We start from the raw sequence: 282,626 nt of genomic DNA, 5'->3' as shown, positions 1-282,626 counted from the left end.
GCATGTTGTCTGATATTTCTTTACTGCTTGCATAGATGCCTGATTTTCCTCAACTAAATCATGAGCTTTATAAATCAGGAAGATTTGCTGATAACTTTTTTGTATTCCCTTCAGTGTCCTGTGCAATATTTTGTATCCAGTAAATGCTCAACAAATACTTATTAATTGTTGATTTATTGATTATGACACATGATGGCCTAATAACTTTGTATGTAGAATCATTTGAAGCGTTAGTGGTAAATCCTTCAGTTCCTACCACAGCATAAACATTTCATTTTGGAGTTCCCTGCTTTTGCAGAGGTAACCGTAGAGTGGATTGCATAATGAGAGAACATTGCCCTCTCCTGGGCAGATGGTACTGGTGTCTTTTGACTCTCAATAACTGCTCACTCTGATACTTAGACACTGTTAACAACACCATGACTCATTATTATCTATTCAATCAACCACAATTGCTTAGATTAGAATTTTGATACAATTTTGTTGTTTAAGCACCATCGAAGAAAGTGAAATTTCTTAAGAAAAAGATGATTAAGAAGTGAATTACGGTTATTCCCGAAACAAAACTGAAAAAACACCCAGAGCAGCGAGTTGTATGGCAAGAACTCTGAAATCCATTTGGGCTGATTTTTTCCATAATGGAGGAGGGAATTCAACGCCAGTAAACCAGAGTTAAATAATCAGGACATGGGAATGGCAGGGATGAAGTTTTCCACAATAAGAATATGACGTAGTAAAAATGAAGAGTCAAGGGTCACTATTCTTTGCCAATTAGTACTGTGTCTGATGATGTATATAACTGAGGAAAGATCAGGGGCAGATGAAGTGGAGTTTTGGCTTCATGACCTTAGATATGCTGTTTAAATTCTCTGAGCTTCTGTTTCCTTGTCTATAAAATACGGCTAATCATACCTGTCTTGCAGTGTTACGAGGCTTCGAATAATACTTCACTTAAAGTGTCTGGTATGTGGTAACTTTTCAATAAATGGTAGTGTACCAGTCAGAATTCTGGGTTGCAAATAGCCTGAGAAAAATCTTTTATTCACTTACACAGAAAGAGAACTTATTGGTAGGCTATCGAATCAACCTGAAGTTTTGAGAAATGAGCTTAGCAAATTGGCAGAAAGCTAGATGGTCCCCACTGAGATTTTCCACAGGAAGGATCTGAGTAGGACTCTGCCTTGCCACCACTGGCCACTGACGCTAGAGTCACTGTTGCATTCTAAGTAGGGGGCATTCTAAGTTGTCACGAATTCTTTGTGCTGCCCATTTTGATTCAGGTCCTGGTGAATGCAGCTGATTGGCAGAGCTCAGGTTCTGTGCCTGCTCTAGCTGCTAGAGGCCAGGAGAGCCAGGGGTGGCCAGTTGGGCTTGCTAATGGAGTCTGGTCACAAATTGTAACAGATTTCTCAAACATGAAAAGGAAGTTCTCATAGAGCAGCAGTCCCCAAACTTTTCAGCACCAGGGACTGGTTTCATGGAAAAGGGGGATGGTTTCAGGATGAAACTGTTCCACCTGAGATCATTAGCTAGATTCTCATAAGGAGCAGGCAACCTAGATCTCTTGCATGTGCAGTTCACAGTAGGGTTTGTGCTCCTATGAGACCTAATGCCTTGGCTGAAGTGACAGGAAGTAGAGCTCAGGCAGTAAGGCTCATTTGCCCTCCACTCACCTCCTGCTGTGCCACCCATTTCCTTACAGGCCACGGACCAGTACTGATGTGTGTGTGTGTGTGTGTCTGTGTGTGTGTGTGTGTGTGTCTGTGTGTGTGTGTGTATGTGTGTTAAGAACACTTAAGATTTACTCTCTTAGCAAATTTCAAGTGTACAATTGTGGAAAGTAAAAAGTTCCTCTTCAAAGTTTCCTTTCTTGTGAAAGAATAAATAATAAATGTTAGAAATAATAGTTTCTTTTAAAGACTAACTTCTTTTAAAGCCTTCTTGCTTTTTGCTAATAACTCTTTGTTAAGCCCTATCCTATGTAGTTGTTAGATATAAAGGAGGAATGAGTACATTCTACGTCCCTGTACTTTAATCAATATATTTGTTCTGGACATGCTCAGACATGTCCTAGCTGTCAACCTATGCCATTTCCTTATTTAGAAATGTTTTCTTTTCTAAGTCATTTTGTAAGCAACTTCCTCTTTTTCTTTGTTCTCTATTGCTTTTACCTATTTAGGAAAGTTTTAAGCTGTTAGCCAATCAGGTTTAACTTAGACAGCGAGGTCCAGCTCCAACCAATGGAGACAGGACACAGCAGTAAGGACCCAATGGGTGAGGAATAAATATTCCTGCTTTTCCTTTGTTCAGTGTGCTCTCATGGCAGCATTGCTGATGGGTAGCACCCTTTCTGCAGAAAGTAAAATTGCCTTGCTGAGAAAATTTATATTCTAGTGCTACCTTTTTTGTAGTACCAAAAATTTACATATAACATAATACAGTATTATTAACTATAGCCACCTGCTGAACATAATATGCCCAGAACTCATTCATCCTCTAACTAAAAGTTTTTTCCTTCTGACCAACATCTCACTATTCCTCACACCCCCCCACCCTCCAGCCCCTAGCAACCACCATTTTCCTCTCTGCTTCTATGAGTTCGACTTATTTAGATTCTACATATAAGTAAAATTGTGTACTTTTTAGCTTTCTGTATCTGTCTTATTTCACTTAGCATAATGTCATCCAAGTTCATCCACGTTGTTGCAAATGACAGGATTTCCTTCTTTTTAAGTTGTTACTATTACCTATTAATATTATTAATGACAATATAATATATAATTTAATACATGTGTACGTATATAATATAGAATATTATCATCCCTTCATCTGTTAATTATTGCTTGAGCCCTATCTTATTTAGCTGTTTATATCTTGACTACTTTAGTTGTGTATGTCTTGGCTACTGTGAATAATGCTGTGATGTGGGAGTGTAGCTCTCTCTTAAGATACTTATTTCACTTCCTTTGGGTGTATATCCAGAAGAAGGTTTGCTGGGTCATATGGTAGTTCTATTTTTAATGTTTTGAGAAAGGTCTAGACTTTTTTCCACAATGGCTATACCGATTTACATTCCCACCAACAGTGTGCAGGAGTTCCTTCTTCTCCACAACCTTGCGAACACTTGCTATCTCTTGTCTTTTTGATAATGGCCATCCTAACAGGTGTAAGGCTACTATGACTATTATATAGTTCTTCACAAGCCAGATTTTTGCAGCTCAGTTAAATAGGATTGCAGGCTTTATAGCTAGCAGGGACCTTGAAGCCCTTCAGTTTAGTTTGGGAAACAGGCCAGGCATGGTGGCTCACGCCTGTAATCCCAGCACTTTGGGAGGCCGAGGCGGGTGGATCACCTGAGGTCGGGAGTTTGAGATTAGCCAGAATAATATGCAGAAACCCTGTCTCTACTGAAAATACAAAATGAGCCAGGTGTGGTGGTGCATGCCTGTAATCCCAGCTACTTGAGAGGCTGAGGCAGAATTATCGCTTGAACCCAGGAGGTGGAGGTTGCGGTGACCTGAGATCATGCCACTGCACTGTAGCCTGGGTGACAGAGTGAAACTCCATCTCAAAAAAAAAGTTTGGGAAGCCAAGAGATGACTTATGCTACATCCATGTAGTGCAGGTAATAAATAAAATAAAATAGGCCAGGCACGGTGGCTCACGCTTGTAATCCCAGCACTTTGGGAGGCTGAGGTGCGTGGATCACGAGGTTAGGATTTTGAGACCAGCCTGGCCAACACAGTGAAACCCTGTCTCTACTAAAAATACAAAAATTAGTTGGGCATGGTGGTGCACACCCGTAATCCCAGCTACTCAGGAGCTTGAGGCAGGAGAATCACTTGAGCCTGGGAGGCAGAGGCTGCGGTGAGCCGAGATCATGCCATTGCACACCAACCTGGGCAACAGAGCTAGACTCCATCTCAAAAATAAAAATAAAATAAAATAAAATAAAATAGATTAAGAGATGACTTATGCTATATCACACACACTGAAAGTAAAGGCACAGTTAGGTCTAGAACTTGAGTCTTCTGATTGTCAGTCCAGTTCTCCCTACAACGTTCTTTCCCATTTGGAAAATGAGTATGCTGATCTCTCCCTTGCTTTACCAGCTTTTAGCACAATGTCAAGCACATAGTGGGCCCTCAGTGATTATTGGACCTATGAGGGAGTCAATAGATACGTTGCAAGCTATAAATAAAATTCAGATTATTAAAATTCTTACGACTATTATTGCAGTAGTTAGTACTCAGACAAGACAGCACTTTTACTAAGCCTGGTGTCTGACTTCTCATCAATGTTTGCTCCTCTTTTCTTTCAGCCTCTGCCCTTCACCTGCTATCTACCTGTCACTCCCCTCCCCCTGCACTAAGTCTGTCCAATTGGGAAAGGATCTTATGCTCCATGATAATCACTTCATCCACTTGACAGTCTTAGTTCCTTGGCTAACCATCCAGAAGAAAATTGACCGGCGAACGACTTCACAGGGCCGGGGTGATGATTAAATGGAGAAAGGATGTAAAGCTTCACACAGGGTTTAAAATAATCCTCTTACCCTCTTTTCCCTAATGGAACAATGAAACTGTTAGCTTGTTGGAATAGAGAATGGCAATGGAGCAATAAGAATAAATCTCTTAATAGGAAACTTTTAGGCTAGGAGTTAGGAAAGTGATTAGGGGGAATAGAACAATTTGAGAGACAGCGGGCAACTAATTACCCCTCCGGTCCCACTGCGTGGGTTTTACCAATTCTGCTCTTGCCTGAGGCAGTTTGGAGGAGCATGGCACTATATGAGGGATTCTTCTATGCAACAGCCTCTTCTAGAAGAGCACAGAGCCCAGTTAAAAATAATTTAACAAACAATGATTTCGTGTGGGTGTGTGTTGCTTCCCCACCCCCTTTTTTTATTAAAAGAGTGAGGGTGTGGAATATATACAGCACACCAATGAAACAAAATGTCAAAAATACAAAAAAACAGAAAATGGAAAAATGTATTTACAAATGGTACATTACTATGCTGAGAAAGCACAAAGATCCCTGCTGCTATAATACATGCATTGGATCAAGAAGAAAGTACTAAACACCCTGAGAGTAAGAAGCCTATACTCAGGCCACTGCACTCTAGCCTGCACTTGCCCCACACCCAACACTCCATCATACGTACCATTTTCTGCTCTTGTTCACACTCCCTTTTAAATTTTCTTTAATGCTATCCTTAGTGAATTCATCTATTCCCACATGTGTTGACATGCCAGCAAATTTCCAAGTCCATGTCTGAAGCTTGTAAGCTCTAGAATTGTGCTCCAGTAAACTTTTCTTCAGTCGGTTGTCCAGCTGGCATCTCAAATTCAAAAAAACATAACTCATTATCTTTCTCCAAGGCTGCTCTTTCTCCTGTGTTGCCTATTTCTGCATTGGTTTCACTCTCTACCAGCTGTCTAAGCTAGCAACTCTGGAGCCATCTCAATGTTTCCTTCACTCTCATTCTCACATTCAGAATTGATAGGACTTGGTGATTATCACAGATCTTGTGGGTGTTTCCCCTATATCCTCTTAGCATTCACTTCTCTTCTGCATGTTCACTCCAAGCATTTCTACTGCAAGCATCAGAAACTCTTTGCCTGGGGGATTTCTCTGGCTGCTGGTACTCACTCTGTGCACCTTTGGGGCAGGTGAGAAGTGTAGAGAGTTAAGTCCCTGGGATCAGTTCTCATTCAGTGACTGATGGAAGTTCATGGATATAGATTGGGTAGGACAACTCTGAAGCGCATGCTCTGTGCTGTCACCCAGAGGCCTCCAGTGAGTCTGAGCCCCAATTGCCCACAGTGATAAACTACTAAGTAATGTATCTGAAATAGTTTCCCTCCCTTTTCCATCTCCTGCTGGTGCTTCCTGGCATCATTTATCAAATAAACTCCTGACATTCAAATCCTTATTTCTAGGTTTGCTTCTAGAAGAATCTAACTAAAGCTGTGGGTTTTAGACGCTGGAATAAAGAGAGGAGTTGAGAATGGCTACAAAATCTTTCATATAGATGATAGGTTTTTTAGAGGTATCATTAATCATAAGAGAAAATGTATACATTTAATATTAAGATAATTGAAACTGAGATAACTTGGATATATTTAGTAGACAGTTGAAAATACACACTTTTGGGAGGCCGAGGTGGGCGGATCATGAGGTCAAGAGATCGAGATCATCCAGGACAACATGGTGAAACCCCGTCTCTACTAAAAAATACAAAAATTAGCTGGGCGTGGTGGCATGTGCCTGTAGTTCCAGCTACTCAGGAGGCTGAGGCAGGAGAATTGCTTGAACCCAGGAGGCGGAGGTTGCAGTGAGCTGAGATTGCACCACCGCACTCCAGCCTGGCGCCTGGTGGCAGAGTGAGACTCTGTCTCAAAAAGAAAAAAAAGAAAAGAAAGAAAGAAAATATACAATTGAGACTCGGTGTGGTGGTTCACATCTGTAATTCTAGCACTTCGGGAGGCCAAGGAGAAAGGATTGCTTGAGCTCAGGAGTTCAAGATCAACCTGGGCAACACAGAGAGACCTTGTCTCTACCAAAATAAATTTTAAAATTAGCTGGGTATGGGGTATGCACTTGTAGTCCCAGCTACATGGGAAGCTGAGTCTGGAGGACTACTTGAGCCCAGGAGGTTGATGCTGCAGCGAGCTGAAATCACTCCACTGCACTCCAGCATGGGGAACAGAGTGAGACCCTGTCACAGAAAAAAAAAAAAAAGTAGAAAAAAAAAGAGAGAAAATATGCAATTGGAGATCGGGAGAGAAGACCGAAGATAAGGGATAGGCACAGTGCCTCATGCCTATAATCCTAGCACTTTGGGAAACTGAGGCAGGAAGATCACTTGAGGCCAGGAGTTTGAGACCAGCCTGGGGCAACAAAGTGAGACCCTGTTTCTACTGCATATATATATATATATATATATATATATATATATATATATATACATACACACACACACACACATACACACACACAGACACACACACACACACACACACACACACACACACATATATATATATATATATATATATATATATGTACACATACATATTTAAGACTGGTGATAAGGATTTAGAAGTTTTTCACGTAGGCAGGTGCTAAAGCCATGGAAATGGATAAGATGGCCAAAATGCAAATATAGGGTAAAAAGACCAGAAAGTTAAGGATAGGTTCTTTTGAAACATTAACATTTAAGAAGTTAGATGAAGAACCAACAAAGGAGACTGAAAGGGATAGAATCCCCATTTGGCTCTGTCCTTGGATGGAACACTTAACTGTGGCCACTTTGTCGATCACTTAAATTTCTAGTCTATTTGCATTATGAAGGTTTCTTCTAAGACTTACTGACTCTGTTACACTGGCTCAAGAAGGAATTAAGATATAGTTTGATGCAAGGAGGAAAGGGCTTGAAAAGGGAATTGATGTTCGTTAAATGCTTACCATTTAACCATTGACCTAGCAACTCGGCTCCTGGGAATTTACTGCAAGAAATGACAAAGAATGTGTGCAAAGACTTAGTCATAAGCTATTTAAGATATTGAAAAATTTGTAATGGCTTACATATCTAATAATAAAATATACTTAAATAAATTAGGGTATGTCCCAAAATACTAAGTAGTCATTAGAACTAATGTCTCTAGGCTAATATGAATACGGAAAGTTGCTCATAAGACAGTGTTAAATGAAAAAAAATCAAGTTAGTAAAATAATTATGGTCCAGTTTCTGGTTACATTCCTTAGTGGGAATATAAACACTGCTAGTGCGGGCTGTCCACTGTTGACATCACTTTCTCCACCCCAGTATGTTTGCATTAATTTATATGCATTGTGGCTTTTGTCCTAGCTGAGAGGAGAAGAAGTATAGTCAGTAGAAAAGATGAGGAGGAATGTGGAGGAAAATGGTGAGTTCAGTAAGGAATCTATTTCCTTTTTTTGTTGTTGTTGTTTTAGATGGGGTTTCACCATGATGGCCAGGCTGGTCTTGAACTCCTGACCTCAGGTGATTCACCCACCTCAGCCTCCCAAAGTGCTAGGATTACAAGCGTGAGCCACCGCGCCCAGCAGGAATCTATTTCCTGTCTCGCTTCTCACACTAGGTTGAGCTCCTAGGCTTTGTGAATGACAGTTGGAAAGGATGGAAGTGGGTTTTTTCTTAAAAAAATAAGAATATGATATTGTAATTCTAGACAAGGGAGTAAAAGGACAAAGCCTCAGAACAGTTCAGGAAAGAACTGAGATTTGGTGCATATGGAGAGATAACTCCTAGACCAGATGTCAAAGACTGCCATGAAGTTGCCATTCTCCCCATCTGCATCGTGGAGGCTGCTCACTGTCCCCCAATATCTCTTCATCTCATCTTGCTTATTAATACAATTTTAGTTAGGCACTCAGCTGACAAGACAGTTTCACAGATCCCCTTGCAGCTAGGTGTGGCTTTGTAATTGTTAAACAAACGCATGTTCCGAATGAAGAGACCTCCCCAACAAACAGACTTTGTGTGAGCAACATGGCTGTTTATTCACCCGAGTGAGGGCAGGCTGAGTCTGAAAAGGGAGGGCAGTGGGATAGGAGCTGGTTTTATAGGTTTAGAGTAGGCAGTGGAAAGTTACAGAAGTTACAGTTCAGGGCGGTTTTTGCAAGCTGGGAGCGGGTGGTAGGGTCTGGAGTCACAAGGTTGAGGAAGGTCGATTACAAAGTCCAGTTGCCTTATCAGTTGATGCAGGAATAAGGAACAATAGAATAATGTCTCAAAGCTAATTAGGCATGCAGGATTGATCATTCTTCCCCAGGGGTTGATCATTCTTCCCCTTTTCATGATCTTCCAGTTACTTCAGATTTTCTAGTTCCAGGAACTCATCTGGAGCATCTGTGCAGGTCACAGAGTTTACCATGCCATCCATGTTGTGGGTCAGTCAGCCTTTATAAAAGACCTTACAGTAATCATATGGAATGAGGGGGCATGACTGTAGAAACTAGAGCAACCATCTTGAATGAAAGATGCAAGGCAGTCTCTGATGATGGTATTACGAGACAAAAGGAGCCTGGGACCCTGTCACAGGACAGAGCTGCCAGCAATACAGTCTCTACAATAACACTAAATATTATCCATATCTAAAGCTGAGCATAGATACATAGGCAGTAATTTCTAACCAGTGTTTAAATCTATAGAGCCTAGCACAAGGCCTAGGAGACAGACTTTCAGTAAATGTAGAATTAAGTTTATTCACACTATATAGAGCTATCACAAGGCAAGTATCAGACCTTAGACTTTTGTGCTCAATGAAGACAATGCTTTTCAAACTATTATCTCTCAAAACCTAAAAATCTCATCACCATCTCACCCTCTAATTTGTTCTGCCAGGGAGATGTATTTCTCAACCAAAGAAATAGAAGACAGTGTGTTTTCTACGTATTGTCAGTTAGCTAGTTAGAGCAGGATGCTGGTGATACCAAAATCTGTAGCCCCATCCCTTATATGGCATTTGAAGGGAGCGATTATAAAGCAGTAGTTAAAACCAAAGGCTTTGGCCTCGGGGCTGCAGTTACGTCTCCTCTGCGAGACTTTGGGGGCATTATTTAACCTCTCTGGGCCTCATCCAAGAAATGGAAATACTAGTAATACTTCATATGGTCGTTGCAAGGATGAAATGAGATGTCTGTAGAAAGTGCACAACTACAGACATCTGTGCACGATGACTAGCACAACCAAGAGCTTGTCGAACTTGTCAAGCTTTACCGTCTGTGGCATGCATTAAGCAAATGATAGTTTTATTTGTCTATTTCATCTTCGAAGTCTAATAACACATTGGAGCTTGACATTTTGACAGCAGCCCCTAAAGCTGACCCCACTACCACAAAGCACTACGCTCCTTACGACAGTGTACGACGCCTACCCTAATAGGAACGCCTCGTGCGGTAGAACGGCGCTGGCCAATCGCGCTGCTTCCGGGTGATGACGTCATTGCGCCTGTGCATGCGCAGGGCGGGGAGACCTTGGCGAAGCGGCGGAGTCGCTCAGCGGCCGTGAACGCGTTGGCGGAAAGGAAAATACGGCGGAAAAATGCAGAGTTGGAGTCGTGTGTACTGCTCTTTGGCCAAGGTGAGGGCCAAGTAGGTGGGGTCGTGCTGAGCCCGAGGCACGGAGGGTCCCGTTCCGTGTGTCCGGGACGCGGCGTAACCCTATTGGGCTGGCGGAGGCCGGGCGCCTGGGCCGCACCACCCCTAGCCCCGCCTTTGCACCGGTTCAGCCCAGCCCTAGACTCCAGGGTAGCCGGTCGGCCTGCGGCGGCGGCAGGCGGGGGACGGGCCTGTGCCCAGGCTGTGGCATGTCTTCTTGGGTTGTGTGACGGCCAGCAGTCACTCGTGGTACACCCCCAAGCCTGGACTGAGGGCCATCCCGTCACACGTAGGCCTCTACCTTGGAGGAAGTGTAAGCCACCCACGTCCCGTGAAGTCTGGCTCTGTACCATCTGCCTTTTTCTAATCCTAATTCTGACCCCTGAGGGTCCAAATTTTATGCAGTGGGCAGGTAACCCTGGAGCCATTTCTTGGATGACCACACCCAGTCGTTTCCAACAGCCCTCCGAATTCTGAGGTCTTCAGTGTTTGCAGCTGTAAACTGGTGTTCATTGCCCTCTCAGGTGTTTCTGGAGGCTTACATCTTTAATTGCAGCTGGTTATCAGAACAGCCTTCCGTTGTTATGTTGCCTACGTAATACAGCCAGATTGTATGTATGTGGCACCTTGGTTGGGTACCACTGTCTTGGTGGAGACCTTAAAAATAATATAGCCATCAAACTCCTTTGTTTCAGAGATGAGGAATCTGTGTTCCCAAAAGTTAATGTAACGTCATACAAGTCTTGCTTCTAGGGAGCGGCGGAGATGAGACTAAAACTCAAGATTGACAGTCTGCTGCTCTTTGGGTCTGCTGTCCTGAACTCAGGTGTTAAGAGTTGCTTTGGGCCGGGCGCGGTGGCTCAAGCCTGTAATCCCAGCAGTTTGGGAGGACGAGGCGGGTGGATCACGAGGTCAAGAGATCGAGACCATCCTGGTCAACATGGTGAAACCCCGTCTCTACTAAAACTACAAAAAATCAGCTGGGCATGGTGCTGCGTGCCTGTAATACCAGCTACTCAGGAGGCTGAGGCAGGAGAATTGCCTGAACCCAGGAGGCGGAGGTTGCGGTGAGCCGAGACCGCACCATTGCATTCCTGCCTGGATAACTAGCGAAACTCCATCTCAGAAAAACAAAAAAAACAAAAAAACAAAAAAAGAGTTGCTTTGGAATAGGGAACATCAGTGTAGGTTTTGTCACTGCCGCCCATTTGCCTGCTGTGATAGGAGCAGGAACTTTTTGCTTTGTTTCTTTCTGCCTCATTGTCTTTAGGAAATGGTAGCCATCTATATATAGAGATTAGGGAGATTCTGATGCAGTTTGTCAGACTATAGCCCTCCAGAACGTAAGCACATTGCTTAGTGCATTTTCCTAAATTACCTTGTCTAATTTTCTGTTCCTAGTTGATGGCTCAGGAACATCTTCATAGATTGTTCTAAGTAAATATGGACTATACATACATGCTAGCTTACAGTTAGGAAACAAATTACAGGTAAAAGAATTATGTGTAGATTATTGAAGTATTTAAGTTAGAATTTTCTTCTTCTTCTTTTTTTTTTAGGTGGAGTTTTGCTCTTGTTGCCCAGGCTTGGAGTGCAATGGTGCCATCTCGGCTAACTGCAGCCTCCACCTCCCATGTTCAAGCGGTTCTCCTGCCTCAGCCCCCGAGTACCTGGCACATGTCTGGCTAATTTTTTGTGTTTTTTAGTAGAGATGTGGTTTCTCCATGTTGGTCAGGCTGGTCTTGAATCCTGATCTTGTGGTCTGCCCTCCTCGGCCTCCCAAAATGCTGGGATTACAGGAGTGAGCCACCGCGCCCGGCCTAAGTTAGAACTTTCAGAGCTTTATTTAATTTTTTTTGAGATGGAGTCTTACTCTGTCACCCAGCCTAGAGTGCAGTGGCACGATCTCTCCTCACTGCAACCTCCACCTTCTGGGTTCAAGCGATTCTCCTGCCTCAACCTCCCAAGCAGCTGGAATTACAGGTACCCACCACTACACCCTGCTAATTTTTTTTGTATTTTTAGCAGAGAGGGATTTCACCATGTTGGCCAGGCTGATCTTGAACTCCTGACCTCAGGTGATCCGCCCACCTCGGCCTCCCAAAGTGTAGGGATTATAGGTGCAAGCCATCATGCCCGGCCCAGAGCTTTAATTATGACATTAAAATGACCCCTGGCACTAATAATTAGCCATGTTTTCTGAAAGCTGAGTAACAATACCATTAAATACATTTTTAAAATTAGGTTAAATATGAGATGATTTGTTGAGTATTCATAATAAAAAGATAGATGTGGCAAGCTGAGACTGAAAAGTTTAAATAAGTTACTGTCAAAGAGGGTAAACTGATATGTAACTTCTGTGTGGCAATGAGGAAGATACATTAATAATCCTTGCTTGATACATTTGCCCAAAATTGTTCTGTTTTCATCAACCTTAGGTAGTTCTATGTTTTTAATTCGTATTTTATGTAATAGGAACATTTTCTTTTTCTAGAGGGGCCATTTCAGTCGAGTATCTCATGGCCTACAGGGACTTTCTGCAGTGCCTCTGAGAACTTACTCAGATCAGCCTAGTAAGTACTTAAGTAAAACATATTTTCATCGTATTAGCTGACAGTTCCTTTCTGTTTCAGTGTAAAAGCAAGTGAATATTGGAATAACTTACATTAAGTGTCTTACAGTTTATTTGTTAATGTGTTTATTCATTTGAATGTATATTGAGCTAGTGTGTTCCAGGCGGTGAACAAGGTAAAATCCTGCTCTTCTGAAATTTGTGATTTGGTGATAAAAGACAATTAACAGATAAATATTTTGGGAAGTAACTGAAAATCAAAGCAGATAATAGGGAGGAATAGAGATAATTTTAAATACAGTGTCAGGAAAGGCCTTTCTGAGGAGATGATGTCTGGGCAGGGTCCTGAGTGAAGTGAGGGAGTGAGGTTATTTCAGGTAGGGGGAAACAACACTGAGAAAGGTCTGAGATGGGACTTAGCTTGTGAAGTTAAAGGAGTAGCAAGAAGGCTGATGTGGCTGGAGCAGAAACCCATAGAATGTAAAATCAGAGAGGTGGGCAGGGGACAGATCATGGAGTGCCTTGTAAGCCAGGCCTCGTAGTTTATGTTGTATTTCAAGTGTGATGGGAAACAAAGGTTTTGAGCAGGACATTTGCATATGTTTACATTTAAAAAGTTAATTTTTTCCACTAAGTAAGGTTGTATTAGTTATTTTAACACTGTTTGGAATGATGAGATGACTTTCTTGACATGCTGAATGAAAGTATTCATGGATTTATCAGAAACATGTTTTAAAGATTAGCAGGATATACCTTAAAGCTGTGGATCATGGAATTTTATCCTTTATTATTTTTTTTTTAATGTATTTTGGAAATTCCTGTAGAGGATAAGCATTTTATTTTTTTAAGTATTTAAAACAAAGTTGCCTGGGCACAGTGACTCACGCCTGTAATCTCAGCACTTTGGGAGGCTGAGGTGGGTGGATCACGAGGTCAGGAGATGGAGACTATCTTGGCCAACATGGTGAAACCGCATCTCTACTAGAATACAAAAACTTAGCCCAGCATGGTGGTGCGCGCCTGTAGTCCCAGCTACTGGGGAGTCCGAGGCAGGGGAATCGCTTAAACTGGGAGTCAGAGATTGCAGTGAGCCGAGATCCAGTGCACCCCAGCCTGGTGACAGAACGAGACTCTGTCTCAAGAAAAAAAAAAACCCAGAATGTTAATAGGCTTATATTGAAGTATTTTGACCTGTCAGTACCAAGGATTGTATTGAAATGAACGGTTTTGACATTTACTGGATTCACACTTATGGATTATAAGTAAAATTGAAAGTCTTAAAGCTTCAGTTGTAGAAATCATTATCTGGGGGAACTACTGTCAGTCTCCCTGCATTTTCTTAAGTAACTTAATCCTGTAATCTCAACTGTTATCCCACCATTATTATTTTGGGTATTTCTAGAGGAAGGGTAGGGGAAGGATTCTAGTCACCCAGGACCAGCAGTGAGTGAGTTATCATAGCTTTGAACAGGTCAGGAAATCCTTTTTAAAAAATGCTAATATGATGAGGGGAAAAGTTGGACCTGTTACATACATTGTGTCTTATTAAATGGGAATCTTATTCTCAACTCACATAGCAGGAGAAATGTTAGATTCTCATTTCTAAAGGACATTTTTCATGGCTAACTCTATACCTTTGGAATCACTCAACAAAAATTATTCAGTGCCTTCTATTTGCCAGCCCCTAAGCTAGACCTTAGATTTTAGCGGAACGAGGCTGAACGTTCGATAGTCAGTTTGGTGTTCTCTTGACATAGAGTAAATCATGAATTATTTAGTACCCATGTATGTAAGTGGGTAAAAGCTTTGCGTGGATGCAGTAACAAGCATTTTACACACATATTTGTGTTTATCTGAGGTACATGCTTACTGTCTTTTCCTCAAGAACGCAAACTTCAGGGCAGGGACTGTGACTTTTTTGTTTAGAACCTAAAGTGATAGAGTAAGTAATCAGTACATGTTTATGGAATGAATGAACCCTGGGGCCGGGTTTGTTGTAGTTACTGCTCTATGGCAAAGCCTCCAGTATGGTGTCTTGTACAAAATAAGTCTCCATCTACAACAACAGTCATATTAACTGATGCACTGAGGGCTTAACTCTGTCTCAGGTACAGATTTAATTCTCATGACCTTTCTACTACGTATGTGCTGCTGTTCTCCCTATTTTATAGATGGAAGAGTTGAGTCAGGTTTTTCAACTAGGAAATGACAGAGCTGGGAGAATCCTTTTGACTCCAGAGCCTACACTGTTAATGTTGTATTCAGTCTTCTTCCTTAGATGAATATTGATTGACTCTCCTGAGGAGTTCAAAGCTTATTATGATACACTCTTGATTACAATGTCTGAGAGGTGTCTGAATAGCGTTATCAACCAGGTTCATCAGAGTTTGCCAAATTTTGTGTGTTACTGTCGATGAGACCTATTTCATGACAGCACTTACCAAACTTGTAGCACGTAATCACTCACATTCATTACATTCATTTATTCTCTTATTTATTATTGAAACAAATACTAATATCTACTATGTGTTAGTTACTGGGCTAACTACTAGAATACAGCAGTGAGCAGGACAGATAAGACCCAGCTTTTATAGAGCTTTCAATTCACTTGGAGACAGACATCCAACACATAATTGTGATGGGGATCCACACACTAAGCATAGGGAGTGATGACGTCTGTAGATGTATTGGGAATGGTCACAGAATTCTTTCCTAGAGATTTTAGTTGATATCTGAAAAGGTTGAGGGTAACTCTGGTTACAGGTAGGACCTTTTACTGTAATTGTTTTTTTTTCCCCCCTAATTAGACTGTGATAACTAGGGCTGTGTCATTTATACATACGCACACACAGACACAGCATGTACAGGCACCCCCCTCCAAGAGCTTCAAGTAGTGTTTGTAATGTAAAGTGCATGCTATTAGTGTTTATTTCTAGGTATATGAAACAGATGGTACCAAGAAAGACCAGCACAGTTCTATGCATGTAAACTGAGAGTAGTTGACTATTACTGAAACTTAAACTGCATGGTATTGATGAGTATACAGAATGTGGTAGGAGATGAGGCTGGAGAAATACTTACTGAAGGAATTTGAATGCTGAGCTTAGGAACATGGGCTTTATCTATGCTCCCCAAGGGGTTGGGGACCAACAAAGAGCATAACAACAAAGAGAGTAACATCTGAGTTGGGTTTTAGCTTTGGAGTAGCACTGGGTAGGCTGGAATGGAGGATGTAAGTGAGACTAGAGGCCGCTGGCCTCAAGTTTGGAGGTGGATCTGAGAAGGGGAGTGACTAGTATGCACCTGGCACCTACTTAGGGTGTTAACTCTCTGATCCTTACAACCCTAGGCTGCAGGTGTCATCCTTACTATAATCCCTATGTTCTGTCATAGCCCAGAGAGATGAATAAGTTGCCCAAGAACTTGGTGGGAGTGGTTTGGAACCCAGGTTTGTTTTACTTCAGATTACTTCTTCTTTTACTATATTTCTGCTTTACAGACTGGGAGGTTATGACCAGAAAGTGGCTATTGATTTCAGAGGCTGAACAGTTTTGGGTGATAACAAGTATAGAGTGTTAACTATGGGAGGAGGTTACTGAAAAGAGACTGGAGATTAAGGCCATTGACAGTTTAAAAACAACTTCCCTTAAATCCCCCAACAAAATGTCAACGAATAAACCTTACCAAGTACCTCTTATATTCAGTAAATTTGGTAATTAAGGCTTATTGCCTTATGACATCTCTTTTCCTGTTCATTTTTTTCTTTTTAAAAATCTGGTTTTCACTTTGACGTGTCTCTTTTTCCTCACTGTGTTATAAGGTTATTGAAGGCACTGATGATTCATAAATATTTGATTTCATTCTGATATTAAAGCATATTCTTGTCATTTTAGTTGAAGTTCTTGTTTGTCCTGGAGATCATGGGATCTGAGCATTTCGAAAGGCAGTAGAACATAATGGTATATAGGAGCACATGCTAAAGAATCTAGAGGGCCTTGTTTGAATCCTGGCTAGATTACTTACTAGTTATGTAGTCTTGTTCTAGTTATTTAGCTGTTTTCAACCTTTTCTTCCTGTTAATGGTAGTAATAACTGTGTCATAGAAATGTGATGAGACTTATGTAAGACAGTACCATGTGACTGGCACATTGTAAACTACCTAAGTGGTAGGTATTATTATAGACTTGACCTTTTTTTTTTTTTTTTTTTTTTTTTCTGAAGCAGGGTCTTATCTTACTCTGTCCCAAGCTGGAGTGCAGTGGTACAGTCTTGCTTCACTGCAACCTCTGCCTCCCGGGTTCAGGAGATTCTCATGCCTCAGCCTCCTGAGTAGCTGGGATACAGGCCTGCATCACTATGCCCAGCTAATTTTTGTGTTTTTAGTAGAAACAGAGTTTCACTTTGTTGGCCAGGCTGATCTTGAACTTCTGACCTCAGGTGATCTGCCCGCATTGGCCTCCCAAAGTGCTGATTACACAGACTGACTTCTTGAGATACATCTTGTAATTATATTGATGATTACAATTGATTTGTAACCCAAAACCTTTATTTCAGTGGTAGCCTGGATGATGTGGTACTTTGTTTTCCTTATAATGAACTAATATGTAACAGTTGTAGGTTATTTTGTAGAGTACTTTTCCTGCCTTTTTTGAGTTATTTTAATAATATTAATTGCCTTGTTTGTTTAAGTCAGTATCTCTTACATACTCCAGTATTTTTAAAGTATCAGCCTGATACTTTAAACCTGATAGGAGCACACATTTCAGAATCTAAAGGGCCTTGTTTGAATCAGCTGATACTTCACTGACACTTGAAATACAGCTGTCATTTGCTATTTTTCTGTCAGATATGCCTTAAATAAATGTATTTCATCTAACTACTTTTTAAAATGAAATTTGAAAATTTATGCCATTTTTCAGTAGCATCTAAGAGCATCAAGTGCTAGGAACAAAATAGTGTAGAAACTACGTAGAAAATGCTGATTTGTACTTTAAGAGGTTTAAGTATTGGGTTATTTGTTGCTTTTCCAAAGAGCTCTTTCTGGTAAATATTAACCACTTTACTATTTTGTATCAATTTGCTTTCATCATAGTCGATGCTGATGTAACAGTTATAGGTTCTGGTCCTGGAGGATATGTTGCTGCTATTAAAGCCGCACAGTTAGGCTTCAAGGTAAGGTTTAACTCAAACCAAGTATTGATTTATTTTATTTGGGAAGAGTTGATCATACTCATGAAGTACTTTGCAGGCAAAAACATGGCAAATATTTTCATAACTCTAAATTATAAGCCTAAGACTAATAAAGATTAGGTTCATTTGGTTGTAGTATACGCTTGGAATGGAAAGTGAAATCTATTATTTTTCATCTCTTCCCAGTACTTTTCATTTTGGCTTCTAATCATACTTTGGAAGATACAGTGATAGAACTGAAAGCATGTATTTGGTAATGTTAAGCAAACAAAAATATATTTTAGAATAATTCACTTGTGGATTAGTCCAAAAGAGTTTCATTATTCAAATGACAAATTATAAAGGACTATATATTTTAGTCTCTGTAAAACACAACCTGAATAGCTTGTTTTGTAGAATTACAGCAGATATATTTGGAATTCTAGTGATCTGAAACATTGAGGTTATTTGCAGTTAAATAATGTCTTCTTTGGTTGTAGACAGTCTGTGTTGAGAAAAATGAAACACTTGGTGGAACGTGCTTGAATGTTGGTTGTATTCCTTCAAAGGTGAGCATATGTTTTGTACAGCGCAGAGGTTTTTGCCTAGCAACCAACTAGACGTATGGATTGAGACTAGATTAGACAAATACAGTTGTTAAAAAACAATCCAAGTTATGGCACATGTTTCACATAGAAAAAAAGGATGATAAGAAACACATTTTTCTTCTGTAAAACTTAAAGATTGCTTTCACTAGTCTGCCACACACTCCTGAAGTAGCCTCCTTGTCTCAGAATGCCTAGCTCTCCATTCAAACAGACTCTAATGTTCTAGTTTTTTTTCTCTTTATCTTTACTTCACCAGTGTAACAGATAATAGATGGTAAATTGTTCTTTTAGGTCCTTTATGTATGTAAATATGACTGCCTTTTTCACCTGCCACCCTGAAGTGTGTACTTATGCCTTTACTTTGAAAGAAATTAAAAATGTCTTTTTCATTCTTGTTGAATGTTTTTTACATCATTATTGTTTATCTTTGATTAGTAAGAGAAACTGAATTGCTGTAGTTCCATATACCATTCCACATAGCGAATGCCATGTCTTTTTAACTTCTTTTTAAATTTTTATGGTAAGTTGACAAATTACAGTTGTAATTTGGCATACAAAGTGGTGTTATGATTTATGAATATAATGGGGAATAATATAGTCAGGTGAATTAACAGATTCAGCACCACAGTACTTACCATTTTTGCGGTGACAACAGTTGAAAGAGAATATCATTTCATAAGTGCTTTTTGATTATTTGAAGTCTGCTTATGAATATTTGATAATCTTTTTAATTTCCTTTAGGCTTTATTGAACAACTCTCATTATTACCATATGGCCCATGGAAAAGATTTTGCATCTAGAGGAATTGAAAGTAAGTATACTTTTCATACTTAGGATATTACCAGACTGCTTGCCTTGGCTTTTCTGGCCAAAGACCTAAATGTGTCTAATGTATGTATCATAGATGTTGAGTGAAGAAAGAGTAAAATAAAGAATCTCAAAAATGTGGAGAGATTTACTTATAAAAGAAGGCCTAAATCCAGATTTCTCCCAGCCAGGTACTAATTAGGCCTAGCCTTGCAAATCCAGATTTCTACCATTATACGTTCTGTTCCTTTGCTAACTTTTTCCTGAGGTTTGCCTTTATGTGCTTTGGAAGAGTCAGTTTTCATTTCCCTGAAACGTGGAGATCACTGAGAAGGCTGGATTCCTGAGTACTGTAGATAGAAGAAGGAAGGGAGGCCCACTTAAGCTGTTGATAGTAGAAAAATTAGAGGAGAGAAAGAGTGAGGCATGGCGGAAAAGGAGGAGGACATTTCATAACATATCTTCTATCCTGACATACTTTTTGAGCTGTTTTGATCTTTTGTCTCCAATTATTGTTGTTGTTAAATACTTCCAGAAAGGTAGTGTCTTCTGGGCAGGACCTAGTCATACTTGGGTTGTTACTTTTCCTTCATTTGTTTCTTTACAGAGATATGTTTGAGGGGCTGTTTGTAGGCAATCCATTGGGAATAGAGATGATGTTTATACACTAAAGCAAATAGAATATCAAACTAGATGAAAATTGGAATGATGTAAAGAAAGAAGAGCTAGGGATAGTCAGGAGACCTGCACTGTAGGCAAGGCTTTTATATCCTAGCTCTGTGACCTCGGGTAAATCAGAAATCTCTCAGTCTCTTTTTCCTTATCTCTAACATATGTGTTGGTTGTTACATGAGGTGCTTTCTAAGACACTCTTCTTACCTCTCAAGTTCAATTGAGTTGAGCGTTGTTGCCAAATACTGTTGCTTCAGAGTTCTGAGTTGAATGAGTGATTAAAACCTGGGTGATTAAACTTTTTAATATTAAGCTTCTGTATTTGAAATTTTTAAATGTGTATTTTTTGTTTTGTTTCATGAAACTTCCTTTATTTAAAATTTCAGATGATGTTTGATTTTGTCATTTCTACTTATATATCATCCAGACTTATCATACTTATATATCATCCAGACTTATCATCTTAAGGTGTTCAGAGGATATGTTATCACAGTGGGATATAGTATTTTATTTTGAACTTCATTTTTACCCAAGGTAGACATTTTACAGTGTTTGATAGGTTCTGGTTTTGTGATACAATGATGCTGACCTTTTGTCAGCTATAATTATATGTTATTACATTTTGAAGCTTTAGTACTGCCTTTTATAAGAATTAGGTTGACATTTTTCAGTTTTTGGTGTGTGAAAAACACTATACATTGCTACAGTAATTTAGCGGACTAATTTAACAAATTGCAGTGTCTGAAGTTCGCTTAAATTTGGACAAGATGATGGAGCAGAAGAGTACTGCAGTAAAAGCTTTAACAGGTGGAATTGCCCACTTATTCAAACAGAATAAGGTCAGTGTTTCCTATTCAGATTTCTGCTTTACTTTGAATACACATTAAACTTTGCATTACAGAGTGATAATATTTGAACTTGGCTACAGGGGGATATTTATTTAATTTAAAGTAGTTTGCTAATCTGAAATAGATTTCCCGACACGTATCACAGATTTTTTGCTACAGCATATGTAGCATTACTAAGTAATGAAGCCTTTTGTTTTAGATAAATTATTTACAGAGTATTTTTCCGTCGAATGATTTATCAAATTACTTTAAATTTTGTGAATTATTAAATGTTATTTCATAAAGGTTGTTCATGTCAACGGATATGGAAAGATAACTGGCAAAAATCAAGTCACTGCTACGAAAGCTGACGGCAGCACTCAAGTTATTGATACAAAGAACATTCTTATAGCTACGGGTTCAGAAGTTACTCCCTTTCCTGGAATCACGGTATTTATGCTTTATCATTTACAACCATTACAACTTTTCTTAAGAAATAAGTTTTGTAAATTATATGTGCTATTTGTGAACTTTGAGAAATTTCTGACTGAAATATGGTATTTTAATGGTCATTCAGGTTTGGGAAGCTTCCTGTCTTTATTCTGCAATGATTTTGACTAGATATGAAATATTAAGATATGTTTGATTATAGTATGAAGTTAAAATTGACTGTTGTGTTTTCGAATATTGAATGATAAAATTTAAAGTTAGCATTTTCAATGGGATTTGATGAAATTGGGTAGATAGATACCTCAAAACAAATAAATCACTTAGCACTTAGTAGTTTTAGTGATTCTACTGAGATCACAGTTTATAAATACAGTTGTGTCTTCCTATTCGTGGAGGATTGGTTCCAGGACCCCCGCCTGGTTACCAAAACCTGCACATACTCAAGTGCCTTGGATAAAATGACATCGTATTTGCATATAATTTGCATCTGTCCTCCTGTATACTTTAAATCCTCTCTAGGTTACTTATCATACCTAATACATTGTAAATGCTATGCAGGTAGTTCTTACACTGTATTGTTTAGGGAATAATGACAAGAAAACCATCTGTACCTGTTCAGTATAGATACAACCATCAATTTTTTTCTGAATATTTTCAATTCATCTGATTGGTTAAATCTGCAAATTCAGAAACATGGATATGGAGGGTCGACTATACTAGGTTTTTTCAAGTTGTTTTGATTATATCTTTTGTTTTTCTTACAGATTGATGAAGATACAATAGTGTCATCTACAGGTGCTTTATCTTTAAAAAAAGTTCCAGAAAAGATGGTTGTTATTGGTGCAGGAGTAATAGGTGTAGAATTGGTAAGTGTTGTCTTTCTGCCTCTTATTACCTTCTCAGAGTTGGAAGGGACTTAACGGTCCTCTTTTTGATTCTTTGTAAAACATTATTTATAACATTAACATGATTTATAAGAGTTTACTTTTGTTTTTTCCAAGACAACCTATGTATTTATTCACTCATTAGAATATTCTATTTTAGTCTGTTTCCTTGTACCTTCCACCCTTCCTGTTTCCTAGAAGTGGTCTGATTCTTTTTTAATACAACAGCCCTTCAGATATTTGAGGATAGCTCTCATCCTGAGCAAATTGCATTCCAGATAAAGATGATTCTCTTTACCATGACATACATGATTTGGCTCTTCCCTTCTCTGTCCTCATCTTGATGCCTCTTCACTTAGGTTTTAGACATGTCAGACTAGTTGCATTTCTATGAACACTATGTTATTTTAGACCTTATGTCTGCCTTGTCCTCCCTTCTTGTCCATCTGGCAGCTCTCCACACATTTCCAATGACCTCCCTTCATTTTAGAGCCACTGTGCCTTGTAATCACCAGGAATTGCTCTACTTCGGAAATAATAAATTCAGATTTTTATTATCTAACTGTGACCTCCTGTCTACTTTTGCTTAGTTATTCCTAGTGTTTGTACCCTTTTTTAGGTTTTCTAGTCCATAGATCTACTTTTTTGCAATCTGCCCTTTCCAGTCTTGACTGCCCTCCGGATCAGCTTAGAGTCATAGTCCATCACATTAGCCACTCTCTTACAGGTGTCGTTGAGTTGCTTGCCTCACTGTTCTGTTATATCTGCTTGGCAAAACCCTAGTCCTGTTTGAATGCAGCAGTCTGCCTTTTTTATGCTATTTCCAGGCTGTTGACTGCACCTAGAGAAAAAAACACCCTACACATTGGTATTTGTGTAAATTCTTGGCGCAAACCTCAGCAGGAACCTCAGCCTTGCTGATAATTTATTATTTCCTAAGGTGGTACACTGTCCTGGTCTCTGCAATGGCCATTTTGTTTTCTGCTCTTGCTTCTCTGCTTGTATACTGTCTTCTCTGCCTGTGGATAACCTTGTCTCCTAAATATTACATAAAAGAGAAATCATCAGATGAGGATTTCCTCAAGTTGATGCCCTAAATTTGAAAACTCTTTTACCTGTTAAACCTATCCTTTTGATTATCTCTCCTATTACCATGGAAATGCCGTTTCTCCCTAAGACTAATCCCTTTACTTGTGCTTGGTAACACATAATCTGCCTTTTCAGTGACTTGGTTTTGTGATGTTTATTCTTGTATTTTTTAGTCTTCAAACTCTTTTCTACTTCTGCTTCCTTCTCATTTACAATTCTGCGTGCCTCTGTGTGTGCACCTGTGTACCATACACATGATCAGATGCATTTGCACTCATTAACACTGGCTTGTGTGCACATTAATACGCCTTCCTTTGGTCCTATATCCTCCTTCAGTGACCAGTTTCCTTCTCACTTTCCCTTTAAAACCCAGCTTCTCAAGAGTCCATGCTTTATTTCATCAGCTTCCACTCACTCCTCAGTGTATGGTTTGTGCCAATAAATGCTTTTTAAGGACATGAATGCATTTATTGCTTAATCTGATGGACTGATTTCTTCACTGCTTTATTTGACAGTAATTAGCGTTGTTGATTTTCTTGCCTTTGAAACTCTTTCCCTACTGTCTCTGAATCCATATTCTTCCAGTTTTCCATCTATTCTTTGGGCTGAATTCTCCATATTATGCAAGTTCCACTTTCTTAGGATCCCTTTAATTGTTAGTATTACTCTAGATTCTATCTTAGGGTTCTGTCCTAGACATTTTTTGCCTTTCTACAGAATATTCTCTTCACTCTCATCTCAGTTACCCAAGGACTACAGGTGTCTGCAGCCCGATCCTTTCTCTTTGCCTCCAGACTTTCATACCTGAATGTCTACTTGTGAGTCTTATATAAGTATTCTATTCACTAAATGTACAACTTAACCTTTCTATCCCCGTCCTACTCCCACCCCTCACCTCAAACAAACCCGAACCTATTTCTCTTTTAGCATTTCCCATCTCAGTGGGTGGGTACTGCTATCTACATAAAGGTCTAAGCAAGAAGTTTGGGATTTATACATGATTTCTCCCGTCCCCTCCCCCACCGTTTCACTCAGTCAGTGAGTCCTAACACGTACACGCACACACGCACAGAATATATTTACTTCTCTTTATTCATCTGCTTAGATACTAGTTTAGGCCAGCATCATGTCTTGCCCTAGGTCGTCTTGTTTCTTTCATCTTTTTCTAATCCTCCTCATCGTGGCTAGAGTGATTTTTCTAAAACACAGATTTAACCATGTTCCTTCTCTGCTTAACACCCTTCAATGGCTTACTATTACTATTAGGATAAATTCAGACTCTGCTGTTTAAAGACTAGCATGATGTGGCATCAGCTTGTTTCTCTAGCCTTTTTTCTAGGGCTTATTTCTCTAGCCACTTCAAACTACATACTAGTATATTGAAATAACAGTTTCTGAACAAGCCAAGTTCCTTGGTCTTATCTGTAGGCCTTCCTCTGTAATATTTCTCCCCTCTACCAGTCCTTGCACTCTTGAGAGCCCCTCCCTCACTACTCTAGATATCTTTAGGTATTCTTGTTGAGTGTTCCATTGCACCCTATACTTGTGTTTCTTACAGTATTTATCTTACTTTCTTGGTATTAAAAGTTGAACATCCCAAATCTGAAAATCAAAAATCTAAAATGCTCCAAAATCTGAAACTTTCTGTCATTATGATACTCTAATGAAATGCTCATTGGAGCGCTTCAGATTTCAAATTGGGAATGCTCAACTGAGCAAGTATATAATGCAAATATTCCAATATCTGGGAAAATATCCAGAATTTGAAACACTCTGGTCCCAGACATTTTGGTTAAGAGATACACAACCTGTACCTGTTTTCTTGTCTCTCTGTCATTAAATCATAAACTCTTAGAGGGCAGAGATCATGGCTGTTTGATTAACTGTCTTTAGCCTGTAGCACAGTAGCTGATACATACAGGTATTTACATATTAGCTTGTATTCTTATTGCTCATTTGTTGATAGAATAAATACCTTTCAAAAGTCAGCTTGGGCTGGGCATGATGGCTAATGCCTGTAATCCCAGCAGTTTGGGACGCTGAGGCAGGCAGATTGCATGATGCCCAGGAGTTTGAGACCAGCCTGGGCAACAGTGTGAGACCCTATCTCTACAAAAAAAATACAAAAAATTAGCTGGGCATGGTTGGGTGTACCTGTAGACCCAGCTACTCAGGAGCCTGAGATGGGAGAACACTTGAGCCTAGGAGTTTGAGGCTATAGTGAGCTGGGATCATGCCACTGCACTCCAGCCTGGGCAACAGAGTGAGACCGAAAAACCTGAAAAACAAAAATCAGCTTATAAGTTACCTTTTTAGTGAAGAATTCTTTCTTCTAAGAAAGCTCATGTCTTTAATTTTTTGCGTCCTTAGTGTAATGTATCTACATTTCCACAGCACCCACTAATAATTATACATTGTATTTGCTTGTTTATAGCTGACTTTCCTATAAGACCACAGCTCCTTGAAGGCAGGGCCGAGTTTTTAATTCATATTTAAATCTCCATTGCTTTTCGTAATGTTGGGTACTTAGGTGTCATAGATACTAGGTCTGTTATTTTCTCATCAACCTTTTGATCTTGCCAGTCCATCAAGAAGACTTGTAATCTAAACATAATGTTTTGGGTTGTAGAGAGTACTTCTTTTGAGATGCATGGTATGCTTCTTATAATGTAATCCTTTAAACTCAGTTGTTTTTTTTAAAGTAGACACTGAGCTCGTGGTCAGATAAAAACCACATTTTTTTGCATGTAATTCTGATTTTTTTAAACCTAAATAAGGGAGTGACTTTGAACCTTTATTCTTGCTTTAATTTAATCTTGTTCACTTGCACTCATATTCCAATCTATATCTTAGTCTTGATTCTGTCATTCTTATACATAACGGCTTTTACTTTTGATAGTTCATAAATTTTGGAAGTATGACAATTAAGGCATGCGGTCCATCATCTGATCTTATCTAATCTTGGTTAAGCAAACTTCCATTGTCATTCATGTCATCAGTACACATTTTTGGCTGGGGTGAGATACTGAAAGCCATCTGACTGTACAGTCTTTAACCAATTATAAACACCTTTGATGTTTATTCATCTTCATTTCTCCATTGCATCTGCAAGGATGTCATGAGATTTTCTTAATTTTTTTTTTTAACGTCTTGCTGATGACAAAATATACTACCTTCACCAGTCCAGAAACCCTTCAGAAAGTAAGAGTAGTTTACATGACCTCTTTGGAACACTTGTGGTAGTGTCCAATGATTGATAATGTCTATAATGTCTTCTACTATTTAGCAGAATTTCCTCTTCCATTTTTAAAAATTTAGGCATAATTTGCTGGTTTGCCACCTTTTAGCAGTTCCCTTGTGCTAAGTTCCCAGAGTTCACTGAGAATGCCTATATTTTCAAACTCTTAATTGGGTTGATGGGGGAGTTAACTCTTTAAAAATAACCAGTTGTTCTTATCTTGGGCCTTGCATCTTGGTTAACAATATTTCTTCTGTTCATCCTACTTTGAAAATCGTTCTTATAGGTGGATAAAACCAGAAAAAAGGAATAATATTTGCCTTCTTTTGTTGGCCATTATGATACTGTCTCCAAGCAATAATTCTATTTCTTCATCTCGGCACTTTCTTTTTTTTTTTATTTATTTTATTTTATTTTATTTTATTTTATTTTATTTTATTTTAGGTTTCGGGGTACATGTGATGAACATGCAAGATTGTTGCATAGGTACACACATGGCAGTGTGGTTTGCTGCCTTCCTTCCCCTCACCTGTATCTGTCATTTCTCCCCATGCTATCTCTTCCCACTTCCCCACCCCCCGCCCCTCCCCCATTTCCCCCCAACGGACCCCAGTGTGTAGTGCTCCCCTCCCTGTGTCCTTGTGTTCTCATTGTTCAGCACCCGCCTATGAGTGAGAATATACGGTGTTTGATTTTCTGCTCTTGTGTCAGTTTGCTGAGAATGATGGTTTCCAGGTTCATCCATGTCCCTACAAAGGACGTGAACTCATCCTTTTTGATGGCTGCGTAATATTCCATGGTGTATATGTACCACATTTTCCCTATCCAGTCTATCATCATTGGGCATTTGGGTTGGTTCCAGGTCTTTGCTATTGTAAACAGTGCTGCAATGAACATCCGTGTGCACGTGTCCTTGTAGTAGAATGATTTATAATCCTTTGGATATATAGCCAGTAATGGGATTGCTGGGTCAAATGGGATTTCTATTTTTAGGTCCTTGAGGAATCGCCACACTGTCTTCCACAGTGGTTGAATTAATTTACATTCCCACCAACAGTGTAGAAGTGTTCCTATTTCTCCACATCCTCTCCAGCATCTGTTGTTTCCCGATTTTTTAATGATCGCCATTCTAACTGGTGTGAGATGGTATCTCAATGTGGTTTTGATTTGTATTTCTCTGATGACCAGTGATGATGAGCATTTTTTCATATGTTTGTTGGCCTCCTGTATGTCTTCTTTTGTAAAGTATCTGTTCATGTCCTTTGCCCATTTTTGAATGGGCTTGTTTGTTTTTTTCTTGTAGATCTGCTTTAGTTCTTTGTAAATTCTGGATATCAGCCCCTTGTCAGATGGGTAGGCTGCAAAAATTTTTTCCCATTCTGTTGGTTGCCGATTCACTCTACTGACTGTTTCTTTTGCCGTGCAGAAGCTGTGGAGTTTGATTAGGTCCCATTTGTCTTATTTTGGCTTTTGTTGCCATTGCTTTTGACGTTTTGGTCATGAAGTCCTTGCCTACACCTATGTCCTGAATGGTTTTGCCTAGATTTTCCTCTAAGGTTTTTATGGTGTTAGGTCTGATGTTTAAGTCTTTAATCCATCTGGAGTTAATTTTGGTGTAAGGTGTCAGGAAGGGGTCCTGTTTCTGCTTTCTGCACATGGCTAGCCAGTTTTCCCAACACCATTTATTAAACAGGGAATCCTTTCCCCATTGCTTGTTTTTGTCAGGTTTGTCGAAGATCAGATGGTTGTGGGTATGTTGTATTTCCTCTGAGGCCTCTGTTCTGTTCCATTGGTCTATATCTCTGTTTTGGTACCAGTACCATGCTGTTTTGATTACTGTAGCCTTGTAGTATAGTTTGAAGTCCGGTAGTGTGATACCTCCTGCTTTGTTCTTTTTGCTTAGAGTTGACTTGGCTATGCGGGCTCTCTTTTGGTTCCATATGAAGTTTAAGGTGTTTTTTTCCAGTTCTGTGAAGAAGGTCATTGGTAGCTTGATGGGAATAGCATTGAATCTGTAAATTACTTTGGGCAGTATGGCCATTTTCACAATGTTGATTCTTCCTAACCATGAACATGGAATGTTTCTCCATCTGTTTGTATCCTCTCTTATTTCATTGAGCAATGGCTTGTAGTTCTTGAAGAGGTCCTTTACGTTCCTTGTTAGTTGTATTCCTAGGTACTTTATTCTCTTTGTAGCAATTGTGAGTGGCAGTTCGTTCTTGATTTGGCTCTCTTGAAGTCTATTACTGGTGTACAGGAATGCTTGTGATTTTTGCACGTTGATTTTGTATCCTGAGACTTTGCTGAAGTTGTTTATCAGTTTCAGGAGATTTTGGGCTGAGATGATGGGGTCTTCCAGATATACAATCATGTCATCTGCAAATAGAGACAATTTGATTTCCTCCTTTCCAATTTGAATACCCTTTATTTCTTTTTCTTGCCTGATTGCTCTGGCTAGAACTTCCAGTACTATATTGAATAGGAGTGGTGAGAGAGGGCATCCTTGTCTAGTGCCAGATTTCAAAGGGAATGCTTCCAGTTTTTGCCCATTCAGTATGATATTGGCTGTTGGTTTGTCGTAAATAGCTTTTATTGTTATGAGATACGTTCCATCAATACCTAGTTTATTGAGGGTTTTTAGCATAAAGGGTTGTTGAATTTTGTCAAAAGCCTTCTCTGCATCAATTGAGATAATCATGTGGTTTTTGTCTTTGGTTCTGTTTATGCGGTGAATTACGTTTATGGACTTGCGTATGTTGAACCAGCCTTGCATCCCCGGGATGAATCCTACTTGATCATGGTGGATGAGCTTTTTGATATGCTGTTGCAATCGGTTTGCCAGTATTTTATTGAAGATTTTTGCATCTATGTTCATCATGGATATTGGCCTGAAATTTTCTTTTCTTGTTGAGTCTCTGCCGGGTTTTGGTATCAGGATGATGTTTGTCTCGTAAAATGATTTGGGAAGGATTCCCTCTTTTTGGATTGTCTGGAATAGTTTCAGAAGGAATGGTATCAGCTCCTCTTTGTATGTCTGGTAGAATTCCGCTGTGAACCCATCTGGACCTGGGCTTTTTTTGGGTGGTAGGCTCTTTATTGCTGCCTCGACTTCAGACCATGTTATTGGTCTATTCAGGGTTTCGGCTTCTTCCAGGTTTAGGCTTGGGAGGGTGCAGGTGTCCAGGAATTTATCCATTTCTTCCAGGTTTACTAATTTATGTGCATAGAGTTGTTTGTAATAATCTCTGATGGTGGTTTGGATTTCTGTGGAATCTGTGGTGATATCCCCTTTATCGTTTTTTATTGCATCAATTTGGTTATTCTCTCTTTTCTTTTTTATTAATCTGGCTAGTGGTCTGTCTATTTTGTTGATCTTTTCAAAAAACCAGCTCCTGGATTTATTGATTTTTTGAAGAGTTTTTTGTGTCTCTATTTCCTTCAGTTCTGCTCTGATCTTAGTTATTTCCTGTCTTCTGCTAGGTTTTGAGTTTTTTTGATCTTGCTCCTCTAGCTCTTTCAATTTTGATGATAGGGTGTCAATTTTCGACCTCTCCTTTCTTTTCATGTGGGCACTCATTGCTATATATTTTCCTCTAGAGACTGCTTTAAATGTGTCCCAGAGATTCTGGTATGTTGTGTCTTCGTTCTCATTGGTTTCGAAGAACATCTTTATTTCTGCCTTCATTTCATTGTTTATCCAGTCAACATTCAAGAGCAAGTTGTTCAGTTTCCATGAAGCTGTGTGATTCTGAGTTAGTTTCTGCATTCTGAGTTCTAACTCGATTGCACTGTGGTCTGAGAGACTGTTTGTTATGATTTCTGTTCTTTTGCATTTGCTCAGGAGTGATTTACTGCCAATTATGTGGTCAATTTTAGAGTAGGTGTGATGTGGTGCTGAGAAGAATGTATATTCTGTGGATTTGGGGTGGAGAGTTCTGTAAATGTCTATTAGGTTTGCTTGTTCCAGGTCTGTATTCAGGTCCTGGATATCCTTGTTGATTTTCTGTCTGGATGATCTGTCTAATATTGACAGTGGGGTGTTAGAGTCTCCCACTATTATTGTGTGGGAGTCTAAGTCTCTTTGTAGGTCATTAAGAACTTGCCTTATGTATCTGGGTGCTCCTGTATTGGGTGCGTATATATTTAGGATCGTTAGCTCTTCTTGTTGCAGTGATCCTTTTACCATTATGTAATGTCCTTCTTTGTCTCTTTTGATCTTTGTTGCTTTAAAGTCTATTTTATCAGAGATGAGAATTGCAACTCCTGCCTTTTTTTGCTCTCCATTTGCTTGGTAGATCTTCCTCCATCCCTTTATTTTGAGCCTTTGTGTATCCTTGCATGTAAGATGGGTTTCCTGGATACAGCACACTGATGGGTTTTGGGTTTTTATCCAGTTTGCCAGTCTGTGTCTTTTGATTGGGGCATTTAGTCCGTTGACATTTAGGGATAGTATTGTTATGTGTGAATTTGATACTGTCATTTTGATGCTACCTGGCTGTTTTGTTGGTTAGTTGATGCAGATTCTTGATTGTGTTGATGCTCTTTTACCATTTGGTGTGTTTTTGGAGTGCCTGGTACTGGTTGTTCCTTTATAAGTGTAGAGCCTCTTTCAGGAGTTCTTGTAGAGCAGGTTTGGTGGTGATGAAATCTCTGAGCGCTTGCTTGTTCACAAAGGATTTTATTTTTCCTTCGCTTATGAAGCTTAGTTTGGCTGGATAGGAGATTCTGGGTTGAAAGTTCTTTTCTTTAAGGATGTTGAATATTGGCCCCCAGTCTCTTCTGGCTTGTAGGGTTTCTGCTGAGAGATCTGCTGTGAGTCTAATGGGCTTCCCTTTGTGGGTAACCCGACCTTTCTCTCTGGCTGCCCTTAGCATTTTCTCTTTCATTTCAACCTTGGTGAATCTGACGATTATGTGCCTTGGGGTTGCTCTTCTTGCGGAATATCTTTGTGGTGTTCTCTGTATTTCCTGGATTTGAATATTGGTCTGCCTTGCTAGGTTGGGGAAGTTTTCCCGGATAATATCCTGAAGAGTATTTTCCAGCTTGGATTCATTCTCTTCATCACATTCAGGTACACCTATCAGACGTAGATTAGGTCTTTTCACATAGTCCCACATTTCTTGAAGATTTTGTTCATTCCTTTTTGCGCTTTTTTCTCTGTTCTTGCCTTCTCTTTTTATTTCATTGAGTTGATCTTTGACCTCTGATATCCTTTCTTCTGCTTGGTCAGTTCGGCTGTTGAAGCTTGGGCATGCTTCACGAAGTTCTCGCGTTGCGTTTTTCAGCTCCATCAATTCACTTATACTCCTCTCTATGCCGTCCATTCTCGTCAGCAGTTCGTCCAATCTTTTTTCAAGGTTCCTATTTTCTTTGCGTGCGGTTAGAACATGTTCTTTTAGCTCGCTGTAGTTTCTTACTACCCACCTTCTGAAGTCTGATTCTGTCATTTCATCACTCTCCTTCTCCATCCAGTCTGGTTCCCTTGCTGGTGAGGAGTTGTGATCCCTTTTAGGAGAAGAGGTGTTCTGGTTTCGGAGTTTTCATCCTTTTTACGCTGGTTTCTTCCCATTTTTGTGGGTTTATCCCCCTGTTGTCTGTCTCTGTCCCAGGGAGTTGGAGCTTTATGAGTTTCCATTGCACTACTGCCTTTTTTGATTTTTCTTTCAGGTCTGACCCGCCCAGCTAGCAGCACGCCTAGCCACTGCCTGCCCGCAGGGGCTTTGCTGAGCTGCTGTGGGCTCCGCCCAGCTGCCCTGGGCTCTTCCCTGTAGTCCTTTTTATATGGGCGTAGTTAGAACTGTCTCGGCAACGGTGGCCCCGCCTCTGTTATGGCGGACTCTCTCTGTTGTGGGAGGTTGCCTCGGCAACGGCGGGTTGCCTCGGCAACGGGGGCATGCCTCCATAGCGGTGGAGAGTCTCAGTAATGGCGGAAGCCCCTCCCCCACCGAGCCAGGCTGTCCAGGTTCAGCTGTGCTTGGTTTGAAGGGCTCAACCCAGAGGGTTTCCAATTACTGTTTTTGTTTTCGTTGTTGTTGGGGGTGGAGGGGTGGGACCAACCGAGCCTGATCACCTGGCTCCCTGACTCCGAGTCTTTTCTTTTAAGTTGAACGACCCCGAGTTCCGGTCGCTTGTTGAAAAGGCGCCGGGATCTCCTGTACTGCGACTCACGGAGTCGGCTCGAACTGCGGCGCCGGCTCCTGGCGGATTTTTTGCCTATGAATCTCCTGGCCTGACTCGCTCTTTCAGATGAATGGCCCACTCTGCCGTCTCAGGGCTCTCTGCTGGTCAGCTAAGAGGGCTCCCAGACCAGTGGCTTTTGTATGGAGAACCGCAGCAACAGGGCGTGGTCACAGCAGCCGCGCGGGCGGAATCAGCCCCACAGGGGCCAAAACAGCCACACCGGCTGGGACTGCGACACTGGCGACCCCTCTGCCTGGGTATCTCCTGGTCTGTGGGCAATAAGAGTTCGTCTGTAAATGCGGCGTTCACTCACCCTCTGCACTTTCACTGGGAGCTGAAGTCCTGAGCTGTTCTTAGGCGGCCATCTTCCCAGCATTCCCCATCTCGGCACTTTCAGTTTAGGTTTTTCTTTTTTATAAGACTTGAGTCCTTTGACACAATGATTTAGCTGTTGCTGTTTTGAATGAGTTTTTAATGTCTTTTTAAAAATGTAAACTTATTGAGAATTAATTTGCTGGGTAGCCATATCTGTTTGTTTTCTCGTAAAGATTCTTTACGTACCTGTATTTTTATTTTTTATATTTTGCCTTCTTCCTTTCCAGTTTAGTATTAAAGAACTTATGTTTTGGAATTGAACAGATTTAAATTTGGATTTCAACTCTGCCTCTTACCGACTTATGTTCTTGTTAAGTTAATGAGCCACGCTGAACTAGTTTGTCATCAAAAGGGGGATAAAAATAACTAACTTATAGGACTGTTGCTGGGATTTAATACATTTAAAACACTTAATGCAGTGCCTGGCGTCTAGTAAGCTCCAAAAAAGTAGTAGATGCTGTTGAGTTTTCCTGTCTGTATTTTGAAACCAGTTTTCCTAAAGAGTAGGGTACTTGTCTATGCTCATCACTCCCTACTTTGAATTAGAGTCCAAGATGATGTTTCTTATCATTTCCACACTCGCATTATTTCTCCTCTGTTTACTTCTATCTCAGTTTCCAAGAGTGGGTCCTTTTTTTGGTTTCCTTTTTAAACAGCTTTATTGAGAGATAATTCACATAACGGTTCACCCATTTAAAATGTACAGTTCAATGGTTTTTAATATATTCACAGAGTTGTACAGAGTTGTCTAACTCTAGGACATTTTCATAACCCTAAAACAAACTTGGTACCCATTAGCAGTCATTGTCCATTTCTCCCTCTGCTCAGCCCTTGGAAACCACTGATTCTACTGTGTCTATGAATTTGCCTATTCTGGACATTTCATATAAATGGAATTATGCAATATGTATTATTTTGTGTCTGATCTCTTTAAATAGCGTAATGTTCTTATGGTTCATCCAAGTTGTAGCATGTGTCTATAATTTTTCTTTGTATGGCTAAATATCCCATTCTCTGGATATGGCACATTTTGTTTATCCGTTCATCAGGGATGGACATTTGGGTTGTTTCTACTTTTGGACTATTATGAATGGGTACCAATGACACTGCTATGTCTATTTGTACAAGTTTTTTTGTGGATATGTGTTTTTATTTCTCTTGAGTATATACCTAGTTGTATTGTAATTGTTGGATCATATGATAATTATTTTAACTTTTCATGGAGCACAGTTACACTGTTTTCCATACAATCCCACCAGCAGTGTAAATTTCTTTTGCTCTACTTTCTCACTGGTACTTGGTATTGTCATTTTTTTTTTTTTTTTTTTTTTTTTGCTGTCTATTAATTGATTATTATTTTTATTTTTTTTATTTTTATTTTTATTTTTTTAAATTTTTTTTTTTTTGCATTTTAGGTTTTGGGGTACATGTGATGAATATGCAAGATTGTTGCATAGGTACACACATGGCAGTGTGCTTTGCTGCCTTCCGTCCCCTCACCTGTATCTGTCATTTCTCCCCATGCTATCTCTTCCCACCTCCCCACCCCCCGCCCCTCCCCCATTTCCCCCCAACAGACCCCAGTGTGTAGTGCTCCCCTCCCTGTGTCCTTGTGTTCTCATTGTTCAACACCCGCCTATGAGCGAGAATATACGGTGTTTGATTTTCTGCTCTTGTGTCAGTTTGCTGAGAATGATGGTTTCCAGGTTCATCCATGTCCCTACAAAGGACGTGAACTCATCGTTTTTGATGGCCATTTTTTTTTTTTTTTTAATTGAGCTATTCTAGCGGTTGTGTAATAGTAGCTCATTGTGGGTTTTTCCCTCCTATTTTTATTTTTTAAATTACTACATAATATATGTCCTTTTCAAGGTACATGTGATATTCATATAAGTAAGTCAGGGTAATTGGGCTATCCATCACCTCATACATTTTTGTTTATGCTAGGAGTATTGATTTACTTTTTTCTAGCTATTTTGAAATGTATAATTGATTAATGTTAGCTATAGTCAACCCTACTGATTAACACCAGATCTTATTTCTTCTGTCTGATTGTATATTTGTACTCATTAATCAACCTTTCTTCATCCCTCTTCTCCCCCTAGCCTTCCCTGCCTCTGGGAACCATCATTTTGCTCTCTCCATGAGTTCAGGTTTCTTTTTTGTTTAAGTTCCCACATACTACAACATGCGATATTTCTTTTTCTGTGCCTAGCTTATTTTGTTTAACATACTGTCCTCCAGTTCCATCTATGTTGTTGCAAATGACAGAATTTCATTCTTTTTTTTTTTATGGCTGAATAATCCATTGTGTATATTTACCACATTTTGTCTTTGTTTGCTGGTGGACACTTGAGTTTATTCTGTATCTTAGCTATTGTGAATAGTGCTGCAGTAAACATAGAGTGCATATATCCCTTCAGTATATTGATTTCCTTTTTTTTGGTTATATATGCAGTAGTGGAATTGCTGGCTCATATTGTAGTTCTATTTTTAGTTTTTTGGGGAGCCTTCATACTGTTTTCCATAGTGGCTGTACTAACTTATATTCCCACTAATGGTGTATGAGGATTCTCCTTTCTCCACATATTTGTCAGTATTTGTTACTACCATCTTTTTGATAAAAGCCATTTTAACTGGGGTGAGATGATAGCTCAGTGTGATTTTGATTTGCATTTCTGGTGATTAATAATGTTGAACATTTTTTTCATCTGTTGGTCATTTGAAAGTCTCGTTTCGAGAAATGGCTATTCACTTCTGGTGTGCATTTTAAAATTGGATTGTTTTTGAGCTCCTTATGTATTCTGATTAATCCCTTGTCAGATGGATAGTTTGCAAATATTTTCTCCCATTCTGTGGGTTGTGTCTTTGTGGATTGTTTCTTTTGCTGTGCAAAGGCTTTTTAATTTAATGTAATCCCATTTGTCTGTTTTTGCTTTAGTTGCTTGTGCTTTTGAGGTCTTATACAATAAATCTTTGCCCAGACCAGTGTCCTAGAGCATTTCTCCAGTGTTTTCTTCCAGTAGTTTCATAGTTTCAGATTTTAGATTTAAGTCTTTAATCCATTTTGATTTGACTTTTGTATATGGTGAAAGATAGGGGTCTAGTTTCATTCTTCTGCATATCGTTATCCAGTTTTCCCAGCACCATTTATTGATGAGATTGCCTTTTCCCTGTTGTGTTGAAAATGAGGTAGCTGAAAATGTGTGGATTTATATTTTTTTAACTCAGTTCCATTGGTCTATATGTCTTTTTATGCCAGTACTATGCTGTTTTGGTTACTACCGCTTTTTAGTGAATTTTGAAGTCGGGTAATATGATGCGTCCGGCTTTGTTCTTTTTGTTCTGGATTACTTTGGCAGTGGAAGAATGTCGCTGGTATTTTGATAGGGATTGCATTGAATCTGTAAATTACTTTGGATAGTATTGTCATTTTAATGATTTTAATGTTCCTGATCCATGAACATGAACTATTTTTTGTGTCTTCTTCAATTTGTTTTGTGTTTTTAAAGTTTTTTTGTTGTATAGATCTTTGATATCTTTGGCTAAATTGATTCATAGGTATTTTATATTCTCTGTAGCTATTGTAAATGAGATTGCTTTTTTTTTTTTCATTTGTAGATTGTCCAGTGTTGGTGTATATAATTGCTACTGAGTTTTGTAGGTTGATTTTGTATCCTGCAACTTGACTGGATTAGTTTGTAAGTTTGATAGTTTTTTGGTGGAGTCTTTAGGTTTTTCTAAATACAGGATCACATAGTCTGCACAGAAGATTAATTTGACTTCTTCCTTTCCAATTTGCCCTTTGTTTCTTTCTCCTGTATAATTGCTGAGGCCAGGACTTCCAGTATTGTGTTGAATAAAAGTGATGAAAAATGAGCATTCTTGTATTGTTCCAGATCTTAGAGGAAAGGCTTTCAGTTCTTCCTTGTTCAGTATGATGTTGGCCATGAGTTTGTCTTATTATTTTGAGATGTGTCCCTACCATACCCAGCTGTTTTAGGGTTTTTATCATGAAGAGATGTTGAATTTTATCAAAGGTTTTTTCAGCATCTATTGAAATGACCATATGGTTTCTGTTCTTGGTTCTGTTTATGTGATGAATCATGTTTATTGATTTACATCTGTTGAATCATCCTTGTGTCTCTGAGATGAATCCCACTTGATCTTTTTAATGTGTTGTTGAATTTAGTTTGTTGTGATTTTAACTTAGATTTCTCTAATGACTTACAGTGTTGGGCATTTTTTTAATGTATTTAATTGCCATCTCTATATCTTCCTTCTTTAGACATTTGTCCATTTTTTATTGAATTTTTCTTTTCGTCGAGTATGGAGAAATCTTTATATATTCTGGTTATAAATCCCTTATCTGATAGAAGTTTTGTAAATTTTTTTCCCGGTTTCTGGCTTCTGTTTTTGTGGTTTCAGTATTATCTAAGAGCTTCTAATTTTGATGAAGTCCAGTTTATCATTTTTTTATGGATTGTGCTTTTGGTTTTATATCAAAGAAATCAATTCTAGGATTTCTTCTTTTAGGTGTTTTTCTAGAAGTTTCATAGTATTGGGTTTTACATTTAGGTCCATGGTCCATTTTCAGTTAACTTTTGTATATACTTATTGGTAAATTTTTAGTGTCACTGTATTGCCTCTAGTTAACTCAGTCTTCATACTGGAAATTCATGAGATATTTAAAACGAATGCACACACCTAATTTAGGGAAGGTAAACTTGTATAGTTCATTTGAATTACCAGATGATTTTAATACACATTCTTGCAAAGGATATGTTCATAGTTTTTCATATTTAATGCTGTGAAATTATGTTTATCTTGCCTGTTATGTATAGTTTAATATGTAATTGTTTAGAAGTTATTCTAATTGTCAAAATGTTCAGATAAACTAGCATTCAGTTTAAATTATAATTTGAATGCAAAAGTAAAAGATTTTTTCTTTATTGAGAAAAGAAAATATGAAGCCAGTTTACTATTCTGCAAACATCAGTCATCAGTGGCCTACTTCCTTTTCCTCGAGACCTTTGTTCTTGCTGTTTCCGTCTGCTTAGATGCCTAGAACGACACTCTTTCCCCAGTTAACTGGATAGTTCATTGCCTCACTCCTTGAAGTTTTGTGCACATGTAACTCCTAGTGAGGCTTTCCCCAGCCGTGCTATTTAAAATAGTAATCCCAGAAACCAGTAGTCCCAGTTCTACTTCCTGTTTTATCTTTCTTGTAGCACTTTATTTTCTGACATGAATTTTACATATTTGTTCATGTCCCCTACCAGAATATAAGGTCCCGGAGAACAGAGATTTTTGCTTTGTTCTCTAATAGATGCCTAGAAGCTAAAATTTTGCTAGTTTGTAGAAGATGTTCAACAAATACTGAATAAGTTAATAAATGTATGTAGTTATACATATTTAACACAGGGTTAATTTTAAACCTCAGAGCTTCTCATAGGAACATACTAGTTAAAGAAGAAAATACTTTGCAATAAAGTATTGATTTAGTAAACATTTGCTATAGAACCTTTTATGATTATGGGGTTTTTTAAATTATTTGCAGGGTTCAGTTTGGCAAAGACTTGGTGCAGATGTCACAGCAGTTGAATTTTTAGGACATGTAGGTGGAGTTGGAATTGATATGGAGATATCTAAAAACTTTCAACGCATCCTTCAGAAACAGGGGTTTAAATTTAAATTGAATACAAAGGTTACTGGTGCTACCAAGAAGTCAGATGGAAAAATTGATGTTTCGTAAGTATGCATCATTTGTTTTTGATGTGTCATCTGTGTTTCTTTAAGCAAAATACTCAAGTTTCAAAATCAGCTTAGCAAATACAGGGGTTTTTCTAGCATAAGGTCATTATATTGCTTAATATAACTCAGTCGCTTATCAGATTATTGCCTTAGCACGTTGAAATTTATGATTAGGTTAATGCTATAGAAAGATTAATCCAATATTCTCATTGTTGTAACGTACCTTTTTATAGTATTTTCAGCAAAATTTAATTTCCCAATATTCAGTAAATTAAATCACCATTTTTACACAGATATATGGGGAAATCAATAATAAAAGATTGCTTACTATATGTCTGGCACTCTACTGATTAAATACTTTAATGGTATTTAACTTAATTAGTTTTTAAATAAAAAATAGTTAATAGTATTTAAATAGTTTAATGATTAACTTGCTTAATATCACACAGCTAGTGGGTGGCAGTTAGTACTGAAATTTGGATTTTTGTGACTCAAAGACCTATATTCTTAACTGCTGTTTTGTTATTCTCTGGTTTTTGTGAGATTTTATGATCGATCTCTTTCATTGTCTGACTCTTCTGTTTACAGTCAAATAAACTTAATTGTTAAAAATGTCATCAATGCTTGAGAAATTTCTGATCTTAAATTTTTATCAGTTTATATAGGTGTGTATTTAACATTTATATACTGTTTGTTATCTAGTATTGAGGCTGCTTCTGGTGGTAAAGCTGAAGTTATCACTTGTGATGTACTCTTAGTTTGCATTGGCCGACGACCGTTTACTAAGAATTTGGGACTAGAAGAGCTGGGAATTGAACTAGATCCCAGAGGTAGAATTCCAGTCAATACCAGATTCCAATCTAAAATTCCAAAGTAAGTTGGACAATTGTCTGTGTTTTCCGTAATTTTAAAATTGATTTCAAATAGTATTTCAAAAAGTAAGACTTGTTATGCTTAAAATATGTATTGGCTTTGGGGAAGAATTGTAAACTTACAAAATGTAAAACCAAAAAATAATTGAAGTTTTACTAAAAGATGAGAAGGTGAATTCATAGATTTTTAAAGAGCTGCATTTGATTTATCTTTTGGTGACTTACTTACTGAAAACTTTTTTGTTACCATGACATAACTGAAGATAAGTAGCTGTGATTTCAGAAATTCATTTTGTTTCTTTTGATTTCTGTGGTAGTATCTATGCTATTGGTGATGTAGTTGCCGGTCCAATGCTGGCTCACAAAGCAGAGGATGAAGGCATTATCTGTGTTGAAGGAATGGCTGGTGGTGCTGTGCACATTGACTACAATTGTGTGCCGTCAGTGATTTATACACACCCTGAAGTTGCTTGGGTTGGCAAATCAGAAGAGCAGTTGAAAGAAGAGGTAAATCTGAACCTGAGTGGTTTTACGCTAGTATGTGAGTTGTGCCAGTGACACTGGGGGTTGAGAAACAGCATCTTATTACATTAATACATTTCACAACTGTGAAATATCATTGTTTAGCTTGTATATTTTTCCTTTGTTAGCATTATAAAGAGATTTTTCAGCAGTAATTGAAAGGAGAAGTTGCCTGTATTAAAAAACTGCTAATTCCAGACCTTTTATATTTGTTTTTAAAATATAACCAGATGGACAGACATTTGTATTGGCTTGCATTTGTGCCCAAGATATAGTTCATTAACCCAGCCTTTGGGTCTTATAGGTACTTTGTGTACCGTTGCCTTCTTGGGATTTATTTTCTGAACAAATGGTAGACGATTTTATCATTGGAATGAACTTTTCCAGCACTTACGTAGATTCTTTTTTTATGTCTCTCACAGGGTATTGAGTACAAAGTTGGGAAATTCCCATTTGCTGCTAACAGCAGAGCTAAGACGAATGCTGACACAGATGGCATGGTGAAGATCCTTGGGCAGAAATCGACCGACAGAGTACTGGGAGCACATATTCTTGGACCAGTGAGTATCGTAAAACCAGAGAAATCCGTTAAGATTTCTAGAAAGCATTGCTGTTTATTAATTGTAAACCACCTGGTGTTATTTGGAGGTTACTCATTTCCAGCAAAACTTTTGAATATGGCCTCTCTGTGTATCATTTCTAGAAGGATACCAGCAGCACTCTCACAGTCTTGTCCACTGTATCATCTGGTTTCTGTACTAGAGCCAAGATTCTCTCTTTAAAACATAGCCCAGATTATGCCCCTGAAATCCTCCAGCGGTGCTTCTCAACTTCAGATTGTTACATACAGGGCCTCACTGAATCTGTTTGTGCCTACGTTTCTGACCTCTTCTCTTTCTCCTCTCCTTTGCTGATTAATTCTGTATTACATGTACCTTTTGTCATTTTCACAACAGGCCAAATGTTTGAATTTTAGGGCCTTTGTGCTTGAGGTACCCTCTGCTTAGACTGTTGTGGCTCCACATCTTTGAATTGCTGGCTCCTTGTTGTTTAGGTCTTAGCTCAAATGTTACCTCCTAAGGGAAGCCTTTCCTACCACTGAGGCTAAAGTATGTATCTTTCTTGTAGGGATTTCCTGTATCTGATATAACAATAAGGAGAATAGAATATTTGAGTGCTCGCTGTGTCTCTTTAGTGTACATTTTGTTATTTTTACAACAGCTTTGTGAGGTAGATGCTGTTTTTTGAGGTGAAGAAAATGAAGGAAGCACACAGAACCAGTGAATGGGTAAAGTAGTAAATGGTAGCTATGAACCAAAAGCCATTGGGCTCCAAAGCCCAGGTTCTTCTGTGTCACCTTTTCTGTTGTTTTTCCTGACTTACAACTGATACAGAAACAGATTTAAGCTGATTTTAAGATCTAACAGCTTCCTCTCTCAACCATTGCTATCCTATTAGCATGCAGTTTTTGTCGTGGAAGCAAATTTACTTGCCTTGTTATTTTAAAGGGTGCTGGAGAAATGGTAAATGAAGCTGCTCTTGCTTTGGAATATGGAGCATCCTGTGAAGATATAGCTAGAGTCTGTCACGCACATCCGGTAATTATTAACAACATAAAGAATTGATGGTTGCCTAAATTTTCTTCTGACCCACAAATACTTGGTTTTTAATTCTGAATTTCTTCCCTTGCAGACCTTATCAGAAGCTTTTAGAGAAGCAAATCTTGCTGCATCATTTGGCAAATCAATCAACTTTTGAATTAGAAGATTATATATATTTTTTTCTGAAAATTTCTGGGAGCTTTTGTAGAAGTCACATTCCTGAACAGGATATGCACACAGCTCCAAGAATTTCTAGGACTGAATTATGAAACTTTTGGAAGGTATTTAATAGGTTTGGACAGATGGAATACTCTTATATCTATATTTTACATAAATTTAGTATTTTGTTTCAGTGCACTTATATGTAAGACAAAAAGATGCTACTTACTGTAGATGCTACTTACTGTAGCATCCTGGAATATCTCCGTCAACTCATATTTTCATGCTGTTCATGAAAGATTCAATGCCACTGAATTTAAGTAGCTTTTTTCTCTGATACAGAAAAGCTGAATTTTACACAGATGGAGCTAGAATTTGATCTGTGAACAGTTGTGTTTGAAGCAAAGTGATCAAGATATTTTTAATTTGGTTTTCATATTGGAAACAAGTAAGTCATTCAAATAAGATTCAGCTGTCTATAAACCAAACTAATGTAAGTCAAAAATGGTCTCTAGTTGTTTTACTTAACCCCTAAATTCTTGCAGTTTAGGGGTAGAATTTATGTGTTTAAGAGGTTTTTAAGATTCCATTGTTGTCTGTAACTCTGAAGGGTAATTATATAGTTATCCAAATTAAGAGAGTCTATTTACAGGACTCAAATATTACATGGGGATTCAAATGTATTACAATGGGGAATGAAGATACTGAAATAAACGTCTTAAATATTCATTTATTGGTTGTTATGAGTACGTGTTGAGATGGTTGTAGTTTCTTTTATGACTACCTGTAGTGTATATTCTTATTTCTTTTGTAGGCCTGAACGTATCTTTATTTTCATGTTATGTGACAATATTAAGGCATTTTAAAGGTCATTATCCTTTCATCTATTTTAGAGACACCTAGTAAATGTTTAACATATGCTTTTGGAGAAGTACAACATAAGGGAGTCTTTAATCTGTGTTTTCCTTGGCTGGGTAAATAACTTTATTTAAAGAGTGCTACAAAGTTGCATCTATGGTGTTTAAAATGGCCATGTCCTGAGAAACTTAAGTAACAAAGTACTAAATGCTAAGTAGCCTTTTGCATATTGTAACTAACTTTAAGAATAATAGATTCATTAAGTAGTTCTGAAATTTAGTATAGATAGCATAGATTGTCTCATGCTCATTATGAGTAACTTATAGTTAAGACCCTGGATCCTGTTACATACTTCTGAAGAAAGTTGATTGTTGTCTTAGTAGGCAGTTAACTTGGCTGAACACCAACTCCAAACCCTGTAGGTGGCAGCAGCTGAAATCTCTTCTCAGTTGTTTTAGCTTTACCTATGCTGCTCGAAGTCTTTCCCATGCAAATGTATAGTTCAGGAGTCAACCAGAGGTTGGGCAGAAGAAAGTCTGCCCCTTCTTTGCCCTCTTAATTTTCTGGGGTTTTCCCCTTTATGTTCCAGCTGTTGTGGTCGCCCCGTATTCTCTCCTCTGATCCTTATCCAATAAAACTTGGCTTTTGTCCCCACCTCCCAGTCAAAACCTATTAAAAATGAGACATTGAGCCAGTGCTGTTCACTTTTTAAGTGCCAGCTCCTCTCTGCTTTCCACCCGTGTATAGTTGTTTTCCAGTTTTTCCTAAAATGTATTTTGTTCAGAGTTTGCAGTTGCTATCAGCAGGAGGGTTGGTCTGATATGTGCTACTTCACCATTATTGGAAGTGAATGCTGCATCTTTTTAAAAATCTGAAATTCCAGCATCATGTCAAGTGCTAGTTTATTTAAATCTCAGCATATCCCTTACTCAGGGAAAAATGTTTCTAGTTAGGGAATAGTGAAATATAATTTAATATGGAATCCTAGCTCTAGAGACACAAAATAGTTAAATCCATCTTTAAGTGTTTACATTCAATATGAGAATGAAATATATTTGGGTGGGGAATGAAGTCCTAAGAATAAAACAAGTTTTAAATGTTTACTTACTGTTGTCTACTAAGCTCTCAATATTTTTGTGGCTTGTGAAGAGTCAGATTGTCCACTTCATTGAACTGATTAAAATTAGTAATTTCAACTGGCATGGAGCAGTGGCTCACTCTTGTAATCCCAGCAGTTTGGAAGGCTGAGGCAGGTGGATCACCTAAGGTCAGGAGTTTGAGACCAGTCTGGCCAATATGGTAAAACCCTGCTTCTACTAAAAATATAAAAATTAGCCTGGTGTGGTGGTAGGTGCCTGTAATCTCAACTACTCATGAGGCTGAGACAGGAGAATCACTTGAACCCTGGAGGCTTAGGTTACAGTAAGCCAAGATCACACCACTGCACTCCAGCCTGGGGAACAAGAGCGAAACTCTGCCTCAAAAAAAGTAATTTCAAAGTGAGATCTTTAGTTGTTTAGCTGAAAAGGAATGAGGAGTGTTTCTACTGTTTTAAGTAAAACACTTAATATACTGTAGTCAATGATGAGGTATGACCATTTCGCCAGTTACTAGGATTCTTTTGTATGTATATATATACTTTAAGTTCTGGGGTACATGTGTAGAACCTGCAGGTTTGTTACATAGGTATACATGTGCTCTGGTGGTTTGCGACACCCATCAACCCATCACCTGCATTAGGTATTTCTCCTAATGCTATTCCTCCCCTGGCCCTCCACCCGCAACAGGCCCCGGTGTGTGATGTTCCCCTCCCTGTGTCCATGTGTCCTCATTGTTCAGCTCTCACTTAGAGAACATGCAGTGTTTGGCTGGCTGTTCTTTTGTCAGTTTGCTGAGAATGATGGTTTCCAGCTTAATCCATGTCCCTGCAAAGGACATGAACTCATCCTTTTTTATGGCTGCATAGTATTGTGGTGAATATGTGCAACGTTTTCTTTATCCAGTCTATCATTGATGGGCATTTGGGTTGGTTCCAAGTCTTTGCTATTGTAAAGAGTGCTGCAGTAAACATATGTGTGCATTTGTATTTATAGAATGATTTATAATCCGTTGGATATATACCAGAAATAAAATTGCTGGGTCAAATGGCATTTCTATTACTAAGTCCTTGAGGAATCGCCACTGTCTTCCACAATGGTTAAACTAATTTACACTCGCACCAACAGTGTGAAAGTGTTCCTGTTTCTCTACATCCTCTCTAGCATCCCTTGTTTCGTGACTTTTTAATGATTGCTATTCTAACAGGTGTGAGATGGCATCTCAGTATGGTTTTGATTTGCATTTCTGTAATGACTAGTGATGATTAGCTTTTTTCCATGTTGGCTGCATGCATCTATGTTTTCTAGTTCATATCCTTCGCCTTTTTGATGGAGGTTTTTTTTTTTTCCTTGTACATTTCTTTATAGATTCTGTATGTTAGTCATTTGTCAGATGGATAGCTTGCAAAAAATTTTCTCCCATTCTGTAGGTTGCCTGTTTACTTTGATGATAGTTTCTTTTGCTGTGCAGAAGCTCTTTAGTTTAATTAGATCCCCTTAGTCTGTTTTGGCTTTTGTTGCCATTGATTTTGGTGTTTCAGTCATGAAGTCTTTGCCCCCATGTCCTGAATGGTATTGCTTAGGTTCTCTTCTAAGGTTTTTATGGTTTTAGGTCTTAAGTCTTTAATCCATCTGGAGTTAATTTTTGTATGAGGTGTAAGGAAGGGATCCAATTTCAGCTTTCTGCATGTGGCTAGCCAGTTTTCCCAACCCCATTTATTAAATTTAATCCTTTACCCATTGCTTGTTTTTGTCAGGTTTGTCAAGGATCAGATGGTTGTAGGTATGTGGTGGTATTTCTGAGGCCTCTGTTCTGTTCCATTAGTCTTATCCGTTTTGGTACCAATACCATGCTGTTTTGGTTACTGTAGCCTTGTAGTAGAGTTTGAAGTCAGGTAGCGTGATGCCTCCAACTTTGTTCTTTTTGCTTAGGATTGTCTTAGCTACGCAGGCCCATTTTTGGTTCCATATGAAATTTAAAGTAGTTTTTTCCAATTCTGTTCTTCATCTAAATACAGTGAGAAATAATTGTTTTGGGCCAGAGGAAAGTTGTTTTGTTAACTTACAGCTGTTTACATAACTTTTGTCCAGGCCCAGTTTCAGATGCAGCTGTGTTGGATGTGCGGGTGGTTAAGTGGTCCACAGAATAGTCTTGCTTTTAAGAATGTGTGGAAAAAACAAGGGGCTGCTGGGCTTTTACCCAGCTAGTTAGGCTATAAAGTTGACATGGGCCTGGCAATTACTGGCCATAGATTGTCTTTATCCTGTGGCCTCACCTACAGACTCGCGGAGAATCTTTAGTTAAAATATAATACAAAAGCTGAGAAATTAGAGCATCAGTCTTTGCTCTGTAGTAGCATAGCTCAACTCGCACTATCCGTAAACTCTGGCCTGATTTAACTGAAACTTTCCCCTTAGCAACCCTGGTTGTATTCTAGGTGGTAATAATTGTAAGCCCTAATTCATCCTGCTGATTTTCTAAAATGTTGCTTTTTCTTCTTTCTAAAGCAAGGAATACTTAACAGGAGTTTTAGTGGTTGGGGCAACGAAGCAACCATTGAAATAGTGAAGGTAGCATAGACTATATTCGTCCTCCTTAACCTCAACCTGAGAATCCCACTGGGAGGTGATTGTGGGGAGGAGGAGGTATGGAATTTTGGAGGATGTTTTTACCTGTCAAATATAATAGCTGTTTATAGACAATGTAAATTAGGGTCTTTATGGAGGCAGTAAACTTGTTTATAAATCCATGTTTCCAGTGAAAAAGGGATTCATCAACATTCAAAGTAACAAGTACACCAAAATATATATATATAAAAGCACTGTAGTTTATTTAACTCCATACAAAATGTGATTAAAAACATTAAATAGGTAATGAGTTTTATTTTCAAGATCATTAAGTCAGTTGTTACAGTGTAGCTGGTTTACCTTGGTCACCTTAGCCATTTTATAGCCCATTCTCCTTTGTTACAAGCATGTGCTATAAACAGCAACTTTCTGGCTTATATCCTGAAGGAGTGAACGGACTTCTCCTTCCAGTCTCGCTAATTCTTGAGCCTTATCTTCTAAGTATTTTTGATTGTCTTCATATTTTCTTTCTAAATCTGTGGATATATTTAAAAAGTCTGAGCAATTTATACTATAATAATCTAAAGACTCAAAGTGAACAGATTGTTTGCTTTTAAATAAACTATGAATGCCTTAAATTTAAAATCAATTTAAAAAAATAAGACAATGTGAAAAGACCCACCTTTGAGCAGTTGCAGCTTGCTATTTGCTTGAGCTAAAAGTGTTTTTGCTTCATTTTGTAGCATTTCAGCTTTCCTTCTGGCATCAGCTGACTCTTCAGTTTTTTTGGCAATTAAATTTTCTACTTTTCTATACTTTTCATCAAGTTCACCATCTAAAGTCTGCAGTTCCACATTTAGACAGAAGGAGATGGTAATGTTAGTGTCAGTAAGTACATTTAAGAGCAATAGTATAATCATGGCATGCATTCTGGATTAAGGGCCACCAAGGAGATTAAGCTTCATCAAGTTATTCACTGGTAAGTAATTTAAAACTCCATCTTGAAACAGTGGAGTGAAATGCAAAATTGACATGTTTTAAAGAACATTTCAAAAAAATGTGGAGTTGCAGCAAGTCCTTAGGGCTAAGTTCTGATTCTCTTGATTAGCACTTTTTATAGAAAAGTTGTAGCATAATTGTATTGTGAGTTACATAGAGAAGTGCAGATTTTTCAAAAGTAGATTAGAGAAGCCCATATTGAAAAAAGGGAGGACCTTTGGATCTTGAGTAGATTATAAAAGAGTAAACAAAAGATATGATACAGGAAGGAAAGGTAAGATTATAGCATATTCACAAAGTAAGGGAGGAGAAGAGAAATGGGGTGTGGGGTGGGAAAGACAGATGCAAATGATTCTTTTTAGAAACTGTTCAAATAATAGCCACTTATGGAAGTTTCATTTCAAGAGATTTTCTTTCTATTGTGATGTCATTGCGTAAAATGCTTGAGAAATTTGTGTGTTCAGAACTGCAGGAAACTACACAAACCACACAGTCAGATACTGTGGCAGTAAACTTCTCCTTTCCCAACCTAAAGAGGTAGGAAGTTAATGCATGAAAAGCTACAGTAACTTCCAGGAAAATTTTTGAATAGTAAGGAGTTATATACTGAAATTAGGTGGTTTAATGCAGGAGTCCCCACCCCCAGGCCTAGGGATCAGTTAGGAACTGGGTGGGCAGGTGAGTATTCTTGCTCTAGCTTCACCTTTTGGTGATACATGAACTCTATAGGGAACTGTGCATGCAAGGGATCTAGGGTTGCACAATTCTTATCAAATCTAAGGCCTTATTTGAGCTGGACCAGTTTCATCCTGAAACTATCCATACCCCCAAGTCCGTGGAAAAATTGTCTTTCGGGAAACTGTTCCTTGGTGCCAAAAAAGTTGGAGACCACTGATTTAATGGATTTAAGCTCCACCTGCTATCACCAAGCTTTTCATGTTCTCTTTAGAAATAAGCATTAGAAACAACATGAGTTTCAGTTACTACATGGCTTCTGATTAAAAATTTGGCTTGTGTGAGATTTTCTCTGCAAAATACAGTGCCTTCCAATGAGAAGTGAGGGATAGTTAATTCAAAATGAGTCTCAAAGAGGTAAGATTTGGTTTCCTACTACCTGTTCCAGCCTGCTTTTAAAATATTCTCAAATGGCCTGATAATTACTGTATGCCATGAAGAACTGAATTGACTGTAGCACAGAAATAAGTTCAATATGCATGTTTTTTGGCCAGTATGGTTGGTTTAAAAAAAAAAAAAAAAAAAAGCCTGTTTTAAGACTTCTTCCCTTAAGTTAATTCCTTTTTTTTTTTTTTTTTTTGAGACGGAGTTTTACTCTTGTTACCCAGGCTGGAGTGCAATGGCGCGATCTCGGCTCACCGCAACCTCCGCCTCCTGGATTCAGGCAATTCTCCTGCCTCAGCCTCCTGAGTAGCTGGGATTACAGGCACGCGCCACCATGCCCAGCTAATTTTTTGTATTTTTAGTAGAGACGGGGTTTCACCTTGTTGACCAGGATAGTTTCGATCTCTTGACCTCGTGATCCACCCGCCTCGGCCTCCCAAAGTGCTGGGATTACAGTTGTGAGCCACCGCGCCCGGCCCTTAATTCCATTTTTCTAAACTCTTGTCCAAGTTTGGATTTGAGGGCTTCAGTCCTATGTGTTACATACTTCCATATTCATTCCCAGCCACACTTCTAAGGACTGCTGTTTCACAATAGGTCTTTTATGTTTCTGTTAGGTCCATGTCCCTTACTCTGAGGCAGGCAAGGAGGAGATTGGTTGCTCCTTTATTACCATAGCTCTGAAATTACAAAGATTTACGTACCTTCTTAACATCTTCCGCACTTTGCTTCACAGAATATACTACTTTTTCAATATATTCTGCCTCCCCAGAGTTTTGGGCAGCTTTCCGCTTAAGTTCTTCCACATTCCTCTCCAACTCGCTGATGCGCTGGGACGCGTTGAATAAGGTTTCCTCAGAAGCTGCTGTTTCAGACTCAATCTAAAAGTATGTCAATTTTCCAGCAATCCATTAGTTTAAGAAACAGAATTACTATGAGTACAAGTTTGGAGGAAGATTTAAAAGTCTGCTGTGCTATTTTGCTTTAGACCAAAAGAAGTAATTACTAAAAAGAATATTTCAGGAAAAGTTTCATGAAGTATCCTACTTTAGCCTTTGCTACATCTCATATATTCACTTTATTGTTTTGGTACTTCTGATGATCGAAGCTGAGATTGATGTAAAAGTTTTTCTTACCAACAGTAAAAAAAAAAAAAAAAAAACTACCCCCCAGGAAGCTTGATATGTTGCAAAAGCATTTTTAAAACATCTGCAAACTTTGGCTAAAGAACACTGACAAGCAGCTGTGTGAAGAGGGATTTCCACATAAATTTTCAACTTAATGTGAGTAGGAAAATAAATGTTAAACTCTAGTAGTAGTGGAGATTTCAGCTAATTACTAAAGACATGGAGACTAGGACTGTTCTTTCAATTTCTATAGAATTGTCAGATAATGTATGTTCTGGGAACATTACAGCTGTAAACTCTAAATACTCACTTATTTAGAGGAAAAAATACCTGGGCAACTGGTGAGGATCCACAGCTGATCTCTTTTCAAAGTAGAGTCAATACACATTGAAGCTAGCCAGAGTAAGCAGTTGGGCCCATGACAAAAGAATCATTTTTCTTTAAAATGATCTTCAAGGATGGGTCTAATTACATGGAATTAACTCTGAATAACAATACTGTTATAATGAAGTTAATGGGTCAGTATAGACATAGGCTAAAATTTATAAATATTTCAAACCTAAGGATCCTTTAATTAGAATTTAATTCTTAGAAAAATAAAGTTTGAGTGAATTTTTTCTGATAAGCTTTCATGAGCAAAGTTAGAGGTTCTGTTTCTTATTGTTATTGACCTAAAACACTTCCTGCTCCCCCCTAGGGCTCCTGATAACCAGAACCCCTGTATTAACTTGCCTCATCAAGCCACATATTTCACCTTTAATTCAGTATTTTCTAATTTGCATTTCAGAACTTTTTTTTTTTTTTAAGAAACAGGGTCTTTCTATATTTGCCAGGCTGGAGTGCAGTGCCTGACTGTTGACAAGCCTAATCATGGTGCACTGTAGTCTCAAACTCCTGGCCTTAAGTGATCCTCTCACCTCAGCCTCTTCCTCCCAGTGGCTGGGACTACAGACACACACCACTGCACCTAGCTTTCAGAATGTTAGTTTGTACAGTCATTGACATATTCACTAAAATATTAACAGCACACTGAGTAAACAGAAAAACCTAGAGATCAAAACATCAAAATATTTATAGTCTAGTGGGAAACATAATCAGCCTAAAAAGAAAAAGCCTTATAGATGCTTGAAACTTAAGGAGGAAAACTGGCTGAAAAATTATTGGCCTTCCTGTAACTCACAGCAATAGAACAGGGAAAGACAGAAATTGGCCTGAGAAGGCTGACAAAAACTCATAAAATTGGAAAGAAAAAACCTCTTTGAGAAACTAAAGAATGAAACAGAATTACGTTTACATTACATTACTTCTTTTAAGACATAAAGAGGATTTTTAGAGCAAAGCATCAGATTCCTATGAAAAATTATTTTCTTAGTACTTTTAATATCTGGTAGTTGCGGTAAATTCATCATGAAAAACATTGTTTTCCATGCAGTCTAAACCGAACACATTGTTTAGCCATGAGCTGTCTGTTAGAGGCAGACTGACTGTCCTCCAGTAGTTTTCAAAACCACCAAAATCTTGAGACTTAACCATGTATATGTTGCTTTAGGGCTGCTTTATGACATCAAGACAGTTTTCTAAAACAGGAATTTGAAATTAAAATTATACTTCATACTGCTGAACAGAGTACATGCTGTTTCCTCAGTGAATAGGAATGTTTCTGGTTTTTTTGAGTCTGTTGCCCAGGCTGGAGTGCAGTGGTATGATCTCAGCTCACTACAACCTCTACCTCCTGGGTTCAAACAGTTCTTTTGCCTCAGCCTCCCAAGTAGCTGGGACTACAGGCATGCACCACCATGCTCAGCTAATTAGTAGAGAAGGGGTTTTGCTATGTGGCCAGGTTGGTCTTGAACTACTGACCTCACATGATGCACCCGCCTCAGCTACCCAAAATGCTGAGATTATAGGTGTGAGCCATTGTGCCTGCCCAAGAACAGGAGTTTTTATTCTTTCTCAGACCTTGTGGAGGAGAAAATGAGATGGGATGTAATGGCCCAGTGTCTTCAGGGTCTTTTTGTCTCTGCTCACTTTTAGCATCCATGCAAAGGGAGTTTAGATTTATTAAAATTAAAGGAATCCTCTAATGTTGAGTTCTAAGAATTTTTGTTCATAGATAACAAATGCACTTTTCTGATAAAAGTGTATATGTAGGTGTTTTCCCGTACGTATGATGATTGTACTATGTTTGTAATGACTGCGTATGCTTACCGAAGTTAGCAGGTTCTGGGTTCCTTGAATGTCTTCATCTGCTTGTTTAATTGCCTTCTCTGCTGCAACTTGGGCCTTTTCTGCTTCTTCCAGAGCTTCCTTTACCATATCTGCAGTGACTTTAACATCTGTTGCACTTTTGCTGAGTAAAATAATGAGATAATATATTGTTAGACCTGAAAAAAGTATTCTCAGAAAAGAACACTTTTCTTTAAAGAAGAGCCTTCGTGAAATGACCCAGAGAGACTCACATAGGTCTTCCTTAGAAGTTTCCTTGGTTAAATAATTACTTTTTACTCCATGCTAGATACACAAACTAAGCCCCTTCCATGCCATGGCTTTAGATACCTTGCTCTTTTAGCTTCTTCTAACAACATCTCAGCTCTGGCAATGTCAGCAGCACTCTGCTGCAGAATAACCTCTACTTGAGAAAGACTTTCAACTCGTTCACGTATATCTTCTGTCAAGTTCTGTAACTGCTGTGGGGTGCTAGGCATTTCCATTTTCAGTACTTCATTAGCAACTGCTTCAATGCTGTCCAAATCAGCACTGTCCTCTGTGAAAAGCAAAGATGTCCCCAAAAAGAGGTGAAAAGGATAGATGGTTAATTCATTCAACCATTTAATGGTCATCTAGTATGGACTAGCAGGGTGGGGTTACACACCAAGGGACACTGACTTCCTGCTTAAGAGTTTATAATCTCTTGGGGTTCAAGGGGAGCTGAGACCTACACACACGAAAAAGTCACTGCATACAACTGAGTACTAGAATTGGTTTTAGGCTAGTGAGGGAAAACTTCATGGAAGATGAGGAGCTGATCAGATTTTAAGGGATAACAGAATATGAAAGAAGAAAGGACAGTTCTGCAGGGGGAGAGGCAGGCGGAGACAGGAAGGGCAGACATGTTATAGGAAGGTCCAGCAGAGTGAATCTGTAGACTGTGGAAAACCACAGAGGGCCAGGGTTTAATGTTGGGACTTAGAGGCAATGAAATCTTTTAATTGAGGTTGGACTAATAGCTTGGAAACTTGTCAATACAAATATAGAGATCTGATTTTTTTTTTTAAACAGGAGATCTGATAATTTCTTACAAATTATCTAGATTCAGGAAATTATAGAAAGGGAGAAAATTACAGAAGCAAGAGAACCATGATAATGTGTTGTCAGTGAAGCAAAGGAGTTCCAATGTAAGGTGTAAAAGGTGGTGAAAAAAAGTTTATCAAGTTAAAATTCAAATATGTCACATAATTTACTTTCAAGCTTTGCTTGTGCATGTTTTAAACTGTTGAACGTAAAAATGGACCCCAGGGGATTTATTCAAATAAAATATATATTTGAATGATGGCTTCCATGGAATATTACCTAAGATATCCTTAGCAAATAGTGTTCACTCCTTATTAGCCATGACTTTTTTGTTAACAGAATACTTTTTTTTTTTTTTTTTTTTAGGTACCTGCCTCTTAAGTCAGGTAAAATTACCAACCCAGAATTAAATCTTTATTGACTTGCCAATTACTGTAATCACATCTCCATTTTTCACTGACATTTATGCATTGGCATGTGACTGTTTTCTGACCAGTGAGATTTGAGGATGACTGCTTAAAGGCTTCCAGGGAAGGAAGACTTCCTCCTTTTTAAAAAGCTGCAAGAATATGTGGTCTCCTCTTCATTATTATTATTTGTCTCTATGTGAAGTCTGGAACTTTGGCAGCTACCTTGTAACCATAAGGAGCTAGCTTGAGAACGAAGCTGATATACCCATGATGGTACAGTAGAAAGATAAAAAGTACATGGGTTGCAGACCCAAGAAGCTATCTCACTACTGGATGTCTCAGTAAGATGTGAGATAATAAACATCCTTCTTGATTAAATCCTTTTCACTAGAGAATTTTCTGTAATTTCCAGCCAAAACCATCTTTACTGGTAACACTTTAACTGTGACTACCAACACTGTTAACTTAACTAGAGGTATAATATCCTGTAAATAATAGCATTACAAAGCTTTTGGGGCAGTGCCAAAATAACAGACTCCACTTCTTTAAGGTTCTAATGACACTGTATGTAATCTCTAACAAATTCCAAATTCAGTTTTCACTGTAAGTATTTGACTTTTGATTGGCTGAGGTGTGTCTGTATCTGCATAACAGTGGAAAAGGTTATTTCCTACACATGTAAGTTTATGACATCAAAACATTTCTTAATACATGGTTTTTTTGGGGGGGTGTGGTTGTGACTGATTCTCGCCCTGTCGCCCAGGCTGGAGTGCAGTGGTGCAATCTCGGCTCACTGCAACCTCCTCCCAGGTTCAAGCAATTCTCCTGCCTCAGTCTCCCAAGTAACTGGGATTATAGGCATCTGCCACCACACCCTACTAATTTTTGTATTTTTAATTGAGACAGGGTTTCACCATCTTGATCAGGCTGGTCTTTTAAGTTCTAACCTTGTGATCCACCTGCCTCGGCCTCCCAAAGTGCTGGGATTACAGGCGTCAGCCACCACGCCTGGCCAGATGTTTCTCTTATTTGGAAATGTCACTTACTACCCTGACTGAAACTGTACATTTTATCTGAAATGTACACAGAGACTCACATAGAAGCAAATGTCTGAAAGTAAAATGAAAAAACTACTTACGGGTCAAAAAGTTTCTGATCTGCTTGATTAGATTTCTCAGATCCTCATTGCTCTTGTCCATTTTTTCTTTGGTTGCATTTGTCTTCAACAGAATGTCTTCAGCACTCTGTTTGGCCTCATCTGCCCTGAGTTTTGCTTCAGAGACCTGAATATGAAGAATAAATTACCCATGGAAGACTTTCACTCTTTCTAAAGGAGACCAGAATATTGGAAATGGCCCCAAAAATGATGTTGAAAAACTATGTACTTGAAATCATGTGTCTGGGAAATAACTTTCTCCCATTCAATAAAGTATTTTATTCTTACAGACTGAAAGTATTCAATATAGAGATTCCTGTACAGTATTCTTATGTAAATAGAACTATCATTACAATGTTTTTAACTCCTGGCCTATAAAATAGTCTATAGTCTTTTTCTCTGGTGTCCACATAAATACTTAAAAAGTGTGTGTCACTTTAGAAGAATAAATGCTCAGTTGCTTAATACAGAATTTTTTTAGTACAGCTAGATATATTTATAACCCCCGAGTCAGATAAGTAACATGGTTATCTCATATTATCCTCCAGTGTAAGATTTGAACTTCTTGCTCTAAAGCATGTGTTATTCTCCTCTGGTGAGGAGAAAGCAGATTCTTTATCTGTGAAGAAAATCTCTCCCTATCTTTCTAACCTCACCGAACCATGAACTTTCCTATTTGATTCTGATAGGCCCTTTTCATTTCAGTTAACATTTAGAATTGATTTCTCCCTTTCAGATCCTCACAGCTGAAAGCAAACAGACAAATGTAACACAAACTGAGGCCATCCACTGAATTACCATCTTGGAGAGCTGTTCCACTTCAGCCAGGGCACTCAAGACATCTTGGTCCAAGTCCATGGCTTTCTGCCAGGCGTTGTGTGCAACAGTGACCAGACCGCCACAGCCAGGCCCCCCACACTTCTTCTCTCCTTCGTCAGTTCTGCAGTTTGGCCCGCCACATTCACTCTCGGAACAGGAGGCCCCTGGGGGTGTTCCACAGGTCTGCAACAAGCCAAGGATCAGGCACAATGATTCAGATGGTGAAATCTGCTGCAGCAAAACAGCTGTGCAGGGCCTGGGTGGCCACAGAGAACATGTAGGTGGTCCTCAGCAAGGGTGCTTGAAAACAGTGTTTGGGAGAGAGGAGTGAAGAGTTCAGGAATAAGCTAACCTACTTATTTCCAAGGAAACCATGGAAGTTTACAACTACTCATCAATATCTTCTGCCCAAATAAGTTAAAATACTATATGAGCTCTGCACAGGATGCAAACATCTGCTATATCAAGTTGAATTCTGCCAGTGCAAGGGACAAGGAATGCTTTCCTTTTTTTCCTAACCAGTTGGATTTAAAAAAAAAAAAAAAGCTATTGTGAACCATCTTTGGGGCCAGCATCGTATTAACTCCTTTGGTAAATATGGTGACATAAAAGGCCTATTACCTAGCCTTTTAGTAACCTTTCATCTAGTTGGGACAGGATCACTCCACATACAATAGCCAAGAATAGGTCAGCTGTAGTCACTATGCAAGAAAGTAACAAAGGAGAGACTGCAGAGGAATGCTCTAGTTGTAGCTGAAGAAGGATTTGTTGGCTGGTGGGATTCGAACAGGGGAAGTGGGAAAACATTCCACATATTAAAGAAAACAGTACAAACAAAGGAACAAAGATAGATGAAGCTCTTCCAAATTACCACCCCCTACTGCCATCACACATGTATAGGGTCCTCCTTTCTTATTTACCAGAACCTCTCAAAGACCACCACTTGGTCACGGCATACAAATGCAGATTGAGACATCATACTACAAGTGTGCTATATGATAGAAAAGGCTGAGCAGGAAGAAAATTGCATTTAGAGCTGTTTTGTGGAAAATGTTCATACTGATAAGAGGCCAAAGATTTAATGCAGTGAAAAGCAGTTAACAGAATATTCCCAAACAAAAGTATAGTTTTAAAGTATAAAAAAGTTTTTAAGTAAATACAATCAACTCTTTAGCCTAATAATTTTAAGATAATTATAATCCTATCTCAAATTACAACTAAAATAATAGTCTTTCATTTATCTGGCTGACAAAAACCCAAAAAGCTTCAGAAAATAAAAGTTTATTCTGCATGCTGTAGAAGAACCTGAGTCTTAAAAACAGAAGTATAAAACCTCAGGGTTGCTTTCTGAAAACAAGCTGACAGCACACGTAGAAGATCTGTTTTGTTTCCACAGACATGGAAAACAAACAGCATGGCTCTAGCTAAATATCCACAAAGATGCAGAACTGGAAGTACTTGAAAAACACAAAAGGACAAAAATCCGAAAATTGCAGTAAATAACTTGAAGAATTCTCATAGGATCAATATCGAAAACACGTAAGAGCACTGAAGAAGCTGCTGATTCCTAGGTAGTTTACCAGGTGGAAAAACAAGCACAGGGAAGGGCACACATTTGAAATGCCAGAGGAGCCTGGAACCCCACCAACCGCTCACACCCACCACCCCCACTGCCCACAGAGATGCCTGCTGTTCAAGACAAAAATCCTTTAGCATGCCTAGCTGCTGCTTGTAGATCACAGAGAACTTGTTGGTGATGACCGATTTTTTTTTTTTTTAAACTACAATTTGTAAAGAAGGAATCGATACTGAAAGGAAAGATTGAGAGAACTGGCATTTCATGCTTAACAAACTTTGTCTGCTATTAGCTGCAATTTACACATTGCTCTAAGCTTTCATTTTTCTTGTCCATCTTTTATTTTTCCTTTTAATAAATGATGACAGGAGATTTTTTACTTGATGCTATAAGTTTCAGAAGATAATGAATATGAAACCAAGCAGGCATCAATAAAATTGGTCACAATAGAATACAGTATCTATTTCAGAGAAAGGATGAGGAGGGAGGAACCATCACTAAGACAGGTGTAATGAAGTTTGAACTCTGCTCCTATGTACCTTCCATCTTTAACTTTTTCTGTGTGTCTTGGCTAAGAGAGTAGAAACCTTAGTCTATAAAAAATGCCCTCCAAATTATCTCAGATAGGTATCCTTCCTTTAAAAACAGGAAGGAAGAGGAAGAAATAGGCTCACTTGGACTTTTTTCGGGCCTTCTGCCTGATTTTCGTTAAACTCAATTTCATTTTGCTCCAGAGTTTCTTTTTAAAAGCTTCTGGGAAATGAATCTACTTTCTAGGCTGGTTTCAGGGTTTATCTTCAGATAAAGTTAATGGAACAAAGGAACATCATAAGTAGTAACCATGAAAAAATTCTTTTGCTCACTTTAATTTTTAATGGAAACTCCTAGAATGATTCTGAATTCCTACACCAAGATGGGTTTTGTACGTCAAATCAGAACAAACTAAAATGTCCAAGCTGGGTGTGGTGGCCCATGCCTGTCCTCTCGGCTACTCAGGAGCGTGAGGTGGGAGGATTGCTTCAGCCTAGGAGTTTGAGCCCAGCCTGAGCAACATAGCAAGACTCCATCTCTTTAAAAAAGTGTGTGTGTGGTGGTGGGGCGGGGGCAGGGGTGGTAGCCTGTAATCCCAGCACTTTGGGAGGCTGATGTGGGAGGACTGCGGAGACCAGGAGTTTAAGACTAGCCTAAGCAATGTGATGAGACCCTGTCCCTACTGAGGAAAAAAAATACTCGATGTCCACAGTGTAAAAAGGATCAAGTTTCAGTGAGATGTCACTGAGTAGATAAAATAGGATGGCAGTCAGTCATGATTCATTCTTTAGTTGAGGATCACAGAGAAACAGCTAGAAGAGGGGAAGGCTGGAAACCGATCCTGTAGTTTTTTAAATCTGGCTTGGTTACAGATACCCCCTTCCTGGTCCAGAGACCTCAGCCTAGAAGTGTCACTCCTGCTGATTCATTTGCAAACTAAAATAAAGAGAAAGCTTGTTTTTTTTTCTTAGCACCAGAGTAGTAAGGCCAAACCCCCAAACCTTACCATTTCGGCAGCAGCTGAAAGGTCTAGGCTTTGCAGCTTGCCTGCCAGTTCATCAAGGAGGCGAGCCTGCTCCTCTTGTTTTTCCTTGAACTGGGACTCTCTCTCCATCATCACGTCTTCTACTCTGTCTCTCATGAGAGCTGACTGCTCCACAGTGCTGTTGGGTTCTATGGTGGAGGCATTCACCCTCTCCTCTGCCTCAAGAGACATCTGGAAATACTTGGTAATGCTATCCAAGGCACCTAGGGTAGGAAAAGAAATCGCCCACAGTTAACCTCATTGTACTAGGCTTCCTCCCCAAGCTGTGTCTATATTTGATGTCTTCAGGTCCTACATTTACTACAAAATTCAAGAAAAAATGTGAATTACAGTTTTTGTGAGCACTGAATATGTTTTGTCCCATTAGCACCTACTCCAGGCTCTGGAGTATGCAAACATCTGGGTGAAAAGTGAAAAATTAAGAAAAGCATGCAATCTTGTTTCTATACACAAGCAAATATCCAGTTCTTGATAAATAGTTGGTGTCAGGCAGCCTGAAGATAATATGACCAGATGACTTTTCTCAATCCTTTCTTTATTCAGGTCCACTCAAATGACTAATATAGTAGCCCTCCATATTTACAGATTCCATATATATGTATTCAACCAACTGTGAATGGAAAGCATTTGGAAAACGGATGGTTGTGTCTGTATTGAATGTGTACAGACTTTTTTGGGTCATTTCCTAAACAAAGTATAACAACTATTTGCATAGCATTTACATTATATATTTTAAGTAACCTAGAGATTTTAAAGTATACTGGAGGAAAAAAAAATTGTAAAGCTGGGTGTGATGGTTCAGCTCTATAATCTCAGCTGTTCAGGAGGTTGAGACAGGAGGATCACTTGAGACCAGAAGTTCAAGACCAGCCTGAGCAACATAGCAAGAGCCCGTCTCTTTAAAAAACAAAGAAAAGCATACAGGAGCGTGTGCATAGTTTATATGCAAATACTATGTCATTTTATATAACAGACTTCAGCATCTGTGGATTTTGGTTTCTGCAGTGGGTCCGGGAACCAATCCCGGACTGGTTGTCCTGTATTACCAATCCCTGGTAATACAGGGATGACTGTATTATTTATAACAGCATGACATGTTTTAGCTTTAGGAGTCTAGTCCAAAAGCAGTCATGCAGGAAACAATATGGATAGTGGGACAGAATGATGTAACATATTTCTACATTTTTTCACTTTTTGCTGAGGATCCTATAAAGTGTATATCAATAGTGATTTGCAAAAATTTTTTCTGACTAAGCAGCATTCTTGAATGTGAAAGAATTTGCAGAAGTATTAATGCCCTAACTATCCCAAAGAATTCCCTGCCAATAAGAGGCCAGGATTAAACTACTAAGTGGAGAAAAAAAAACAATCAGGAAGTGGATACCATTAGAATATAACTATTGCCACTCACCCTGTGGGACCTTTGCTATGTCTCTTAGGTTCTCTGTGCCCAAGTCCCACTCTGTCAAATGGGGACTTGGATCCAGAAACTGGATGAGCAAAAGTTTTATAATTTATTAGAAACTTTTTGCAAAAGTGTCACATTAAAAGGTTAGACAACGTTAAATCCATTGTCTGGGACTGAGTATTTGCACCAAAAAATGCTCACCCCGAATATCTGAGTTTTTGATAAATTCCAGTTGTTCAGCAAGTTCTTTCACAGTGTTTTCTAGGCTTTCAGCTTCTGTCTGTAGAGAATCCAGTTCTTTGGTCGTGCTGTTGTTCTGGGAGGTTGTGTCAGATAATTTCGCTTCTACTTGAGCCATCATTTCTGTAACATCTTTAGTCAGTTTCCTGTAAAGAGAAAGTTAAGCTTACCTACATAAAGTTAACCCAAGGAAGAACTCTTAGATTTCATATTTTCTACTAGTACACTGTATCCATTACAATTTTCAAACCAATTCAGTAATTTGTAACATTTCATCTCTAAGTGCTGGTTTTATTTTCCTTATCATAACAGATTGCATTAAATCGAACAATTTTTCTTTGTTCAGAGACTTTTAAGAGAAACACAGAAGTACCACTCAGCTGAGTTGCGGCAGACAAGCCATTTGAGGAATTCCAAATTACTGTTGTAACATGAGCACAGGTCAGTGTGTGGAGGTCCAGCTCCATCCACAAGCAGCTTCGAGCCCTTACAATAGTGAAAACTCAGGACATAAATGACTCCAGTGTACAATTAGGCCTCCCAGCCACCAACCCAAAACATTCTTCCCTAAGCCTCGGGGATCTCCTTCAAGATGGAACATGCAGAGAGGAAGCCCTATAGCCTGCCACAAAGACAACAGCCAACAATATCAGCACCAATTTCATACACCTCTCTTCCATCAGAGGAGCCTCCTGCATCTGTTAATAGCCTTTTTATTTTTTATAAGGAAGCAGCATCTACTGAGAATGAAATAATGACATTCAGTTTTCACAGTATTTCATTTGGAATCTAAACTGCATTTTGTTTTGTATCTTCAAATCTACCAAGCTGTACTTTCAACATCTATTTGTATGTTATTGTGTACACTCTGTGTCTGTGTGTGCACGTGCGTGTGCTCTAGGTGGCTGTGGGTGGGGTTGTATGTGTATCATAAAGTAGTATTTCAGCAGACTTTACCTCTGGGTATTATTGGTTCACCTAATTGAATATAATTGTCTTCTCAGGGATGTACTAGTATTAAAAAATCAGAAAAATGTAAAGATGCTGAAAGGTTGGGAGCCATTAGAAAAGTGCTGAGTAAGGCTGAGATAAAACCGTAGCCCAATGCAAACAGTACTTAAAGGGATTGTTTAAAATAGTAGATTAAGTTATATTTCAGTGCCTTTTTTCCTGAGGATAATATTCATAGCTTCTTTTTTCAATGCTTTGCTTTTATTAATCAGTTGACTCACAGAAGGTTTTAATTTCTTCTCAGGGTCTCATAAAATGTTACTTTTTTTTTTTTAAGCAAACCTAACATCATATTTTAAAATAGGGCCACTCTGGTTCCTACAACATGTACCCTTGGATAGTATGTTGAGAAAAAGAGTAATGGAACTAGTTTTCCTGTGATTATTATAATCTGTCTAGTTAAATGAATAGGGAGGGTAGAAACAGAGCTGTTTTGGGAATGTAATCTCTCTCCTGGCAGGCTCTCAAAGGACACCAGATTTTTTTTTCTCCCAGAGGTGCGTAAGACCCAGGCCAAGAATCATTTCCTAAATGGGCTTGCATTTGGACCATGGCCTGCCAAAACTGTGATTTCTGCACATTAGGAGGCTTAGTCTTTTCAGTGAGGTAAAATGCCTCATTAAATGCATTGTCCCCCTACAGCTGACATTTCCTAACACTCTGGCCAGCTACATGATCTTGAGCATAAAACTCGAGGTTTGACATCAAGAGCCAGTTACTTTAAATCTACATTCTAGGAAGGACCCCTTCAAGTCACTTGAGCTAATGTCTGCTGTTCTCTGCTACTCATGCATTGTATGAGATGAAAAGTCCCTCTGGCTTCTTAGAGATGCTGATTAAAGTCTCATTGAGTAAGGTGTTCTCTCTCTGGGCCCACAAGGGGGCGTAGCTTTAAGGGCAAGAACTTCCTAGCACCATGCCCCCCTCCCATCTCTCTCCATCTGGGAGACTTAATGGTTTATGTTTAAATTTCGTGGGCGCAGGAAGACACCGAGTCAGTCGCTCTAGCAGAAGTTCTAAGGAACTCCTTTCATTGGCCTGGGGTCTTGGAGAAGGTTTTAAGGAACCCTGGGGGTTCCTCCCAGGTTAAAAGTCCCCTTCTTCCACACCCCTTCGCACTCCATGTTTGGGTCCCCTTCCTCGAACACTCTTGTGGAAGCTGTTTTTCTCTCTCCTGGAGTTCCCCTCTGGAGTCCCCTTCCACACACTCTTGTGGAAGCCTGTCTCCCCCTCCTAAACTTCCTCCCTCTCTCTCTCTCTTCCCTTCCACTCAGTGTGGAAGCTGCTTTCCTCTCCGGGATTCCATCTTTCTGGATTCTCTCACTCAGTGTGAGAGTTAGCTGTTCCTCTCTCCTTCTCCTTTTTCTCTCTAAATAAATCACTTTCTACAAACACTTTAGAGTCTGGCACTTACTCCGCATTGCACTGTGGTCTCCTCTCTCATTCTTAAGAGGGCAAGAACCTGAAGAAACGTCCTCTCAGGGAAGCTAAGGGCACCCTGAACCCCTAAACCCAAATATGACATCATCACACACACAAAAAGTGACTGTCATTTTGTAATATAAATACCTCAGTGTACAGTACAGGATTTAACTGCGAAGCGGTTCCCTTAGGCCTAGTTGTGAGACTGCAATGAAAAATCCATAGCATCTAGGGAAGCACAGATGCTTCACAGCCTTTCCTGATTCTGTCCTTTAGCACTTAGGTCTTATTGTGCTGTTTTGGGGGGTTCTTTTTGGCTAAAGGAGTTTAGGGGCAAGAGAGGGAAGGCTAGGAGAAAGGGTAGAAAAATGATCCTTGAAAGTTCAGCATCACTCAGCTCCATTCTCTAGGCTTCCTCTAACAAAATAAACACTGTCCAATCAGAGGGATGATTGCCCAGAGCGGGTGCGATGGGGACTTTTAGTGTAGAGGCATTGTTGTAACTAGATAAATGAAGCACTGGTCTGGTGGACTAATGGCGGAGAAGCAGAAAAAACTTGAAGTAAGGAATCTTATTTGAGGTAATGGAATTTCCCCCATAGTAGCAATACTTAACAATTTACAATTCTTTTTGCAATCCTGTTGTCATTTTATATATCAATCCTTTCATTTCTCTGTAAGGTAATGACATATATTATCCTACCCCTTCTCCACAGGAGAGAAAATAGAGGCTCAGGAGTTGAGTCACCTACGTTCACAAGCCTGGCATCAAAGCCAACACTCAATTACGGATCTTTGTCTTCTAAATCCAGCATTCCTTCCATTTTACTGACTTAGAACATGATTTGCAAGGAGGAGCACGGAATATAATGCTTGCATGTTCTGCACTGCAGCCTCCAGAAGGCTGGTCCCCACGGATGTGCCAGCATTCACTCACCCAAATGCCCAGTCAAGACTGCTGGAAAATAAATGACCCAGAATCTGTTTTCACCCACAGGACTAACCAAACCTTCTGATGGAAGCACCATGCCAGGAAATCTTTGCTGTTTATTCAAAAAGCTGAAAAATACTGTGAGTTGTTACTCCTGCTCATTAACTACTTACTCTGCTTCCTCAAAGAGATTCCCAATGTTTTTCAGCGGCTCTGCTGCCGGGCTCTGCGCCAGGATGTCTTTTATCTCGCTGACTTTCTTCTCCACCGAGTCCACAGTCTCCCGGTAAGGCCCGATCACACCACTGATCTTCAAGGCCTTGGCTTTCTCCAGGAACCTGTGTGTCCTGTTGGTCAGCTCGGCAATGATCACGTCCCAGAGAGCAAAGCACTGGTGGCAGGGTGTGCAGTCAGGGAAGACCCCCGAGTACCCTCGAGTGCACTTGTCACAGCGTGGACCCTCGACACCCTCCACGCAGACACACTGGCCCGTGGACTGGTCACACTGTGGCGTCTCAATGCCTCTGGGGTCACAGTCACAGGCTAGAAGGGAAGGAGCAATGCTAGCTGATCTACTTGATCTTGAATCTCAGTGACAAGATGTGACATTCAGAATCCTCATTTCACTGTGAAAATGGGAAGGTGTCAACCATCAACTTACCACCGGCTCAGGTAGAGACTGTAGCAGCTTGCTCTAGCACAGGAGTGATTTCAGTGGTTGCTAACCCCTTCTTAGCATTAATATAATCTTTAAAAAATTAACAGCTAACAGAAATGTTTTACACGAATGACTCCATTTAACCCTCACAACAGCCCTATGGGATAGGTGTTATAATAATCACTGTTTCACAGATGTGGGAACTGAGAGATGAGAGAGATTACATAACATGCCCAAAGTCTCACTGCAAGGAAAAGGTCACGCCAAGATTCTGGTTCAGCTCTTCGCAACTCCGGAGTCTATACTCTTCACCTCCATCCTACCTGTGCCTTCCTCTTATTAGGATTTCCCCACAGACCATGTCTGTACAGACAGTCCAGATTATATCCTGGTAATGTGCCATCTGGCATGGATACATTGCAAATAAGCAGCTCCTAACATACCTGACTGTATCTCGCCACAAAACATACTTAATAAAATGCAATAAATATGATCAAAACAAAACTGAGCTGGGCGCAGTGGCTCACGCCTGTAATCCCGGCACTTTGGGAGGCGGATTACTAGGTCAGGAGATCGAGACCATCCTGGCTAACACAGTGAAACCCTGTCTCTACTAAAAATACAAAAAAAAAAATTAGCTGGGCATGCCTGTAGTCCCAGCTACTTGGGAGGCCGAGGCAGGAGAATCGCTTGAACCTGGAAGGTGGAAGTTGCAGTGAGCCGAAATCATGTCAGTGCACTCAGCCTAGGCGACGGGGCGAAAGTCTGTCTCAAAAAAACAAACCCCAAAGCGTTTTTAAAAATACTTAGTTTTAAACTAAGTATCCTGTTTAAAGGCCTTCAACTAAGTATAATCTAAGTATAATGGGTGCCTGCTATTGTGATGAAGACTGCCAGTACTACAAGTGGGGATCTTAGGAGCCATTCATTCAGTCTCATTCTCTCACAGGCCCAACAGGGCTGGCACCTTATGCAAAGCCAAGTGGCACAGGGCAAAATCACACGCGGTACAGGACAAAATCTGTTCTTGGCAGTAGCTGTGGCTGACATTACTTAGCACAATGGCTGTGCCCTTGAACCCTGGCTTAGATTTCCAAGTTTCAGGAGACCAAAACATTTTTATATCAACACCTGACATTTAAAATTATTTATATAGGGTCTGAATAACAAAAGGCCTTATGATAACATCTTATCGCTGGGCTTCCACCCACTCTGGGGAAAGGTAGGAATAAATAAAGTAACATACCATCTTATTTCCCTAACTGCACTGCAGACTCCAAGGGCAGAGGCACATCTTAAACCGTTTTTTCTTATTCAGCGTCAGACACAGCGTTCACTTGCAATCAGAATCCAAATGTCTTTTCCAAATGAAGCCCCAACCTCATTTTAGTCTAGGCATGCGAGGGACACTTACATACCTTTATAAAAGAACATAATGCTCCCGAAGCAAAGAGTCAATGGTGGCAAAGCACAACAGATTCGTGCTTTCTCAGGTCTCTTTATAAAATCTTGAGTCAGTAGCTGTGATTTGCCTCTGAAAAACTTCCTAATGGAACATCTCCCAGAACCAGTTACTAAGAGCCCGAGAGCTGCTCTAACACCACTATCCTTTGAACCCACATGCGTCTGCGGCCCATGCGTTTGGCCCTCACCACATCCTGCCTTACAGTGCTAGTTTATCTTTTTATTGCCTTTGTTCTCCCACTACATTCCAGGCTCTCCAGTGGCAGGTCTGAGGAGCACAGCATTGTGGTTAAGAGCATGAGCTGTGGATTGAGGTGGTAAGTCCTGCCTTCCTCACACCTGTGATGTGACCCTGGATAATTAGGAAACTGAGTCATATCTTCCCTATCTGTAAGAAGAGGTAATGATTATAACTATGGGATTGCTCTCAAGATAAAATAATTACACAGTGCTGAGAAGAGCATCTGTTCTATAGCAAGCATTCAATAAACAAATAGTTTTTATCATCACTTTTTGTGTCCCTACAAGTGCCTGGTAGTCTTCTACTAAGAGTAATGCTTGTTTGTATTTCCATCGGTTGAAGGGGAAAAACAGTGGTCCTAGTCATATGTTTATTTTTAGTATTTGCCAATAACATGATTGTTCAAAAATTTGAAGTTTAGAATATTAATTTTTTAACCTTTAGGATTTTCCTTAGTGCCTGGGGTTTTCAAAACCAAACCTTAGGATTTCAAAAGTAAAACTCTGTGTGTGTGTGTGTGTGTGTGTGTGTGTGTGTGTGTGTGTGTGTGTGTGTTTCTTTTTCTTGAGATGGAGTCTTGCTCTGTGCCCCAGGCTGGAGTGCAATGGCATGATCTTGGCTCACTGCAACCTCCACCTCCCGGGTTCAAACAATTCTCCTGTCTCAGCCTCCTGAGTAGCTGGAATTACAGGCATGTGCCACCATGCCTGGCTAATTTTTTATATTTTTAGTAGAGATGAGGTTTCACCATGTTGGTCAGGCTGGTCTCGAATTCCTGACGTTGTGATCCACCTGCCTCAGCCTCCCAAAGTGTTGGGATTACAGGCATGAGCCATCATGCCCAGCCTGGGTGTGTATTTTTCAAAAAACAGATTTTTTTTTTTCCAGGCACTTAAGGTATGTTTCATTTTTCTCTTTAGGAGAACATTCTTATAATGAATCAGGAAGCTGCTCAGGCAAATCATGGATAACTTTAATGGTGATCTGTAGACCATCTGTTCTGTGATATGTTCCTTGAAAAAAGTCTCCCATGATGAAAAATTCTGTATCCTTTCTTGAAGATTAAAAACAAGTGTCAGGATAATATAGACTCAGAAGAGTTCTGCAGGAAAATCTTTGTTTTACATTGTTTGTATCCAGTTGTAATGAAAGTCATTTGACCATGAGATCTTTTCTTAGTGGAAGTCAATGCCAGTGACACCCCAGAGAAATAACGAGAAAGCCTTGGGAAAACCACTACAACAATCGATTTCTGAGATTAGGAAGAATTTAGATAATTTATGAATAACTTAAAGAGCTTAGTACCTTAAAAGTTTATGTTGTTTAGATTTTAGGAACAGATTTTCATTATCATTTGGTAAAACTGAGTCATCTTCCAGAAAGTTAAAAGTTACCCGAGTCACCTGGGTCCTCACCTCTTAAACTTGGGTAGGGATCAGAATCCCCTGGAAAGTTCATAAAAACCAGATTGCTTTTCCACTCTCCTCCCATTCCCAGATTCTGATTCAGTAGGTCTGGGTTGGGCTCAGAATTATTTTTATTTATAAAACAAGTTCCCAGGAGATACTGATGTTGAGTCATGAGACTCCATTTTGGGGAGCACTGACTGTTACTTTCCCAGTTGTTTCTGCCCCCCTTCTGTATGTTAGAGAGAGGAAAAAAAGAGAGGAGAGCACATGCGTGCATGTGTATGTATGTGTGTCTGTCTCTGACCCTTCAAAGGGTGGAGCTGGAGCAGAACCATGACTTTGGAAGTTCACCAACGTAGGCTGATGCACAAATCTCAGGACTTATGTAACAGAGGAAGTGACACCATTTGTAACAAGACTACCTTGTATGCCTCTTCCCCGCAGGGCCCAGCCAGTGGTCAGGGTAGGGGCAGCTCTCTGGGGCCTACTCACACCGGTATCCCTTAGGCTTGACACACTGAGGCAGAGCTGCATATGCTTGTCATTTGCTTAGACAATTACTCCTTTCCCATAGATGATGCAAAGGTACACCTTTGTTCAGTCCTAACTATTAGGTTTTTGCTGCATTCATGCTTGGGGCAAGGAATGCATGCATATGTTGACTTCATTTCCCTGATCATTTTTCATTTATTTCATTGCTAAAGGCATGTCTTGCTCCCATTCTGTCACAGGCATCTTTAAGGGGAAAACAGCCCAACACTGAAAGACTTAAAAGGCAAATAAGGCTTCCCTCTATCTGGCCAAGGGAAATTAGCCTGCACAAGAGTTCCAAAGAGTCAGCAAAGCTTCAGCTCTCTCCAGAAGGCACGACCGGTTCAGGCAAACTGACTAACATTCCTTTCCCCAACTGATAAGTAAACCATCAAATCTCACAGATGACTGGATTACAGTCTCATTATTGAAAAGTTGGGCTTGGCTCTCCAGAAGGGCGCCAAATAACTAGTCCCAAATGCACCAGGGTTTGATTTCAAGCTGAAGTCCCTGGTCATGCGCTTCCTTCCCTGGCTATTGAATTTCCAGAATTGCTTCTCTTGGGGTCACCTGAGAGGCAGGCACCAGAAGGCTCACATTTTACAACCTTGTAAAAAGACACCTCCACTCCAAGAATATTTTCAGTGAAACTCCCATCACATGGCTGAAGCAGAAAGGTCAGTTTACCTGACAATTTAGTAAAACTTTATGGACACTAATGTACAAAGGAGATTCTCCCAACATCTCACACACCCACCTGGATCTGAAAAACTGTGAACTGACTATTCAGGCTGCAGCTGATGAGTTCCAGCTGGGTTTCTTTCTTACTAGAAAGGAATCATAATCCAAATGACCTAGATAAAGCAGTTTTGCTTTAAGAAATGGGATTATAAGCCGGGCACGGTGGCTCAAGCCTGTAATCCCAGCACTTTGGGAGGCCAAGGCGGGTGGATCACGAGGTCAAGAGATCGAGACCATCCTGGTCAACATGGTGAAACCCCGTCTCTACTAAAAATACAAAAAATTAGCTGGGCATCGTGGTGCATGCCTGTAATCCCAGCTACTCAGGAGGCTGAGGCAGGAGAATTGCCTGAACCCAGGAGGCAGAGGTTACAGTGTGCTGAGATTGTGCCACTGCACTCCAGCCCAGGTGAGAGAGAGACCCTGTCAAAAAAAAAGAAAGAAAGAAAAGAAAAAAGATACTGGATATTTGGGGCCTGGCGCGGTGGCTCACACCTGTAATCCCAGCACTTTGGAAGGCCCAGGCAGGCAGATCACCTGAGGTTGGGAGTTCAAGACCAGCCTGACCAACATGGTGAAACTCCATCGCTACTAAAAATACAAAAATTATCAGGGTGTAGTGGCACATGCCTGTAATCCAGCTACTTGGGAGGCTGAGGCAGGAGAATTGCTTGAACCCAGGAGGCGGAGGTAGCGGTGAGCTGAGATTGCACTATTGCACTCCACCATGGGCAACAAGAGCAAAACTCTGTCTTAAAAAAAAAAAAAGCAAATGGGGATTACATGGCAGAGAAACAGAAACTTTCTCTTGGAAAGGAGAGCATATATAGAAAAAGTTGTTGCCTAATCTTGAAGACGAACAAATCATGAAGATGAATTAACAGTATTTTTTAAATGAGATAGTCATTTTACAAGCTATAATTCTTTCACCAGTAAGTACATTCTCTGTTCTGTGGCCAGTAGGTTTCCTCTATTTTTACTACGTTTTCTTCTTTAAAACATAATGTTCACAAGGTAGGTAAACGAAAGCTATTCTACCGATTTTAAAGATACGAAGGCCTAGAGGAAAACACTAAGTCAAGAACGCCAGAATGGGAAATGTACCCACTTACCACATAGACCTAGCCTGCCTGCTTCCATTACATCCTTCCCTCTCCTCCTCTAGACTTCCTGTGCCCACAGAACAAAGTGTACCCTCAATGGGCTTTTCACAATCTGGTAAAACCAGATCTCTCCATGACTCTCCAGCTAAGACTGTTTCCCAAGGGCGGCTTCATGTTATCTTTATTGTCCTTTAGCTAGGATGATAATTTCCTCTCTAAATACCACCTGTCAACAAGGACCCCCAGGCCTGTGAAAAGAGCTGGGACAGGGGCCACACAAGCCTGGCTTCAGATCCCAGTTCCTTCCTCACTCGAGGTATGCCTTTGGGAAAGTCACTTAACCTCTCTGAGCCTGAGGTTGTCAACTGTGAAATGGAGATTATAATTACCCCCATAGGTTTTTTGTTGCAAGGATAAAATTAAGAATATTTACATAATATGCCTAAAAGTGCTCAGCACTCAGCACATTCTGTAGAGGACCACTAGAGCTAATCGTTTCTGCAAACCCTTCCCTAATGACTCCAGTTCCTACCGATCTTGCCCTCTTCTGACTACTGAAAAGGTTGTACCACTGATTTCTGCTATTTTGTTACTTCACTGTATGTACCACATGTCCCCAAATAGCCTGCAAGTGACAGAACAGTATCAGCTGTTCTGTGTCCACGCCCCACTCTGCACCACTGATCACTCTGTTCGGCTGGTTATCCTCCTTTCTGTTGAAAACTTAAATTTGCCTTGGAACAGAGAAAGTGCTACACCCTAAGATTCAGGTAATGGGGTTCCCTTGTGCCATGGACCTTGCCTCAAAGCTACATGGGACTCCAGGATCTGCTGCAATGCCAAGAAGTTTACTGACACTTTACCTAGGCATTGCTATTTACTAAAAGCAAGGGCAATTTAAATAATTTATATCTCTTACATGGGATTTTCTTTTTTTCTGACATTCTCTTCTATCCTTTCCCTTTTTTTTTTGGCTCAGTAATATAACTTCAGTTTTAGAATGCAAGTTGGGGGATGAATATAATTTCACTTGCAGAAATGAGCTGCCTGTCTAGCACAGGGGTCATAAAGTTTTAATGTAAAAGTTAAAATAGTACATCTTTCCAGCTTTCAGGCCATTGTGTCTCTGTCATGATGACCTGACTGGCATTGCTGCCCAAAAACAGCCATGGAAAATACATAAACAAGTGGGTGGAAAACTTCACTTCCCACTATGGGCAGGGGGCTGGATGCGGACATGTGCTGTGGTCTGCTCAGCTCTGGTCTAGCCTACCACTTCCGAGAACACATTCTGTAATGAGAATTATATCAGGCAAGACTTCGCTATCCTGACAACACTATTTATAGTTCTCGAAGGAATCAAATGAAGTCTGATTTTCTGAGTCACAATGGAAATATTAAGGTGGGTGGTGGTGAAAAAAAAAATCCCAACATAAGAAAATACAGGCATTCTAAAGATTAATGTCTGCGCAAAAGAACACACTGTTTTTCTACTCAAGAAACATGAAATGAGAACAGCAGCATGATGGGGAAGTGGCCGCTACCCGGGTCTTCTCCCTATGCGCCACATTTCCAGTTCACCTGGGTTTAGAGACACTGCCCTTTCCCAAGAGCCAGTGGCCCCACATGGAAACCTTACCCTCCCTTTTTGCTATCTATGAATCAACAGAAAGATTCCTCCTGTGACCCTCTGACTCCTGAGGAGGGCAACGCAGTGCCCCAGGCTGTTTTCTCCAGCACGTTCGTGGTGGGTGGATGAGATTCCCTCTCCGTCCCAGCACAGTGGTGGGCTTGTTCAGGCTTGGCACCGTCGGCCCACAGCCCCAACCCGTCTGGACAATAGGAACATTCAACAATCTGTAAGTTGGAGGCTCAACTCATTTGTCTTTTACATAACTACGTTTTTTTTTTCCATAAGGAGAGTACTTAGCTATGACTTAAATCTTTCTATAAGCATATTGTTAGCTAGTTGGCACCAGAAAGTCTAAATTTCTGCCCTCGAACAAACCAATTCAACTGAAAACACATTTGTCAAGGAATTACATAATTGGAGAAGAGCGTCGATGTTCTTTTCACATAGCTCCAACTAATTCTGGATGACACCTCTTCGTGTCCCTGCGGATCTCCGGGCCCATCCCTTCAGAAAGCCCCTGTCTTGCTGTTTCCATTCGTGAATACATTCTAGCACAAACAGAACCCTGAGCCTTGGCTGCCTCTGCCTCTTGGCCCCTGCCTTCACAGGCCACACTGGTCCTGCTCCTGGTGCCACCCTGTATATACCAGGCCCCCTAGCTGGCCATCAATCAATCCCCCATTGTCCACTCGACTCAATTCTCACTCTCTCGGGTGCTTTGCAGGTTAGGAGCTTTTTTCAAAGAGTGTCAAAAGCAATGAGGATCCAACACATTTGCTGTTTGAGAGACTGCCTTAAGCACTGTGGGACATGTATTATCCTTGGCTCCTGCATACCAAGTGGCTATAGCAAAGACCCTATCATGGTGATGACCTAAAATACCCGCTACTCCCAGATTTCCGAATGTCTCCACCCCAGCTCAGCCACTGTGGGCACAAAGGAGAGATAGTGTCTACCTTTAATACCCCAAAGAAAAACGCCCCAACATTTTATAACTTTTTGTTTTTTGAGACGGAGTCTTGCTCTGTCACCCAGACTGGAGTGTAGTGGTGTGATCTCAGCTCACTGCAACCTCCACCTCCTGGATTCAAGCGATTCTCATCACTCAGCCTCCCAGGTAGCTGGGATTACAGGTGCGCGCCACCTCATTTGATTAATTTTTATATTTTTTTAGTAGAGACAGGGTTTCACCATTTTGGCCAGGCTGGTCTCGAACTCCTGACCTCAAGTGATCTGCCTACCCTGGCCTCCCAAAGTGCTGGGATTACAGGTGTGAGCCGCTATGTCCGGCCAACATTTTATAACTTTAAATTGCCAAAGTCTGCAACGAGGCCAGCTGCCTTCACCCCAGATTTTAACACTTTAGGGAAAGGGGCTTTATGGTCTTCCATGAAAAAAAAAAAACCAAAAACCTAAAACTCTAAAGATAAGGCTGGCCAGATGACAATCTAGAGGGAAAACAAGGGGAAAATGGAACACCTACATCTACAACCTGAAAATATCTCTTAGGGTATTTTCACTTGTGCTCACATCCTTCCAGAAGCTTCTATAATACCTCCAGAGGGCTTGAAACTTTTTCTTGCTGGTGTGAGCTGACTGGTTATCAATGGGTATTAATATTAGGGTCATGAATATGGATGCTGTATACACATAAATGCAGAGAGGAAAGATTTCTATCAAGCTGAGTAAAGAGAGAAGTATACTGACTGGGTGGCGGAGACGGGTAGGGACTTTGTTTTCTTCTAATACAGAAGTACCAATTGCTTGAAGTGAATGCGGGCAGCCTGGCTCCAGGAACTATGCTCTTTGCTATGGGATCTCGTCATCTGTCTGCGTCCCTGTTGCCCTTATGCCACTGGGGTCAGCCAGCACAATGAGCAAGCCATAAAGTCAGGTGATCTTTGCAGTTCCGCCATTAACTAAATTTCTATGGTTGTCTTAAAGAAAAAAAGGAAATGCCAAAGGGAGGAGCAAAAAGGAACAGACATATCCAGTTTCAGTACATTCTCCTCATACAAACGAGGTTTCTTTGCAGAACGCTCAGTTTCTGCTTTTTATCGCTTGTTTGCTTTTCCTGATGAAAAGTTTCTTACGTAATGAGCTGACCTTTCTTCTGGATAAAATGAACAAAGAAGTTGGCGAACAATGATGCCATGAATCTCACTCTTTACAAAGTTTCTAAAACAGGATCTAACTTTGACCCAAACAAGTTGACAAGGTTCCTATAAGCCACAATTTCTCTGGCAGATTTAGAGGCGAAAGTTTAAAGAAAAGATAAAAGGGTAAGGAGTCAAGTTCTAAGGACCACATGAACAATTCTCTGATTGAGCCTGGGTAGCAGGCTTTTCCTGCTAACACAGCTAAGTTGGAGCCAAAGGTCAGAAAGCTTTGGCAGAGAAAGCTATTTTGCCAATGACACATGCTGACAGAATCAGGGTATGAGCCATGATAGAGCCTTTATCAGAAAAAAATCAGGCCTTGGGGCATTACAAGTTTGAGGAATTTAACAGAATAGTGATTACAGCCCTGGAAAAACCAGATTTTAAGAAAAGTTTTACTTTCAAGAGACATCTTGGAGCAACTGGTCCACTGGATTTCAATACCTTATAATGGAAGTGGGGATGTCAGATCTCATTAAGAACCAACGTTTGGAGAATGAAGAATGAAAGTATCTGTTTATTGACAGCAAACCTCATCCCCTTGGTGAAACAAACCTTAATCTAATGTCAGAGGTCCATACACACCCTGCTGGCCAAACCTCAACTTAAAAAACAAATCATATCTAATTTGTTCTGGTCTTGCCCATTGAGCTTTTTCTGCTGTTAAGGAACAGATGAGTTTACACTCTGAAGGAACATAGTTTCTAGGTTCCTAACCTTCTATAGGAGATACTGAATGAGTTGCTAACTTAAAGATCTGTGTTATTTCTTGCTATAGTTGGATCCAAAAAAAAGAAACAGGTCCCTTTAAAATGTAAGACTCCAACACAACCTATAATTTCAGATGTGCAACAAATATACCAAAGAACACATAGGAAACTATAGAAATATGTATCCATAATGATGAATTAAAAACATAGAGAATCAAGAGGGAAAGAAAGAAAATAAAAACAGAGTTGCAGCAACGTATTCAGTCTTTTCTATAAATGACTTTAAGATCTGAAAAATAATTTTCAGACTTTAAGATCTGAAAAATAATTTGCCAGGTGAAGAAAAATTACAATAGCATAAAAATTAAAATCCTTATGAGTCACATAATTTTAACAAGTTTTTGTTCGTCAATGTCATTTCCCTCCGTCTTTTTTTAAATCATAAGCCTAGGTGAAAATCTGGGTTTTATTCACATTTAACTGACTAGGAGCCCCTACTACACATACCTTTTGTTGTGCACCAAGGCTCCATGACATTGCCCTCCAGTTTTCACTGGTGGGGTTGTTATCTTACACACAGATGCCAAGATCTTAAACTGCCAGCAGAGTCCACTTGACCCACTGAATTCAGTGATATTACTAGGATAATCATTTACCTCTGCTTGTGCCATTAAGGAAGTTGGCTACAAAATACTGTTCAGAGGGGGTAAAAAGTCACTTTGCCAAACATATGTTTCATATGGTCCCACTTTGGTTAGAAGTATTTTTAAAAGCACCTTTGTGTTTGTGTGTGTGTGTGTGTGTGTGTGTGTGTGTGTGTGTGGCTGGGAGAGTATGCACATCCACTCTTGACTACCTATACTTATAGATAGGGCTAGATTTGTTAGATTGTTTTTTTAAAACAATCAGTGTTAATTTCTTTTGTAATGAAATACAGGTTTTTATAGACACACTAATTTGTACTGTGTTTTATAATTTACAGAAGGCTCCTGCAGAACCCCCGTTCCCTCCACTCTGATCGCGTCAACACGAGAATGCCCGCACCTCACCTCGGCACTCCACGTCGGGGTCTCCCCAGAAGAGCTCCTGGCACTCGCTGCAGGTGCGGCCTCCAAACCCAGGCATGCAGTGGCACTGCCCCGTGAACTGCGGCCAGAACACAGACTTGGTCAAGCGGGCTTCAGGCCAGAAGCCAATGGTCATCTTTTTTTCTAGCTGCCATTAGATGTGGGGATGAACTGTTTACCTGAGAAGGTCTCCACTCACTAGGAAAAGGGTCTCCCACTTTGACTGTAGGTGTCGAGCATTAAATGCCAGCATTTAACTGCTCTGTTGCAACAGGGCTTGGAAAGCTCTGCAGTATGTTGTGATTTATTTACATATTTCTTCACTTTTATCCTCACAGATCAGCCACAATCCTGGGCTACCTCTGACCCACCAGTTAAGGAGTATGTCCTCCTTAGCATGTGTCCAGAAACAACAGCACTTTTTACAATGCTGGATATGACTAATGGGTTCTTTTCAAGCTGAGAAGCTAAGGAAAAAGTCTGCTTCAGCGGCCAGGTACTGAAGAGAAATAGCACACCCTTGTCTATCCTTATGTGAGTCTGCCTCTGCAGCTGGGGCCCTCTATTGAAATGCTGTGGATGTGGACGATGGGGACTCTGTACACGGTTATGTAGACCCAGCCAAGGGGTACCAATGAGGGCTGAGATCCAGGCCACGCTGTGTTTGCCAAGCTGTGTGACCTGGTGCCTTGCTCTAATTGGGCCAAAGCCACCATAGGCCGACACCCAGGCTCGTAAAGAAATCATCCCGAGCAGCAGCCCCTCACCTCATTGCAGGATGGCCCAAAGGAACGGGCAGCGTTGCAGTTGCATGGGCCACATCCAGTGCCACTGGCCAGCTGCCAGGTATTCGGCGCACAGCGGTCACAGTTCTGCCCCGTCACATTAGGAAGACATAAGCACTGACCCGTGGCTTTGTCACACTGGCAGTCAGAGCCATTACAGTGCTCTTGCACAGTGCCCAGGTAATTACAGACACACTCTGAAAAAGAACATCGCATTTACTTATTGTCAAACTCCTAAATACATAGGCACGCAGACGTTAGCCACAGCTAAGCGCTTAGTAAGACATTCCCACTTCAGATCTTACCTTGAAATCCAAAGAAGGAAAGAAATGGAGGCGATTCAAAAAGAAAGCTAAAATCATTGTTGTTTAGAAGTTCTTACTTATGATGTCTTACACAGTTCTGACATTTCTCAGATATACACAATGACACATTTCACCTAAAAGTATGCTCAAGAGACACAGATTTGACAAGATGCTGGTGAGTCATTTTAAAATTTAAGATTTAACTGGAAATAATAATGAAAATATGCCAGTGGGAATTGAGATATCTAATAATTTCAAACTCTTGGCAGGGAACAGTAGTAATAAACATGTCAGACATAGCAGGTAAAAGCCCTTTAAGCTACTAAGGCTTTTAAGGAATCCAGTCCTGCTGGTCCCTAGCATTCCACACATTTGCATAAACAAAGCCAGAAGCCTGGGGGCTGTGCAGCTGCAGCAGGAGGAAATGCTAGCTGATCTCTTGATAAGAGAGAAATAAAGAGGTCCAAGAGAGATGTTAGAGATGCTACTTCATTCTCTTCCTTAGGCTGAAGCCTATATTCCATCAGTGCCACTAGAAAAGGTGTGGACCAGAGTGGGTATTTAGGACTTCGAACTCCGTCCAGCCAGCAAGTTCATGGGAAGAACACACTATCAATACACTTCACTGGATGCCATTTATCATGGGGACAGGTACATGGTTTTTCTTTCCTGTTATCTCTCCCAGGCACATCTCGAGACCTTAGTCCTGCCAGAAAGTGTGGATGTAAAGGAAAAAAAAAATGGCCCAGCACAATGGCTCATGCCTGTAATCCCAGCACTTTGGGAGGCCAAGGTGAGTGGATCACCTGAGGTCAGAAGTTCGAGACCAGCCTGACCAACATGGTGAAACCCTGTCTCTACTAAAAATACAAAAAATAGCTGGGTGTGGTGGCAGGTGCCTATAATCCCAGCTACTCGGGAGGCTGAGGCAGGAGAATCGCTCGAACCCAGGAGTCGGAGGTTGCAGTGAGCTGAGATCATGCCACTGTGCTCCAGCATGGACGACAGAGTCAAGACTCCATCTCAAAAAAAAAAAAAAAGAAAAAGAAAAAAAATTCATCTTTTTTTAGTTGAAAGTGAAACTTTACCTCTCTGAACAAATGTTTTCCAAGTGAAATAAATACAAGAACAACAAAATCTGGTGATAATGGGGAAAAAACGGACATGGAAGTCATTCTAAAGAGTGGGAGAATAAATGTGCGTCTTACTTCGACAGTCCTGCCGGAGGGCATCACCATAGTATCCAAACCTGCAGAACTGACAGTGTTCCCCTTCCGTGTGGTACAGGCACTTCAGGCACCTCCCCGTCTCCTTGTCACAGGCTTCTGGGTCCGTCGTGTCAATGTTGTTGTGACACTGGCAAGGCTGACACGACCCCCCCACTTCCGATGGATTGCCAAAGAATCCCGAGGCACAGTCGTCACATCTGGAACCTGTCACCCGATAAAACAAAGCATAAGGTGTTTAGCTTATTAACTAAACGCTCACTAGTGCACTAACACTGACGCCTAAGGACAGCTGATCCTCGCAGTGCTTCCTCACGTCTGCATATTTACAGAGCCCGGGCTGATCGCATCTGAAGGGGAAAGAATAGGCTTTGAGTTGTGAGGGGAACGAAGTATGACTTTCAAAGGCAAAAATGGCACTAACTTTTGCACCAGCCTAATATTTTGTAGTCTCTCACAGTGCTGCAGCTCCTTCGGAGGCCACAGCAGGCACGGACAGTAAGAAGGGTCCCAGCACGTGAGACTTCAGCTTCTGAGCACACGGGAGTGGAGCGGGTTGGGAGCAAACAATGTAAAATGTAGCTTCATGTTAAAATCCTAAACCAAAGATTACATTTTTTTTTTTTTTTTAAAGAAATGGTGCCTTGCTTTATCACCCAGGTTGCAATGCAGTGGTGTGATAATAGCTCACTGCAGCTTCCAATTTCCGGGCTCAAGGAATTCTCCCACATCAGCTTTCCCAGCAGCTGGGACTACAGGTTCGCACCACTGCATTTGGCTAATTTCGTAATTTTTTTTTTTTTTTTTTTTTTTTGTAGAGATGATGTCTCGCCATCTTGCCCAGGGTGGTCTCACACTCTTGGGCTCAAGCAATCCTCTCGCCTCAGCCTCCCAAAGTGCTGGGACTACAGGCATGAGTCACCGCACCGGGCCTAATTCAATAATTAAACTGAGAAGTGACCACTCTTCTGTGAGCAACCTGAAAAATGGCATCTTTAATGATGACCAATTTCCCTAAGAAATCCTGAAATTGGCCGGGCGCGGTGGCTCAAGCCTGTAATCCCAGCACTTTGGGAGGCCGAGGCGGGTGGATCACGAGGTCGAGAGATCGAGACCATCCTGGTCAACATGGTGAAACCCCGTCTCTACTAAAAATACAAAAAATTAGCTGGGCATGGTGGCACGTGCCTGTAATCCCAGCTACTCAGGAGGCTGAGGCAGGAGAATTGCTTGAACCCAGGAGGCGGAGGTTGCGGTGAGCCGAGATCGTGCCGTTGCACTTCAGCCTGGGTAACAAGAGTGAAACTCCGTCTCAAAGAAAAAAAAAAAAAAAAAAAAAGAAATCCTGAAATTATATGCCAAAAATATTTACGGAGCTATGTATAAGCATAGTATTTGTAACAGTGGCTTCAAGGATGAAGTAAGGGTAGTATTTGTAACAGTGGTTTCAAGGATGAAGGGGGATTTTTTTTACAACCCAGCTAGATTAATTGAATCTTGACAGATAACAGGAGTATCATAACAGTGAAGAATGTATTCAGCCACCTGGTGCTTCCCTGGATGATACTCCTTTCTTTCTTCTGCCCACCATTTGGTCACCTCACAGCTTTGAGATACTTTTGCTGGAGTTGGATAAAGAAAGGGAGAAGTAAAATGTAAGTTCATCTTTCTCATGTTTAATAACAGAAGAACGTTCCACAGGGTTTTGTTTATAGATTTCCACAAGCTTGCTCTCCTGCTTTGTGTTATAACATTTTTATCAGAGACTCATGAATTGACTCTACCCCATGTGCCAAATAGGAAAAGGGCATCTTTTCTAACATGGAGTTTTAATTGAAGATTGTAAAAGTGGACTTAATTGGTTCACGCTGCATCTTTTTTCATTAACAATGAACTCATAAAGTCATCTTTTCCTCCCTCTGTGCCTCCCCAAGTCTGCACACAACTTACCAATGTATCCAGGATCACAAACACAGGCAAGCTGTAAAGTAACAGGATCTTGGTAGCAGCTCCTGGCAAACTGGCGTCCACTGTCGGGACCATCTGGGCAAGGGCAAGGGCGGCAGTGATCTCCCGACCCAATGATGGGGTCCCCATAGTAACCAGCCAAGCACCTGCACCAGTCACAGAAGAGAACAGGCCATGACCACTCAACTCCAAGAAACCTATTCCAAGGGAAGTCTTGAAAACTGTCCTCTTTGGGCACATTCTTTCTCACTCCTCATGTTTGCTTTTTCTTTTCTTTTTTTGAGACAGAGTCTCACGCTGTCACCCAAGCTGCAGTACAGTGGCACAATCTCAGTTAACTGCAGCCTCTATGTTCTGGGTTTAAGTGATTCTCCTGCCTCAGCCTCCCAGGTAGCTGGGACTATAGGGATGCACCATCACACCTGGCTAATTTTTTTTTAAAATGAGTCTCACTCTGTTGCCCAGACTGGAATGCAGTGGCATGACCTTGGCTCACTGAAACCTCTGCCTCCTGGATTCAAGCAATTCTCCTGCCTCAGCCTCCCGAGTAGCTGGGATTACAGGCATATGCCACCATGCCTGGCTAAACTTTGTATTTTTAGTCGAGTTGGGGTTTCACCATGTTGGCCAGGCTGATCTGGAACTCCTGACCTCAGGTGATCCACCCACCTTGGCCTCCCAAAGTGCTGGGATTACAGGCGTGAGCCACCAAGGCTGGCCTAATTTTTGTATTTTTAGTAGAAATGGGGTTTCATCATGTTGGTTAAGCTGGTCTCAAACTCCTGACCTCAGGTGATCTGCCTGCCTCTCTTCATATTTTCATGCGGAAGATGTACTATGGTAGCAGTGATTCTCAAACTTTAGCTTCAATCAGAATCACCTGGAGGGCCTGTGGACACAGATGGCTGGGCTCCTCCCACCGAGTTTCTGATTGAGTAGGTCCCTGGTGATACTGATGCTGCTGATTTGGGGATCCTATTTGCAGGACCACTGCATTAGAGTGACACCCATGGCCTCAACTGGCCCCTCACTCACTGCTCTCCAGAGAAGGGCCACTTCTCCCATGTGCACCTGACAGTTCTATCAGCTGCCTGCCTACCCTGAGCACTTGGTTCTGCCCACTCCTTGTGTTCCGGGGTCTGTCCTCCTGGGGGTGGCTTATACCTGTTGGCCTCTGCCTATGTCTAGGAGAGGTGAGGTGCTGCCAAGCCCACGGTGGCCACAGGTCTAAAGCCACGTCCTATAACCCAGCTTTCGCCAGTACTGGAGCTAAGGGGGTGTCGGGGGTGTTCTCCAGCTGTGTAGCCCCTGTGTTTGCCTCTCAGGTGGCTCCAAACTCAGGCAGGGATGAAGCATGTTACTTATTAATTCCCACATCCAACATGTCAATCCCACCCTTTAAAGGTAACACACACATGAAGGTCAAAAGGGTCTACAAAGTTTATACAACTAGTTAAATAATGCGCCAGAGTTTGAACTCAGTGTCCTTTTAGCAATACATTCTTTTGCTATTTTAGCCTGCTTGTCAAGGTGAATGGTAGTAGGTTACTATTTTATTTCCTACAACATAACATCTTGAAGGAACTTTGGAGACAATCTAATTCAACCTAGTTATTCTACTTCTGAAAAGCTGGATATTCTGGCCGGCTGTGGGGGCTCACGCCTGTAATCCCAGCACTTTGGGAGGCTGAGGCGGGTGAATCATCAGAGGTCAGGAGTTTGAGACCAGCCTGGCCAACATGGTGAAACCCAATATCTATTAAAAACACAAAAAATTAGCCGGGCATGGTAGTGTTTGCCTGTAATCCCAGCTACTTGGGAGACTGAAGCAGGAGAATCACTTGAACCTGTGAGACAGAGGTCGTAGTGAGCCGAGGTAACACCATTGCACTCCAGCCTAAGTGACAGAATGAGACTCCATCTCAAAACAAAACAAAACAAAACAACAAACAAACAAAAAACCCTGTAATCCCAGCTACTCAGGAGGCGGAGGCAGGAGAATCACCTGAACCCAGAAGGCAGAGAGCTGCAGTGAGCTGAGATTGTGCCATTGCACTCCAGGCTGGGCAACAAGAGGCAAACTCCATCTCAAAAAAAGAAAAAAGAGCTGGATATTCTCACTAGCTGGTTAGAAAGCAAATTAGAAGCAGAATTGGGTCAGGAACTGAGGTCCAAGGATTTCCAATTCAATTTGTTTTTCAAGTCTTTTGGAGGCAATCCAAACATATCATCATAGAAATTAAGTGTTCATTTCATGCCTCCCTTGGGGACAGGACAATATAAGTGTAGAGTTTCTTTCTAAATTCACAGGATTGAAACTCTGGTTATCTTGGAATGAGAAAAAAGAATGACGGAAAACTGGCTCCAAGTAGGTAGCAGAATTCCAAATACTTAAGTGTGTTTGCCACCTGAACCTACAGTTAAAAATCCCTCCTTCTCCCACATCTTCCTTTCTCCTTCTCAAAACGTTTTTCTCAATATAATCCAAAGCTGGTCACAGATACCAGCCACGCCATTCGGACACGATGTTCGTTTACATGCATTCCACAGTGCGAATGCCGATTCAGAATCGGCACAGTGGCAGCCCCCTTTGCCGTTTACCTCTGGTCCCTCTTCCCTTTCTGCTCCCGGTTAATCTTGTTTTCCCATGTCTTTCTCTTGTACTCATTCTCCATCTCTTTTTGAAAAAACAATAATGGAAAACAGGGCAGAAAAGAAAAAGATAACCCCAATATATTAATTTCCTCCTCTCACTTTTGTGTAACTGTGTCCTTGTTATCTTTTTACAACGCAATTTTGAGGTTGGAAGGGATAATTTTAACTGAAAGGGGTACTCTCTAGGACCTCCAAATTCTTGAATACTGTTCTAGCATGGAGCCGAGAGCCACATATTTGCCTCCATAAATATCTTCATGCCAAAAGTTAATCACATACTCAGTTTTTCACTAACAGTTTCTCTTTCGTCTGATGAGTCACTTGCTGCAATGCTAAGTCACAAAACAAGCATCTTCTATAGGGTGAATGGATGTTGGAAGAGAGAAAATTTATCACAGTGAAAAGGTGGAGACTATTATCCCCCAAAAAGCTAATTTTAACAGTATGGTCTGCATTTCTTCAGTAGTAATGAACAGCGTAAGTCGGCAGGCACTGTTTTCGTTTGGACTATTTTTTATCTATTGAGCTATCCTATTAATGTTACGGAGACACATTCTATCTCCTCTTCTTACTATGTATTGAGCACATCCATAATGATTATTCAGCTGACACTTGGTGACTGGAGAGCAGATCTACTTAGGCATGTTTTATAGAGACTCTCAGAAACCGCAGTTGCATAAAATGTTCTTAAAAACAAAGCTATTTAAAATGACTAATCCCATTTGGATTAGTTTCTCCTTAGACCTAAATTAGGCAGGAGCATTTCACAACTCCTCTCTTTGGCTAGAATCTGCTGAGACAGACAGAATTTCTATACAGCCCTGCGGTAAGCTCTAGGATGACTCTCCAAGAGAACGGATTTGTGTCAGTTTTGTTCTCTGCAGTATCCCCAGCACTAGAACGACGCTTGGCATATAGAGGGTGTGAACGCAATATGTACTGGATAAATAAACAAGATCCTAGAAAATAGATGTTTAGAAATGAATGAGCGAGCTGAAGCCCGGTGGAGATGAATTCTGTGGTTAGTCTAAGATGCTGTCTGCTCAGCCAGAGATCATTGCATTCTCCTTACTTCCAGCGTCTGCTAACCTTTCACAGTTATGACCCACGGTGTAGTCCTGGCAGTTCAAGCACTCCCCAGTCACTGGGTCGCAGTCCTCAGCGTGGCCATTGCACTGGCAGGGCTGGCAACTTGGAAAGCCCCAGTGCCCAGGTAAGCACCGGTCACACTGCCGAGCATACACTCCCTGGAAACAGCGGCACTGGCCAGTCACAGGATCGCAGAAGGCATTGAGCGATCCTTGCAGATTGCACTCACAACCTAAAGAAACAGGCAAACAAGGAGCTGCCTTGAGAAACTCATTCAATGGAAACATGCCCCTTTTATAAGCACCCGGTCCCCAATTCAGAATGCTCATGGGTTGGTGTGATCAACTTCAGGAGGGAGGCATCACCTCTGCAGTGATGGAACCCTGCCAGGATGGCTGAGTTCATCTGAATGAATGCTTAACAATGCTTTTGAGGAACCTACGTTTGCATCCACTGGGGCCGAAGCCAAAGGTTCCAGGTGCACATCTGTTGCAGGTTCTTCCAACCACGTTGGGGCGGCACTGGCACTGGCCTCCGTTGGGGTCACACACGGAACTAAACGAACCCTGAGGGTCGCATTCGCAGGCTGCGGGTGAAGAGAGGCCAGAACGCATGACACACAGAAGCAATTCATCAGGCTCTCCCTGATCCTTTCTCCTTTACTACTTCGGTTTATTCAGAATTCTGGTTTAAAACATTCTCATCCCTATGATGAGTGGAAGGGAAGAAGGGGGAGGCAGAGGTGGCAGATCAAAGCAGTTTTTCTAGGCAGAAGGTCATTCACATTTTCTCCCCTTGCCTTCAAAGCTCAAATATCACAGGACATTAGACCAAAGCCCAGTGACCTTCAGAGGTTGGTCCGACCTTTCAAAGAGAAAAATGTACATTTCAGTTACCTGCTGCTTCTCTGATTCCATTCCCCACTCCCTACCCTGCTTATGGAAATGCTTTATCCTCATGGACTTTTCCCCTGGCCACCTGTTATTTGCCTATTTCTTGAATATCGATTCCACCTTTAGTGGTGCTCTGTCACTAAATTATTACTTAAAAAGGTAAAGACAAACTGTGACTGAGACTCTCTTTTCCTTGTGCTGCCGAGCACAGGGCTACGGGGCGTGTACTCCACCGCACTTTGTGTGCCAGGTTTACTCAGAGCTGGAAACGGCAGCTGCCTACCCAGGCCCGTCTGGTGTAGCAGGGCAGAAATGCTAAAGATGATGCTTCTGCAAACATCAGTCATCGGTGTTTTCACAACGCTTCTGCTGTTCTCCAGACATCGGTATCTCTGAAAGGTTTCCCAGGCACTGTTGGTGACCACCCCATCTCCTGAACCTCCCACGGTGAAGATGTCCAGTGATTTACAGTACGGCATGAGAACAAGCTGTGAAGAAATGAGAACAGCCAGACATCCTTAGAGTGGTGCCCCTGTAAGGTATAAACCTTCCTATTCCTAAATACTCTGGCAGGAAATTTTAGCTATTTTACACAGCCTGATGGCTTTTGAAATGCTATTTGTTTTTATTTCAGAGATGGGGGTCTGGCTTTGTTGCCCAGACTGGTCTTGAACTCCCGGCCTCAAGCAAACCTCCTGCCTTAGCATCCCAAAGTGTTGAGATTACAGATGTGAGTCACTATGCCCAGTGAAATGCTATTTTTAAAAGACATTTTATTCTTTTAGAAGGAGTAAATCCTTTCCACGGGGTGAAGTACAAGCAAAGTAACCTCGGAGGCAAGGAAGAATGAGCTGCTTGTGCGCTGGCCTCAGTGCTTCCCCTCAACACAACACCCTGGGAACAGCCAGACACTTTCCACCCAGCCTTTCCTGCCTATGCCGGAAGCGATCTCGCACTTACAGAATCGATCAGCGTGTAGGGGCTCTGCACATCGCTATCAGAGGAGGTGTACTGAGGCAGCTCCAACTTCACCGTGTAGTTCACTCCCTTCTCAAAGCACACCGGCCGAGGAAGGACGACATATCTGATCCCAAATAAAAAAGAAAGACAACAAAAGTCAACCTTCATGCATCCAAAAAACAAAAATTAAAAACAAAGCTTTGCATCGATAATTCCAAATGCAAGTCAGCAGTCAATGTCTCACTCTGAAATGGTGGCTTCAAAACTCACAAAATATTAGAAAAATATGGCTGGGCGCGGTGGTTCATGCCTGTAATCCCAACACTTTGGGAGGCCAAGGAGTGCAGATCACGAGGTCAAGAGTTCAAGACCAACTTGACCAACATGGTGAAAACCCATCTCTATTAAAAATACAAAAATTAGCCAGGTGTGGCAGCGTGCACCTGTAATCCCAGCTACTCAGGAGGCTGAGGTAGGAAAATCACTTGAATTGGGGAGGTGGAGGTTGCAGTGAGCTGAGATTGCATCATTGCACTCCAGCCTGGGTTAACAGAGTGAGACTCCATCTCAAAAAAAAAAAAAAAAAAAAAAAAATTAGAAAAATACTAATTTACATATGCGGTCTGTTGAGCTGCAAACCCACTGTCACACTGACCTTGAGCCTGGTGATAATGACACCATCTGGTTGTCATCATCGGGAATGGTATTACCACACCGGCTGCTGGCTGGAATCTTTCCAGGTCGCTGCACTGTGATAACAGCTTTTTCCCAGTGGTCGGGTAGCTAGAATAAGAAACAATGAAAAGATGGTTAGCCTACCACTGCCTGTTTATAAAAAGACCTCTCCGAATCAATTGCCAAGCTGAAATGGGAAACACAGAGTTGCTTTTCCGTCTCCTATTTACTACTACCTCTGCTATTCCCGATTCCAACCTCAGTCCCTTTCCCCTGGACACTAAAACACCTCTCAACTGTTCTTGCCTCTTCCCAGTATCCTTTTCAGTCCACTTTAAAGCAACTCCAATAGTGACGATCCTCTGCTTGAAACGCTTCAGTAACTTCCTGTGAATATTACAGTCCACAAACCTAGTATTTTTGTCAACACCATCACCAACTGTATCTCTCATCAAGCTATGTGGAATGATTCTCAAAAACAAAACAAACCCTCTCTCCTCTTTCCTGCTCACGCTATTTCTTACTTCCTTTTGTGCCAGCTTTCCACAATTCCATCCACGCTTTAAGGCCTAGCTCTCATTCTCTAGGAAAACGTTTTGGTAGCCCTGGCTCAGGCTGGCTGATGCCTATCCATCTTCTAGCAGCATGCATCTCTCTGCTGTTGCACCGTCACCTTAGACAGTTCGGGGCTTGAGTCTGTCACTGGACAGCCTAGCAGTGAGGGAAGGAAAGGATCTCATACATCCGCATCGCCACCTCAGCCCTCAGCAAGGCTGAGTGCCTCATAAAACATCACTACATTTGAGAAACGGGATTCAAGAAAATGGTACATTTTGGCCGGGTGTGGTGGCTCACACCTGTAATCTCAGCACTTTGGGAGGCTGAGGTAGGCGAATCACCTGAGGTCAGGAGGTAGAGACCAGCCTGGCCAACACGGTGAAACCCCATCTCTACTAAAAATATAAAAATTAGCTGGGCATGGAGGCAGGTGCCTATAATCCCAGCTACCAGGGAGGCTGAAACAGGAGAACTGCTTGAACCCAGAGGTGCAGGTTGCCGTGAGCCAAGACGGCACCCACTGCACTCCAGCCCCTGGGTGACACAGCAAGACTCCATCTCAGACCAAAAAAAAAAAAAAGGTACGTTTTGTCTGGGCGCAGTGGCTCATGCCTATAATCTCTGCACTTTGGGAGGCTGAAACGGGTGGATCACAAGGTCAGGAGATCATGACCATTTTGGCCAACATGGTGAAATCTGGTCTTTAAAAATAACACAAAAATTAGCTGGGCATGGTGATGTGCACCTGTAATCCCAGCTACTTGGGAGGTTGAGGCAGGAGAATCAACAGAACCAGGGAGTCAGAGGTTGCAGTGAGCCAAGATCACGCCACTGAACTCCAGCCTGGCAACAAGGTGAGACTCCATTCCCTCCAAAAAAAATATTGTACATTTTAACTTCCAAGGAGGAGGTCAGACTGTCAGAGTCTGATCTGTTCCCATGCAACCTCCGTATTTCACAATGATATCTACTACCATTAGACATACTATTTCTCTCCTGGTTCTCCCCATCCCTCCTCCACCAGTCCACTGAGTGCTTTCTTTACCTGGGGCTCATAGCGAATTAGGATGTCATACTCCATGGAATATGGTATGTTGTCAATGAAAAACTCCAAATAAGCCCCTTCAGGCACTCGGACGAAGCCGGCTCCAGTCCAGGAGGGAGTCCGGTCCTGGATATACTGCCGCTCCACTATGCTCACCCCCTGAGGACATGGGGAACAGTGGTTATGCTTTATTTGAAAAAAGAATTCAGCAACATTTAACAGTCAAAGAAATCTGAAGTCACCCAAAGATTCAAAACGGTGGCTACCTTCTATCTATTTTTTACAGTCACATCTCCCCTAATAGATTGCAAAAAGGTTTTGATGTCCAAACGGACAACTGGTTTTATTTTAGTTTTGCGGTTGGAGTAGTCTTGGGATCCTGGAGATAGCACTCAAAGGCTTGGGATACACCTTATATGATACAACCAGGAGAATAAGCATAAAAGAAAAAAGACAACATCCCACATACTGTTATAAGCAAGTCTAGGAATAATAAAATGTTTCCCAGATTCTCCGCAAGGCTACTCCAGTATCTACTGATTTCTGTCTCTCATGCTGGCATTAGTTTTAGGCTCCATTTTCAAGTGAAGAAACTTAATATGATAATGCATGTTCACAACTAATGAGTTAACTCTGATTAATTGTCTACGGGGTTATTTTTTAATATCTGTGGTTGGTCATCTCCAAAAACGGTTGCCATCAATTCCTTCATTCCCTGTATGCATCTGTGTATATCATGTGTGGCCCTACCACTTGTGACCAACAGAACGTGAGGAAATGACATTCTAGGACTTCTGAGTCCAGGCTTTAAGAGACCTGGGAGCTTGTTTCCTCTTTTTGGAAGCTGGAAGTCATGTAAGAAATCTCACTATCCTGCCTCCGCCATGCTGTGAAAAAGCATCAAGAGAGCTTCTTGGAGAGGCTGTGTGGAGAGAAATGCCCAGCCAGCCTCCAGCTGTTTCAGCTGTCCCAGCTAAAGAACCAGGCATGCATTTAACGTCACTAAATTTGGGGGCGACTTGATCAAACAGTATCCTTGCCTCAATATTTACCATGTTAGATTGATGATAACTCTGGAGCCTAAGTAGAGAGAAGAAAAGTTTCTTGTAAAGACAAATTTCTTAAACCAACCAAAAGCCTTATCAGTGAATGCTCTGAAGCCCACTTATGAGCTACAGATTCACTTAGCTTTAAATATGACTGTCCTCAGGAAGGCATGGCCTGATCCTTATTTTGTGCTGACAAAGCTATAAAAATGCTTCTGAAATGGTCTCTTTACAAAGCATGTACGTTCCACTACACCCCAAAACACTGCTTTAGCGACCTGCCACACACTCCCCTACTCACGGGCCCCAGATTGGCTTCCTCTGCTTCATAGAGGTAGTGATCTAGGGTGGCAAAGTAGTAACCAGGTTCCACTTCGCTGCACTGGCGTCCGATCATGTGAGGCCGACATGAGCACTGGCCTGACTCCGCAGAGCACCTGGAAGGGAGGAGGAGCCAGGTCAGCCGAGTTCACGCTCACCAGAGTCAACCCACCAGAAGCAGCACTAGAGCTGCCATTACTCAGTACACAGGGCCAAATACCTACATAGCATTTCATTGTTTTCTTCAGAAAATACATATGCGGAATAAAGCAGTGCCTGTGGATTAATCCCAAACTCCAAAGGCAGGGTGAGCAACCTGGTCTTCTCTGTTTTACCTCCCTTGCCCTTTCTGGACCGACGCTCCATACACATCACATGGAGGTTTTTTTGTTTGTTTGTTTGTTTGTTTTGTTTTGTTTTTTTCTCCACGTGGAGGTTTTCTGTAGACATCCCAAACTTTCTTGCTTTGGCATCTTGCATCTTTTGCTTACTTCCTGAGATTCAGGCTCAACTATCCAGCTCCCTGAAGGACATCTCCAGCTTCGCTGTCCCAGAGGCATCACGAACCAGTGGATCTAAAACAGAAGCCCTCGCTCCCTCCCATAGTCTCTATCAGGGTGAAGGCACCTGCTCAGTCAACCAAGTCAGAAATGTACAAGTTCTTCTCTAGATTATTTCTTGACACTCCATCAGGAACCAAATTCTGTGATTTTTACTTCTGCATCTTTTGTCTCTCTTCCCCCTTTCCATTGGCTATGCTATACTAAATATAAGAAATGCATGAAATAAAAGAAAAATAAGGAATTTAATATAAATAAACCTTAAAAATTTAATCGTTACCACTGTAGGTAATAAAGATGTCTGGATAAGCTATAATATATTTATTCTGTTCTCAGCTTATGTCCTTTTTTCTTATTATAATTTTGTATACAAAATAAAACTCAAATTACATGTATCCATTTTTACTTCATTTAAAGGTGAACTGTAGTTTGGAATTGTTACTTTAAACTCATTCTCAAGGTTCTTTTTTTCTCCTTTTTTTCTCATCCCAAAGTTTTAAACAAGGTACCTAAGGCAAGTTGAAACTCACAGGAAGACTTTGCACTCTCGGGCTTATTAAAAATGTCTCGAAGGGCCGGGCGCGGTGGCTCAAGCCTGTAATCCCAGCACTTTGGGAGGCCGAGGCGGGTGGATCACGAGGTCAAGAGATCAAGACCATCCTGGTCAATGTGGTGAAACCCCATCGCTACTAAAAATACAAAAAATTAGCTGGGCATGGTGGCGCGTGCCTGTAATCCCAGCTACTCAGGAGGCTGAGGCAGGAGAATTGCCTGAACCCGGGAGGCGGAGGTTGCGGTGAGCCGAGATCACGCCATTGCACTCCAGCCTGGGTAACAAGAGCGAAACTCTATCTCAAAAGAAAAAAAAAAAAAAATGTCTCGAGGCTGGGTGCGTGGTGGCTCACTCTGTAATCCCAGCACTCTGGGGTAGATCACTTGAGGTTAGGAGTTCAAGACCAACCTGGCCAACATGGTGAAACCCCATCTCTAATAAAAATACAAAAAATTAGCTAGGTTTAGGAGATGCACCTATAATCCCAGTTACTTGGGAGTCTGAGACAGGAGAATCGCTTGAACTCGGGGTGGGGGTGGGGGTGGAAGTGAGCCGAGATCATGCCATTGCACTCCAGCCTGGGCGACAGAGAGAGACTTTCTCTCAAAAAAAAAAAAAAAAAAAAAAGGAAGAAAGAAAAGAAAGAAAAAAAAAGTCCCAACCTGCCACGGTAAAGCTGAAATCCTATTTCTATATGTCATGTTGTTATCTGTTATCCTACATAGCCAATCCCCACGAGAGGAAAGCTTGTTCCAGTTAGGGCCTAGCCCTCTTTTGGCACAGTCCATGAACAAAAGCTATTTTCAGAAATTCAGGCATCAGACATTACATCATATGGACAAATGAAAATTCTTTCTTCCCCAGATGTTTACTAAGACAACAAATATCCAAAACATGAACCACCAAACAAGAAAACAACTAGCCCTTCACACACAACCATTAGAAAACGAGCAAATGAAGGCAAGGACAAAGACGCCAGCAGCCTCCCAGTGCTGCCTCTGTCTGCCAACAGTTCTAAATAAGGAACGGCTCCATGAGACCTCATCATGTGAAAGGAATTCCCTTAAAAGTGGCCCTGTCAATCACATGTCTCTGTCCACAGGCTTGAATTGTCATGACTGACAGGCATGGCTCCAATTTAACACTAGCTCCTTCAGTGAACTCATTCTCACTGCTTTCCTAGGCAGCCGGCCCTCACTCTAACAGCTCTCAGCACCCAGCAGCCGGCTGTGCCCTGCTTCTCTATTTCCAGCCATCAATGGGACATTTCCATGGACTGGCCACCTGTCATCTCTAATTCATCTTGTCCCAAACAGATCATCACCTCCCACACTGACTTCTTACCCTCAGCTCTGCTACTTCTGCCAGTAGACTTAAAATTCTTCTCATGGTGCAGGTGAGACATCACCTTCTATTTCCTTTATCCCAATATTCAAGTCTTATTTCAAAATGTTTCCCAACTTAGCTTTCTCTCATTGTCACTGCCACTGCCTCAGTCCAGGATGTCAGCATCCCATACCTGTTACTCTAACAATCTCCTAACTGACCCCTCAAACTCTTCTCCCTCCTCTGCCCAATCCATCCTGTCTACCACGGGCCAACGCATCTTCCCACAGCACGGCTTTCACTGTTTCACGAAAACCCACGATTGTTTCTTACGATATCAAGTCATGATTCCTCTGCCTGGCTTTCTGCAGCCTCCATAACCCAGCCCCTGAAAACAGCCTCTCTTTCTGGTGCCGACTCTTTGCTTTCCAATAAGCCACACTCTTCATACTTTTCAGCAAATATTTACTGAGCAAATATTGGCACTGGCAGCCTCGCTTCCCAGTGCAGGTAGCCTCACAGTTGAGTCCATTGTGAACTTTGTTCTGAATGATTCCTTACTTCCTCAGCAAGTCTATTATTTCTGGCTAAATGATATGCAGAAAGAGAAACAGAAAAAAAAAAAAAAAAAAAAAGCCTCCGTCCTCAAGAACTTACTGTCTAACTGTTGATAAGAAATAAAGCAATTAAGCCAGGCGCGGTGGCTCATGCCTATAATCCCAGCACTTTGGGAGGCAGAGGCGGGTGGATCACGAGGTCAAGAGATCAAGACATCCTGGTCAACATGGTGAAACTCCGTCTCTACTAAAAATACAAAAAATTAGCTGGGCATGGTCACCCTGTAATCCCAGTTACGCAGGAGGCTGAGGCAGGAGAACTGCCTGAACCCAGGAGGCGGAGGTTGTGGTGAGCCGAGATCGTGCCATTGGACTCCAGCCTGGGTAACAAGAGCGAAACTCCGTCTCAAAAAAAAAAAAAAGAAAGAAAGAAAGTAATTAACCAATGCAATCAATCAAAATGCCGCAAGAACTTGTGCATTAATAGAGCTACAAGCAAAGCACCATGGGAGAAGAAGATACAATTCCTCTAATTGAGGACTGAGGGAGGCACCATGAAAGAGGCATCCTTAAAGCCTGGAGAGAAACTGACAGACAGAGAGAGGACAGGAATGACAGGAACAAAGAGGGTGATGGGGGAATGTGAGCAGAGATGGTCAAGATCAGGCCAGATCTCCACCTTGCCACAGCCATTCCCATCTCTGTGCCTTTACCCATCTTTTCCTTCCCAGCTAGGAGGTCCTCCCCTGCTCACCAATCACACCTTTCAGTCACTGCAACCTCCACCTCCTGGGTTCAAGTGATTCTCTTGCCTCAACCTCCTGAGTAGCTGGGACTACAGCCTGAACAGACCTGATTACTGCTGTGGAAGGCGTGTATACAGCCACTGAAGCAGCAAGTTTTGCTTGTGAAACAACTTTTAAGTTTTCCAATGGGGTACTATCAGGCAGGTGAGGATACAAGGAGAAGTTGGCAATTCCAACCTGGAAGAGGTACTTCACATGAACCTCACCATGGTGGCACCCTGATCTCAGACTTCCAGCCCCTAGAACTTCCACTATTACCGAAGCAATCCACCTTTACTGAGGCAGTCCACCATTACTGAGGCAATCAGCCATTACTGAGGCAGACTGCCATTACTGAGGCAGTTCTAACTGTACCACTGTAAACAAAACTGCATGGAAGTTCACAAAGCAGCTGGGCAGAGTCCACAGCAGCTCAGCAATGCCTCTGCTGGCAGGCTGTGACTAGACTACCGCATCTTTGAAAAAAGGCAGCAGCATGTCAGGAACTTATAAATAAAGTCCCAGGACAGAGCACCTGGGGAAAAAGGTGGTTACAAGTTCCACAGCATCAGACTTAAATGTACCTACCTAGCAGCTCTGCATGGAAAAACGGAGCTCCCAGCTAAGCCCTTGAGCTCCTATAAGGGACAGACTATCTCCTCAAGCAGCTCTCCAACCCCCATATATCCAAAGAAACACCTCATAAAGGAGAGCTCAGGCTGACATCTGGCAGGTACCCTTCTGAGATGAAGATAACAGAAGAAACCAGCAGCAACCCTTACTGTTCTGCAGTTGCTGCAGATGAGCTCCAGGCAAGCAGGGTCTAGAATGGACCTCCAGCAGTCCTGCAGCAGAGGGGCCTGTTAGAAGGAAAACTAAAAAACAGAAAGAAACAACTTCAACATCAACGAAAAGAATGTCCACTCAGAGAACCCATCCCAAAGTCACCAACTACAAAGACCACAGGTAGATAAATCCACAAAGATGGGAAGAAACTCGTGCAGAAAGGATGAAAACACCAAAACCCGGAACACCTCTCCTCCTCCAAGGGATCACAACTCCTCACCAGGAAGGAGACAAAGCTGGTGGAGAATGAGTCTGATGAATTGACAGAAACAGGCTTCAGAAGATGGGTAATAACAAACTTCTCTGAGCTAAAAGAACATGTTTTAACCCAGTGCAAAGAATCTAAGAACCTTGAAAAAAGGTTTGACAAAATGCTAACAAGAATAAACAGCTGAGAGAGAAATACAAATGAGTTGATGGAGCTGAAAAACACAAGAACTTCGTGAAGCATACGCAAGTTTCAATAGCTAAATCGATCAAGCAGAGGAAAGGATATCAGAGATTGAAGATCCACTCAATGAAATAAAATGAGAAGGCAATATTAGAGAAAAAACGAGTGAAAAGAAATGAACAAAGCCTCCAAGAAATATGGGATTATGTGAAAAGACCTAATCTACACTTGATAGGTGTACCTGAATGTGACAGACAGAATTAATCCAAGCTGGAAAACACTCTTCAGGATATTATCCAGGAGAACTTCCCCAACCTAGCAAGGCAGGCCAATATTCAAGTCCAGGAAATACAGAGAACGCCACAAAGATATTCCTCAAGAAGAGCAACCTCAAGGCACATAATGGTCAGATTCACCAGGGTTGAAATGAAGGAAAAAAATGCTAAGGACAGCCAGAGAGAAAGGCCGGGTTACCCACAAAGGGAAGCCCATCAGACTCACAGTGGATCTCTTGGCAGAAACTCCACCAGCTAGAAGAGAGTGGGGGCCAATATTCAACATCATTAAAGAAAAGACCTTTCAACCTTGAATTTCATATCCAGCCAAACTAAGCTTCATAAGTGAACAGATGAAGAAACATTCCATGTTCATGGCTAGGAAGAATCAATATTGTGAAAATGGCCATACTGCCCAAAGTAATTTATAGATTCAACAATATCCCAATCAAGCTACTTATGTCTTCACAGAACTGGAAAAAACTACCTTAAACTTCATATGGAACCAAAAGAGAGCCCATATAGCCAAGTCAATCCTAAGCAAAAAGAACAAAGCCGGAGGCATCACACTACCGGACTTCAAACTTTACTACAGGGCAACAGTAATCAAAACAGCATGGTACTGGTACCAAAACAGAGATACAGACCAATAGAACAGAACAGAGGCCTCGGAGGCAACACCACACATCTACAACCATCTGATCTTTGACAAACCTCACAAAAACAAGCAATGAGGAAAGGATTCCATGTTTAAATTGTGTTGGGATAACTGGCTAGCCATGTGCAGAAAACAGAAACTGAACCCCTTCCTGACACCTTGCACTAAAATTAACTCCAGATGGATTAAAGACTTAAACATAAGACCTAACACCATAAAAACCCTAGAACAAAACCTAAGCAAAACCATTCAGGACATAGGTATAGGCAAGGACTTCATGACTAAAACACCAAAAGCATTAGCAACAAAAGCCAAAATAGACAAATGGGATCTAATTAAACTCCAGAGCTTCTGTACAGCAAAAGAAACAACCATTAGAGTGAACTGGCAACCAACGGAATGGGAAAAATTTTTGCCATCTACCCGTCTGACAAAGGGCTAATTTAATCCAGAATCTGCAAAGAACTATAACAGATTTACAAGAAAAAAAACCCATTCAAAAGTGGATGAAGGACATGAGCAGACACTTTTCAAGAGTAGACATATGTGACGCCAACAAATGTGAAAAAATGCTCATCATCACTGGTCATTAGAGAAATGCAAATCAAAACCATGCTGAGATATCATCTCACGCCAGTTAGAATGGCAATCGTTAAAAAATCTGGAGACAACAGATGCTGGAGAGGATGTGGAGAAATAGGAATACTTTTACACTGTTGGTGGGAGTGTAAATTAGTTCCACCATTGTGGAACACAGTGTGGCGATTCCTCAAGGACCCAGAAATAGAAATTCCAATTGACCCAGCAATCCCATTACTAAGCATATATCCAAGGGATTATACATCATTCTATTATAAAGACACATGCACACTTATGTTCACTGTGGCACTGTTTACAATAGCAAAGACTTGGAACCAATCCAAATGCCCATCGATGATAGACTGGATAAGGAAAATGTGGCACATACACAGCACGAAATACTATGCAGCCATGAAAAATGATGAGTTCGTGTCCTTTGAAGGGACATGGATGAATCTGGAAACCATCATTCTCAGCAAACTGACACAAGAACAGAAAATCAAACACCGCATGTTCTCACTCACAGACGGGTGTTGAACAATGAGAACACATGGACACAGGGAGGGGAGCATCACACACTGGGGTCTGTTGTGGGGGACTAGGGGAGGGACAGCCGGGGGTGGGGAGGTTGGGGAGCGATAACATGGGGAGAAATGCCAGATATAGGTGTCAGGGGGATGCAGGCAGCAAACCACATTGCCATATGTGTACCTATACAACAATCCTGCGTGATCTGCCCATGTTCCCCAGAACCTAAAGTACAACAATAAAATATATATATATCACACCTTTCAAATCTCACTCAGCTTTCAAAACTCAAGCTCCAATCCTAGCTTCTTCACGGCGAGATCAATGATTTATTACATGTAATTATTCTGTCCTGTCTTCAAGTAAAAACCACGTCTGATAGAAATGGTACAGTTTACGTTTTTATGTACCTTCTACAAATTTCCCAGTAAACTAGAGATTCAATTCATTAAATCAGTAAAGGACAACAAGGGCATAAAATAAATAAGGCCCTGTACGAGGCAGAATAATGGCACCTAAGATGTCCACGTCCTCATCCCTGTTGTCTGTGGGATGTTACCTCATATGGCAAAAGGCACTTTACGTATGTGATTAAGGGTTAGGACCTCGAGACGGAGAGCTTATTGGCGTATCTGGGTGGGCCCAATCTAATCACATGAATTCCTAAAAGTGGGAGAGGCAAGCAGAGAAGTAAGTGGGTCAGAGAGCTTTGACATGAGAAGGATTTGAGCCAGTGCTGGCTTTGAACATGGAGAGAGGGGGCCATGAGTCAAGGAATGTGGGCAGGCTCTAGAGGCCAAGAATGGCCCTTAGATGACAGCAGCAAGAGAAGAGGAACCTCAGCCTATGGCTGTGAGGAGCTGAATCCTGCCAACAACCCAGATGAGCTGGAAACAGATTCTCCTTCAGAACCGTCAGAAAACAACGCAGCCCTACCAACATCGTGATTGGGGTCTACAAGACTGTATTCGACATACAGAACTGGAAAATAATAAATTTATGTGATTTTAAACAACTAACTTGTGGTATTTGTTATGGCAGCAACAAAAAACTAACACAGGCCTTATGTTCTCTCAATGGGTGAAGGTCAAGATTATTTCTAAAAACAAGCAGATTTTTAATAGACAAATTGGCAACATTTAAAAATTCCATTTCATGTAAATGGTGATAAATAGGGAAAACAGAGTTTTACACTTTGTTACTAAGGAATCAGGCAGAAAAATATTAAAAGGATAAAAAAGCATCATTCCTAACAACCAGCCACAGTGTTCAGTCCGTACCATTCATTCCCTGAGGGTCGAATTCCTCCCCACCCTCCACCAGGACACTTTCTATTTGGTAGGACCTACGTTCCATAATCCTGTTCTATTGCGGAATAGTCACATTCCACTTAATGACGGGGCTATGTTCTGAGAAATGTGTCGTGAGACAATTTTGTTGTTGTGTGACCATCACAGAGTGTGCTTACACAAACCTAGATGGCATAGCCTACTACACACCCAGGTTGTACAGTATAGCCTATTGCTCCTCAGCTACAAACCTGTACCGCATATTACTGCATTGAATACCATAGGCAATTGTGCCACAGTGGCAAGAATTTGCGTATTCAGCCATATTAAAATGTAGAAAAGTTGCAGTGAAGATACAGCATCTTATGGAACCACCACTGTATGTGTGGCCCATCCTTGAATGAAATGTTACCTGCTGCAGGATTATAATTAACAAAGGGTTAGCTATATCCCACAGTCATTCAATACACTGATAAAAATATTAACTTCTGCTCTGATTTCAAAGTACAAATTTTAGTCCCTCATTTATTGAGTACTTGCCGGGTCCACCCGGTTGGGTGCTAAGTGAGATGCAGAAACCAACATGACACAATCCAATCCCTGTCCAAAGAGAGCTTTTTACTACAACTGTAAGAACAAAGTACATGCTTAAAGAGATACAGAAGTAATGCATCGAGCAGGCGACGGTTCAGGCTTCAGCAAGAAGTTAAAAAAAGAGGTGAGGCCAGGTGTGGAGGCTCGCACCTATAATCCCAGCATTTTGGGAGGTTGGGGAGAGCAGATCACTTGAGGTAAGGAGTTCAAGACCAGCCTGACCAACATGGTAAAACCCCATCTCTTAAAAATATGAAAATTAGCCAGGCATGGTGGCTGGCACCTGTAGTCCCAGCTACTTGGGAGGCGGAGGTGGGAGACTCGCTTGAACCCAGGAAGCGGAGGTTGCAGTGGGTTTAGATCATGCCACTGTGCTCCAGTCTGGGTGACAAAGCAAGACTCTGTCTCAAAAAAAAAAAAAAAAACTGGTGCTTCCAACCTGATATGAAAGCTCTACATTTCATTGTTAAAATAATTTTGAAGGATACTGTAAAAATGTTTATACTTTTCTCCAGTGAGGACAAATCTCTGATGGAAGATGAAAAAAAGAAAAAAAAGTTTGTATTTTTCAATGTTATTAAACATTTACAAGTAGCATTTACCTAGCAACCATTGCCAATTCTTTTTTAATTCATTAAAACACGTAATCTACTAGGCAAAACTTCATTAACTTGGCTTCAGCTACATTATTTAACTTAATTAGGTCTTACTTAAAAAAATTTTTTTTGAGACAGAGTTGCTCTGTCACCTAAGCTGAAGTGCAATGGCACGATCTGGGCTCACTGCAACCTCCACCTTCCGGGTTCAGTTGATTCTCCCTGCCTCAGCCTCCCGGGTAGCTGAGATTACAAGTACCCACCAGCATGCCTGGATAATTTTTATATTTTTAGTAGAGATGGAGTTTCACCATGTTGGCCATGCTGGCCTCAAACTCCTGACCTCAGGTGATCCGCCCACCTTTTGGCCTCCCAAAGCGCTGGGATTACAGGCGTGAGCCACTGTGCCCAGTCACTTAATTATTCCAAAGGGCAGACTGGTTGTCAACATAATCGACATGGATTATTAAACTTACATTGTACTAGGCCGGGCGCGGTGGCTCAAGCCTGTAATCCCAGCACTTTGGGAGGCCGAGGCGGGTGGATCACAAGGTCAAGAGATCGAGACCATCCTGGTCAACATAGTGAAACCCCGTCTCTACTAAAAATACAAAAAATTAGCTGGGCATGGTTGTGCGTGCCTGTAATCCCAGCTACTCAGGAGGCTGAGACAGGAGAATTGCCTGAACCCAGGAGGCGGAGGTTGCGGTGAGCCGAGATCGCGCCATTGCACTCCAGCCTGGGTAACAAGAGCAAAACTCCGGCTCAAAAAAAAAAAAAAAAAACTTACATTGTACTACCAAAAATCCATTCAGCTCACTGTACAAAACATCTTAAAGCTTTTATCTCTTCCAGTGATTTTTATGCTGAATTCTGTCCCTCACCAAAGTAACTAAGGAGCACCCGGGATCACATTTAGAGATTGCGTCTCCTAAGGAGTATATACCTAGTTTTTAACATCTTAGAAATCTTTTATTTCTTAAATTCTTCTACTCAATCAGCATTTATTTAACACCTACTACATATCCAAGGCAAAGCAAAGAAATACTATCAGGTAAAATATTTTTTATGAGTGATTGCAACAAATAAGTCATCCAGCAAATATTTCCCAAGTGGCATCTATGACCTCTCCCAGTAGAATCAGTGCTTCAGGAGACCCTGCCTACGGGGTGCCTAGGGAAATTCCTCTTAAAGGAAAACCATTTTGAAAAGTATCACCATAAAACACTCTAGAGTCACCAGACTAGAAGGCATCTTTAAAGGTTCTTTTTACTCCTCCCGCAATGATTCTCAAAGATAGGGCATCCCATCAGTCATGCCAGAAAGATCAGATGATTACCTGCTCGAAAAATCTTTACAAATTTTGCCTCCTAAACTCTCTTGATGAATACATTCTGGTTTTTATAAATTTTTGCAGGAGAGATTAGAGGGCAGGCCAGGGCCTGTGCGTGGGTGGAGACAGACAGGAAGTGCGTGTGGAACAGAGAAAAAGTGGAAGGCAGTGTAGAAACAAAAATCACTTAGGGTTAAGGACCATAGGACATTCCTGAGTTTATGACATAATTTCGCAATTGCATATGTCACTTTCATCTCATCAAGAAAGACTTTAGGAGTGATGACAGCTTTGAATTGAGGAATCAATTACTAAATGATTCAACATGTGTTCTGGGAGTCACAAAGGAAAGTCAGAAAAGTGATTCCATAAGCAGAGAGCATTCTGTCTGTCTTCCCTGCTTTTATGGAATTATGCTAGCTTCCTCCTCTCTGGAGGTTTTCTAAGAACAGAAATTCATACCGGATTTCAGACGCTACATGCCGTACTGAGTCTATGGCATGACCTGGAACAGAATAAACCCAAATACAGAGGACAAACAGAACATGTTCTTGCTGCTGAAAACCTCGTTCTTTCCCAGGAGACTACTATGGTGTTGGGAAATAATTAGGTAAGAAAGTCCGTTTTTGAGTACATGAAGCTTGCTCAATGAATTCAGCGTGTTCTCTCTGAGAAGACTCAAGGCCACAGGGAAACATCTGTCTCTTCTCTCAGCAGTCACTTACACTATCTGTTCCAGATGTTCTGACTCTGAGCCAGGAACAGAGACCAACATTCTCTTTGACCCGAAGGTGGTTAATTAAACTCCGACAGATTTAACATCTTGCCAAATGTGTGTTCTGACAACTCTGGTGGAGCATTATGTTTCATTTATTCAGGAATAGTAGCATATTTAAGCAGCTAAACATTATTTTATGTAATTTTCATTAACAGGCTCGCAAGTTGCAAAATAAAAAAGAAAGAAAATGAAAACATTATCTACACAAATCAAAACAGGAGTCCATTTTCTCTGTTTTTAGATTGTTGAAAAATAAAATGGTTGATACCAACTGCTGTGTGGATGGGGGAACAGGTACTTTTGTAACTGATAGGAAAATAAACAGCTCAATATGGCTAGAACAACCTAACATTCTCTATTAAAATGAAAAATACATATGTACTTTGACTTAGCAGTTCCATCATTGGGAATCCACTCCACGGAGATACCTATACACATTCACTAAGGCATACAAAAAAATACTTTGCAGGGCTGGGCGTGGTGGCTCATACCTATAATCCCAGCACTGTGGGAGGCCAAGGCAGGCAGATCCCGAGGTCAGGAGTTTTGAGACCAGCCTGGCCAACATGGTAATACCCTGTCTCCACTAAAAATACAACAATTAGTTGGGCATGGTGGCATGTGCTTATAATCCCAGCTACTTGGGAGGCTGAGGCAGAAGAATTGCTTGAACCAGCACCTGGGAGGTGGAGGTTGCAGTGAGCCGAGATCGCGCCACGGCACTCTTGCCTGGGCTACAGAGCAGGACTCCATCTCAGAAAAAAAAAAACAACAAAAAACTTTGCATATCTTTTTGAGAAGCAACTGAATGTCACTCATTTCTAGAAGTCACGACTTTCCCGGAGGACTGAGTACAAGCACATATGTGAAGCTCCACTTACCTATTGTTTAACGCTCCCCCAAGGTCACAGTCACATGGTCGACATCCATCCAAATCATTGCTTAAGCCCCAGTGCTCTGGCTGCAGAACAAAACATTCAACATGTAAAGGGAGGTTTCTTGTAATTAAACAATAGACTCAGCAAGAAACAAGTTAAAGCATGTTTTGGCTCTTTCACCAAACGCTGATTTTCACCATGAAAGCAGAAAGCCAACACAAGGAAGGGGTATTCTGAAATGAAGAAACCTGAGCTGCAGGCCACTGGAGTCAAAGAGTTGTACACAATCACCTGATCATGCCAGGTCACAGACTAGCTGCTTTGCCCTACAGATAACCTCCATCTAACAACTAATAAGAGCAAGCAGTGAAAACACCAATTTTCCTCATCAGAATGACTCTGGCTGTAAGAGAATTAGGGCAAGTATTTGGCAGGTCTTTAACTTTGCCCTCAGCTCAGTCTGTCATAAATCCCATACAGAAAGCCCTCCACGGATTTATCTATGTGGAAATATAGCATACAACTATGACTACTCTTACAACTGAGCAATGAGGAAATCAAGTCTTCAGAGCACTAGAGATGGAAATAAAGAGAAATGGAACAGTATCTATACAGGGAAAATGAGCTCTGTGCACCTCAAAAATCAATATATAAAACCAGGTTCACCAATTTATTTTGTTTATTTTATTTACTTTTTTGAGACAAAGTCTTGCTTTGTCACCCAGTCTGGAGTGCAATGACACAATCCCGGCTCACTGCAACCTCTACTTTCTGGGTTCACGCAATTTTCCTGCTTCAGCCTCCTGTGTAGCTGGGATTACAGGCATGCACCATCACACCCAACTAATTTTTTTTTTTTTTTTAGTAGAGACAGGGTTTCACCATGTTGGCCAGGCTGGTCTTGAACTCTTGACGTCAAGCAATCCACCTGCCTCAGCCTCCCAAAGTGCTGGGATTACAGGCGTGAACCTCCATGCTTGGCCTATTTTATCTATAATTTTAAAAAGTTTTAGAAATGGGGTTTTGCTATGTTGCCCAGGCTGGTCTCAAGCTCCTGGCCTCAATCCTCCTGCCTCAGCCACTCAAAGCACTGGGACTACAAGCATTAGCCACCACAACCCAACCAGGCTTATCAATTTAAATTAGACTTCCAAAAATCTCCTTTAAGAATTTATTAGGATTATATGTAAAGATACAGATTTAATGGTCATAATTTGTGGTGAGTGAATCCTCCCTAAACGAAAAAGCAATATAAAAATGTTATTACATGGGCTGGGCATGGTGGCTCATGCCTGTAATCCCAGCACCTTGGGAGGCTGAGGCGGGAGGATCATTTGAGGCCAGGAGTTTTAGACCTGCCTGGGCAACATAGTGAGACCTCGTTTCTAGGGACAAAAAAAAAAAAAAAAAAAATCTCTGTTTAAAAGTAAGAAGCAAAAATTCCTTTTGTGAAAAAAAATAAATGTTATTACAAATACAGATTTTTTTTAAAACTACTCTCGTAATCATCCTACTCAGAATTATTACAGTGAACTTTCTGGTATATTTCCTTCCAGATTTTGTTCTCCTTGATGAATTCTTTTTCCTACATAATCAAGATACTATTCACATCCTGTGGTGTTTTTTTTTTTTTTTTTAATTACAGCAGCATGAGCATTTCCTGATGTTATTGTCGTTTTCAGTGGCAACCAAACATTACACTGCACAGAAGTCCCCACACTTACTTAAATATTTTCCCACTCTTGTTTCCAAGTCTTTTGCTATGATTAATAAAAGATGAAATGAGTCTTCTGGTGAATAAATCTTTGTCCAGTTTTCTGATTATATCATCAGAATAGATTCCCAGAAGTGGGATTACCAGGTCAAAGCATATGCACATTTCTACAGGCTACTGATAAATATCTCCATCATGCTTTTCAGAAAAGTACAAACCAATGTGGATTCCCATCAGCAGCCAAGAAGTACTAGTACCTCATGATGTCCTCACTAACAGTAAGCATTCCCATTTTTAAAAACTTGTGTTAACTGTGTCTATAAAGGTGGTATTTTATTGTGGCTTTACCTTATGCTTCTAAGGTGTTGGTGAACATCTTGTCAAATTAACCATTAGTCATTCCTATTGGCTGAACTGTCTACTCATGTCTTTTAACACGTACAGGTGAGGGTGACGGTAGACTCTATGATGGCGGAAAAAGCCTTCTCTATTAAAACACGTCATCCTCACAAACTACCTACCCCATGTAATGAGGATTTACCTACCAGGCACTGGTCACAATGCCGTCCCATCACCAGACGCTTGCAGTAGCAGTGACCTGTCTCGGAATCACAAGGATTCCCTCCAGGAATTGTTCCCAGAGGATTGCAAGCACACGCTATATTAAAGACAAAATGAATTGGAGAAAACACAGACCATGTGAGTTTCAAATAATAGTCTGACTTTAGAATTACAAAGTAAAATGGGAATTTCAAACACAGGAAAACTCCCCAACTTTTTAACAGACAGACTTACATTTACAACCAAATGGATCTTCAGTACTTAAATCATAGAAGCCTTCTTTGCAAATATCACAACGTTCTCCTTCCACATGTGATTTACACCGACACTGACCAGCAATGAGACCAGTGGAAAAATCAGTATAGCTGTCACAAATGCCCTCATTTTGAGAGCCAGCTGGGTCACACGTACATCCTGAGAAGAATGCAAAGCACCAGGTTAAAAGCAGCAGGAAACTCAATGTATCTTTGTATAAATACATATATTCCCTTCATTCCCTCTAAATCTCACAGAAGTAGACTCCAGAACTACCAAGTAAACTCCACTCCAAGCATCTTCAACCGCAGTTAAAATAACAGTGCCGGTTTTGCTGCTCACCCTCCGAGCTCTGAGAATACAGACTATTCAGTTCGGAAGGCAATCTGGAGTAGGTCCCACATAGTGACATTTCCCAACATACGTTCACAGAAATTAGGATCTCGGACGTCCCTCTCGGGGTGCTGGTAGTAAAACGGCTTGCACTGCTCACAGCTGCGCCCCATAGTGTTGTGCTGACAGTCATCACACACGCCTCCGCTCACGTTCCCTGTGGCCAGGTAAACGGCCATGTCGAAGTGACATGAGCTGGAATGTTCATTGCAGTTACACTCTGCACGACAAGAGCAACATCAAGAAAAGCCTTTTAAATCTATGGACCAGTGGAGGATGGGGGTGGCAGGAAGGAAGATCACTTAGGAAACCGGGGATTAAGTTGAGACAAAATGGCAGTCAACAAGCCCAGCTCCTGGGGAAAAAGGACATTCACTGATGACGCTGTCTTTTGGTTTTTTTTTTTTTTTTTTTTTTTTTTTTGAGATGGAGTCTCACTCTGTTGTCAGGCTGGAGCGCAATGGCGCGATCTTGGCTCACTGCAACCTCCACCTTCGGGTTCAAGCAATTCTCACGCCTCAGCCTCCCAAGTAGCTGGGACTATAGGTGCCAGCCAGCACGCCCAGCTAATTTTTGTATTTTTAGCAGAGATGGGGTTTCATCATGTTGGCCAGGATGATCTTGAACTCCTGACCTTGTGATCCTCCTGCCTCAGCCTCCCAAAGTGCTGGGATTACAGGCATGAGCCACCGTGCCTGGCCAATGACACTGTTTAAACCCTAAAGTAGATCAGAAACCTCAAAAATGTGAATTTCATAAAATCAACAGCCATCTGACCTTCGTGGAAGAGAAAGGGCTATATGACAAATGTCAACCTCTAAGGGAAAGTCCTTTTGGAAGCAAATGACAGAAGATGGCTGCCATCCCACTGAGGGTTCCTTCTGGTCCCTCTTGGGCTGGGACAGGGTGGGAGCACACTGCAGCAAAGGAGCTTCCTGGTGATGTGCTACTAGGAAATCCTGTCCACAGGCCCCCTGCTTCGAGGACCATGAGGTTTGAAGGGTGGATTCCCTCTTCCGTATTCCCATATTCCCACCACCACACCAGGCCAGTCCACAGTAAGAAGGAAGGTCAGTTTAACAGCGCTAGCTGGTATCCTTGGGTACAGCACTTCCCTCTGCTAGCCCATGTGGCAGTCATTTTGGCGCCACCCAGCTTTAATCATCTCACTCTCAGGCTTCACAATCCCATTCTTGTGTTTGCAGGGGGAAGCTTGACTCAGCCTGGCCCTCCTGCGGCTCCGCACTCCAGCCTCCTACTTTGCCTGTCTCCCCCGCAACACAACAGCCTGCAGAAGAGGGACTATGTCGGGTCCGCTGGCATCCTTGGTGCCCAAAAGAGTCCTGTTCTCCATACATGGGTTGAACGAAACCTTGGAATAATCCTTCCCAGCATGGACTCGGTGATGGTTTTAAGACCATCTTTGCGGCCTTGTGCTTCAAGCTGTTGTTGTTACCTAAACTCCATCCCACCTCTTTTCCGTTTCCTTCCTCATTGCCTCTTCCTTCTTTCTTTCCATTTTTCTTTTTCCTTTTTTTGACCAAGTTTGGCTCTTACTGCCCAGGCTGGAGCACAATTGCATGATCTCGGCTCACCGCAACCTCTGCCTTTCGGATTCAAGTGATTCTCTTTCCTCAGCCTCCCGAGTAGCTGGGATTATAGGCATGTGCCACTATGCCTGGCTAATTTTTGTATTTTTAGTAGAGACGGGACTTCTCCAGGTTGGTCAGGTTGGTCTCGAACTCCTGACCTCAGGTGATCCACCTGCCTTGGCTTCCCAAAGTGCTAGGATTATAGGCATGAGCCACCATGCCCCCTTCTTTCCAGTTTCCTTCCTTCCTTCCTTCCTACCTATCTACCTACCTACCTAATCCAAATTAAGTATCCATCAAAGGTCATCATCTGGGTTCTACCAAAGAACAAAGCCTTGACCATTCCAGTTCTCACTGATTTCTGAACTTCTAGAATAGTCCTTCTCAGTGGGGGCAGAGGCAGAGCTGCTCTTCAAGAGGAGGACACGTATCACAATCACTGTGTGTGGAGTGAGGAGGGGCAGTGGTGTTTCCGGCTACTTCTCCACCCAGAGAAAACCCCTGGGATGGATGGAAGGAGGTATGCCAGAAGCTGCAGCTGGGCTGGCACAGAAACCAGCACAAAAACGCTACTTCATAACTCTCAGACTTTCATCAGCTACCACGCCAGATTTTTCTTTTGTTTTCTCTCATGGTTATCTTGCCTTAAAAATGAGTACAAACAAAGGCTGGCACAGTGGCTCATGCCTGTAATCCCAGCAATTTGGGAGGCCAAGGTGGTTGGATCACTTGAGGTCAGAAGTTCAAAATCAGCCTGACCAACAAAGTGAAACCCCATCTCTACTAAAAATACAAAAAAAAAAAAAAAAAAATAGCCAGGCATCGTGGTGCATGCCTGTAATCTCAGCTACTCCAGGAGCATCTCTTGAACCTGGGAGGCAGAGGATGCAATGAGCCAACCATGCCACTGCGTTCCAGCCTAGGCAACAGAGTGAGACTCCGTCTCCAAAAAAAAAAAAAAAAAAAAAAAAAAAAACCAGGTACAACATCAAGGACAGTACCTTAGTATTCTACTGTAGCTGCCAAACTACTCAGGTCAGTGCCAAACATGTAGGGGTTACTCAGTAAATACTAATTTATTAAGTTAATTGAATGGATATTGTTGATTGTCTAGGAGTATCAGGGTGACGCCAAAAAAACACAGTAACTTTTCTTCCCTCTGCAAAACAGTACACTGCTATAGGACCTCTAATTAGGAAATGGATACTAGATCTGGAGTGGATTTAAAAAGCCGCTTCAACAACAGAGACTTACTTTTACAGGCATTGCTGTTTCGGCCTTCAGCGGGTCTCCAAGGTAAATCATGGTGGAAATCCATGCAGAGCTCACAGTTTAAGCCCTTGGTGTTATGCCTGCACATGCAGTGTCCATGAACCTTCAAAGTCATAAAAACAGGAGAGAGTAAATGAAGAGATGCATGAATAGCCACATCGCTCCGTAATCAGTTCCAAGTTTAAAACTCGTTTTCATACTAATCTCTAGCTCACCACAGTGAAGGGTTGCTGTTATTTTCTCCCTCCCTCCAATGAGTTCTGTCTGTCTTGGTGATGGCTACATGCCCCATCTCTGGAATGATTCCTAGTACATAGTAAATGTACAGAAATATCTTATTATCTATGAAAAGAATGCAGATGAACCAAATTAGTTACTTAAGATTTAAAAAAATTGGTTAAGAGGTTTTTAAAAAAACCTATTGTAATAGAAATCTACAAGTTATAATGTAGAACTAAATGCATACAAACCACCTAGAAATCAATTTACATTACTGCACAATTTACCACTAAGCCAGATAACCATTTCTTTTAAAAGGTTTTGGTTAACTTATTTTAGTTTTTCTTTTTACTTCAGGCATAGCACTTAAATTTGTCTTTCAATGGCAGTAATACTTTTTAAATTAACAATTTACCACATTTACATTTACATTTTCCTTTTATGTAAGGAAATACAAAATCTCAAAAAAGATGCATAATTTTTGCTTGATGAAGGGCCCATGATATACTATTTTGCCTTGCGTCACTGTAAGGCACACTTATCACCCTTGAGGCATATAAATGATAAATGAATTATGGCCTTTTGGTCCACTAAATATGCACGTATATGAGCATTTCACCTTAACAAGAGTTTCTACAGAATGGAATTCAAGAACAGGACAGACAGGTCCCTCCTGAACCTACCTTGGTGGGAATGCAGTGAGCAGAAGACTCAAGTCCTGTTATTACCAGGTGGTTTTACATAAACTGAAAACCAGTTCCAAAGCACATACCACAGACCCTACTGTGTCTGAATAAACAGCACGTACTGCGAGACCCGTGAAAGTAACAGGACAGGAGCCACACAGCTGATCTGTTATGCTGTAAAGGGAATGAAATCTACATAGCTTTTTCTAAAAGATGGACCAGTAAGATTAGAGAAACACCTCCTTCTCCTTTAGGCTCCATCAAAAATTCAACTTCTGTTATGCAACAAAAGTTCTAATTGGAGTAAAGGGAAGACAGAAGTTTATAAAGGCTGAATGCCTCAATCCTGCACCTTCTCTGAAAAGGACTAACAATCTTTGAAAATGCAACAACACATAAGCAAGGCACAGCCTTCATGAGGGGAGGCCACAGCTTAGTGGAAGGAACCTCAGGGCAGTGTCAGGAGAGCCAGGCTTGAACCCCCACCTACTGCTCATTTACTTATGGCTCTCTAGTAAATTACTTAATCTTTGGTCTCTTTTATTATTAATAATTGGTGTAGGTGATCTCATAAGTCTTACCTGGCTTTAAAATACGCTAGGTCTATAAGAATTAGCTTAGAAACTAGCAGAATACTTTAAACACATCTATCCATTTGGCAAATCATGCAAATCCCAAATCTCAAAACGTACATAAGCTGCAAATACGGCATAAAAGTGGGAAAAGAATGAAATTAGGAGGAAAAGAAAGAAAGACACCAACTCCATTTGATCCCTAAAATGATACCCTACGGGTGTGGGTTAAAATTTTCCAGTTTTGGCCAGGCGCAGTGGCTCACGCCTTCCCAGCACTCTGGAAGGCCGAGGTGTGCGGATCACTTGAGGTCAGGAGTTCGAGATCAGCCTGGCCAACATGGTGAAACTCCATCTCTACTTAAAATACAAAAATTAGCTGGGCATTAGTGTAGGCCTGTAGTCGCAGACACTCAGGAGGCTGAGGCATGAGAATTGCTTGAATCCAGGAGACAGCTTGCAGTGAGCCTAAATCACACCACTGCACTCTAGCCTGGGCGGCAGAGTGAGACTCTGTCTCAAACACACACACACACACACACACACACACAAAATCAGTTTCTTTGGGTTGAGATCAATTTATGCCTTCTAGCATAATTGCAGTTTTTAATCTTGTTTTTTCTCCTTTTTTTTTTTTTTTTTTTTTGAGACGGAGTTTCGCTCTTGTTACCCAGGCTGGAGTGCAATGGCGCAATCTCAGCGCACCGCAACCTCTGCCTCCTGGGTTCAAGCAATTCTCCTGCCTCAGCCTCCTGAGTAGCTGGGATTACAGGCACGCACCACCATGCCCAGCTAATGTTTTGTATTTTTAGTAGAGACGGGGTGTCACCATGTTGACCAGGATGGTCTCGATCTCTTGACCTCGTGATCCACCCGCCTCGGCCTCCCAAAGTGCTGGGATTACAGGCTTGAGCCACCGCGCCCGGCAATCTTTTCTAATGTAAAGGGGGACTCAATTGTTAGACAACTTTTTTTTTTTTTTTTTTTTTTTTTTGAGATGGAGTTTCACTCTTGCTACCCAGGCTGGAGTGCAATGGCGCGATCTCGGCTCACCACAACCTCCCCCTCCTGGGTTCAGGCAATTCTCCTGCCTCGGCCTCCTGAGTAGCTGGGATTACAGGCATGCACCACCATGCCCAGCTAATTTTTTGTATTTTTAGTAGAGACGGGGTTTCACCGTGTTGACCAGGATGGTCTCGATCTCCTGACCTCGTGATCCACCCGCCTCAGCCTCCCAAAGTGCTGGGATTACAGGCTTGAGCCACCGCGCCCGGCTTAGACAACTTTTTAATCCTTGTTGACTAAAACATCTACTTTAGCAACAGCCTGAAGCAAGAAATTCCAAAAATTCATCATCTATGAAATGAGCAGTCTGTACATTCTCCTTGTCCAAGAAACTCTTCAAAGAGAAAATCAACAATCAACCACCTATATGGTGCAAAGGGTTAAATGTAAATCTGTGAAACTAAAACCCCTGGAAAACTTAAAAGGCTGAAGGTAAGACCAGCTTCACTTTGCATTTTAGAACCAGCCGTATAAAGGAGAAAGGTGCACAGCGGGCTTACATACCATTCCTTCCACTTCTTCATTGAATCCATCCACAGGGGCACATTCGCTGGCATGACCATAGCAGAAGCAATTCCCTCGAACCACCATATCATAAACTGCATAATAGTACTTTTCTCTGATTTCCATTCTGGAATCCAAAAGGTTGTCTCCCAAAGTATGCAGTTTCACAAACTTGATTCTTAAGTTGGTAATTTTTAATAGATCTATGAAGGTCAACCAAGAAGATGGAAAGTCTCATCAGACAAGCAAGAATTTTTTTTTTTCATCCTTTCTATTTAGATGCAAACAGGCATGATACATCAAAATAGCTTAAGTTCCCCGCTGGTATGATCTAGATGACGCCAACAGTGAAGCCTAACATAACACAACAGTACCTGGAAAGAGGAAAAGTTACCACCAAAAGCTGTGAAAACAATAAAAGTAAATACATCAAAATATTAACAAGTGGTTGCTCTGGGAGATGGAACACTGGGTGATATTCTTTTTTCTGTTTTCTATAATGAGCATGTATCTTTTTATTTTTAAACTTTAATAATAAAAATAATAGCTACCACTTATCAAAAAAAAAAAAAAAAAAAAAAAAAAAAAAGAATGTCAGCCGGGCGTGGTGGCTCATGCCTGTAATCCTGGCACTTTGGGAGGCCAAGGCAGGCGGATCACTGGAGATCAGGAGTTCAAGACCAGACTGGCCAACATGGTGATACCCCATCTCTACAAAAATACAAAAATTAGCCAGGTGTGGTGGTGGGTGTCTGTAATCCCAGCCACTCAAGAGGTTGAGGCAGAAGAATCGCTTGAACAACAAAAAAAGAGTATCTAATTTGTGATGGGTCTGTTTGCAGAACAGCAGTTCAGGAAGAAGTGAGAAAGTGGAGAAATTATAAGAAGGCAGCTGCCCTATAATCCCAGTTACTCTGGAGGCTGAGGCAGGAGAATCGCTGGAACCAGGGAGGCAGAGGTTGTCGTGAGCCAAGATCATGCCACTGCACTGCAGCCTGGACAAGAAAGCTAGACTCCATCTTAAATAAATAAATAAATAAATAAAAAATAAAGAATCCAGCTACATGACTGCTGGAACCCGCAGGCACACAGTAATCTGAAGTAGCACAATGCCATTTGCTTCCCACAGCAATTAGTGTCAATCTCAACATCAGAAAATTCCATTCAGGTGGGAAAAGGTTTATCAAAGCGCTCCAATTCTGATTGTTATTATTAGTTAGAAACATTCTTGTTTCTATTTTTGGAAGGGAAAATACTATTTGAAATTTCCCACCACTTTAAATGACAGCCAAGTTACCAAAACAGTGTTAACGCTATAGTATAACTACAAGCCAAGGAGAGAATATTTCAAGTTTTTAAGCAACAGTTTGGTGCACAACTTTTTGTCCCAGTTTTACAAAGCATTTCCGCATTTTTCAATATTATATAGTGACATAAGCATAAAGAAGTTTAGTGTTAAGATGTGGGGGAAATTTTTTCTCAAATACAAGTGTACTTGTAATCAATTTTTTTTTTTTTTTGAGATGGAGTGTCACTCTATCACCCAAGCTGGAGTGCAGTGGCGCAATCTCGGCTCACTACAACCTCCACCTCTCAGGTTCAAGCGATTCTCTTGCCTCAGCCTCCCATGTAGCTGAGACCACAGGCGTTTATCACCGCACCCAGCTAATTCTTGCATTTTTAGGAAAGATGGGGTTTCGCTGTGTTAACCAGGATGGTCTGGATCTCCTGATCTTGTGATGCGCCTGCCTCAGCCTCCCAAAGTGATGGGATTACAGGTGTGAGCCACCACGCCTGGCCTACTTGTAAATCAACTTTATCTTTCCCTCTTCTTCCTAGGTCTGCAGACTTATGCTTATTATAAAAGCTGGGCTACCAATGACATGTGATAGTAACTAGACAAACCAAGAGCTATTCAACCTTCTCCCCAGGGTTTTCATGAGTTACTAAGTTGTTCATGCTGAATTGGATCCCCAGAGATTGATTCATCCATCTGTGCTCTCAAGCTCTATAGCCTGAAATGGCTCTTTACTGTCATTTATGTCTATGCATTCTTATAATTTATAACATAAGACAACAGGGTAGTAGCCCAGTACATCAGATAATTTCAAAGCCCAGATACAATTTCAAATGCTTTTAATATATACATAGCTTACAATGAAGCTATAGAAATGGCTGTGGGTAGAAAGGGAAAATCCATGTGTTAAACTTAGGTTCTTTGTAAAAATCAAAAACCAAACAGAGAAACCGTGGTACTCCCTAGCTGAATGGCAGTTATGAATGCCAACATTTCCTCCTGCACAAAATGAGCACAAGCGCCTATTGACGAGAGGCTAAACAACAAACTTGAAGAGCAGCTGGAGTATTTAGAAACCCTTGAACTGACCTTTGTGGAAACCCTCAGTAGAGCAAATATGGTCCCCCACTCCCGCCCTATTTAACAAGCCAGCCTCCTCTTGACTGCTATTCTAAGAGCTAAATCACTTTTGAAGTGAGTCTCAGAGGTCTCAACAATAAAGACAACTGAAGAGATATTGCTCCTCTGATTACAAAGTAAATCAAAAGCCTGATCAGCTAACATGCATGTTTCCATCATACAGAAAAAGATTTTCTGATGCCATTTAACAACAAAAGACAAAAGAACCAAAATTATAAAGACAATACATCTCCCAAGTCCCACAGATTTCACCTAAAAGGGAGCAGATGGTAAGTCCTTTTAAGGACTCAGGGGGTGTTTGTCCCAGAGCCCATGTGGACATTTTTCACAACTACATTCTGAGACATGGAGGAAAGGCCTCATGGCTCACTCAAAAATTGGCACAGAGCTGGACACATCTATTAAATATTTGTTTTACAACAGAATGAATGAGTAAATTACAGAACAGAGACAGCCTGGGCCACATGTAAAATTAATTTAAATGGGGAAGCAGCATTTTTCTGGCAATATTCCCTGGACTTCTTCCACTGTACTCTTCCATGCTTCAAGCTTGGAAGTTCCTTGGGGCCTTGGTTAAAAATAGGGCCTTGTGCAGCTGGGAAAGATCAGCAAGAATCAGCCCCACCTCTACTCAACCGGTTGCACCTCAGTAGCAGAAGAAGCAGTCTCACCTTTCATTCCAACACTCGGGACTAGTCCTGTGCAAAGCCCAAACCACAGCTGATGGCAACAGCAACATCAACAGCAACAACTGTAGCCACAGCTTTGATTTACTGAACAAATTTATGATTTATGAACAGATTTAAATCCAGGTCTGTGCGACTCAAAAGCCCCCCCCCCCCTTTTTTTTGAGACAGAGTCTCACTCTGTCGCCCGGGCTGGAGTGCAATGGTGTGATCTTGGCTCACTACCACCTCCGCCTCCTGGGTTCAAGAGATTCTCCTGCCTCAGCCTCCTGAGAAGCGGGATTACAAATGTGTGCCACCATGCCTGGCAAATTTTTGTTGTTTTAGTAGAGACGGGGTTTCATCATGTTGGTCAGGCTAGTCTCGAACTCCTAAGCTTGTGATCTGCCCCCTTGGCCTCCCACAGTGCTGGGATTACAGGTGTGAGCCACCATACCAGGCCAGCCCATTCTTTTAATTACCATACATGCCTCCCAAGAAGATTAAAATGTAATGGTGTAGTAAGAGCAGTTGTTGAACGTGGTAAAGAGCTCTGAACTGGGCACCGTCACAAACGGATTCAAGATCTGACTACCATTTAATAGCCATATCACCTTATGTAATAACATCCAAACCTCTAAGACTCAGCTTATTCTTCTACTAAATGGAAATGCAAACCTCATCTTACTTAGTATATCAAGCATGGCAGACTTCTAATTTCTCTAGTATTCTTCCCTCCCTTCTTCCTTGGACAGTAAGAGCCCTAGCCAAGAGTGTTAACAGAGCACATGACCACCTAGAGATGTTTCCCAGTGTCTCCTACGGTACAGCTATATGACTAACTCTGGCCAATGGGATGTGAGCAGAAGTGACGTGTGCAACTTCTATGTCTCTTTTTTTTTGGTGACACAGAGTCTTGCTCTGTTGATCGTGCAGTGGCATGATCTCAGCTCACTGCAACTTCCACTTCCTCGGTTGAAGAGATTCTTGTGCTTCAGTCTCCTGAGTAGCTGGGATTATAGGTGCACCCTACCACGCCCAGCTAATTTTTGTATTTTGAGTAGAGACGGGGTTTCATCATGTTGGTCAGGGTGGTCTTAAACTCCTGACTGCAAGTGATCTGCCCGACTCAGCTTCCCAAAGTGTTGGGATTACAGGAATTTGCTTGCCTCATCTTCCTCTTCTCCCAAGTTAAGATGAGGACATGGTGGTGGTAGTCTAACTCTAACCATGTGAATAAACCTGAAAACATGGGTGGCCTTATAACTAGGGCTGCCAGATTTAACAAATTAATGTAAAGGACACTCAGTTAAATTTGAATTGCAAATAAACAATCATTTTTTAGCATAAAGTGTATCCCAAATATCACATGGGACATAGTTATACCAACCACAAATATTGCATGGGACATATTTTTACTAGTCACAAATATTACATAGGATATAGTTGCACTAAAAAAAAATTATTTATCTGCAAATGTAACTAGGCATTATCCTGTATTTTATCTGGTAAGTTTAATTATGGCAGTTGTGCTACATTTCTTCTGTAGAAAACCCTTTGGTGTGTTTCATAAGAGAGAAAGAAGCTTTCACCTTGTTTGAACAACTAGATTTGGGGGGAAACTTTGATACAAAAGCCCAATATATGCTCTAATTAATATACTGAGCAATAAAATAAGGTATTATGATCAACATAATTACTTGATAACTTATAAATCTTATATCAGATGTATTATATGTACCTCTTATATCAGATGTAAATGTATTCCCTATCAGTGAAGAGTAATTATTGCTAATTTCAACACCCTCTGGTCAGGTAATGCAGAGAAAGAAGGAAAATGAAGGTAGATTTAGTACTGAATATTTAGATTCCAAGTAAGACTTATTCCATGGTTGTTGTTTACCATCAAAACTTTTATTTGGGCTGGGCATGGTGGCTCACACCTGTAATCCCTGCACTTTGGGAGGCCCAGGCGGGTAAATCACCTGAGGTCAGGAGTTCAAGACCAGCCTGGCCAACATGGTGAAACCCCATCTCTAGTAAAAACACAAACATCTAGCTGGGCATAGTGGCAGCCACCTGTAATCCCAACTTCTCGGGAGGCTGAGGCAGGAGAATTGCTTGAACCAGGGGCGGAGATTGCAGTGAGCTGAGACTGCCATTGTACTCTGGCCTGGGCAGTAATAGTGAAACTCTGTCTCAAAAACAACAACAATGTCTCCAAAAGCAACAACCACCACCAAAAAAAAAAAAAAAAAAAAAACAAAACCTTGTAGGCTGGGCATGATAGCTCACATCTGTAATCTCAGCACTTTGGGATGAGCTAAAGGCAGGTGGATCATAAGGTCAGGCATTTGAGACCAGCCTGGCCAATATGGTGAAACCCTGTCTCTATTAAATTTTTTTTAAAAAAATTAACCACACGTGGTGGCAAACGCCTGTTGTCCCAGCTGCTCGGGAGGCTGAGGCAGGAGAATCGTTTGAACCTAGGAGGTGGAGGTTGCAGTGAGTTGAGATTGCGCCACTGCACTCCAGTCTGGGTGACAGAGCGGGACTCCATCCAAAAAAAACAAAAACAAAAACAAAAAAACTTTTATTTGGGCCAGGTGCAGTGGCTCACACCTGTAATCTCAGCACTTTGGGAGGCTTAGGTGGATGGATCACCTGAAATTGGGAGTTCGAGACCAGACTGACCACCATGGAGAAACCCTGTCTCTACTAAAAACACAAAATTAGCCAGGAGTAGTGGCGCATGTCTGTAATCCCAGCTACTCAGGAGGGTGAGGCAAGAGAATCGCTTGAACCCGGGAGGCAGAGGCTGTGGTGAGTCGAGATCGCGCCATTGCACTCCAGCCTGGACAACAAGAGTGAAACTCTGTCTCAAAAAAGCAAAACAAACTTTTTATTTCAAAATGAACTTACTCTGTATCTTTGGGCTATATGGATCTTCTATTTTGAAAGCAGGATCTAAAGCACGAAATATCACCTAAACATGGAAACAAGAGTAATTGGTATTTTTGCAATAATCAAAAAGTAGATTTGTAAGTAGAACGTAAAACAGAGAAGCAAACAAACCTCTCCTTCGGTTGAGGGCTCAATGTCAGAATATCGGGAATCACAAATTATGTCATCGACTTTTTTCATGGGGCCAGTTGAAACGCCAGGAAACGAGGCCTCACAGTCGTAGGCGAAGTATCTGTACACACCCCAGGTTTTCCCAAAGTCGGACGATCGTTCTATCAGCATAGCAGCTGGACGGAATGTCTAAAGGCAGGAGCAAAAATCTCACTTGATGTTTTCTATTGATTGTTGTTGTTGTTTTTTTTTTAATCTCAGGTAAAAATGTCTCTCCACTTCGTGCCACAAACTCGGACTGCAGGTGGTTTGTATTTCAGACTGTGGCTGGATTTCAAATAATTCAAGCGGCTCTGTGGAACCTTTTCTCGCGAGGAAAGTGTCTAGTCTCTAACATGTGCACTTTTCTCCACCCTACTGGGTAAGTAAACTGCTTCTCTGTAGAAGCTGATTATATACAGGTCTAAATAGCAAACACCATGTCCACTGTAATATGAGTGGCAAGTCTGCATGCTTGTTCCGTCATTCGTTCATTTAGTCATTCAGTAAATGTATGACTACCTCCTTAGTACCAGCCAGTGGCCTATATGCTGTCTATATGCTATACACAGTCCAATGAGGTACAGCCGCAGGTGTCAATCATTTGCAATATGCTATGTCAAACACCACAGAAGGGTCACATGCACGACATGGATGAGCCTTGAAATAGTGAAGTAAGCCACACAAAAGGACAAATACCATGATTCCACTTGTATGAAATACCTAGAATTGATAAGTAGACAGAGACAGAAAGTGGATTTGAAGTTACCAGGGGCTGGGCAGAGGGGCAATGGCCACAGAATTTGTTTGGGGTGATGAAAAAGTTCTGAAAATAATCTTAATGGTTGCTCAACATTATGAATATACCTAACACCACTGAATTATACACTTGAAAATGGTTAAAATGCATATTTTGCTGCCAAGAAAAAAAAAAGGTAGGAATACTTTACAGAAAAGAAGGCATCATAATCTTTTTTTTTTTTTTTTTTTGAGATGGAGTCTTGCTCTGTCAACCAGAGTGGAGTGCAGTGGTGGGATCTCGGCTCACTGCAACTCTGCCTTTCTGGGTTCAAGCGATTCTCCTGTCTCAGCCTCCGAAGTAGCTGAGGTTACAGGTGTGCACCACCACACCCTGCTAATTTTTGTGTTTTTAGTAGAGATAGGGTTTCACCATGTTAGCCAGGCTGGTTTCGAACTCTTGACTTCATGTAATCCACCCCCGCCTCAGTCTCCCAAGGTGCTGGGGTTACAAGTGTGAGCCACCACACCCAGGCCAAATTGGATCTTAAAAGGGCAACAAGGTTTTTTTCCAGGCAGTGGGTGGAGGTGGCTGCACATGGCAGAAGAGATTAGTTGGGGCAAGCTAAGGAGGGACTGCCATGCTAAGGGACTTATCTTTTTGCAATGAAAAGGGAAAGCTAAAAAGTTTAAGTGAACAAATGAAATGATCATATTGCACTACAGAAAAATAATTCTTATGGTAGAGTTATTGAACATGGACAATATAAAACACAAGGAAACTAAGTGAAAGAAAAAAGATGAAGATTTTAACTTGAGAAATTACAATGTAGATAGAAAGGGATGAAATTGACCACTGAAAGGGATGAAATTGACCACTGAAAACTTAGTGAAGAAGACTATATTGAATTATACTTGGTGACCAAGTAGATTGCAGTGGAAAAGGCGGGTGAGCAAAGAAATGCAGGCACCTGAACTTGGGTAGCGAGGTAGACATGTTGCCAATGACAGCAACATGGAAGAGGCGTGAAAGCATTAGGTTGTGAGCTAATCAGTCACATATGCGACGTCCATGTGGAGATACCCATCAGACACTTGGAAAAAGTGGTCTGGCATTCAGCTCCAAGAATGGAGCTTGAAACATGAATTTGGGAGTCACTGCACACACGTATTTGAAAACTCCAAGTATATGATGTCTGAAATAAAAGAGAAAAGGAATGGCCAAGACAAAGAGAGCCTAAGTCTGTGCTCCAAAATAATGTATCAACCAGGTGCTAGACAATGAAAACAGAGTGGTGCTGGTAATATTCATTATTTACTTTAACACTTTATCATTTAAGCTGATTTGTGTTTCTGCCAAATTCATATGTTGAAGACCTAACTCTATACTTCGGAAGGTCACTATATGTGAAGATGGGCTCTTTAAAGAGGTAACTAAGGTTAAATGAGGTCATGAGGGTGGGCTCTAATCATCCTGTGACTGGTGTCCCCATAAGGAGATTAGGAAACACACATGCACAGAGGGAAGACCATGTGAGGACACAGGGAGAAGACAGTCATCCCAAACCAAGGGCAAGGGCCTCAGCAGAAACCAACCCTGCCAACACCTGACCCTGAAATTCCCAGACTCTAGAACTGTGAGAATATGCATTTGTGCTGTGTGAGCCACCCAGTCCTGTGACACTTTGTGATGGCATCCCTAGGAAACCAATGCACCCTCACGACACATTAGTCTGACAAATGAGGAAACTGAGGCTTGAAGACATTGACTTGCTAGTTGTAGGCAGAGCTTAGGTTCAAATCCAGGCCTATCTTTCTCCCTCTCTGGTTAAAGGGATAGGAGAAGACTGAAAAATGGGTGTTGGGGAGGAAAGAGAAAAAAGGCAGTCTTCCGAGACCAAGGCAGGAGGGAGATTTAGGAGAGTGTGGTCAGCAGCGTCAACCGGAAGTAAAAGATGAAGCAGAATGAGCACTGAAAACAGGCTAACAGGCAAAGGCTTTGACGCTGACCAACACAGTGATGCATTTTGGGAATTGGAAGTTAGATTACAAGGGAAGAAGATCAAAGGACAGTTCAGCTGACCTAGAAAACAGAACCTAAATAAAGACACTTCTGAATTAAAACCAGTGCCTGACAGAAATTTGGGTGAGAGTTAATGGTGAAAACTCGACACATGCTTAGACTTCCTTTAGCCCCCCTTAATAATCCTGCTGGGCCTCTTCTCTGATAAAAGATGTCAAGGATAATAGATGATGACATTTTGACAGATTCTTTGATTCACTCACTAGCTGCTCAGATTTTTCAGGAATATAAGAAAATGATGCTATATTCAACTCAAGAGAGTATTAGCCTAAGAATTTTAAACTAAGAGAGAAAAATCCCTAAGGGCCAACTGAACCATGTATGCCACGTACATAGCAAACTCCCTGTGAGCGTGGGCTCCCGGCTGGGAGGCTTGGGGAGAGGCTGAGAGGGAAGGTCTGGTCTGACTTCTCTGTGTCAAAAGGGCACAGAGAAAAAGTGTGAAAGCCTTTCCTGGCTGTGCTTCCTTCTCTCTCTCTTTTGGAAACTTATAAGTCCCAAAGGACCACTGGAGTCATCCAATTTCCCGTGGAGTTGAGAAGCTGCTGGAAACCAGAATGACACATTTTACCTAAAGAACAGAACCTTCCCATGCTCTCTGCTTAGTCATCAACCTTCTCAGGTCTGCTGTTGCTGCACAGCTGCCTCCAAATTTTTAACAAACAAAAGAACTATGAGTTTTTTTGTGTCTTTTGAGACAGGGTCTCGCTGTTGCCCAGGCTGGAGTGCAGTAGCACAATCATAGCTCACTGCAGCGTTGGCTTCCTGGATCCAAGCAATCCTCCAACCTCAGCCTCTTGGGTAGCTGGCACTACAGGCCTGTGCCACCATGCCTAGCTAATTTTCTCATTTTTTATAAAGACAGGGTTCTACAATGCTTCCCAGGCTGGTCTTGAACTCCTGAACCTCAAGTGATCTTCCCACCTCACCCCCTCAAGTGTTGAAAGATTACAGGCATGAGCCACCATGCTCGGTCAAGAGTTAAGAGTTTTGAAACATCTAGCTATATAGGAAAACATAAGCTAAATGAGCTTTTGCTAGTCTAAATCCACTTAGCAATTAGCCATCTCTACGGCAAACTTGGGGGAAAAAAACCAACAACCTCAGTTCTCTTCCAGATTTCACTACTGTTAGTGGCTTCACCATCTTCCTAGTTATTTCACTTGACCTTTTAAGTAATTTTATTTTAAGTGAAAGCAAGTTTATTAAGAAAGAAAAGGAAGAAAAGAATGAGTACTCCATAGGCAGAGCAGCCCTAAGTAATTTTTGATTCAGCCCTTTCCTACCGTTCTGCTTTTAATCTTTCTCCACTTAATGGTTCAGCTTTTGATTTTAAAGGATCCAAAGGACTGCCCTTAGAGAACAGGGGCTCCTCCTCTTGGCAATGATCCTCAAAGGCAGTAACAGCAGAGAGTATCAGAGTACGGCAGTGGGTAGACACATGGGATTTGAAAAAGCTTTCAACGACGTTCTTACTGGACTACTAGGTTGCAGGAAGGAGCTCCCTCCTACTTGAGAATCACAGCGGGTTTTGCGTTAGCACCAACCCTCCATTAATGCTTCCTCAATGCTGATCTCAACAGAGCGTCCCTACGTGTCCTTTATTCTTGCCATCCCAGGCTCTGGTTTGTATTTCCTCTTCGGTTACCTTTCTGAAACACAGGTCTCATTTGCTTGCCAATGGCTCCCAATTTTTTTTTTTTTTTTGGTATTAATTTTTTAAGTTCAGAAATCTGGATCTTTAAGACCGGCATAAACAAAAATAAAATAAAAATTAACATGATAGCTGCAGTTACTACAAGCATGCAGTTAAAAAAAAAAAAAAGAGTCATACTAAATGTTAATGTTTTTGTAACAGAATTATCCCAATCACCTCATAGTAGCAAACTGTGGCAGGAGACGATCATTCATTTCTTATTAAAAATACTACAAGAGGCTGGGTGCAGTGGCTCACACCTGTAATCCCAGCACTTTGGGAGGCCAAAGCAGGTGGACCACTTGAGGTCAGCAGTTCAAGACCAGCCTAACATGGTGAAACCGCAACCTCGTCTACTAAAAATACAAAATCAGCCAGGCGTCGTGGCGCATGCCTATCATCTCTGCTACTTAGGAGGCTGAGGCAAGAGAATCCCTTGAACCTGGGAAGCAAAGGCTGCAATGAGCTGAGACCGCGCCACTCCACTCCAGCCTGGGCGAACATGAGCAAAACTCCATTCCCCCAACCCCCCCACAAAAAAACTAAAAGCATTTCTAAGATTGATCCGTTGTAATGGCTCCCTATTTCTTATAAAGTTCACACTCCCTAGCAAGGAGTCAACATCCTTGGCGGCTAGTCCGCTTCTCTACTTTTCCTTTCTTTCTCTCACTACCCCAAACTGGAGGCAAATCTGCATAGCAGCTGCTCAGCAATCCCTGCCTCACTGTCCCACTACCAGTGCCTTGCTCTGAGACTGTTTTCTTCTGGCCATGAATGGCCTTTCTTCCATCTCCTCCCACTGACATCCTGCTCTCCCTTCCTGGCCCGGGTCAAGTGCAGTCCCAGTTCTAGGTTTGTCCTTTATTCCAGGCTAAAATTAATCTCACTCTCCTCCATGCTAACATACATTGTTAGAACTTCTGCTGTCGAAATTGGCATATTCTGTCATGTATTGTTAAGTTATTTGCAAGTATATCTTTCTTTCCCAGAAGACTGGAGGCTCCTGGAGGGTAGTCACTACACTGTCTTTACAATTTTCAATAGGGCTTAAAGTAGGGCAGTTTCTTACAAACAGAAGATGTCTGAATTCATTTATCCCCTTATTCATTTGTTCAGGAAACATTTGTAGAGCAATTACCGTATGTCAAGCATCTGCATTTATGAAAACTTCCAAGTTTCCACTATATGCCAGGGTAGCAAGATTATCCCAATTCCCAGAACAGAAGGGAGCAGGCCAGGCATGGTGGGTCAAGCTTGTAATCCCAGCACTTTGGGAGGCCAAGGAGGGTGGATTGCTTGAGGTCAGGAGTTTGAGACCAGCCTGGCCCATATGGTGAAACCCCGTCTCTACTAAAAATACAAAAAATTAGCTGGGCATGGTGGCGTGTGCCTGTAATCCCAGCTACTCAGGAGGCTGAGGCAGGAGAATTGCCTGAGCCCAGGAGGCGGAGGTTGCGGTGAGCCGAGATCGCGCCATTGCACTCCAGCCTGGGTAACAAGAGCAAAACTCTGTCTCAAAAAAAAAAAAAAAAAAAAAAGAAAAAGAAAGAAAAGAATGACTACTCCATAGGCAGAGCAGCCCTAAGTAATTTTTGATTCAGCCCTTTCCTACCGTTCTGCTTTTAATCTTAATGGTTCAGCTTTTGATTTTAAAGGATCCAAAGGACTGCCCTTAGAGAACAGGGGCTCCTCCTCTTGGCAATGATCCTCAAAGGCAGTAACAGCAGAGAGTATCAGAGTACGGCAGTGGGTAGACACATGGGATTTGAAAAAGCTTTCAACGACGTTCTTACTGGACAACCAGGTTGCAGGAAGGAGCTCCCTCCTACTTGAGAATCACAGCGGGTTTTGCGTTAGCACCAACCCTCCATTAATGCTTCCTCAATGCTGATCTCAACAGAGCGTCCCTACGTGTCCTTTATTCTTGCCATCCCAGGCTCTGGTTTGTATTTCCTCTTCGGTTACCCTTCTGAAACACAGGTCTCATTTGCTTGCCAATGGCTCCCAATTTTTTTTTTTTTTTGGTATTAATTTTTTAAGTTCAGAAATCTGGATCTTTAAGACCGGCATAAACAAAAATAAAATAAAAATTAACATGATAGCTGCAGTTACTTACTACAAGCATGCAGTTAAAAAAAAAAAAAAGAGTCATACTAAATGTTAATGTTTTTGTAACAGAATTATCCCAATCACCTCATAGTAGCAAACTGTGGCAAGAGATGATCATTCATTTCTTATTAAAAATAATAAAAGAGGCTGGGTGCAGTGGCTCACACCTGTAATCCAAGCACTTTGGGAGATCAAGGCGGGTGGATTGCTTGAGGTCAGGAGTTTGAGACCAGCCTGGCCCACATGGTAAAACCCCATCTCTACCAAAAAAAACAAAAATTAGCCAGCTGTGGGTGGCATGCACCTGTAGTCCCAGCTACTTGGGAGGCTAAGGGAGGAGAATTGCTCAAACCCAGGAGGCAGAGGTTGCAGTGAGCCGAGATTGCTCCACTGCACTCCAGCGTGGGCAACAGAGCGAGCCTCAGTATTTAAAACAAACAAAAAACAGGGCAACAGGAGAACCTCACCATTCTGTCCTGTGTCTTATGATATAGGTATTAGTCCTCTTCCCATTTACCAGTGAAGAAGTCACAGATTTGGCCACACATGCCAAGAAGGGGCAGGCAGACATTCACACCCCATCTACCCAACCCCATAGATGCTTTTCCCACAGGAGGTAGGACCCAAAGGATGAGTTGTCTTCTCAAAACCAGTGTGATAACTTGTATGTATTCTTTTTTCTGAGACAGGGTCTCGCTCTGTCGCCCAGGCTGGAGTGTAGCGGCACGATCTCGGCTCGCTGCAACCTCCGCCTGCAGGGTTCAAACGATTCTCCAGCCTCAGCCTCCCAAGTAGCTGGGACTACAGGCTCAAGCCACCAAGCCTGGCTAACTTTTATATTTTTAGGATACAAGGGTTCACCATGCCGGCCAGGCTGGTCTTGAACTCTTGACCTCAAATGATTTACCCGCCTTGGCCTCCCAGAGTGTTGGCATTACAGGCATAAGCCACTGCATCCAGCCCCAACTTGTAGCCATTCTGCATGTCTCAGTTCAGTCATCGGCCCTGCTGTTTCACCTTCTGTGCCTACATGGGTACGTTCATCTTTGATCCACTGTATTCACCTAAATGAGTATTCAAGTACAATACATGTGCCCAAGGAACTTTTGGATCTAGATCAACTCAGAATTATTCATGTAAACGGATGCCCTCTGCAAAGGAAAAGATTGGATCGTGAGCATTAATAAAGATGATTTTGATTATTATCAGGTGTCACATAACATAAAGGCAACACCTTTATATGCTGATGAGCAGCAGTTTAATCACCATATTGACTGTGTGGTCAATGAAGGGACAAGCAGTTGGTGACAAGGAGTAGCTGATGATTTATTTACTGAAACCTTCCCCTCCACTCTCAGTATCGGGTGTTGCAGTCACAGTGCCAAGCTTCCTGGCAGGAACAGCAGGCTGCTGGGGAGTGGTTAAGAGGATGAAGGCTCAGGCCTGGGAAGTACAGCCCAATGTCCCTCCTAGTTGCATTCTGACTCCCACGCCCACCCTAGCTCCTTGGCCTCCCGGCTTTGGTGGCAAAGACAGAGAGACTTTCGTGGCTACCTGCCCATATGGTAGATCTATCCTTGGCACCTTTTCCTATCCTGAGAGGGGACAGATAAGGTTCCCAACTCCAAATGAAAACTATTCAAAAGTGATTTTAATCTGAGAAGCAATAAGTAAATTATGGGTTTTCTGTGCGCCAATGTGTACTTTAAGCCATGTGAAGTCTGTCATTTCCAGGCAGCTGCTTAAGAAGAAACAAAGGGACTTTGTACAGAGACATTCCCTAGTTCTGGAGTCATTTTACATCTCTCAAAGAAAAATGATGAGAAAATCCATATTTAAGAAGGCATTACACATTTCTTAAGGAACTGTAAAACTGTTCCCACAAATTTTGCAAAACTTTGAAAACCAAAGAGAATACATTTCCTTTCCAGTTACCAAACTCAGTATTAAAACATAAACACAAGGGACCAGGGATTTACTCTCCAGATGTTTCACTGTGGTTTGGGAAAGAGTCAACACTGCCTTGCTCTATGGAGAAATAAAAAGATAACCTAATTGGCCGGGCGCGGTGGCTCAAGCCTGTAATCCCAGCACTTTGGGAGGCCGAGGCGGGTGGATCACGAGGTCGAAAGATCGAGACCATCCTGGTCAACATGGTGAAACCCCGTCTCTACTAAAAATACAAAAAAACTAGCTGGACGTGGTGGTGCATGCCTGTAATCCCAGCTACTTAGGAGGCTGAGGCAGGAGAATTGCCTGAACCCAGGAGGCGGAGGTTGCAGTGAGCCGAGAACGCGCCATTGCACTCCAGTCTGGGTAACAAGAGCGAAACTCCGTCTCAAAAAAAAAAAAAAAAAAAAAAAACATAAACACAAGGGACCAGGGATTTACTCTCCAGATGTTTCACTGTGGTTTGGGAAAGAGTCAACACTGCCTTGCTCTATGGAGAAATAAAAAGATAACCTAATTAAAAGTTTACAGTTGAATTACCTTAGAATAGAGGCTCTTTCTACTTATTGTCATGAAGATTGAGTATTTGTTAAATGCAGTTATTCATGCTCATGTTTTAAAAACTGCTCAGTTGCCGGGCGCGGTGGCTCAAGCCTGTAATCCCAGCACTTTGGGAGGCCGAGGCAGGTGGATCACGAGGTCAAGAGATCGAGACCATCCTGGTCAACATGGTGAAACCCTGTCTCTACTAAAAATACAAAAAACTAGCTGGGCGTGGTGGCGCGTGCCTGTAATCCCAGCTACTCAGGAGGCTGAGGCAGGAGATTTGCCTGAACCCGGGAGGCGGAGGTTGCGGTGAGCCGAGATTGCGCCATTGCACTCCAGCCTGGAAAGAGCGAAACTCCATCTCAAAAAAAAAAAAAAAAACAAAAAACTGCTCAGTTGCCTCAATTTATGGCAACAGTATTACTTAAGTTCTCATTTAGGCCAACTCACATCAGACATCCACTTCGAAAGGGGACGTTACGCAGCACTCTTACGTGCCATTTGTGAGAAAGTTATGGATTTCTTACCTTGAAAGTCATTATGAGATGAGTGAAATGGAATTCTGCTTCCAAATCCAGCTGGATAGTTACGTTTTCCACACCTACAGGTGATTAAAACAACAACAACAAATGAAACAGTAAACAGAAACATCTGTGAAGAGTTGACTTTCTAAAAAATTATTTTTATGCTCTTCATAGAAATTATCCTTGCATTCTACCTTAAGGTGAAGCTGAAATGAAGATACTAATAATCCCGTGGGCTTATTTAGGTGGTAAAGCACAAGTCGAATGATTCTTTAGTTTTCCACAAATCATTCTGGAGTTCAACAGATTGAATTTGCTCACTGGAACAAGACGTCTGGCAGGATGCCTCTAGCTGCTGTCAAGAAAGCCATCCTTTGCCTCGCCAGAAGTGAAACATCTTCCCAACCCTCTAAGCCAAGCCGCTCTCAAAGGAAAAACAGGAGGGGCACTTCCTGTGCACAGTAGGAGGTCAGCTTGCAGTCTGATGCACAAGGACACAATCCTCCTCTAGTAGAAACACAAATACTCCTTTTTCTCTATGCAGCAGCAAAGAAAATAAATACGCGTCTACCACATGTTAGTTATACTACAATTCAGAAAAACCTATCCCTGATGGGGAAACTTTTGGATGCATTTCCACAATGAGAAACAATGCCAGAGAAAAAAAGAATTGGTCAAATAAACTGGCTCAGAACAAATACTAACATCTTCTCTTTCAGGGGAAAGCCTGAACAAACAAATGAGCCTTTGCACCCTTGCCCTGAGGGTCAATCAGTCTCACTTAAACACGTTTTAAAAAAAAAAAAAAAAAGGCCACTGGAATTCCAGAGATGGAAAGCACCTCCTCCCCAGTCCCTAGAGCTTTCAAGCCTGCCTGTTCAGCAAGGGAGACTTTCCAAGCTTCTTGTATTTGGGAGAGCTTTTGGGGTCCATTTTCCAGAGAAAAAGAAGTCTTAAATGCAGGAAGACAGGAATGTGTCAAAATGAATCATGTCACAGGCTGGTATATTTTCAGGAAATCAGTAAGACCTTTTGAATAAACTCTCCTGCTGGAAAATTGCCAAGTCAATTGTGGGGGAAAAAGTGGTCACTGGAACGGATATGAGTTAGCTGGAATGTTAAAAGAAAAACATCATAATCATACTAACTAATCTTATCTAACTTATTAAAAAGAACCAGATTACAAAACTACACTGGGCATTTATTTTTCAGTGAAATGTTAGGCAACTGTACACCTCTCCTCTTCCAGGCTTTTAAAAACGTACGATATTTGTTCAAAATTAAGAGATAACGAAATAATGTAAAGTACAACGCAAGATGAGTGCCATTTCTGTAACCTAAGAACAGATACTGCAATGTGTGCACCAAAAGCACATTCCGTTTAGATTTATAACTTGTTAAAGCACTACAGCCTTCTTTTTTATATGGGAAGAAAAATCCATGGAGAAAAGAAACAAGGTCACTCTTCTGTAGCATATTCAATTTCTGTCAGACCTAGGAATAGATCATCACAAGGGGTAAAACTAGTTGTGTATCCCCAGCCTGCTTCTGTGACTGGACACTGATAATTTAATTCCGCCATGTGTAAGCACAACTCGTACAAAACACACATAAACTAGAAAAAATCACATTCATAAAGTCTTCAATTGTGATCAGACAACAGAGAGATGATAGGGTATAGTAACGACCAGTCTGACTTCCTAAAGACTAAGTTCCATCAGTCTAATCTCATCTAATCTCTTGTGACAGAGTGACAGAGAACTCAACCCCTTCTACTGGAAAATCTCTTCTTTCTGGCATCTGGTCTCTTTTGTCTCACAGATTCAAAGTTGTAGAAGTTGATTAACTCGACATAACTAAGAAAAACCTTCCTCTAGAACTATAGCACATGATAAACTGTTTCACTGTCTGTCGACTAAAATGGGGACAGTCTTGATCCTAATGTTGAGACATCCTTTTTCAAACTCTTTCATTGGAAGAATGTGGGCCATGAGGAAATGCTCCTAGTCTTTGCTCATAAATAAGCTTGCTGCTATTTCAGAAGTCCTCTGGGATGCACTGCAGCTTCACAGAAACTTCTCTTTCACACTCAAGTATCAACCAAAATATTCCCCTATAAGAATAACATGGCTCTAAATGATACATGCTTTCCAATGACCCAATGAAGTTTGTAATCAATAAATTGCCAAGGCCAACCAATGAACAAACCAATTCTCTCTAGAAACCCGTAATCTAGAGAATATTGCAATTTAACAGTCAATGATGAAGAAGTCTATTAAGGAAGGGTGTTTGTCTTTACAGAATGATAGATGACTACAGTGGCATCCAAAGGCGGCCCAGGTGCAGGGCACAAAACAAAGAGATCTGGTAGTCTCCAGGCTTTTTATGGCCAGGGTTAGGTTCACTTCTTTGAGGATCATTTCTCATAAATTTAAAAAAAAAAAAAAAAAAAAAAAAAAGGCCCAATGGTACATTGTTAATTAACAAATGCTCTAACTGTACTTGTATTCCCCAAATTTCAGCATTCGAGTTTGAAATAAATGTGAAACTCATCTGGGCTTCATGTTACAACAATAGTAAAATGATACTTGATGAATGCATGAAACCAAATCCCAAATAGCAAAGACAGGAAAAAGGGTGTGATTCATGCAATCACTGGAGGAACCATTTGACTTGGGGTCATATCCACATTGACAGAGTCTTTGAAAAATTACATCTTGCTGCTTATTCATGGTGTTATTATTACTATGAAGAAATTTTCTGTAGATGAAGGAAGGTGGTAGGGGAGGAGTGGGGGCTGTGATTCTGCTCCTTCCTTTGGGATTGATCAAAATGAAAGATGTTATGTTTTATGGAAGAATAAGAGCCTGAGATGGCAGAGTCTTCCCATACCCTCCCCAGGCAGCCCCTGGTATACAAGCAATCTCTCCAAAAGCCCCTCAGAATGAGGACTATGAAACCCTCCTTTGGTCAATCATGAAAGAATGCTTTCTTATAGGAAATACATGCTTCAGGAAGAAGAATAAGATTTTACCAAGAGAAGTTAGTGCTCCAGGCAGTCAATCTGTCAGAAGCCGTAATTACAGGACAGAGAACCCAATCATAATCACGAACACCCAGGAACCCGTAAGCGCCATTCAAGTTATCAATCACATTCAATGGAACTTGTCCCCACACCGACCACATACCATTTTCAGATTGCCACCAAATCTTAAGGCGGTTTGGAGCAAATGTAGTGACCACATTTTCAATGAGATGGCTGTCAGGATTGAGGGTCTCATGGTAAGGATCTTGGGAATCACATATGAAGCATTTTTTGTCCTCCTGCAAACAAAGTTGAGTTCATCAGTCTGGAAAGCAATGTCATTAAAAATATTTTTAATTAAAAAAAAAAACATCAAGCCCACAATATAAAAATCAACCTATTAGCTTCAAGAAAAATGAATGTGTGAAAATTACTTAGGTGATTCATATCACATCTTTCACTTTTAACTTATCGAGTCTAAAATACTCTTGAAAATAATTTCCTCCTTCCTTGCAAATTCAAGGTCTAAAATAAAAGAGGGCATTGTTTCCACAAGCTATTAATCAAAATCAAATTTCTAGGCTGAAACCTTAATCTCAACAAACAGCTAGAGAGGCTTACTCTACAGTAAAATGCAGAGATGTTAAAGAATTTTTGCTAACATAAAGCAAATTAAAAATGAAAGAATAAAAAATGCAATTCACTTGGCCTGATTTTCTTAAACCTAAATGAAGCAGTAACTAAGTATCAGGCAGAAGTATTCAGAGTAGCTTCGGGAACTACAGAACAAGATTTCTTCATTTCCACCCTACCTGAGCAGTGAATCCATGGTGGTGGCATGCAGGCTAACCTGCATATTGTTCAGAGTATCTGGGTAAGGGAGGACCAGGCTGTCCTGCCCTGTTGGGACCATAACAATCTGGGGCCAGTTCAAAGAACCCCAACATGGGCATGAAATAGGATGAAGATAGATTTTAAGTTTTAGGGTAGCTCTGAATTTCTCTCACTTTCTTTCTCCTAAAATGGGAGCCAGAGGCACCCGGGGAGTTGGGTTAGGAGAGTTATCTACTTTCTGTGCATTCCATCAAGGCAATCATAAACAACAGAGCTTAATAGTTCCCTTTCCACATGAAGCTTGGCTCTGTACCTACATTTTCTGAAATGCAGATTATTCTTAAGTCTGAAAATGACACTAAGACTGAAATAGAGACCCACGTGTATTTTACAAACGGCATTTAATTAAAAGTAACGTTCTGGTCAGGCACGGTGGCTCAAGCCTGTAATCCCAGCACTTTGGGAGGCCGAGGCGGGTGGATCATGAGGTCAAGAGATCGAGACCATCCTTGTCAACATGGTGAAACCCCGTCTCTACTAAAAATACAAAAATTAGCTGGGCATGGTGGCGTGTGCCTGTAATCCCAGCTACTCAGGAGGCTGAGGCAGGAGAATTGCCTGAACCCAGGAGGCGCAGGTTGCGGTGAGCCAAGATCGCGCCATTGCACTCCAGCCTGGGTAACAAGAGCGAAACTCCTCCTCAAAAAAAAAAAAAAAAAAAAAAGTAACGTTCTAAGAACACAATTAACTGTACTTTTACATTGTATTTCAGATCATATTTATTTAGTTATTATCTTCTTCTCAGAAGGATTTGGCGTCTGGAGACATGTACTGTTTAAAAAACAGAGACTAAAACCAAGGGATGCATTGAGAGCCAGGATAAAACAAGCTTCCTGTCTCAATCTTGATGCCCACTAGACCTTTGAGAAAAGCATGTGCCCAGCCCCTTTCTTTAGGTCCTGCTGCTATCTGCGTAAATCACTCACAAATGCATGGCTAATCATATATGCCAGAGAGCCTGGCTCCTGTTGCCTTTTTTTTTCCCCCCAAGGAAAACTGCTAAGACTGTACCCTCTTCCTCTTGCAAAGGAAGAGAAGAACCAAGAAGCAACACCAAGAGGAGAGACCGCTGCGCCTCTTGCTTGTGGTTTCTGATGCTCTGTGCATTGAGAGAAACTACTCTAGTAACAAACTATAGAAATGATCACTGAGAGGATAGTCTTTCCAGGTGCTTTTAATGCAAGCAGTCTTATTCTCCTTTTGGTCGAAGCTGATTTCAGAATCTGGTGATTCATTTACAGGATGTCCTGGCCTCTCAAGTAAATGTTAGCACAATATTGTAGGTAAAATTCAAATGCTAATATTAGAAAAGAAACATCAACTGCCTTCAATAACTCGTAGTCAAGGAAACTAGTACTAGAGAACAATCACCAGAACAAAAAAAAAAAAAAATTAATTACAGCCTCCCTTCTAATCAGGAGGAAGCAGTCTAGACATCTCTGTATAAACTGGGAAGCAAATGAACGCAATCCACTTTACCACATTCCTTTGGTCTAATTTATCAGGCCCAGAATGGGCTATTTTGTAAAAGTGATTCTTTTTAAGAGATCTGCTGTGCAAACCACACAATACTGTCCTCCTTCTGCAGGGCAATTATACAGGTGGGTGGGCTGACCACATTCTGAGCAATTAGCCTGGAACTTGCTCTGCATGTGAGACTGATACTTTCTGCTTTTCTTAGAGGCCACAAATATCAGCCTTCTTTTAATTAAAAAAAAAAATTTTTTTTTTTTTTGAGACAGGGTCTCCCTTTGTTGAACAAGCTGTAGTGCAGTGGCCTGATCATAACTCACTGCAGCCTCTACCTCCTGGGCTCAAGTGATCCTCCCACCTCAGCCTCCCAGACAGCTGGGACTACAGGTGTGAGCCACCACACCAAGCTAAGTTTTTTTAAATTTTTTGTAGAGACTCAGTTTATGTTGTCCAGGCTGGTCTTGAACTCTTGGGCTCCAGTCATCCGTCCATCTCAGCCTCCCTAAGTGCTAGGATTACAGGCCTGAGCCACTTTGCACCTGGACAGCTGCCTTTTTAAAAAGGAAGGAAAAGTATTTTGATTCTGGATATTTTATGCTGTCTTTTTTTAAAAATTACTTTTGACTTTGTATAAGGATGAACCCTGAAATCTAAAATTTGGGCCCACTTTTAGAAACAGGTAACACCCTGAAATGTCACTGCGGTCTTCCTTGATCAGGGTACCATGGCAACCAGGGCATCTTGTAATAGAAAGCATCTGATCCTGATATCTAATGGAGATTGATGGGAACAGCACCACCTGAGGAGAGGAAAACGGTTCGTTCTGTGATTAGCATCACCTTGCAAGACGCCTGTCAGTGCTGGAATACTCTTTACTCAAATGGAAGATGCGGGGAGGAAAAACCCGAGGGTTTTAAAAAGAGTATAAATCATCTTTAATGCACACTCCAAAACCAAAGATTTTTTTTTAAAAAAAATCAGGCCTTTGGCGGCCCTGAGTTGTCGGGGCAGCCAGGGTCTGTCGTCAGTCCTGCCTTTACATACTGACCGCGCCGGCAGGAAATGTTTGGCGGATGCAACTGTGCAAACTGAGATGGGGTGAAAGGGTGAGAGCTACCAGCCTAGTACCGGGACTCCCCGGCTGGCTGCGCTTCCTCTCTGGATTGCTGGCAGGATGCGGAGTCCCCAGGGCCTGCCTCTAGGTCTGGACTGGAGGAGGCGCTAGCATAGCCTCGAACCCCGCTCTCAGCCCTCACCTGCAGGTGGCTGACGATACAGTAGGGCTCCGGCTTGTGCAGCCCACACGTCGAAGTCACCGAAAGTCTCTGTGCTCGGCCGATGAGAAGGTCCCCTGTGGCGGGGTAGCAGCTGCCTTCCGCGCAGCCGTAGCTGAACTCGGGTTCTTGAGCGCGCACTCGCACTCCGGCTCCGCACAGGGCTGCGGGAATGACAGGCGACGGGGTTGGGTGGGACACAAGCAGGGAGTGGAGCCGGAACAAAACGAACAAGCAGGGGCGGGGGAACGGGTGCGGAGAGAGGACAGTCCATTCGGAACAAAGAAAAACGCACAGAAAAGACAATGGAGAGGTGAGCGCAGGAGAGGCCGGGAAGGCAGGGACTCAGAGGAGAGCACCAAAAGAAACCCACACACGTTATCAGGTCTATCCAGCAGAGAACCTCCCTCCCGGAAAACCCACCTACGCTCGCGCCCACCCTGATCAGCCCCGGGGAGCATCTCCCTCGACAAAGGATGGATGTGCAGACTCGCCACTTCGACGTGCTTGGAGCCGGGCGCAGGGGGTCTGACACCCCCCCCAAGCGCCACACACCCACGCGCGTGTGAACCCGCGTGCACGCGGCGGCCCGCGCATCCTTGGTGTGAGTGTGCTCGTGGAAATCCGTGAGCACTGGGCGCGAGAGTGCGTGTTGCGTGCACGCGCGAGGGTCACCGGCGCTTCGCTGGGGGCGAGGCGCCGCGGCTCGCGGTGGACGCCGCTTCCCGGAGCTAGTGGGGGCCAAGGACAGTCCCTGGGGCTCTGGAGTGGTTTCAAGGCTTCACCATTCCAGGGAAGCGCCAGGTCCAGCTGTTTCTGGTACCATCCAGAGACAAACAGAGATGGTTAATCAAAGCCACATGGCCCCAGTCAGTTCCCAGGATGAAGCCTCCGGTTAGCTCAAGCACTTTTCTGGGAAATGAATTTTTGGAGAGCCCTCCTCGGTCAGCATCGCTACCCCCGGGGAAACCCAGGGTGAACCGATCGAGGGTGCAAAAACCCTAAGCGGGGACCGCGGGAGCCCGCAGGGGTCGGGGCTTGGGCGCAGGGCCCTGGGGAATGCGGGTCCGCGGCGCTCTTCGAGCGCTGTCGCCAGCTACCGCCGAGGCAAGGGCGGTGGCGTGTAATCCCAGGGGCATCGATTCCATCCAGTCCTTCTCCCAAGTCCCCAGGCTCCCTCGAGGGTGAGCAAGCAGCTTTTCAGCTTTTCTTCCCCATGCCCAAGTCCATCCCCTTCTCCGCACCGTTTCTACGGAATTACCTAAGAAACTGAAAGCGAACACCTGGAGCAGCCCCATGCCGGCTCCCTGCAGCCAAGGGGACACGCAGAAGAGCAGGGAAGACGTCAGCCGAGCCGCCTGCCCTTTCTTCCCGTCTTCTTTTCTGGAGCGGTGGAAAGGAGGTGGGGGGAAAGGCAAATGTTCAGAGAGAGGAGAGGGGCCCTTCCATTTCCTGCCGCTCCCACGGAAGCGGGGGGTAACTGAGAAGGGGGGAAAACCGCGCTGCCACTTTGTTCTCCTTACCCGGGGACGCGAGCGCTCGCCCGGCTCCTCGCAGCCCCGGATCCCAAAGAAGGGAATTAGAAAGTTTATCCTTGGGAGGAACCGAGGGAGGTGCCTCTGCTCATGCGCACACGGAGAGCTGAAGGGGCGGGCGGCGGGCTGCCACAACTCGGCGAGGACCGGGTTAGGTCCCGGTTCCACCCCCCGGGGGCGCCTCTTTTGTTTGGAAGCCGAGTCTGCGATCGCTGCGGGGCTGGGGCGCTCACCGGTCCCACGGCGGGTCCGCCCCGGGGTACGCGTTCCAGAGCGCGGGGAAGGGGGCGTCTTCGAGGTGGGTGTTTAGGTCGCCCAGCCAGGGGGCCGGCGGGACCTACCGCTGATTCGCGCATTTACGTTCGCAAGAAGTGAGTCACCGAAAATGCCCAGGGCTAAAACTCTTTAGAGGGTTAACCCTTTAGGAACACGGTCGACCTGTCGTGTTTGTTCTTTAGAAAGTGACCCTTTCTCTCCGCGCCTAGTATCCAAGAGCTTGAGATGGGCGCGACATCTACAGTGTCTTCCTAGGAAGGAGGGACATTGCTGTGCGCCATGCAATTCTTTGCGCACACATTTATTCAGGACCCACCTGGACCACCTGCTACGCAGGTGGTCACGGCATTGAATTGAACGTCTAGTTCTGTTTTTAAAAAATCTATTTCCAACATGGTGAAACCCCCGACTCAACTAAAAATTAGCTGGGCGAGGTGGCGGGCGCCTGTAATCCCAGCTGCTCCGGAGGCCGAGGCAGGAGAATCGCTTGAACCTGGGAGAAGGAGGTTGCAGTGAGCCGAGATCGCGCTATTATTGCACTCCAGCCTGGAGGAAAAGAGCAAAACTACGTCCCAAAATAAAACAAAAAACTACTTCCTACCTGTATCCAGATGATGGCTTTAGCTCAGGGAAAATGACACTTTTATTGTTACTGACTCCCTTGCCCATCTCATCGTGGAAGAGTTGAGACATCCAGGAAGCGGAAATCTCTCATGAAAGGCACTTCCCCACAACGCATCTCGTGGATGCTTCACGGTGTGCAAATGGTGAAGTGGGAAGAGGGCCTCTAATGAAGGGTCTCTAACAACACAGTGTGACCTGCCTGGTGAAATTAGGGGTACATAGCAGCTCACCATCTTCTAGGGGTCGGCGAGGGAAAAGAGGTTGAGGACGGGACGCCACCACCCATTCTGCTGCCCTCGGCAACGGACAGAGTCAAAGCTTGGAGTACTCCTCAGGGCAAATGTGGCTGCAATTTAGGGAGTCTAGTTAGTTGATAGGTCAGGAGACTTTCCTTCTTTTCCATTCACCTCAGGGAGAAGGGTTTAAGTGGCTAGCTGGTCAGTTTTTAACTTAGCTGCAACGAACTAAGGCCCAGAGGAGTTTAATCATTAGACCATAGAGTCAGCTGCTTAACGAGTTTGTAAGCACGAGTCTGAGGGAGGCAGGAGCCTGGGGGTTTAGGTGAGGCATTAATTATTCACCACATCAGCACCTGCCCTGCTACAACCCTGGGAGGTTTTGCCTCTGCTGAGGCTTAGGATCCTCTGTGCTGGCTGGGTAGCCTGAGAAAGCCCTTACTGCTGGGAGGCTATAGAATTGCAATGGAGAGTCTAAGGGCTTAATTAAAAGAAAAATATTAAAAGACAAATGTCTTTTCTTCCTGTTGAGCTTTTAATACCCTGGGCCAGAGCTTTGTATTTTCATGTGCATACATTGCAAGCATCTTTCAGCTCCCTTTCTTGAGCAGAGCCTCTGTGCTCACAGCAGCCCAGCCCTCCTTGCTACCTGTCTCTGGTCAGTGTCCTCTCCCCTTGCAAAAGGTCACTCACCTTCAACACTGTTCAGAAGCCTGCCTGCTCTCCTGATCACCTCACTTGAAGTAATAAATTGAACACTGCTGAGAGAATTCAGTCTTTAAAAATTTGTGGGCTGAGCACAGTGGCTCATGCCTGTAATCCCGGCACTTTGGGAGACTGAAATGGGTAGATTACCTGAGGTCAGGGGTTCAAGACCAACTGGACCAAAATGGAGAAAACCTGTCTCTACTAAAAATACAAAATTAGCTGGGCCTGATGGCGCATGCCTGTAATCCCAGCTACTCAGGAGGCTGAGGCAGGATAATTGCTTGAACCTGGGAGGCGGGGTTGCTGTGAGTCGAGATTGCACCATTGCACTCCAGCCTGGGCAACAAGAGTGAAACACCATCTCAAAAAAGAAAAAAGAAATTGCTCATATATATACAGGGTGGGGGTGGGTGTGTATACCACCTTCTGACCACTTCATCTATGAATTTGTCCACCTCCCTTCCCAATTTTCTCTTCTGTGCTTCTCTCCTAGAAGTGTGCCCTCCACTCATCTACTAAGTGTGGTGCTCTCACACACAAACCTGCCCAGTCTCATCCTGTTTTAAGTAAAAACACAAACGCTGCACTGCATGAAATCAAAGCTTGAGCTCTGGAGATTTGCTCATGGAATTAATGATTGAGCTAAGGAGAAACAAGTCTCAAGAAGGAGATCTGAAGCATAAGCCACAAAGAGATCAAATAAGATCACAGTGGGAAAATGTCCATTGCATTCAGCAATTAGAAAGTCAAGGGCGGCTGGACACAGTGGCTCACGCTTGCAAAGTGTTGACTTTGGGAGGCTGAGGCTAGCAGATTGCCTGAAGTTAGGAGTTCAAGACCAGCCTGGCCAACATGGTGAAATCCCATCTCTACTTAAAATACAAAAATTAGCTGGGTGTGGTGGCAGATGCCTGTAATCCCAGCAACTCAGGAGGCTGAGGCAGGAGAATCATTTGAACTTGCAAAGTGGAGGTTGCAGTCAGCCTAAATGATGCCATTGCACTCTGCTCTGGCCTGGGCAACAAGAGCCAAACTCAATCTCAAAAAAAAAAAAAAAAAAAAAAAAGCAAAAACAACACAAACCCTGCATTGCATGGAATCAAAGCTTGAGCTCTGGAGATTTGCTCATGGAATCAAAGATTGAGCTAAGGAAAAAGGAGTTTCAAGAAGGAGATCTAAAGCATAAGCCACAAAGAGATCAAATAAGATCACAGTGAGAAAATGTCCATTGCATTCAGCAATTAGAAAGTCAAGGGCGGCCAGGCATGGTGGTTCACACCTGTAATCCCAGCACTTTGGGAGGCTGAGGCTGGCAGATTGCCTGAGGTCAGCAGTTCAAGACCAGCCTGGCCAACACGGTGAAACGCCATCGCTACTAAAAATACAAAAATTAGCTGGGTGTGGTGGCAGGCACCTGTAATCCAAGCTACCTGGGAGGCTGAGGCAGGAGAATTGCTTGAACCTGGAAGGCGGAGGTTGCAGTGAGCCAAGATCGTGCCATTGCACTCCAGCCTGGGCAACAAGAGTGGGACTTGGTCAAATAAATAAATCAGTCAGTCAATCAGTCAGTCAAGGGCAGTTCACCAAGAACAGTGGTGGAGAGGGAAGCCATACTGCAATGGAATGGAGGAGGGGCTTGGGGAAAGCAGAAGAACAAGTACAAACTATACTTTCAAGAACCTGAGCTGTGAAGCCAAAAGAGGAATTGAGCAAATCTCAGTTTGTTCAACCAAAGCTTGAGCTTTGATTCCATGTTCCTGCTCTAGGCACATGTGGCTGGAGTGAAGGATAAAGACCCTACATACCCTCTCCTTCCTTTGGCTTTATAGCTCAGGTTCTTGAAGTTGTAGTTGGCACTTATTCTCTGCTTTCCCCAAGCCCCTCCTCCATTCCATTACAGTATGGCTTCCATCTCCACCACCGCTTTTGGTAACTGCCCTTGAGTTTCTAATTGCTGAATGCAGTGAACATTTTCCCACTGTGATCTTATTTGATCTCTTTGTGGCTTATGCTTCAGATGATCACACCCTGTTTCTTGAGACTCCTTTCTCATTAGCTTCCAGGACGCAATTCCAGAATTTTCCCACAAGACTTTGACCCCTCCTCTCCCATCTATCTTGCCCTCTTCTGATTCCTTAAACATTGGTGGTACCAAAGGTTTTCTCTCTTTTCTGCTCCTTCTACTCATCCATATCCAGGGGTGCAGCACTTGGACTCTGTGCAACCCCCAATTCCCGTATCTCTAGCTTGTACCTCACCTGGATTTCACATCCAATTTCTAACAGGCCATTGAACATCTCTACTTTGATGACCCATAGGTACATTAAGTTCATCTGTGGCAAAACTGAAATCTCTCCACCCACCTCTCCTAGAACAAAATGTGTTCTTTCTTCTGTTTCCCATTTCAATTATTGGCACAATAATTCATCCCTTAGCTCAAGACAGAGACCTGGGAACAGGACTGGCTGCATGATTAGCAGGATGCAAATGTGGAGCCCCTCTATTTTATTAATGTAAAGACAGTGAAAGAGCATCACACCTAGCATGGGACTCTCCTTAGTGGAGTAGGGGGTTGTGCAATTGCACAAATCACACGCCCATGAAGCCAGGCTAGCCTTGGAATCTTGGACACCTCCCGCTCCTTCATTCCCTCCCCTCCCCATCACCACTGTCATTTCTACTTTCCTAGCAACTAGCCAGCATGTCCCCTTGTTGCAACCTCATTGCCCTCCCTTACAGTTCAGTCTGGGCTGAATACCTGCCAGAACCCCCCTGACAGGTGTTCCTACTTCCAGACTCTTCCCTTCTTCAGTCTAATCCTTTCCGATACCTGCAGAAGGATTTTTCAGTCACAGCCTTGATCATGTTGTTCCCTTATTCAAAAGCCTTCAGTGGCTGCCCTCTGCTCCTTCCTGTGCATGACATACTTTATTCCTCCCTGACTTTCCTGTCACTGCATGGGTCCTCCTTGACCTCGTCAACTTAGTGAACTACTGCACATCTTTGAAGACTCCTCTTAGACATGACTTTCTATATAAGCCTGTCTCTCCTCGTCCTTGTAAAAGCCTGTAACAGCATATATAACATAATGCTGTAACTATTTTTTTTTTTTTTTTTTTTGAGGCGGAGTTTCGCTCTTGTTACCCAGGCTGGAGTGCAATGGCGGGATCTCGGCTCACCGCAACCTCCGCCTCCTGGGTTCAGGCAATTCTCCTGCCTCAGCCTCCTGAGTAGCTGGAATTACAGGCACACGCCACCATGCCCAGCTAATTTTTTGTATTTTTTTTTAGTAGAGACGGGGTTTCACCATGTTCACCAGGATGGTCTCGATCTCTTGACCTTGTGATCCGCCCGTCTCGGCCTCCCAAAGTGCTGGGATTACAGGCTTGAGCCACCGCGCCCAGCCTGTAACTATTTGTTTATGCCCTTATCTCCCCCAACAGGCAGCGAGACAAGGACAAGCATTGTGTAACATTCGTTTTTGCATTAATGTTGCCTTGCATAAAATGAGGCACTTTTCAGAAGCTCAGTAAGGGTTTCTTGAATGAAAGTAAATGAAGACTAGTCTCCATGTTTTAAAAACTTCCTTAAATCTTAAATGTCCACTTTTTTTCTACTTTAATATAAATTTCTAGCCAAAGAGAGAAAAAAATACTACCACTGGACTTGAGTTGATGTTAGGAATACTTCCAAGTTTCACTCAAATTCCTCTTGTCTATTGTATTTCATACCATTTCCTCTGATTTCTGAAGATGTTACAAGTTTGGGAGGAATGAATCTCTTCTGTTAGTAAGCCTGTTCAGGGCTTCACTCTGGCTGTCGACACAACTCTCTCTTGCCTGTCATTTGTACTAACCTGGCACTACCTGCTTCAGATAAAGCAGTCTTTACTAGAGAATTCTGCAGCAGTTTAAATGGCAGATGGGACTGCAAATTGTTGGCTGTTCTGTCTCAAAGAATGTATGACAGTTATCTCCCTGTGGCATTTATTATTTTCGTCTGAAAAACAAAACAAGAACTGTCTTCAAGGTCACCTTAACTTTCACACAGTCTTAGAGTACCATGTATGTCTCCTTTGAAATCCTGATTGACGGTAAAACAACAAGGATATTACATTCTAGACTTCAATCTTTGGATCCTGAAATGCGGCTATTTATATAACATTGTTCTCATGAAAAATACTAGATTTTTCTCTTTTGAAAATTAGATTTAAATGCATTTTGTGAGATTCAGTAAATTCAAATGACTAATAAGATTCAGGTCAAATGTCATGCTGTACTTCACATATACATATTATATATATGTATTCTATATATAGAATACATATATATAGAATAGTAATTTGTAGTTTTGTTTTATTGTCCTTGTTCCCAGAAGCTCTTTGAGGGCAGAGGCTGTCTTTCATTAGACTTTGTATTCCCATCAGGTAGCAGAGTTTCTAGTATATTATAGACACTCAATATCTGCTTGTTGGATGAATAAAATTGAGTAACCTTCTTTATAACTGTTAAGAGAACACACAGGGACATTATTGTTTTCATCTATAATAGGAAAACCATCAGGGCCTGAAACTAGGCAGGGAGTCAAAGCAGTTTAAGCCTCGGACTATATAATAAACACTGTAGTTTGGCCTTGCACTGGGAGGCCAAGGCAGGCGGATGGCCTGAGCCCTGGAGTTCGAGACCACCCTGGGCAACATGGTGAAATCCCATCTCCAGTTAAATACAAAAAATTAGGTGGGCGTGGTGGCCTGCGCCTGTAGTCCCAACAACCCGGGAGGCTGAGGCACGAGGAGAATCACTTGAGCCCTGGAGGTAGAGGTTGCAATGATCCAAGATAGGTCACTGCACTTCAGCTTGGGCTACAGAACGAGACTTCATCTCAAAAAAATAAAGAAAGGAAATGATCATTTGTTTAGTCTTAAATATCTCAAAAGAGATCACCAATGAGAGCACTCAAATCTATATTTGTTTGAAGACATTCACTAAAATAGGTGCAAGAAAGCCTCATTCAGGCTCTTTATAGGCTTTCTGCAAGGCTGCACACCCACTGCATTTCACCTCCCAAGAAGGTGGCAGGATCCAGTGGAAGATAGGGTGCTGCTTTATTTCTGCCCATCTAGGCCCGCAAATTCCAAACCTTTAAAAAAAAAAAAGTTTGAATCTATATTTAACAGGTATGCCTAAATGGGGCAAGTTTTTCCCAGTTCACTCTTGTTTGTTTATGGATTTTGGCACCTGGTTGCTAACCTGGCAACTTAAAAATGAGTAAGAGAGAGATTCATGTCTGAGTTAGTGCTAGAGTGCCATAGGAAGGATCTGTTAAAGAAGGTTTTATCAGATCCATAATAAGAGTAACTTAAATGTAGTCAAGTAAACACCTTAAGGCTTGAATACTAGTCATCATGAACCCAAGCTTTATTTTCTGGCACATCAATCTTTACCTCTATTCATGAGTGAATCACCATGTTTATTGAAAAACGCTGATGTCAAATTGAGTAGACAGATAACACTTAGTGGAAGATACTTATTCAACTTCAGAAAAATTTTTCCTAATTAAAACTTATTTCATCTCTTACAGGAATCCATCTGAAACTGTATTTTAAAGATTATTTTGAAAATTTTATTACAGCTGATGGTACTTTACCCAGCTTTTAAAGATACCGAAATTCAGTAAAATCTGGAGGAAAAATAAAGACTACCTTCCAAAATTTTCATTTGTTAGTCTTCCTTTACTTGGCTTTTTATCTAGGCTCTGTCTTTCTTTGAAAGGTCAAGTTCGGCTTTCAGTGAGTCCCTGAAATTCCCACCACACCTCCCTGTGAATTCCTAGTCCTGTGCCTGGTACATAGTACTCAGGAAATGCTTTCTAAATGAAAAAAATGCTGCTTATTTCACCTATATTTTGAAGCTAGTAAGGTTCAGGCATTATCTTTGCATGAGAGGCTCAGAGTGATAGGTTTGTAGCAACAAAGTAAATTAGACTATCTCATAGTTCTGGGTTGTTAATTATTACCTAGGGTAATCTAGGAAACAATTCAATTAGCAAGTTAAACATTATACTACTATTCATGGCTCAGACAGAGAGTAAATCCTAATTTTCAATCCAGTATTTTTACCTTGGGAAGATGGTAAGATGGATCTTTGCTATGAGCACTTTTCAGAAGTGATAAAATGCTAGTTAAAGGCATCTCCTGTCTGGTATAGAAGTGGTCTTGCCGCCTCTCTCCAACCATAATGCCCTTGGCCTTCTAGATTAATTAACTCTACGACTGCAGTTCCTCTAAAAGAAAAAGCCTGCTCTTCTGGAAAGAGAGCATTTATTTCTTCAGAGCTGCTGTGCTTGCTGCTGCTAAGGCTGCTAATCAGATTTATGAAGGCCAGCCCACCCAGAGCTGAGGGCTGCGTTTTTATCACATCAGAAACAAGTCAGCACTTGGTCTCACTCCAGGATTAGGTTCTATTTCAAATATTGGGCTGTTTGCCAGGCAAAGAGTTTGTAGGATGTGTTTGTTCTCTGCAGCATGGCTAATGAAATGCCAATGTTAGCCTCCAATCTAATAAGGATCTGGAACTAAATGATTTCTCAGTGATCCTATTTGGAAATCATGAACTATGGGTTTGACAATTCAGTCATCTATCCAGAGAACTTTTAATCCCATTGGTGATAGACACCATTATTTGGTTGACCTTTGACTTAGCAGCTCCACCCATCTTCCTAATTAGGACCTTAAAAGCCTTATCAGTGACATAACTCTCATTCTTTAGCAAGCAATTCTGGAGACCAATTATAGGCCAAGCACTGCTGCTTACTAATCATTGTCTATGTCTTAAATGTATATGCTATTGGTAAAATAAGTGTTGAAAAATGTAATTTCTGATTTTCTATAAACAAAATATAAACACATGTTTGTATAAACACATATGAACAAAATTCTAGAAGGAGGCATAGCAAATAACAGGAGGTAGTTTAGGGGAAGATACAGAGGCTGTATTTGGGGTGGGGGTTAAAGGGGATTTTTGCCTTATCTGTATTTTTTTTTTTTTTAATGGAGATGGGGTGTCATCATATTGGCCAGGCTGGTCTTGAACTCCTGACCTTTTGATCTACCCACCTTGGCCTCCCAAAGTGCTGGGATTACAGGCATGAGCCACCATGCCCAGCCACCTGCATTTTTTTTTTTAAACAAGGAGAATGTATTTGTCTATAACTGGTATAATTAAATACAAACATAAAAGTTCTAACAAAAAATTGTTTTGAAGTACAAATGTTTGTTATACCTTGAAGAAAGTAGACTATAAATGTTGATTAAGTCTGGGTTGTTTCTTTGAAATACAAGTGTAAAGGTCTATAGAATTAAAATTCACCATTTATTCAGTCACTAATGAATTTACTGAGCAACAAGGCAAGATCTTAAATTGGAACCATGGGTGAATTACATCACCTCTGTGTGCTTCAGTTTCCTTATCTGTGAAACAAGTACAAAGTTCACATGCCTTAGACAGCATATAGGCTCTTAGTCAGCATTCTGGCCCTTACATAATCTCTCTTTTGTCTCCACATTCTCAGTTTATCAGCCTCCCCCACTACCCTCAATATATGCCCCATTTGCAAAAACCAAACCCAATTTTTCAGCTGCTACAGCTCCTTCTATCTGGAATGCCTTCTCCTTGTCTGCCAAGCCAGTGTTTACAGATGTTCAAAGCGCAGCTCTGATGGCAGTTCACATGTGGAGCCCTTTCAGCACCCCCTGCCCAGGCACAGTATTTGGACACATGCTTATTAGAGAGGATCTTTCTAGATTTTTCTAGAACCGATGTGCCATGAGGCCAGGCACCCCACCTCTCACAGTCACTGTTGTGTCCCCAGCACTAGCACATCTTAGAGCACATTGTAGGTGTGTGAAGAGTGTTCATCAAATAAGTGGTTAGTGTAGGAATGTAATTTTCTTATGTGCCAAATTGCAAGTGCCTTGAGAGCATCTTCATTTTCTCAGCACTACACACAGAGCTGGCACCAGGAAGGTGTCAGATATTTGTCAAGCACATTTAGGAATGACGGAATAAATGCCTGGGACTATGCCTCTTATACTTTTTGGGGAGAAATCATTCATAGATAATTCTCTAGTCGCAGTGAGCCATAGCCAATATGCGTTAGTGCTTTAAAGAGCATATCGCAGGCTGGGCCAGTGGCTCACACCTATAATCCCAGCACTTTGGGAGGCTGAGGCCGGTGGATCACAAGGTCAGGAGATCGAGACCATCCTGGCCAACATGATGAAAACCTGTCTCTACTAAAAATACAAAAAAATGAGCTGGGTGTGTGGTATGTACCTGTAATCCCACCTACTTGGGAGGCTGAGACAGGAGAATTACATGAACCCAGGAGGCAGAGGTTGCAGTGAACTGAGGTTGCACCACCCATGGTACAAATCTTAGGAATTCTCCAGCCTGGGTGACAGAGCAAGACTCCGTCACAAAAAAAAAAAAAGAAAAGAAAAGAAAAGAAAAAGAGCATATCGCATGTTTCATTTTATTTGGTAGGAAATACAGAAAAGTGAGCAGTCTACTCTGATTTAGATGCATGACATATTAATACATAAAGCATGAATTCCATATAAATGTGTTCAGTGATTGCTTTCTACTGTGATAAAGTGACCATCATCCCCACAAGGGCTTTAGTGGCTCAGGGTGGCGAACATATAATGGTAAGTCAAAGTAAGTCTACAAGTCTTAGGCATCTCGTCTGTAATGAGGCTCATGAGGACACTAGCATGAACTATAATCGGGAAGGTAAAATTGTCCCTTTCTGGAGGGCAGTCTGAAATATGTATTAATGTTTAAAACATATTATAACTTTGATTGTGATTGGGAAAACATGCCAAATTATGCACAGAAAGACGTTTACAATATTGTTTACAGCAGAAAAAGTGAAAAAATCCCAAATGACCACAAGTAGCGGACTAGGTAAAATAAACATGCTGGACCCACACAACAGAGTGTCAAACAGGTGCCTACAAAGATGGTACCTAGTTCTATGATATAAATGCGTGTCTGTGGCTGCAGAGGCGGGGAGTTTGGAGGAGTAGGCTCCAATGACAAAAATGTATGTATATCATATGTATATAATTTTTGAGGAATTAAAAAGGGCCACCCAGAAATAATTTATATAGCTCAAAATGTTAAACAGCTGTTTCTTCTTTTTATAATTTTTCTCTATCATGAACATGTATAGCCCTTGTTCTAATAAAGTATTCCAAAGCTATAGGCAGCCAAGGTCTGTGTAAAATAAAAAAATTAAGATAGTTTCCTGTGAATGTATTTTCGGTAGTGATCTTTTATGTTGGGCAATGCTCACATCCCTAGTAAAAGAATCTGTGTCTTCTGGCCAGCAAAAACTGGGAAAAATAAATCAAGCTTACTGATATTCTATAAAATATACAGGTGCTTTCTGGAAACTGGAGTTCGTGTGAGTTGAGTAGGAAGTGTTATGGTCTGTTTGGGTTTGGATGCAGTGTTACAGTAGCCGTGATTAATTTTTGTTAGCCACTTCCTTGGCTCATATGCTCTAATCAAAATATGTTTAGCTGTGTTAAGAGTTGAGAGAGTTGGGTTTTTATTTTTCCTTACAGAGAAATGTTTATACAAATGTTTAAATCTTTAAAATTGTCTATGTATTATTCATCTCCCCAAAGTGGGTTAAAAGAAAATTGAGTTTAAAGAGAAAATTTAGTATAGACATTTCTATATATTTGCTGTATAAAATGTATGATGACAGTTTAGAGGACTGAAGACTAGAACTGGGATTTTTTTTTTTTTTTTGAGACAGAGCGTCGCTCTTGTTACCCAGGCTGGAGTGCAATGGCGCGATCTCGGCTCACCGCAACCTCCGCCTCCTGGGTTTAAGCAATTCTCCTGCCTCAGCCTCCTGAGTAGCTGGGACTACAGGCATGCGCCACCATGCCCAGCTAATTTTTTGTATTTTTAGTAGAGACGGGGTTTCACCACGTTGATCAGGATGGTCTCGATCTCTCGACCTCGTGATCCACCCTCCTTGGCCTCACAAAGTGCTGGGATTACAGGCTTGAGCCTTTTTTTTTTTTTTTTAAAGACAGGGTCTTGCTCTGTCACTAAGCCTAGAGTGCAGTGGGGTGATCTCAGCTCACTGCAACCTCTGCCTTCCAGGCTGAACTGATCCTCTTACCTCAACCTCCTGAGTAGTTGGGACCACCAGTGTGAGCCACCATGCCTGGCTAATCTTTGCATTTTTGTAGAGACTTGGTTTCGCCACGTTGGCCAGGCTGGTCTCGAACTCAAGCAATCCACTTGAGTCTTGGCCTTTCAAAGTGTCAGGATTACAGATGTGAGCCACTGCGCCCGGCCTAGAACTGAGATTTTTAAAAGGAAAAATTCTCATTTAAGACATCCTAGCAGTCCTATCTAAATAGATTGGCTTCTTTACATTGATCTGTAAAAAATGTTAGCTTCCTTGTTTCCAAGTAAAAGTGGTTGTTCTCTTAATCCTGAACACTAGATCTTTTCCATTCATGTTTTGTCTTCCCTAGATGAGTCACAATGCACTGTGTCTAACACAAAGCTAAACCTGAATGTCATAAAGATCCCAGTGTTTGTCTTTAGATATGGAATGTTTATACAGCTTTCCCAAGCTTTGAGCTTCTTCCCATGGTACGAATCTTAGGAATTCTCAAACAGTGGTTTGGTTGTTGAATTTTCAGGCTCTATTTAACTTTCATTTCTAATCCTTTCTAGAAAGTTCGCAGTAAGACAACACCTTTAATTGGCTCAGTAAACTAAGATTCAAGAGAAAAATTTGACTTAAATTGGATATTCGCTTTAACAGATGTAGTAATCTGGAATTCTGTTTAGGTTATTATGAAGTCCTAGACATTAGTTGCATATCATATAAAACTAGTGTTTCCAACCAAGTAATTACTCTAATAGTTTATTTTTTGTTTTCCTATATAATCAAATAAATTTTGTTGACTAAATACATTTGATAACATTAAGTTTAACACCTACAATTTAGCCTACTTTGTTATTTCTACATGTAGTCCTATTTTTAAAAACAGCATGGGAAGTTTTGAAGATGCTTAAAACAATCCTATTAAATGTTTTTTTTTGAGATGGAGTTTTGCTCTTGTTACCCAGGCTGGAGTGCAATGGCACGATCTCAGCTCACCGCAACCTCCACCTCCTGGGTTCAGGCAATTCTCCTGCCTCAGCCTCCTGAGTAGCTGGGATTACAGGCATGCGCCACCATGCCCAGCTAATGTTTTGTATTTTTAGTAGAGACGGGGTTTCACCATGTGGACCAGGATGGTCTCGATCTCTTGACCTCGTGATCCACCCGCCTCAGCCTCCCAAAGTGCTGGGATTACAGGCTTGAGCCACCGCGCCCAGCCTAAATGTGTTTAATAGCTATAACTGTCTTGGAAGAAGGTGCAACAAAATGAGTACAGTCACAGGATACATTTCCCATCACACCTGCCTTGCCATTTCTACCAACTAGCTGGGTGGCCCTGGCTAAGTTAGCCTTAGTATTCTTCAGAAAATGAGGGGATAGGACCAGGGAATTTTTCAAATCTCTTGCATTTTGGAATTTCTTTTTTCTTTTTTCTTTTTAAGACAGAGTCTTGCTCTGTTGCCCAGGCTGGAGTACAGTGCTACTGTCTCAGCTCGCTGCAACCTCTGTCTCCTGGGTTCAGGTGATCTTGTGCTTCAGCCTCCCAAGTAGCTGGGATTACAGATGTATGCCATCACACCTGTCTAATTTTTGTATTTTTAGTAGAGATGGGGTTTCACCATATCGTCCAGGTTGGTCTCAAACTCCTGGCCTCAAGTGATCCACCTGCCACGGTCTGCCAAAGTGCTAGGATTACAGGCATGAACCACCGAGCCTGGCCTATTCTGGAATTTTTTAAACCTATTTCCTGAATGAGAGGCAACGTGAGTGAGAAAATCATATGTGAGAGTTGATACCTGCATCCAATGTCTCTAAAAATTAACCCAGTTGTATCTAGTAGTTTTCTCATAGCCATTTTGTTTGTTTGTTTCGTTTTGTTTGAGACTGAGTCTCACTCTATCACCAGGCTGGAGTGCAGTGGTGTGATCTCGGCTCACTTCAACATACGCCTCCTGGGTTCAAGGGATTCTTTTGCCTCGGCTTCCCAAGTAGCTGGGATTAAAGGTGCCCGCCACCACACCTAGCTAAATTTTTGTATTTTTAGTAGAGCTGGGGTTTCACCATGTTGGCCAGGATGGGCTTGATCTCTTGACCTCGTGATCCGCCTGCCTTGGCCTCCCAAAGTGCTGGGATTACAGGTGTGAGCCACCGTGCCCAGTCTCTGACAGTCATTTTATATCTTTCTGCATCAGAGGTAGTATCTTCAGCTACTAGATTTTAAGGGTTTTTTTTTCCACTATGAACGTTTTATAGACTAAGTATTTCAAAGTCTTCACTGTAAGGAAATAACAGTACTCAGGATTAGATGTTAGTTCCTGGTGACATATTGGGACGACAGGAGAGAACTTTGAAAGACAGCACACTTAATCTGTTGCCACCTAGTGAATGTGAGATAAAATGCAGCCAACCTCCAACCTCCTGCCTCCTAGTTTTGGTGTTTGCCATCCAAGCAAACCACGGTTGTGTATGGAACTGTCTGCTACGAATCTTAGACACTTAACTTTGGAGTCACAGAATTTATGGGAATATGAAGAAAACACTGTATCTCTGCTCAAAACCTCTGTACGTTCTGATTCAATATGTGTAATACATGTTGTGGCAAGCTTGCTCTGTGTCACTGAAAGCTTGTTCAGCTGGCAGGCTGAATTAGAGGCAGGTTGTTAGGGAGGGCAAAACCTTCCAGAGTGGCCACTTTTAACATGTAATGAGGAAAGATAAAGATTATATGTAGGTTCAAGTTCTGCAGAAGAGAAAAGCTAGGTGTCGATGGATGAGCAGGCGTTAAGCAAATCCTACCTAGGCTGTTTTCTGTTGCAAGAGGAAAAAAGAAATTGCTTTTTTTTTCTTGCTCTCTTCCAAGGGGAGAGAAGAAACAGAGGGTAGAGGGCAGAAAAGGTGAAAGAAGAAAACAGAGGACTGTCTTCTGGTAAACTGTAAGAAGTTAGCTCTGCTGCTAGAAGCCTTAAAGCTTATAATGAAGAAGGCCTGAGAGACCTGCGGTCACCAAAGCTCTCAAATTCCTCATTGCTCTAATGCACCAGAATCGGGGCTGGGAAAGAACGTTGGTTAGAAGCATAAAGCAACTGAAAAAAATTACTTTTTATTTTTTGAGCTGGAGTTTCCCTCTTGTTGCCCAGGCCTGAGTGTGGTGGTGTTATCTCAGCTCACTGCAATCTCCGCCTCCAGGGTTCAAGAGATTCTCCTGCCTCAGCTTCCTGAGTAGCTGAGATTACAGGTGTGTGCCACCATATCTGCCTAATTTTTGTATTTTTAGTAGAGATGGGTTTTACTACATTTGGTCAGGACGGTCTTGAACTCTTGACCTCAAGTGATCTGCCTGCCTCGGCCTCCCAAAGTGCTGGGATTACAGGCTTGAGTCATCATGTCCAGCACCCACCTTTTATTTTTGAGATGGAGTCTGTCACCCAGGCTGGAGTGCAGTGGCCCGATCTCAGCTCACTGCAACCTCTGCCTCCCAGTTTCAAGTGATTCTCATGCCTCAGCCTCCTGAGTAGCTGGGATTATAGATGCATCACATGCCCAGCTGATTTTTGTATTTTTAGTAGAGACTGGGTTTTGTCCTGTTGGCCAGGTGGGTCTCGAACTCCTGACCTCAGGTGGTCCACCCACCTCAGCTCCCAAAATGCTGGGATTATAGGCATGAGCCACCGTGCCAGGCCTAAGTGGGGAAGAGCTTCAAAAGGGACCAGAGGATTTGTAATAGCGGCTATTGGGTGTGTTAGTTATTGAGTGTGGGAGAGATGGGAAAAGGATTTTTGTCTTATGCATTATTCCATTCCCATGTGACATTTACTCTAAATATTGAGGTAAAGATTTAAATTGTTCTCAATTACATTTTCAGAGCGGCTGAGCCATATGGCAAACTGGTTTCATATTACAGTTGAAAACATTTAATCCAGGGATGGCCTAAGGACTGCCTGACTTGTGCCAATTTGGAGTCAATTTATGGAACTAATATGTAAAGTAAACAAGTATTTATTTAGAGTGCTCCACACTGCTGCATTCTCTAAAGTGCAAATGTGAGTCCTCATAAAACTTGCTATCTGGTTAGATAAGGTACATAAGCCAAGTGACAATACAAGGGAGAACTTCTGAGAAAAGGTTTTGAGTGAGGCTAGAGAAGGAGCCCTAGAGCTTTAGGAAAAGGTTAGGTTTGGGAGAGAGAACAATTTGAAAGCAGACAGGACCATAGGAGCGATGGTTTAGAAGAATGCAGGTGTAACTTACACAGTGTAATCACAGCGGTGTCTTGAAGGATTCCCATAATATCCCACTCTTCTCAAAGCTCTTTCTTGCGAATTAGCTCTGTAACCCTGGGAGGTAGACCAGGTATATTTATTAGCATTTTACAGCTGAAGGAAACAAGGACATGAAATTCAGGCAGGTCGTGAATCACCTAAGGTCATGCAGGGGACAAACCATGCTCTTTGCATTTATCACCTAATCCTTGGTCCACTGTCCCCACGCAGCAGAGCATAAATGACAGTTTTAGCAGTTTGTCAAGGAGTTGGAGTACCCACAAAAATACTAATGAGGATGCTGGTTCAGCTGCTGTAACAGAGGCCAAAGTCATAGGCACCTATGGAGAGGCGTGCTTTTCTTTACGTGCAAGTTTAAGCTGGTTATTAGTCCAAATGAGTCAGACACGTGCAGTTTGTTTTTTTTTTTTTTTTTTTTTTTTGAGACGGAGTTTCGCTCTTGTTACCCAGGCTGGAGTGCAATCTCGGCTCACCACCACCTCCGCCTCCTGGGTTCAGGCAATTCTCCTGCCTCAGCCTCCTGAGTAGCTGGGATTACAGGCACGTGCCACCATGCCCAGCTAATTTTTTGTATTTTTAGTAGAGATGGGGTTTCACTATGTTGACCAGGATGGTCTCGATCTCTTGACCTCGTGATCCACCCGCCTCAGCTTCCCAAAGTGCTGGGATTACAGGCTTGAGCCACCACGCCCGGCTAGACACGTGCAGTTTTAATCCACAAGGGCATTGCACCTCTCCACATCTATTTGCCCCCTTCTCTGTGCCTGTGGAGGCTGTTCAACATGGGAACATCACCCCAGGCCCTTGGTTTAGCCAATGGGAGCCACAAGTAAGAGATTGAACAGGGAGGAAAGTGACATCAGGATATCCATGTCCCAATGTCCTCTGCAGGGTTGTCATGGCTGGTTGCATACTCTGTTCAAAGATCACAGCTCCTGTTAAGAGGCCCTCCTGGCTGGGTGTAGTGGCTCATGCCTGTAATCCCAGCACTTTGGGCGGCTGAGGCGGGCGGATCATGAGGTCAGGAGATTGAGACCATCCTGGCTAACATGGTGAAATGCTGTCTCTACTTAAAACACAAAAAATTAGCCGGGCATGGTGGCTCATGCCTGTAGTCCCAGCTCTTCAGGTGGCTTTGGCAGGAGAATCACTCGAACCCAGGAGGCGGAGGTTGCAGTTGACATGAGATTGTGTCACTGAACTCCAGCCTGGCGACAGAGTAAGACTCCAAGACTCCGTCTCAAAAAACAAAAACAAAACAAACAAAAAAGAGGCCCTCCTACACAGTCTGTCTTCAATAGTCAGTTGTCGCCCTCTCACTTTTTCCCTCAAACCAAGAGTGGGGATGTCCCCAGTCTGGTTCTGGCTCTGGAATGCTATACGCTCCTTTCTGGCTTTCATCCACCCTGCCTGTATCTTTGTAATTAGTCCCCTTATGGAACTGCCCAGTGTGTCTCCTGTTTCCTGCTAGGACCCTTACTGGTACAATCAACGAGGGGCCTACGTTTCTTCCACCTTGTTTCACAGTATCGCCTTCATCTGGATGGGGAGTGCTGGCACACCGTATTCCCACCCAACTGAAGTGGGGGAAAACAAACGGGGGGTGATTTTGTTTCCTCTTGTGGCTGTAACAAATATCCACAAACGTAGTGGCTTTAAATGACATAAATCTATCTCACCGTTCTTTACGTTAAAAGTCCAATTCAGAGTTAAAATCAAGGTGTCAGCATAGTTGTATTCTTTCCAGGGGGCTCAAAGGGAGAATCTCTTTCCTTGCTTTTTCCAGCTTCTAGAGGCAACTTACCTTCCTCAGCTCTCGGCCCCTTCCTCTCTGCTCAAGGCCAGCAACGTCAGGACAAGTCCTCCCGTGCCGCCATCTCTCCGACTCTCTCCTGCCTTCTCTTCCACTTGTAAGAACCCTGTGATTATACTGGGCCCACCTGGAAAACCCAGCAGCCTCTCCCTGTCTCGAGGTCAGCTGATTAAGACCTTAATTCCGTCAACTTTTCCTCTGCCGTTTCATGAAACATATTCACAGGTTCTGGAGATTTGGATGTGGGTGTCTTGTGGGGACCATAATTCTGCCTTTACCACAAAGGACAAACAACTTCCTTTTAGGATCGTGTCCTGGAAGTCACATACAACATTGACACTCACTCCTGTTGGCCAGAATTTAGTCACATGGTCCCATCAAACTGCAAGGGAGCTTGTAATACAGTCTCTCTCACTAGGCAGCTGTGTGCCTGGTTAAAACATGGAGAAGTCCTATTACCAAATGGATATCGGACAGCAATTTCCAACTTCAGCCTCACAAGGCTCATGTGTTTTTGACAGGGTCTGTTTTAGTTTTCCTTCCCTTCACTGCACCACCTCAGTGCTTCTGCCTAATTGTTTTCACCTGTTGGGTCTGAGCTGCCCTTCATCTGGGATTGGTTTCTAATCTGGGAGAAGAGACAGGATAGTTTCCTTTAATGGGCCACACCAGCTACCTCATGGTGACTTGTTTTCTGATCTTCATATTGATTTTCTTTTCTTTTTTTTTTTTTGAGACAGAGTCTTGCTCTGTTGCCCAGGCTGGAGTGCAGTGGTGCAATCGCAGCTCACTGCAACCTCCGCCTCCCAGGTTCAAGGGATTCTTCTGCCTCAGCCTTCCTCGGATCCATATAGTGAAATTATGTTGGCCAGGATGGTCTCAATCTCTTGACCTCGTGATCTGCCCGCCTCCGCCTCTCAAAGTGCTGGGATTACAGGCATGAGCCACCTCGCCTGGCCTTCATATTGATTTTCTGATGTGACCAGCAAGGTTCCAAATACTTCTCCTTGGCCTCTGGGGTTCAAACTTGGTCTCTCTGACTCCTCCCCTTCATTCATCCCCTACTTTGAGATACATAGATTCCATCTAGACTCCTCTATGCTGTTCCCTCACACACCGTATCAGATCTCCTCATGTTGGGGAGATGTGGTTTTCAGGCAACTCGAATTAAGAAAATGATTAGAACAATTATAAGAGAAATGAAGAAAAAAATAATACACCTATAGTCCCAGCTACTTAAAGGGCTGAGATGAAAGAATTGCTTAAGACTGGGAGGTCCAGTCTGCAGTGAGCCATGATCATGCTATTGCACTCCAGCCTTGGTGATGGAGTGAGAGCCTGTCTCAAAAGAAAAAAAAATAAAAATAAAAAAGTATGCATGGGCTGGGTGCGGTAGCCCACACCTGTAGTCCCAGCACTTTGGGAGGCTGAGGCGGGTAGACGATGAGGTCAGGAGTTCAAGACCAGCCTGGCCAACATGATGAAACTCCCACTTAACTAAAAATACAAAATTAGCTGGGTGTGGTGGTACATGCCTATAATCCCAGCTACTTGGGAGGCTGAGGCAGGAGAATTGCTTGAACCCAGGAGGCAGAGGTTCTAGTGAGCAGAGATCGTGCCACTGCACTCCAGCCTTGGTGACAGAGGGAGACTTCATCTCAAAAAAAAAAAAAGTATGCATGTTGTTGCATATAAATATTTCATATGAGAAATTAAAATGCATCTTCTAATCATATTATCAGTTGACTACAGGTTCTTTGCATCCTTTATTTAATCTTTTTTATTTATTTATTTTGGCTCCTCACATTAAATCCTCTTAGGTGGGAGGCAGAGCTGTGCCTTCTACAATGAAAGCCAATGGAGCCTCCTGTAGGCAGAATACACAGATCTGAAACCAAGAGTAGAAATACAGGACACTGATCACAATGATATCTGAAAGACTGACAAGCAAAAGGTTCCTTCTTGTACCTGTGACTTTGGGCTCTGGTCTCTAATGAAGTGTCTGTTTTGTTTTTCTTTGAGACGGAGTCTCACCCTGTTGCCCAGGCCGGAGTGCAACGGCACGATCTTGGCTCACTGCAACCTCTGCCTCCCGGGTACAAGCGCTTCTCCTGCCTCGGCCTCCTGAGTAGCTGGCATTACAAGCAGGCACCACCATGCCCAGCGAATTTTTTTTTAAAGACAGAGTCTCGCTCTGTCACCAGGCACCAGGCTGGAGTGCAGTGGCACAATCTCAGCTCACTGCAACCTCCGCCTCCTGGGTTCAAGCAATTCTCCTGCCTCAGCTTCCTGAGTAGCTGGGACTACAGGCACACACCACGACACCCAGCTAAATTTTGTATTTTTAGTAGAGACGGGGTTTCACCATGTTGGCCAGGATGGTCTCGATCTCTTGACCTGATGATCTGCCCACCTCGGCCTCCCAAAGTGCTGGGATTACAGGCTTGAGCCACCGCGCCTGGCCGCCCAGCTAATTTCTTTTTTGTAACTTTAGTAGGGATGGGGTTTCACCATGTTGGCCAGGCTGGTCTCAAACTCCTGACCTGGTGATCTGCCCACCTCAGCCTCCTAAAGTACTGGGGTTACAGGGGTGAGCCACCACCACCCAGCCAGAAGTACCTTTTTACTCAATGATATAATGGTTATACCACTGAATTAGAATGTATACCAATACCCAGATATTTCAAGCTCTTCATTGAAGGATACACATGCAAAAAAGGGGGTGTATAATTTTGGCTGGTGTAACTGATCCTGATTGTTAAAGAGAAACAGAGCTGCTGGTTTGCAGTGGCAGCAGGGAGGGATGTGACTGGGACCAGAGGTACCAGGAAAGGAGCAGTAAAGAAAGCAGGTCTTAAATCCCAGCAACATCCTCCTGAGTAGTTACAAAGACAAAGTCTATGCCCCTCCGTCTGTGTTTCTCAATATGCTATGGTTAGTGTATAATTTATATTTTTCATTATCAAATATATTTATTTCCTTTTTATCTCCCTATCTTCCCTCAGTACTCTATATTTGGTGTTTGTTGGTGGTTAACTTTACAATTTTGATTATAAGTTGTAGTATTTCCAGATAGAATTGTTAGCTGAAGTGCAAAAGTGGACCTCAGCCAGAGGCCAAGGTTTTGGCTGGGCGCACTCGGTGAGTGATGAGCCTGTGGGTTGGTTTCTCTTGAAGACAATGTGGGTGTGCTTTCATTTGGCTGCGCTACATTTTGTTAGGTGGAAGCATTTATTTTTGCTTCAGAAGGGAAAATGGGACGAAAAAATGTATTATGATATTTGGAAGTCAAAGAGATGGACTTCATTAATATTGATTAAATGTAATAGAAATTTGAAATTTTTTGATGCCTGGCATCAAAATCCTTCCTCTCTTGGAGGATTCCAAAGACAGGTGGAGGAAAAACTCCCCTTCTACTACCAAAGTCAAAAGAAGCAGATATTCTCTCTACTTATTCAATAGGGCACCCAGGGCATATGAAGAGGCCCGGCCCATCCGTTCTCCCAGAGATGCTGAGTAGTGAGAGAGTCATTCAAGATGCAGAGACAGTTGCAAGTCACTGGGATGGTGGAGAGTGTCTAGGGAGGTCATCATTGGCCTCTTAACCTGAGTGTACTGAGGTGTGGTCTTGGGAATACTGTCAGATGCATAGTTGTCCTTAGTTACATTTTCTCCAGCCATTTCTTTTTGTATACTGTCAGATATCCTTTGAATACATTCCTTTTCAGCTTAATAAGCTACTGCTGGTTTTCAGTGTTTGCATCCACAAACTCAGGCTGGTGAAATATTAATGTTTAATTAGTTTATTGTTAGTTACTTAGCTTTTTTGCATTTTCTTTTAAAAGAGAAACTGTTATTTTCAGTGTCATAAACAGCACTTCATTTATAGCATAAGAAACATACTTTCCATTTCTTTTATTTGTTTATTTATGTATTTATTTGAGACGGAGTTTCGCTCTTGTTACCCAGGCTGGAGTGCAATGGCGTAATCTCGGCTCACCACAACCTCCGCCTCCTGGGTTCAGGCAATTCTCCTGCCTCAGCCTCCTGAGTAGCTGGGATTACAGGCACGCACCACCATGCCCAGCTAATTTTTTGTATTTTTAGTAGAGACAGGGTTTCACCATGTTGACCAGGATGATCTCGATCTCTTGACCTCGTGATCCACCTGCCTCGGCCTCCCAAAGTGCTGGGATTACAGGCGTGAGCCACCGCACCCAGCACATACTTTCAATTTCTTTACAATCCGAAGAATAAGACTCCTGAATTAAATTTTATATTTTGTCTTAAATATTTCAAAACCCATCCATGTCATCTTGATAATTCTACTCTTGCTTGATATTATGTTATTTCCCTTATGGGAAATTTCAGTCAGTAGCCATGTATCTAATTTTTGCTGTCCAACCATGTTTTTTTTTTTTTTTTTTTAATCTAGCTCTCTGATTCCATACATTCCAGACTGCTCAGTGGATTTGTAATAAACTTCCAAGATGAAGGGAAATTTCTTGCTCATTGTTTGCCTGAAATCTTGGCTTGTGTGCATCTTGTTAAACCAAAAGTATGCTCCAAAAATGCCTACAAGTGCAACTACCAAAATTCCTTTAAAGATACTCTTTGCTAGTGGTTCCATAGTACGGGTCATCCTGAGACACTTGTAAGGGGGAGTGCCTTTGCATTTTTAATATAAGGTGTGTTTCAGTGAATTGGCCACAAAGCTTTTCACTCCATATTTAAGACTATTTTCTTAACACACAGGTTCCATAGTGGAATTACTGAGTTTTATGATAAATCTTGATACACACCAACAAATTGTTAATACTTTACAATGTAAAGAGATACTGTTTCACTGAATCTTGCATTGGTCACATCTTGAACAACTGATACAGCAAGTAATAGAAGTTAGAATGATTTATCTGACATTACTGAGGAATGAGATTTTTCACAAATGTATACATTTTTTGATAACTAAAGCTTATTATTTAAAATGCTAATATTTAGAAAGCACAACCATATATAACTGCAATCTTTTTTACTTTTATTTTTAAAATATTATTTTAAAAAAATGGAACGCTTCACGAATTTGCGTGTCGTCCTTGCACAGGGGCCATGCTAGTCTTCTCTGTATCATTCCAATTTTAGTATATGTGCTGCGGAAGTGAGCACGTAACTGCAGTCTTTGCAGGGTATATCTCATACTTCCATCATCAAGCTGCAATGCCCAGGGACCTCCTTAGGTGATGAGTTTATCTTGCCTTTTCACTTGATTCCCCAGATAAGTGTGCTTTTCTAACAGCTGGGGATTTTTCTGCTTCTTTAGAACTCAATGGCTAGTTCTCCCAGTCAGCAGATAGAAACTATTCTCTCTTTAACCATTCCCACACTCCCTGGCCTATTACTTGTATAGTCTCTGATCACTGAAAAGGAAGAACAATTGAATGTTGCTATTGCAAACAAAGAAACCATGCTTATAAAATTGTCTATTGTTTGTACTAAGTTGAAAGTCAGTATCCTGATGAGAAAACTGGAGTGTGTTCCACCCTCCGCGTTGGAGAAAAGAATGTAGACTTGATGACAGCTACATTTTTAGATTCTGGGTTATTTTATGCTCCATTAATTGGTGGAGGTTTGCAAAAGTCTCAATGCTGGATATGTGGACCATTGTAATTATATACTTCAAGAGCACTTTCTGGGGTGGTCCTTCTTTTAGAAAAGTTTCTTTCTATTCTTCAGGATCTCCAGGGAAATAGATTCTGCAATTTTCTTTAACATCCTACAAGTTAAGAATTTTTATATTTATGTATACTTCTAAAGCCTTTTTGTTGAATTTTAAAATCATTCATTCATTCATTCATTCATTCATTTGAGACAGAGTCTTGCTCTGTTACCCACGCTAGAATGCAGTGGCCTGATCTCGGCTCACTGCAACCTTTTCTTCCTGGATTTAAGCTATTCTTCTGCCTCAGTCTCTGAGTAGCTGGGATTACAGGCGTGTACCAGCATGCCTGGCTAATTTTTTGTATTTTTAGTAGAGACAAGGTTTCAACAGGTTGGCCAGGCTGGTCTCGAACTCCTGACTGCAGATGATTCGCTTTCCTCGGCATCCCGAAGTGCTGGGATTATAGGCATGAGCCACCATGCCTGGCTTTAAATCCCTTTTTTTTTTTTTTTTTTGAGACCAAGTTTTGCTCTTGCTGCCCAGGCTGGAATGCAGATCTTGGCTCACTACAATCTCTGCCTCCTGGATTCAAGCGATTCTCCTACCTCAGCCTCCTGAGTAGTTGGGATTACAGGCATGTGCTATCACACCTGGCTAATTTTGTATTTTTAGTAGAGATAGGGTTTCTCCATGTTGGTCAGGCTGGTCTCAAAATCTCGACTTTAGGTGATCTGCCTGCCTCAGCCTCCCAAAATGCTGGGATTACAGGTGTGAGCTACCATGCCCAGCCTTAAATCCATTTTTTATGAGTCAGTCCTTAATGGAAATGCTCCAGCAGATCTTCATTTTTTCATATATCAATGTTGATATATATTTCTTATGCAAAGATGTGAAGCCAAACTCCCTTAAAATAATCTTTCTGAAGGATTGCTTTCACAAACAGAGCAATTTTCTCTATTATAAATCATACATGCAAAAAAAAGCAGGAAATCAGACTCATTTTGAAATGAGACAATCTAATCTTTTATACTAAACAATAAGAACACGATTGCTAGTCTTTTAAAAATACACATTTTACAGCAAAAATGTCCACTGATAAATGATGAGGAGAAATAGCTCAATATTTATCTTTTTGAATATTGTTCTAGTGCCATTTGGGGAAAACAGAATCCCCTGGTTGAGAGAATGAGTGTGTAGGAAAGTGAGTATAAATACAAGTTACATTTTGAATGATATGCAGTTTATTCAGAAAAGAATAATTTTACAAATAAAAGTAAATCCAAATAAACATAAAATATAACACAATCTAGTACATGCCATCCATATGTATTCCATCTTAGTATTGGAGATATTTATTTAATGTTTAGGTTTATTTGACTTAAATGATTATCAGTAAGTAGAGTACTTATTTATTGTTCTCCTTGTTATCTGGAACCTGTTATTTTTAAGTTAGGAAAGAGAAAAGGAAGGCAAGAGGAAAGGTTTCTGAAACCAGAGACCATCTCATTACTTTCCCCTTTCTATTATGAAGTGGCATTTTCCTGGTGGCATTTCAACCTCCAGCCACACTGAGCAGAGGCGTAATAAGGACAGGGTATAGGGAAGATGGCAGAAGATGCTGTCAGTATTTCACAAGTTCAACAGAGCTCCATGGTCTTGGGCACCAGAAACCAGAAACAAAGGCACAAGCTTGTGCACTTTAACTCTGCCTAGCTATAGCATGTAGCGTATTTTTTTTCTTGTTCAACAATTTCATTTTTAATGGCAACAACTTGATCTTCCAATATTCTCAGTTGATCAGCTTTTGCTTGTCTACTTAGATTCAAATCTTGGATTTTCCTTTCTAAATCTGAAAGAAGAAAATGAAAGAAATCATATATTTCCATTTGATAGATTCCTCCTGGATATCCACATTATACCAAATACAGGGATTTGTGCGCCTTTCAAAGATATATTTCATTTTCTGTTTTGATTCAATGGATAAAACATCTATTTACATCAGGCTTCTCAAGTCTTTCACATAAATTACAGCAAACTGACATTTTGTCTAAAAACTTTTATATCCAAAGGCATTTATCAGTGAGGGCTGTAGTTGGCTAGAATTCATTAGAAATGAAAGACAGATAACATCCTTGATGGGATTTGCCGAAGTGCTATATTTCCAAAGGTTTGTTCTTATTATTTTAGCTGCTTCTTTTTATTTTTATTTTTTTAGATGGAGTCTCACTCTGTCGCCCAGGCTGGAGTGCAGTGGCGTGATCTCGGCTTATGGTAACCTCCACCGCCCAGGTTTCAGCGATTTTCTTGCCTCAGCCTCTCGAGTAGCTGGGACTACAGGTGCCTGCCACCATGCCTAGCTAATAGCTTCATTTTTAAACATGTTCTTTACTTTAGTGTTTTCCAGTCTTTCAGAAAAAAGACTGACTTTTCATGTGTTCATTCTTCTTCCGTGCTGATACTGAAGTCCCTGAACAGTAACAGCTAAGTGATGCCTTTCTTGGCACCACTCCTATCCATCCATCAATCTATTGATCCATCGACCATCCATTGATTCATTATCCATTGATCCATCCACTGATCTATCTATCCATCCATCCATCCATCCATCCATCCATTTATTCTTCATTCAACAAATATCTTGAATTTCTAGTAAACCTTAACAAATAGCCCTTATTAGAGGATAGAAGAGGCATAGAGAGCTACAGTTAATAATGTGAGGAAGCATTTTGTAAAGAAACTCTGACATTAGAGTTTCTGCAAAACTTCTAGAAGAGGGAAGGTAAATGTCTCACTTCAGTTGGTCAGATCACACCTGAATACCGAGTTGGTCTGGAGTAATTGTCAAACTAAGATGTGTTTAGAAAAAAGAATCAGATTGCTGAAGATACTTGAAATTGTCCAGTAAACAAATACTGAATTAACTGGTGATGTTTCATATGAGGAAGGCAGATTCAGCATATGTGCCATGGCTGTTTTCAAGTATTTGATGGGCCAGCCTAGGAAAGCAGAGTAAATGTGTTCTCTGTCATCCTGAGGAAATAAAATGGAAACTGGCAGGTGAAGCTCCATGAAGGAAGGATTTTGTCTGAATATAAAAAACTCTCTAGGAGTCATGGCTGCTCAAAGATGAAAGAACTGGTGTGGAAAGTGGTGAGTGTTCTGTCACTAGAAACTTTCAAGTATAGGTCATTTGGGGTTGAAAAGGGGATTCGACATTGAAAGCATATTTGGACTAAAGGAAAAATAAAGGCCTCTGTTTCTACCAGGGAAGTGAATATGATTGAGTTGGTTACACCAAACCCATTCACCATCCTCGTCTGCGTTCTGGAAAGCTAGCCTTCCTGGATGACATCACTTGGCTCCTTCGACCTCTGGCTTTCATTCACATATGGCCAATGGGCAGTGCTGACAAGTGGTCAGAGGATGGAAGGGTGAGCAGTCTCCATCCCAGTTCAGCATGGAGATGTGGGCAGTTCTTCCATCCCTCAGCACCAGGCTCTTGCGGGGCAGCCTCTTTCCTAACACTCTGGTGCTCACGGGGCTCTGGTAACATTCCTGCTTCTGTGGCCCCTTCAGGTGTAGGGAGGCTAGTGGCTTCTCACTGCTGCTGATCGCCAAGTACCTCCACACCCTCAGCGGGTTCTCTTCATTCTTGTGCATTCTTTGTAGTTCTTCCCATCAACAAGTAGAATCTACTTACCTTGTTCCTATCCCCACGTCCCCAAACCTGGGCTGGATTTGTAAGTTGTTTAAACCAATACAAAGTGGAAGAACTGATGTTGCAAGACCTCAAGAACCTTTCATCCTCTCTTGTCACTCTTGTGGTGCCTTGAAACAATCATGCTGTAAAGCAGCCTGGCATAACAGACCATGTAGTGAGAGTGCCAGCATCTCAGCTACACCTGGTCCCTAGCAGGCCGTCAGCCAAATGCAGCTGCTTGGGAAACCCAAGTGATACCCATCGAAGACCCATCCAGGCAACCCACAGAAAAGTAAGAAATGGTGATTATTTTAAACCATTACATTCTGGGGTAGTTTATTATTCAGTGAATAAGTAACAGAGACAACTCCACTTCTAAATACTCAATCCAAAAGTATGCCCAAGTATGCTTTCTGTTTCCTGCTGGTACCCTGAGTGACATCAAGTTCTGTGGAGGGACCCTGGCTGCAGGCTGGAGTCCATTCCCCAGGCTCACAACACTGTTGCTGCCAAGGGCTTCACACTGGGATCCAGGGGCTTCTCCTCCTAACAGAGGGAGACAGGCACAGCCTTGTGGTTCCACTCCTTCTCAAGTGGCAGCATGGGGAAGACGGCCCAATCAATGTCTCATTTTTCTGTGTTGCTGAGTTCTGAAAACAACCTCAAAGGGAAAAGGGAAAGGGCAGTAGAATGCCTTATTTTAGACCTCTCCGAGAAGTCCTCCAACCTAAACTTCTCTTCCAATCTCATTTCAAGAACTACAAAAGTTGTAGTCAATGGGGATCAGTGGAAACAATTTGGACTCTGACATGAAAACACAGGACAGAAATATTCTCCCCATGTTTTTGCTCCCCATGTTGTTACTTATTTCACTGAATAAGTAAGGACCAAGTTCTAGGATATTAGAAACTGACTTTTGTGGTATTGTCTATGGAATGTAAGGTTAAAAAAATCTGTTTTTCTGAATCTTTTGTAGTATTTTCTTTTAAAAATTTTAAAGAAAATACATAAAAATAAAAAAAAATTACCCATAAGCCTGCTGCTTTTAAAACAATGATATAAGTGCAAGCAGCAGTGGTTTCTTTTTCACTCCCCTCCTCCCTAGAGATAACTAATGTTAGCAGTTTGGTATGTATTTTTCCTGACTTTGGTCTGTACTAATCTTCCAGTTTCAGTTTCGTCATGTCATAGTGATGACATAAGTGGTTGTAAGGCCAAAGACTCATTTGATAATAAAAACAAAAAACCCCATTTATAAGTGAGGAGTTTTGGTTACTTTAATATTTTGAGAGTTACCTACACTCCTAGTTTTAAAGTTTTGGAAGATAATAAATACAACCAACAGTAAAACTGTACACTCATCATCTGATATTTCTTGATGGTTTACAGATAGTTAAGGACAGGATGATTGCCCCCCAAAATCATGAATATCAATTGTGTAAAAAAAAAAATTCCGATTAGCTTTCTGATTGTACATATTCTATGTTTTCTGTTTTGTTTTGTTTTTGAGACAGAGTCTCTTTCTGTTGCCTGGGCTGGAGTGCAGTGGCATGATTTTGGCTCACTGCAACCTCCCACTCCTGGGTTCAAGTGATTCTCCTGCCTCAGCCTCCCAAGTAGCTGGGATTACTGGCATGTGTCACCAGCCTGGCTAATTTTTGTATTTTTAGAGATGGAGTTTTGCCATGTTAGCCAGGCTGGTCTCAAACTCCTGGCATCAAGCAGTCCCCCTGCCTCAGTATCCCAAAGTGTTGTAATTACAGGCATGAGCCACCATACCCAGCCTGTATTCTATGTTTACAACACTTTGTGTGCATAAGAATGTCCACTTTAATCAAAATCCTTGTCCAGAATATGATTCTGGGTTGCTATCCAAAGATACATGCTAGATGACCTAGTGCCCTAGAGTCTATCTAGATGATATTGACTCTTTTGGAGAGTTATTTTCATGAGAGGAAAAATAAACAACATAGGTTAGAACAGGGTTTCTCTTTGGGCAGATAGTTGTTTGTTTAGGCAGTCGTCTCAGGCATTGTGGGATGTGTAGCAACATCCCTGGCTTCCACCCACTGCATGCTAGTAGTACCTTCTAGAGTGACAAGCAAAATGTTTTCAAACATCTCACCCCCAATGAGAACAGAGTTAGGAAAAAAGGACATTTCTCTCTCTCTCTTTTTTTTTTCTTTTTTTTTGAGACAGAATCTCGCTCTGTCACCCAGGCTGGAGTGCAGTGGCATGATCTCAGCTCATTGCAACCTCTGCCTCCTGGGTTCAAGCAATTCTCTTGCCTCAGTCTCCTGAGTAGCTTGGACTACAGGTGCCTGCCACCATGCCCAGCTAATTTTTGTATTTTTAGTAGAGACAGAGTTTCTCCATGTTGGCCAGGCTGGTCTCAGACTCTTGACCTCAGGTGACCAACCTGCCTCAGCCTCCCAAAGTGCTGGGATTACAGGCGTGAGCCAAGGTGCCCGGCCAAAAAAGGGCATTTCAAGGTGACCAAAGGAAATCTCAGTTTGTTTTGACTAATGCAAGGCAGATGCTCACTGACCTTTCTAGGCAAATCCATGTGAGTGGCTTGTTACTTCACAGTCCCCAAAATACAAGACCAATTTCTACTCATCTCTCCTCAGTGGATCCATGTGATAAAACTGTAAACTGACATTGGTATGAATTCCACCAGGAAGGTAGAGTACCATGATGGTATCACATTGGCAGGACGGAAAAAGGAACAGGTACCTGTTATTCTTCTTATCTTGTCCTCTGTATCTCCAGCCAGTTTTTCTGCAGCATCTTTTAGCTGTTTAACTTTTCCTAATGTTTCCTTTGTTAGTCCTGTAGTGCTTGTCTTACGTTGAAGAACAGCGTATTGTTTTTTCAGTTCAACAAACTCCTGTAATAAGCAATACTCCCATCATGAGAAAATACGTATAAAGCATGTTCATATATGCATGATGATTCTCCTAATACCATTCACGGAAGGAATACAGAGGAAACCTTACTCCAGTCAATACGCTTGAGTCACTCTGATATTTCCAGCAGAGTTTTGTTTGCATGTTTCTTTTTTCATGTTGAAAAAAATCTTAGCTTCAATTAAAAATCACACTTATTTTTTCAAAATACCAATTCTTATTGCTTTTTTTTTTTTTTTTTTTTTTGATACAGAGTCTTGCTCTGTCACCAGGCTGGAGTGCAGTGGCGCAATCTCTGCTCATTGCAGTCTCAGCCTCCCAAGTAGCTGGGATTACAGGTGCATGCCATCAAGCCCACCTAATTTTTTGTATTTTTCATAGAGATGGGGTTTCACCATGTTAGCCAGGATAGTCTCGATCTCTTGACCTCATAATCTGCCTGCCTTGGCCTCCCAAAGTGCTGAGATTACAGGCATGAGCCACCGTGTCTGGCAGTTATTGCATATTAAGGCAACTATTTCTGAGGCACCGTTTGTCTTGTGCTATGTTACGGTGCATATACAGAAGACAGAAATGACCCAGTCCCATCCTTGACAAATCTTTGGTTCAGTTTGGTCGATCAGTTTTACATGTACAATGAAAGACAGAGCGAGTGATGAAGATTTAGAAACAGCAAGGTTATGTTATTTGGTTGGCAAAAAGGTGAGAGAGAAATGAGGTCAGAAGGGAGGCAGGAGGGGAAGGAGAAGTGTTAGTATGGAGATCTCCCTTGGAAATAGAATGGAAATCTTTGGGTTAGCTTGTGTGTTGACAACCTGGAAGCTTAAGTCGATGAATAAAGGCCAGAGCCAGAAATGAAATATGGAAGTGGGAACAGGGTGAGTAGAAAGTACCTTTCTCAATCTCTGTTCCATAGAAAATGTTCCCAATTCCTGTTAGTGGAAAATTTACCCAGCAAATTTGGACTTAAAAGCAGGAGAGGAGATCAATTGTAAAAACACTTAACATTTTTGTTTTGGTTAGGCAACTATATTAATGCAACCAACCAAAGATTTCTTGCTAGGAAAATGAGTTGATAGGTTCTTTCAGCAACCTAAATTAATGGGCCACTTTCCACAAAGGTTTAATTAACTCATTCTGATTTTTTGTAACTTGATCTATTCTCTTTGGCAGGTGACTTTCACTTATTGTTTTCTTTATATGTTGTGTGACTGAATGAGAATAGAGAGAAAATACAATACAGACAAACAACATAAATTGTGAAAGTTTGGTAGTTCAGGGCAAACTTGATTTATCGACTATTTGACAGGATACCACTAAGAGTAATAGGATAGAGAGATGGGGGAGAAGCTGGACTTAGTGGCTCATGCCTGTAATCCCAACACTTTGGAAGGTCGAGAAGGGCAGATCACCCGAGGTTAGGAGTTTGAGACCAGCCTGGCCAACATGGAGAAACCCTGTCTATACTAAAAATACAAAATTAGCCAGGTGTGGTGATGCATGCCTTTAATCCCAGCTACTCAGGAGGTTGAGGCAGGAGAATTGCTTGAACCCAGGAAGTGGAGGTTGTGGTGAGCCGAGACCGTGCCATTGCATTCCACCCTGGACAACAAGAGCAAAACTCTGTCTCAAAAAAACCAAAAAGCAGAGTTGGGGGAGGAAACACTCCAAATCTCCAAATGATTTGACCAGGGACTTCTGCCTTCTACAGATAGAAGATCCTTTGTGCATTAGGATCCCCTCGAAGATACACCATTGAGTCATGGACCAGCACTAAAGGAAACACTGAGAAATGGCACAAAAATCTGGGGTTAAAGGATTAACTTTCAAAGAAGCACTGTTTTCCTTCTCTTGGTGGCAGTAGCAGAACTAATGACCTTTTTAAGACTCTCAGCCTGGCGTTGGGCAGATTCAGCCTGAACTTTTGCATTGACAGCGTGGTCTTGATGCCTTTGCAACTTGGTCTGCAGCAAGGAAAGTCCATCCTCCAGCCCTGATTGCTGCTTTGCTAACTCCAGCTCATTCTTCATTTCCCTGGTTTGATTTTCAGCCTGTTGTTGATTTAAAGACCAGAAAGGGAAGATCTCTTTATGAAACAAACAAGAAGATAAATGATATATTAACCCCTTGAAAAATATGCTGGGTGTAAAGGAAAAGAAAATAGTTCGCTTTTTCTCTTGCATTTATTTAAAATGTTATAATAAAACTGGCCGGGCGTGGTGGCTCACACCCGTAATCCCAACACTTTGGGAGGCTGAGGCAGGTGGATCATGAGATCAAGAGATGGAGACCATCTTCACCAACATGGTGAAACCCCATCTCTACTAAAATCCAAAAATTAGCTGGGTGTGGTGCTGCACGCCTGTAGTCCTAGCTACTTGGGAGGCTGAGGCAGGAGAATCACTTGAACCTGGGAGGTATAGGCTGCAGTAAGCCGAGATTGTGCCACTGCCCTTCAGCCTGTTGACAGAGTGAGACTCCATCTCAAAAAAAAAAAAAAAAAGTTATAATAAAACATTTCAGATATACAAAAAGGTCTGAAAAATACAACGTTAGCCTAGCATGGTGGTGTATGCCTGTAGCCCCAGCATGCAGGAGGCTGAGGCTGGAGGATTGCTTGAGCCCAGGAGGTTGAGGCTGCAGTAAGCTACGATTGCACCACTGCACTCCAGCCCAGGTGACAGAGAGATACCTTGTCTCAACAACAACAAATAAAAAAAGAGAAGAGAGAGAGAAAAAAGGAAAAAATAGGCTGGGTGTGGTGGCTCATACCTGTAATTCCAGCATTTTGAGAAGTCAGGTGGGCAGATCATGAGGTCAGGAGATTAAGACCATCCTGGCTAACATGGTGAAACACTATCTCTACTAAAAATACAAAAAATTAGCTGGGCATAGTGGCATGCCCCTGCAGTCCCAGCTACTCGAGAGGCTGAGGCAGGAAAATCCCTGGAATCCAGGAGGTGGAAGTTGCAGTGGGCGACAGAGCAAGACACTGTCTTAAAGAAAAAAAAAAAAAAGAAAAAAAAGAAAAAAAGAAAACAAATACCCATGTACTCACCAGTCAGTTTAAGAATAAGATATTAACAATGAGCTAAGGCCCTCAGCGTGCCACTTCCCATTATGTCTTCTCTCACTCCCCTCGGAGACATCCACTATCTCGAATCCAATTTTTGTCATTCCGTGTATTTCTACAGGTTTTTTCTACAACCTATACAGTATTCCTAACAATATATAGTATTTATTTTTTTCACCTTATACAATATATTGTATATTTCTGCAAGTTGATTTTCTAAAATTAAAAGTTATGAAAATTCTGCTTGTGCAGGTCATTTTAGCTAATCTATATAGCTCTGGTTTATTCATTTTTACCAGTTTAAAGCATTAACATACAACAACGTATTTTTCTATTCTCCAGCTGGTGCAAGTGGCTTCTAATTTTTTTCCCCTTACAAAGAGTAATAATATTTTACGCTTGTTTCTTACTTCAGTGATTATATTGATCATAGCTAGAAGTCCTATTTAAATATTTTTCAAATATAGCTGGCTATTTGTTAGCCCTTGTCTCGTTTCTTGGTCATACTTTCCTAGATTTTCTTAAACATAGTAAACAGTCTTGTTTTGTATTTTGTATCCAATAATGGTAATATCCTCTGCCTCTTGTGTCCTGATTTTATTGTTCATTATTTCTGATGACTCTTGTTGAAAGGCAATTTGTGGCCAGGTGCAGTGGCTCATGCCTGTAATCTCAGCACTTGGGAGGCCGAGGCAGGTAGATCAGTTGAGGTCAGGAGTTTGAGACCAGCCTGGCCAACATGGTGAAACTCCATCTCTACTAAAATTACAAGAATTAGCTGGGTGTGGTGGTATGCACCTGTAGTCCCAGCTACTCAGGAGGCTGAGGCAAGAGAAGTCTTGAACCCAGGAGGTGAAGATTGCAGTGAGCTGAGATCACACCACTGCATTCCAGACTGGGCGATAGAGTGAGACTTCATCTCAAAAACAAAAAACCAAAAATTAAAATAAATAAAGGTCATTTGTTTCTTTACATGTTTGGGGAAAATTCTTGATGGCTAGGTTTTAAGGTTATTCCTTTGGAAAGGGTTTTTGTTTGCTTCGTCCAGGCATCTGGGAGCACTACCAGCCCAGGGCTACCTCAAATGACACCAGGGTTTGGGGGGCCACCCGGGTAGTAAAATTGTAGCCCCAAAATTGTGTGAGAGCCAGCTTATGCTTAGCAAATTTTCGTGGAGATATTCCTCCCCAACCCAGGGGCAAGTTTCTCTACTCGCTCTGTGTGTGTCTGTGTGTAAGAGAGATTTTAACATTTTACTAAGGATTTTGCCTTTTGGGGTCCCAGTTCTGTGCAAGAGTCTTGTTGCCTCCTTGTGTGGCCTTTGTTTTATGTCTTATATGCATGGCAACCATTAAAAACCCAAAGCTTAAATGCTCTAGGGATTGGCAGGTGCCTGCTGCCTGCTGTCCAATTAGTGCTCGATTACCTCTGGATTCATGCTTTTCTGTTATTTTTGGCCTCTGAGACTATCAAAATTTTCACTAATTCAGCTCTGCATTAAAAAAAATCTAAATATCCAATCTAGTATTTTGATGTTTTTTTTTTTTTTTTTTTTTTTTTTTTTTTTGACTATGAGAGTTCCTTAGAGTATTGGTTCACCATATTTTTAGGAATGGAAGTCCCTTCCTTTAGTCTTGGGCATATGTGGGGTTTGCCTAGAGCAGCAAGGTGTAAACTTTTTCTGCAAAGGGCCAGAGAGTAAGTACTTTATACTTTGTGGCCTATAAAGTCTCTATCCCAAATATTTAACTCTCTGTCATTGTAATGCAATAGCAGCTATAGACAATACAACATGTCACCATGTTTTGCCATCTCCTGTTTTAAGTATATGCCTAGGAGGGGAAAACCTGGGACCTTCCTTTTTGCTGCCCTATATATGCAACCTTTTCCTATCCAACTCCTTTATTTCCTGGTGTATTACTTCCTGTTCTGTTGCTTTCTGCTTTTTTTTTTGAGACAGAGTTTCACTGAGATGGAGTTTTGCTCTTGTTACCCAGGCTGGGGTGCAATGGCACTATCTCGGCTCACTGCAACCTTTGCCTCCACCTCCTGGGTTCAAGTGATTCTCCTGCCTTAGCCTCCCAACTAGCTGGAATTACAGGCACCCGCCACCATGCCTGGCTAATTTCTGTATTTTTTATAGATAAAGGGTTTCACCATGTTGGCCGGGCTGGTCTCAAACTACTGATTTAGGTGATCTGCCCACCTCAGCCTCCCAAAGTGCTGGGATTACAGGTGTGAGCAACCACACCTGGCCAGATGGAGTATATCCTTTTGGATGAGATATTTTTTCAGTTTTAGTATGCTCTGATGAGATTTCATGCATATTTAATTACAAGAACCTTACAACAGCTAACTCTCATTTCTTTGGTTTGTGAGCATTTTTGTTGTTGTTGTTCAAGATGGTGTCTCGCTCTGTCACCCAGGCTGGAGCGCAATGGCATGATCTCGGTTCACTGCAACATCCACCTCCTGGGTTCAAGCAATTCTCCTGCCTCGATATCCCAAGTAGCTGGGACTGTAGGCATGTGCCACAACACTTGACTAATTTTTTGTATTTTTAGTAGAGATGGGGTTTCACCATGTTAGCCAGGATAGTCTCCATCTCCTGACCTCAAGATCCACCCGCCTTGGCCTCCCAAAGTGCTGGGATTGCAGGTGTGAGCCACCATGTCTAGCCTGGTTTGTGAGATTTTAAAACATCCATTCCTTTCCCTGATATCAGAAGAGAGATGCTCTGGCCTCATATCTACCACTAATTAGCTGTGTGGCCTTAGGCAATCACCTAAACTTCCTGAGTCTTAGTTTCCTCATTCACAAGCTGGTGTTAGCACCTGCCTTGGTGCCACTCCAGAACTGGTCACAATTAATACAATGATGCTGAGATGTGCTCTGTAGAACATTAAATACATGCATAATACTACCCAAATCTTATTTTATCCTCATAATAATCCCATCAGACTCGTAAAGCCAGCATAGCATTGGCATACGTAAAAACTACTGTGCTGTTGCTACCCTCAAAACATATTTCAGGTTAGTTTCAAAGAAGACAAATACCTGCAGCAGATTCTTTTTTATTTTTGCTACATTAGCAGTCAGCTGTGTGATGGTAGAGTCTGCCCGTCCTTGAGTGATTTGAGCGTGTTGCAACTGGTTCAACGTTTTGTCAAGATTTAATAGAACATTTGCTTCTTTCCTAAGGTAAGATATTAACATATCAGATTAGATAAAAATAAAATGATTCATTTATTTCACGTTGAGAGAGTTCATTTGACTCAAGCAAATACTTTACTGAATTAAGCAAATTTACTTTTAAGCAAGAGAAAGTGCTGAAGTCTACATTTTGAGAAATAATTATATTTAAATGCCAGTTTAAAAACCCTACACACATATATGTTCATACCCAGTAGATACAGATTTTGTTAGATATGGAAATTAAGGATATAGGTCTTGGTTTCTGTTTTTGTTTTTATTTGTCATAAGCAGAGAGTTTTAGGGGGATATAACTATCCATCTTTGCAAATAAAAACTATTCCCAGTGAATTCCAGTTTCCCTGATGTCTCAAATGTAACCTACATTTTCGAAATCTCCGTTGGAGTTGGGGTTGGGAGGGTCAAGAGGCCCCACAGAAAGCAAAGATAGACTACAGGCTCTGCATTTTCAGGCTTGTTTATTCAGAGTTAGTTAAGCCTCACTGACATTCCAGCCACTCAGAAGCCCAGTCAGAGGTTAAAATCACAAGCATTTCAAGTGATAGAGTCTATTCTGCAGAAAGGAACTCACCACAAGTCAACAATCACCAAATACTTAGATCTGTGGGCTCAAAACCACCTTGAGAAGAATGTACTGAGGGAGCGAATATACACAGACCTTTGCAGAAGCATCGTTAGAAGTGTGTATGCCCACAGCAGAGTTCGCTAAATTGCAAAATGTTCCCTTTACCACCCAGCCCCTCCTTTCCTCCCAGTGGCAATCACTCTTTCCCCTTCTGAACTTCAGGAGCCTTCCCTCCTAACCATCCCACTGCCACCAGTGTTTCATTTGTCTAACATTCCCAGGGCACCAGTGTCCATTTTTAAAAAATTCCCTGCTACCATTATCTTTTTATTGTATTCTTTTTTCCTTTAGATTTTCAATTTACTACTGCAGGCCAGGTGTGGTGGCTCACATTTATAATCCCAGCACCTTGGGAGGTGGAGGCAGGTGAATTGCTTGAGGCCAGGAATTTGAGACCAGCCTGGCCAATATAGTGAAACCCCACTGCTACTAAAATTACAAACAATTAGCTGGATATGATGGCACATGCTTGTAATCCCAGCTGCTCAGAAGGCTGAGGCATGAGAATAGCTGTAACCCAGGAGGTGGAGGTTGCAGTGAGCTGAGATCATGCCACTGTACTCCAACCCGGATGCAGAACAAGATCTTGTCTCAAAAAAAAAAAAAAAAAAAAATTCAATGTACTGCTTTTTGTAGCAATTTTAGAAAAAAATTTACACCAAAAGAAAAAAAAAGTAAGAAAAAAATTACCAGCAATTTTGCCATCTTTTAAAATATAAGCATATTGTAGCAGATTTTTATTTTCATGATTGAGATCCTCTTTCATGTGTAAATTGATACCTGCTTTTTTTTTTTCAATTTTCTGTTCAGTTTGGCGTTACCTACTTTTTGACAGCATTACCATTGCACTGTAAGAATCTCTGCCTGCTATTAAACATCCTTCATCAACATAATTTTTCTTTATTTTGAGATGGAATCTCCCTCTGTCGCCCAGGCTAGAGTGTAGTGGTGCCATATCGATTCACTGCTGCCTCCGCCTCCCAGGTTCAAGCAATTCTCTGCCTCAGACTCCTGAGTAGCTGGGATTACAGGTGCACACCACCACACTGGCTAATTTTTGTATTTTTAGTAGCGATGGGGTTTCACCATGTTGGCCAGGCTGGTCTTGAACTCCTGGCCTCAAGTAATCCACCTGCCTTGGCCTCCCAAAGTGCTGGGATTATAGGCCTGAGCCACTGTGCCTAGCCAGTCAGCATCATTTTAAATTTCTGCATGATTACTTAAACTTTAAGTAATTTTTGTGCAGTTACTTAATCTTCCTGGTTTTAAATATTAAACCTGGAAGAGGTTGGATTTTGGATAAATCTGCTGTACTTCATTTGTACACATGGATGACGAGATAGTGACAACAGCTCAGATCTCAGTGATGGTGGGTGCTGATGATGTTACCACCACCTAACTGATCCTGTAACTCTGACCCACACCACCCATACTCATACAAACATCAACATGGCTTTTCTTTTCTTTTTTTTTTTTTTTTTGAGACGGAGTTTCACTCTTGTTACCCAGGCTGGAGTGCAATGGCGCAATCTCGGCTCACTGCAACCTCCGCCTCCTGGGTTCAGGCGATTCTCCTGGCTCAGCCTCCTGAGTAGCTGGGATTACAGGCACGAGCCATCATGCCCAGCTAATTTTTTGTATTTTTAGTAGAGACGGGGTTTCACCATGTTGACCAGGATGGTCTCGATCTCTCAACCTCGTGATCCACCCGCCTCGGCCTCCCAAAGTGCTGGGATTACAGGCTTGAGCCACCGCGCCCGGCCTTTTTTTTTTTTTTTTTTTTTTTGAGACAAAGTCTCACTCTGTTGCCCAGGCTGGAGTGCAATGGTGTGATCTCAGCTCACTGCATCCTCCGCCTCTTGGGTTCAAGCAATTCTCCTGCCTCAGCCTCCTGAGTAGCTGGGATTATAGGCACACATCACCGTGCCTAGCTAATTTTTGTGTTTTTAGTAGAGACAGGGTTTCACTACGTTGGTCAGGCTGGTCTCAAACTCCTGACCTCGTGATCTGCCCACCTTGGCCTCCCAAAGTGCTGGGATTACAGGCATGAGCCACTGCACCTGGCCCTTCAAAACGGATTTTCTTTTTGGCTTGGCTAAGTCAACAAGATAAAGGTAAGAGTTAGTGAACTCTGTATACCATAGATATCATTTTAGTCTTTCAGTACTCTTGGAGCTCTAGTGTTCATTTCTTCTGTTTGCCATCATTATATTGGGTTGGTGCAAAAGTAATTGTGGTTTTTGCCATTGAAAGTAAATGGCACTACTTCCAATGGCAAAAACCGCAATTACTATTGCACCAACTAATGTCTTTTTACTGAGAATGTACTGAGGGAGTGAAATATCAGACTTATTAAAAATAGAGACGGGGTTTCAGCATGTTGGCCAGGCTGGTCTCAAACTCCTGACCTCGTGATCTGTCCGCCTTGGTCTACCAAAGTGCTGGAATTACAGGCGTGACCCACCGTGCCTGGCCAATATCAGACTTAAAAAAAATTTTTATTTCAAAGTGCTGCTTAGTGTAGTAAACTTAGAAAATAGCAACTGTAATACTGGAAAAACTGTACCAGTATTCCAACCACCTGTTAAAATATTGGCATACAATGAGTATTTAACATTTATTGGTATGCATTGGTATAGAAAGGTAATGGCCATTGGAAAGGTATTTTGAGTCTAAGAAAACAGGAAGAAAGCATCCCTGAACCCTGCCGCCCAGTCACCCAGCTTCCCGGGAAACCTCCACAGAGAGTTCAGCTCTCAGTGTGGACACTGAACTATCAGAAGGTAATTTCATTTGAATATTACAGCTCCCTTGGCAAATATTTTCAGATGTCCTTTCAGCAGATGGTCTGTTAGAGCAAGATAAGAATATTAATACAGTACTTACTCCACTGCTTTGGCCTTCACCAAAAGCTTCTGGGGTCCATCTGCTTCTTTATTTAGCCTGTTTTCATCTGTCCTGTAATCCACACAGAGCTGCATACGTTTCCGTACTTTGTCAAGTTCATCGATTAGATTCGGGGATGGAATTGGTAGGTGAATGTCAAGCACACTATTTGCAACCTTCTCTATGTCTTCTGGAGGCACATCTTCCTCTTAAATAAGAAGGAGGGTTTTAGGTAATCACATCTCCTTAACAAACACGGTACCTTAAAAGTATAACCACAATGATGTCTCAGCCAGATGCACTTGCATTTGATTATGAGTCTCTAGAATACAGGGCTTAGATTGTAGGTGTCCCATAGACTCTTCTTCATCCTCAGCTGTCCCTTCTGTCTGGATGAAATATTGCTCACTGAGCGCTGCATACTTGCTGAACAAATGCTTGTTGGAAAAACAAAATACTAAAGACTTGGAACATTGTGTGTATTCTACAAAATGTCCTAAGAATGATTTATTATAAGTACAGATTCAAAAGCAACGAAAATGTTTAGATACCTGTCATGAAAATGTAAGCACAGTGAATGAGACAGTAAGGAAGCACTGGGTGTGAAGTCAACAAAACTGGATTCCGGTCACAATTTTTGCTCATCTATATAACTGGGTAACTATACCTGATGCTACAACTCAAAGGCGTATTCTGGGATTGGAGTGAGACAACACAAAGTAAAGTAACGTGTTAATAGCATGTTACAAATAAAGTTTTAAATACATCCATGCTCTACTTTCCAGAAAAGCAAATTTGGCCTCTGTTGAGAACTAAAGTATAAAATGGACTATTAGAGCAAGCTTGTCTGACCCACAGCCCAGGGGCCACACGTGATGACCCAGGATGGCTTTGAATGTGGCCCAACACACATTCGTAAACTTTCTTAAAACATTATGAGATTTTTTGTGATTTTATTTTTATTTTTAGCTCATCAGCTATTGTTAGTGTTAGTATATTTTATGTGTAGCTCAAGACAATTCTTCTTTCAATGTGGCGCAGGGAAGCCAAGCTTGGACACCCCTGTGTTAGAGCAACAGCATTTGTCACTCTCCAGTGACTTACTGAACACCTATAATTCCCATAGGGAAGCCAGAGATGAACTAGATGTGGCTCTTATCCTCAGGGGGCTTGCTGTCAGGTGAAGATCTATGTGTCATTGCATACAAATATTGATCACATAGGAACAGAAGTGATCAATATAAGGCAAAATGCTATCGGGTTCAGGGGAAGGAGAAAATACTCCAGGAAGGACTTCAGATGCATTGAAACTGGCCCTGGGAGGACAGCAGATTAAACTTGTGGAGACCGTGGGGCCTGGGGAGGGGTAAGAGGCATTCTAAATTGAGAGAATCACAGGAGCTGGAGCTCAGGGTGGTACAAGAAACAGTGCCTGGATCACTATTGGCAGGAGAGTAGTGTGCTTAGCAGCACTGGAAGCAGTTGGCACAAGTCCTTGTGTCAGAGGATAAGGAACTTAGACTTTGTTCAGAGAATAGTAGGAGCCAAAAAAGAATTTTGGCATATGATATGACACGAGTATAGAGTCTGCTGGTAGTAATTTTGCTTTAGCTACTTTTCTTAATATAAATGAAATATTTTCCTTTCTGTGTTATTTTTCAAGCAATATGACAAGAACTCTTTTTGTGAGTAAAGTAAAACCACATTTTAAATAGATTCGGGGAGTTGGCTCTTTAAAGAAACAGTACTTTTTTTTTTTTGAGACAGAGTGTTGCTCTGTTGCCCAATCTGTAGTGCAGTGGCATGATCTCAGCTCTGCAACCTTTGCCTCCCGTGTTCAAGTGGTTCTTCTGTCTTAGCTTCCTGAGTAGCTGGGATCACAGGTGCGCACCACCATGTCCAGCTGATTTTGTATTTTTAGTAGAGACAGGGTTTTGCCACATTGGCCGAGTCGGTCTCGAACTCCTGACCTCAGGTGATCTGTCCACCTTGGCCTCCCAAAGTGCTGGGATTACAGGTGTGAGCCACTGCACCTGGCCAGAAACAGTAACTTGTTAATTAAAAAAGTTCTAGTGTATCATACTGAATGTGCAAAAGCTGGAAGCATTTTCCGTGAAAACCAGCACAAGACAAAGATGTCCTCTCTCACCATTCCTGTTCAACATAGTATTGGAAGTCCTGGCCAAAGCAACCAGGCAAGAGAAAGAATAAAGCACACCCAAATAGGAAGAGTGGAAGTCAAACTGTCCCTGTTTGCAGATGGTATGATCCTATATCTAGAAAACCCCATAGTCTTGGCCCAAAAGCTCCTTAAGCTGATAACTTCAGTAAAGTCTCAGGATACAAAATCAATGTACAAAAATCACTAGCATTCCTATACATCAACAACAGTCAAGCCATGAGCCAAACAAGGAACACAATCTCATTCAAAATTACCACAAAAAGAGTAAAAATACCTAAGAATATAGCTAACTGGGGAGGTGAAAGATCTCTACAAGGAGAACTAAAAAACACTGATCAAAGAATACAGAGACAACTCAAACAAATGGAAAAAGATTCCATGCTCATAGATAGGAAGAATCAGTATCATAAAAGTGGCTATACTGCCCAAAACAATGTACAGATTGAATATTATTCTTATCAAATCATCAATAACAATCTTCACAGAACTAGAAAAAACTATGTTAAAGTTCACATGGAACCAAAAAAGAGCTTAACTAGCCAAGGCAATCCTAAGCAAAATGAATACAGCTAGATGCACCATGCTATCTGACTTCAAACTGTAATACAGGACTGGAGTAACCAAAACAGCATGGTGCTGGTACAGAAACAGATACATAGACCAATGGAACTGAATAGACAGCCCACAAATAAGTCCACACACCTACAACTATCTGGTCTTCAACAAAGTCAACAAAACCAAGAAAAGGGGAAATACGTCCTATTCAATAAATGGTGCTGGGGTAACATATGCAGAAAACTGAAACTAGACCCCATCTTTACATCTTATACAAAAATTAACTCAAGACGGATTAAAGACCTAAATGTAAAACCCAAAACTGTAAAAACTTTGGAAGACAATGTAGGCAATATTATTCAGGACATAGGTATGGGCACAGATTTCATGATAAAGATGCCAAAAGTGATTTCAACAAAAGCAAAAATTGAGAAATGGAATCTAATTAAAGAGCTTCTGTATAGCAAAAGAAACTATCAACAGAGGAAGCACAACCTACAGAATGGTAGAAAATGTTTGCAAACTATGCATCTGACAAAGGTCTAATATCCAGCATCTATAAGGAACTTAAACAAATTTACAAGAAAAAAAAACCTTAAAAAGTAGGCAAAGGACATAAACAGATACTTTTCAAAAGAAGACATTCACGGGGCCAACAAGTATATGAAAGTATATGAAAAAAATCTCAACATCACTGATCATTAGAGAAATGCAAATGAAAACCACAATGAAACACCATCTCACACCAGTCTGAATGGTGATTATTAAAAAGTCAAAAAATAAGAGGTGCTGGTGAGATTACAGAGAGAAAGAAACACTTATACACTGTTGTTGGGAGTGCAAATTAGTTTGACCATTGTGGAAAACAGTGTGGCGATTCCTCAAAAACCTAAAAAAAGAATTACAATTTGACCCAGGAATCTCATTACTGGGTATACACCCAAAGGATTAGACATCATTCTATCATAAAGACACATTCACATGTATGTTCATTGCAGCACTATTCACAATGGTATCAACCTAAATGCCCATCAATGATAGAATGGATAAAGAAAATGTGGTAGATATACATCACAGATGCTATGTACCCATAGAAAAGAATGAGATCATGTCCTTTGCTAGAACATGGATAGAGCTGAAGGTCATTATCCTTAGCTAACTACCACAGGAGCAGAAAACCAAATATTGCCTGTTCTCACTTATAAATGGGAGCTAAATGATGAGAACACATGGGCACATAGAGGGGAAGAACACACACTGGGCCTTTTAGAAGGTGGAGGGTGAGAGGAAGGACAGGATCAGAGGAAATAACTAATGGGTTCTAAGCTTAATACCTGGGTGATGAAATAATCTGTACAACAAACCCCTATGACTCAAGTTCACATACCTGCACATGTAACCCTGAACTTAAAAGTTCTTTAAAAAGTTCTAATGATAAGTGAATTTACTTCAGCCACTTATTCATTCATCAGATAGTTATTGGTATTTATTATGAGATTACAGATTCAAATTTTTATATATGGAAGTTTCAGGAGAAGTGACACATCCCTTTGTTAATAGGGCATTCAGATTTCAATAAAAATATTAAGGTGCTCAAAGAAGAGCTGAATAGTATGGGCATCATCTAATGTAATGATGATTTTATTGGGGCTTTATAGCCAGGCAAAGAGGAGAAGCAGGGTGTGGGTGGAGGGCACAGCAAGGCATGAAGTTTCCTGGTCACCAGGGCTCTTGAGACACTGAGCAGTAAGAAATTTCTCGTATGAAAAAGGATTTTTCTCTATGCCTTTAGTTATAATAATATGGACATACAATTCTTTCAATTCTTCAAGTTAACTAAAGTAAAATAGTTATTAGAAGTTTATTCAGTAACAAGGAAGAATAAGTAATAAGAGGACAGCTCAATAACCCAGCAAACTAGGAAGCAAGGAGGTCACGTAGGCCCTATTCCACCAGTTCATGCAATTAGTTTAGCAATTCTGATTTTGATGTTTGTTTTGGTGCCATCTCAGCCCAGCCTAATCCTAGATCCAGGTCTGGTCAATACTGATTCATCCAGCTTACTCATTGAAAGTTCGCTTTTGAACAAACAAAATGTCCAGTAGACTGATTCTACCCCATTCATTTTTATTGATTATTTCTGTCAAAGGTAATTTCCACCTAATTTTTGTTTATCTTGAAAATAATGGCTAGAAGCTGCCAATACAATTTCTAGAAACATTGAGATAAGAAAACAAACAAAACGAAACGAAACAAAATCTTGGCCACAGGGGTCTCTCATACATATTAAGTAGAATAATGAAGTGATTGAAGAGATTGTAATGGATGCTTCAACTGTCAATTCACGTGTAAAATGTTAAATTATTGAATTTGGAAAATGATTATGAAAAAGAAAGCTATTTAAGATTAATCATCTCTCTCTCTCTCTCTCTGTGTGTGTGTGTGTGTGTGTGTGTGTGTGTGTGTGTGTGTGTGTGAAGAGTGAGATTTCAGGTCAATTTCCAGCTTCAGCCCTTGATTTTCAAAATCTTTATTAATTCTCTGGAGTTTAAAATGAGCCTTTCCCAAAGTAAGGCATAATGTATAATAAATCGAATAGTTACTTTTGGTCAGTCACAGAGAACCAACAAAAGAAAACTGAAAAATAGTCAATAATAGCTAATAATAAATTTTTTAGATGCCAACTCACTATGATATTTGATATCTAACTAAAATTCAGCATATTTTGATCTCATATCATTTCTGTCAGCAAAGAAAATGACTGAATCCTGATGTTAGGGAATCCGAAAAACCACATAAAATAACTTTAAACACAAAGTTCATGTGTTTGGAATTTTAACTAAATTCTAGCCTTTGTTACTACATTTATCTTTAACAGAAAGCCATAATTTTTTGGCACAGAGTTGGTATTTTGAGATTACTCTCATTAAGGAATTAAAAACCAAAGGGAGTATCATTTTTCTGATTTAGGCTTGTCATTTCCAATTAATATAATTTGGAACTGGCTATGATGTTTGAATATACATTAAAAAGGAGAAAAAAACAAGAACTAGTACTAATATAGTTTTAAAAATTACCTAACAAAAAGTTTTTCACTTTTTTGATGAAGAGACTTATTTTTTCTTCTTCAGAGTCACTTTGGTTTTTTATATTACCCAGTTTTTCCCTTAGCTGTAAGACATTGTTTTTGGAGACTTCTGCCAGTTTACTTATATTTTTGATCTGGAATGAGAAAAACACAATGAAGAAAATACTCAACAATTAGGCATGTTCTTTGATGTTTAATTACTTAGCTGGACCAAATAAAACTGTCCCTAAAAACTAGATAGAAGTCTAGATAAACCATACATTCATTTGCAAGGAATCTTTTACAAGGTGATTATTATCTCTTCTCATTAACAGGTTTTCTTGATGTCACTAATTTATCTTTTAGAACACTATTGGCCAAGCACTAATGAATTTTTCTAATATAAGTCTAAAATATAAATTTTGTTTTAATGGGGCTTCAGCATTCTATAATACCAACAACTTTCACAGAAATTACATAGGACTACTCTCCTGCAGTGGTCATCATGTTTAATAGGTTGAGGGCATTTTCTTTTATGTAAGTTAAAATGTTACTCTTCTAAACATTCCTCAAATTCAAGTAACCTACTTTCCTTGAAAACTAATAAAAAAGCATTCCTCCTCTTAATAAATGAGCTTGAACTGAGAGTGGGCTACAAAGATAAATTCCAGACACTTTGTACTCTTGGTAGAGGAATGATGGAAATAATAGGCTAGCGAACTAGAAGTGCAAATTCTTAATTGTGTGATCTGAGAAAGGTCATGGACTTTTTCTTGGGATTCCAACAAATTAGAGAGAGAGATAAAACCCAGAAGCAATAGGACAATACTGCCAACAAGCTGAGCTTTATTGAATAAATTAATTATGACAGAAGTAGGGCTAATTAGGATCAAACATAATTAGCATGAAAAAAAATCCAACGGGCATAGTGGCTCATGCCTGTAGTCCCCAGCACTTTGGTAGGCCAAGGCGGACAGATTGGTTGAGGTCAGGAGTTTGAGACCAGCCTGGACAACATGGTGAAACCCTGTCTCTACTAAAAATGCCAAAATTAGCCAGGCATGGTGGTGCATGCCCATAATCCCAGCTACTCAGGAGGCTAAGGCAGGAGAATTGCTTGAATCCAGGAGGCAGAGGTTGCAGTGAGCCAAGAGCGTGCCACTGCACTCCAACCTGGGCCAGACAGAGTGAAATTCTTGTCTCAAAAAAAAAAAAAAAAAAAAATCCCTTTATTTCCCCACAAAAGGAGCCTGCTTAATTTGAGCCATACAGATTTGTAGGAAAAGGATTTAAATTATAGTCATTTGCATATGATAAAATAGTATTTACTTGATTAACAATGTGTATCTTTTTTTTTTTCAGAGTTGATACTTAATTCTCTAGAACTTTCTTAGCTTTAAAATGGATAGCAGTAAGAATGGATTGCAGTAAAATGAGAATTCCAGAAATAAAATACACTGGGCAGCAAAGCACCAAGTGATACAGAGGAAATCTCAGCATGGATTAGTTGATACCATGTTCAGAAAGAAAGAGATCATGAAATTACTTCACTCTTGAAACATCCCTCTGCAATCCATCTTCTGTCACAATTGACTCCTGAGAATTCTCTCACAATCTCTTCTGGCACTCTTCCTCCTTCTAATCAAGAGGAAAACAGCACACCATTTTATCAACATGACGTCCCCTCTCATCATTTTCCAGTTCTCCATTTTTGTGCTGATTAAACTAGATTCTGCTAATATGGATTTCAAGGATAATCTTTTAGCACTGATAGCTTAACATATTGTTGACTTAATAATATAATCGAGTGGCAATCAGGACTCCTTTAAATGAGGGTGAAATTTCTACTTTTTTTTTTTTTAAGAAGGAGCAATATAATAGTTTAAAATTATATTAAACAATTAAGGGATGTTTTAAACACTGGGACATAAGACCAGGATTTACATTGCCATGTTTGCTGCTGTATTCTCAGCTTGGAGATGGATGCCTGGCACATAGTAGATGCTCAATGGATATTTGTTAAAGCAATGAAGAACCACATGTTAATGGAAAAGGATGTGGCAATATAGAATTGTGACTATGTAAGTAAACTTTCAATATTTATGTAGGGATGTGTTCCAGATTGGCTAATCAGATGCTTGCTCAAGTATATAGGGTGTGTGTGTGTGTGTGTGTGTGTGTGTGTGTGTATGTGTGTGTGAGTGTGAGTGTTTGCATGTATCCTGGCTGTGATTTTCATCCCATTCCCAAGCTTGACCATCTATCCTTTACTGGAGTTTGAGACCCAGATGTCCTTACATATATTTCCTTTTTGTTCAGGAGTGGCCTTTTTTTTGCTTGCAAACAAGAATGCTTACTGATATAATATTAAACATATAGTGGTAAAAAATTCAGCTCTTTTAAAAGCTTTTTCTTCCTTGTCAGAATGTCAAAAAAGAAACAGACTGGGGAGCACACCACTATCTTGTTTTCAAACCAGAGAATAAAATGCATTCTTAAACAAAAAGCCTAAAGTAAACCAGGTACTTTAAAATGATGCTCATTTATAAATATGACCAGAAAAGTAAATGAAATTATTTCAAATTATTATAGATTTAATTATAAGGAATTTAAATGTTAAAATAACTTTATCAGTCTATCAACAGGGGAATGAGTTTAAGGCACAGTTTAATTCCTATTAAGCTATTTTCTGACATTAAATTCTAACATTACAATTTATATAATTAGTAGAATTTCAAATATACCCTTACATATTTATGAATTTATGAACAATTATTCTTTGCTTTGAGAGATTGAGTTTATTTATATTTTTATTATTATTATTATTTTATAAAATAGAGATAGGGTCACCTATCTCTGTTCCCCAGGCAGGTCTTGAACCCCTGGGCTCAAGGGATTCTCCTGCCTTGGCCTCCCAAAGTGCTAGAATTATAGGTGCGACCCACTACTCCTGGCCTGTTTTCAAATTTTTAAGGCTTGGAGTCTTGTCATTTCTATATAGTTTTTGCTGTAAACAAACATGTCCACATGAATCTATGACCTATGATAATATATTTTGAATTCTTTTCTCTTTACACACACAATTGACCTCTGAATGACACAGGTTGGAATTGCACACACCCACTTACACAGAAATTTTTTTCAACGAAACTTACACTGAGTATGCCTGCCTCTTGTGCCTCCTCTTCCACCTCCTCGGCCTCTGCCACCTCTGGGACAGCAAGACTAATCCCCCTTTTTCCTCCTCCTTGGTCTACTCAATGTGAAGATGATGACGAAGACCTTTATGGTCACCTATTTCCTCTCAATGACTAGTAAGTGTATTTTCTCTTCCTTGTGATTTTCCTGATAATATTCTCATCTCTAGCTTACTTTATGCAATACATACATAAATATATGTTAATTTACTATTTAAGTTGTGGGTAAGGCTTCCAGTCAACAGTGAGCTATTAGCCGTTAAGTTTTGGGGGAGTCAAAAGTTATACATGAATTTTCAATTGTGGAGTGGGGGCTTGGTGCCCCTAACCTCCATGTTGTTCAAGAGTCAACTGAATACATATATATAAAAGGAAATAGATCAATATTCACCTCTATTTCTTTTCTTTTCTTTTTTTTTTTGAGACGGAGTTTTGCTCTTGTTACCCAGGCTGGAGTGCAATGGCGCGATCTCGGCTCACCGCAACCTCCGCCTCCTGGGTTCAGGCAATTCTCCTGCCTCAGCCTCCTGAGTAGCTGGGATTACAGGCACGTGCCACCATGCCCAGCTAATTTTTTTGTATTTTTAGTAGAGACGGGGTTTCACCATGTTGACCAGGATGGCCTCGATCTCTCGACCTCGTGATCCACCCGCCTCGGCCTCCCAAAGTGCTGGGATTACAGGCTTGAGCCACCGCGCCCGGCTCACCTCTATTTCTAAAGATACATTTATATACATTGTCTATTGTAGGGGGGAGATCCCATAAGCACCAAGGCAGAAGTAAAAGGCCTCAGCCTATTTCCATGCAAATGATGAAGAAGAAAGTAACTAGAAATATAACCGTAGCAGTTATTAGTTATTTATATGTGATCTTAGTTATTCATAGGTGATCTTAATTCTTTTTTTTTTTTTTTTAAGACGGAGTTTCACTCTTGTTACCCAGGCTGGAGTGCAATGGCGCGATCTCGGCTCACCGCAACCTCCGCCTCCTGGGCTCAGGCAATTCTCCTGCCTCAGCCTCCTGAGTAGCTGGGATTACAGGCACGTGCCACCATGCCCAGCTAATTTTTTGTATTTTTAGTAGAGACGGGGTTTCACCATGTTGACCGGGATGGTCTCGATCTCTCGACCTCGTGATCCACCCGCCTCGGCCTCCCAAAGTGCTGGGATTACAGGCTTGAGCCACCGCGCCCGGCGATCTTAATTCTTTTACTAATGTCTCTCAGGTCGGAAGTGTGAACCTGGGGTGACATTGTTAAATGAATGACACTAAGGCGAGATGCTCTAAGCCCTCTGTCATGCCCGCATGAGGGCTGCTGGAGGGCGGCTAGGCTGTGCCAGCACTGGGAAAGCGCCCGCTGTTTAGCCAGCTAGGGAAGGAGACATCCAAAATGGCCGAGACATCTCCTTCCTGGGGAAGTCTGGAGAAAACTCCGCTTCTCCAAGTTCTTGTGGTAAGGCCTGGCGGCTGTCAGGCAGGCCCGCAGACATCCGGGGGCTTAACTGTCTCTATGTGATGCTGTGCTTCAGTTGTCACGTTCCATGTCTACTCTCACATTCTACCTCTGCACCTGGTTCCTTTTGTCTTAGAAAAGATAATCAGTAATAGTAATACAAATCTTAATGTTTTAGTTCTTTCTTGATAAGTATGGAAAAATATTTATCAAGCTGATGCATTATGTTCCTTACATCACTTTGGGTGCCAGAAATTCCTAAGCCCCTACCTGAATGACACGTGATGTACTTGACCCTATCACTGCCATGCCCTATCTACCCTGCCCCAGTCGCCTTTATTTCTACAATTTCTCATCTTTGCACCAGCCAGGAGTGGCTCATAGAACCCTGTAGGGCTGGACCCTACAATCTATAATTTTATCCTATATTTTCAGGCATAAGTAACATCTAGAATATCACCAAATATCTAGAATCTATCTTCTCACTTGGAAGTTATATGGCAGTTTTATAAATTTTAAAACAGTTTGCTTCTTTATCACTATAACTTTACAAATAAAGCAAGAGAAGATATTTACCTGATTCTTCAGCCCATAAACCTGTTTGTCCAAATTATGAATCATGGATTTTGCTTCCTGGGCTTTTTGGAGGGCATTTGTAGAGACGGTCAGGGAGCCCTGACAGCCAGGACCCTCACACTGCCTGTGCCCCTCCCGGCCCGTGCAGAGAGCACCACCACAGGGCAAGAGCATACAGGGCACATTTCCTGGATCTCCGCACACCTTGCAAGAGAAATGATTTACATTAAATAGCAACTTGTTGTCAGAGCTTTTTTTATTTTTGGAGACAGAATGTCATTCTTGTTGCCCAGGCTGGGGTGCAATGGCATGACCTCAGCTCACTGCAACACCTGCCTTGAGACTCCTGCCTCAGCCTCCCAAGTAGCTGGGATTATAGGTGGCCACCATCATGCCTGGCCAATTTTTTGTATTTTTAGTAGAGATGGGGTTTCACCATTTTGGTCAGGCTGCTCTCAAACTCCTGACCTCAGGTGATCGAACCACCTTGGCCTCCCAAGGTGCTGAGATTACAGGCATGAGCCACTGCGCCTGGTCATCAGAGTTCTTTCTAATGCCATCCAGACTCATTGAGTTGAGGCATTGCTTTACTCATATGTTTTCTTAAATAGTTGTTCATCCTTGGTACATTGGGGTGACCCATTAAACATTTCCTAGGTAACAAAACATCTAAATTACTTATCAGTATCGTGCCCCAATCTGTCATTTTGTATTTCTAATTTTTTGAGAAAATAGTTGCACTTTTAGGAATTATATGTTAGTTTCACTTTTTAAATTAATTACTTAATTTATTGAGATGGAGTCTCCTTCTCTCGCCCAGGCTGGAGTGCAGGGGTGCCATCTCCGCTCACTGCAACCTGCACCTCCCAGGTTCAAGCGATTCTCCTGCCTCAACCTCCCGAGCAGCTGGGATTACAGGTCTGCGCCACCAGGCCCAGCTAATTTTTGTGTTTTTTGTAGACATGGGTTTCACCATATTGGCCAGACTGGTCTTGAACTCCTGGCCTCAAGTAACCTGCCTACCTCAGCCTCACAAAGTGCTGGGATTACAGGTGTGAGCCACCACATCCAGCCTGAACTTTTTATTCTTTTCTTTTTACTTATTTATTTATTTTGAGACAGAGTCTCATTCTGTCACCCAGGCTGGAGTACAGTGGTGTGATCTTGGTTCACCGCAACCTCCGCCTCCCGGGTTCAAGCAATTCTCTGCCTCAGCCTCCTGAGTAGTTGGGATTACAGGTGCCTGCCACCATACCTGGCTAATTTTTTTGCCACTTTTAATAGAGACGAGGTTTCACCATATTGGCCAGGCTGGTCTTGAATTCCTGACCTTGTGATTAACCCGTCTTGGCCTCCCAAAGTGCTGGGATTACAGGCGTGAACCACCGCATCCGGCCCCCTTTTAATCTTTTAAGATAATTATCCTTTTTCTTATGATGAAGCAAGAGGAGAAGATATTCAGATGCCTGTACTGAACATTTAGATATATTTACTAAAAATAGTAAATATTATCAAATAATCAAATCAAGCCACAATCTTTACTCTTTGATCAATTCTTGAGTTAAATAAAAATAAAAATATGGCTTTTTATAGTATATAATAAAACATATTTCATATATACATATGTTTATGTATTTATAATATATAATAAAAATTTTTTAAATGTAAGCTAGGGAAATACCATTAAAGAGGTCCATATGCCAAGTAAAAACCACAAATGTTTTGACCTTACCATCATGAATACTTACCTTTTCATTCAATATTTGGATATCTGGTATCTTAATCTGCTTTAATTTTTCCAATGACAAGTTTCCTTTTGAGGTTAGTGTATCTAAGATGGTAAGTAAGTCATTCCTGGTATTTGCAGAGGCATTAATGGTGGAACTAATTTCATTAATTTTCTTTTCAGCAGATGATGATATGTGATAATATTTCTTGATGTTTTCTGAAGAGTCTGCATCAATGCAAATTGAAGGTAAATTTTGTGAAAAAAATGAAATTATATTATCAGTTATTAAGATAATCATTCTACAATTTGGCTACTATCTTGGTTTCAATTATCACTATAAAATTTCAACATCTTCTTCCTTGAGTTTGCATTTGATGGGGAAAAAGATTAGCTATAGTATAATAAATACAGATAGATAGATACAGAGCATTGAGATTTAAGTCCACAGGTGTGGTGTGAGTCCTGGATTCACCTGTTACTGCCTGAGCATACCCTTGAGCAAATCAGTTCATCTCTTATATTTTGTTTCTTTCTCTGTAAATTGGTGATAATAATTTGAGAGAATTGAGAAAGTATGAATATATTCTGTAAATATTTTCCACAAATATAAGGTATTAACTATGAATACCTACATACACTCAAATATGATAAACCAACTAAATTTACTTAACTCTATAGAGCAGGAATTGACAAACTTTCTGCAAAGGCCAAATAATTAACATTTTAGGCTTTGCTGGCCAGAGCATTTCTGTTACAACTATTCACCTCTGCCATTGTAGACTGAAAGTAGCTACAGGCCGTATATAAATAAAGAGGTAAGATTGTGTTCAATTGAAGCAGTATGCACGAAGACAGGCTGTGGGCAGGATTCACCCTGATGCTGCAGTTTCCTGAACCTGATCTTGAGGCTGATAACAATAGCTAACAAACAGCTAGTTGCGTGCTTTGCAGGTGCCTGTACTATACTTCCCATCAAGTGTGAAATGCTCTTTAATATGATCATCTTCATTTTACAAATAAGGAAACTGAGGCTCTGTTGAGGAAAGTTATTTGCCTAAGTTCTCATTGATAGTAAGAGATGAAGCCAGGGTGTGAACCCACGGTGTTTTGACTCTACAGCCTGTGTTCTTAGGCACCACTCTATCTTTTCAATGTTTGCATTATTAATACAAATTTGTGAAAGTAATATCATATATATGGTATATTTTAATGTAATTTATAGTATATTAGGGCTTTAAGCTATAACTCCATATTTTAGGAACCAGAGGCCCACAGTCTTGACCTTTACTGCCTATAGAACCATAATCCAGGCAGGAGACAAGCATACCTTATCTTTTAAATTTTTCTGGTTCTTATAAGACCATGCTCTTAATACATCACGCTTTTCACTTCTCATGAAAAAAAATGTTCCTATTGCTCAGAATTAGTTTCTCCTTTCATTTTTATGGCAGATTTATCTCTACCCTGTAGAGATAATTCAATTGTCACCTATTCCCTGAAGCCTTTACTAATGAACCCAGGAAGAATTCCATGCTACTCTGTTTTTGAAGCAGCTTGAAGATGCTCTAACAGTCTTAATGCTGTTTGGGGTGGCTTATATTCTTGTCCCCTGTCCCCCATTAGACTGAAATAACTCAAAGGTAGGAACTTGCCGTAATGAGCTACACAATGTCAGGCATCGGAAAAAAGCCCAGAAACTGTTGTTGGACTGCAAACTTGAGAGGATTAGCATGGAGACAGTTTCACTTTATTTTACCCGGCTTGGGGTAACCTCTGAAGGATTTTGGGTTCTTTCAGTGGGAACTATATTTTAGATTAAGAATCAGAGTAGATTCCTTATTCATTGCATGGCATTTATTGAACATCACCAATACACCTTTGCTAGAATTTATTTCACTAAATTTAGGCATTCTTTAGGGAAATTATGTATTCCTAACTGCCTATTTTTTCTCTTCTAGGTTACAATCAGATCAAGTGTAGGAGTATATACATAGACCAAGGAAAAGCAGTCAAAGTTTTTTCTTGACATGGGTTCATCTGCATTTTCCATTTACCTCTGAATTAGATGGCTTAGGTGTGAATAAACTCAGTGATGCTTCTCTTAGTAGTAACAGATTGTCCATTTCCAAATATAACAGGGGTATCATTTTGAATAGGAGATGAGCTCATCAAAGGTTTGCTTTAGAGTTCCATTTCTCCTGCAAATTATTTTGGCATAGGCATGGATCGCATTCAGTTTTAAGAACTATGCGATATGAGTTAAGGGCTTGTATATGTTGCATGACTCCCACCCCTGCAAAGCTCTTATGAGAAATGTTGTGTCGAATTCCTTTTGCCTCACATTCCTTTGCATTTATGGTTACTGAAAACGGAGTGGCTTATACCAAGGAAGGCATATAAACATCTCTCATTTGCTTATGGCCGTATTAGAATTTCTGTTGCTGACTACTCAAGACCCCTCACATGGGTTTGGCACTAGATTACTTTGGGTATTAGCATTTGTTTAATATCAGACATTGTTCACTTGTTATTTTGAGTGAATACTATCCAGGCTCTGTGATGTTGAAAAGTTGAAATATCCATCAACAAATAATACCTTTAAGGGGTGTGTTTGCATGTTCTAAAGTGCTCAGGCACTATGATTGGTAAGCACAAGATGATTCACTAATGAAATGCACTATGGATATCAGCAAACTTTGTACAGACACAGTTAAAAATTCATTTTTTCCCTTACCCACAATGCTTGCATTAAGGACACTGGATTGCAAATCAATTTCTTCCTGAAGGTCTTCAAGTAAGAGATGTGCTTCATTCTTTGCTCTTTCTATTGTATCTTTCAGATCTTGAAATTCATACACGGCCTTCAATTGTTCATTTAGCTGCATAATTTGTTTTCTATCAGAGAAAATGAGGATGGATGTAGTTAAGCTTGTATTACATTTGATACATTGGTGGAAAAAATGCCACAAAAATTGCCCTAATTTTTAGGCATTCTTGATTAGGATACCTAATCAAGAATTTTTTTCATCAAGTTTTTTATTTCTTGGTTTATAATTGTATCTGTGTCTCATCTCTTTCATCTGAATTCACCTTGCTGGACTATTCCAACATTCATTTAAAATATGGACAGCATACAAGGTCTAGCAGAATAAAGGCTTTTAAATCATTCCATTTGACTGTTTAAGCTCTGTCTTCATTTTGGGTTTCAAAACATGCATTCAGACATGCTTCAGTTAAATCAAACTATGGAGCTGATCTACATTTGGCTTTCAACATATGATAAAACAGAACTCTTTTTTCAGCCTGGGGTAAAATTAGGACTTCATTTAGCTGCATTCAGCAAGGTTCTTTTCAGTGTTACTTCTGTACAGGTCCTAATTCTTATTTTCCATTAGTCACAGGAAGGTTTTCTTGCTGGAGAGTGTTCCCCTGGGTTTTTTTCCCCATCACCTTCCTTGATGGGGTACACCTTTGTCGTGCTTCAATTTGCTGGGTTTAGCACTTACACTTGCTTTGAGGGGATAATGAACACATTCCTCAAGATGGGGAAACATGTGCAAATCTCAAAAGGTACGGCTGAGGGAAGTTATAAAATGAATTTATGGAACTAATTTATCTTGGCACAACTGCAATGCTTCCTACCGTTTTCTGCTGTAACTCTCCCCTCTAATCTATAGATTCTTCCTTCAGGTTCCAATTGTCACAACTGCAATTCTTCAGGCTAATAATAATAAAAATAATGACGATTACTCTAATTGGGACTCCTTAAGCACTTACATGTGCCAGACACTATGCTAAGTGACATGTCTTGAGTGATTCTCACAAGGATCCTATGAAATCCAGGCTTTATCTCTCTCTCTTTTTTGATAAAGAAATTGAAGCTTGGAGGAGTTGAGTAGCTTGCCCAAAGGCACACGTCTAGTAAGCGGATTTAAACCAGGTGGTTTGACTTCTGAATATATGATCATAACACCTGGGGTCCTTTGTCCTACTGGTCCCCTTCCACTTGTAGTTTATCCAGCAACATTTTTTTTACGGAACTACACCAGGCCTGAAGAAGACTAGCACGTGAGAGGGCAGGCCCTGCCCAGGACATCCCCCAGCGAGGCAACAGCAAAGGAGGACAAAGAGGGGAGACGATGGAGAAGGAAACATATAGCCTCTCTGTAAGGAAGTCAGGAAAGACTTCAGGGAGGAGGTGATATTTGTATGGCTGTTAAAGAGAGGTAGGAGTTTGGTCCCTGCGCGATGGCTCACGTCTGTAATCCCAGCACTTTGGGAGGCCAAGGTGGACCAATCACTTGAGTTCAGGAGTTCGAGGCCAGCCTGGCCAACATGGCGAAACCCCATCTCTACTGAAAATACAAAAATTAGTTGGGCATGGTGGCGGGTGCCTGTAATCCCAGCTACTCAGGAAGCTGAGGCAGGGAGAATCACTTGAACCCAGGAGGTGGAAGTTGCAGTGAGCCAAGATTGCACCATTGCACTCTAGCCTGGGTGACAGAGTAAGATTCTGTCAAAAAAAAAAAAAAAAAAAAAAAAAGAGAGAGAGAAATAAGAGTTTGGCAGGTGGACCAGGAGGGAACAGGCCTCTGGACTGCTGGCTGAAGAGGCTCCGCAGCCACTGCTTTCTCCTACCTCCAGGCCTGGGGGACTCCTCTTTCTCGCTCTCTCTGGTTCTTATAGTCTCTTTGTCCAGAATGTCCACTGTGGATTGGCTCATTCTGCTCTCTTTGTGCTACTTTGACATTTTCCTAATAGTGTCTAACCACATGCCAGTGGTCCACGGGCCAAAGCTCATTCTCAGACTTGTCTTCTTTGGGCTATACAGCAGGGCTTCTTACAAGTGCTATCAGATTAGTTGTTTACATTTTGAAGTGGGGATATTTCAGCAAAAATATGGCTGCTGACATCTCTTGAAAATTGAGATCTGTGAACACAGGGGTCCAGATCCTGCAATGCAGAAGTAGTTTTTTTTTTTCCTTTTGTTTTTGTTTTTAGAGACGGGGTCTCATTCTGTCACCCAGACTGGAGTGCAGTGGCACAATCATAGTTCTCTGTAGCCTTGAACTCCTGGGCTTATGTGATCCTCTTTCTATGTAGCCCAGGCTGGTCTTGAACTCCTGGCCTCAAGTAATTCTACCACCTCAGCCTCCCAACGTGCTAGAATTAGAGGTGTGAGCCACTATGCCCAACCCAGAAGTCTTTAGAGAGGTATAGATGTGCTTGTTGTTACCTGCCAGCTTGGCCCTGGCCATGTGGCTTCCCTGGGCCCTGTCACTGTATTTATGATACGGTGGCCCTTTCCCTGAACTACCTAGGTGGGTGGTACTTTCTTCCTTGTGCAATTTTCAAGCAATTACCATATTTCCCCATAGATAATGAGTGATGTTATATTTATACTTGTGTTATATATGACATAAACCTCTGCAGCTTTAACTGTTACTTAATCTAGGACCTTTTCCTGGGGAGGAAGGAGATTTTGCTAGGTAAGCACATTTTTGGGGTTTCTCAGTGGACTGTGTACTTCTATGGGGGTAGAAACTATGTTCATCCTGGTTTTTTCCCTAACAGGCTGGCAAACTTTGTCCTAGGAATCGTAGCGTCTCTGTTGTAACTACTCAACTCTGCCATTGGAGACAGCAGCCACAGAGGAGGTGTAAATAAATGGGCGTGGCTGTGCCCCAGTGAAACTTTATTTACAGAACGAGGCTGTGTCAGTTTCTACCCTTAGCCTGCAGTTTGCTGAGCGGTAGCCCAAAACTATCAACGTAATCTCAACAAATGGTTGATAAATTAAAAAAAAAAAGATTCAGTAATACGTAATAAAAACGAGCTTGCATTTTTGGGAAACTACCATACTTGGTATAAGATTTCATATTAATGTATAGGCTTCTAAACAACTGAAGAACTTGGAAAGATTTGGTAAATTTTCCCTACCTGTATCATTGAAAAAAAAATTATTTTTTGAAACTATCATATTTCCAATTTCATATCTTTCAGCTTTACTGAGTTTGGGCTTCCCCATTAAAGACTGTCTTTTTGTTATAATCAATGGAATCTGGAAAAATAGCATATAATCCTAACTATGTAAGAAAAAAGTAGACAAACATGATTACCAACTGGGGTGTTTTGTTTTGAGATGGAGTTTTGCTCTTGTTGCCCAGGCTGGAGTGCAATGGTGTAATCTTGGCTCACTGCAATCTCTGCCTCCCAGGTTTAAGTGATTCTCCTACCCTCAGCCTCTCGTGTAGCTGGGATTATAGGCATGCACCACCACACCTGGCTAATTTTTTGTATTTTTAGCAGAGACGGGGTTTCTCCATGTTGGTCAGGCTGGTCTCGAACTCCCAACCTCAGGTGGATCCACTGCCTTGGCCTCCCAAAGTGCTGGGATTACAGGTGTGAGCCACCATGTCCCGCTTTTTTTTTTTTTTTTTTTTTTTTTTGAGACAGAGTTTTGCTCTTGTCACCCAGTCTGGAGTGCAGTGGCATGATCGTGGCTCAGTGCAACCTTGGCCTCCCAGGTTCAAGCGATTCTCCTGCCTCAGCCTCCTGAGTAGCTGGGATTACAGGCATGCACCATCACACCTGGCCAATTTTTGCATTATTAGTAGGGACAGGGTTTCCCCATGTTGGCCAGGCTGGTGTAGAACTCCTGACCTCAAGTTACCTGCCCGCCTTGGACTCCCAAAGAGCTGGGATCATAGCCGTGAGCCACTGCGCCCAGCCCAGCCTGGTTATTAACTGAACAACTATCAGTTCCCTATAGTCAACATAGGTACATTTCTAAATTGAAGGCTGAGGATGTTAAAGCTTGGCGAGAGTTAAGGTAAAGCAGGAGTCTGGCTGTTACTTGAGCACAAATCTTACCTAACAGAGTCATGATAATCCTTGACTTCTAAGAATTTCTCAGATGGGAAAACAGGATGTTTCAAAATCCTTTCTATTTCAGACACATTCTCTCTGAGGCCTTTGAAGTCTGCCTCACAGACAGGCAGGGTCTCTCTTTTATCTTCCACGTTAGTAGCCAGTCTAATTAACCCTTGCACTGCTTTGGAGAGGGAAGTAATGGTGTGGTCCCATTGATCAAAGCACAAGTGACATCGAAGACAAGTAGGGAATTCCTGGCTGTGACCCTGGGTGCAGCGATCACATCTCTGGCCGCTGACACCCTCTCGGCAGCGGCACATGCCTGTGTCTGGATCACAGATGGGCTTCTGGGTACCTGCCTTGTTGCAATCACACGCTAAAAAGGAAAAGAGAAGGAGCAGAGAATGTCACTGGGTCTTTTGCTGATGACTATCTCAAGAATCAGGTCTTTTCCTCTCTCCTGAGAATCTTCCCAACTCACACTTTTAAGATGAACATTTAAAGCCAATATAATTTCAGAGATCTGTGTGATAGCCATTACAAGACAGCACAGCTCTCTATATTCCAGTAACAAATGAGTTTACTATTTCGATTTGGCAAATATTAGACGTTTTTAATATGTGAGTGCAAGCGTCCACACATGGGATCTTCATCTATTTGAGTAAGAAGTGTGATTTAATGATGGACACATGGTAGTAACTCTGCTGCTACAGTCACCGAGGGTGATTCAGGTGTGGTATAGCCTCTTTAAGAAGTCCCAAAGTCACACTTCTGAGTAAATAAAGCCCAGCTTGGGCGTGCTGACAATGCTGTCTTCCATTACATAAGGAAAACAATTGCATTTTCCAAAAAGAAGGAGAAATTAAATTTGTTTCGTCTTAATTTTAAAAAATAACTGACTTCACACAGTACTTTATTTAAGCAGGTTTCTGACCAAGCCTGAAGACAGGATGGGGAGAGCTATTGAGCTTACTGCAATTTCCAAAAGGTTAGGGAATCAACTAGCCTATGTTTTTGGACTAACTACAAGGAACAAGTAATTTAAAAATGCATTTGAGGCTGGGCACGGTGGCTTATGCCTATAATCTCAGCACTTTGGGAGGCTAAGGCAGGTGGATTGCTTGAGTCCAAGAGTTCCAGACCAGCATGAGCAACAAGGTGAAACCCTATCTCTACAAAAAATACCAAAATTAGCCAGGTGTGGTGGCACGCACATGTATTCCCTCCCAGCGATTCTGGGGGCTGAGGTGGGAGGATCACCTGAGCTCAGGGAGGTCAAAGCTGTAGTGAGCTGTGATCATGCCACTGTACTCCAGCCTAGGCAATGGAGTGAGACCCTGTATCAAAAAAATAAATAAAAAAGAAAGAAAGAAAGAAAAATAAATTTGTCAGTTTGGTAAAAATGATGCCAATTACAAATAAAAACACTAGGCTCTTCAGCTAGATACCATCTGTCCAGCACAATAGGCCTTGGCCCAGAGGCTTAGCAGGAACCCCTTGCTGGGGGTGTTGTCATGTCACTTCATCAGCTGGAGGACATTCCCCCTCATTAGCTGCTCTTCCCCCAGAGCTTTAGTGTAGTCTGTGGTCTAACTTGATTATTTGCAGTTTTCTCTACTGCTTCTTTGTAAAAGATGAAAGCATTTTTATGATAAGATTATCAAAATAGTAGAGGGACACAGAGAAAGAGGTGCTCTAAGACAGATTTTCCAAGAGCCAAAATTTCACCCTGGGTTTTGTTTTTTTTTTTTTTTGAGATGAAGTCTCACTCTGTTGACCAGGCTGGAGTGCAGTGGCATGATCTCAGCTCACTGCAACCTCCACCTCCCTGGTTCAAGTGATTCTCTTGCCTCAGTCTCCTGAGTAGCTGGGACTACAGGCACACACCACCATGCCCAGCTAATTTTTTTGTATTTTTTAGTAGAGATGGGGTTTCACTATGTTGGCCAGGCTGGTCTTGAACTCCTGACCTCCTGATCCACCTGCATCAGCCACCCAAAGTTCTGGGATTACTAGTGTGAGCCACCACACTGGGCCTCACTCCTGGTTTTAATGCAGCAATTCCACTTAGAAAATTGAATAACTGGGTCACAGAGAAAATCATTCAGAATGTGTATTTGAATGGGGCAAGGGACTGAGTAATATTTTTTAGCCACAAGGGCACATTAATAGAGGAATGGAGAGGAGGGAAGAGTTGCCATGTGTGGCTATGTATGGCTGACCATGGTGGTAAGCCCATGGTGATATCTGACATTTCTTTGGCTTGACTTCTTTTGGAAGCTATTTCATTTGTGATGAGTTGGAGGAAATTTAAGACAGGCTACAAACTTTAATATAGGCAAAACTTTTAACATAGGAGGAAAATAATCTTTTTTGTAGGGCTACAGGAAGATTATTTTCAAAATGCAGAATTAAACTTTGTGAATTTTCTAAGTCCACCTTATTTAAAAGCAACATTCAAAAAAAGAAATTTAAAATGCAGTGGTTCATAGCATATCCACAGTAGACCCAGGCTGATTGTACTGATGAGTTTTTAGAATTCGCAATACTTACGAATGCATTGCCCAGGTGGCTCACCATAATAATCTTCCTGGCACTCACTGCAACGTTTCCCGCCGTAGCCTAATTTACATGGACACTGGCCTGTAAGCTGTGAGAACAGTCATGGGTGAGGAACTGACAAGCTTTATGGTCTAAAAAAACAATGCATTTTAATAGGAAACACTTTCCCCTCCGGTGATTTAGAACATACAGCTGCATAAAGGCGGAGGAAGGATGGTTCCCATGGCCAGCAGCCACCCCCAACAATACCAAGGATCAGGAGTTACTGTGCTTTGGCTTAAAGCTCTTGTATATATCGCCTGCTTCCAGCTGTTCAGGGACAGGTGGCCCCAAACTGGGAAATATACACATATAAATGAAAACAAAACACATGATGGGAAATGGGCCACATTCCTCAACTGTTATGCGAGTTCCCCCATAAGTGAATGAGGCCAAAGACCTGGTCTAACATTCATCAATTAATGTGGCAAGTAATGTTTTCATTATGGAATGTATGATGTAGTTTCTACCAACTGGATTAGCGTTGTGCACAAAAAAAACATCTTTTTTTGTATTTCAGACTTAATGATTTAAAGAGAGTTACTTTCGGAGAGGGCAGAACTTTCCTTTACCCTCTCAACTGAACTCTTGACCAACTTTTCTGAAAACTGAGGAAGTTGGAAAATTAATAGGAGAAAATACAAAAGCAAATCACTATTGTTGTAGTCCTAAATTTGCTGTTTAAACAACTCCATAACTTTCCGGGAATAAGTAACTGGATTCATAGAGTGACTGGATCTGCCACGTTTCTTTTCTTTTGTCTTTTTTTGAGACGGAGTCTTGCTCTGTTACCCAGGCTGGAGGGCGGTGATACTATCTTGGCTCAGCATAACCTCTGGCTCTCAGATTCAAGCAGTTACAACTACCTCAACCTCCTGAGTAGCTAGGATTAGAGACACCCCCCACCACGCCGAGCAAATGTTTGTATTTTTAGTACAGACGAGGTTTCACCATGTTGGCCAGGCTGGTCTTGAACTCCTGATCTCAAGTGACTCACCTGCCTCAGCCTCCCAAAGTGCTGGGATTATAGGTGTGGGCCACCACGCCCAGCCTGTATCTGCCAGGTTTCAATCCATCTTTGGAGTTCCTGCCAGCTTCTGCTCAAATATAGGGAGTTATGGGGTACTTGTTGCCCCAAGGCCTGTCGTGTTGCTGATTGCCCCTGATTGTTGGGCGGTGCTTTCTTATACTGAAGTAGAATCTGCTTCCTTTTAACTTGTTCCCATTGTTCTGTGTCCTGTCTTACAAAATTGCACAAAACAATTTGCAATTGCCTCTTTCCCCTTACTAAAGTCCTTCTCCCCACTAGAGATGGCCATCCCAACCTGCCTAGGCTTCTTTTCTTCAGGTTGATGATGCCTGATTGTCTCTAGCCTTCATCACAGATGAGCATAGTCCTATCCATTATCTTGGTTGTCTCCCTTTGGGCACGTCTAGTCTGTCAAAATAATGTTTAAAATATGGTGCTCAGAAATGACAACAATGCTCCTGGTGCCATTGGGCCAGTAGAGCAGACAATGGGATGGTAACTGCCCTGAACCTGGGCACAGCACTCCCGAATCCAGCCTGTCCAGGCATCACTTCTTTGGCAGCCCTGCCATGCTGCTGGCTCACTGGAAGCCTGCACGCAATGAAAACCCTCAGATGTTTCTCATAGGAGCTGGTGCCAAGTCATTACTCCCACCCTGTATTTATGCAAGGGATTTTACAAACCCAATTGCAAAACTTTACTTTTACCCTGTTAACATTTCATCTCCTTGTTTCCAGCCTGCATGACAGACTACTGGGATATCTTGCTCTGGTTTTATCACATAAGCTTACAGCTTTGTAATATCTGCAAATTCGAGAAGCATGTTTCTCCAACTCCATCTAAGTGTTGATAAAAATATTGGATGGCATATTTGGATCTCTCTGTGGGAATGTACCAGGAACCACCTCTTGGCTAATGTAGAGACATCTATCAGTAATTGTTTAAACAGCTGGGAATCTAAATGTTCACATGTCTTCCCTGTACTCCAATGAACATGTTTTCTGATTGCAGAAAGCAATGTTCCCCCAAGGGATCCCCTATGGACCAAATAACCCAAAGTACCCTTGTCATGAGGGGCTTCCTGGTTAAACCAATACCATCTAACTTTCAGCTTCATAGGCTAGCTCAGAAGTGTGGTCTTTGTTGAATGCTGCTACAAATATGCCTCCCAAAAGGTCTAAGAAACTTGCTACATAGTGCTGTCACAAGCATTTGGAGTTCTTCAAGAATTGGGAAGCCAGGTGGTCATGTGGAGATCTATCACTGTATTCCATGTTTGTGGCTGCAGGTGTGGGGAGTAGGGGGAGCTTATAAAACAGGCATGGCCATCCAGGGTCCAGATCTTGGTTTCTAATACCATTCTCTAGGAAAAGGAACCAACGCTCCTTAGGGAAGTAGCTGATTCTAGGACTAGGGCAGAGAATACATAAGATAAGCCTGGAACATTTTGCAGTGCCAGGAAGTAAGAAATACTTTTAAAAACTCTACAGTAGCCTGGGCGCAGTGGCTCATGCTTGTAATCCCAGCACTCTGGGAGGCTGAGGTGTGCGAATCACGAGGTCAGGAGTTCTATGCCAGCCTGGCCAACATGGTGAAACCTGTCTCTAATAAAATACAAAAAATGAACTGGGTGCAGTGGCACGCACTTGTAATCTCAGCTACTCAGGAGGTTGAGGCAGGAGAATTGCTTGAACCCTGGAGGTGGAGGTTGCAGTGAGCTGAGATTGTGCCACTGCACTCCAGCCTGGTGACAGAGTAAGACTCTGTCTCAAACAAACCATCAAACAAACAAAACTATACAGTATTGGCCTATGTTAAAGGGAGACAGGAGCCACTGAAAGAGCTTCCAGTGACCAAAGCTGGAACAATTTGAACCACAAAATAGAGTTGGATTATCCCCCGAAATATAAATATCCATGAGTCCATGCTGATATAAATAAATAGTTGCATGAATAAATGTTAGACAACAGACAAATCTCCACTGCAGAAGAATTCCAGTGATTCATGGAGGCACTTTGTTCTCGAGGAGGAAGAGCATAGCTCCCTACTCTTCAGGTAGGTTGTACACAGTGACTTCCTTTCATAAAGTCCAGTGTAAAAAGGAGGAAAAAGAGTAACTTGATGATACAACATGTGACAAACACTGCTTCAGCCAAGTGACCAAGACTCACATTAACAGTGAGAAGCCATGTTAATAATATGTACCCTTGATATGATGTGATGAGAGTGGCACTTGACCTCTCTGTCTTTTCAGAACCTATAAACCCCATCTAATCAAGAGAAGAATGTCAGATAAATTTGATTTCACGGACATTCTACAAAATAAGGAAGACTTGAGAAACTGTCACAGCCAAGAGGAGCCTAAGGAAATAAGATGACTAAATGTGTTCTCAATGGATTCCAAGAACAGAGAAAGGGCATTAGGTAAAAATTAAGGAAATTAAAGAGTTTGGTTAGCAGTAATATATCAATATTGGTTCATTAATAGTGACAAATGTTATTAAACTAATATAAGGTGTTAATAATAGAAGAAACTGGGTAGGGGGTTTATTTTCTCAGTTCTATCTTTACAATTTCACAAATACGTTCTACAATAAAAAGCTTATTTAAAAAAAGATCAGGTGTTTATGTGGGTTGGTGGATGAGGAGTGGAGAGAAAGAAAAAGAAGAGAAGGAAAAACACATTCTCCATGTAAGAATTACCTTCAAGAGATTTGACCTTTGAATAATGGTTGAGCACTGGAGCTGAAATTGGAGGTGAGCTATGCTTACTAATTGGAAAGACTCCAGTTTCTTAAATTAGCATTTTCATTCCAATTTAATCCTGATCCCTATATTGTGAATTTGGCTTTTTCTAACACTTCTTGTCATTGTTTTACCCTTTCCCTCCCAAACGCTATTAATGTGAAAATTGTTTCAAAGAGTAGATTAAACCAAAAGATAAAAACCCAAACCATCAAAAAAAGCAGCATGATTTTAACAAATAGTTTTTTTTTCCACAAGTAAGTTATCATTATTAAAAATTCTGTGCTCACTGTTATATTGACCAAAAAAAAAAAAAAAAAACACATGTGCATCTATCGATGTAGTATTAGCTGTATATGAAACACTTAAGATTTGCTCCTGGTACACATGCCTACATTCTTAAGGCATGATGGATGCCAGTCTAGAAGTCAAGAAAACTTATTTTACTCATATGTAAAGCCAATTGGTGAGCTATGGGAAAGGACAGCTCAGTTTTTAAAATGGAATTATGGATTTTGAAGTTATCTGTTTATTTTCATTCTGATTAATAATCTCTTCTGATAAACTATTTTTTAGGTCTTCCCTATGATTACATGTATGAAATAATGAAAGGTGAGGTTGATGTCTGTGTTTCACTGTATATGAATTCTGACTTCCTCAGTCACAGAAAGGCCCTAGAGAAAACTGAAGTAGGCAAAGCTGAACTCTGAGATGCTCATTCTCTTTTTTTGGTTTTAATTCCTTGATAGATCTGATTCCATTCCCTGTAAGGCCAATCCTGTTTAAATGCACTAATTAACAACAGTAGATAAGGGAAACTTTCTTTACACATTTGAGTGCACTAGTAAGTTTTAAAGTATCTTACCTGGTCACAGTGGCTACTTTGAGAGGTCCTAGGGTCACAGTCACATGACTGACATCCTCTGCCAGGGACCAGATTCCAGTATCCATCAGCACAACGGTCACAGGCCAGACCTGTGACATTTGGCAGACAAGGGCATGCACCAGTGACAGGGTCACAGAAGCAAGCTCCCCCACCAGGGGGACACTCTGCGGGACTCACACCGGAAGCATGGCAGGAGCATCCTGGGATGATAAAATCATCATCAGAGGTAAATTCAGTGAGAAATGTGGCATTTAGCAAACCATACAAATAGCTTTTTAGACCTGAATGTATCGTTTCTCCAAAGGCTCAAAGAACAAATACCTTATAATAGTAAAGAATTTACCAAAGAATCTATGTAGGTTGAACCCGTTCAGTGGTTTCTGATCTCCCCAAATGGCAAGTACATGTGGTTGAACTTGCACCAAGAGCTCACAGTTAGGATGACTAAAAGTCTTATTTTTCCCTCATGCCACTCACCAAAGTTTCCTTTATTTAAATGACTTGAAAACAATGGTTTACTTATACATTACAGTCTCTTGATAAGTTTGTTACAATGCAGATTCCTGGGCCTCACTCCCAGGGTCTGAAGCACAGCCTAGGAATTTGCATGCTAATATACCTCACCTCCCCATTGCCCTGGCACAGGTGAACTGCAGACTGAACTCTGAGAAACAATGCTTTGAATCCACTAGGACAGGTATTAAAGGCAACAGACACAAAAGGCAAAGTAATACAGGTGAGAACATTGTGGCTGCATCTGAGAATACCACTGGTTGTACTGCACTCGTTTCTGTTGCTGAGTTCAGTACAACATCCTTGTTGCCTAGTGGGTGCTGCTTTTGCCTGCTGGGACTGACCTAACTGAAATGAGCATGGGAGAGCTGACAACACACTTATAAGCTGTCACTCAGCTGACATTTTTCCCATGGGGAGTTTTGCAGACTTACTTCTGCAGGTCTGATTGAGGGCTGATCCATAGTAACCTGATTTACAGAGCTGGCAGTTTGTGCCGTGAGTGTTGTGCAGACAACGAAGGCACTCCCCTGTTACCCGGCTGCAGGACTCTGGATCAGTTACATCTATGTTGTTGTTACAGGCACATGGCTGGCAAGGCACTCCCGAAATTCTTGGATTTCCATAGTAACCAGTAGAGCATTCTCCACACTGAGTACCTAAAAGAAAGGGAGAAGAAAGGGAATGGGGTGAGGTGTCAGTGTTTGGAAAGAGGAGAAGATCGATGTTGTAAATAGAATATTATTGGGTTCCTCTACGAATAATGAGAAATCACACATTCGGGGTGAATAAGGAAAAGTGTTCTAAGTGAAACAAAACCTTCATTTTCATTATTATTCATTTAGAGAATAAAATGATTATTCAGTGCTTGGAAGTGTTTGGTGAAGAATGGATTCCAGGCTTTCTTTAAATACCATGGAGCTGTGAGCACAGGATTTCTAGATCCTTATATAATCAGCATCACACTAGCGTGCCCCAGGACCCAAGGCTAATCTCAGCTCCTGGGGCAACCCACTCTCACTTGATCCTACAGGTGAACTAAGGTGAAAATAAAGCAGGCCTAAAGGGAAAGTCCCAAACAGCAACAGCTGTCACTTCTAGACGTGAAGATAAGCAAGAGAAGTTTTCATGACATATGAGCCCTGAGGCTGTTTCTGTTAAGCAGTCTGGAGGAGCTACCTTTCTCTCCAACACTGTTTACCCTTGCAACCAGGAGATGACTGCAACTTTTTAGGTGCCCAAACTGTGGCTCCACTCCACGTTTTGGTTCATCCCACTTGGTTCATTTAGCCAAAACATGGTCTCAGTTCTTAAACACTGACTAACACACCAAACTGTGCATGAAAAAGAGGCTGCAAGGGAAGAGGTAAGAATTAACTGTTAACCTTAGATGAAACAAATGAGGGGAAAATCAGGGATATAATTTATTATCATGATGGTAATTATCGTTAATATTGCCAAATGTTCTACATATCATTAAATCAAATAGACTTCATAAGCTATCTTCTTGTTTGCATTGAACATTCACACTGATGTTTAAATTCCTTTTTTTTTTTTTTTTAATTTAGTGATAGGGTCTTGCTCTGTTGCCCAGGCCCCAGGCTGAAGTGTAGTGGCATAAACAGAGCTCACTGTAGCCTTGAACTCCTGGGCTCAAGCAATCCTCTTGCCTCAGCCTCCTTAGTACCTAGGACTACAGATGCAATCCATCACGCCTACCTAATTTTAAAAATTTCTTTGTAGAGACAGGGTCTTGCTATGCAGCCCACGCTGGTCTTGAACTCCTGGCCTCAAGCAATCTTCCCTCATGCACTTCCCAGCCTCCCAAAGTACTAGTATTACAGGTGTAAGCCACTGTGCCTAGTCCTCTTAAAGTCTTTAAAATAAAATTTTTAGGCCAGGTACGGTGGCTCTCACTCCTGTAATACCACCACTTTGGGCTGAGGCGAGCAGATCACCTGAGGTCAGGAGTTGAGACCAGCCTGGCCAACATGCCAAAAACCCTATCTTTACTAAAAATACAAAAATTAGCTGTACATGATAGTGCACACCTATAATCCCAGCTACTCAGGAGGCTGAGGCAGGAGAATCGCTTGAACCCCAGAGGCAAAGGTTGCAGTGAATTTAAGATTGTGTCATTGCAATCCAGCCTGGGCAACAGAGCAAGACTCTGTTTCAAATAAATAAATAAATAAATAACATTTTTAATTGGCAAGAGATACATGTTTTAAGACTTATGCAATGTCTATACAATGCCTAAATATTGCTTAAAGATATCTGAAAATATTAGTTATATCTGTGAAATATCAAATTGAATATTTGAAATTACACAAAGAAAGCATTTGACTAATTCCATTTTTTAGTTAATTGCTTGTTATATGTAATATAATGCTACTTTATCATATTTATATCTTACTTAATATGTGATCATTTTTTATTTTAAATAAATTAATTTGATTTGGTCTTTATTTGGTCAATTCGTTTTCTAGAATATTATTTGCAAACAATTATAGCTCAGTGGCCAGTGAGTTTTAATTGTCATGGGTCAGTAGTTCATTCTTTGTTCAATAAAGCAACAATTTATTACATTGTATCTTCTTACCATTTCGGCACCACACATTTGTCCAAGACAAATAAATTATGAACATATGATCATTTTACAGATTGCAGTGTGAGATAGAGAGGAAAAATTGTATCCAACACTATACTGCATACCTGTATAGCCTTGAAGACAACTGCAGATTACGTCTGAGCTCCACAGATTCTGATAACAGGAATGGGCAAAATACTGATTGCTTGAGGGATCATCTGGACAAAGGCAAGGACGACAGGGCTGTCCTGAAGAAGGATTTCCATAGTAGCCATCAATACACCTGTCAAGACAGTTTTCTTTTACCAAAATGTTCCCAGGAAAAGATCACATGTTAGCCAATGAGGATTTGCTATGCTTTAAAAGAGTGCAATTATGAAAACTGAATATTTTAAAAGATGTTCATTTGCTCTATAAAATGACATTTGGTTTTATATCAAAAGTCTCAAGGTATAGTCAATTAAACTCTAAGTAATAACACTCAATCTACTTGTCATATTTGAGGAACATAGAAAGTAACATGCCAGGCAAATGTGTGTCATTGATTTAATCCACCATTTTCTGGCTCATATGATGATGATTTTGAAGGATGAGGAAACAATGCTCTTTCCCACCCATAACAGTCCTCTCACACTTAAATATTATTGAGTCTACTCAACGGACCTCCAGTAGGAAATTGGAACAAAATGTAGAAGACCTAAAAATTAAAGTGCCCATGAATTCCATACCTTTCACAGTTTCTGCCGGTTGTAAAGCCTCTGCAATTGAAGCATGACCCTGTCTGTGGATCACAAAGTTCAGCAAACCCATTACAAGGGCAAGGGCGGCAGCTGGGAAATCCAAAGTAGCCTGCCAGGCAGCGATCACAGCAGCGGCCAGCCACCGCGCCACGGCAGGAGCACTGCCCTGTTACTCGGTGACATACAGTATCCTTTGATCCTTGAGGATGGCAGTGACATGCTGGATAAAGCAAAGAGAAATATGCTGGGGCAGGGATGTGTGGTGTGTGTGGGTGAAATAGTTATAGTTCTGGTGTCGCATTTCCTGTCCCAATCCTGGTGAATCAAGTAAGCCTGTAATGTGCATAGGGCAGAGCATATAATGAGTTCCAGGTAAATGTTAGTTAAATAGCAACTCACTGATTCACTCGATAAACAGCACGTTGTGAACAATTGGATCTTATGAACATTGGTTGTTTATACAGAGAAACCAAACAAGTAGCATGTTTTTAGAGACTTAAACTTCCATATATCTTAGGTGTATTAATATTATAGTATTAATATAGACATATAAATACCACACAACAATAGCATCATATTAATATAGAAATATAAATAACACACTATAATAGTATAGTATTAATGTAGATATATAAATACTACACTATAATAATATAGTATTAATATAGATATATAAATACTACACTATATTATAGTATTAACATAGATATATAAATACTATACTATAATAATAGTATAGTATTAATATAACCTCTAGATTATAAACCATGTAAGCACCCATCTTAACATGATCAGAGTTTTCTTTTTCCTAGGTAAGATGGAAGAGTTCCAGTCCTTTTCTGATAAATTGTTGAATCCCGTGAGCCAATCTTCCCTGTGTGAAAATGTGATGCCAGTTTATCTGATAGGGTGGCACATGGAAGAAATGTTTGTTCCTTTGTCTAGACTCCTTTGTGCATATGAGGCATTTTTTAACTTTAAAAAGAAAAGAAAAGAAAGCAATGATGGGTCCAATGATGGGCTGGGTGGGTGGCCATGCCCAAGCAATGCCCAGGAAGGGAAACCCTCTCTCTCAATTATGACTGAAAAGATATGTTTCCCTACTTGGAAAGGAAATTAACCTGCCTGTAGTTTCCTAAGGTAGGAATGTGAAGCAACAGTATTTTCATTAATGATTTACACGGTGAAGAGAGAACTATATACCTGAACATCATAGCCATGAGAGCTGAATTATCAGTTGTGGATGAAGCCCCATGTAAACCCTTATCAATGGGTGACTTATAAAGTGAGTTATAAGCCTGTTTGCAACCCTAGCATGAGGAAAAGTGACATCCTCAGTGGGAGAAGTCTCACCCATGGTGACAGCATTGTCCCTTTTTTGATTCCCCAATCTCATCATTGTTTTAGCTTTTCCAGCCACTGGGCTTCTGAGCTAGATCCTCAAGCTGGCTTTGCCAGCTCCCTCCATGGTGGTTCACATTTTATCTGGACTACCATCCGTTGGATACAGACTGCAAACTTCCAGAGGCATGGACTATATCTTGTTTATTACTCTCAGTTTCTAATGCAGCTCTGCCTACAGTCAGGGCCTATTGATGAATGGATGAATGAAGTGTAGCAAAAAAAAAAAAAAAAAAAAAAAAAAATTTCAGTATATTTTATCTACATAGATAGTCAGAATAATGTAGTCAAGTTTCAAATCTCCTCCCTGTAAGAACTCCCCCTATGACTCTGCCTGCTGTCAAAATGTCAAGACTGTGAGCAAGTGTCTCCCCTTGTGTGTTTTGCTACGTACGGTGACAGCCATGATGCCCCAGACCATAGCTTCCAGTTGAGCACCTGTCACAGCAGCGCCCAACCACAAGAGGTTTACACTGGCACTGGCCTCCAAGTCTGCTACAGCTGGGTCCGACTGAGCCCTGGGGGTGACACTTGCAGGCTGCAAGGAACAAAGGAAGAGAGGCAGAAATAAAGGAAGAGGCAGAGAGGCACCTAGCCTTGTTAGCAGCGGTAGTTCACCTCTCCTTCATTTAAGACCTCTTAAACACTCTACTCCCTCATCTGTTAAATAGGGATAATATAGGATCTACCTAGTGGGATTGTTGTATGGATGGATAAAAGGGAATAAGGTCTGTGAAGTACTTAGAACAAGGCTGGTACATTGGGTGCTCAATAAATATTATTTAACAAGTTAATAACAGACTTAAAATTGGTTTTGAATAATTAGTCTAATGTAATTAATACTAGTGGCATTATTAATACTTCAATTTTTGATGTTCTACATTGGTGCTGAATTATATCTACTATTTTATTTTTTAGAGATAAGGTCTCACTCTGTTACTCACGCTGGAGTGGTGTCATCATAGTTCACTGCAGCCTTGAATTCTTGGGCTTAAGCAATCCTCCTGCTTCAGCCTCTTGAGTAGTTAGGGCCACAGATATCTGCCACCATACTCCTTACTAGCTTGTTTGTACACTGAGTCTCACTCTATGGCCTAGGCTGCAGGGCAGTGGCACAATCTTGGCTCACTGTAACCTCCACCTCCGGGGTTCAGGTGATTTTCATGCCTCAGCCTCCTGAGTAGCTGGGATTACAAGCATATACCATCACACTCAGCTAATTTTTGTATTTATTAGTAGAGATGGAGTTTCACCATTTTGGCCAGGCTTGTCTCGAACTCTTGACCTCAAGCAATCTGCCTTCCTCAGCCTCCCAAAGTGCTGGGATTACAGACATGAGCCACCATGCCTGCGCCCCCCTTCCCCACTCTTACTAGTTTATTATTTCCCCTATTCCATATATTTCATGAGATGGTGGGTACCCTGAACTCATAGCCCTGTCCTAATGGAAAAAGCGTTTGCCTAACACTCAGGAAGCCTCACCTCTTATTGTAGCTATCTCTCTATAGCTACACTTCTCAACGGAAGGATGATTTTCTCCCCCAGCTGACATTTGACAAAGTTTGGAGACATTTTTGGATGTCACAACAAGGGGAGGGTGGTACCGTCTGAGACGTGTAGGGCTGCTGCTGAACACCTGACCATGCATAGGGCAGGCCTCGAACACCTGACAATGCAATGGACAGGCCTCCACAGCAAAGAATTACCCAGCTCAAAATGTCAGCAGTGCTGAGGGAGAGAAACCCTTCCATAGCCAAATGAAATGGTCAAGTTACAAACAGATTTTGAGCCCCAATACTCTCATTTATAAAACGAATATTTTGGGATGCAAGAAGATGTCTGGCATTCCTCCCAGCCCTGGAATTCCAAATGCATATTTCAGGACCATTGTTTCAGCCGTCTAGCCTTTCCATGCTGCTGCAAAGTTCTTCTCTTACACACTCACTGTGCTGTGCATTGTGATTCTAACACATCAGCAGACTGCTCTGTGTATCTAATCACAGAGATGGGTATTTTGGTGGTTGTTTGGAGTGGAGGCTAACATAAATTGATTTGCTCATGTTCCAAAAAGCATTTGTATGGATGTCAGTGCTTCAGTGGAGCTCGTTAAGCAGATACTCACCCACAGCCCCACTGTGCAGCTTGGCAGACATGCTGACGATCAGCCTTTCACAGGCACCCGGGAGCAGTTGAGGTCCCCTTGCAGAGGCAATTTCAACACAGTTGTGCAGCTGATACTCATCTAAGTCCTTCTTGCTGCAGAAATTCTCCAATGAATTGATTTGGGGAAGAAGGCCAAGCTTTTGAAAGAATGAGAAAAGACTTACATTCAAACTATCTGCTGTTTAAGATTCTAGTATATAAAAAAAAATCAGATCTATGAAAATAATGGTTCAAAGGAGATTCAATCCTTTAAATTGCTTAACACTGAAGACTTTTAAGATTTTCAATTTATTTAAGAAATCTTTAAATATTTATATTTCTGGACTTGTGGCAAAGAAAATAAAATAAGTCTTTTCTTTTCACTGTCATCATATTTTTTACTTGCTGATACGTTTGTCTTAGATTTCCAAGAGTAATAACATCAAGGAGGTCATTTTGAACAACTGGTGTTAAAAGCAGCACCGAAAGGGTTTTAAATCAGCACGTCAAGTCCGGAGACTAAAGCTGTGCACAGATGCCTTTCTTCTAGTCTTCTTTTTGCTGTATTCATCCTGAAGCCAGTTTCCATAGCCCTTTACTTCAACCCTCTTCAGTTTTTCCCTAATTGTCCTTTGACACACCCAGCTGGTGGCATCACAACCCCAGATGACCAGGGTTGACCCCTGAACAACACAGGTTTGAACTGCACAGGTCCCTCCGATGCAGATTTTCTTCCGCCTCTATTACTCCAAGACAGCAAGGCCAAGCCCTCCTTTTCCTCCTCCTCCTCCTCCTCCTCAGCCTACTCAGTGTAAGATGAAGAGGATGAAGACCTTTGTGATGATCCACTTCCACTTAATAAATGTAAACCTTATAAACATATTTTCTCTTCCTTATGTGATTCTCTTAATAACACATTCTTTTCTCTGGCTTACTATATTGTAGGATACAGTACGTAATACACACACAAAATATATATTAATTGGCTGTATGTTATTGTTACGGCTTTCAGTCAACAGTGGGTGATTAGTGGTTAAGTTCTTGGGGAGTAAAAAGTCATATGTAGGTTTCTGACTGCATGGGGCATTGATACCCCAACCCCCAAGTTGTTCAAAACTCAGCTGCATTTACCAGCGTCTCCTTTTTCTGCTGCACTCTGAGGATATGTCATTACCTCCTTGCTAGAAAGAGGAACTAGACCCCAGCAAAAGGCCTGGAGCTTCCTACTACCTGCCTCTCAAATTCCAGGCTCTCGAGTCTTACCACCCACCTGGGACTTTGAGTGCTCACAAAGGAAGAGGTATTACAGTGGAAAAAGGTGTCCTGCTGCTAACTCCTCTAACCTCACAAAACTCTTCTGCACATGACGCTTGCTTGCTTTGCTCTCTTCCTCTCAACCCACATTTAAATGTGTTCGAGTCTCTCCCATCTGCAAAATCACCTTCTCAATCTCATAAATTCCTCTTGCCACTGCCTTTGTCTCTGCCCTTTGACTCCTTCACAGCCAAATTTCTTAAAAAAATCATTTCCTAGCCATCACCACTGCCTCATCTCCTATTCACCCTTCAAGCCAATGCAGTACTTCTTCCCTAACTTACCCCTAAACGTCAGAGTTCCTCAGGGTTCTCTCGTCAGCCCTCTCCTAACTCTACACCTACTTCCTAGATGATCTTGGCCACATGGGCCACCATCTGAATGAGTGCCAGCATCTGAATTTGCATCTCCTGCGTACCTGCCAATCATGGGCTCCAGATCTTCACTGATATCTAATGCCTATTAGTTGCCCCACAGGCACTGCAAAGCAAACAGGTCTGAATCCCACTTTTCTTTCTGTGCCTATTCTTGGTAAGCAATGCCACTGCCTGCCAAGTTGCTCAGTGGAGAAAACTGAAGAAGGTCATCTTTGACACCTGCCTCTTTGCTATCAACACTCTTGCCTAACCCATGTCCCCCACACATCAAATCACAAGCCTGGCCAGGTCTTCCTCTTAGATGTGTCTAGGATGCATTTGTGGCTCTCTGTTCCCCTGCCACTTCCCTAATTGAGGCCACCTGGATGAGCCAACAGATGGCTCAGCCTCCACTCTTGCCACACCCAATCAGTTTTCTACACTAAAGTCACAGTGATCCTTTTAAATGCAGTTTGTCCAGATAGTCGCCTTAAAACTTTGTAGAGGCTTCCCATTGCCTCAGGATAAAAATCTGAAAAAAAATTTTTTTTCATTCTGCTATGCTCTTCCTGCTTATCCTTTCAACCCAGTGATCCCCAGTATGGGAGGTACCACCCCTCTAGGGAGCATTTTGGAAATTTGTGGAGGTGGTTTTAGTTGTCATAGCAATAGAGTGATACTTAGTACAGGCATTTAGCAGGTGGTAGTCAGAAATGTGGAACATTCTCACAAAAAGGCCCCTATAGCTTTTACAAGTTCCATTGGATATTCATGAAGGAGAACACCCTGTTTATGGTTTGAGCTGAGAGCCTAACTATGTTTTCTTAAACAGGTAAACATGTTTACTACACACCTACTTTCGTGGCTATTTCACCTGCAGTGATTCTACCTATGTGAGCATCTTCCCACTTCATTGCATCTTCTGGTTATTCATGCCTGTGCTTATACATACTGAAGTCTGATGATTTATTTAACTATTACTTGCCTTTGTATTAATATTAGCGTATTACATTGATGTTATTTGGAAGTTATGTGTATAGTAGGCTATGGTGTCTATAAATTTCATTTTGGGATGATAAGGAGTATTAGAAAATATGTCCAATAAAAATATGTTTAAAGGTTAAAAAAAGGAGAGAGTATAGGGTTGGGTCAGATGATGCCAAGAACCTCTGCAAGAGTCACACTGAGCTTTTTGGGTTCGCACCCTGCCACAGCTTCCAGGACCCATAACCCTAAGCTTTCATTGTCTGGTTGTCTGTGTCTCCCCTTAAGAGAATAAGAACTGAGGTGGCAGGGATAGTGTGTGTCTTGTTTACACCTATGCCTACCACAGTGTCTAACTGATAGTAGGTGCTTCATAAACATTTGTTTAGTAAAGAATATTTATAGGTCTACTACTGTATCCTTAAGTTGATATGAAAATGACTCTGTGCTCTCCAAATACAAACCAAGGCAGGGGAGAGACGAAGAAGAAAGCCAGATGGGCTGGGGTTGGGGATGAGGGCAGCCAACCAGAGATTATTTACAGCTCGTGGTCTGAGCCATTGAGTTGGCCATTCTGGGAACTAAGCAGATGGACCAGATGACAAGAGTCCCTGTCAGCTATAGGATTTTGTAATGCCATGACTCACTTCTCCTAGAAACTTCTAAGGACTTGGTGTTTACCAAGTGTATTATATTCCATGGTTTAAAAAGAATGGCAGTTTTATATTCTAGAAAGCCTAATATAATTTTTAATCAAAACACAGTTTTATACATGCACATACCACATAATCTGGGTAACTGAAAACAAATTTCAGTGATCTCACAGTGCTTGCCAAACAAAATGCATTTGTGCAGAAGGAGCACTGTGGTTAAATGAAGGTTTTCTTTGATCTTCTTGGTAATGTCCCCTGGTCTTAGATGCAAATGTTAATCTGGCTGCAGAAAAGAATAAACTTTGAAAGGGCAGCGTCCCAAGCAGTCAAGTATCTTATTTTCCCAGAGCAGCAAAATTGGCGGTGTGGCATGAATCATGTTAGTCTGTAACAATGAAATGTGCAAGGACTTTCTCCTTCTGGACATTTTGGGTCAGGTACCACAGTGCACACTGTAGGCGCCTGGCCTGGGTCTGCCTTGGCAGGCTGGTGTCCTCATCCTCTAGTGGCTATGGCACTGGCTCCTTAACACTCACAGCTGTCCCCTTCTTCAGAAAACTACACTCAGCTACCTGGTCCAGGGGTTTATGCACTCATGGTGGGGTGGGTGGTGATGGTGATGAACCTGTAGCTGGGCACATATAAGGCACCCCTTTGCTCCAAGGAGGTTCAACTCTGTGGTGCAATCCAGGCTCTAGAGCTCCAGGTGGGATCAGCCTGAGGCCACACTTCAGTGGAGACCACATCCTTGCTTCGTTCCTTCCCCTGTCCTCCCCTATTTTCCTCACTCCTCTCCTCTCAGGAACACACCCTCAACAAATCACATCCAACTGAGTCCCTGTCTCAGCTTCTGCTTTAGGAAATCTGACCTAAAACAGAGGTCTGGACTTCTTCTGAGGTTTCTGACAGTTACCAATTATGGGTTACTCTCTTAACTTTTATTCATACTTCAGGTTTTCCCATAGCTATATGAAAGAGAATAATCGATTGAAAACTGATCAAATGCAATATTTATTTTTTTGAGACCAAGTCTTGCTGCTCTGTTGCCCAGGTGCAATTTCAGCTTACTGCAATCTCTGCCTCCCAGGTGCAAGTGATTCTCCTATCTCAGCCTCCCAAGTAGCTGGGACCACAGGCATGTGCCACCAAACCTGGCTAATTTTTGTATTTTCAGTAGAGATGGGCTTTCACCATGTTGCCCAGGCTGGTCTTGAATTCTTGGCCTCAAGTGATCTGCTCGCCTCAGCCTCCTAAAGTCTTGGGATTACAGGTATGAGCCACCGTGCCCAGCCCAAATATAATATTTTAAAATTAATTCCAAATTATTTACTTATTGCATCTATCAAACATCACTGTAATGATTTTATGTACATGTCTTTCTTCTCTATCAGGCTGAGAATCATTTGAGGGTGGGAACCATATTTTGCACTCCAGGACCAGCATGGTGCCTGGACCATACATACTCAATGAATGGGCGATGAATGGATGATTTGGATGAACGCCTTTAGTAGAGCATCAAGTAGTAATCTTTGGAATTTACAAAGTTTAGAAATATTTAGGATACAGATTTAAAGTGAAGAGTATGTTGACTTTTATAAATGTGAGTTTTCTGATTATTATACTAACAGTGATATCCCTTAGTGACCTAGGACATCATTAGTTTCTTCCATTCTGTTCAATTTGCTTGAGTTCCCGTTTTTTTTCAGCATTTTCTCCCAAAATTAAACCTATTGGATTTGATTTCCTTCCTTTTGTAACTCATATATTGGTTACTGAGTACAGTTCTATTTAAAGCTCCTGGGCCAGGGGCGGTGGCTCACACCTATAATCCCAGGACTTTGGGAGGCCGAAGTGGGCGGATCATGAGGTCAGGAGACAGAGACCATCCTAGCCAACATGGTGAAACCTCATCTTTACTAAAAAATACAAAAAAATTAGCCAGGCGTTGGGCACGTACCTGTAGTCCCAGCTACTGGGGAGGCTGAGGTAGGAGAATTGCTTGAACCTGGGGGGTGGAGGTTGCAGTGAGCTGGGATTGTGCCCCTGCACTCCAGCTGGGGTGACAAAGTGAGACTCTATCTCAAAAAAAAAAAAAAAAAAAAAAAAAAAAAAGAAAGAAAAGAAAAAGCTTCTCAGTGGAGAAATGGAGTATATGGTTAGGAAAATCATGACAGTTTAAAATTCCCAATTAACAGTTTGTTTCTACTTTCTCCTTCATTTCTACTACAATATGGTAGAATCTACCACGTAGATCTTTTCACCTCAACTGTTCCAGATCCCTCTAGGTGCAGGATTTAGAACACCTTTGATTATAGTTGCCAGATGAAATGCAGCTGTAAAGTCTCTGTGCAACTACTCAACTCTGCCTTTTCGCTTGAAAGCAGCCATACATAATATATAAACAAATGGGACTGGCTCTAGTCCAGTAAAATTTTGTTGGGCTGTAGTTTGCCAATTAAGTCATGATATTAGAAGATTCTCATAAAAATGCAGAAATGCAATTTTAACAAAGCAATTTTATTTTTATCCATGAAATTACTTTTTAAAAATCCCACACCATTCTATATAATTCTGTTGGAGGTGGGATGAAACTGGTACCTTCATACATTACTAATGATGTTAAGAACTGGGGAGGCTGGGCACAGTGGCTCATGACTCTAATGCCAGCACTTTGGGAGGCCAAGGTGGGCAGATCACCTGAGGTCAGGAGTTTGAGCCCAGCCTGGTCAACATGGTAAAACCTCATCTCTACTAAAAATACAGATATTAGCCAGATGGTAGCATGTGCCTGTAATCCCAGCTACTCAGGAGACTGAGGCAGGAGAACTGGCAGTGAGCCAAAATCGTGCCACTGCACTCCAGCCTGGGTGACAGAGAAGACTCTGTCTCAAAAAAAAAAAAAAAAAAAAAAAAAAAAAAAAAAAAAAAGAAAAAAGAAAAAGAAAAAAGAAAAAGAAACAGAAAAAAAAATTGGCCAGGTGAGGTGGCTCAAGCCTGTAATCCCAGCACTTTGGAAGGCTGAGGCAGGTGGATCACGAGGTCGAGAGATCGAGACCATCCTAGTCAACAGGTGAAACTCCGTCTCTACTAAAAATACAAAAAAATTAGCTGGGCATGGTGGCGCGTGCCTGTAATCCCAGCTACTCAGGAGGCTGAAGCAGGAGAATTGCCAGAACCCAGGAGGCGGAGGTTGCGGTGAGCCAAGATTGCGCCATTGCACTCCAGCCTGGGCAACAAGAGAGAAATTCCGTCTCAAAAAAAAAAAAAAGAAAAGAAAAGAAAAAAAATTGGGGAATATGTTCCAGAAAATATTTTGACACATATTTCAAGAGCCATAACACCTTAGGTAAAGTAGGAAAATATTTTAAAATATTTTTTAAAATATGTATCAAGTATACACAGTGTATTTAATATGTATAAAATATATGTATATTTCAAATGTATCAAATATACTTATGTATCAAACATGCATAGTAGTAAAAAGTAGAAGCAACTTATATGACCAGGAATCGGGACAATAGATAAGTAACTTAAATAAATCTACCCAATGCACAACTCTCCCCAGGGACAAGCCTGGGTCTGAAGGGCTGTGCAGAGTAAGAAGTTTGGAAGGAATGCCAATAGCCCCCCTCTGCGGGGGAAAAAGGCTGGAAGAAATCACTCGGGAAATATTATGCACGGTTTCTAAAGATAAGAAGACTGCACACACAGACCATAAGAAAATGCTTGGCTGGGCGTGGTGGCTCACGCCTGTAATCCCAGCACTTTGGGAGGCTGAGGTGGGTGGACTGCTTGAGGCCAGGAGTTCGAGACAAGCCTGGCCAACATGAAGAAAGCCCAGCTCTACTAAAAATACAAAATTAACCAGGTGTGGGGGCATATGCCTATAATCCCAGTGACTCAGGAGGCTGAGGCAGGAGGATCGCTTGAACCTGGGAGGCAGAGGTTGCAATGAGCCAAGATCACGCCATTGCACACACACACACACACACACACAAAAAAAAAAAAAAAAAAAAAAAGAAAAAGAAAAAGAAAGAAAGAAAAAGAAAAGGAAATGCTTATGATGAAGTGTGAGGTGGAATAAATTGGTCTACACACTGTATAAGCACTCTGATTGCCATGATACAAAAGTGTAGGATGTATAAAATGGAAACTTAGAAAATAATGGCTGTGGTTAGATTTCTTCCCCATATTTCCTCTGCTGCCAGTATGCTGTAGTGGCTCAGAGCAGGGGTGCAGAAGCATGCAGGGCGGCTCTGATTCTTGACTCCCCACTCACTAGCTCTGTGACGCTATACCTCTGTTCTATCATCTGTAAAACCATGAAAGTACCTACCACACAGGGTTTCTGTGATTACATAATGTATAAAACACTCCAAACCATTGCTGTGACATACTATTATATAAGATTTGTAATTGCTATTAGGTAGTTTTTATAATTGAGCAAATACATGTACATTTTTAAGACATATTTCACTAGAGAGTCTACAACTAGAGTTATAAAGGCACTTAGCAGCGAAGGAGGCACCCACAAAGCTCTGTGATACTTACGGAGTCCACCAGGATGTGTGAATGAGCGTGGGACTCTCCTTTCAAAGGCTGAGAAAAATAGATGTCTATGGAATATTGTACATCTGATTCTAAACAGATGGGTGTGGGAAGCAGCATGATTCTGTATTAAGAAAGATAAAGCAAAAATTCAGACCACGTACAATTGTATTAGCTAAATGGCCAGGGTGTTTGGTAGCCCTGCACTTGTCCTGGGCAGTCACCTCCTCCGTGGGGCTGCGGCCACTATAGGTCTAGATCAGCACAGGTGGGCTGGCTGGATAGTAAAGTCACATTCAGATCCTCTATGGTTCTTCCATATGATTGTGCCAAGCAGCAAAGTCTGAGAAACTATTGGCCATGGGTTGTCATGACAACTCTGGGGAAAGGATAGGACAGAGGTCCTCATCCCATCTCTCATGTTAACGTCAACAAAATCTCAAAAAAACTATTTTGCCACTAGTTTCTGATGAAGCAAAATCAGTGGCCTCAAAATTAGTATCCTTTTACCTCAAAGACTCTCATCTATTGAGAGTAATCAAGCTGATTGTTTTACTCTTTTTCTTGTTGCATTTTGCTTTCTTACATTTCAGAGCCCTGGGACTGGAAAAGAACATTCAAGATTTAAAGTGAGGTATCCTGGCTAGAATCCTGATTCTGCTACATACTCGCAAGGAGTTTTCAGTAAATCATTTAAGTCTCCTCCTTCTCAATTTCTTCTTCATCTCATGAAGACAAAACCTGCCGTACTGAGTTGTTATGAAGACTAAAGGTGATATTAAATGTAAAGCCTAGTGTGGCACACAGTAAGTGCTTAATATATGTTATAGTTTTCTTCAGTCCCCTTCTTTTCCCACTTAGTTCCCAGATACAAATTATTAATATGTGAAAAAAATTCTAAGAAGCCTTCAGTGTTTGAGGACAGGCCTGAAACATACCTGGTAGCCGCTGGCAAGGCAAAAGATGGAGGCTCTGACTGTGGAGTCTTGGGTGTGCAGAGCTCACTCCCTCCAGGGGGGTTCACCACGATCTGGACAGTCCAGTCAGCTGCAGACTAGACAGGAATGACATTAAGGCATGTCACTGCAAGGAGGCAGGAAAATGTTTTGCATGCGCACACACATAGCTAAAGGAGAGTGTATGGACTTGAATTTGCAACCCATAGGCCACTTGGAAAAGTGTTTTGGTTTGGGAGGTCGAGGACCACTTGAGGTTGGAAATTTGAGACCAGCCTGACCAACACGGAGAAAGCCCATCTCTACCAGAAATATAAAATTAGCCAGGTGTGGTGGTGCATGCCTGTAATCCCAGCTACGCAGGAGGCTGAGGCAGTAGAATCACTTGAACCTGGGAGGCAGAGGTTTTGGTGAGCCACGATTGTGCCATTGCACACCAGCCTGGGCAACAAGAGCTAAACTCAGTCTCAAAAAAAAAAAAAAAAAAAAAAAAAAAAAAAAGCATTGTGGAGTTGAAAGAATCTTAGAGGTTCATTCCCAGGCCCAGCTCTCTGATGCCTGAATTGTGATCCAGGCAGAGAAAACATTGTTTCTCATGGCCCATGGGCCTGGAAAAACCTTAACTGTCCTGGCAAGCCTAACCCTCAACCCCCATTTCCCAGGGAGTTGACTCATTCATCATGGCTCTGGATCACAGAACAAATAATAATTTGGAACCCTTTACAAAAGGAATCTATACATTGGAGAGATACGCAAATTAGCTATATTTTAGAAACTGTACAGTTTAGAAAAGCCTTTTTTAAGGTGTCAGGGCTATATTCTCTCTATAGATAAATTAATGTCTATATATTTTTAATGGCTTTCTTATCATATGCACAGAGCCAAAGTTCATTGAAGTTCCTTGGCTTTCACTTGTAAGTGAGAAATAGAGAATTATGTCCTATCATGCATTTCAAAGTGGATCAGCTGCTCTGGGCATGTGATGGATGGTGAGAGCCTCCAGAATGTGGTCCCTAGTTGGGCTTGGGAGCGTCTAAGACTGCACCCTGCTCCAGCCACAAAAACATGTTTCAAAGGAGATGTTCAGTCAGTTTTAGATCCAAAGAAAGGTTAGGAACCACTGGTGTAAATCAATTATTTTTCTAATTTGGCTTCTATTCTGTTTTAGATGTTTCTTAAATGGCAGGAGGCAGGGGGTCTAGTGGTGGGAAACAAGAGGGGCAGTTTGCTTTTGGCCTTCCTCCTGTTTCAGGGTAAGATCCAGATACAAACAAATGCCTCTGCTGCATCCCCTGTGAGTCGGAATCTCTGCACATGTGTTGGTTCATTAAATTTTTGGAAGAAAAGTCCCAGGAGGGCAGGATTTGTGTTAGTTTATTTTTCTTACACAAACAGTCACCACTTCCTTAAACCTGGTACCTTAAATATGGAACTTCAACTGTGGCTTCTCTTCATGGAACACAGCATGCATGCATAAGGCTCACTGTGCTGCATCAATATCTTTAGGAAACCCTTGGGTTTCTAATGCCCCCCAGATGTTCGCTTTTTGCAGATCCTTTGATGATGAGCCTATTCTAACAAGGCTGAAATGGAAACAGTTCAAGAATGTATTTCTGTCAGCTTTTCACCATGGAAGAAGTTGGAGAGTTGAAGGATACCTGGGTTCTATAGGAAATGGCAATGGTGAAGTCCATGGGAAATGGAATGTTGTTGACAGCAAATCTCAAGCCAGCCCCAGGGAGAACCCTGGCAAATCCAGGTCCAGTCCATGTAACAGGGTTCTCAGGAACTGTCTCTCCTAAAACAACGTGAACAGCAGGACTCTGGCCAAAAGTTCCTGAGCCCTAAAATGGGAGAGGAATGTAAATAGCTTTGCCTGCAATCAAGGCCTGACAGAGCTCAAGAAAACCAGTCCCCGCACCGCACCACCCCCTGTATTTCCTGCTGTGTATATGATTCATATGAGTCACAGATAAATTATTCTAAGCAGGATACAGTCCAGAATCCAGATGAGAATAATGTGTTGATACTGCAGCTTTGGAACATATATTACTATATAGAATGATTGATTTGAAAGCTGTGTCCTGAGAAGCCACTTTAATTTTTAAGTACCCTTTGGGTTAATGAACTGAGCAAATTCCACATTGATGAGTTTGGATTTTCTTGGATATGACTGCAGAGTTCTGCCCAAAATATGGAGGCTATTTCCATGTACTCTTTACGGATTTTGCCTAATTGGGCATGACAATGAGAAAACCCACATGGATATTTCTCATTTTGCATGGAAGAAATACCTAAAAAATATTTTCTAGGTATTTCTTCCATGCAAAATGAGAAATGCTCCTCTTCTATCTGCTTAAGAGTATATAAGTATAAAACTCAAATGTGATTAATTAGAATCCCCGACGGTCTGTATACTGGATGTCAGCCTGAGGCCATCTGGACCCTGTAGATAATCCTCCTTAATTACTTTCGCACTGGCCTCTCCACACTCACAGCCTCTGCTCCAATTCCCCCTCTTGCTACTTTTGCCTGTGTTGCTGCAACAATCTCTTGGCGCTGCCCTCTTTGCTCTCTCTGGTCCAATACATACCACGTCCTGCTGCCAACCAAGCATTTCAAACTCTTCCTAACTGCCAAAAGAATAACGCCCAACTTACTTAGCCTGGGGTTCTGGTTGCTCTGTGATCTACCTCAAACTACCCGCCATTTGATAAATGTTTAGTGACCATTAAGTGCCAGCTCCTGAATTAAGAATGCAAAATAAATAGGACAGATCTCCTGCCACAGAGGGTTTAGAATCTTGCATTTGAGACAGAAATGTAAATAAGAAACTATAGTATCAGGTTGGGTTTTAATAGACAAGAGATATGTAAAGTTGTCTATATGCAATGTTTTTCAAACATTAAAAAAAATTCCCTTGTAAGGCCAGGTGTGGTGGCTCACACCTGTAATCCCAGCAATTTTGGAGGCTGAGGCAAGTGGATCACAAGGTCAGGAGTTAGAGACCAGCCTGGCCAGCATGGTGAAATCCCATCTCTACTAAAATTGCAAAAATTAGCCTGGTGTGGGGGTGTACACTTGTAGTCCCAGCTACTCAGAAGGCCAAGGCATGAGAATCTCTTGAACCCGGGAGGCTCACTGTACTCTAGCCTGGGTGATACACCAAGACTCTTTCTCAAATAAATAAATAAATAAATAAATAAATATTTTATATATATATATATATATATATATATATATATATTTACCTCTATATATCTATATCTATGTCTATATTTATATGTGTGTGTGTGTATCCTTGCAATTGTAGTAGACACTGTAAGTGCATCTCCCAGATTTCCTTTAGCTGTTTGGTGCACCCATCCCCCAGTTGCTGTATGTGTGGCTGCTGACAGCTGACAGTTGACCTTTGCTCTGGAGAACCGCTGTTTCATACCTCCCTTGATAACCCCCCAACACAACCTCTGGGAGCTCACAGTCAATGACTGACTGGTACAAGGCTGGCCGGGTTGTCTCAAGGGCCAGGACAACTTTGCCTGTGGTGTATGCCCCTGAGCTCCTCTGAGGATCAATTCAAGGATTGTTTTACCTGAGACCACATCTCACTTTGCTCTTTCCTTTTCTCTTTTCTCCTTCACTCTCTTAAGAGTAGTTCTGAAGAACATTTCCTTAATTCATGTGATTTTCACATGCAGCTGAATCCCATCTTAGGCTCTCCTAGGGCACCTGACTTGAGATAGGTAATGTCAGACAGTTTATCTGAAAGTAGATCCTAAGATGGAATTCTGGAGGTGGATAATTTACTGTTTGGCTGGCAATGAGGACCCTGGTGGGTGACATGTACTGAAGATCCTGGCATGAAGTGCTGATACAATTGCTAAAACTGTCACCTATGGAGAAATGGGATGGAATAAAGGCAAGGAATGGCAGGCACTGACTTGAGCAGTATTTCTGGCATTAAAAGATATGGGAGGCATCTGTATCCTTTGATGTTCCAGTAAGAACTGTGAAAATGAGTGGCTGTTGTTGGATGTCTTTGATGAGAGAACATGACAGGGTCAGGACAATCATCAATGTAAAGCAAAGTGTGAGAATCAGAGAACCTCCCTGCAGATATGTTTAAAGAGACTCTCATCTCCTTAAACTAGAGAGCAAGAAGAGCTGAAGATTATTGAAAAGCATTGAATTATAAGAGTTGCAGAAGTTCAGAGAAGAGGCTGAATTAGTAGCCTAGGTAAATTACTTATGAAAACATAACTGTCTATTGGGGAAGGGAATATACCCATAATCTTTCAGTATTAGTGGATACAGGATCTGAGCTTATGCTGATAACCAGGTATCCAAAATGTCACCATGGTCTCCTTGTTAGAACAGGGCCATATGTGGGTCAGCTAATAAATAGACTGCTGGCCAGGTGCCTTTCATAGTGAGTTCACTGTATTTACAGAACCACCTGTATTTACAGAAAGATAATTTTCTTCAGTTCTTGAATATATAATGGAATGAACCTGCTTTGCAGTTGGCCCTCATTCTTTGACCTGTGGGCTAAGAGCTCTTGTCATAGAAAAAGCTGGTAAAATCCTGTAAAATGAGCCCCCTACCCCAGCTCAAAGCCAAGACAGTACATAAAAACACTACTGCAAATCAGGGGCATCCTCAGAGTGCCACTCTCAAGCCTTAAAGGATGAATGAGTGCTGTTTCCCATCATATCCCCCTTTAAGGCACCAAACTTGTTTCTGCAGTCATTGGATGGATCACTGGCAGATGGAAGTCACCGCAAATTTAACCAAGTTATAGTCCCATGTGCAGCTGTTGGGTTGGATGAAGTGTCTTTACTAGGGCAGATTAATACAGCCTCTGGAACATGCTATGCAGATATTGATATGCAAAAATGTTTTCTCTTCCATACGTGTAAGGAAAAAGGAATATCAGTAGATATTTCTACACTGCCTGCAAATGTGGTGGCATAGAATGGCGGGGCTCTATGTTGCAACAAGGGCAAGTGGGTTCCTTCTGTAGTCTGAGAGTGCTGAGGAGAACACTTGGAAAGGGCAAGAGTGTGTGTTCACATCTTACTCCAAGGCTATTTTAATTATACTGGTCTCTGTCACAATACACCCCCAAAGGATCTGGGCCATCCATATATCCTATGAAATATTCATTAATCCACTACATCAAGGCTAGTGAAGTATGTGCCTTGGCCCAAGGTGATACTACATGGTTTCCCACAGTGAGAACTAGTCTTTCTATGGCCTTGGCCCTCACTTTTCCTGAGGGCCGTGATTTGCCAAGGAGGGAAAACATAACATCTCCTCTGCACAATAGATCCATTTTCCAGCAAAAGAAGTTCAGCAGTGCTCATGTGATTCTGGGAGTCACTGCCCCTACACAAACCATACTACCCAGAAGATGCTGACCTGAGATGGCAGTGGAATGGAGCCCCTTAAAGATGCAGCTGAAGCATTAGCTTCACAGACTTGGAAATGAAACCCCAGGAGATGGGCCAGTGTTCTTTGGGATGTTATGTACTCCTTAAATCAAGGCATTTGTGGGATGCTGTGTCCCTAACAGGTAGAATACATGGGCTTGGGAGAATCAAATAGCATTAGCCGTGCCCACTATCACTCCCAGTAACCATGGGAATCTGGGCTTCTTGTCACTGTAACTTTAGGCTCTGTGGATCTAGAGGTTTTGGTTTTTGGAGGGAGACAAAGAGTTCCTTCTGCTAATCTTAAAGCTACGGCTGCTGCATGGTCTCTTGGGCTCTTCATATCAGCAAACCAGTAGTCATGAGAAGGAATTACCATAACTATTAGAGCCGTGGCTATATAATGGGGACATCAGGAGTATGTACGGCACTGAGGTGATCCACTGGGGCACGTTTGATGCTCCCATACATGTGGTCTGATAAGGTATGCCATGCAGGGGTTCCAGCCCCTGAGGGATGAGGGTGTGAGTCATCTCACCCAGAAGTGCCAGTTGAGGATGATGGGAATCTAGAATGTGTAGAGAGGAGGGAGGGAGATGGCATCAGTTATAGCCTTGGGACCTACTGCAGCTAGAGGTTGTAGTTTGTCTCACTAGCGTCATTCTGTAAATTTCCCCAGGAATTATGACCAATCAGAATCCTGGAGAAGCTGTGCCTGCATGGAGTGAACTTAACGTAAGAAGCAAATAGGCAGGGCCAGTTTCATGGTTGCCTAGGACCACCTGTCCCTCAAGAAAGCCCCCATGCTTGATTTGATGCTTTGCTGTCACCATCTTGATACAGTTAATAATTTTATTTCTTTGACCGTGCTCTATAAGTCTCTTGGGACAGTGGAGCATGCACATGAGCAGAAGAGATATGCACATCATGTGTGTCTGCTTCCTTGTTGCCCCATTTGCAGATAGTGCACATCACGGCTGATGAACACAGAATTCTGGTGGACCTACTATGCCTGAGAGTTCAGTGAGACTCAAAGTGAGTGCAAGCTAACTGCGTTACTAATGTGATTGAGTTAGCAAGAGTGCCTGCCGATAGCTCCAAGAAGGCAAGCTTTCTGTTGGAACCAGACTTGTTTTGAAAGCAGAAAAAAAGGCATTCAAGGAAACATAAACAACCAAAGAATCCTATTATTATTATTATTATTATTATTATTATTATTGAAACAGGGTCTCATTCTGTCACCCAGGCTGGTGTGCAGTGGCACAATCGTGGCTCTCTGCAGCCCTGACCTCCTGGGTTCGAGTGATCCTCCCACCTCAGCCTCCTGAGTAGTTGGGACCACCAGCACACGTCATCACACCCAGCTAACTTTTAATTTTTTTTTGCAGAGATGGGGTCTCAAATCCAGTCTGGTCTTAAACTCCTGGACTCAAGTAATCCTCCCATCTCAGCCTCCCAAAGTGTTGGGATCACAAATGTGAGCCACCATGCCAAGCCCCATATATTTTCTTATTCATTTGACTTCCCTGCATTAGCCAACTACTTCCACCGAAAAGGATGACTAGAAGGAAAGAGAAAGACAGGACAACCCACAGTTTCATTTCCTTTCTGTCCTTCCTTACTCATCAGTATGCTGAAGGTAGACTATTGGTTTAACACATAGCAGGAGGTGAAATGAAAACAGCTGACTTAGTTTTGTGCAGTGTTCTCACAGTTCTGGTAAGAATGAAATACATATGTATATACGACTACAAATGGACAATGTGGCTATGAATACAAATTTTGTAATTCCAGTGATTCTATGTGTGAGTTGAAATGCTCTTAGGTTTACAGTTAAAATTGGCACTGCACTCTACAAAGATGAATGGTACAGTTCATGCTAATCATTTTGCATTTTAATATATCTTTACATAGAATGACATCAAACAGCAAGTAAAAAGAAATGCTCTGAAAAATAGAGAAAGACTATGAAAGAAAGCATAAAGCTTGATATTTTAGTACTTTCAATGGCCCTTTTTTTTCCTCCTGATTTTAGAACACGGGCTCTGCATTTGTGTTTTGCACTGGGCCCTGCAGGTGGTCTGAGCATGCAGTGAGTAGGTGTTTGAAGTGTTGTAGGTGCTGTTCTGCTGCCAGATCCCCTTTCCTGGGCCAGCGCATGTAGCTGCCAGCTCCTAGGACTGTTGTTGCTATGGCTCCCGACTGCCCTCCTCTCTTGGACCTTGCCCTTGGCTTGTGAAGCCACCTCACCTGGAAGGTTACCCACATCTACCTCGGCAGTCCACCACCACTGACTGATGCAGGAACACAACAGGCCAGCCCTGTGCCTCAGTCGAGGACAGCTCTGTGATGCAATTTATGCTTCAGAGCTTCCCTGGGGGATGAGACCCAAAGCTACACTTTACCCTCGACCCCATACCTCCCTCCCCCTTTCTCATTTCCTAGCCTACTTCCCTCACTCCATTATAGGATTTTCCTGACATGCATTCTCTCAATAAAACATATGCACCTGAATCCCCGTTTTCCTAACCTAAGACAGTGACACTGTACACATGTACACATACATTGATATAAAATTGAAAAAATTTCACAAAAATATGACTATTTTTTATTCTTCTGTTGTACTAAACTGACCCACTAAACTGATTCCATGGCCTACTTATTAACTGGCATGGCCTGCAGTTTCAAAAATTATAGCTCTTTGGAAACTCAGAGATGGAAGCAATTATGTCCAGATGTCAGGGTAGGAAATGTCAGAGAAAAAGAAATCTGAGTTGGGCTTTAAGGGATCAGGAGTTTTCCCAATCAATAACACAGAGGTGGTCGTTTCAAGCAAGAGAGGAGTCCGTAGTGGATGATTAAAGCAGGGTGTCTCAGATTGTTGTCATGAACCATCTATATCAGAATCACCTTGGGGCACATGGCAGACATGCAGGTTTCTTGGACAACCTCGGATTCCCGGATGTGGAATCTGGATTTTGAATAAATGCCCTCTTCAGTATTAAATTTCCTTTGTCAATTATGAAATCACTTCCTTGTTGCTGGAAATACATATCACATTCAGACAAAGTTGTTGCTAAAATCCTTTTTTAAATTTTTTTTATTTTTTTGAGACAGAGCCTTACTCTGTTGCCCAGGCTGGAGTGCAATGGCGTGATCTCAGCTCACTGCAATCTCTGCCTCCCAGGTTCAAGTGATTCTTGTGTCTCAGTGTTCAAAGTAGCCAGGACTACAGGTATGTGCCACCACACCCAACTAATATTTGTATTTTTAGTAGAGATGGGGTTTCACTGTGGTTGGTCTCGAACTCCTGACCTCAGGTGATCTGCCTGCTTCAGCCTCCCAAAGTGCTGGGATTACAGGCATGAGCCACCATGCCCAGCCTAAAATCTTAAAAATAAATGACAGTTTAAGTGCCCATCAGAAGTAGTAATTATACCATGGACCATGAGGTTCAGATTGTTCCAACATTTAACAGGTAGGCATGATTCTTATTTGATTGCTTCAGAAAAAGTAATGCAGATACAGTTTATAATTTTTTTGGTTTTCTGTGAAGATGGAAAAATTTTGGTAGTCCTAAGACCACATGTTGGATTTTCTTTTTAAAGGATGCTGTATTAGTGAAAGCCTAAAGTGGAAAAATATTTAATTATATACTAGCTTTGTGCTGTTAAAAAAAAAGTATAAATACTAGGTTTTAAGGTTAGGTTTCATGAAGAAAGTTGAAGAAAATCAATAATAGGCATGGAATAGAAATTTTAAAAATGATTAGCTATTGTAACTTTTGACATTCTTCAGCCCAGTTGTTCTTTGTTCTTCCAGTTTGTAGATTTTTGTCTTTTAAGTTTTCATGAGAGGTTAGATCAGAATAGTCAAATTCCACTGGCCAAACTAAAAGAGGAAACTCACATGCGTGCAACTCCAGCTTCCTTAAAAACTTGGTTTTTATGGTTTTCTCATTCATGTCATCTCTTTAGTAGTTCAGCTGCTAACCCAGTTAAATCTCCAATTGTTTCATGTTTCCCAATTTTCCCTGCACCCTAGATATCGGTGTTTGCCTGTTGGATATTTCATTGTTGGTTTTACAGGCAAGACTTTTAATTTCACAGGTGAGGACTGGGCATGGTGGCTCATACCTGTAATCCCAGCACTTCGGAAGGCTGAGGTCAGTGGATCACCTGAGGTCAGGATTTGAAGAGGAGCTTGGCCAACATGGCAAAACCCTATCTCTACCAAAAAATACAAAAATTATGCAGGTGTGATAGCAGGCGCCTGTAATCCCACCTACTTGGGAGGCTGAGGCAGGAATTGTTTGAACCCAGGAGGCAGAAGTTGCAGAGAGCCGAGATCACGCCACCGCACTCCAGCCTGGGTGACACAGTGAGAGTCTGTTTCGGAAAAAAAGGAAAGTAATAAAATATAATAAAAAATTTTCACAGGTGTCCTGATTGTTCATCATGAGCTGAAAGCCCTGAGGTCAGCCATAGCCAGAGTCAGGAGCCCCACTGATTCTAGCATTCATGATTCAGATTCAGCCATACTTTCTGACAAGCTCCTGGGCCTCTGTGATCAGATCCCTTTAGACAGGCCACACTGAGATTGTATCTATTTGCTCTTTTTCTCCTTCTTCACCAACTGTTTTCATCTTGTAACATAATGTCACAAACTATTTTACTAATTTTATACAGAAAACATGTATTAAAGAATTAATGTTAAATCTCTTCTATGCTATATTAAACTCTATACTATACTAAATTCAAACAATATTAGCCTATTGTGACTTTAAAGCAGGTTTTCTGCACAAGTCACTTCCATAAGAAAACAAACAAGTGCTTACCAAGCTGCGCAGGAGTCACCTGGGGGATAAAGCAGACAAGACTCAGTAGTCTAGGGTAGTATAAGCTTCTAGTGAGCTCCCAGATACTGGAATGTTACTGGTCTGCAGATCACATTTTGAGTTACAAGCACATATACATAACTGTTTGGTGAGCCATGGAGAAAGATAATTGTAATTCTTCTGAGTTCTCCAATTAGAATATTGAAACAATTCTTCATAAGAGGCGGTTGGGTTTGCCTTCATGCATATTTCCATCTCCAACTTTCTCTTCCCTCTGCTACCTCTTAACCTAGGTCCTTATTTGTTCCTGTATGGACTAGGGCAGTCTGTCCAGAAATGGGCTTCACTTCTGTTAGATCAAGTTTGTAAGAACACTGAGGACAGCCCCCGTCACATCATTCCCTTGCAAAGAAGGTGTATGGTGAATACATCTGACAGCAATCACTTAAGCATACCCAGAGAATGACCCTATGGTCTAAAACAAATGTGTGTTTAGAGTTCCCAGCTAAGGAATCTGGGGGTAGCCAACCTGGAAATTCATTCCTTATCTCTGAGGAATATCTGAACCTCTGGCCCATCCTGTGGAACACAGGGCATACAGAGGTTTGAGGCCCTTTGTTTTGGATTAAATGAAGGTTGCATGAAGGAGGTTGCTGGGGGGAGGCTGCTAAGTGAAAATGCTATAGAAACGACATGTTTTTTTTATAGCAGTCCTCCTGTCTAGCCTGCTGCCATTGGACCCCTGTGTGTAAGTTCCCTCAATAAACCATATGTCTCATTTGATGACTCTGGGTGACTTCTTCGGCCTCTTGAACATGGTGCCATTATCTACTGAAGTTAATAGGGGCCCAGCATGACAGAAGGTTTCAATGATTTCTCATTGCCCAAAAAATAAAGTTTAGCCTCCTTAGCAGGAGCCTATAATTGTGTTTTACAATAGTTCTTCTCTATTTATACTCCCTGCTGTACCTGTGACTATACCTGCCTTGGTTTTCCTCTGAACTATTATTTATTACTTGACCTGTCTAGACTGTCTTCTCAGAAGGGCTGATTCGTGGCTCAGAAATCCTAACACACTTACTGGTTCTCCTTATCATCTGTCACTGCCCCATCCTAAGTGGTCTATATAAACGTATAGGCTGTAGTAAAAACTCCTGGGGCGAGGGACCCTTACTAATCTTTATCTATGTGTCCTTAGCCTGGAGCTCAGCTTTCTGTGAATGTTGTACCACATTTTAAGGGGTTAAGAGTAAGAGTTGTGTTTGTTTTTTTGAGACATGGTCTTGCTCTGTTGCCCAGGGTGGAGTGCAGTGGTGCGACCACAGCTCACTGTAGCCTCAGCCTCCCAGGCCCAAACTATCCTTTCACCTCAGCCTCCTGAGTAGTTGGGATTACAGGCATGTGCCACCATACCAAGCTATTTTTTATCACTGTTTTTGTAGAGATGGGATCTCACTATGTTGTCCAGGTTGGTCTTGAACTCCTGGACTCAAGTGATCCTCCAGTCTTGGCTTCCCAAAGTGCTGGAGTTACAGATGTGAGATATCGCACCAGGCCAAGGGTAAGAGTTTTGAAACCAGATGCACCAGGGTTTCAATTCGGTTTCTCCCAAACCCCACCATCTACTAGGTGTATAACTTTGAATGAATTACTTAACCTCGCTAATGTTTTTTTCTCACATGGGAATTAGGAGTAATAGGTTGCTTGGAAGGTTAAATGAGATAATGTATGTAAAGTGCAAAGCACAGTGCATTAAAAATGCAATAATGTTAATAATACAGCAACAGTAACAGCATAGCAAGCATACTACAAAAATTTGTTAATGAATGTGCAAAGAATTAAATGGTACCCAACTTAAATCTTTTCTACTACAAGAAAAGATCATACCCTCAGCAGGGAAAGAAAATTATTCACATTATTGCCCTTTAAACTCTTAATGTCAGTTCCACCTTGAAAGCTTTTTCTTTTATCATAGTTATTACTTTCTATCCTTTTTTTTTTTTTTTTTTTTTTTGAGACAGAGTTTCGCTCTTGTTACCCAGGCTGGAGTGCAATGGCGCGATCTCGGCTCACCGCAACCTCCGCCTCCTGGGTTCAGGCAATTCTCCTGCCTCAGCCTCCTGAGTGGCTGGGATTACAGGCACACGCCACCATGCCCAGCTAATTTTTAGTATTTTTAGTAGAGACGGGGTTTCACTATGTTGACCAGGATGGTCTCGATCTCTTGACCTCGTGATCCACCCGCCTCGGCCTCCCAGAGTGCTGGGATTACAGGCTTGAGCCACCGCGCCCGGCCTACTTTCTATCCTTTTAAGAAAATGTTATTTGCCCTTTAAACCTATCCCATGTCCTGGATATTTTTTCTTAAGCCATGGAGGGAGTAGTAAAGGTTCATATCATGCATGATATAAACCACCCACCACCTCACCGCTTCACAAATGAAATCAGCATTGTTTCAGACATTTTACTCACAACCCCTGGCTCAGAGCTGTATTGGCACACCAGATATTATTCTATGTATTGGTAATAGGATAAACATTTGTTCAGTATGTGCCGTGTTGAAGGTGCTGCATTCATTCATTTTAGATAATTATGTTTGCTCTATTTTCTTATCTAGAAAGTGGGACTTAGTTATAGCCTAAATAGAAATACTGATACTTCTTTCCAACTTTTTTTTCCCAATCAGTCACCATCATAAACATGCAATATTCAAGACCAGAAGAAGAACCCAGATGTAGGATTGTTTCATTTGGATTCCACCTACCACAGTTGTTACATCTAAATAGGGACAAGGAAAGTCTCATGCTCTTGCCTTGATTCTAGTCAGTAAAAGAGTAAATTCCAAGCCTCCTAAGGAGCATTCTCATCCCTCCCTCTTTGTCCTTACAGATAAGAAAGAGATTCCAGGAATGCCTTGGTTACTGGAACCTAGAATTAGTTCCCCTTATTTTCTTTATCTATCTAAATTCTGTCTTTGGGATCAACTTTCACTTGCTCTCTTTCCTTAAAGACTGTCACTTTTAATTACCTTTCCTTTATCATATTCCTACCTAGAGTCACACTCTTGAGAACTTGTATACCTTTGTCACTCATTCATTAGAAGATATTGATAAAGATTCTACAGTGTGTCAGGCACTGTGCAAGGCACTAGAGCAACAATGATGAATGCTACACACATCCCCCTTACACTTTTATAGTTTATAATATCATGGGGAGATAGATAAATAGAGGCTCAATAAACACATTTTACCTGATGGGTACCTTGAAAGAGCAAAATTTGATAATTTTCATCATAATTTGATCCATTCATGTTTATGTGCCAGACCCTGTGCTACAACTGGGATACAAAAATGAATTAAACAGAGACTCTGCTCTCAAGAGTTTATATAATTTGCAATTGCAGGTTATATAAACTCTGATCTGCATCTTTGGGCAAAAGCATTTTTTTTCCAGGTATCTTAACCACGATCTCAGGTGTGCGCTGTTTACTGACGCATCATCCCAACACAGTCTACAGGGACAGTAAATGAAATACGAACCCAAGGTGCCAGTCCTTGGAGTGGTGTGGCTTCCTCTGCCTCATAGAGATAGACATTCAAAGGAGGAAAGAAGTAGCCAGGGGCTGGTTCAGAGCAGCTGCGGCCGGTGACGTGTGGGCGGCATTCACACTGCCCATCCGTGGGTGAGCACCTGAGGAAAAAGCAAATCATGAAAAAATATAAAGTCGGTGAGTGTAAAATGAAGGTGTAGGGGTGCTGGGCTAGTGCTCCCTGAGTTTGGACCAATACTCAGAATCCATCAATCAATAGTCCTGTGGCCAGATGTAGAAAGGCCATTGGTTTAACACAACTGGTTTTGAATGGTCAATCTGGAGCCATGGAGCCCAGGTGGACACTTTTTTTCTTTCCTGGTTCCACTCTAAAATCTGGCAAAAGTGTGGCATTAGGACCTCTCTTTATAAGATGGCAAAAAGCTGGTGCTTTAAGCATGTCACACATATTCGGGTATCCATCCCACTAGCTTGTGGGATACCCTGCAGAAGGATTGTTTATCTCACCGTTGGAAATACTTGAAGTGAAAGAAATCAGTGGGTCGTAGTTAATGTCTCAAGATCATTGCTTGTCATGGAATAAAATTTTTCACCTATGACTATGAGCATATCAGAATAAAATATGCTTTTATGTGTAAAGAAGGAATACTGCTATACAACTTACTCATTTGACTGACTTACACATTAGAATAAGCACCTCCAATATCACAGTCACAGGGCGAGCACCCATGGAGATGATTTCCCAGACCCCAGTATCCAACCTACAGGGAAAAAAGGCTTAGCTGATTCCAGCTATAAAGATATTGTTCTGAAGTGCAATATTGAAATCACTACAATGCAATTGCCACACATCAAATAGCCAAACAGCCTGCACCATCCCCGAGGAGCCTTTCTGACCTATGCACTTGGCTAATGATCTCCACTGACACATCTCCCATCTGCAAGATTTGAAGTAGGGGACAGGACTGGGCGCGGTGGCTCACACCTGTAACGCCAGCACTTTGGGAGGCGGAGGCGAGTGGATCACTTGAGGCCAGGGGTTTGAGACCAGCCTCTACTTGGGAGGCCAAGGTAGGAGAATTGCTTCAACCTGGGAGGCAGAAGCTGCAGTGAGCTGAGATCATGCCACTGCACTCCAGCCTGGGTGACAGAGTGAGACAGCATCTCAAAAAAATAAAAATTAAAATTAAAAAAATGAAGTAAGGGGACAGGAAGGTTGTCCATGTATTATGTCAAGTGGAAAAGCAATGGGAGCCATCCAATTCCTCTAATATCACCAGTTTATGCTCAACCTGGGTTATTTAAGTCCTGTCGAAGAGAAGTTCTTCTACCAACTTCGTGTAACTGCTTCCCCTGTGCCCCCCACCTCCTCACAGATGGAGTCTTTCTAGTGCAGTGGTGTGATCTCGGTTCACTACAACTTCTGCCTCCCAGGTTGAAGCAATTATCCTGCCTCAGCCTCCTGAACAGCTGGGCTTATAGGCACCCGCCACCACGCCTGGCTAATTTTTGTATTTTTAGTAGAGATGAGGGTTCACCATGCTAGCCAGGCTGGTCTTGAACTCCTGATCTCGTGATCCATCCACCTTGGCCTACCAAAGTGCTGGGATTACAGGCATGAGCCACCATGCCCGGCCATGTAACTGCTTTTAATAAAACTGTTAGGGTCCCTTACTACAACAATCCCTGGGTATTTTACCCATACAATATTGAAATGTTTGCAGTAAAAAAATCATTCAAGCTAACTTTGAGATATTACATGAATATCACACTTTCGTATAGGCATTTGTTTAGAAATTCATTGTTTTGGCATAATAATGTGAATCCATGTAAGAGTCAACCCTGTTCCAGACTTTTTCATCATTGCAACATCTTGACCTTTGTTCAAAATAAACAGCTGGTGAGATGGAAATAACTATTTTCTAAGTGTTACAATATTTAGTATAAAATGCTCAAAAAAATTCTCCCACAAATCACAATTGAACATGCTTGGATAAAACTTAGATTTCAGTAGGTATGAAATTCTTGCTGGAAATGGTCTTGTGAAGCAACCATATTTTTTGTTATCCTGGTACAATTTCATGCATAATTTTACTCAAGAAGATGTCTTTTAGATATTAAACATTGATGTCTTTGAACACAACGCAACAAAGGACTTGATATTTTTCCCCAAACCAAAATTTCAGTTTAAGAAAAAAAAAATAATGTGACAGGAGCTGCTTCCCACAGGATGTGGTTGCGAAAACTCCCTGTAGGACAGGGAATGCTGCCATGCTGGCCACCTCAGGGCAGAGCCAGGGCACCATCGGACAGATGTGGATATGGCGAAGCTGCTGGGCGCATGGGCTCAGCCACGATGAACAGCTCCCCCACGGCTGGTCCCCGTTCAGTTATTTTGCTTGCTTGTCCTGCAAGCAAAATGTGTCTGTACTGCACATGTAGCAGTCAACCAGCCAGTGAAAAAAGCCATCCTGAGCTTAAGCATTGTCTGGAATTATATAATTTGGTTGATCACATATTTTCAGGATTTGTTGATCCTGTAACCAACTGTGCTCCTTTTCTTGTGTTACAAACTTATGGTGATGGAGACTGGCGTAGCTGACCTTTCTCTTTAATGTACAATTTTCAGATTTTCTGATTCGTCTTACAGAACCCTCTGTTCCTAGTTCCTTGTTTCTTTCCCCCACCCCCTCTGCCCCATCCTGTTTTCAATAAAATGACTTAAAATATGAGCACAAAACCTTGTCCTCATAGGCATATGTTTCTTATTCATTAGACACATCAAGGTCACTGTTCTTTTATTAGGTTAAGTTTTTCTTTTTTTCTTTCTGAAATGTCATGGTGAGCTGCCAAGATTGGAGAACAAAGAAAAGAGTTGAGTTTGAACTCCCCCATTGCATGATGCATTTCTTATGGAGTGAATATGTTTTATTTTTACTAATTTTAGATCATACATATTTGTATGTTTAGTAGAGCCTGTGAAAAATCCAAGAGTTTATTTCCCACAGGAATCTAAAATACATTAAACCTAAGTTTTTTTTTTTTTTTTTTTTAATATAAGACCTTATCCAAAATATTTTTAGGCAGGGAGTGATAGGGACAAGGGGATTGTGTGCAAGAGATAGAAGCAAAGCCCCATGATCTGGTGGCCCAAAACATGGGCAGATTAATGTTCTTCTATTCTACTGCTTGGCATTTTCAGGATACAGTGGATAAACCTAGTAACATCTGTGCCTGGGTTGGTTTAGTCCAGTCCAGGGGTGTGCTGGTAAATGTTTTAACAGGCAGCTCTCTGCAGGGGTGAGGGGAGGCTGATAGTGTTCGCTGATTTCTGCAGCGGAAATACCCATGTCGCTGGAATATTAAAATACAATAGGACAAGGAAAGAGATTAGCAAGACCAAGTCTCAGCTAGGCAATGGCAATAGAAATCTGCATCACTATATAAAAGGGAAACTACAGGCAAATACATACGATGCATTCTTCGCAGTGTGCTCCGGTGACATATGACAGGCACAAGCATTGGCCTGTATCCACATCACAGGTCGAGAGTGGCAGACTCCCAAGGGGGTTACAGTTGCAGGCTGAAAGCACAGCATACGCCATTATTCTCATTCTTAATTCCTCCACTCTTGTGAGTGTCCTTAATAGCTCAAACAAAGCGAAAAGCATAACCGTAAGAATGCAGAAGCCTGCTCTGCCAGGTTTACCGTGTGCCTGGCTGCGTGATGACTGCACTGCATATAACCTCACAGAGGAAATCCTGTGTCAGACACTTCCAGAGCCCTCTGTGGTTTTACCGGATGGCAATTAGGAGGAGACAAGTAGGTGCAGCAAGTTGTACATGCTGCAGTATCAGCACAGTAATTCTGAGTGAAGCTGACCGGGCTGCGTGACTCAGACGCAGGAGTTTCTGGGTATCGTGGTTAGTAATGATGGCTCCTTCTTTGGCAGATGTATCTGGAATCCCGCTTTCTCTTTTCTTTCTTAGTACGTCATGACTTTTTTTCTTAATTCCCCCCTCCTTCTTCTCTTCTACCCCTAGACATTTCTGAGTCCTGCATATGTTGCAAAGGCTAAGACGTCATGCTACCAGAGCAAGGAATACACTTGCAGCAAACACCAATGTTCATGGAAATAACCCAAATGCCCATCGACTAATGAATGGATAAATAAAAGTGGTATATCTGTATAATCACATATTATTTAGCAACAAGAAATAAAGACCAATACAATCTGCAGTATGGGTAAAACCTGAACACACTACTAACGGTACCATCTTAACCATTTTAAGCAGAAGTTCAGTTGTGTTAAGTACATTAACCCTGCTGCATAAACAAGCTCCGGAACACTTTCATCCTGCAAAACTGAAACTCAATGCCCTTTATAAAATAACTCCCCTTTCCTTCTCCCCTCTAAGCCCTAGCAACCAGCAACCACCATTCTGCTTTCTGTCTGATTTTGATTACTCTGGGTACCTCGTATAAGTGGAATTATATAGTCTTTGTCATTTTGTGACTGCCTTCTTTTACTTTGCATGATGTCCTTAAGGATCATCCATGTTGAAGGATGTATCAGAATTTTCTTCATATTTAAGGAAGAAGAACATTCCCTTGTATGTAAATACCACATTTTACTTATCCACTCACTCAGCAATGGATAGTTGTGTTACTTCCACCTTTTGGCTTGTGTTGCTATGAACTTGGAAATACAAATATCCCTTCAAACCTCCGCTTTCACTTCTTTTGGGTACATATCCAGAGGTGGGATTTCTTTTGTTGGGGTATGATGTTATAAAACTTATTGTGGTGATGATTACACAACTTCCAATACACTAAAAATTACTGAATTGTTTACAGGATGAATTGCATGGTATGTAAATTATATTCAATAAAGCTGTTATGGACTGGGCACAGTGGCTTACGTCTAGAACCCCGGAACTTTGGGAAGTTGAGGTGGAAAGATTGCTTGGGATCAGGAGCTCAAGACCATCCTAGGCAACATAGTGAGACTCCATCTCCTAGAAAAAATAAATTAGATGGCTGTGGTGGCACACACTTACAGTCTTAGCTACTTGGAGGCTGAGGTGGGAAAGTTGCTTGAGCCCAGGAGTTTAAGACTGCAGTGAGCTATGACTGTGCCCCTGTACTCCAGCCTTGATGACAGAACAAGACTCTCTTTCAAAAAAAAAAAAAAAAAGAAAAAAGAAAAAAAAAAGTAAAGCTGTTATAGACCCACACACACCAAAATAATGTTCAGCCTGTTCTTGGAGGACATCAGTTTAATCAGAGAGTTAGGGAAACATGTGGAATGCGGAAAAGTCTGATGGGAAATTGGTTTGACTATATAATTCATCATCATGACATTTAATTTTGCCATCAAACCCAAGAAGAGCATTTTATTACAGAAAGATCCAGCCCAGTGTTCTCTAAACATGCAAATAATCCACAGTTCCTTCTATGGGCAAAATACAGAGCATGAGGCTGTGAGCAAATGGAAATTATTTACCCAGGTTTCCTGAGGCATCTGTAGCTCTATGGAAGCTCTGAGCAGCCCAGAATTTCTGTGATCCTCCAGCTGAGGGTCTGCCCATTTGGCCTCAGAAAATGGCTTAGTTTTTTTTCTATTTCCCCTCCCTGCCTTCCTTTAATTTTTTTTTCTTTTATCAGAGAACATATGGACCAATATTAGGAGGGATGTGAGGAGAAAGTTGAACATAATTTAAAAAATAAAAACAAACCACCACTTGAAAATTGCCCAAGATGACATCAATCTTGCAGAAACGCATTACGTAATTTAATGGATTCTTATGTAGAGGTCTACATAAGACCAAAAACGATTGGAAACCAAAAACGATTTTGCAACTCGGCGTTACACTTATTGGCATTTCCCTGTGTTTGTTCCAGTGGGGAAAATGTGAATGCCCTCTGCTGGTCCTTTATGATAAACCCAGCAAACCACAGAGAAAAGTTCTCTACTAACCTCTAAGAATTTATGGGAACCATTATGTTACTTTTTAAAATCCAGAGGTTGGCAGGACTCTTAGGTATTCACAATCACCAGTTTTTAGGGCAGACAGAGACAGCCCTAAGCTTTAAAACACATAGGGGCTGAGATGGGCGGATCACTTGAAGTCAGGAGTTTGAAATCAGCCTGGCCAACATGGTGAAACCCCGTCTCTACCAAAAATACAAAAATTAGCTGGGCGTGGTGGTGGATGCTTGTAATCCCAGCTACTCAGGAGACTGAGTCAGGAGAATGGCTTGAACCTGGGAGGCAGAGGTTGCAGTGAGCCGAGATTGTGCCACTGCACTCCAGCCTGGGTGACAGAGCGAGACTCCATCTCAAAAACACACATACATACACAGACATACATTAAAAAAAAAAATCACACACGTAGGGATTGATGGCCTCCCCCTCGCCAACCATGGACTTACGCTGGCAGCCCAGGGGGTCAGTGGCGCTCAGTCCGTAGTGGTTGGCCTTACACTGGTCACATTTGACTCCTTTCACGTTCTCCTTACACAGGCACTGGCCGGCCACAGACTCTAAGGCAGGATCAGAGTGGCTCACACAAATGCCACCAGATATGGTTCCATCAGGGTCACATTCACAAGCTGGGGACACAGACATTCATTGTTTTAGTTAACTGCAAATTGTGAGAAGTCTGAAATATAATCATAGAATTTTACCCAGGCTAGAACTATCTTGCTTTGTTTAAATAATTAAATGTTTAAATAATTAGACCACTCAGCAAGAGCTATTCAGAAACGTCTCCCAGATCTCTAGCACTGGAAAACATTAAATAAATCCATATCTATATTTGTAAAAGACTTTGAAATGATTTGAAAGTCAGAGGACCAGAGGAAGATTGCTACTGTGAAAATTAAGAATAGATTACGTTAAGAATAGATTGATTCTTCTGGGGATGATGAGAACATTTTGGAATTAGGTAGATGTGATGGCTGCACAACACTGTGCAGGTGAACTGTTGTTCATTTAAAAATGGTTAATATTTTATGTTATGTGAATTTCATCTAAAAAATAGATTTAAAAAAAGAAAAAGACTCTAAAAGTGAGAATAAGGTCAAAATCTCTGAAACCTGGTTAAAAAAGTAAGTCTCTCCTTCTCTATCACAGAAAAATATGTCACATGAAAAAGTGACACTTTATTTATTTTTTTTCCTGGAAGGAACACCTATAAGAAGGAAAGGGAGAGGCTGGTCCAATGGTAGTGGGTTATCAGAACTTATTAACATTAGTGTCACTGAAGTTGGTATACAACTCCCCACTGCTAAATTTGACTGGCTTTAAAAAAAAAAAAAAGAAGGAAAGGGAGGAAATAGTGAAAAGTACTCATATCCTTGGTTTTTTGGGGCGATATCTGCTGACAGGGCAAGAGGTTAATTAAAGAGATTCTGAAAAATAAGGTAAAAAGTCACTTGTAGCAAAGGAGCCACAAAGGTAGCAAACCTTTTTGTTGTTGTTGTAGACATTTGAACAACTCGAGGAAGGGGTGTGCTATGAAAAAGAATGCTGACCGTTTGAATAATTCCAGAGGGTAGACCCAGGACTAGAGAGTAGAAATCACAAAAGGTAGCACTTGATAGAGCAGAAGGAAGAACTCTCGAATACTTAGGGCTGCCCAATACTGCAGTGAACCCCCTCATCACTGGAGGTGTCCAGGCAGATGTTGAAACAGCGCTTGGGGCTTTGGTACGGATGACAAGTGTGCTGTTGGGGATTAGATGACCACCAAGTTCTCGCGTACCTTTGTGGTTCTGTGTTTCCAAGGGATTCCACTTTTAAGGGGTGCGATACAAACAAAACATATGAATATCATGATTTTAAGGAGCAGTCATGTTCACACTTATGAATGCTTTCTTCAGATTACTAAAAACAAAACTATCAAGTCTAAAATTATGCCTATATAATCACCATTTAGGTTAGTGAGTTTAATGGAAACAATTCAGTCAAACCAGTTGTTTTACATTATTGAAGCAACTGGTGTTTGCTGACACAATCTTTCAAATTTCAATCATTTGTTATTGTTTTGTGACTGGTGATAAAATCTTACTATGAAAAAATAGCTTTGAGTTCTGTTTAGTTTGGAAAAACCACAATTTTCTTCTAATTAAAGCCAGTTGCTTCTAGAAAGAAAGGAACAAACTGGATTCATCTTAGAAGTGGCCAAAAGGAAAAAGCTAATTTCTTTGGGAGACACTCCAAAGAATCAGTATTGAGTTCCAGATAATAATTTAATTATACACAAAAGCATCCTTTTGTGTAAGGGATGTGGGACGATGGATAGTAAATGTTCTTTGAAATAACCTTATGTCACGACCTTTAGAAGTCTAATCAAACATCTTGGTATCATATAATTATAGTAAACTTTTATTGTCACTAGCTGAGTCTACCAAATCTTGGTTTTTCTGTATCAAATTTAACGGCATCTTAATTGCAGAAAACTTAAAATTAGTCAACTCTTATGCCTGGAATCTGTTTATATAAATATTTAGGTTCAAACAAGGACAACTTAGAGAAAATTTATATGAGAATGCTAATCAATCTTCAAATACACATCATTTGTATATATACACATAAACATTTGTTTAGGTAAACTGGGGTATCTCATGATAGTAGTTTGTTACAAGCTTCTCATCTACCTTTTATAGAAAAATTCCTTCTTTATAAAGAATGACTTCTTAGTTTCATACCAGGAGCACTAGTTTTCTTTCCCCAGTTTCTTTCAAAAGCACTATCAAGTTAATACTCAGTGGTTCTTAAGGAATAAGAGTGATTGATATGCTCAAAATATTTGGTTTGTTATTTCTAAATCTATTTCCAGATTCCTAGCTTATCTGTTTCAATCACTGTATTTCCTTGATTCTACCCAACAGAGCAATTTAATCTTCTTTTATAAATACATAGCTTTTAAAACAATAAAACTTATGTGTGTGCATGATTACAGATTGTGATAAAAACTGTAGGATACTTAGAAAATTGCTCTAAAGAAATATATTTTCTGAGAATCTAGTCCTTTTTAACAACGTTGAACAGGTTGCATAAGGTAAATTTTATAGTCAGGTGCCTACTGAGTAATCTGAGCTAAAACATTTTATTGAAGCTTTTTCTATATTGTGACCACTTAAAGTCTGAAATCTAGGACATTGAATATTTTCAGGTTGCCACTGAAATACACAGTATAAGACTTCATTTTATGTATTATGATTATATAAAGGTTGAAGTTAGAGTTTACAGCAGCTTCCCTGCCCCCACCTTAACAATATATGGATATAGCCTAAGAGGCAGGAGCCCTGAGTACTGGGAGAGGCAATCCTCCATGGCTGCTGGTACCATGAGCGTTCTTGCTAAGTGTGCCAACCATGCAAGTCCCCACTGGCTCTTTACCCCGGACACTTCTCAGGGTTGTGCTTGCAACAAGCAACCTTGAGGGATGGAATGGCATCTTCCCCGGATTAAAAAATAGGCTCACTTCCACTTGCTATAAAGCAATGAATTCTTCAAGCTCAGTGTTCCTTGGCTGTATCATAAACTCACTAGATATACACTATTCACATGGTATCCTTTGTGTCCCACCCATGGGACTTGGGGACATGAAAATTCAGGCCAATACAAGGAGCTTGTTGCTTGCTATGCCATGAGTTATAAAGTCTTTTGTCTTTGGCCTAAGAGTTTCGTGTCTTCTGCTAGTACCCATGAAATAGTAACAGGCTAACTTGTTAGTTTGCAAGTAGAGTAAGCTTTCAGACAGTTACTGACACTGGGTATTTGAAATCAGTTTGGAGTATTTATGTAGGCAAAAATGCACAGCAGTGATGGGATGAGAGTGAGCAGGCAAGGTGGCTGGGGTGCAACATTTAAGGAGGCACCTGTCTCAGGTTTGTGCAAGCAGCAAGTGTCAGCCCTGCACTTCCACCCCCCTGATGGTGAGTTCTTCCTTGCATGTTGGAACTTAGGTGCTTTCCTTGCCTCACTCTAGTCTCAGACCTGCAGGAAAATGCAAATTAAAACAATGATGAGATACCACTTGATTAGCAAAAATTAAAATGTAGTAAAACCAAGATGGCAAAAATCGAAGTTTGACAAAACCAAATGTTGACAAGGGTACAGAGCCAGGGAAACTCCCATTTACTATTGGTGTGAGGTGCCATTGGCATACTCACTTAGGGGACAATGCAGTATTATTAAATCAATTCGAGGAAGTCCATACTCCATGACCCAGAAATTCCACTGCTAGGTATGCCTCCTAAGGACAGTGTTTGCATATATGTACAAGGCTACATACACAAGAATGTTTACTGCAGCATCCAAAGAAAATGAATAAGTTTTGTTAATTCTTTAAGAAATGAAAGTGGAAGAACTAAGGCTACGGGATATGGAAAAATCTCAAAAATATAATGTTGAAGGAAATACCCAAGTTGCTGAAAGATACATAGAAAATGACATCATCTATCTAAACTTTGAAAACATGTCAATATATATTGTTTGCAGATAAAAACACATGTGAAAGTGTGAAAAACAAACATGATAATGCCAAATATATGAAATTTACTCCTAGCAAGGAGGGGTAGACAAATGGGACAGTTGTGCGCCTGAGACATCAATCGTGCCTGTAGTGTTTTATTAAAGAAAGTCCCAAGGGTAATAGGTTAAGACTGTTTAGAGAAAGCTGATGCTGGGGTATAAAGGTGTTCATTACATTATTCTCTATTATTTTGTACATGCTTGAAATATTTCATTTAAGAAGTTGAGATTCCAGAGAAAATATTTTTAAAGGGTTTTTAAAGCGTAAGTTAAGTAACATGCTAGCTTACGAATCTTAAGAGCAAAATTGAATTGTCTACAGCCAGTCAAACGTTTTAGTCAATTTCACCCCTTTGGTTCCTCCCCAGCAGTGAGCAAGGTGTCTGCCCCTCCTGGTGGAATCCTGCATAATTACCTCAACTACCAGCAGAGACGCAGATTATTTGGATCAACTCGTTTGCATAAAGACGAGCTCTTTAAAGCTGAGGTATTTTTGCAATCCTCCCCTCCCCGAGAATAGGGTAGTTTGGAGACGCCGCTAAGCAGAGGGGGTGCGGTGAGCTGGACTTTGCTCAGACAGTGGGTAGGAGCCAGGCAGAGCCCGGGACTCACGGATGCACGCGTAGGGGTCCGAGATGGCCTTGAGGGGGTCCCTGTAGAAGAGGGGCCTGCAGCGGTGGCAGTGCTGCCCCTCGGTGTTGTGCTGGCAGTCCTCACACACGCCCCCGCTGAGGCCGCCGCTTGCCACGTACGCAGTCCTGTCGAAGTGGCAGCGGCTGGAGTGGCCGTTACAGCTGCATGCTGAGGGGAGAAGAGAGGCAGAGAGGTGGGCCAAGGCCTCGGGTGGCGCAGCCCGCGCCCCCGCACTGGTCAGCGCCCCCGCTCGTGCTCCGGGTCCTCCGGCCACTACGTGCCATTTGTATAGATGCATGAAGTGAACAAAGGCCCAAAACGTGTGCTCTCAGAGCAGCTTTCCAGCACTCGGATTCTGCTCCTACGCGTTCCATAAAACGTGCTCCCCACACGTGAAATAGGTAGTTTTTAAAAATCAAGTGAACAGAAGTAAATCATTTCAGTGATCTAAAGCCACAGAGTGCAATATTTGTGGTGTTCATTAAAAGATACTTTTACGGACTTATACTTTGTGCAATTGAAATGTCTACATGAAATGTTCTGCATGCTCTGAGATTCTGAGAAAAGATGGCAGAGCTCAGCCGGCCCGGCCTCTCCTTCCGCATGGGCAGAGCCCTGCAAGGGCTGCGTTCCGTTTTATCTCATCTGAGGCTCGGCCAAAGGCCTGGAAAGAAAGGCAGGCTGTTTGGGGGAATTTGTCTTCACGGTCATGTCTACACTGTTTGTCTTTTTGGTTCTTTTCCTGTAAACAGACTAAGGTCAGGCTGCATCTTCCTGGGTCTTGTATACTGTGACTCTCACGAATGTGGGTTTTTTTTTTTTTTTTTTTTTTAGAGCTCTTCTAGAGACATTTCATTCCCTCATATTCTTCTTTCCCTAGTCTGGGAAAAGAAATTGAATAACAGATTTGTTTGGAAGTTCATTAAAATTCAGAGGCAGCAAACATGTTAGCCAAAACAAAACCAGCATCTTATTAGCCTGAATGTTTTATTTAAAACAATACAATAGCCTGTCAAACTCAATCCTGGACCTCATTTCTCCTATTATCCTACAGATGGGTTTAAGGTCATGTTCATGGAATGTATGACTATTCAGGATGACAGTACAGATCTCTGAACTAAATCTAGTGTTCACCAAATTCTTGGAGTTGCGTTGTCCCTGCTGACACGGCCATTCCGTGGCCCCGATGCTCCACTGGAATGGTGCCATGAAACATGCTTACTCTCTCATTTTTAAAATTAAACTTAATTCATTGTGTGAGGGTTGGAGACATTGGTGATTCTTCTGTGCGAGATAATTGGGAACATCAGTGTATCGCACTATAGGAGCTGGAAGGACAGCTCCCCACTTTGGTGCCTGCAGGCCCAGAGAAGTGAACCAAGTGTTCTTTAAAATAAGGAAACCCAGAGCACACTGAGTCTATGCAGAGAACTGAGTTTCACCCACATCTGCAAGCGTTGTCCTGGAAGCCTGCAGCTGGCCTCCAAGGAGCATCCTGGAAGAAGTCCTTGCATCTCTCACAGTTCGGACCATCTGTGTTGTGCTGACAGACACACTGACTGTGAACCTGCATTGTGCAACAAATACAGCGTTAAAAGAAGGCTTCTCCTTGGGGAGGTTGGGGATCCTTAAATGGGAAATGAAATACCAAGTAATGGTACCTCTCTGATTCTTAGTTTTCCACATGTTAATTATAGTACCAATCTTGACTATCTTCCATTATTTTCTGAACTAGCTTTAAACTTTATAAAAATTTTAAAAGTTCAGTGAACTTATAAAATACAATCTTTTTTTTTTAAAGCTTTTCTGGGTTCTAGTTTCAGGACAGCACCTTGTGGCCCTCAATAAAAAAGGGACAGGATAGCTGGGGGACTTGTGGGGAGTTGGAGGGGAGTGGTATGTGGGGTGGTTTAGGAGCATAAGAGAAAAGAGGGAGTTAGAAAAGGGAACAAAGCTGAAGAAAGGCATATGATTCTCCTGGATTTTCCCCAAATGCTCGAAATGGCCCATATGTAGAGAGAGAAGCTCTATTTCCAGTGAAACAGAGGCAGCCGAATGGGAAGGCACACTAGCTCAACATGAAGCCTTGTATGATTATGCCTAATAAACAGTTTACAATTATTTAGTAGACACACTTTCTAGGGCTCTGCATAAAACTACAACGTGTCTACAGTGTCTTTTAAGGCGAGTCTCCCCAGATGAGAGCGATCACAGCCATTTCCAGTATAAGAAGGCTGCTTGGATTACAATATCAGATATTGCTGAAATGCCTTAGTATTGACTACAGGGTCTTGTATACAAAAGTCCTTCAGCAGAGTTTCTGTGAGAGAATGAATGTGAAATTATTAGGTGGGTGCAACAGAAATTGCTGTTTTTGCAATTACAAGTGGTGCAAGAACAGCACTTTTGCACCAACCTGATATGATCCCTCCCCATCTAATCTCCATGCTCTACAAAACAAATGAAAAGAGGGCAAGATGAAGCCTCTTGAAATCCTAAAGTATAAATTCTGCTCACTAGTTCAGTGATGTCCACTGGCAGTGATGTCCAGAATCCACAAGCGCCTCTGGGTAGAGAAACTGGAGGGCCCTAGGTGGGCTATCAGGGTAGGTTCTATGGTATCCACTTGAGCACAAAACTGGCACTTAGATTTGTTGATCTCCATGTGGAGTGTCTCACCTACATTCAGCACCAGGACAGTGAAAGGCAGGTAGGACAGCCCACTGTTCTTTGGGATTAATAACTCACCATTCCAGGAGGGCTGAAAACATCTCCCCGCACCTTCTGCATAGGGCCACATTCGCTAGCATGGCCATTGCAAAAGCAGCTTCCCCGAACAACCATCTCGTACAGAGCATAGTAGTATTTATTAAGGGAATCATTTTGCCTCCTTCCAAGCAAAGTATCCCCAAGGGTGTGGAGCTTGGTAAAGTTTATCCTCAGGTTTGTCAGTGTCACAAGGTCTAAAGAAATGAAAATAATGAATCAAAATGAATTTGAGGTGCATCAGTTCAAGGCATTCTCCTTGACTGACATACTGATATACCCTTATTATACCATAGAAAAGCGATTACAGGCCTGGTGTGGCGGCTTGTGCCTATAATCCCAGTACTTTGGGAGGCCAAGGCAGGAGGATTCATTGAGCTCAAGAGTTCGAGACCAGACTGGGCAACATGGTGAGACCCCATCTCTACATAAAATACAAAAATTAGCCAGGCATGGTGGCGCATGCCTATAATCCCAGCTACTCAGGAGGCTGAGGCACAAGAGTTGCTTGAACCCAGGAGGTGGAGGTTGCAGAGAGCTGAGATTGTGCCACTGCACTCTAGCTTGGGTGACAGAACAAGACATTGTCTTGAGAAAACGGAAAAAAAAAACCCAGAGAAGTATTTACAAGGAATATGCCAAATGTGAAATTTTTAAAAAGCTGATAGGAAAAATATAAAAGAATTCATACCTTGAATGTAGCGGCTGTAAGGGTTTTCAATTTCAAAACCAGGATCCAAAACCTTTAAAACAACCTGTAAAACAAATGTAGATAAATTTATAGTATATTACCTGAAAATGTAACTGTCAAATACACTCTTTAACCTCCCAGGCTCAATGTTACCACTTCAGCCTCCCAAGTATCTGAGACCACAGACATGCATCACCACACCCGGCTAATTTGTAAAGTTTTTTTTTTTGTAGAGTGGCAGTTCTCCCTATGTTGCCCAGGCTGGTCTCGAACTCCCAGTCTCAAGTGATCCTCCTGCCTTGGCCCCCTAAAGTGCTGGAACTATAGATGTGAGCCATCACACCTGGCCATCAAATGCACTCTTATAGAAGAGACCCTGATCTTACAAGAAGGCTGAAGCATTGCTTCCCAGCTGGCATAGAATACAGATTATCATTTGGGTTACCATAGGAACAGAAGTACCAAGAGCAAACATAAATTAAAGGTATTCTTCAGTCATTTCTGGCTCTTTATGTACAAGTGGTTCATAACAGGCAGAAATGGCAAAGAGAGTGCTTATGCTGGGTTGGGATGTAGTGATGGACAGTTGGCAAGCCATGATCAATTTCTGTCTAGCGGGGAATTCTGGAGCTGTCTTCTCCCACTAATTCTTTCTGTTCTACCAGATAAAATTATACCTGTTCAATCCCATTCACTCCAACTTTCTGCCAGGCACCAGCTTTGCTCAGAGGGATGTTCCTGGCAGATTCCCCTGGGGTGGTGATTTACAGAGCACGGGGATGAGATAGCTAATGCCAGGCTGCTGCTAGCTTACGTGGCTTTGCAAGGGTTAGAAATGGGTGCTTCTTCTTCTGGGTGCTTGGGGCCATGGTGTCCCATTTAAGTTTTATCCCATGCTCACCTTCAGCTGAGCACTTGTGTGCAGGATTGCATCTAAAAAACGTATTTAGTGTTTATTATTTGGGACTCACTTCAATTTAGACACTTTCATTTTTTAAACAGCAACAGCCCAACTTACATTGCAGGAAACATTATCTACAATTTTTTTCCATGTAAGTTAATTACACATTTTAAAAGTTTAATTTATGTAAAATAAATACAAGGAAGGAAATGCTACCTCTCCACCAGTTGAGGGTTCAATATCCGAATATTTGGAGTCACAAATGATGTCTCCCACTCCCTGGGCCTGGCCAGATGCGATATTAGGAAAGGAGGTGGCACAGTCTTTTGCAAAATATTTGAACACTTTCCAGGTGTGTCCATAGTCTGTGGAACGTTCAACTAACATTGCAGCTGGCCGAAAAGTCTAGGAAAAATGAGTAAGAGTGGACATGTTTCACGAAGGCAGATTTTATTACCAACTTAAGATTGAATATTTGTATTTTCTAATTCTATTTTTATAAACGTTCTTTTTTCTTTTTTGCTGTTTGCTTTGTTTTTGAGAAAGGATCTCACTCTGTCACCCAGGTGGAGTGCAGCGGCATGATCTCGGCCCACTGCAGCCTCAACTTCCCAGGCCTAGGTGATTTTCTCACCTCAGCCTCTTGAGTAGCTGGGACCACAGGTACATGTCACCATGCCCAGATAAGTTGTTGATAGAGCCAGAGTTTTGCCATGTTGCCCAGGCTGTTCTCTATCTCCTGGGCTCAAATGCCCACCTGCCTCCCAAAATGCTGGGATTATAGGTGTGAGTCACTGCGCTTGGCCAAGTCTATCTTTTAAAATCTACTACACAATACACACACCATGGTCTTTTTTCAATATTTATGAGTATGCACTTTGTCCTCATAATCTAATTACACTGTGAAAATGTTTATGGCAGTGTGAATTATTAATGGAAGAAACATGGCATATAAATGGAAAAGCTAACATAGTTAATATTTTACAGCAATTTGTTGTGATTCTCTTTGCTAAGTATGCTTTTCCTCTGGCAAACTCTTATACATCCTTCAAACCCTATCCGTGAAATTTACCTTGGTTCCCCAGAGCAGATTTAGCCTCTTAAATTCCCCAGCATTTTAAATCAATCATACTGCTAATTCAGTACTTATCACTTTGTGTTAAAATTTTCTGTTTTCTTTTTCTTTTTCTTTTTGAGACTGAGTCTCACTCTATGACCCAGGCTGGAGTGTAGTGACGTGATCTCAGCTCACTGCAAACTTCGCCTCCTGGGTTCAAGCTATTCTCCTGCCTCAGCCTCCCAAGTAGTTGGGATTACAGGCATGTGCCACCATGCCCGGCTAATTTTGTATTTTTAGTAGTGATGGGGTTTCTCCAGGTTGGTCAGGCTGGTCTCAAACTCCTGACCTCAGGTGTTCCACCTGCCTTGGCCTCCCAAAGTTCTGGGATTACAGGCATAAGCCACTGCACCTGGCCTGTATTATAATTTTCTATTATATTTATATGTTCGTATCCATGACTACATGTAAGTTCTTTGGAGACAAAGACTGGTATTTCACTTTTTAAACTTCATATTCATTTTTTCTTACCAGAACCAGCATAAAATCTGACATCAAAATTAGAATTTTCCTGAACAACTAAAGAAGCACAGATAATGATTTTATCTGGCACCTGACTAATCTTAGTTAAGACTCTTTAATTTTTCTTTTGCTCTTGATCACAACCTTTCCATATTCGCCTAAATAATTTCCAAATCCTGCCCTTCTCTCCTAAAAATTATCTTTATAGTTCTTGTGGTTCTTATTACCCCAGTTCTGGGAGTTTTCCTTTCCTCTGTGCCTTCTATTTTTTTTTAATCATATAGTCATGGTCATTGATTTTTTTTTTCTTCATGTAAGAGTCAAAGCTCAGGTGGCAAAGCTCAAGTCTGAACTTACTCTGTTTTTGTTCACTGCAAGGAAGCAAGGAAGTAAAATTCCAGATAAACACTGAGCATCTGGGGAATAGATAAAGGAGGCGCAGCAGGCCTATTCATCTTACCTTAAAGGTCAAGATTAGGTGGCTGAACCGAAATAATGCCTCTAAGTCCAGTCTGATGCTGACATGATCAAGACCTAAAGAAAAATCCAGAAAGAAGAAAATCAGTGATTTTGAGAGACTCCTGCTTATCATGTTAATTCCCCACTGTGGCTGATCTGTAATAAAATCCCTTTGATGCCACGAGGCTGGTGGTCACTCTTCCCAGTCTGCTGGAGTGGTGTCTCATGCCACTCCAAGGCCAGGAGGTCTGGAAAGTAGGATAGGTTTCACGCTGACTGGGCCCACATCCATGTTTTAGTGCCAACACACATGGCCACTATGTGGCAGCATTACATACGACCAAGAGAGTTTTGGGACATTTGCCCTAGATGGAAAGAGAGAAAGTGAGGGTTCACTTCCTTGTGCTGAAATCTTCACTACACATAAACATGAGCTAGCTAGCCAGAGGGTAGTAAAAATCAATGCACCTGTTTCTTGCAAGAGCTGCTAACAGTCTTTGAACTAGAATTTCATTGTCACCTGGCATACAATACAGCTTGGAATATTCCTCTCGGAGTAGGGACCTGTGGGCTCCTCTGTGGCTGAGGAGGTGGCAGAGATATCCTGGTCAGGGCTTTGCACTGAGCTATTTGTGATCCATCTCCAGCACAGATGTGGGGTATCGGCCCTAACCTGTACACAAAAGCAGCCCAGATCTCTCTAGAGCAGCACTGTCCAACAGAAATAGAATGTGAGTCATGTATGTAATTTTAAATTTTTTAGCAGCCATTTTAAAAAGTGAAAAGAAACAGATAAATTTATTTGTAATAATATACTTAAACTCACATATTTTAAAGTTATTTCAACATATAATCAACATTGTAAAAATTAGTGATTTTTTTAAAGACAGAGTCTTGCTCTGTTCCCAAGCCTGGAGTGCAGTGGCAAGGATCTTGGCTCACTGCAACCTCTGCCTCCCAGGTTCAAGGGATTCTCCTGCCTTAGTCTCCCGAGTAGCTGGGACTACAGGCTTGCTCCAACATGCCCGGCTAATTTTTGTATTTTTAGTAGAGACAGGGCTTTGCCATGTTGGCCAGGTTGGTCTCAAACTCCTGAGCTCAAGTGATCTGCCCGCCTTGGCCTCCCAAAGTGCTAGGATTACAGGTGTAAGCCACCACACAATGCCAGATAATTAATGATTCTTTATTATACATTTTCTCCCAAAATTATATCTTAGAAAGAAGTCTGGGATGCTTTTATACTTCCAGCCCATCTCAGTTTGGATTAGATACATTTCAAGTGCTCACATTGGACAGTGTGGCTTCAGACGACAGTGGCTGGACTGCAGTGAATCCGGACTCAGCCTAGAGTTCTAGGGTGAAAAGCTCAGGGATGTGTTTGCTGCTAAGTGGCAGCCACATTGCAGGCTGAGTGTCAAGGGTCCTAACCCTTTCTAGAAAGGATATCTGTCACTCTCTCTAAGGTGCTTGGTTCAAAATCCTTGCTCTATGTCATTGGCTTGGACAGAGGGACATTGCCTTTGTGAGGAGATATGGAACAAATGTTAGATGTGAGGGTCAAAACAGCCCTTAAGCAAAAATGGCACCATTCATCAGGAGGACAGGTGGCTATGGAAAAAAAAAATGCCTCACCCTCATTAAGGAGATTCCAGCTTGACATCAATAATGAGGATCCAAAATGACATGGCATTTAGTAGACAACAGTCAATCATTGGTCAAGTGGATGACATAAATAAAACAGCCTCATATTATACTTGCCTGAAACTGTCTTATATATTACGAGTATTCCCACACTCCCTTCTAATGGTCTAAAATCTCCTAAAGGAAATACATATTATCTATTCTCTACAGGTGTCTATAGAGAATAGAGGAATTACAGTCCAAAGGTCCAAAGTGCAACACATAGCAATGTAGTGAATGAAATCATTTGTGGGGCTAAGGAAAACTGAAGAATTCTAGACTAGTGTTAAAGAGGGGTCATCAAGAGTAGGCAAGCCTGCGTTAGACAAGGCCAGCCTGGATGGATGTACATTTGCGCACATGAGGCCCATGGCCAGGGGTGGGACATGAGGATCCCTGATCAGGTCCACTTTTACAGCGAGCATCTAGGAATCCAGAGGGTCGGCGCCATTGTAGGCTCAATATCACAACTATTCACAAAGAGAGAAGGGCATACATCCAGGAAAGAAAGAACTTCAGTCTGCAGCCAGCTCTCCTTTCAATTCAGAGATTTTACTTTGGCTTACAGTAAGAAGCAAAACGTTCTTTTTCTCTTTCCCTTCCTGTGTTGAAGGAAAAAGCACTTGGCGCTAACTCTCAGACTTCCACCGGCATTATTCATTCGGGTTACATCAGTGTGTTTTGTATTAGGCTTAATTTACCAATGCTTTATAAACTTTATTTTTTTTTTTTACAAAGAACAAAAGGATGCAGAGATATTTTCTTCCCCCACATGGAAAGAGTGAAAAATTCTGAGTTATGTGCTTAAAGTACATTTTAATTTTCCTGTAAAAGAAAGTATTCTTGTTAAAATGAAAAAAAAAATTTATTCTTCTATGGGACCCTACATTCTTGGAAGCCACTGTTCCATTCCAATATAATGCTTTACTGTGACATTATTAAAACCATACAAGGAAGAGAATGTCATATTAAAATATTGAAGAAATAAACAACTGGAAAGGAACTTAAATCATACCGTTTTCAGATTGCCACCATTTCTTTTCTCTGTCTGCTTCAAAACTTACAATGACATTCTCAATGGTGTGGCTGTTGGGTTGTGCATACGGATCATATGGAAATCTAGAGTCACAGATGAAGCATTTTTGTTCCCCCTGGAAAACACCATCATTAAAATTAAAAATAAAAACTGGAATTACTTATTGTTAGTCTAAGTTAAAGGCAAGCTGTACTTACTATATTTGTCTTCCGAACTGGCTAAAAATAAAAAGCAGAGGAAATAACAAGACATCAAAATTTCCATCAATAGATGCCTAAGTACAACAACAAACTAAACTATTACCTAAAATTTTATAAATTCATACATTTGGACTTAAAATGCAAATTTATGTAAAACTAATTTTCTGTTATATAAGAGGCAAAGGGTCTGGAAGTTATTTTAAACTATACATAAATAATATGAAGAAATAAAAAATTGGATATAGTCCTCTTAAAAGGTCTTAGTGAATCAGAACTAGTTTTGCTCAGGATGGATTTTTTTTTTTTTTAAGACAATCTCACTCTGTCACTGAGGCTGGAGTACAGTGTTGCAATCTCCTGGGTTCAAGAGGTTCTTGTGCCTCAGTCTCCCAAGGAGCTATGATTACAGACACGCACCACCACACTTGGCTATTTTTTTGTATTGTTTGTAGAGACAGTGTTTCACCATGTTGGCCAGGCTGGTCTTGAACTCTTGGCTTCAGGTGATCTGCCCGCTTCAGCCTCCCAAAGCAGTGGGATTATAGGTGTGAGCCATCACGCCCAGCCTGCTTCGAATAGATTTTTGAAGGTTACAACAGCAAAGACTGGCCTTTGAGCTTGCTTAATTTAATGCATCTACTTATAGCCATACCTGAAACTCCTAAGGGGCTCTACAAGGATTTCCAAAGGCCCGTCAGCGGCCTGCAGTTATTCCTGGCTAATACTCACGGGACTCTGCAGGAGCAATTGTGCAAAGCTTCCAAGAAGTGGGGGCTGATCATTATAAGCTTCTGTGCAGGAAATTGCCTACCACAGCATAGGAGCTCAGTGGGTGTTACTCGGCGCACGTTGCTCGTATGTGTTCATCATGGTTCGCAAAGCCCAGTATAATTTGGCTATGGCCACCTCTTTGCTTTTATGTCCACCTGGATTTTCACTCAACTCTGGCTACACTTGCTTCTTGCTGTTTTTTAAGCACTTAGAGTCAGAAGAGTTCAAACTGTTCTTCCTCCCAGCTATTCTTACCTCCTGGCTCCTTCCCTTCTTTCAGGCCTCTGCTTAAATGCCTTCACTTCAAAGAGCCTTTCCCCGACTACCCTATCTAAAATGCCACCACCTTTTCACCCCCATGGCCCTCTGCCACTCTCTATTTTTTGTCCTACTTTCTATATTTCCTAAGCCCTTATCACTACTTGAGACTACATTATACAGTTGTTGGTTTATTGTCTTTCTCCATGATGAGAATCAAAACCGAATGAGGCAAGGACTTGGTTTTGTTTATTGCTGTATCTCCATTACCTAGAATAGTGTGTGGTACACAGATGTTCAATAAAATGTATTGAATAAATGCAGGATGATTTCAAGGATTATTTCAGCTACAGTCTGTCAAAACAAATCACCCCTTAAAGAGATAGATATAATGAGTATATTTCAGCATCATTGGTCACTACAGGCCTTATTGTTGAAGAAAGCCAAAATGCCCTTTGAAAATTAAGGCAAAATTAATGCTAAATAAATTTTGCATAGGGGTAGGCTCATCCTAGTGACCAGTAGAAACTTTGTGATTTTATCAAAAGTGATAAAAATTCAAATAATTTCCAATAATACTATGGAAATTACTTAAGAAGAAAATGTTTAATTTCAGGGCTGTGGGCCATTTTTTGATTAACATTTTAGAGATATAATCTTTGATAAGGTTGGCTTCAAAGGATGCTTCGTTGTGGCCACCAAATGTGAGTTCCATCTTGGATAGCTTGATAGGTCAAAGTCGACTGAAAGCTCCTGAACAAAATGTTTTGCTTGGTAGCTCTTTCTTAGATAACAGATGGTGAAAAAAAATCATCCTCCACACTGCATGAATGTTTGTCTAGACTAGTGGTCATAGCTCTTCCTATAATACACTTTGTCAGCCTGAAATATTTTGAGATTTTTTTCCAGCTCTAAGCTTTCTAAGATCTCTGTAATTCTCTAGACAATAGAAGCCTCCACAGTTGGAGTTACTTCGATTTTTGGTGGTATAACTTTGAGATGTAAGAACACCAATTTCTGGCAGGGCGAGGCGGCTCATGCCTATAATCCCGGCACTTTGGGAGGCTGAGGTGCGCAGATCACAAGGTCAGGATCGAGACCATCCTGGCCAACATGGTGAAACCCCATCTTTACTAAAATACAAAAAATTAGCCAGGCATGGTAGTGCATGCCTGTAGTCCCAGCTGCTTGGGAGGGTGAACCAGGGGAATCGCTTAAACCCAGGAGGCGGAGGTTACAGTGAGCCGAGATCACACCACTGCACTCCAGCCTGGTGATAGAGCAAGACTCTGTCTTAAAAAAAAAAAAAAAAAAAGAAAGGAATACCAGTTTCTAATTATCATCAGAGTATGTTGGCTCAGGCAACAATAAGCAAATGCCAGTGGCTGGAGAACAGGATGGTGGCACTTGTGTTGCAAAGTGGTGGTGTCTCATGCCTGTAATCCTGACATTTTGGGAGCCTGAGGCAGGCAAATTGCTTGAGCCCAAGAGTTCGAGACCAGCTTGGGCAACATGTGGTCTCTATAAACATACCAAAAATTAGCAGGGCATGGTGGTGCTTGCCTACTCCACCAGTAGGTGGAGGCAGAGGTGAGAAGATCACCTGCCTGGGAGGTTGGGGCTGCAGTGAGCTGTGAACGTGCTACTCACGCCAGCCTAGGCGACAGAGTGAGACTCTATCTCGAAAATAAATAAAGAGTTGAGAACGACTTCTTTGTCCAGAGCACCTAGACTTAGTCACCTGCCCAGAGTTGAGCAGAACTTCCACCATGTAATTTCCTTGCACCTGAAGATAATTTGCTTTCTTACACAAGTACTTCCCAAACTTAGAACAGTGCTACACAGGCAAGTATTGTCTCCACTTATTTATAATAATCACCTTTTACTAGAAACCAATTTGAATACAAAGCATTTCCCAGAGACTTAAACAAGTTGCTTTAAGTGAACAATACATGGAAAAGCCTGGACCACTAACATTAGGCTTATGTCCAACTTCCTTCCTGCACATCCTCCCATTTAAGGGGTGGACGTGATTACCTCAGGGTTTTCGGTAGGGACGATACTCAGATGACCTTGAATGCTTGTTCTGTTGCCAGTACATGGAGAGGAAAATACACCTGAAAAGCCGCTGATCCTTTTATAAAACTGATCTTTAAGGGGAAAATGCTCAAAAATATGTCCACTTTGGGAATTTGTGATTTTTAGACAGTACAACTTCCAAGTGGTATTATGATGTTGCTGTACCATCAACTCAGTTCTTCACCTCCTCTATCTCTAGCTAAGGCAGAGCAATGAGGACTCGTGTTCAGCACAATGGCAGCAGACCCTGGTGATCCCTAATCTTCATTAAATGAGTCAAATATGTTTGTTCTATGGGAGCGACTAAGGTAACCAAGTATACCAGTAAATTTATAGCAATGCCCTACAAAGACTGAACCAAAAAGACTTTATGTTTCATTCTGAGAGTAACAAGAAATGGAAGTTAAGCAGATCTTTCTTATTTTGATTAGTCAAGGTTTCCTGGACTTTGAATTATATGAGAGTTAGCCTTCCTTATCTGTGGGTTCCATGTTTGTGGATTCAACCAACCAAGGATTGAACATATTTGGGGAAAATAAATAAATAAAACAACAACAGGCTAGGCCTGGTGGCTTTGCCTGTAATCCCAACAACTCAGGAGGCTGAGGTGGAAAGATTGCTTGAGGCCAGGAGTTCGAGACCAGCCTGGGCAACACAGTGAAACCCTGTCTCTAAAAAAAAAAAAAAGTAAAATTAGCCAGGTGTGGTGGTACATGCCTGTATTTTTAGCTGCTTCAGAGGCTGAGGTACACTCCAGCCTGGGCAATAGGGTGAGGCCAGGAGTTCGAGACCAGCCTGGGCAACACAGTGAAACCCTGTCTCTAAAAAAAAAAAAAAGTAAAATTAGCCAGGTGTGGTGGTACATGCCTGTATTTTTAGCTGCTTCAGAGGCTGAGGTACACTCCAGCCTGGGCAATAGCCCTGCCCCTAATGAAATAAAAAATAAAAATAAGATAAATAACAATAAAACGATAAAAATAACACAAATTTTAAGATGTAGTGTAACAATTATTTATAGAATATTTATATTATATTAGGTAGTATAATTAATCTAAAAATTATTTAAAGTACAGGGGAGGATACATATCAGTACTATGCCATTTTGGAGCAGGGACTTGAGCATACATGGATTTTGGTGTTGTGGGGAAGGGTCCTGGCACCAATCTCCCTTGGATACTGAGGGACAACTGCACCAGTGTCTCCATTGTTTAGGAAGGAATGTTGTCTTCTTCTTTAATGTCTGAGTAGCCCCAGATGTACCTGAACAAATCTACATTCTCGATTAAGTAATGACCAATCAAATAAACAAGGTGCCAACCTACCTCCAAGTAACTGAGAATGCAGTATTTCTGGGCTCTGCTCAGCCCACAGGTAGAAGAAGCCGTAAGCTGCATGTTGCGGCCCACCAGGAGATCGCCAGTCGTGGGATGACAGGCACCCCTGTTGCAGTCATCTTGAGCTTCCGAGTAACTGAGCCACCCTTGAACACAACAGAAACAGCTTACACAGAAGGCAGTCTCAGAATAGCACAGGGCCTGCAGAAACAACTGGTTAAAGTGGTAAGTTATGTTATTTATTTAGCACTGACCAAAGATGTATCAGACTTTTTACGTTTATTAATAGATGATAAATGGTCCCTACTTTGCTTGCTAGGTGGCATGAGGTGTAGTAACTCTTGGAGTCTCAGTTTTTTCAAAATACAGATTTGGATTAAAGATAAATACTAAAATGTGTTGAACTGAATTCCATATCAGCAGGATTCTCCATGAAAAAGAGATGACGAAAACAATACCTTTGAAAGATACCGCATTCTATATTGCTCTCCTAGATATTACAGTGGACACCCGCATATGAAAGTCTGAGAAATGCTTCCATGAAAAAAATAAAATGAACAAATCAAACCTCTTTAGAGTTGCTTAGTTTAGCATTTCCCTAAGTTATTTCACCATAAAAGGCACTGTTCATTCAAATCAGGTTAACATTTTGTGCAATACGAGGAAAACACTTGGGAAATGCTAAATTCGATTTCCTTTAAGTGTCTTCCAGTATTAGAAACCCTCTGAATTTTGCCAGGGCAAACTGGCTTATGCCTGTAAATCTTGGTGCTTAGGAGACTGAGGTGGGAGGACTGCTGGATATCAGGAGTTCAAGACCAGCCTCCTCAACATAGTGAGACTCCATCTCTACAAAAAATTAAAAGAAATTAGCCAGGCGTGGTGGTGCATGCTTGTAGTCCCAGCTACTCAGGAGGCTGAGGCAAGAGGATCACTTGAGCCCAGGAATTCGAACCTGTAGTGAGCTATAATTGTGCCATTGCACTCCAGCCTGGGCAACAGAGCGAGACCCTATTTCATAAGCAAAACCAAAAACAATCCTATAATTTTGGAAGTGGGGAGGTCAACATGTCTTACTAGAGACTGAATTTAAAGTTAAATCTCAGGAATTAAGTTATAAATCCATATACTCCAGAAATTTTCATAAATTACCTATATAGTACAGTATACATGGTTTTGTATAGACAAATCCTAACATAACATTTGAGAACCATCAAGTTAAAGAAGGAAACAAAGGAAACATTACATGCAAATGAGCAAGCATGCCAATCATTCTGAGTTAAGATAACTGTTAAACATCTGTATGGGCATGAGGGGTGAGTAGGGTCATCTGAAATATTTCTTCCCTGCAGAGTTTGTTCCATCATGTTAACTATTACACTTTGGTAAGCAATAATTTATTAATGGATTTGTTAATTGTTGGGAAGACTGAATAAAACAAAGTGAATCTTACTGGGGGTTAAGATCTAAAGTTAACATACACAAAGTTAAACATATATGTAATGAGACTTTACTGTAGTTATTTTGTGGGTAGCTACTTAAGTTACAGGAAAGGGGTCCAGATCCAGACCTCAAGTGAGGGTTCTTGAACCTTGTGCAAGGAAGAATCAGGGTGAGTCCATACCGTATAGTGAAAGCAAGTTTATCAGGAAAGTAAAGGAATAAGAGAATGGCTACTCCCTAAACAGAGCAACCCGGAGGGCTGCTGGTTGTCCGTTTTTACAGTTCTTTCTTGACGGTATGCTAAACAAGAGTGGATTATTCATGCCTCCCCTTTTTAGACCATATAGGGTAAGTTCCTGATGTTGCCATGGCATTTGTAAACTGTCACGGCGCTGATGCGAGTGTAGCAGTGAGGGTGACTAGAGGTCACTGTTGTAGCCATCTTGGTTTTGATGGGTTTTGGCTGGCTTCTTTACTGCAGCCTGTTTTATCAGCAAGGTGTTTATGACCTGTATCTCATGCTGACCTCCTATCTCATCCTGTGACTTACAATGCCTTAACCATCTGGGAATGCAGCCCAGTAGGTTTCAGCCTCATTTTACCCAGCTCCTGTTCAAGATGGAGTTGTTCTGGTTCACATGCCTCTGATATTTACAGAAATAGTTTTATTTCTTTTTTTAAAACTACATAAAAGGACAGTATAGTTTTATTGTTAATTCAATTAAAGCATGAGAATCCTGTTTGATTCTGGAGGCCAAATCTAAGCACTAGTTTTCTCTTTATTGCAATTCAAAATGATAGTCATAATTTTGTAGATGTAAAATAGCCTCTAGATGAAAGGGCAGAGGACCTAGAATGGCCAGAACATTTTGAAAAAGAGAAATAAAGGCGAAAGAATAGCTCTTCCCAATATGAAGGCTTACTATGCTACAATGTAGAAGAAACTGTGTTACTGGCAGAGGAATAAATACATAGATCAATAGAACAGAAAGGAGAACCTAGAAATAGACGAACACAAATATGTCCAATGGATTTTGGAGGTGCAAATGCAACTCAATGGGGGAAGAATAGCCTTGTCAATAAATAGTGCTGGAGCAATTGGATCCACAGACAAAAAAAGAAAAAAAGAAAGAAAAAGAAAAAATAAACTGCAAGCAAAACCTCACATCTTATATTAATATTAATTAAAAATTGAGCATAGACTTAAATGTAAAATGTGAAACTATAGAGCTATAAAACTCTTATAAAACATAGGAGGAAATCTTGCATTTAGGTCTGGGTGAATAATTCTTAGAATTTTCTATCAAGAAAAACATGATCCATACAAGGAGAATTTAGAAAATTGGACCTTGTCAAAATACTTGCAAACCACATATCCAACAAAGCTCTTATACTCAAAATTTAATAAGAGCTTTCAAAACTCAACATTTAAAAAAAAAAAAAACGATCAAATGAGCAAATGGCAAGCGACATGAATGAAACATTTCACTGAAGAAGATACACAGATGGCAAATAAACACATGAAAGGAGGTTCATCATCATTAGCCACTGGGGAAACGCAAATCAAACCGCAATGAGATATCACTACACACTGATCAGAATAGCAGATAAAAATAGTGATAACACCAGATGCTGGAAATGATGTGAAGATCTGGCATACATTGCTGGTGGGAATGAAGAATGGTACAGGCACTCCCAGGAAGAGTATGGTAGTTTCTTACAAAACTAAGCAGGTGCTAATCATGCAACTCAGCAAGGAAACTCTTGAATATTTATCCCACAGAAATTACAACTTATGTTCACAAAAAAACCACATACAAATATCCACAGCATCATTATCTGTAATAATCAAAAACTGGAAACAACCCAACATCCTTCATTGGGTGAAGGGTTAAATCAAGTGTGGTAGGTACATCTGTACCACGGAACCTAGCAAAAAAAAGTAGTGAAACACTGATATAAGCTACAACTTGGATGTATCTCAAAGGAATGGTACGGAGTGAAGAAAAGGTTATATACTGCATAATTCTATTTGTATCACAGTATTAAATGACAAAATTATAGAGATAGAGAACAGATTAGTGGTTGTCAAGGGTTAGGAAGGCAGGGAGGGAGGAAGGTGGATGTGGCTATAAAAGGGTAGTACTAGGAATCCTTGAGGTGGTGGAACTGTTCTGATCTTGGTGATGAAATGACGTAGAGTCAAATACACACATATATGAATACATGTGTAACTGGTGAAATCTGAATAAGGCCTGTGAATAACATCAATGTTGATTTCCTGGTTGTGATATTGTGCTGTAGTTATATAGAATGCATGACTGAGAGAAATTGAGTGAAGGGTATACAGTCTCTCTCTGTGTTATTTCTTACAACTGTGTGTAACCTTACAATTATTTCAAAATAAAAAGTAAAAGAGGCAAACAATCCCCAACTTCATCAGCCTCTGGATGGTAAACCAAGCAAATCACAGACTCTAAAAACACACACATGACATGTTCTAGCTGCTCTTACATGCTTTATTCTTGAGACATGAAAATTGTTGTCAAGCCTTATTTCAGTAGACAGGAGTGAGAGGGATGGGCCTATAATAAAAAATAATTACCATACAGTGAAATGAGCTTGGTTTCTTCTCAGTTTTCTCCATTTAAAAAACATAATAAAATAATCTTTTCATGAACTTATTTTACACTTAATGGGTTTCTTTCCTTCAATTTGACCTCCAAAATAGCCTACATGTTTATTGAAAAAACCATGTTCTTTCTCTTATGTACACATTATTCATATGAACTATTCTATTAATCCGTTCATTTTGTGATTATCAGGCATGAAACATACATAGATCATAAGTTCTACAGCTAAGAATATGATAATGTCTCCACCCACACAAGTCACTAAATGACACTTTGAACAGAAAATTTTCTATTCTCAACCTCATTGCAAAGATTATTATTCTAAAGCAAAGGCACAATATTTCTTTCCCTTTCTCTGGGATAGCTATGTGAAGAAAGCTAGCTCCATCGGACACCTGCTTTTTTGTGATATAATAAATGGTTAACACAGACTTTAATTTACCCAGCAATCCACATTCATGTTTATTTTTATTTTCTGGAATTGGTATCTAGGATAAATAGCTATTCAGAAGTTTGGACTCCAATAGACCAAAGATTTTTTTTTTTTTTTTTTTTTGTTGAGACGGAGTTTCGCCCTTGTTACCCAGGCTGGAGTGCAATGGCGCGATCTCGGCTCACCGCAACCTCCGCCTCCTGGGGTCAGGCAATTCTCCTGCCTCAGCCTCCTGAGTAGCTGGGATTACAGGCACGCACCACCATGCCCAGCTAATTTTTTGTATTTTTGGTAGAGACAGGGTTTCACCATGTTGACCAGGATGGTCTCGATCTCTCGACCTCGTGATCCACCCACCTCGGCCTCCCAAAGTGCTGGGATTACAGGCTTGAGCCACCGCGCCCGGCAGACCAAAGATTTTTAAAGACAAGGTCAGGTGTAACATTTCCGTTGATGTTACATATGAATAAACTAAGACTTCCCTTCCAGGGATTTATTCTTTTAGACAAGTTCCATCCTGAATCATATTTAATTGGAATTGTTGCCTTAGAGATTTAACATGTTTTTATAACCTGACTTGGCCAAACTTATTTTGATCAGAATTTTTTTTCAAAAAATATATTCCAGGACTTAGGAAAATTGAACTATTATTTCTGCAGTATTATAAGTGTGAATATAAACTTTTTGTCTAAAATATTTGGCAAAAAGTGACTAGAAATGTAAATAGTTAAAGTTTCATGCCTGAACATAGCCTGAGCAATATCCTTCCTGGACTGAAGTTTCCAAATGCCAAATCACATTAGCAATGAGTTGGAATTAATTCAGAGAATAAAAATGTTTATATCTTTTGACAATCAACACGTTCCTCAAAAATGACACAACCTGAAAGCAGAATGTAATTCAAAATGAATTTAGGAGATCTGGTCATTTAAAGAAAATATACGGTAAATTTTCTGTAAAGGATTGTTTTGTAGAAATTACTATTACTATATAATTTCTCTAGTATTTCTGCATGTCATAATTTTCTCAAACACATGAGATGCTTTCTCATACTTTAGAGTTTACATCAGAGCTTCAGAGGATGTAAGCCCGTGTTTATATGCTCATGCAGATTATAATGGGTGAGAAAAATACTAAGAATGCATGTAGATAAAGTTTGCACTTTGCCTGAGGTTCCCAACACCTGTAGGGCCATGCACTTTTTATGAGTATTTCTCCTTACATTGCTCAGTCAGAAGGAAAACTGTTTAAATGGGCTGCAGTATTTATATAAATGTCCACGTTCAAACTATCAATGGGAAAATGCCCAAGTTGATGATATGCAGCTAAACTGTTTGGGAGTTTGACTATAGGCAACTCTAGAGGTTTGGCTTAGGTCAGGGCAAGCTTAGATACAGAAATGTATGACTGATTACAGTGAGGCCTTTTCTGCCCAAGCTAATTTAGTTTAGAAGATTCCTTCTCCAGAGAGAGGGATCCCCGAATTGAGGAGAGCTCTCTCAGCAACTGTAGAGCACTTTTGAACTTTAGCAAGATGTCAATAAGCTATTCTATATAAAGGCTGAAGAGAAGGTGGAGTGATCCTCAGTGGTCCCTTCTGATTTTGGATATAGGTTTAGTTTTAAAGAGACCATGTAAGGCAGATACAGGTTAAAATAACTATTTTTCTGACTGAGACCATATCGAAGCCTCACAGTTCTGGGATGTGGAAGATGAACTGAGGGTTCCAGATGAATCACAAATTTCTGTTCCCAGTGGCCTGAGGCTCACCTCTCCAAGGCACGGGATTTTCAATAGAGAACAACAGAGTGCTTACCATCCCGACCAATATCAGCAAATCTAACTGGGAAATTACCTCAGGGTTAGAAAATTGTAAAGCAAAAAAAAGGTGAGATTCTGAAAGTTTGCTGTCATGAAGAAATTCAGCATAAATCTTTGAAGTGAAGATTCTAAGCAATTTAGTTAGTGCTGAGTAACCAAAGGCAGGTCTGTTTTTGATGTAGAAAAGTCAGATCAAAGAGTTGGAAACATCTCTATGATTAATGCAAATTATTCTCAGTTTATTAAAGAGAGCAGAAGCATGGAGAATTTAGCCTTTTAGCTTAGAGCTGCTGCTTACTTAGAAGAGGGAATTTTGCCTGTAACTTCTTTGTAAGACTTCATTTCTTGGACAAGTGTTACATTGAAAGCATAGCTATTTAAAAGAAGATTACATCCACTGTATTTGTAAATTAAGACTCTGAAACTTTTCTCTGTTCCTTAATATTTTACTTTCCTTACTTATCTGCAGTTGGTAACATTCCATTAAAAAGTGATCGAAGCAGCTGTATGTGGATACTAAACATGTTGGAGTGGAATTTTTCAGTTGCTTGACACAATTACACAACGGAAAAGCTACACAAGCAGTTAGCGCTACAGAAGAAAGAAGTAAATATATTTAAAAATGATTTCTACTAAAAATTTTAGGACAATACAAGCAGAAAATAGATTTTGACAATGAATACTCACCAAGGTGCAAAAATAGGGTCAGTTGAAGTTGCATTCTCTTGTGAGGATATGATTAAATTCAATTCTGCTGGGCTAAGAAAAAGGTGAAAGCCAATCACTGATAGAAGAAATAATTGCCAACATCATGTTATATAAAAGTGCTCAATATTATCGAATGGTTCTTACTCTCTAGAGATACCAAATATCCACACTGTCCAGTTCCTCAAAAAATAAGAGTGCATAAACATTTTAACAAGCAGTTGTTTGCGCTTCATGTTTGCCAGTTTTTGAAATCACATAATTCAATGGCTTGTGGGAAATAAGAGGAAATATAATTTCCTTTGCATATTTTAAGTTTAACCTGCTTTTGGCCCATTCTTATTTAGAAACTTTTTATTCTAAAAATCACACAGTTAATACATACTCATTATAGAAAAAGTAGACTATTCAGACAGGCAAAATAAAGAAAAATATCACCTATAGTACCACCCCCAGTGGGCCATGATTACGCCATTGTACTCCAGCGTGGGCAGCAAAGCAAGACACTGGGGATGGAGGGAGGCCCCTCTCTCAAGGGCCTTTTCTTCATATTTTTTCCTTGTATGAATAATTTTCAAAAATAATACCACATTGTTTGCTTATTTCAATCAACACATTCCAGACATCTTTCTGTACTAACAAATGCATTTGTAATTGGTGATATTTTATCAAGATTGAGATCACCTGCTGTCTCCTATAAAACAAACTTGTGGTTTTCTTTGTAGATTTGGCCGTGGCTTTTGAGAGAGAGGCCTCGCTCCATCCCCAACTTACCATTGAAGAGAGTTCTGATCTGGAGTGGTGTATACATGCACCTCAGTGGGTCAGGAGAAAAGAAGGTAAACTACATTTTTTTTTCTTTTTTTGAGATAATTTCTCATTCTGTTGCCCAGGCTGGAGTGCAGTGGCACAATGGTGGTCCACTGCAGTCTCGGCCTCTTGGGCTCAAGCCGATCCTCCTGCCTCAGTCACCCCAGAAGCTAAGACTATAGGCATGTGCCAGCATACCCAGCTAATTTTTATTTTTTGTACAGAGGGACTCTCACTGTGTTGTCCAAGATGGACGTCAGTATCTTTAATTACTGCATAGTATTACTCTGAATGTAGAAACTAGAATTTATTAAATGAATTCTCTATTGGTTGATGTGTACTTGGTTTATAGTATTTTCCTATTATAAATATTTCTGCTAAATGCTTTCTTATAACCTTAATTATTCACTAGGATATAGCAAAGAGTGGGCCAAAGAGTGTAATAATGGGCCAAAGAGTGTATGTGTCTGTGTGTATATAACCATCTGTATACACAAAGATGGTATATATGCACATACACATGCATATATATGCACATACACATGCATGTATACAAATATATATACTACATACATATGTGTGTATAAAGCTTTTGAGGTCACTGTCAAACTACCATGCAGAAAGTTTGTCCCAATTTACATTCTTACAACAGCCTGCGAGAACTGCTAACATGAGCCCTTATCAACATGGGGTATTATTTTTAAATCTTTGTCAGTTTAAAATGCAAAAAAAAAAAAAAAAAAAAAAAAAGCCTCATTATAATTTTATTTGAATCATAGGAAGTATAAAATTTTCTTCCATGTATTTTCAAGTGAGACTATTTTTCACATTCTATCCTTCAAGTCTTTTCCTGGTGAATCCTTTGTTTATCCTCCTACTCCCATATCCCCAATCCCTCCATGTGCACAGTCCCTGCTCTCCCACCTTAGCACTCCACTTCGTTTTCTGAACCTTCTTCTCAAGCTGTTTCCTTTGCCTTGAATGTCAACCTCCTAAACTCAAATGTCAGCCTCCTTATGAAGTATTTTTTTTTTTTTTTTAGACGGAGTTTTGCTAGTGTTGCGCGGGCTAGAGTGCAATGGCGCAATCTTGGCTCACCACAACCTCTGCCTCCCAGGTTCAAGCAATTCTCCTGCCTCAGCCTCCTAAGTACCTGGGATTGCAGGCCTGAGCCACCAAGCCTGCCTAATTTTGTATTTTTAGTAGAGACAGGGTTTCTCCATGTTGGTCAGACTGGTCTGGAACTCTCAACCTCAGGTGATATGCCTGCCTCGGCCTCCCAAAGTGCTGGGATTATAGGCATGAGCCACCACTCCTGGCCCCTATGAATTCTTTTTGGGGTGTTCTGCAGTACCTGATTTTAGGCAAATATTCCATTCTGTGATTCAGGGTCTTTAAGAAGCCAAGGGTTCACTTTGGCAGTCCAATGCCAGCAAATGACTCACTGAGAAAGTCCTCCCACAGTATCTCCATCAGAATGAGCTCTACAATTGCAGAAAAATCTGCAATCTTGGGCTAATGGCCTTGTTAAAACCCTGTGAAGACCTATAGGAGAATCCAGGTGGCAGCTGTAGGAAAGTCCATTCTGTATAGGTCATCTGAACCTGTATAGGCACTTTTTCTAGGTAGTACTTTATTATTGCTTTTTTCTCACAGGCAAGCCAGGAGCTTGGCTTCTGGTCGGCCACCCAGCTACACTTTTGATAAACGAAATCTCTAATCCCGATGCTGTCCTGGATTTAGAACTCCTGCCCATGTACTTCATTCTGTCTGGAAATGCAGAATGATTGGCAATATGTTCATTTATTTAATAAGAATGGGCAGTATTAGCAAAGTTTGAAAATATGGTTCTCTATAACCAAAGAAACTAAATTCAGTGAGATAATGATTCAGGGTTTATAATAATCTAGGCTCTGAGTTGCTGGGGTGAAGTGCTACATAGGAAATACAGCATTCCTACTTCTCTCCAGTGGAGAACCCATTCACAGGGCAGAGTCCAAAGCAAAAGATTGTTTCCAGCTACAAATCATGGGCTAATCTCTTCCCATACTGGACAGGTGGGAGGGAAGCAGAGAGCAGAATTCACTGGACTCAGATTTAGAAAGAAAGGAGGTGGGCTGGGCACAGTGGCTCACACCTGTAATTCCAACACTTTGGGAGGCCGAGGTGGGCGGGTCACCTGAGGTCAGGAGTTCCAGACCGGCCTGGGCAACATGGTGAAACTCCATCTCTACTAAAAATACAAAATTAGTTGGGCGTGGTGGCACATGCCTGTAATCCCAGCTACTCAGGAGGCTGAGGAAGGAGAATCGTTTGAACTGGGAAGGCGGAGGTTGCAATGAGCCAATACAGCGCCATTGCACTCCAGCCTGGGCAGCAAGAGTGAAACTCTGTATCAAAAAAAAAAAAAAAGAAAAGAAAGGAAGGAAGTGGCACTGTAATGCTGAGTGCAGGAGTAAAGAACAAGTGGAGTGCCTTTTGCAGAGCATTCGGGGAACAAAGCTTCCTTAGTATCACAGCTCACCACATTTCTATGAAAAAAATGAACTGCTGAAAATTTCCTCAGTCCGTATGGGAATTCTCTTCAAGCAACAATAAAGGGCATGGTACAAGAAACAGACTTCCCAGTATACATCAGCCAGGTTTAAAAATGACCTGCCCCAAAGGAGCAGGAGGAGGAGTCAGAAGCAGATCCCAAATTGAACTAGAAGAGATACCATTCCCTTATCGATAACTGGTTAAGGATTATCACAGTCGCTCTGTGAAGAGATAACTGATAGAATCACACAGCTTGCCAATAAGTCCATGAGATCAGCAAGCCACAGCCCTGGATGCAACTGAGAAACATTTGAGAAGATATTTTTAATGACTTCCTTTTTGAAGTATTTATTTTTCATTGTGGCAGAAATACACCTAACAGAAAATTGACCATCTTAATCCCTTTTACCTGTACAGTTCAGTAGTGTTAATTACATTTACATTGTGTGCAACCAATCTCCAGAACATTTTTCATCTTGCAAAACTGAAACTCTATCCATGAAACAAGAAGTCTTCCTGTCTCCCCCAATCCCCTGGCAGTGTCCATTCTACTTTCTGTCTCTATGGATTTGACTACTCTAAGTATGTAATATATGTAGAATCATACAATATTTGTCTTTTTTTGTGACTGGCCTATTTCACATAGCATAATGTCCTAAAGTTTCACCCATGTTGTAGAATGTATCAGAATTTCTTTCCCTTTTAAGGCTGAATAATATGTCACTCTATATATCTGAGGGATTTAAAACCACCAATGAATGCTCAGGCCCAACCCAGACTAATTAAGTCAGAATCTTGGGGGGTGGAACCCAGGTGTCTGTGTGTGTGTGTGTGTGTGTGTGTGTGTGTAAGACGCTCCCTAGGGGATTCTGAGATGTAGCCAATGTTGAGAACCACTGATGGCTTGCAAACACCTCAAACTCATTAATTTGTCCCTCACACTGGCTCTGCTCCTGGATTCCCTTCTAAGAGAAGTGCATAATTCAGTGGTTTCCAAACTTTACTGCACATTTAAATCACCAGGTTTTTTTTTTTTTTTAATTCTGCTTCTGGGTCACACTCCATACCAGTTAAGCCACAATATCTGGGGTAAGGTCCTAGCATCAGTATTTTGAAGATTCCACGTGATTCCAAATCTGAAACCCACGGCATAACCATGGATCAATAGTCTCAGGCTAGAAACTTGAGGGATATCTTTGATTCCTCCTTTTCTCACCCTTCAGATCTAAACTCTCATCAAGCCCATTTGATCTTATCTCCTTACACTGTGGTTCTCCAAGTGTGGTCCATGGACTTAATAAGGTTACCAATTCATCCCGATTTGCCTGGAACTTTTCTGATTTTCTTATTGCAAATCCCCAGGTTCTGGAATCTCCCTCAGTCCCAGGCAAAGCTACATGTTTGGTCACCTTACCAGATGAGGAGCATCAACATCACATGGAAATGCCAGTGATCAGGACCTAGCCAGGGACCTATTGAGTCATAGACTCTGGGATGGGGCTCAGCATGCTGCCACGTGCCCTCCAGGTGAGTCTGAGGAACACTTAGATTTGAGAACCACAGTCCTAAGCAACTCCCAAGTGTTTGCAGTATAAAGATTGGAGTTGCTGGTGCTACTAGGGATGACAGCTAACACTTAATGAGAACATGCTCCACAGTGGGTGGGGTGCATTTCTGCCTGCATGGTCCATGTGGTCTGACGGTTCCTCAGTCAGAAACTGCAGGCTGTGGTGTTGGGGTGAGTACAGGACATCTGGCACTGTGTGCAGACACTTTTGGCTGTCATAATAAGAGAGGAAGATGCTGCAAGGCAGACACAGCTGACAGCAATAACTTAAGCAGACCCTGAGAGTGACCTGTGGTCTAAAAGGAATGTGTTTGGAGTTCCAAGCTAAGGAATCTGGGAACAGCCAACGTAAAGATTCATTCCTTTTCTCTCAGGGATGTCTGAACCCGTGGCCCATTCCATGGACACATGCCATCCAGGGGGTTGGGGCCTTTTGTTTTGGTTTAAACGAAGGTTGCCAGGTGGAGGTTGTTAGAGGGAGGGTGCTCAGTGAAAATGCTATATGAACTGCATGTTATTTTACAAGTGGGAGTGGTTCTCCAGTTCAGCCTTACATGCAGACACTAGTCTGCCCTGTATGTGAATTCCCTCAATAAACCCTCTGTCTTGTTCACTGGCTCCAGGTCCCTTCTTTGGCTTCTCAAACATGGTGCCGTCCCTACTGAAGTCAACAGGATTCTGGCACAACAGATGCTACTGGTATTGAGTGTGAGAGGCCAGGCATGCTGCTAAATATTCTGCAATGCATGGGACAGTCCTGGCCCCCACAACAAAGAATGAAGCATCCTAAAATATCAATAGCGCTGAGCTTGAGAAACTTTCTAGTGGCTTCAGTGCCCTTGACCATGGGCCTGATTATCTCAGCCTTTATTTCCCAAAATCACTCACCTCTAGTCTTCCTCCCCATTTTCTATTTCCAATTTTAGGTGAGCTAAGCTCCAAACCAGATAAGTATTATAATGAATCTGGCAACTTCTAGAAGTCCTGTTATCTGAAGTCACCTACCCAGTCATTATAAAGCCCACAGCTGCACATATAGCACAATTTCAGCAAATGTGGTAACTCCATCCATACCTTCCTTCATCAAACTATAAGTTTAATGGGCACTGCTCTTCTGGTTGGTTTACCAAAGCTGACATTGTAAAGCCTCTCAGGGGCTACATGGCACTTTTTTCTTGTTAAATTTATTAGTGAGTTTTAGTAATATATGTAAAAGTCATTTGTACTACTAAAATATTATCCCTTCTTTGGATGAGATGTGTACCAATGTATTTCTAAAGGCACTGGATGCACTTTGGTAACTAATGAATGCTGCTAGATGACATTGGGCTTAAAATGTATTACGTGTTGCAGTCAACAGTGAAATACATTAGACTGACAACTTTCTGGCATTGCTAATTGATTTAATTTACTGACCATTTACATGTCATCCGTTCTCACTTGAAGGCTGCATCCTGTCCAACATCTTGTCAAAGAGTTTACTCTTTTTTTGTCAGAACAATTTAGATGAGACAGATGAAGAGAAAAGGGGCATGTGATGCCCAATTGCCCAGCTCTTAGACCCACAGGTGGATTGTGTTTAATAAGAGCCTCTCTGCAGGAAAGACATGGATTCTGCTCCTGTTTCTACTACAGCGCCTTTCTTCTGCAAATTGTACAGTAATTTATAACACAGAAGATAATTATAAATACATTTAGATTAGTCCTTAAGACTTTTTCTTGCACACAAATAATTTTAGGCATTTAAAGTGACAGTTCTCAGAAATCTGATATTTAACTTCCCCTTGTCTAATTTTTTTCCATGTTATATCATGGAAAAAATGTTATATCAGGACTCATTAGATATTTCAACCATTTTGCCTACATTTCATCATAGTAAGGAATGCAGAATACAGAACTGTAACCTTTACTTCTTTTTTTTTTAAAGACAGATTCTCGCTGTGTTGCCAAGGCTGGAATACAGTCAGTGGTGCAATCTTGGTTCACTGCAACCTCAGCCTCCCATGCTTAAGCAGTCCTCCCACCTCAACTTCCTCAGTAGCTGGGATTACAGGCATGTGCCACCATGGCTGGATAATTTTTGTAGAGATGGGATTTTGCCATGTTGCTTAGGCTGGTCTGGAACTCCTGAGCCTCCCAGAGTGCTGGGACTACAGGCATGAGCCACCATGCCCGGCCAAGTTTACTTTTCTTTTAGTTATAGCAGACATGCTTTTCTTAAAACAATATTTACACATATCCAGAACATTAACAAAATATGTTGAAAATACAGTCAGTTCTAATGCATTTAAACCTTCTATAAATTGTCGTAAGTTTTATGACCGTAACAAAAACAAACATTTGCTGAAAACACAACCAATAAAATGGTGCATTTCAACACTACATCATTTAAAGCTTCCTTCAAGGTACAGTAAGGCTCAAGTTGCTGGCTTCATCTCACAACACACTAACATCAGTTTTCCCACTGAATACTGTTTTATGATACAATAACCTTATGTGTAAGTGTCATTGGATTATCATTCTGTAAAAATAATAATCCATGCACTTTTATACTCCATTTCTTACTTTATGCCAACTCCATTTATCCCCCCACCTCAATTCTGATACCTTCATTTAATCCATAAAAATGCCAATTTGCCAGTAAGAGAGCAGGAAAGACTTACCTCCACTCTTTATGAAGAGGCGCAGGCAGCAAATGGGGCATGTGAAGACACACCTAGAAGTTAGAGCCAGTTTATGCAGAAAACATTCTCCCCGAGGCACCTAAAAGTAGGGGAAAAAAAGATGAGAGGTATCCTGACACCTGTCAAAAATGTGATTTGTGAAGTCACTTACGTTTTCACTTATACACACACACACACACATAGAGGGAAATAGAGCTCAATTTTACAGCAAATATTTTTGTTTTCTCCAAAACCAGTTTTAATTGCCAGGGACAATTTTGTTCCCTGTTTTATTTATTTTTTTCTGGTTCATGTTTTAGTGGTCATTTGCAGACAGCTTGAGACTTACCAGCTATAAAATGTGCAAAATTAGATGGGACTGTTTCTTAGAAATGTGAAACCTCTGACACCACCCCAATCTACTTCCAGGGGAACCAGGTGGAATAGCTTCAGCTGGGTTCTCAAGGCTCTGACCAGTCCTAACTCGCCCAAGATCATCTTAAATGGCTCATAGATTTCTGTTTACCCGGTGGTTCAGCAAGTACAACTAACCATTGTAGGAACAGCAGGTTTAAGTAGTTTGGGAATCCACGTGGTATGAAATTTCATTCTCCTATGAGGAAGGTTTAAAGGATACAAATGAACCTACAGCAGTCTTAAATTTTGTTCACCTGTCAGTATATTAATAGCTCCATTTCAAATCTCTGCAATTTCAATGGTAGTTTATTGGTTACTTGAAAAAACATTTCGGATTTCTAGAAGCTCATGGAAAATACTCTCATGGGAGAATGATTGTGAACTGAGCCAAGATGAGATGCTCATTTTTCACAACATTTACAAATCAGGAAATAGATTCCACAAACATTCATCAAATACCACTCTTACTGGCCTTTAAGCTTTTTCAAGAGTGTTTTTCAATGGTTCTTACCTGTTACTTGTGTTTTAATTTATTGCTTTATTTTCAATCAATGCCACTGTTTTCATTTTGTTCCCTATAGGTCAGGTTCATTTGCCCACTTCTGATGTACCAGAAAGCAAACTCTAAGACCGCAGGAACGTGTCATTTGCATTTTAGGATGAAATATAGAAGCAGCTTGTAGTCAGTAGTTGCTAAACTAACTTGTTTTATTTTTACAAGCCAACAGCTTCCACAAAGTACCAGGTAGCAGGAGACCAAAGAGCAGTATTTGGTTTTTAGGTAAATACTTCAGCAAAGAATTTGAGTGATATTAAGGGGCTTTTCAGTTTGTTCAATTGATGGGTTTGTGATCTGTTTTATTAGATCAATACTATTTTCCCTTTAGACTCTTAAATTATAGTGCAAAGCATAAACTCTAGGTGTTAAGTATTTATATATATTTTAAACTTATTTCGAACATTGGAATTTCATAGTCTTTTTTGCCTTCTGAGATATGTAAATTTTAAAAGCTTATTGCATTCTTGAATGACTAGATTGTATCTTGAGGGTTTTCCCCTGATATATGTATCTTCAGTTTTATTATAAGAATCGAAGTTACGTGGTTCAAATTTCAAAAATTTCCCTTTAAACAATCATGAGTAGGTTATCATAGGCTGTGTTCCTGTAAACTGATGCCCTGTCTTGGGATATCTGCTTTCATCTCGGAATGACTTAACTATTTACCTCTTAGGATTAGGTTTAGAGCTAGAAGCTGCCAGACAGGAGATATTTTCAAGAAAAATAATTTTCCCATGCAACTAAAAGATCAGTCTGTCAGTTAATCAGCAGCAATCTCTTGGTATAGCTCTTCTTCAAGTCTTGATATCTTTTTTTTTTCCAAAAGAAAAATAGCTTTATTGCTTTTCCTGAAAACGTATGCTCATTTACCCAAAAATTAGACAATATAAAAATTCAAAGGAAAAACAAAGTAAAAAATCGCTTGAAAGCTTACAATGTTTTGGTAACTCTCTTTCCAGATCCTCCTCCTCATTCTCTGGTTCTGGCTTGCTCTAAGAGATAGAGCAGGACCAAGTACCAGCACGCAGCAGCGTGGGATCCTAGCTCTGTTTCTTTACTCACAGAACCTTAAAAACCAGCGCATTCTGTTAAACACAACCGACCTGTCAGAACTCACTTGTTGTAAGTGTACCCATCAGTGCCTTCAGTTGAACCGCAGTGTGAGAGCGGTGAACATTTCACCTCTTCCTCAGGACAAGGGATTTCCTCAGAAGACATCGCCTGTGTGGCCTCGTCCCCAGCAGGACTGCGTGGTGGGCCTTCGCGGGCCGTGGCCCGGCCCGTCCTTCCCCCCCGGTGGCCCCCCCAGCGGCGGCGCTGAGGAGGCTGTTCCTACAGAGACCTGCCAAGCGTCAGGATGCCACGAGGGCTAAAGCGTCTTCCCTGGGCACAGCGAGCCTTGCGAGTCCTGACACGAAGCGGGGAGGACCGCTCAGTCGCCGACCTCGAAACAGCGAATCAGCCTTTAATTAGGTTCCGTGAACCTGAGTGAAGCGAAGATTCTAGAGCTTCAGGCAGCTGCGGCTGGCTGCCAAAGCTCTGAAAGGCCAGGAGGGTGTGGGCTGCCTGCGACGCCCTGAGGCGGGAGGGAGTGGCAAACCCTCCCTGACAGCCCCATGTCCGCCCCTTTGTACCACCCCAGAGCCACCCCGGACAGAGAGCTCATGGGCACCTGGAGACAACCTCAGTGGCCTTACCATTTGGCTTCCCTTCTAACCAACTCTCCCAGTTCTTCTCGTAGCAGGAAGACCCACCCAGCCTGGGCCTCCTTCACCTCAGAATCCACCTTGGCGTGCTCTAATTACAGAGACTGAGGTGGATGGAGCTCCCAGGCCCTTTAGGAGAGGAGGGGACTCAGGTGCATTGACTGCTCTTATAATCCCTGTAAGAATCTAAAAATGCATTGCAACATGCATAGGAAAGTGCTAAAATGTACCGCATTTTAAAGTTGTTGATAAATATGTAAAAGTGGTGTCATTTCTTTCCTTTTTTTTTTTTGAGATGGAGTTTCACTCTTGTTGGCCAGGCTGGAGTGCAATGTGATCTTGGCTCACCACAACCTCTGCTTCCTGGGTTCAAGCGATTCTCCTGTCTCAGCCTCCCGAGTAGCTGGGATTACAGGCATGCGCCACGATGCTGGCTAATTTTTGTATTTTTAGTAGAGGCAGGGTTTCACCATGTTAGTCGGGCTGGTCTCGAACTCCTGACCTCAGGTGATGCACCTGCCTTGCCCTTCCAAAGTGCTGGGATTACAGGCATAAACCACTGTGCCTGGCCCAAGCTGTGCAATTTCTATGCAAAAATTAACCCAGTCTTAGAGTGTGAGACCCAGCAAGGGTATATGTTTGCTTTATGTTTGTATAAGAGCCATGATTTTGCCTTTAAGAAATATTAACCTTGGCCGGGTGCGGTGGCTCATGCCTGTAATCCCAGCACTTTGGGAGGCCGAGGCGAGTGGATCACGAGGTCAAGAGATCAAGACCATCCTGGTCAACATGGTGAAACCCCATCTCTACTAAAAATACAAAAAATTAGCTGGGCATGGTGGTGCGTGCCTGTAATCCCAGCTACTCAGGAGGCTGAGGCAGGAGAATTGCCTGAACCCAGGAGGCGGAGGTTGCGGTGAGCCGAGATCGCGCCATTGCACTCTAGCCTGGTTAACAAGAGTGAAACTCCATCTCAAAAAAAAAAAAAAAAAAAAAAAAAAAAAAAAAAAAAAGAAATAGTAACCTTTACCATCTGCTTGGCATTCCTGAGTGTGCCTGGGTGTCATATGCGGTTCCTCCTGCAGTAATGTTTTCCCACTTCATCTACATCAAGGATCAGCACTCTACAACCCACAGGCCCCGGCTGGCCACTGCCTACTTTTATAGGACCTGCAAACTAAAGAATGGCTTTTACATTTTTTAATAGTAAGAAAACTTTTAAAATTAGTATTTTGTGGCATGTAACAATGATATGAAATACACATTTTTTGCATTCACAAATAAGATTAGTTGGAACAGTCCAGTGGATTTTCTACATATTGTCCACAGCTGCCTTGTTTATGCTACAGTGACAGAGTTGGGTAGTTGTGAGAGACCACACCACCTACAAAGCCAAAAACATCTACTAGCTGATCCTTTACAGAAAAAGCTGGTTAAGCACTGATCTAGTTAATGCTGCTAAGAGTCTCGGCATCACCTCCGGGGAATGTTACCTATTGCTCCATTCTGGGCTGGGATTCCCTTCCTGATGCATAGAATGCCCTGTGTGTCTGTCGGCTCCAGCAGTTGCCATTCCTGCTGTGTCGCTGCCTTTCTTCTTAAACCTCCATACCTGGCCTGTAAAGCCCTCGAGGACACGGGTTGTGTCTGATTCACCCTTCCATCCCCAGTGCCTAGGACAGTGAATGGCACATAATTTGCGCTCAAAATCTGTTGAATGAATGCTTCTACTCTTGTACTGGATAACGAGGGCATTTGCATACCGTGGTATTCTGAATAGGTATTTAACAACTGGCTGGGTATTAACCTTATTTTTTTTATTTTTATTTTTTTGAGATGGAGTTTCGCTCTTGTTACCCAGGCTGGAGTGCAATGGCTCGATCTTGGCTCACCGCAACCTCCACCTCCTGGGTTCAGGCAATTCTCCTGCCTCAGCCTCCTGAGTAGCTGGGATTACAGGCACGCGCCACCATGCCCAGCTAATTTTTTGTATTTTTAGTAGAGACGGGGTTTCACCATGTTGACCAGGATGGTCTTGATCTCTTGACCTTGTGATCCACCCGCCTCAGCCTCCCAAAGTGCTGGGATTACAGGCTTGAGCCACTGCGCCTGGCTCAATCTTATTTTTAAGGTAAAATGACAGAAATCAATATTTATCTTAATCCCCAGAAATGAAATGATACAGCAAGGAAGGATGGGGGTAGAGGCAGTGAAGACCAGCTTGCTGGGGCTTGGCAAGGGTCACTGTGCTCTGAGAAGGCGGAGTGCGCCTGGATGAGAGCACAGGCTTCAAACATCTTAAGGAGGCTGCCCAGTTCTAACCAATGTCCAGCTGAGGCAGGGAGAAAGCCTCTGGGAGTAGCTTTCTCACTGTTTTCCACTTACCTACTTAACAATGGGTTTCAAAGTCCCTTCCGCTTGTCTTTCCATCTCCATTAGTTCTGTGGTTTTTCTGCTTTGCCCTTCTTGTCTCTTCAAGAAGCTTTCACCTCACTCTTGTGGCTTCCTGTATCACTCCACGTGTTTGACCCGAACACCTCTCCGGAGTCCGGTTCTGCTTTCTCAGGCAGCTCTTTGAGCTGCTCCAAATTTTCACTTCCAGAGGCATCATTGGTGAGGAAAGCCAAGGGGTCATGTCACGTTCAGTAATAAATACAGGATTTAGGTGATTAAAATAGCCGAGAGAATGAAAACATGGTTAGGAACACGATTTTTGGAAAACTCTAAGCGCTCTTACAGAACTAAGCATCGTACCATGGACGATTACAAGTGCTCCTCCAGCTGGCATCAGTGCTTTTCTGAATGCCAGTCTTCAGGTGTGGTTCCCTGCCTTGTCCTGCTACAGGATTTGTCAGCACTTGGATGACCTAGGAATCCTCTGGTCTCAGACCTGAAAGCATATGGTGTCTTATACCTCCTCTGCCTACCATAGGACTAAGCACAAATATCAGTTCCTCAAAGGCAGTGACCTTCCTTCTGTTCCCTTTGCAGCCCTCCCACATCTGGTATGTTATAGAAGCTACAGGAGATATTGGCATTGATAAGATCACATTTCCATTTCCCATGTGTAATGGGTTGAATTGTGCACTCTATCTCTCCCCCTGAATTCATATAAGGAAGTCCTAATTCCTAGTACCTCAGAATGTGAACTTATTTAAGAATGGGGTCAATCCCAGCACTTTGGGAGGTTGAGGCAGGTGGATCATGAGGTCAAGAGATGGAGACCATCCTGGCCAATATGGTGAAACCCCATCCCTACTAAAACACAAAAATTAGCTTGGTGTGGTGGCATGCACCTGTAGTCCCAGCTACTTAGAAGGCTGAGGCAGGAGAATTGCTTGAACCAGGGAGTCAGAGGTTGCAGTGAGCTAAGATTGTGCCACTGCACTCCAGCCTGGCAACAGAGCAAGACTCTGTCTCAAAAAAAAAAAAAAAAAGAATGGGGTCATTGCAGATGTAATTGAAGTTAAGATGAGGTCACACTGAAGTAGGGTGGGCCCCTAATCCAATATGACTGGTGTTCCCTTTCACATACAAGAAGGGGAATTTGGAAATACAGAGACATGCACATAAGGAAAATACCATGTGAAGACTGGAGTTCTGCTGCCACAAGCCAAGGAAACAGATGCCAGGAGAGAGGCCTGGAACAGTGCCTTTCCCAGCGCCTTCAGAGGAAGCACGGCCCTGCTGGCACCTGGATCTTGGATTTCTAGCTCCAGAACAGTGAGAAGATAAAATTGTTTTTTTGTTTGTTTGTTTGTTTGTTTTTAAATTTGAGAGGGAGTCTTGCTCTGTTGCCCAGACTGGAGTGCAGTGGCATGATCTTGACTCGCTGCCACCCAGATTCAAGTGAGTGGCAGCCTCAGCCTCCTGGGTAGCTGGGGCCACAGGCACGTGCCACTACACTTGGGTGATTTGTGTGTGTGTGTGTGTATTTTTTAATAGAGATTGGGATTTGCCACATTGGTCATGCCAGTCTTGAACTCTGGATCCACCTGCCTTGGCCTCCCAAAGTGCTGGGATTACAGGCATGAGCCACCATGCCCAGCAAAATTCTATTGTTTAAACCACTCAGTTCATTGTTATGGAAGTACCTTGCCGACTAACACAGCATAGCATCACACTTTCAATCTTTCTTCTTCCTAACCCCAATACTGAATTGCGGGTTTGTTATCACTTAGAAGCCATTGCCATTTGATTGCTGAACTTTCTGCTTTTCCAAATGGAATATTTCCCTTGTATTAGTTCCCTCTTGCTGCTGTAACAACATTGCCACAAACTTGGTGGCTGAAAACACCACAATTTTTTTACCTTACAGTTAAGAAGAAGTTAAGAAGGTCAGAATTTTGGAATCAGTCTCATTAAGCTAAATCAAGGGTGGGCAGGTCCAGTGCCTTCTGGAGGCTCTGAGAGGAGAATCCATTCCCTTGCCTGTTTCAGCTTCCAGAAGTTTCTGTGGCTCCTTCCTGGTATCACTGAAACCTCTTACTTCCACTGTCATGTCTCTTGTTACTAAGGTGGATCCTTCTGCCTTTCTCTTACAGGGACTGCTGTGACTTCATTGTGCCCTCTAGGATTATCCAGGATCTCTCTGTCTCTATATTCTTAATCACATTTGCAAAGTCATTATTGCCATGTCATATAGTTACAGGCTCCAGGGATTAATTAGGCTATGCACATCTTGGTGGGGGGCATTATTCTCTCTGCTATACCCTCTTTCCATCTATTTCCTTATTCCATTCATTTTCCAGAGTGCTCTTCTGGTATCCCTCGACTTCAGCCCACAGTGGCATCTGTCTTTGTAATTGCAGTCTATACACCACCACAGGGCTTGGTCCTCACTCTCCAATTGTTGGGCATAAAGTTACCTAGTTCTGCAAACGCTCTGAAGGGAAGGTGCCTGAAGGGCAGAGATCAGTTTTTATTCTTCCTGTTCTCTTGGAGTCCAGGACATTAGCTATGGGCCCAAAGATGTATAAAGTTGCTCGATGGAAGGATTCACTTTTTTCGGAGTAACTAGATGCGGAGGGGTAAATCCGGCCCTCTAGATTGGCCCTCTCTTCTTCCTGTGGCCACATGTGATGGAAGTAAGACTGAACTTGGCTGAGCAGAGTAGAGAGCTCAGATCCTAAGCCATTGTCTACCCATGAGCAAGCTCTCCCAATTACAGCTGGTTAAGCAGTTAGGCATGACTTTCGTATTCTTGTTGTGTCCTTCCCATCTCTGTGGAAAGTAAGTATCATGACACAACCCTGACAACCTCTAACCAGTCCCAACAAGGTTGAGGGGACTTGATGAAGCAAATCATAAGAAGAGGAAAAGTCGAGGAAACCTTGGCTGTGTCTTCTGAAGCATCTGGCAGCCTCACAACCATCAGAGCTTGGATGATTCTTGAAAGCTGGTTGCCCTCATGCCATGCTCTATATGCTAAAATCTAAAAAGAGAAAGATTTGGGTCTCGGCTCTTCTGCAAAAGTAGGTCCAAACGTATGTAGTCAGCTCCAAACCTGTGTATCCAGAGACAGCCATGCCTTTCCTTTCCATAGCTTTTGGACCAAGGGGCTCCTGGCCTTTAAAAACAACAGGCTAATTTTTCATTTTTAAATATGAGACTTTCACAACTGGACAGACTTATAGGCCTACGCTCCTCTCATTTTGGATATCAGACTTTTACTTAGTTTAGATATAAGAAGAAATAATTTAGAGAGCGAGCTTGTATTTTGGAGTCAGATACCCTTGAGTTCACAGACTAGATCTTCTCTACAGCTGTGTAATCTTTGGAAAGAAAAGTGAAGCCACCTCACAGGATTGGTGAGAATATTAGATGGGAATGATGTACACATGGCCTTGTATAATACTTGGCATTTAATGGGCAGTGAAGTTGGGTTATCTTCTTCTTCCTCTTCATTTTAATCCAGAAATTCCTTGCTAAATGAAGAGGATGAAATGCTGGAAACACATATAAAGTGGGAAAACACAAGGATTGTTTGTATTTGGGTGACAGGATGTGAAAGAATGTAAAATAATTCGCAAAGGATTATGTCTTAGTCTGCTTGGACTGTCATAACAATACACACCCTGGGCAGCTTCTACAGCAGAAGTTTATTGTCTTACAGTTCTGGAGGCTACATATCCCAGAGCAGGGCGCCAGCCAGCTCAACTCCTGGTGAGGATGCCCTTTTTGGTTTGTAGCTGACAACCTTCTCTCTGTCCTCACATGGGGGAGAGAGAGAGAGAGAGAGAGAGAGAGAAAACAAGCTCTGTGTTGTCTCTTATCATAAAGACACTACTCCCATTGGAGCAGGACCTCACTCTCATAATTACATTTAGCCTTAGTTACCTCCATAAAGGCCCCATCTGCAAACACAGTCACACTGGGAGTTGAGGGTTTCAACATATGAATTTGGGGTGGAGGGCGACACAAATATCCAGTTCATACAGATTTCAAGGTCATGTTTACACTTGGGACTTTCTTTCATTTTACATTTTACCATGGGCATTTTAAATTGCATTAAGATTTAGAAGAATGCTTCTTTCCCTACTAAAGATGAGTGGGGTCTTTTTGCAGGTCCCGTGACGCACCTGCCCAGTGAGAGTTCCTGTGGTTCACTGCCGATGAAACAGGCTTCTCATGCTACCTTAGTTACCAGAATTGCCCTTAGAGTCCCCTCCCCTCCAAAGACAATGCGGTCTCTCCACACATCACGCCTTCCCTATTTCTCCTCCTGGATCAGTTTGTTCGTTGAATGCATCGAGATGCCAGTTGCTGCTGCATTTATTTTCATGGCTTATTCTGGTTTCTCTTTATCTCCACTCAATGCAGCAATGCCTTACTCTGGAAAAGCATTTGGCCAGAGTGTTTTTGTGCAAAGCTGCTACATGCCTATATTTTTATTCATAGTATCCAGCGGTATTATATAAAACTATGGCTTTTCTTTTCAAGGGACTGAGAACATTGTTTATTTATTTATTTATTTATTTTTTTGCCAGAGAAAATAGAAAAGAACAGGTTTGAAGGGGAAACCACGAACAGGGGTGACAAAAGCAGGTACTAAGGGAAAGACATCTCATCTGCCTTGGTGGTCTGGGGAAGTTTGTTGTCGAAGGAATTGCTTTAAAAATGCTGAAGTTTGTAGAAAAACTGGTTGCACGCATACCCCAGTGAGACTTAAATTTAATATAAAAAGAATCTGGGAATGGTTGTAATCTCTCTTTAATTCACTCCAGCAATATGTATTGATTATCAACTGTGAGCCTAGAGAGCATCTGGTACACATGAGGCCCTCAGCAAGCATCCTCGCATGAAGAGAATACACAAGTTTTAGGGATTTGATTCTAGGAAGGAGGGAGACGGCAGTGGACACAAGTCAGGCCCCTGCCTTCCTAGAGCTCCGGTTTGGGAATGCAGAGGTGCAATGAGTGAATAAATAAATACAAAAGCAAATTTCAGATCACAATAACTGCCATAAGGAAAAGAAAGCATGACATGTTTGTGATAGAGAGTAACAGAGGGAGGGGCTCTTTGTAGACAGGATGTGAAGGGAGGCATTATTCTACTGCCTGGAGAATGAGGAGCGAACCATGCAGAGACCTGCAGGAGGAACCTCCAGGTAGATGGAACAGCAAATGCAAAGCCTCTGGGTGGGAAAGGCCACAGTTTTTGTGTGAAGGAAAGAAAGGGAGCCAGTGTGGCTAGAGCAGAGTGGGAAGAAGGAAGGGAGCAAGGGTCCCTGGTCAGAAATTTGGATTTTCTTCTAAGTGGAGTAGGAAGTCTTTGAGGTATCTTAGGCAGAAAGTTACATAATCTCTCTATTGCAGAGATTAGCAAACTATGGCCCACGGGTGAATCTGGCTAGTCATAGTCACACCCATTCATTTACATACTATCTAGGGCTGCTTTTGCTGTACAATGGCAGGGCCAGCAGCTGCAACACAGAACAAATGGCCTGCAAAGCCTAAGTTATTTACTATCTAATTTATTATTACCATTATTATGTTTGGAGTCAGGGTCTCACTCTGTCACCTAGGCTGGAGTGCTGTGACATGAATAGTGATCACTGCAGCCTTGATCTCCTAGGCTCAAGCAATCCTGCAAAGTAGCTGGGGCCACAGGTCCCAGCCATCACACCTGGCTAATTTTTAATTTTTTTTGTAGAGATGGGGGTCTGAAACTCCTGGGCTCAAGCAATCTTCCTGCCTCGGCCTAAGGATTAAAGATGCGAGCTACTGTGCCCGGCCTATCTGGTTTTTTAAAGAAAAAGACTGCCAACCCTGTTGTGTTGTGTGAAGTACGGCTTACAGGAGGGCAAGAGAAGAAGGCATACAGCTGGGAGACTGGAGGTGAAGAATGTGATGTGTGCAACATATATTTAGGAAACAGACTTCTGGAACTGACCAGTGGACTCGTTTGGGGGGTATGGTGGGAGAGCTTAAAAGATGACCCCTGGGTGTTCTGCCTTGAGCCAGAGTGGTGCCATTCCTTGAGACTGGGCACTGCTGTGGACTGAATATTTATGTTCTTCCAAATTCACATATTAAATCCTAACCCCAGTGTGATAGTATTGGGAGGTAGGGCCTTTGGGAGATGATTAGGTCATGAGCCCTCATGAACCGGTATTAGTCTCCTCATAAAAGGGACCTCAGAGAACGCCCTTGCCCCTTGAAAGCTAGAATACAGAATGCTGTTAAGACCTGGAGAGCAAAAATGAGAGAGGTATCAGGAAGGAGTAAGACAGGTAGTAAAAACTCAGGAGGGAAAAATAAGAGGAACAGGATGGCACACGATGCCAAGCTGGTGGCACCAAACAGCTAGGGCTTCAGAAAAGCCTCAAGGTGGCCTTGTCACAGGTCAGCGAGCAGAGACATAACTTAGGGAGGACTGTCTCCCTGTGTTGGGCTTTCTCTGCTTGTCATCATCCCTGCGGATGAAGAGATGGAATAGACATAGCTCCAGCCAAGGGTGTCAGAGTTTAGAGGCCTCTGAGTTTGGAGGCAGTTTCAGAAGAGAAATGTAGAAATCTGACAGATGGAGATCAAATATTACTTCTAAGTGACAGCTTCTAAAATGGGCCGCGAGACTGGATTTGATG

The 282,626-nt window shown here is 41.5% G+C and overlaps 4 protein-coding genes, 1 non-coding gene and 1 pseudogene across 6 annotated transcripts; 1 reads left to right on the top strand and 5 right to left on the bottom strand.

Annotated features, from left to right (window-relative positions):
* The first annotated feature begins 9,992 nt into the window (after window positions 1-9,992).
* DLD (dihydrolipoamide dehydrogenase) lies at window positions 9,993-42,654 on the top strand. The gene is made up of 14 exons (XM_003921092.3): window positions 9,993-10,129; window positions 12,641-12,719; window positions 17,811-17,890; window positions 18,388-18,456; window positions 19,237-19,306; window positions 20,713-20,813; window positions 21,108-21,251; window positions 22,016-22,117; window positions 38,578-38,768; window positions 39,474-39,644; window positions 39,961-40,150; window positions 40,588-40,725; window positions 41,674-41,763; window positions 41,858-42,654. Exons 1-14 carry the CDS (start codon window positions 10,091-10,093, stop codon window positions 41,921-41,923), a joined length of 1,530 nt encoding a protein of 509 aa, XP_003921141.1. The 5' UTR covers window positions 9,993-10,090; the 3' UTR covers window positions 41,924-42,654.
* Window positions 42,655-46,686: 4,032 nt separating this feature from the next.
* On the bottom strand, window positions 46,687-134,237 carry LAMB1 (laminin subunit beta 1). Its single transcript, XM_039472670.2, has 34 exons — window positions 134,186-134,237; window positions 133,924-134,045; window positions 132,645-132,826; window positions 129,185-129,320; window positions 126,000-126,073; window positions 116,312-116,500; window positions 116,159-116,222; window positions 110,135-110,337; window positions 107,071-107,191; window positions 104,256-104,444; window positions 103,811-103,990; window positions 103,561-103,673; window positions 101,305-101,384; window positions 88,756-88,891; window positions 87,409-87,567; window positions 85,786-85,913; window positions 85,131-85,254; window positions 84,454-84,658; window positions 83,720-83,863; window positions 83,278-83,509; window positions 79,516-79,679; window positions 77,548-77,772; window positions 76,017-76,231; window positions 75,232-75,328; window positions 63,707-64,076; window positions 60,131-60,315; window positions 58,483-58,724; window positions 55,349-55,552; window positions 54,533-54,677; window positions 52,250-52,457; window positions 51,902-52,043; window positions 49,271-49,447; window positions 47,131-47,290; window positions 46,687-46,984 (listed from the first exon to the last, which is right to left on the bottom strand). The coding sequence occupies exons 2-34, from the start codon at window positions 133,958-133,960 to the stop codon at window positions 46,848-46,850; spliced, it is 5,367 nt and encodes a 1,788-aa protein (XP_039328604.1). The 5' UTR covers window positions 133,961-134,045; window positions 134,186-134,237; the 3' UTR covers window positions 46,687-46,847.
* LOC120365548 (small nucleolar RNA U3) lies at window positions 130,911-131,078 on the bottom strand (annotated as a pseudogene).
* Window positions 134,238-156,763: 22,526 nt separating the features above from the next.
* On the bottom strand, window positions 156,764-156,979 carry LOC120365274 (protein CEBPZOS-like). The gene has a single exon (XM_039472557.1). The coding sequence runs from the start codon at window positions 156,977-156,979 to the stop codon at window positions 156,764-156,766; it is 216 nt and encodes a 71-aa protein (XP_039328491.1).
* A 414-nt stretch (window positions 156,980-157,393) lies between these two features.
* Window positions 157,394-157,500, bottom strand: LOC120365421 (U6 spliceosomal RNA). Its single transcript, XR_005580363.1, has one exon. It is a non-coding gene; the product is annotated as a U6 spliceosomal RNA (small nuclear RNA).
* Window positions 157,501-159,216: 1,716 nt separating this feature from the next.
* LAMB4 (laminin subunit beta 4) lies at window positions 159,217-270,905 on the bottom strand. 2 transcript variants are annotated; one of them, XM_003921091.4, is made up of 35 exons: window positions 270,863-270,905; window positions 269,219-269,220; window positions 263,261-263,332; window positions 256,232-256,389; window positions 251,581-251,716; window positions 248,887-248,960; window positions 247,064-247,252; window positions 245,947-246,010; window positions 245,238-245,452; window positions 243,936-244,056; window positions 242,469-242,657; window positions 237,746-237,925; window positions 234,783-234,892; window positions 231,991-232,070; window positions 231,299-231,449; window positions 219,149-219,334; window positions 217,473-217,588; window positions 216,538-216,658; window positions 208,660-208,837; window positions 206,932-207,075; window positions 205,125-205,356; window positions 204,522-204,679; window positions 202,241-202,465; window positions 201,273-201,493; window positions 196,585-196,681; window positions 194,032-194,407; window positions 189,893-190,053; window positions 187,178-187,383; window positions 185,430-185,633; window positions 180,214-180,358; window positions 174,400-174,607; window positions 170,733-170,871; window positions 166,480-166,653; window positions 164,430-164,583; window positions 159,217-159,842 (listed from the first exon to the last, which is right to left on the bottom strand). In XM_003921091.4, exons 3-35 carry the CDS (start codon window positions 263,292-263,294, stop codon window positions 159,703-159,705), a joined length of 5,286 nt encoding a protein of 1,761 aa, XP_003921140.3. In that variant the 5' UTR covers window positions 263,295-263,332; window positions 269,219-269,220; window positions 270,863-270,905; the 3' UTR covers window positions 159,217-159,702. The 2 variants fall into 2 exon arrangements, with proteins under 2 accessions (XP_003921140.3, XP_039328777.2); XM_039472843.2 differs by lacking the exons at window positions 159,217-159,842; window positions 164,430-164,583; window positions 166,480-166,653; ... (14 more) ...; window positions 269,219-269,220; window positions 270,863-270,905 and adding exons at window positions 214,713-214,774; window positions 215,101-215,212 and having other exon boundaries at window positions 263,261-263,294.
* Window positions 270,906-282,626: the final 11,721 nt, after the last annotated feature.

The sequence above is a fragment of the Saimiri boliviensis genome, chromosome 10 (genome assembly GCF_048565385.1).
Source record: "Saimiri boliviensis isolate mSaiBol1 chromosome 10, mSaiBol1.pri, whole genome shotgun sequence".
Lineage (NCBI taxonomy): Eukaryota > Metazoa > Chordata > Mammalia > Primates > Cebidae > Saimiri > Saimiri boliviensis.
The sequence above is the reverse complement of the archived record's forward strand: the minus strand, read 5'-3'. Positions and strand labels throughout refer to the sequence as shown.

Bases quoted from the DNA above. Each gene is read 5' to 3' on its own strand.
- DLD (XM_003921092.3), top strand. From the start codon at position 10,091: ATGCAGAGTTGGAGTCGTGTGTACTGCTCTTTGGCCAAG. The intron at 18,457-19,236 runs GTGAGCATATGT...AATTTCCTTTAG, and splicing joins TTGGTTGTATTCCTTCAAAG to GCTTTATTGAACAACTCTCA. The intron at 39,645-39,960 runs GTAAGTTGGACA...TTTCTGTGGTAG, and splicing joins TTCCAATCTAAAATTCCAAA to TATCTATGCTATTGGTGATG.
- LAMB1 (XM_039472670.2), bottom strand. From the start codon at position 133,960: ATGGGGCTGCTCCAGGTGTTCGCTTTCAGTTTCTTAG. The intron at 85,914-87,408 runs GTAAAGAAAGCA...TTCTTATTCTAG, and splicing joins TAATTCGCTATGAGCCCCAG to CTACCCGACCACTGGGAAAA. The intron at 47,291-49,270 runs GTACGTAAATCT...GTGGAACTGCAG, and splicing joins GTGCGGAAGATGTTAAGAAG to ACTTTAGATGGTGAACTTGA.
- LOC120365274 (XM_039472557.1), bottom strand. From the start codon at position 156,979: ATGACCCGTACTATGGAACCACTAGCAAAGAGTATCTTTAAAGGAATT.
- LAMB4 (XM_003921091.4), bottom strand. From the start codon at position 263,294: ATGCAACTTCAACTGACCCTATTTTTGCACCTTG. The intron at 208,838-216,537 runs GTAAGTATCACA...TTCTTTCAAAAG, and splicing joins CACACATCCTGGTGGACTCC to CTTGGCCTTCTTCCCCAAAT. The intron at 187,384-189,892 runs GTAAGGGAAAAA...GCATTGATGCAG, and splicing joins CCTTAATGCAAGCATTGTGG to ACTCTTCAGAAAACATCAAG.